The 288,358-nt window shown below is 42.4% G+C and overlaps 1 protein-coding gene and 1 non-coding gene across 5 annotated transcripts; one reads left to right on the top strand and one right to left on the bottom strand.

Annotated features, from left to right (window-relative positions):
• Positions 1-17,213: 17,213 nt before the first annotated feature.
• On the top strand, positions 17,214-17,327 carry LOC127054620 (U5 spliceosomal RNA). The gene has a single exon (XR_007775296.1). It is a non-coding gene; the product is annotated as a U5 spliceosomal RNA (small nuclear RNA).
• Positions 17,328-32,499: 15,172 nt separating this feature from the next.
• On the bottom strand, positions 32,500-224,837 carry FBLN2 (fibulin 2). 4 transcript variants are annotated; one of them, XM_050957737.1, is made up of 17 exons: positions 224,646-224,837; positions 174,773-176,236; positions 100,809-100,920; positions 92,853-92,982; positions 87,544-87,730; positions 77,996-78,202; positions 71,626-71,742; positions 71,079-71,180; positions 61,555-61,689; positions 56,452-56,589; positions 55,974-56,117; positions 51,541-51,669; positions 50,929-51,054; positions 48,286-48,402; positions 45,986-46,114; positions 36,124-36,247; positions 32,500-34,661 (listed from the first exon to the last, which is right to left on the bottom strand). In XM_050957737.1, the coding sequence occupies exons 2-17, from the start codon at positions 176,157-176,159 to the stop codon at positions 34,304-34,306; spliced, it is 3,642 nt and encodes a 1,213-aa protein (XP_050813694.1). In that variant the 5' UTR covers positions 176,160-176,236; positions 224,646-224,837; the 3' UTR covers positions 32,500-34,303. The 4 variants fall into 4 exon arrangements, with proteins under 4 accessions (XP_050813694.1, XP_050813696.1, XP_050813695.1 ...); XM_050957739.1 differs by lacking the exon at positions 224,646-224,837 and adding an exon at positions 219,954-220,031; XM_050957738.1 differs by lacking the exon at positions 224,646-224,837 and adding an exon at positions 206,037-206,127.
• Positions 224,838-288,358: the final 63,521 nt, after the last annotated feature.

Here is a 288,358-nt window from a genome sequence, read left to right on the forward strand (position 1 = left end):
ATTTGTAGAAAGGGGAGCAGAAGTGTAGTGCTAGGTGGTGGTGTGACTGTTACTCCCAAGAGAATCTTGAGGATGCATCTGTCTCAGACACATTGTGTGATGGGGCTCCCTGGAACAAGGGGAGCACATACCTTCTGCACGATCCTATGGCACAGCACAGCCTGCTTGCCCCCAGCCACCTCTGCTGGTCTGTGTGTGAGGAAAGCATAGACTTCTTCTACAGTGACCTATACCCCCAAGAGCACTAAGTGGGGAGTGTGACTGTGTCTGGCCTCTGCACAGAGGGTATGTGAGGCAGAAGGCTTCTTATGCCTTCCTCCCAAAACATGCCGCAGCAGCCACTTGCAATCCAGCTGGGAGTGATCTGCCCTGGACCAGGAGTTCTCAACCTTTTTCTTTCTGAAGCCCCCCAAACATGCTATAAAGATTCCACGGCCCAGCTGGGCCACAACTGTTTTTATGCATATAAAAGCCAGGGCCAGCTTTAAGGGGTAGCAAACAGGGCAATTGCCTGGGGCTCCCACAAATCTAAGTTGCTCAGGCTTTGACATCAGCCCTGAGAGGTCAGGCTCGAGGCCCCAGGCTGAAGTCCTGTGTAGTGGGGTTTTGGCTTTCTTCCCTGGGCCATAGCGAGTCTAACACCTGGAGAACCACCTGTAACCTGCTGGCACCTCCCCCCCCGGGGCCCCTAGACCACAAAGGGGAATCAGTGGTATTGTGAGGACTAGACACCTCTGTTATCACTGGATTCCTTAGTCCTGTGTTCTGAGCAGTAAACTGTGCCTCTCTAATTAAATATCGTTGGTTATTCTGAAAAAGTAAATGATTGGTCATTTGACCTCTCCAGCTCTAGAGCTGTATTTGGCTAACATTCCTCTAACACCCACATATAAAACTCGCATTCGTGAGGTAAAGAATTTGCAAACAACTGAAGGCAATGCAGTTTTTCAAAAATCTCTGTTGTTCTCCCACTTCCTTCAACTATGTGATCCTTTCTTAGAAGCAGTCTCTCTGCAGGTCACTTTGACCATCCGTGGAGGAAAAGAGAGGTGTACATTAGAACTCTGTGGTATAGGGTGACGAGATGTCCCGATTTTATAGGGATAGTCCTGATTTTTGAGTCTTTTTCTTATATAGGTTCCTATTACCCCCCATCCGCCATCCCAATTTTTCACACTTGCTGTCTGGTCACCTTACTGTGGTAAGACTTTATGTTGAGTATAAGGTTAAATAGCAAAACATTCATTTTGGGTCATGTAGTGAGGAGGTGGTTCCCTGCCACCCCAGAGAGAGACAAATCCCTCCAGACACAAGAGTGGGTGGAGCCATGGAGCTCCGAGCCCACTCTGGGATGCAGTGGAGTGGAAGACTCCCATGGCTAGACTAATTCCCCGCAAGACCTATTCCCAAATTTAGTGAGGTGATGTGGTTTCCTGTCACCCTAGAGAGAGACGAGCCCCAGCTAACCTCTCTACAGGTCAGTTCTGGTTTCATTTATCTCATTAAAGGCAACAATGAAGATGAAGGTCAAGGGATAAGTCCAAGCGTATCAGAAGCTGAATTGTAGCCTGCTGAACAAACAATCCTAGCAAGAAAATGGAGGAAGGTTTTTTGTTTTTTTTTTAAATAGAACAAAATTCCCCCAGGCCTTGCCAAGCAACGAAAATAGTTTCACTTCTATGGGTAGTTTGAATGATGGAGTCTTCGGCAATCTGTCTCGTCCCCTCAAGTTTTGGCTGATTTTAGCCTAAAAGTTTTGCACAGTTAATAAGCTGTTTGTACCCCAGCCTTCATGATCAAAACAAGACTGTCAACATGCTTTTTTCATCTGAGCCCTGAGGCCTTCACTAAAGATGCATCTTCCACACCCATACAACCAGAGAAGATAGCAGACATTTTGAGTTCTCAAGGACAGCCATGCACCCAATGCAGGGCTTGCATTTGCAGGAAGATGGTCCTTCACAATAACTTAGCCTATCTTCTGAAGAATGGAATTCAGAAAAAAAAGTCCCTCTCACAGCAGGGAGAGTGATAGAAGTAATAGACTAGTGAAATGCTTACTGTGGTGCTTAGCGACTGTGACACTGTCTGACACTGATTGATTAAGAGGCTGAAAGTCTGACTGTGGTGCTAGGCTGTTAAAAATAAAAATAACTTTCACTTCTCATTCATTCTTATCCATCACCAGCAGACAAGTATTGGCTCTTGTAATAACAATGGCAGTTTCTTTCATGGGTGACACATGCAAGTAATTGAAGTTTATGCAGTTACTTTAGCAATTTTAGAAGTATTTTCAATCATTAAACAATCTTTGCAAAAAACAAATTTTTTGCATGAGCCCTACAATAGCCATAGAACATATTCAAGGTGACAGGCATCACATTTATCAGCAGACTTATGATCTATTTGTAGTTTCCCTGAAGGACATCAAAATTCAGGCTTCAATTAAGCATGTGCAGAAATTCCAATGATTTCAAATGATCTTTCTGCACGTGCTTAAAGGTGAGCATGTGCTGAAGTATTACTTTGAATAGAAATGCTTTATTGCACTGGGGCCTATGTGCAAACTCTTCTGTGGAGCATAGTTCTTAATACAGTGAACAATCCCATTGACTTTGCAGTAGTAAGCACTACAGTCAGCAGCAAATCTTTGTGGGATGGGCTGCACATTGGGCAACACATCATGCTTCACTGCAACCTAACACTCATCCTGAAGCAATGATATTATTAGCTCACAATGAGGTTGCCATCATCATGCAATGTCATGAGGTGAACATGCAATGTCACCTTGCCAAGATAGTGAGCCAGGACACAGTGATGCCTGGAACTAATTAATAGTCTGCCAAGCTAAGGGTATAGGACACAAGATACACACTGGAAAATAAAAAGTGATCTCACAAATTTCAGGACAGGTGGTGGACAGAATCAAGAAGTCTGACTTTATAAAGGCATTTTCTTGTGGGTTTTGAAAACTGTTACCATTATCATAAGATTAAAAGACAGCAAAAGAGGGCACTAAGGTCCTGATTCAGCAAGGTATTTAAGCATATGAATAGACCAGCTGAAGTCACTTATGTGCTTGAAGACCACTTATGTGCTTAAAGTTATGCATATACTTAAGTTCTTTACTGAACTGCAGCCTTAGCATTGTTCACTCTTCCACTTAAGAGCCTCCTCCGATTCCTTTCCAGCAATGGTCAGTCTCAATCCCATGTAATAAAGATGATATGGTGCAAGTCCATCCTTAAGAGTCACATAAGACACAGTTGCTGTCTACCACTTTTCTCTCAGCTGCATTCAGCCCCACCTACCAGCTTTCTCTCTCTCTCTCTACATTGGCCCACCTGCTTCTACAAGTAAGGATCAATATTATTAGCAAAGTAAGAGCAAAGCTGTTGAAATATCTGCAGTTTCAAGAAATGATCCATTTTTATGAAATGCAAGTAATTAGCAAAATTCAACAAAATTTAGATGGAATGTCTAGTACATATTTTAAGCTATTTGAAACATATGGAATTCATCAAAATTCCCCATCAGCTCTGACTATGTTGTCTACAAAGCACCAAGACATTACAATTTTAAGAAGTGGTGAGCTGAGACTATTGCTGATTGTACAATAACTTGTTTAATTAACTGCTACTTCATACTCTCCACTTCCTTCCCTTTTTGTTCTTCTCATCCACCTGCTATGTCTTGTCAATCTAGATTATGAGCCAGTTAGGGCATGGGCAGTCTTTTTACTTCATGCTTGTAACCACCTAGCACAATGGCGCCTCTACAGGCTACTCCCGTGCAATGAATAATCAGTTTTCACTGCAAAGCAAAAGTAAAAACTTCATATAACATCATTCTTCCTCCATGTATTTGATAAGTTATTGAAGTAAGTATCACAATTTTTCAATTTCTGTATAAAAATCAAGGAGCAGAACAGGTTTGGCCATTTTAAACTCCAAATTAAATTGCAATCTTGTTCAAGCATTTGCTAGCCTTAAGTCAAACAATAGGCAAATTTAAAGTCACCTAACACAAACTGAATGATTAATTTAATTGATGAATTTCACCTCTCCATTCATGGACTGGATGGGTATTAGCCAGGATGGGAAAAGAATGGTGTCCCTAGCCTCTGTTTGTCAGAGGATGGAGATGGATGGCAGGAGAGTGGTACCAATCATTGTGAAAATCAAATGTAAAAGTCACCAGCTGCAAATTATAATTTGTTTGCTACAAACATACAGGCAAGGAAAAGCTCAGTTGCTTCAATGTTCATGGGAGGAAAACATAAAAGGAGCGTGAATGTAGCCAGAGTTAATTAATTTGAAAAGTTGAACAAATATTTGCAGAATAGTTTTTTGCAGCATTCATTCAGCTCGAATTGCTAGACTTTTTTCCACTTCAAAGAAGCCTTTTCATCTAGGCGAGCTTCGTGCATAAGTAAAGTATTTTTAGCAATCCATTTAATGAGTTGACATTAAAATGATTGTACTTCTGTTACAAAGAGTTATTATTTCCACAGAAGTGCAAAGAGTTATTTCATGCTCCCACTGAATTCAATGGAAGTTTTGCCACTGACTTCAGAACAAGAATTATGCCATTAAAGCATGTTGTCCTTTTTGCACACAAGAGGGCAGACAGAGATCAGGATAAAGATGAAGGCATCTCACTGAGCCTGGTAAGAAATCAAAAACCCTCAAACAATCAAACAACCCTTCCCCCCAGAGGATGAAGTGGGATGGCATTCTGACATTTACTAGCCATTTTAGAAAGCTGCACTGGAATGTGCCAATAATACTCAAAGGAATAGACATCTTAGAGGACTAGTGGTGCTGTTAATGCAAGTGTTTGAAAAGATGGAGTTTGAAGTTGGCATAGGGAGAGTTTTGTGGGATGTAGAGTTTTGTTGAGGGCTGCTAAGGTGGTTAGCTGTCTTTGTTTTATTCAATTTGTTTTTGTAACTTATCTCAAAGCCTCAGATAGGAACCTTCCTATACTTTTATCAAGTTAAATTGATCAATAAATCTCCACTCTGAATCCAACACAGATCAGTAATGGCAGAAAGTCTATACTATCTGATGGCAGTCTCGGTGAACTATATTGGTGATCTCATTCTTGTTCCTGCTGGACAAGAGTCCATAACACAAACCTGATACTACTACAATTGGCACTAATTTGCACCTGAGAGCTGGTGCCTTTCCCAACCTGCTCTAAATTAAAGTCTGGCCTCTCTCTAGACAGCCCTACCTCCATTATATGTCATTAGGGTAAGGAGCTGCCTGCCCTAGTAAGCAAAACTTGCTTAACTGTATCCCAGCAGCTTTGACAACACCTGCTAACAGGCGGTGTTTCAGTCAAACACTGCCAGCCTGTCACAGCAACCTTGTTAGGAATCTGAGCAGATTGAATGGATTTGGGCAATGATCTATTCCTTGGAGATGGTCTTGCTAGTGTAGAACTGAGACACACTGGAAGGCTGAGAAAGCTTGCATTGCCACTGCCTGTGTTGTGTTGTATCTCTTCTGTGGAAAGAGAAGAGCATCAGTCTGGAGACTTTCACAAATACAGCTCCCTACTATTGTATGTACTAAAAATGCCCCAGACTCCCACATTAGTGGACACATTTTCTAGTGCATAGCAAACGTCTGAGTCAAAAAGTGAAGAGTCTCTTATCCAGTTTCAACCTCAGAATTTTAAGTAGACACAATAGGCCAGATTCTTGGCCCCAGTAAGGCTGCTTTTTGCTGTTCTGGGGGTGCAAAGCAGCCATAACATGGTTCATCTGGTTCTCTGAGGATTTCCCAGTGTAAGAAGATTCCTTCCAGGGTGCAGAGCGAGCATGACATCTGTACACCACTACTCCTTTTAGCCTCTAGTGTGAGAAGTGTTTCCAGCACAAAGGAAGCTTGGCTAGTGTGTCCCTATGCCCTTGTAATTCCCAACTGCTGGAATGATCCTTTGGAATCATGGGAATCCAGGCAACCTGTGTAACAATCTTGGGGTTCATTAAATAACAAACCAGTGAATAAGAAAGGACTAAAAATTGTTTAATTAAAACAAACTGAAGAACATCTGTAGTTAGCTATTGCATACAGCTATGTGGTGTTCTCAACTCCAAGGCACATCTCCAAATTCCTATGTTCACAGTGCTGTCCCTTAAGAGGGAGTGACTTTAAATTATAATCTTCTACAAACCTCTCTCTGCAACCTACTCTAATTAAGGCAGGAGACTATCCCCATCCAGCCCCAGGATCTGGAAAATGTAATGGTGTCTTAAAGCCACCTTTTGCTTCCTCTTGTTAGTCCTGCACTGAGCACAGCTTGTCTGTACTAGAGGTCCTGGTCCAATGAAATTGAATCAAAGAGGGATTTGGCAATAACCCAGCGGTAAAGAAAAATGACTCAGAACTAGCCCTACCATTGCAAAATGTCATTTTGATCCTTATTACCAACAGGACATCAGTTCTAAGGCCCCGTGTAAATATTCTGCCATTGCATGGTGTTTGTCTTGTAGTTTAGTGATCTATATAGCTAAAGAACTAGGATTTAAATGTTGTCTGCACCTCGTAAAATAAATCTGTGCCAATATTTGTGCTTACAGCACTAGAATAACCAGTTCAAAATAAAACAAAGGAACTACTGTTCAACATATGGCGTTCTCTTCTTTTTAATTCAGACTGAAAGAGCAAGACACAACTAGTAAATGTGAACAGCTTCTCAAGCATATGTGACCTAAAATAAGTAATAGAAGATGGTTGATATTAATTGCATTTAATTGAAATGATATACTCCATATCTAAGAATCATTTTCACTTGTAAATATATAAACACCTTTTTATTCTAACATTCATTAAAGTTTCCTTGTATAAGCATTTATATATTAAATGTAGTTATGGCTGTACTTTATATTAGAATGAAAATCTACTATGTCAATGTCATTATGTTTTTTATAACTCTCGACTTTCTTTTAATCAACAACAACAGGTTAGGAGTCACATGGTTTTAATATTATTTTGATTATAGGCTATTAGAATTGGAAATGAGCTCTATAATCTTTAATTTCCCCATAGATAACATGTAGTGTTCATGATAACAAATGCACCAAAAGGTAATAGTTAGTCTTTACAGTCAATGAAGCACTACTTTTGACAGCTATATGGTTTTCCCCCAAGAGGAAACTCAGTTGAATTTAGACTAAGACATATCACTCCAACTTTCTTTATAAACCGACATTAAGTTTTTTTAATTGAATTTTTGCCTATGTGAACTGAAATACAGAAATTGCATACATAAGAGAGGAAGTTTATTCATCTCAATGATCTTTACACTAGTTAAGAATTAGGATTTTAATATATGTATGATATATACTTGAATTAAAGTGTAACACAGAACTCTAGAATGCCCAGATTTCTCTCTCTCTACTTCAGGGAATGTCTATATAGGGCTTAACAGCTGGGAATGGAGAGATGAGTAATGGTTGAACTACAAAGAACTGTGGGATAGCGATTGGAAGCATGGAAACAAAGTGATGTACAGCAATTGCATCCGCATGAACAATAGACCTCAGCAAACCTAGTCCACCTCACAAGAGGACTCCAGAGTTCATGGCAAATGTGGGGCTAGTGTGCAGTAATGGACTGCGTTATGTGTACACAACTATTTCAGACCAGATAAACTGTTTGATCTCCTCTAAAATCACCATATGCGCCAGCCCCCAGCATAGTCATTCTCTGTTCTACAGTAAATATGCTTTGCCCTTAAACTATCAGGCAAAGCTCGTTTGATAGGACGTCACAGATTACACACACAAGATGAGTCTGATAGCTTACATAACTGTTGGGTTTGATGTTGGAGCACACTGTGATACTCAAGAAGCTGCTGATTTCCCCACTGCCAAGGGAGTGAAAGGGTAAAGTCATCTTCTCATTCTAGCAATGCCAAACAGGAAGCTATGCAGAAAAAGCATTGCTGCTACACAAACTCATAGGGAATGTGATGCTAGGAGAATGGCCCCAAAATATTCTTGAAAATAACAAAATCCAAAACATAAGTCTTTCAGAAATAAACAACACATAGCTAAAAGAGATAATGTTTTTGGTCTCACCGTATGGATTTTGTTTTTAAAAATGGTGCAACAGATGTATAATGGATGACACAGATTGAAGAAAAATGTTTCTTTTTCAACCTACATATTTTACTCTTGTAAAGAGACAGGGCCAAATGCTTCCAACGCAGTCACTCTGGGTAGCTCTTACTCATGGGAGTAGTTCCACTGACTTTATTAGAACTACTCACATGAATAAAGGCTAACAAATACGAATAGAGGTTTAAGAATCCAGTCCAAAATGGAATACAGATAAACATGTTCCATGCTTGAAATGGCCTGAGACTTATCGAAGTAAGACCCAGATGCGTACAAAGTCTATGTATTTGGTAATATAGCTCATAGTGAGGAACGTTATGGGCATGCTGGATAATGTGGTCAATAAGAATGGGAATGCCCATCTTTGAATGCCCTAGTTAACAACCATATTAAACCAGAAATGTTTGGACAAGAATAAGAAAGTTTCTGGCAGTGGGCTTAGTTCTGAAGGAAATTAAAAGAAAAAACTATCAGTTTACCCTTTCTTTTGTAGGTACACTAATGGAACCCTTCATCTTCCAGAGTATTTCCTTGAGGTCTGCCTAGAACTGTCACCAATTCAACAAGCAGACATAACTTCAAGTATACATGAAAATGCAACAGATACAGTGTCCAAGTGAACAGAGAGCTGCATCCAGCTGGTTATAGCATAATTCAGCTGAGCCAAATGGAAAAATGTGAAAACTCATGAATGTCTTTCTTCTCAGCATTTTTTGACAGATGGATGTTGCCTCTTGTTTATTGCGGCCCTGGGACTTTGCCCACCCTCCTCACAGACTAATACAGGCTCTAAAAATGCCCTAGTTTGCACTTTTCATGCAGCTAATGTGAACCAATGCATCTTAAATTCATCAGTTTCATGAAAAGAAAAATAATGAATCCCTTTGCAGTCTGAGTAGTGTAGTTACTTGAAATTTGTGCCATTACTGAAAAGCAGTTTTTACTAGCTAAGCTGTTATTTTGACTTGTAAAATCAAACATATTTCTCACCTTGAGAGGGAGGTGATGAAATGTAAAAGAAGAACTCAGCTGTAATGCCACCTTCTCATTTTAATGGATAGCATACATGGGTGCATTGCAAGACCACTAGCTGCCCATTAAGAATGAGTCGTTTCAGCCTTACACATGGGTGCATCATCAGCACTGATCTGAATCTAATCTGCATCAGCACTGGCTTATACCACACAGAGATAGTGAGCTAAATTCATCTTTGGCGTAACTTCACTGAATTGAGCAAAGTTACACAAGAGATGACTTTGGCCCAGCATAAGTGGCATTGGCACACACTTTATGAGCCTTCCTGAGTAAATGCCAAGGGATGAAGCCAAAAAAAAGATGAGGAGGGGCAGGTGTGGGATATACTTCCTGTGAAAAATGCAGCTGGAAGAGACCCACTAGTTAATTAATACCAAAATACTTTCTAATGTAGGAGTGCTGGCCACTGCTATAATCTGTGATGTCAGCGAAAGTAAGCAGCCAAGTATTTGCTTCTATGCTGCTTTGAGATTTGCAGTGCTACACTGAAAACATTTGAAGATATTAGGCTCTAAGTAATGAGCCAGCTGTAAAGCAGCTCTCTTCACAGACCCACATTGTAGCCAGCTTCAAACTTCTGCTTTCCCTATGTACAAAATCTCCCATTCACATCCTCCTTGTGGGCATCTCTTCAGGAGCCCTGCCCCGACTTGTTCCCTCTTTGCTCCCATGCCCACACCATACCCCTACTCTGGGAGGGAGCAGAAAGTGTGGAGGGTGCATATCCTCTCAGAAATCCACCAGTTAAGAGGATACCATGTAGACCTAGCTACGTAGCATCCCCCACATCGACTGATATATGCAGAGTTTATGTACATATATATATGCCTACTCATGGCCTAGAGGGAAATAAAATATTTTCCATTTTCACATGTCTGGGGGCAGACAAGGTCTGATAATCTCCTGACAGCTCCAGGGTGTGTCAGGACTCTTCTTCTGTCAAGAGCTTAACCTCCCTTCCTACAAAGTACACTGTCTCTCACCACCCCTCCTGTTTGTTCCCTTCTGCCTCTTTCTTTGTCTGTGCCACTCCCCACAGGTCTCAAAGTCCCTCCTGCACATCTTTACCCCTCCCAATTTTCCCCATCACCATGCTCACAAGGCCTGCACTTGAAATGCTGCTGCGGCTGTATCTTCTCTTCCTCTTGCTACGGTACCCATGCTCCCCTTCATCTGCTGCTGCATCTGTGATTGCCATTTCACTCTTCTTCCTGTGTTCCCATTCCCCTTTCCCCAACTGCTGCTCCTGTGCTGGGCTGTGAAAGATAGTACTGTAGCGGCACAGACTATCAAATTAGGCACGTCAGTATACTAATCCTCCCCTCTCCAAATTAATTAATTTCCCTCATCTCATACAGTTCCAACCATACCCCCTTGATTCTTGTCCACAGCTCCAGCCATGCTCCGCTCCCCTCCCCTCCACATAGCTTCCAGGTTCTCCTCACACCCAGGCTCTGAGTCAGGCTCCTCACGGGCAGAACTGTGCAATTTGTTGCTGCTGTTGGAGGTGCAAAGTCTCCTTCTTTCCTTCCTCTGCTAGCTGCCAGCGAGCCCTCCCTCTGACCTTTCACAGAAGAGAAGATGGGCTAATGGCAGGGAGGGTGCTAATTGGCTGGCAGAGGAAGAAAGTCTCAGCCACTGGCCCAACACCATGACAAGAAGTCTAAAGCTGCAGAGCCCAGTGGGGAGGCCAGGAAATGGCCTAAAAGTCATACACTTAGTATCATACCAAGCAGAGTGGCTGCTTCCTAGTTTCCATCTCCTCCTACACCCATCTCGACCCCAGGAGCTTCAGCACCATGCTTTGCCATGGCAGGACTTCTGGGTGCATGCAAGGCATGCAACCCAGTTCTGGCTATCGAAGGCTATCTATCTATTTATATAGCCTACTGCCAAGATGTCTATGCACTCCATAAACTGAAGAGCAAGATATCCCTAAACAAAATGGTGCTTTTACTTTGTCTCTCTGTTCCCTTCCCAGGGGGAGGTGAGTGGGGGGACAATGGACAAAAGTGGTTCAATTCCAGCTCAACAATTGCCTCTGCAGTTTCACCATCTGCATTTCCCCTCTTTCAGTACAAGTGGAAAGCGATGTCCAGCCTGTAGTGTGGGGATGGCCAAAAGTGCTTTAGTTTTGGGAAGAGGTAACAGCAATCTGCTACTAAATAGAGACCAACAATGGAGCATTGAGCTGGCCATTCTTGAAGATGGGTACCCAGCAATCTGGGGTTCAGATAGAGACCAGAAATCACTTGTGAGCTCAGATAACATGGAAGATCTGATTAATACTCTAAATATTAATAAACTTAGTGGGCAACTAAGAAAGAGATGGTATTAACGAGAACAAGTTCCAACAAAACAGCATATGGCAAACCCTTTTCTAGAAGTTTATTCAGACAATTTATTACACGAGGATGAGACATTTCCAAGTAGCCTCAAGGAAAACCTTAAGACAATCATTTTAACTGAATTAGACTAGTTATACATTTTTATTCATCATAATTATAGTGGTTAATTATGTTTCTCTTGTATAGATATTGGATACTTTAACATGTGAGATATTATCCTTCTGGGTTTCCATGCATTTTTGTTTAGTTATTGGGTAAAGAAGAAGGCAATCAAATCATGAGTAAATGAACATATATGGCATTTAGAAATAAATTGGCACAGTTCTGTAGTCCACTCCATGAATTCCCAGCCAGGTATCACGTCTCTAACCAACACCTGTCTCTGGCCAGGGACCCTGATCCTATTCCTTCCTGAATGGGGGTTTTAAGGCAGCAGAGCTCCCTGCCATATGCTGCAATATCCCCAGCAAGCCAGTCTGCCTAACAGACAGCACTTTTGCTTTGCTTTCTCTCTCTGAAAGCTATGAACAGTGTTTTGCCAGCAGTTACATGTTATCACACAGCTCTTCCTAAGCAAGCACCTTTATTCTTAAGGTAACAGCATCAAAGAGTCGAATAAAAGCGCCTATAGTCAATGCTAAAAGCTTACCAGAGGTGATCAGTCAGTCTTTTGGGGCCCTGTCAGGGTCTCTTTCCCACTTTGAACTTTAGCGTCCAGAAAGTGTGGACCTGCCTGTTTCCTTCTAAGCTTAATTTCTAGCTTAGATCTTATCTCACTGCCACCAACCCAAAATATAGTGTTTGGGTACACTCCATGTCCCCCAAAACCTTCCCTGGGGGACTCAAGACCCAAATTCCCTGGGTCTCAAAACAAAGGGAAATAAACCATTCCACTCTCCTTTCTTCCTCCCTGGCTTACACTGGGAGATCACTGTGATTCAACCTCCTTGAATCTTAAAACAGAGAGGAAATTCACCTTCCCCTTCCCCTCTCTCCCCCTCTCAGACTCTCCCTGAGAGAGAGACAGTGATCCTAACACAGAGAGAAATTAACTGTTCCCTCCCCCTTCTCTCCTTTCCCCCCACCAATCCCTGATGAGTCTAAACCCCGTCCCCTGGGGTCTCACACAAAAAATAACAGAAAAATCAATCAGGTTTCTAAAAGAAAAGCTTTTAATTAAAGAAAGAAAAAGTAAAAATTATCTCTGTAAAATCAAGATGGAATATATTACAGGGTCTTTCAGCTTCACCTAGACCAGAGGGACTCTCCCTCCCAGCCTAAGTATACAAGGTACAGCAAACAGAGTTAAAATCCTTCCAGCAAAATACACATTTACAATAAAGAAAACAAACAAATGCCTAATCTGCCTTCTCTAGCTAATACTTACTATTTTGAACATGGAAAACTGTTTCAGAAAAATTGGAGAAACCTGGATGCATGTCTGGCCTCTCTTAGCCCCAAGAGAGAACAAAGCACAAACAAAAAACACAAACAAAGGCTTCCCTCCACCAAGATTTGAAAGTATCTTGTCTCCCGATTGGTCCTTTGGTCAGGTGTCAGCCAGGTTCACTGAGCTTGTTAACCCTTTACAGGTAAAAGAGACATTAACCCTTAACCATCTGTTTATGACAGGCCCTAGTAGGCCCAAGTCTATCCAACCCTTCTGCAAAGGTTGGACAGGATCTTCTGTCCCTGAGGCCTCCATTTGCTGAATCAGAAAGAAGGCAGTGAGCCAGTTTAAACCAAGCCTTTGTAGAGCAAAAACCCTACTTGCTGACTGGAAAACTCAGTTTGAACCTGTATATGCAAGCCTCCCCAGGGTGTGGTATGTCTCTAGAGGTGTTTAAGATGGATCACTTGGGTTGTAAACACCCATCTACCCCCTCCCTACCCCAGTTTTCAGTTCCTGGAGGAGCTGTGATAACCTCCTGCCTGGAGTTGCGTGCAATCCCTGGCCCACAATGATACATAAATTTCATACATGTTCCCCCCCGAATATTCCATGCAGTTGCAATATCTGTCACAGTAATTTTATTAAATTTATTTTGGTCCTAATTTAGTTTACAAGCATAGATCTGAGTCTATCCAAGTTAACTGTAAATTGTATGTAAATATTTCTTTAAGACAGTGGTTCTCAACCAGGGGTACATGTACCCCTGGGGGTACTCAGAGATCTTTCAGGGGATACTCAACCCGTCTAGATCAGTGTTTCTCAGCCTGGGGGTTGCGGCTCCTAGGGGGCTCATTGGACAAGGTGGGGGGGGGTCATATGTGTTGGGCTGGCGTTAGGGGTTGGCAAGCAGGGCAACTGCCTCAGGTTCCATGCCACAGGGGACCCTGCAAAGCTAAGTTACGTGGTTCAGCCCCAAGCAGTGGGGCTCAAGCTTCAGACAAGGCTTGCAAGTGAAAAACAGGTTCAGGTCTCACACTGAAATGTAAGTACAATATTTATATACCAATCAATTTATTTTATACTTTTATGGTAAAAATGAAAAAGTAAGTAATTTCTTAGTAATAGTGTGCTGTGACACTTCTGTATTTTTAGGTCTGATTTTGTAAGCAAGTAGTTTTTAAGTCAGGTGAAACTTGGGGTACACAAGACAAATCAGATTCCTGAAAGGGGTACAGTAGTCAGGAAAGGTGGAGAACTATGGCTTTAAAAATACTGAATGTATTTTGAAAAATGTTCATGTGAATTCACTACTCATGAAAAGTCCATCCATTTATACAGCCCACATTGCTCTAGCTGCGCACTCAGTAATGAGTTTATCTTCACAACACCCATGGGAGGTAGGAAAGTATTACTAGTCCCCATTTTGTGGATGGAGACCTGAGGCCACTGTTTCCAATGGCAACTGCTGAGCCATGAGCACTCTTGAAAATCCGGGCACTTTATTCTGTTCCCTAAATGGGAGTGGAGGTCTTCTGAAAATACAACCATAAGTGACCAGCCTAAGGTCACACAGGAAGTCTGTGGAAGAGACATGAACTGAACCCAAATCTCCCGAGCACCAGTCTCTCTGGTTTGACAATCCTGGAGATTGACATCCTCTGTCTACAGTATAAGTAGATCACTAGGACCAGCTCTACTGTTTTTGCCGCCCCGAGCAGCGCACCGAATTGCTGCCGCAGACGGCGGGGGCACTCAGTGTGCCTTTAGGGCAGCATGCGCGTTTCCATTCAGTGGCAGCTTCTGTCTTCAGCCAGAAGACAGAAGCTGCGCCACCACGGACAGCTGAGCTTAGAAGCTGCCGCCAAATTGCCGCCGCCGCAGAAATGCGTGTGCCGCCCTAACGGCACATGGACTGCCTCCGCCATCTGCGGCGGCAATTCAGCGCGCTGCTTGGGGGCAAAAATACACAGACTGCCGCCCCTTGCAGATTGCCGCCCCAAGCACCTGCTTGGAATGCTGCTGCCTGGAGCCGGCCCTGGAGATCACTCACTGTCTTATGAATGTGCCTTAACCAGGATTATAGGGCCGACACCTGAAGGAGAGATGTGACCTGAGAACCTCTTAATGCCAACTGGCAAGGGGGTGCAAAGGGGTTACAGAAATCTACTGAGTCTGGTGTGCACATTCTAGTTCACCAAAGAATGTTGTGTGAGATCTCAGTTAAAAGCAGCATCACACTGGTTATCAATAGCATTGCAAAATGCACGTGAAGGTGTTGTGTAAGGAGTTTATGAACATATATTGAAAATTTGGTCTTAAAGTCTGTATCTGGGGCTCTAGCAAAGCTGAAAAACAGGGTGTGTTTTTTTTTAATCAGACAAGGGATGTTCAGCCATCAATCTGTTTACAGGTCAACTGAGTATTGTCTCATTCATTATGGGTCTCCTATCACCAGTCTGGACTGCATGCAAGTGAAGGATTGTAAGAATTTCAGAAAGAAACTAACAGGAAGGGAAAAACACCAGAGGAAGAGAACCTTGCCTTAAGGTGCACTTCTAAGGTTTACTTGACTATATTTGGGGGCAGAGAAGACAACTGGGCATCACTCTGTGACGTTGCACTATATACGATTTTATGAAAATATGCTAGTGTAACTGGAATATGGTCTCTTGTAAGGTATCATTACAAAGTTTATAATCTACTGAGTGTGATCATCCCATTTGTATAAATGTGCCATTCTTGTACCTGAAACTAGAAATATGAAATATAACTCTGAGGGCCTATTGTAATTATGTAAAGCATGGGCCATTAATGGTGGTTTGGAATCTTGATGATACCCATTATCCAGGACTATTGACTGCAAATGGCTCTGTTTTACTTGTAAGTCTTCCTGTATACGTGTGTGCTGGCAAGTGGGTAATGAAGTCTTACAGTGATGTGATCATGTCACCTGAACTGGAATCCATCTTTAACCTGGTACTTTTCCGTGGGGGAGGGAGGAAGAACCCAGAGGGACAAAGGATTCCTGCTTTATGAAAAAGATATATAAGTGGATGGAACAGAGAAATGGGAGAGCCATCATGAGAAATCCCCTAGCTATCACCGGAGCTGGAACAAGGGCTGTACCAGGGGAAAGGATTGTGCCCAGACTAGGAAGGCGTCCAGTCTGTGAAAGAAACGTATTGAAACATCTGAGGGTGAGATCTTATCTATATTCAGTTTCTTACTCTATTAGACATAGACTTGCATGTTTTATTTCATTTTTCTTGGTAAATCACTTTGTTCTGTCTGTCACTACTTGGAACCACTTAAATCCTACTTTCTGTATTTAATAAAATCACTTTTTACTTATTAATTAACCCAGAATATGTATTAATACCTGGGGGCGGAGGGGAAGCAAACAGCTGTGCACATCTCTCTATCACCACAGTATCTGAGCACTGTGTCATCTTTAAAGTATTTATCCTTACAACACCTCTGGGAGGCAAGGCAGTGCTATTATCCTCATTATTTCAAATGGGGAACTGAGACCCAGAGAAGCTAAATAACTGGTCTAAGGTCACACAGGAAGTCTGTGGCCAACCAGGGAATTAAATCCAAGTCTCCCGAGTCCTAGGCTAGTGCCCCAACACTGAACCATCTTTCCAGGAGAGGAGTGTCTACACAGGAGTTATATTGGTGTATTTATACTGGTTTACATGAACACCTTCCCTTATACATGGGTAAGTTATATCAGTACAAAAGCCCTCATTTACACAAAGGCTGCTTTACATCATTCTGGCAGAGTAAAAGGGACCTTAAAGTGAGTGTAAATATAATTAATGCCTACTTCAGTTCCCTTTTACAATGCCAATGGATGCATAATGACCTTAGCATCAGCAACAATCAGGCCAATAAGTGGATTTCCATGTTCTTCAACAGCTTGCGTTTCTGAGTTATCTCAAGGTGTGGCCCTACGGAGCATGCACTATAGCAATCTAGAGGTGACAAAAGCATGCATAATTGTACCTAGATCTACATCCGAGTGGGACAGGCACAGAGGAAAAAGACACATGCTCTTGGACAGAGCTGTTTCCTGGAGCAGCCCAGGAGTTAACACACTTGAGCTGCACAGCTGTGTTACAAATGGCAGCCACACTTGGCAGCAAAAAATTCCACCAACTCTTCTGGCTGCTCCCCGCAATGCAGAAGAATTGTCAGTCTGTTTTAAGATGCAGCCAGCTAGCCGTCATCCAACCACCGCCCCCTCCCCAGTTCATATAGACAATATTATTCCTTACTACTTCTCCAGCTATGTTTAGATTTACTCTGGTTTCTCTTCAGATCGTATAAATCTTTCGCCTTTTACTAAAGATTTCCGTGGAGAGGAACATTTATGAGGGACAGGTATGATTTCAGATTTATTTTGCCCACTTGTATGCCATATTGTGATGACTTGATGCCAAAATCCATGGATGAATCCAGCCAGAATGAGACTCCTTAACCATCATACGAATACAGAGGCAATCCTAACCGTGAGGTTCATGAATGAATCATTTCAGCCAAACCAAACATTGTTTATTTCCACTTTCAATCTGCAGTGTGGACTCTATTCCACATAGGTTCTTCAACCATGGTCACAACCATGGTATCTGAGTGCCTTCCAACAGTACATTAAGCAACATGACTACACATCTGTCAAGTGTTTTCTGGAAACCCAGGACCTGTGCTAAGCCCCCACCCCAATAGCTTAAGCAAATCCTTCTCTAGAACTTCAGGCTCATAGGCATCCTGAGTTTACAGTTTAGCTCCTCAGGGGCACATGACCTCTGAAGCAAACAAAAAGATGCACAGACTGACTTTGCAAAGATTTCTACACACAATTACTCTTTACTTAGCATAGAAAATATACAGATCCCAAAAAAACCAATAAAACTCTACATACATATCCCTGCCTCAGTTTCCTCCACAGAGTGGGGAGTCTAACTTCATTTCCCAGTGCATGGAGCCTCATTTTCCATACATGGTTTTGTTGGTATCTACCACTTATTTCTAACAGTGAAACAAATATGATTTGATTGTCACAAGACAATGGATGGAAATACCGAGAGGGGCACTCCTTCCCTTGATTGACACTAATTAAAGATAGCTAATGAGCAATTCAGTTGATTGTTTTAGAATCTTTAAAATGTTATACAATTAAAGCTGATTTTAAATTGTTTATTGTGCCTGACAGCGTGGCTGGGACAAATGCAGCTAGTTAAAGTTAATCATTTTCTTTTACCAATCGCAATTTTTTGAAACAAGTCTTCAACTTGTGCAATTGGCATTAAAAATAAATGACTACGTTTATTTACTTTTCTTCTTGCATGGTTTCATTTGCCCTGTTACCATTATCCTATCAAGCAAACTGAAGCGGATGCTCCATTTGGTTATCACACAGGGTCTATTTTTCTTCTTTTGGCACCATCCTCACAAACTACGCCACGCCTATGCCCAGACCTACAGTGCTCAAAGCATCCCAGTTATTTTCAGTCTTTTGCGGCTTTATATATTTTTCTTCTTTTTTTAAATAGTGATATATTGCAGCAACTTCATTTCTGGTATGCTTTCAACACTTCAGCAAATCTATACCAGAGATGAATTTGGCTGAGTGTTTAACACTTATATAGCCCTTTTCATCCCAAAATATCTAAAGCGGCACAAACTTTGTAAGAATCATGTTACCAGTCTCTGAAAAGTGTTACCACTTGAACTGGAATGTACAGCTGTTGAATAATACACAGCAATACTACACTGCCATACCAACAAGAACATGGCATCCAATCGAAACTGCAGAGGGGAGGTTAGCGAGGAAAAATATAATTACATGGCCTGGAATTTGGTCCGGTCACCTGCGTTAATATCCTGGCTGTTATGAAAAGCAGCATGGGAATCTTTAATCATTAAGACTTCACTTTTATGTCTCAAGATATAAATATTGTCTGCTGTTTTCCCCATTAGGTGTTCATTGATAGGTGAAACGAACCAATTGCTGCCCAATGGGAGTGTTTCCTGAGTAAATGCACAAAAGGACTCTTCTCTACTCACTTTAGTGATTCCAGTACAATCTGGTATGAGAGTGAAACAACTACAGCACTCAGAGCCCTTTAGTATACTGTATGTATCTTGAGATTATTAAAATGACATTCGAGTAAATGGAAATGCTTTTATTTCCAGGAGATTCCAAAAACCAGGCTTCATTTAAGTTCAAAAATCATCTTTCATCAAGTGTTAAAACTAAAATGCAAGAGCTGAGGAAGATGACAGCAGCTCATTGAAAGATGTGTTTATGAAATGAAATCAAATGACAGGGAAAACATTCCAGCTGCTCCTAAGCCAGCAAACACCTACAGTCACAATGCTTGGAGTCTCTGTACTATTGGACTAGTCATACCAGCCATACCTTTCAATGGGAAACTTAAAACCTCTAAGTGATTGTGGCAACCTTTGGATCTTTGCCACTCAACAAAGAGTATTCTTGGCAAGGATGATAAGGGCACTTGTCCCAAATAAGGAGAAATCCAGAAACTGGGTTGTCTCTGCATTTTGCAAGCCAGACTGTTCTGCCAAAACTCACGGAGCAGACAACTGAGGGGAAAAATCTCCCAAAATATAAGCAACAGCCTAGAGTTAACTTAGATTATTTCTTTCTGGCCACTATAAGCAAGTATCATTATAAAGCAACGATGATAGGCAGCAAGCGTAACACATCTGATGAAAGATTTAAAATCTTGTATGATACGTAAGACTAAAACTCGGCATATGCACAAACATTTAAAACACAAACAGCGCTATTAGGAGAATCCACATCTTATATGTATCATATTTTATACCAAATAAAATAACTATTACAATTTTTCTTCCTTACATTCTCAGTGCCAGACAGGTGTTTATGCTACAATAATTAATAAATTAAGATGATCAGACATGGTAGTTTGTTTCTCAAGCTACAGGATACAGCATGACTCTATTTATTTTTAAATAACTATATATTTAAACACAGGGATTTCTTATAAACAGTTAGGGTGTGATGTTCATCTGGTGTAAATTTGCATAACTCCATGACTTCAGTGGAGCTAGAGCAATTTATACTACCTTAGGATCGGACCTTTAGGATCCAGAATTGCTATCTATGAATTTACCATGGGAGTGAATACATCAGCCATCCAATTATTTTGGTGTTAAAAATTAAAAACTTAAGAGAGTTCGTATCATGGGTTCTATCCCAAACATACCGATGTCATAATTTACCCTCTCACTATTCAATTAGAGATCCAAGAAAAATAAATGACCCCTAGAAAAAAAGACATAGGCCCATTACCCGATTCCACCTTCCGTGGCAATCAGCATATGACATGATTGGTTCTGTGAGGATATTTGAACTGTTTCTTTAAAACTATAAGAGGAAACCAGGCAGGAGGGAAGCAAGAATTCTAATCTGAGGATGTGGGGGACAAAGGCAGAGAAAAGAGAGTGTAACATTACAGAGATAATACTAGGCAATAATCGTAGGCAGCAATACGTTCCATGAATGCAGCATTCAGGTCAGTAAACAAAAACAAAAATCCAATCAGCAGGCAGGATTAGGAAAATATTTATTGCAGTTGGAAACTGGTCTTGAATTTCTTGTTCCAAGACTTCTAGTGTCAGCGCAGAACATCTCTCTGCCACCTGCTCTTTTAGTTTTTTGTGACTAGATGAGAAAACAAATACTTCCCTTACATACAGCTGAACCTAAAATGCCCCATCCATAGCACCAGGCTGCCAGTTCTGATCACCACTAAAAAAAACCCCCAAACCTGTGTTTCTCAAGCCAGCTCTGGTTGGAGGTCCCCCTGTCACCTTCTTGTGGCCCCACAGGGGGCCTCAGCCCCCTGGTTGAGAACTGCTGCCTTTGGAGATGTGACTAGCTTCTTTCGCCCTCCCTTCCCAGCAGGAAATGGAGTGGGAATTAAGGCTAGAGCCATTTGATGTAAATCAATGTAGATCCATTTACTGCAGTGAGGCTATGCCCGTCTACACCAGCTGAGAATCTAGCTCACGGGGATAGATGTTTGTTTATGGATCTTATGGGGGTCAAGAACATTGATGATTGTTCAGAAACTCTTACTTTATCATGCTTTAAGGATACTAGTGAAAACCAGCATCTATTGTACTTGCCATAGCAAGACCATAAATTCACACAGCCTTGTTGTCTTTCGTAATGTGTGTATGTAATGGTTCTGCTGTTCAGATAATTTTCATGGCAAGATTTCCAGTCACATGATGAAAAACAAAGTAGCCAGTCAGATTTACATTCTAGCCACTAACCTAATACTAATAGGCAAATAACTATAAAACACCAGTTTGATACTACACTTCTTCTTTACACAAATTATGGGTTCAGGTGTGTCATTTGTATCTTGAGTAGTAATTATTTATGTGGGTAATATAATAATAATTAGGATATTATCTAGCACTTTTCATCAGTAGAATTTGAAGCTCATAAAAAGGAGGTCAGTATCATTATCCCCACTTTACAAATGTGAAAACTGAGTCATGGGGGGAGGGGGGAGAAGTGATTTTCCCAGTGTCAGTCAGCCAGCGAGTGGCAGAAATAAAAGTAGAACCCAGGTATCCTATCCTATCCACTTCTCTATCCACTAGGCTACATTGTCTCATTAAAGCCCATGGGAGTACTCAGACAAGTAAGTGCTACTAAGCATAAATAAAGGAATGCATGGCCAGGCCTATGTGAGGCATAGTTCATAGAATATCAGGGTTGGAAGGGACCTCAGGAGGTTGTAGTCCAACCCCCTGCTCGAAGCAGGACCAACCCCCAACTAAACAAGCCCAGTTCCCTCAGTCTCTCCTCGTAAATCATGTGCCCTAGGCTCCTGATTATTTTCGTTGCCCTCTGCTGGACTCTCCAATTTGTCAAGCCTGACCTTAAAAACCTCTAATGAAGGAGATTCCACCACCTCCCTAGGTAACCCATGCCAGTGCTTCACCACCCTCCTAGTGAAAAAGTTTTTCCTAATATCCAACCTAAACCTCCCCCACTGCAACTCGAGACCCTTGCTCCTTGTTCTGTCATCTGCTACTACTGAAAACAGTCTAGATCCATCCTCTTTGGAACCCCCTTTCAGATAGTTGAAAGCAGCGATCAAATCCCCCCTCATTCTTCTCTTCTGAAGACTAAATAATCCAGTTCCCTCAGCCTCTCCTAAGTCATGTGCTGCATCCCCCTAATCATTTTTGTTGCCCTCCACTGGACTCATTCCAATTTTTCCACATCCTTCTTGTAGTGTGGAGCCCAAAACTGGACACAGTACTCCTGATGAGGCCTCATCACATCCCTCAGTCTGCTGGCAATGTTCCTGCTTATACAGCCCAAATTCCATTAGCCTTCTTGGCAACAAGGGCATGCTGTTGACTCATATCCAGCTTCTCATCCACTCTAACCCCTAGGTCCTTTTCTGCAGAACTGCTGCCTAGCCACTCGGTCCCTAGTCTGTAGCAGTGCATGGGATTCTTCCATCCTAAGTGCAGGACTCTGCACTTGTCCTTGTTGAACCTCATCAGGTTTCTTTTGGCCCAATCCTTTAATTTGTCTAGGTTCCTCTGTATCCTATCCCTACCCTCCAGCGTATCTACCAGGCCTCTCAGTTTATTGTCATATTTGAACTTGCTGAGGGTGCAATGCACATCATCCTCCAGATCATTAATGAAAATATTGAACAGAACTGGCCCCAGAACCGACCCTTGGGGCACTCTGCTTGATACCAGCTGCCAACTAGACAAGGAGCCATTGATCACCACCCATTGAGCCCGATGGTCTAGCCAACTTTTTATCCACCTTATATAGTCCTTTCATCCAGCCCATACTTCTTTAACTTGCTGGCAAGTTAAAGTTCTGATAATCTGCAGTTCTGATAGTTCTGATAATCTTCAGATTTAAAAAAGTACAATATGTAAATTTAAACATGAAAATACAGTTTAGGGATGTCACCCACTCTATTGGCAAAGACAGAAGCAACTGGTTGGCTGCTACCCAGGTGGATAAAACTTGATTTAAAAATTAATTTAAATTTAATATATTTTTGGTTAACTTAAATACAGATTTTATTAAAGAAAAACCTATTTAAAATCAAATTTGAAATGATGACAACCTATGTTAAGGCCTAATCTTACTGTAATCTATTAAAAAATCACTTAAATTAATACCAAAAAAAAAATAAAATAAAAATAAACAGTTCACATCTGCTGCCAAGTTTTAAAGACGGTCAAACCACTGAACTGGTGGAAGTCACTGTCTAAATAACAGGAACCAGGGTTTTTTGAAGTGCTAAACCAGCTTTTGATAGCAGTGGCCTCTTCTAGAGTTGCAGAGAGAATATTTTCTTCATTTCAGTTAATTCAACAAGTTCATTTCCATGAATAGTTCATTCAAAGTTTAGAAACCAACTGGGAGTTGGAAAGCTTGTTTTCCTCTACAAATCTATGAATAAAAACTAGGTGAGAGAGGACGAGATCTACTAGTTCTAAAATCTTGCAAGGTGCAACTTTTCAACAGTGAGGGTAAATAACTTTTGGAACAATTTAGCAAGGGCTGTCGTGTGCTTTCCATCATTGGAAATTTTAAAATCAAGGTAGGATGTTATTCTAAAATGAATTAATTCAGTGAGGTCCTATTGCCTGTGTTGTGCAGGATATCAGTCTAGAGGATCATGGTGGTCCCTCTGACCTTATTACAAAATATGTTATAAATTCATAGATTATAAGTTCCCCTAATGGTTACATAAATGGATAAGGTTTTCCCATTATTCAAATATGGTATCTGTTTTTGGATCCTTTTGCCATGAAGGTAGTCTTAACCATCAGTAAAAATTCATTACACCAAGTGGAGGTTAAGCCCTCTGAGGTGGCCTTTCCTCAAATTAGTGTTTTTATCCTCATGAACGGTCTCCTGAAACTTCGGTTTCCTACATGAGGAACGAAATAATGCTATAAGCTCAAGATGGTATATTAAATAGCCCCCAGGAGTTCCTTAATAGTAATAGCTGCTTATGGGTGTGTACCCCTTTTTCCTCCCGTAATTAGTATGTCAGATGAAATAACCCCAAGTGAAATTCTGGATTGTTTCTGATGAGTGGAAGTGAGGAAGGGAAGGAGCTCCCTCATACCTGTATCAAAAGCCTTATCCAAAGTGCAATTATGAAGTCTGGAGTATTTCCCTTTTGTGTTGGTCTAAATCTTTGATGTAAAAAAGCAACTTCTTTGTTTTGACTGCACCAGCTCCTTTAGGCCCTGCCTTCCCCAAAACAGGACTGCCTTCCATCCACCATAATCACCACACTGGCCCCTTTGCATCACTCCTGTGGTATAAAGGAGTCTGTAAGAGTGCTGCTGAGGATTTTTGCAGCATGGCTATCACAGAGATGGCATACCTCGTTTTATGCCACCCTCCCCTGGCTCCACCATCACAGCTGGTGTGCTGGGGATGGAGCCACAACAGACTATGTTTCAGGAGCCCACAGACAGCACAAAAGCCCCATGGAAACTATGACAAGCCAGCACAGTTTAGAGCTACCTTAAGACTGCCTGGAATCCTTGGCTGGCACAAAGCTGACATGGCCAGCTCCATATTAGCTTCCTTGTTCCCAAGAGGAGGTGAGTGTGAGGTACAGAGTGAAATACACTATGTGACAGCCCTCCTTACATGGCTAATTGCTTGTGTGAGGCCACTACAAGCCAGTGGAAGTCAGAGCAGCCATTAGGCTGCTCCAGTTTGCTTGAGGAGGCAAGACGGTTTGCCTCCCAGCCTGCCCCAGGGTCAGAAACAAAAAGGTGGCTTAGTGTCAGCTCTGTCTCCCAACTCCTACCACTCAGATGCACCTCTGGAATAACTGAGATACATGGCCTAGAAGAATAAAAGATAACAATGGAGCTGATGCACTTTGAAGGATTGTTATGCAACTGCATATAAAAAGACATGGAGATTTGAGGAGAAAATGGGCTTAATGTGCCACTGTGTTGTGCCACTGAAACTGAAGTGACTGAATCAGGCCCGTCAATGTTTGCTTTAAATTGAATGGCTCTGTGATGGGACATGTACTGAAAATGGGAGAAGAGGGGCTTATGCTCAGGCTCCAGATGCATTTATATACACTGAGCCTGATTCACCACTGCTGGACCCTCCTTTCAATCACAGTTTGGGTTGTGAAGGTACCACCAAAGAAGGAAACAGTGAGGCATATTCCTAGGATCAGGGAGAAAGACAGAGGTTCTGCAGTGGACCCACAACACAGTTATTCTCTGGGACATCACAACACAGATACAGTAGCCAGGGCATTCTCTTACCTTACAGTGGCACTCTGTTCAAGAAAGAATCACCTCCTGTCCAGGGTATGTTCTGGTTCCAGAAGAAGCTGGCAGAACTCACTTCCTGTTAGGAGTTTCCATTTTTAATCACATGGTTAAGCCTGGAGAGGCCCTAAAGCAGCCCCTTAGGCTGTGTCTAAACAATAATGTAAGCCTAGGGTTAGTGGGACTTGAATCAGTTGAGCCATGTCAGGGAACCATGGGTTTGAGTATCTAGGTTGCATTTTTAACTCTAAAGTTCAGAATTTTCTGTCCTATGCTCAAACCGAGGGCTCTGGCATTCACACTGCCGTGCACAGACCCGAGACTAAGTAAGGGTATCCTAAAGTGCCTAGCACCCACCTCCCAGTGTTGACACTCTAGCCCTAGGAACATGGTGCACTGTGGGAAAACTCTACTGCCCACTCTGTTTCCTAACCATGGTGGTGCTATTGATAGGACTCAGGTGTCCATAAGGAGCCCATGGGTACATAAACTGCCTAATTAGCTGCTTTGGTGGCTGTCTCAATAGAATGATTGCAGTTGGAGAAGGCTGTATACTGAACTGCCAGCTAACCTGAGAATGGGGCTCTCCAGCTCTCAGCTGAGTCACAGTGGCAGGAAAATGCCCATGGGCACCTGTTCTGAGGATAATTAGGACATCAGTCTCTTGGGCTGTCAAACTATTAAAATAAAACTTTGCAATTGTTCATTTTCAAAATTGGATGGTCCATGAAGGTGGGGGGAGGTTGTTTTTTTTTTTTGTGCTTTTGTTTTGAAGTTTGACATAGAACGAATGAAAAAACACACACACAGCTGCAGAGCAGTGAAGTGGGAATCCTTTATCCCTGCCCTCTCCACACCCTGGGAGGCAAGGCTAAGGGATCCTGGGAGGCTGTGGGGAAGTTTTGGAGCTGGCTCCCACTCACCACCCTCACAGTACATGCAACCCAAGGGAGGTTGGGAAAAAGGGATAGAGAGCAGAGCAGGGACTAAGCATTGACCTGAAGAGATGGGGAGCAGCAGAGCCCTTGGCTCAGCATGGCTGGTGGAAGAGATGACCCCCCCACAACACCTTGGCAGTCAGGAACTACCTGTCACCTTTCAGCTTTGCTCCCTGCTCCAGGCAAGTTCTGCCCAGCAGTAAGGAGGAGCTGGAGCAAGAAGCAGGACATGCTCAGGGATGCAGTAATGACACCTCCTGCTGCTGCATTGGCTGCCTGCGGTGCTGCTCCTCTGCTTTTGGGAATTCTAGGATACATCTGGAGCATATCCGGGACCCGAGTCAAGCTGGGGCTGTGTGCACACAGCAAAGCAATAGGGCTCAGATTGTAGGTCCCAGGTGAACATGTGCTTGGACCCTCCAGCCCTGTGGGGTCCTGGGACCCTGGGTCCAAGCTCTAGGTTATAACAATTGGTTTGTGGATGCAAGTAGTGTTTGACTTGAGCCCGGGCTCAATCCTGGATTTATATTGCTGTGTAGACATCCCCGACATGGCCTAAACTCAGCACAGCAGTCTCCCATTGCAATAACTGGCAAACTGTAGAACTATTTCTTTTTCTTGCACTTTTCTTCTGCTTTCTCTACTTCTCTTCAGTGGAATCTAGTTTTGGCATCCTCTGCCTTCCTGCTGGCCTTGAGAAGGCTAAAGTAATATACTGCTTTCAATAAAAATACAAGGTCCTGATTCAGGAAGCACTAACACACCTGCTTAAGTATGCTTGAGAGTCACCCATCTCTGAGGTACACAAAACTGGGACATCTAGGCTGACCCTAATCCCATAAAACTGGACAGCTGGCAGTATTTGCTGAGTATGCTTGCAGATTTTCCAGGGAAGCTACCACAAAAAAGGGGGACAAGACTGGGAAATCCTGGACAGGTGACAACTCTAGTTGGCCTCTTGTCAGGAGATATGATTACTCCATGCACAAAGATAAGCACAGGCATGTTTGCAAGATCAGCCATTTAAAAGCCATTAGGCCTGGAGCATGGACAAGGGAGGGGAATGATAGGCTGAAGCACAAGGAAAGCAGAACCAGGGACTGGAAAACTGAAGCCCAGGCACTTGGAGTTCAGGTTATGACTCTGAAATGGCTGCAGTTAAAATGACAAAGGTTTGCTTTTCCTGCTTCACTACTCCCCCTTGCATTTAAGGCTATCAGTGCTACTGTATGCATTGGTAAGTTTGTAATCATAGGGGAATGTTACATCAGAAGTGGTAAAGCTATCAGTGTAATACATCACTTATATTATGGCATTAGTCATGAAGGACATCCAAAACAAACAAACAAATCCATAGGTTTGAATCTGCTTTTGTCCTGCAGCACTGGGACAGTATACAGCAGGGAGCATTGTTTTGTCAAAGCAATTTAAATCACAGATTTTTGATGATTTAAATCAGCAATTTAATTTTAGTTGTGGTTTGCATTTGTTCTTTTTAGTTATTTTCCTAAAAAAAGACTGAGTCCCATTGGGTTGGTAACCATTAAAACATGTCAGGTATCAGCGGGGTAGCCATGTTAGTCTGGATCTGTAAAAGCAGCAAAGAGTTCTGTGACACCTTATAGACTAACAAACGTATTGGAGCATGAGCTTTTGTGGGTGAATACCCTACTCATGCATCCGATGAAGTGGGTATTCACCTACGAAAGCTCATTCAAACATGGTGATTTGCAACTAAATATATTCCTTACATTACATTCAGAGGTTCTTTCTCTACACACACACACACACACACACACACACAAGCAACTGTATAGATTCATTTATATTTATTCAGATTCTTAATTTTAATCTATTACTATTTTAGAAAATGGTGAATTATACATTTCATATTTACCAGACAATTAATTATTTTATGTATGATTTGTATCAAGCTCTATTTGGATGGAAATTCAAATAGAATTGACAATGCACAAAAATAGCATTTTTAAAACTTAGTAAATACTTTCAATGTGATAGAAACAAGGAAAAAATGGATCAAGCAGTTTTGCAGAACATGTTTTGCATTTAAAACTAATTTATTAAACAATGGAAGTATTAGTTGTACTTAGTGAATTGAATTGCTTGTTTCTGGTTGCTGTGTCTTTCACAATTTTAGAACTGGTAGATCTCATCCCCTCATGCCACCTTTTCACTCCTACATTCACGGAGGAAAACAATCTTTCATGCTTTTAAAACTCCCAGCTGGTTTCCTAACTTTGAATGAATTATTCATTGAACTCAACTAATTGAATGAACTGAAATGAAGAAAATACTCTCTGCATCTGCAGAAAAGCCTATTGCTGTCAAACGCTAGTTTTGCACTTCAACACTTGTTCCTGTTGCTTAGCTTGTAATTTCTACCAGTTCAGTAGTTTGACTTTCTTTAAAGCTTGGCACTGAACATATACTGCTTACTATTTTTTGCATTTAATGTAAATGATTTTAATATAAGTTTAGGCCTTAATATACGTTGTCAATTTCAATTTTAAATGTTTTTTAAATATTTTAAACAGGGCCGGAGCTTCCATTAGGTGACCCTAGGCGGTTGCCTAGGGCGCCAGGATTCGGGGGGTGGCATTTTGTGCGCTCCCCATGGGGCGCATGGGAGCTTCCGGTTCCGCTCCTGTCGCGCTGCCGAAGAAGGACCTTCTGCCAACGTGCCGCTGAAAACAGCAGCAGGTAATGGAGCAGCTCAATGACTGCCGTTGTCGCCTGCGGCATTGCGGCGGAGGGTCCTTCTTCGGCAGCACTTCGGGAGCAGAACCGGAAGCTCCCACGCACCCCATGGGGAGCACACAAAATGCAGCCCCCCGAATTCTGCCTAGGGCACCAGAAACCCTGGCGCCGCTCCTAATTGTAAAACTATTTAAATAAAAAAATCATTGAGCCTTTTCCACCTTGGTACGGGGCAAAAAAACAAACAAAACCCCTAGGGGAGAGGGGTTTTGTATGATGGTTGTCATTGTGGCATAAGCCGGGGGCTTGAGCCTGAGAAATCTAGAGTTAAAAGAAGGAGGAGAACCTTTTTTTACAGTTAAGTCAATAGCAAAACTGTCATTGACTTCCATGGGGCCAGGATTTCACCTTGAATCTCTATAACTTGAGCTAAAGACACAGGATTTAGCTGGGGACTGGAACTCACTTCCTCTAAGGACCAGGAAGAAGGAAGGATGCAAACACTGAAAATAAGTTAGGTTTGTGAGGGGAAGGAGGGAAGCCTATTTCTATCTAATACATTGAACTATTTCATCCACTAGTTAATCCTAGTAAATCTATTTACAACTTGTAACGTTGGATGGTTGAGAGGTTGGATTATTTGTCACGTAAATTCCAGTCATACAAAAGACCGAAGAGTTGCCTTCTATCTAACATACTTGAGTTTCCAGAAAACATTAAGATTTTCATTTACAAGTCAGTGTTCTATGCACATTCCAGCCAGTTCCAGACGTTTATTTTCCTCCTTCTTGGGGCTTATTTTCTCTCTCAACTACATATTAGATAAATATAATACCGCTAGTAACTGATGGTCCAATTTCATATATGTAAGGAGAGGTGTTTCACACTGATTTTTAAATGAACAACATGTAGTATATGACTTGCAAGATTGTGTAGGGTGTAGCAGTGGTTCTCAACCAGGAGTCTGGGGCCCCCTGGGGATGGGCTCATGGGCAAGTTTAAGGGGGTCCACCAAGTATGGCCAGCGTTAGTCTCACTGGGCCCAGCGCAGAAAGCCAAAGCCCAATGATGTAGGGCTGCAGTCCACCACCCAGGACTGAAGCCAAAGCCTGAGCAACTTAGCTTTGTGGTGTCCCCTGTGGCCCTGCGCAATTGCCCTGCTTGTTACTTCTTAATGCCAGCCCTGGCTTTTATATGCAGAAGAACAGTTGTGGCTAGGGTTGCCAACTTTCTACTGGCACAAAACCGAACACACTAGCCATGCCCGTTCCCCAAGGCCCTGTCCCCCGCTCATTACATTCCCCCTCCCTTGATGGCTCTCTCTCTCTCACTTTCACTGTGCTGGGGCAGTGGTTTGGGGTGGCTCTAAATGAGGGTGTGGCCTATGGGATGGGGCCAGAAATGAGGGGTTCAGGGTGCAGGAGGGGGCACCGGGCTGGGGCTAAGGGATTCATAATCGGGAGGGGGGGCAGGCTGCAGGTTGAGGCATGGAGTTGGGGTGTGGGAAGAATGAGGGCTCTGGACTGAACGTGCTGGCCCCGGGGTGGGGCCGGGATGAGGGGAGGGTGCAGGAGGGGGCTCCGGGCTAGGGTAGGGGGTTGGAGCTCAGGGTTGGGGTGCAGGCTTACCTCATGCGGCTCCCAGTCAGTGGCACGGTGGGGTGCTAAGGCAGGCTTCCTGCCTGTCCTTGGGCACTGTGCTGCACCCTAGAAACGGCCAGCAGGTTCAGCTCCTAGGCCAGTGGAGGGTGGGGGAGCAGAAGGCTCTAACATACAGGCTGCTCTCACCTGCAGGCACCACCACCCCCAGCTCCCTTGGCTGTTCCCGGCCAATGGGAATGCAGAACCAGTGCTCAGGGCAGGGGCAGTGTGTGCCACGGAGTCTCCTGCCCCAGAACAGGTAGGAACTAGCCTGACTTGGCTCCACAGCACTGCCAACTGGACTTTTAACGGCCCGGTCGGCGGTTCTGACCAGAGCCACCAGGGTCCCTTTTTGACCAGGAGTTCCTCCTGAAAACCGGACACCTAGTCACCCTAGTTGTGGCATAGTGGGGCCATGGTATTTTTATAACATGTTAGAAGAGTCTCAGAAAGAAAAGAGTTGCCTGGGGTATAGGATGTTCAGAGACATGTCACTTGCAGCCCCTCTCCTTTCTATGGAAGCCTAAGGATATTAGTTAGCTGAGTGGTTTAAATATTTACTTTCACACTTGTCCAAAATCTATTAAGCCAGTCTGATCATTAGGATTGCAACTGCTGTCATCTTTGCCTAATTTAATCAATTTAAATAAAGTTTTGTTATGAATTTTTAATATGCCATAGCCAGGAAAAATGAACACACCTCAAATACCTGCACTCATTAAAAAAAATTGAAATAAAAAGCTCAGTATTTCAGTAGTGGCTTGATTTGTTCTGAAAAGGCTAACACAGGAAGGAAAATATAGACATCTTGTTTTAAGACCACAAAACTTATTAAGGCCTAGCCCACCCAATGGTTGATTAATGCACAGTTGCAAGCACTATGGCCCAGCTCCTCAAAGGTATTTAGGCACCTAACTTCCATTGAAATCAATGGGATTTAAGGCTGAAATACCTTTGAGGATCTGGCCCTATGGGCCTGAATCCCATTTACCCTAAGGCCCCTTTACACTTAGCATAAATGAGATTCAGACTCTATGTCAACAAACAAGAGAATAAGGCCCCAATCCAAAACCCATTAAACTCAATGGGAATATATCCGTTGACCTCAATGTGCTTTAGGCCAAACCCTAAGGTCCTGAACCTACAACTGAAAATGAAATGAATGGGGCTGTGTATAGGTACAGCATCCATTCGTGCTGAGTCAATTACAGCATTGGGGACTGAAGGAGAAAGGAGCAAGTGACTCACAATGTGTGTAGTATTAACCCTAACGACACTGTGCCTATTGCTGAGAACTAACAGGGACCATATTCCCCCTCCCTGCCCTACTCCGCTCAAGTAGAGGTAAGTGGCTGTTTTGGTTGCTTTAGAAAAATTAAAATGTGAAGTTATCCAGCAGAGGCCTTTTCTTTTCTCTGATAGGTAGAGTAGAATGACCATTCTCTCTTATCTGGGTGCCCATAGGTTGCAGTGCTGATGAAGACAGTGTTAAACCCTATAACATTTTTTTTTTTTATAATAGTACGGAAAGCCTTTCCAGAACTTTATTCATCAATGACCTGCCCTAGAAAATGAAAAGCCAGTGTTTCAAACTGCCAGAGGCTTAACATAATGATTGACTGTTGTTGCTTTTAGTCAGCAGAAGTAACAAATCGCTTGTCCATTAATTCTCTGACAGGACAGAGTGCTGGAGCCTGAATGGCATTTACACTCAATCAAATACTAATGCTGATGGAAAACTTTGGGTTTCAGTGATTCTTGATGTGCCCTGCTGGGGCATAGAGAACTCTTATCACCTCTTACTGTGCAAGCTGCATAATGAATCTGAAAGACTTTTGTACTCATTGCAGCATTGCCTCTTCATCTTGCCGATCCTAGCACTGCAGATATGCATTTACTTGAAATGATAAATTGCATAAACACATTGTTTCTGACTGGTACTTTACTGGTAAGTTCTTAAGATCATTAACTATAGAAAACAGAACTCATGTGGAAGAAAGATCACTTTTACAGAAAGGATTCTGACAGAACAGGAATAAGTTTGAAGTATGCAACCTATAGACAGTCCAAGAATTTACAACTAAAGAATAAAAATTCATTTTCTACAGTCATGGATATGTATAAAGTTAGGTACAAAAAGGGTTTATATTTTATTACCTGGAAAAAGTCCAAATTTTTAAAAAATGACATTTGAAATGGTAGAATTGGCCATGGGATATAATGAATACAGTACATCTCCCCCTTCACCCATAGATAGCGTTTACATATTCTTAATCCACAGTAGAAACAAGTTAATATTTTACAAAAAGATGATAATCAAATGGTTAATTATTACTGTATAAAAAGACATAGGACTTGGTTTCTCTTGTTTTATATACAATGCACACTGGTCAATATATGATCTACTGTAGTATAGAATGGATTATTAAACTACAGTGTAGTAAATATTTATATATTGTAGTTATGATTTTCATTAAGAACATTTTGCAGAATAATTATAACTAGGTTAAAGAATGCTCAGAAGATTACAGCACTGGAACTTTTTAAAAAGATCTACAAAAAAAATTCTGATATTCACCTCTAAATTCTAACAAATACTTGGATTACACTACACATACCACACCTCGCTCTCAGCTTTGGAACCTCATCCAGTTTCCTATGAGACTAGAGGAAACAGAGATTGTGCTGTAACATAATGATATAATGACAAATGACATAATACAAACTGCCAATTTATCTAGCGTTTTCCTCTGCATCATGAAGGTAGCATAACTGAGGTCATTTTCTTGGAAAATAAAATTTTGCAATCTATTAATCTAATTGCACATCCAGGCTTTTGAATTAGGTGTGGTAACTGATTACATGTTTCCTCTTTGGCATTCCTTTTAAGAATTATAACACATCTAATCTATAAGCAGAGCTACCTGAATAGAATGGGTTTGTATAGAGATGAGTTCAAACGGTACAAGACAAATGCTACTAACTGCAGTGTGAGTTTTTAATTGGCAGTGCAAGACATAACTCTAAGGCCTCAATCCTGTAAATACTTGGACAGTACTTAAATTTAAGTATATGAGTAGTCCCTTTAAAGTCAAGCCTATGATTACAGTTTATGTTTGTTTGTTGGTGGGGAGGGTTTGTTTGTATATTATCTGTATTTATTGTTAGAGGCAATATACTATGAAAGTTGGGGAAAAATAATCCTTTTATATGAGGTGCACTAGCTGTCTGTCTGTACTTATATGGCCTTCATCACCATAGCATCTGGGTGCAGACACACCTTGGTGAAATTTTTGGCTAAGCAAAACTTTAGGTTTGTGCAATGTGTGCTAAAGAGAAACTGCTCGGTTAATTTTTTCCCTAATCAATGGCACAAACCAAAGCCCCCAAGTGAACTGTTTTTCTTTCTAGTGCAGTATCTTATAAATGTAACTAAACCAAAGGAATTCACTGGAGCGACTGTAAAAGAAGGTTTCAGCACACAACCAATGTACTGCCTTTAAAATCTTTCCTTCACATACATACAGTCCAATTAACATCTAAAGAATTACACAAAAGGCAAGTCAGTAAAAATTAAGTTAATTTACACAACCCAATAAAATAGTTTGAAGCAATGATAGAAAGTTATTATAAAGGCTAGATACAGTAAATAGCAGTTCCACCGTAATAAGCTTTGGTAGAATATTAAAAGAGCAGAGCACCAATAAACTCCAATGTCAATACATGCCTCAGTACGCATGAGATGTGATGAATATATAAATTTTGGCAAGAAAAGTTGTGTATGTTCCTTGACGCCATAATTTCATTTCAACATCTAACAAAAAGTCTTTAGGCTCCTTCACTTGTCGCTGAAGATAGACAATGCCTGTATAGGAGTTAAGCTTTCTAGTGCTGAAGTAGTTTTCTTCATTTCCTTTGTTGATGGTAAGGATTATGTTGTCTCCAGCATAGGCAGGTGAAGGTCCAATACGGAAAATATGAGCTGGGACTACGATGTTGGTTTGAAAGTTGAGCTGATAGTAAGTAATTCGCACAGGGGTGTTTTGGCAATCCACATAATTAAAGCAATTGTTGCGTTCACACCTCCTGAGAGAGTAAAAACAAGAAATGGTTAGTATTACAGTAACCGTGAGTTAGAAGATGTACATTTCAGTCATTTGCAAAGTCATAAGAAACCTTTGGCATGTGTTAGACAGATATGCAGCAGAGCCCCAAGCTTCAACTGTGTAATTAACAGCTGCTTGGTTCTGCTTTTACAGCCCCCATAAAACACTTGTAAATGATGTAATTGTCAGAGTACAACAGCATATCAAAAACATCTTCCACATGGAGAGTCCTGTTTGAAAGCTCCACAGTGAGCATACAGAGAAAGCTAGACAAAAGTCATACTGTGTGTAGCCTAATGCTTGGAGGAGGAATCTGTGAATCAAAGGGCAAGATTGGGATTGTGTTTTATGAAATCTGAAACAGTCGCACTTAGAGAGGCAATTGTGCTCTAACTCTTAACAAGTGCCTATACTAGCCAAACTGCCCCATTCTAGCTTTTAAAGAAAGCAATAAAACTATGTTTAAGGCATAAGTGATGGGGATTTTCATTTTGAAGAGGAGAAAAGCATCCTCTGTGATTTCTCCATAGCTCTCGTATTTCCTTCCCACCCCATTCTCCAAGGCCACTCAACACAGCCATCCTCTTTGATTGTGAATGTTTGGACATGGCTGCTTTTTGAGCACAGAGGCCCCACACTGCAGGCAGTGCAAACTAATGCAGGGATTCCTGGGAAACTGCCCCACTAAGGTGAATGACACAGTACAATCAGAACAAAACAGGTGTTCCTTCGTTCCAGTTCTGTGTGTGATTCACAGCTTCTACTTTAATGGGATAGCTCTTCCATGTGATCGATCCTTGGGGGGCAGCTGCTTCAGTGCCTCAGATTGTACAGTGAACACGTGCAATAGAGCTGAAACTGCAATTCCCGTTCCATACTAAACACCAAAATATCTATATCTATGTATATCTATATATATATAAAGAGAAGGTACTGACGTGGAACAAACCCCCAAATTTCCCAAGGACTGGAAATTCCAAACTTTTGCATAGAAAAAGTTGAAATGACATTTCACTTGGATGTTTTTGAAATGTTCGTGAGGCTCCTTGAGTTGCTCAGGGCCCTGGCAACCCACCAGATGAGGTGCTGGGCAGTCTGGGGAGCCAAAGCTCTCATAACTTCCAGACTATTGAGAAACTGGGAGCCCTGACTCCAAGCTGGGGACCCTGGAAGCCCTTTGCTAGGCTGCTCAAGCCAGTTCTGTGGGAGAAAGCAGCGTTTTCCAACAGAAAAAGATCCCCTTGGACAATCTCCAACCAGCCCTAATGTGAATATTAAAGCACAGAGCTCTAAAACAGCAGCAGCAGCGCAGTAGTTCACTGGACAGCCCAGAAGCCACAGCAGAGTAGCAAGGTGCACTTTACAAATACCATAAGACTAAAACAGTTTGAAAAAAATAAGCAGCCAAAGGGAGTTGGTTATGATAACCAGTGAGGACTTACATGTCAGATACTTTTCTGTAGTTCTGAGGGCACTCAAACAACAGGCATCGGTAGCTGCCCTGGATGTTGTAGCAAGACTCTGCAGCTGAGCAATTGTGGGTTCCTATTGCACATTCATCAATATCTGGCAATGGAAAATGGGGAAAATATGCAGTAAATCTACAAAGTACTATGTGCAATCATGAGAGATGAACCTGAACAGATGTACACGTGTGTGATATACCCAAAAAGAGAGGCAGGCCTATGCTTTTGGATCTGAAGGACGAGAGCTCGCATCCTGACTCTGTGGCTGGGAGTTTGCCTACCAATAGTGACTGTTGCCTGCAGGCCTGGATTGTTACAAACACAATGTTAACATGCAGAACTTGAAATCCAGATCCAAATTTTGTAGGTGAGGCTCAACTCCAGTACATATATCCAGATACGTAGCTTTCAGGTTCTTGGAATGGTGGAATAAAGTAAGTTCATTTAGGTTATGGTAAAATTCCAGTGCATATTAAAACAGGTTGTGAAAAAAACTGGTTTACCTCCCTCTTAGTATTGTCATTTATTATTAGTCAAAAGCGGACAGCATGCCTGACACTGTACAAGAAATAAGGAAGACAAAGGTTCCTGATCTAGGGCGCTTGCAATCTTTCTCTCGTTATCATTTGACTGCCAGGTCTCCCACTGAGGTGACTCGGCAGACTCCAACCATCCTGCCAAGATGCACCTGCCACTGCTGAGCATTTTGCAAATATTTTCACATCTTTTGAGATGCTAAGTTCTGCTGCTCTTACTCCACAGCAAGTAAATCTGATGGAACCCAGGATTGTTTTAACTTTCAGTGGGGAATAAGCAGCAGAAGGAAATGAACTCTTGAAACCAAAAATCCTGCTATCATATCACTGCTCTTTGTAATCAAACAAAGCATTTCAAGGTCAAAATGGAAACAATGATTTGGGCAGAACTACTTCGGAGTTGGTTAGTCATCTCTGTTGTTCATGAGGTGCCAGCAGATCCACGTTATGAACAATATAGTGAACCACCATTATTTAAGTCTGCTTCCTCACTGTCACTAGCAATAATCTCATAGGACATAACCAGCCGGTATTTACAACAAGCAGTCCCCTCTCACTGATTTTTTACAGGGTCAGAAAGGTAGATTACGTTAGCATACAACTCTTTAAAGAGCTCCCTACATGGTTATTTTGAATCTAGGAGCTTCATGAACAACGGTTTAAAACAAGACAATTTGATCCTAAGTATTTAATCTAAAAAAAGTCTTCTACTAGTGACAAAAATTGCAGAAAGCAACAGAGAATTCTAAGGAAAAGTAAAACCCAAAGATGTTTCGAGTCACTGGGCAGAAACACGACTACTTGAATAATAAAAATGCATAGTACTAAATCATGGTCCTCAAATGCTGAAAACCAGTTGCAATCATAGGGATCCAACATGAGCAAAAAGATTGGTAGACATCTTGCAGTCACATTGTGTTTTCTCAAATGTCTAGACAACATAAGGGGGTTTTAAAATGAAATAAATGTTAACAGACAAACCATGCGGACTGTGTAGTGCTCTGTGATTCTGCCAATTGTCATAGAGGAAACAGACTCTTAAAGGAAAACCACAGCCATCCCCCCTAGAGATGAGACTTGATCTTGCAAGCAACACTGACTGGTTTAAAAGCCCAGCAAAAATATATACTATACGAAATACAAGTGAATTAAAGTAAATTAGGTCGCTCATTAATTCTCAAAACCGGCCCCAGGTAAAAACAGAAAATGTTTCTATATTGTAGCCAAGGTCATGAAAGGCTCACTTCATCAGTTTGGCTATAGTGTGAAATTTGCACAGCTTTTTAAAAATGTTCTATATGTTGAGGAACTGCCTACAACTCCTCTGTTTGAATTCACAGTGCAATGAAAATGCCAGCAAAGAAATGATACAAGGGACAATACTTTAGTGGCTTTCAGTATAAGGATAGAGAAGATGAGGAACACTCAGGCCCAGATCTTCAGCTGCTGCAAACTGACCTAACTTAATTGGGTTAAGGCTGATTTACATCAACAGAGGACTTGGTCCTGAATTTAGACTGTTCTAGAAAGAAATGCATAAGACCATCTTTTCAAAGAGGCCTCTATATATGAGCCTGCAAAATTCTGTGTGCATCCATTTGCATTGCTCAGAAATCTGCATTTGCTCATGCAGTCATGTCTGCATCTGTGCAAGAAAACAAGCACCTCGTCACACAGTTACTTCTGCTGCATGGTTAAGTGCCAGTTAACACGCATAAAAAAAACGGTTACTCACCTTTTTGTAACTGTTATTCTTCGAGATGTGTTGTTCATGTCCATTCCAAGTAGGTATGTGCATGCCACGTGCATGCCAGCAGGAAGATTTTCCCTTAGCAGCGTCTGTAGGGTCGGCCCTGGTGCCTCCTGGAGTGGCGCCTCCATGGCACCCTATATAGGGGCTCGCCGACTCTCCACCCCCTCAATTCCTTCTTGCTGGCACTCTGACAGAGGGGAAGGATGGTGGGTATTGGAATGGATATGAACAACAAATCTCGAAGAACAACAGTTACAAAAAGGTGAGTGACTGTTTTTTCTTCTTCGAGTGATTGTTCATGTGCATTCCAAGCAGGTGATTCACAAGCCTGAGTTTGGTGGTGCGGTCGAAGTTCACTGCAGATTGGTGCACTGCCCTGCTGAAGGCTGCATTGTTTCTGGCCTGGTGCGTGATGGCATAGTGCAACAAGAATGTGTGGATTGAGGACTACATGCCAGCCCTGAATATCTCCTGTGTCGGGACCTGAGCCAGGAACGCCGCCGAGGAGGCCTGTGCCCTTGTGGAGTGGGCTGTGATTGGTGGGGCAGGCACCTTGGCCTGATTGTAGCATTCGCGGATGCAAGCCGTGATCCACAAGGAGATACACTGTGAAGAGATGGGGAGCCCCTTCATCCTGTCGGCCACAGCTACAAAGAGTTGGTTTGATTTCCTGAACGGTTTAGTTCGTTCAATATAGAATGACAGGGCCCTGAGAATGTCCAGGGAATGCAGCCTATGCTCTGCATTGGAGAAGTATGGCTTAGGGTAGAACACAGGGAGAAAAATGTCCTGACCAACGTGGAATTGGGAGACCACCTTAGGAAGGAATGCCGAGTGTGGCCTGAATTGGACTTTGTCTTTGTGGAAGACAGTGTATGGAGGCTCGGATGTCAGTGCTTTGAGTTCCCATACCCTTCCGGCCAAGGTGATAGTCATGAGGAATGCAACCTTATAGGAGAGATATAGCAACAAGCACATAGCCAGTAGCTCGAAAGGGGGCCCCGTGAGGGTGGAGAGGACCAAATTAAGGTCCCAGGCCAGGACTGGTTGTCAAGTATGTGGGAACAGACTATCCAGGCCCTTGAGAAAGCAACAAACCAATGGGTTTGCAAAGACTGAACCACCTTCAGCTCCTGGGTGGAATGCGGAGATGGCCACTAAGTGGACCCAAACCAAAGAGAGGGAAAGTCCTCACTCTCTCAACTGGAGTAGGCAATCAAGGATGAGAGGGATTGGGGCAAGCAATGGAGCCTGGCCCTGCTGTTCAGCCCAGATGGAAAAACGTTTCCACTTGGCCATGTATGTGGCCCTGGTGGATGGTTTTCTGTTACCGAGGAGGATTTGTCTGACCTGCTGTAAGCATTGCATTTCCACTGGGTTTAGCCATGGAGCATCCTGGCTGTGAGGTGGAGCCAGGTTTGGGTGGCGGAAGTGGCCCCGATCCTGCGTGATCAGGTCCAGGAGAAGGGCAATGTTAGGGGTGTCTGTATGGACATGTGCATCAGCGACATGTACCAATGCTGGCACGGCCACGCCGGCGCGATCAGTATGATGTGAGCATGATCCCTGCGTATCTTGAGAAGTATCCTGTAGACCATGGGGATCAGAGGGAAGGCATAAGGAGGCCGCCTTTCCACAAGAGGAGGAAGGCATCTGTTAGAGACCCTGAACTGCGCCCCATGAGGGAGCAGAACTGTCAACACTTCCTGTTGTTCCTTGAGGCAAATAGGTCTATCTGGGGATAACCTCAGAGATGGAAGATTGAGCATGCCACGTCTCGGCAAAGGGACCACTCGTGGCCATGGAACGAGTGGCTGAGGGCATCCGCCAGGCCGTTCTGCACCCCTAGGAGGTAGGATGCCATTAGGTGAATTGCGTTCTGTATGCAAAAGTATCATAATGCGAGGGCTTCCCGACACAGGGGAGAGGAGCATGCACCCCCGTTTGTTGATATAGAACATTGTTCGTGAGGACTGCAACGCACCTGCCCACTAAGCAAGATTTGAAAGTGAGGCAGGCAAAGCAAACAGCCCATAGCTCCCCGACATTGATGTGCAAGGAAAGGTCCTCTGGGGACCAAAGGCCTTGAGTCCTGAGATTCCTGAGATGCACCCCCACCCCAGATCTGACACATCTGTCACCAAGGAAAGGGATGGCTGAGGACTGGTGAAGGGTACTCCCGCACAGACCAACCGTGGGTCGAGCCACCACTGGAAGGAATCCAGCACCGCTTGAGGAAGCGTCACCACTGAGTCCAGCGTGTCCCTGGTTGGTAGGTACACAGTCGCTACCAGGACTGAAGAGGGTGCAGCCTGAGCCTGGCGTGGCTCACTACATAGGTGCATGCAGCCACATGTCCCAGCAACTTGAGGCAGTTCCTCGCTGTGGTGTTCGGGAAATGGCGGAGATCGAGGATGATGTCAGACATGGACCCTAACCTGGCCTCCGGTAGGTATGCTCTGGCCTGCGTTGAGTCCAAAACTGCCCCTATGAACTCTATCCATTGGACAGGAGACAGGGTAGACTTGGCCTCATTCAACAGGAGACCAAGCTCGAGGAAGGTCTGTCTGATAAAGACCACCTGAGCCTCCATCAGTGCCTTGGCACAGCCCTTGATGAGCCAATCATCCAGGTAGGGAAACATCTGAATTCCGTGCTTGTGCAGGAAAACTGCTACAGCTGCCATGCACTTGGTGAAGATCCTTGGGACCATTGACAGGCTGAAAAGCAGGACTGCGAAATGGAGATGGACGTTGCCCACTACGAACCTGAGATAACATCTGTGCTGAGGGATTATTGTGATATGGAAGTACGCGTCCTTCAAGTCGGGGGCGGCATACCAGTCTCCTGGAACTATGGAGGAGATGATGAAGGACAGGGATACCATATGAAACTTGAGCCTCTTTACAAACTTGTTCAGATGCCGCAAGTACAGAATGGGTCTGAGGCCCCCTTTCGTCTTCGGTATTAGGAAATATGGGGAGTAAAAACCCCTGCCCCAGAGTTCCTAAGGAACTTCCTCCACTGCCCCACTATGAGGAGGGATTGCACTTCCTGAATTAGAAGTTTCTCATGAGAGGGGTCCCTGAAGAGGGACAGGGAGGAGGGCTGATGAGGCATGGGGAGGAGAATTGGGTAGAATATCCCCTCTCTACTGTGCGGAGCACCCAACTGTTTGATGTGATTCTGGACCAGGCACGATAGAAGGGGGACAGACGTGATGAAAAGGTAGGGTTGGTAAGATCCAGAGTCCTGACTGGTAGGTCGCCCTTGACCACACCATCAAATTTAGGGTCTAGGCCCTGACGGAGGCTGTGGCTGGCCAGACAACTGGCTGGAGGGCTGTTGTTGCCTCCTTCTGTCGTTTCTCCTTTGCCTATGTGAGGGATCCAGGTGGTTCTGGGGCTAGTACAGCTGTGGAACCGGCTTCAGCCTGAATTGCCTGTGTTGAGTGGCTGGGGTGTGCAGGCCTAGCAAGCGTAAGGTAGCTCTTGAGTCCTTTGGGCTATGGAGCTTCTTGTCCATCTTCTCGGAGAAGAGCATGGGCCCTTGAAGGGGAGGTCCTGGATGGTCTGTTGGACCTCATGTGGAAGGCCTAAGACCTGAAGCCAGGCTCCCCGTCACATGACCAGCCCAGTTGCCAGCGCATGGGAGGCTGTACCTGCTGCATCCAGGACTGCTTGGAGGGATGCCTGGGAAATTAGCTTCCCCTCCTCTACCAGAGCAGAAAGTTCTGTATGCGATTCCTGGGGAAGGAGTTCAGCGAACTTGTACAACGCCAAGCACATGTTATGGCCATACCAGCTCACTATAGCCTGTTGGTGGGCTATACGTAGTTACAGACCCTCTGTTGAGTAAACCTTTCTACCAAAGAGGTCCAACTTCTTGGCCTCCCTGTTCTTTGGTGTAGACCCTTGGAACCCCTGATGCTCCCTTTGGTTGGCTGCATCCACAACCAGAGAGTCTGGGGAAGGGTGGGTATATAGGTGCTCATGGCCCTTGGAGGGTACAAAGTAGCACCTCTCTGTCTTTCTGGCCGCAGGGGCCAACGAAGCTGGCGTCTGCCGCAAGGTGCGGGACGTATCAGCTATCGTTTTGATCAATGGTAGGGCAACCCTAGATGGGCCTGAGGGGGCCAGGATGTCCACTACTGGATCTACATCCACCTTAATCTCCTCCGCTTGGATCGCCAGGCTCTGAGCGGCACGCTTAAGTAGCTGCTGAAGCACTCGGTTGTCCTCTAGGGCCGGTGTCGCTCAAGTTCCCGCAACCGCCTCATCCATCGAGAAAGAGGAGGAGATCACCTGCAAAGGACCTTCCTCTGTACCCACAGCCTCTCCAGAGTTCTGCGGCACACAGTACTCTGTTTGCAAGGCCAGTGTGGATGTAGGATGCGGCACCGCAGCTGGTACCAGGGTTGATGCTGAATGACGAGGCATGCTGGGCGGTGCCTGTGGTGTCGGAAACATGATCCCCGTCAGTGCCTGTGTCTGACTAGGTGTTGCCAGGTTCTGTTGTGGCACACTCCTGTCGGACAGCAGTGCTGGTGGTGGAGGCATTTGTGCCAGAGCCACCAACGTCGAGGAGACTGACACACACCTGGAGCGCGGGCCGTGCGCCTGTCCCAGGGACTGATGGTGGCCCAGGGAGTCCAGAACGGCCACTGGGAGGGTGGTTGCCACTGTTGCTGACACTGTGCTAGGTAAGGTCTTTGGCTTGCCTGGGAAGCCGACCTCCTGCTCCTCGATCTACTGGAACGGTAGGATTCTGCCTCCAAGACCAATGTCTCCGAATAGGAGGACCAACGGGGGGCAGTGCCCACTGTTGCCAGGGAGAGATGCCGCAAGGCCGGGGAGCGCGGTCTCTGTGTCGGTGCCGCCGGAGCAGCACAAGGCATGGACTGGGGTGACATCATGGCCGGCTTGTCCCTTGGATTGGGGGTTGGGCCGTGTCTGGCCGCTCTTTCCATCAGCGTGGAGAGGCTGGCACCGGGAGGCTTAATAAGTCAGAGGCTATCTTGAATGCCTTCAGCATCAATGGGAGACGCACATCCTTGCTGAGCTCCGGGGAACTAGAGTGGTCCGGACTCGACTGCACCCCCACTGGGGCAGGAGTCAACGGGACCTTGGGAGGATGTGGTTGTGGCTTGGCTTGTCCCATCGCAGTCGTGGACGCCGCCAGCCTTTTAAGGTCCTGGTGGAGTGATCGGTCCCTCACTGGCCTCTTCTTTTTTTGCAGGCACCAAAGATGGTGACTGGTGCTGCATGGAAGCCGATTTTCTATGTCCCAATTCTCTCCGGTACTGGGACTTAGAGGTCTTAGACTGGGCCTCCTGTCTTGTGAGCGGTGCTGGAGCGCTGCGCACCGAGGATCAGGTGCTGGGCGGTGGACTGGCATGCTCAGGGTCCGAGTGTGGGCATAAGTCCACCTCCATCAGGAGCACTCTGAGTCTCTGCTCTCTGTCCTTAAGAGTCCTGGGACGGAATCCCCTGCAGATAGTGCACTGGTCTCTTTGGTGGCTCTCCTCGAGACACCTCAAGCAGGACGAGTGTGGGTCACTCTTTGGCACAAACTTCCCGCAGTCCATGCAGAGTTTAAACCCTGGGGACCTGGGCATGCCCCAGCGGGGCGATGAGTCCATTGGGGGGGAAGCCCCCCAACAACTATTAACTATCTACAACTAATACTAACTCTAAACTATGAGAGAGGAAACAACTATGTACACTTAGACAAGACACTGCTAGGCTTGCTGCAAGAGCAAGCAAAGTTCCAGCTAGCCGTCATCTGCGGCAAGACGGAACCGAAGGGGTGGAGGATTGGCGGGCCCCTATAAAGGGTGCCATGGAGGCGCCACTGCATGGGGCGCCAGGGATGACCCTACGGACACTGCTAAGGAAAAATCTTCCGGCTGGTGTGCACACACACCTGCTTAGAATGCACATGAACAATCACTCAAAGAAGAATACATGGTGGCCTCTACACGTATATTTGTCCAAACATCAATGCAGATATGTGGTTGTACAGCTGCAAATAAAGAGAATACATTTTTTGCAGAACCTTGAAAAATTTGCCTTGAAAGTATCACTATATAGTTCACTCAATGGGAAATCCACACAATGCTGGGCTCCCACTATGCAGGTTGAAAGAGGGTGCACTTGAAAAGAGGGTGACAACTGCAAGTGTAACTCACTGGTCAGTGTGTGTTACGCATCCCCTTCTATGCCTGAGCCACAGAGGGTATGGGTCTCTTAGAGCTCTGAGCTAGAGAGAGCCTAGCTATTCAGTTCAGCTGTAGTGACTGAAGTAACCTGGTTCAAATTCCAGCATTCACAACGATAGCAGCTGTTATACAGGCAGCCTCAGATCATGTCGTCTGCACATAATAGAAATGGAGAGAGGATCGTTAAAGCTACTGTAGGTGGGCAAAATAAATGTTTCCTCTGACTTCCATGCAAGAGCTCATACATGTTTTTACACATTCTAACTCCACTGAAGTCAGAGGAGTTATGCCCGAGTTTTATTGGTGAGAAGAATCAGAACCCAAGAGTTGAGCTGTGCAACTAAAAAGTCTGAAGATACCCTGAAAAACTAGGAGCACAGTAAACGCCTGATAGCTAGTGTAACTGACCACTCTAATGCATACAGGGTGATAAGTAATCAGCTCTTCAAACATCATTACATGACAAGCATGTCTTTCGAAATGGAGGATTTTAACTTCAAACATGTACAGCTGCGCTGCAGGTGAAAACATTAGCTATCTTAAATACATTGCTGTGATTTTATGGGAGTATTTAGTCCAGTGTGGTTTACATCTTATTGTTTACTTAAGGCTAGTCTATACTGGCAGCACTTTAACGTGCCTTGTGTGGTCATGGCACAGTACTGGGAGAGAGCTCTCCCAGTGCTCCAGAAAAACAACCTCAACGAGGGGCGTAGCTCCCAGCACTGGGGCCCTGTTTATACTGGCGCTTTACAGCGCTGCAACTTGCTGCGCTCAGGGCGGTGTTTTTTCACACCCCTGAGTAGGGAAGTTACAGCACGGTTAATTGCCAGTGTAGACAAGCTCTTAGGCCAACATTTTCAAATGCGTATGCCTTGAAATTAGGCCCTTAAGTCCATATTTAGTCTTCTGAATCTGGTCTCCTAATTTTCAGAAGTGTTGAGCTCCCACAACTTCCACTGAAGTTAGAGATTTGGGGGTTCATAACCTCTGAAAATCAGCCCACTTACTTAGGTGATTAAATATGGATTTATCCTGCATGTATAACTTTAGGTACCTACGTGAAAATGTTTACCTCAAGTTGTATAATACAGTGATTTCCATTAAAAAGTGGATTAAACAGTTAATACATAGTTATTTCTTACTCCAAATATAGGGGGGAAACTGACCTGTTTGATACCGACATGTGGCAACTATTGTCACGTGTTGACTATTTTATGGTGATCATTGTATAAAATAGAGGTTTGACTGGATAACCTTAAAGTTCTAGATCACATCCAGAACTGACATCGAGATACAGTCTTTCCAGTCCCTTAATCTTATTCTCACCTCGACATGTTCTTCCATTTGCTGCCATAGTATATCCCTGCTCAGGACAAGCACATTGGTAACTACCAGGAACATTCACACAGCGGAAAGTGCAAAGAATACCCGCACTTTGTGTGCACTCATCAATATCTGGAATTAAATGATTACAAAAGCTTTAGAAAAGTGATAGATATAAACGAAGAGAAAATGGAACACAAGGAAATTCCGATGGCTCTGATACAGGTGACGTCAGATGAAATCCCTCATCTCATCTGTAACAGGTTTTATTTAACAAGCGCCCAACTCTGAAAGTCTGACTTTGCTGTAGGGCCGTTCATGGTGTTTTATGAAGCGCTCAGTGCAGAGCTCCCCCCTTGCTCTCCCCTTACATGTTTGAAAATTACTATCTATCTGACAACTTAAAAGTAATGCAGAGCAGCAATAAACCAAGCATATGTCTGGGTTTATACTGTCCTGTAGCTTTCCAAATTCAGAATTCCTCTAGAACTTTTAGGGGAGCTTTTTCAGACCTTAACGGAAGGAATCAGGTTTTTGACTCCTTCATAAACCAAAAGAGATTCTCTCCCAAGTATTTGTCAGGTGTCTGTTTTTTAAACACCTGTTCAGCAAACAAAACCCAAAGGCTCAGATCCTTCATCCCCTCAGACAGCACAAAGCAACCCAGAAAGCTGTCCTATAGGTGCAGCTGGAAACTGCCCATACATCACCTGCTCCTGACTTCTGGTGCAGTTTGGTGTCAGAGCAAGCTGGGGGAATGACCCAAATATGATGAACTCTGGTGATACACAATAGCATAACAGCCCCAGGGGACCATTACAGCCAGTGGAAGTCAGAGCAGGCCTTAAGCTCAGCTATGGTACTGCAGAGGTTTTAGATCAGTGATTCTCAACCAGGGGGTACGTGTATCCCTGGGGGTACTCAGAGGTCTTTCTCGGGGTACTCAACTCATCTAGATCAGTGTTTCTCAACTTGGAGGTTTCAGTTCCTAGGGGGGATGTCACAGGACAGTTTTAGGGGGGCTATCAATAAAGCTATAAACGGGGGTTGACTGCCCGCTGGCTGCTGCTCCCGGCGACCACTCTCCGGACAGACTCTGGGTGCCCTGGACCACTGTTCCAGCCGCCCCAGGACAGCTGCTGTTCAGGAGGTCCCCAGGGCATCCCCAGGACCACTGCTCAGGCACTCTTCAGAGCTAGCCACACCAGCAACTGTTCCGGCGGTCCCCAGAGCCAGCTGCATGGAGCCGCCCGAGCAGTGGCCTGTGCAGCTGGCTCTGGGGCAGCCCTCAGACTGGTGCTTGGGAGCTCCCTGGGGCTGCCCCCAGGACCGCTGCTCAGGCGGTCTGCAGGACCAGCTGCTCAGATGGCCCTGAAGTCAGCCGCACTAGCCGCTGTGGAAGTCACGAAGGTCGTGAAAAGTCATGGAATCACGGAGTCACTTCTGGAACCTCTGTGAAAGTATCGTAGCATTAGTCATAAGTGGGGGGCCAGCATTAGGGGGTGGCAAGCAGGACAACTGAGTTCCACAGGGGGCCCAGAGAAGCTAAGTTACATGTTTCATCCCCGCTGCCAAGGCTCGGGCTTCAGACAAGACTCACAAGTGAAAAATAGGCTCACATCTCACACTGAAATATAACTATACAATATTTATATTCCAATCCATTTATTTTGTATTTATATGGTAAAAATGAGAAAGTACCGCTAATCAATTTTTTGGTAATAGCATGCTGTGACATTGTATGTCCGATTTTGAAAGCAAGTAGTTTTTAGGTGAAACTTGCAAGACAAATCAGACTCCTGAAAGGGGTACGGTAGTCTGGAAAGCTGGAGAGCCACTGTTTGGATGATAGAGTTTCAGAAAAGCAGTCTGACTAAACCCCCCTACTTGTCTTGCTCAGACTTCAGTCTCTTGCCACTGTGAGGCAATAATCTCACTAGTTCTTCAGTCATGCACAGGTTCCTCCAGCAAACCTAGGCTATATATCCTGGCTCCTGGGAAGTCTGATTTGTATTGCTCTGGTGGAGCAAAGCAGACTTAAATCTGGTCTAAGTGGGCGGCTGAGATTTCCCTTTGCACAGGAATTCCCCAATAGGATACATACATACATTGTTTCTGGCCTTATGCCATCCCCTTCTCACAGCCCCCAGCACTGGAGGCATGCCCAGTGCACTGCTACACTCCAATAACTGCCAGTGGCTGGAACAACCCTTTGCGGCCACTGAAGCAGGGCATAAAATTCAGAGCCTTAGACACTCCCTGCAATGTACAAAAAGTACAAATGACATGAACAGCATCCGTACCTTTACAAGAATGGCCGTCTTCTGCTAACTGGTACCCTTGCCTGCAGTAACATTGATAGGAACCATAGACATTGGCACACTCCTGACTGCATGGAGTGCTGTCACATTCATTCACATCTGTATCCAAAAATAAACAAAAGATATTGCTACACTGGAGCAGAACAATATCTACTATAGTTTCCTGCCTCTGACAGCAACTAGAACCAGATTCGGCCATAAGCCAATCACTAGCAAAGAGGGCTAGACGAAAATTTCTCCTTTGAGCAGATTATTCCATAATTGCATGAGGAACTATAGCACTGCCATAATAATATATAATTAATACATTAGAGTTGGTGAAAAAAGGCCAATAAGTTTCTGCAAAATAAATAAATAAAAATAATTCAAAGGAATGAAACAATTTTCAATGTTTTGTCATTGCACAATTCTTTGTTTTGATACATTTTGATTTTGATTTAAATCTAAACAGAAAGAGTTAAGTTTTCATTTCTTTTGGTTTTTTCCCCCCCCTCTCCTTTTATTCTCCCTTCTCTCCTCTGGAAAAGAGGGATTAAGGAAAAGAAGTGGGGAGAGGGAGGAGATCAGAAAATGGAAACCAAAACCTTTCTATTTTGATTCAATTTGAATTTTGTTGTTTTGATGAAAATTTGGAAGTTTCAAATGATCCAAAAAATTCTGGAAGAAAATTTTTATTTTTTTGAATTGTTTCATCTGAAACAGACAAATCACAAAAAGTTGTGAAAAAAACCCAAAACATTACATTCTGACATTTTCAGAACGAAGCATTTCAAATTTTCTATTTGAAATGGCTTTTCCTTTTGAATTTTGCTTCTATGTTATTTTTAAAAAGTTAAAAACCCCAAAAAGAAAATGAAACATTTAAATTTGTCTCTGTAGCAAAGAATAAAATATATCAGCTATACCAGGATATAGAGGTGAAATATAAGTATTAATTAATGTTGTAATATGGGGCTTATTAGACTTAGGCCAGTAAGATATTTAGCTTAGCCCAAACAGGGCCTCACATCAAGTAGTTGACTGATGAATAACCTCGTATGGGAAATTGTGCTAAGTGCTGATGTTTGGGAAAAAATGTATTGAAATGTATCTGCTAACACTGTAAGATGCCAGTTAAAACTGGTTGTAACATTTTGGGGATTTTTGCAGACATAGGGTGACAGCACTGTGCTATCCACAAGTCGTTATGGTGATTGAGGGACATAAATGTTAATGAGTAGAAAGGGAAAGTTAGCCTATGAAAAATGGGGCACCCTAGATTTAGCGGGGAGTGAAAGTACAGATAACGAAAACGGGGTTGAAACCTTCATAAATGGTATAAACGCCAGTGGGAGTTAGTATAACACGTAATAAAAGTTGTGTCCCAGTCTGCGTGTCTTGAGAGTCACCTGGATGACACCCACTGGTGAAGATGGTGATGATGAGCAGGAGTAAGATGATTACTGAGACTCTGGGGCTCCCCAGTAGGAGATGTGAGTGATACCAGTCAGAGGGCTAAACACTTTGTACTCTCTTTCTATCTATGGCTGTATTTCAGTGGTTGTGGGATTATTCATCTGCTAAATGGATTTGTTAATAAGTGGACTTGTGATAATTAGCAATTTCTTGTGTGCTCCCTGGGTCCCCCATTCTAATAACATTGATAATAATCTTCCTGAGGCTATAGCCACTCAGGAGACGGAACTTTTATCAGCCACTGCTACCTACAAAATTAATCAATAATCAACACATCAGTCCATCAGTTAGACTCTACAAGTCAAACAAAATATTTAGTCTGACCTGAAAAGAATTTTGTTTTTTACTTTTTCAGTTTGATGAAACAATTTTCTTTCGTGTTGACCTGCAACATTTTTTGCAGTTCAGTCATCAAACTGAAAAAAAATCAGTTATTTGCACAACTCTAACTGAAAAGATTAGCTCTATAAACACAATGTGTCAAGCTCATGCACAACTACTGGAGATATACCTACTTTCCTGCTCACTCAGTCTAGAAGAGCTTCTCAAAATGCATTAGAAACATGATATTCCTGGTCTCTTGTGCTGCTACGTGTTCCCAGATCGTAATGTGAAAGTTACTGAAACTACCTGAAATAGTATGAAAACTGCTACTGGGCAGTTGGGAAGCACAGCTGCTAAAAAACAAAGGCAGATTCACAACTGCAAGTCAGTTTGCTTCTTTACCTGCAAATATTGTAACCACAAAGATGGGGGACACGGCTATGAAAGAAGTTGACAAGGTGGGGGAAAGGCCAGAGAGAAAAAGGCGAAAGCCACAAGAAAGAGGCGCTCTATGTCGTCATCTTATAATGGCTTTTCAGCATTTCATTTCTTGTTTAGTAGAAATGACCTGCCTTGCCTACCACTCCTAGTGATAGAGTGTATGGGATGTAATGATGCTGGAGAAGCTTTCATACATATTGCAAGTTTAATAAATACCTTAACTACATTGCAGCTTGAGAGACATTCTAAGGATGCTTGCAATGTGAAATTTTAGTGTTTACAAAGCCTCAGAGCATTCATGAATCATGGGTTCTTGTATCAAATGCCACCCAAACTTCCTTCCCCATAGTCTTTCTTCTTCCAATGCAGACTTTGTCTTAAAAGGAAAGGAAAGCAGTCCGGTACCTTCACAGTGCTTCCCATCATAGGCCAAGCGGAATCCAGATGAACAAGAGCAACGGTAGGACCCAGGAGTGTTCTCACAGGTGTGCTGACACAGCCGTCCTGGGTAATTCCAGCACTCATTTATATCTGTCAGCAAAACAAGCAAACAATGGGAAAACACAGGATTCGAGAGAGACATGGAAGGATATTTTAAAGATGCCAGAGATCGATCTGTATTGCGTGAAATGCTGCAACCTTGTTTTTTTATATTGTCTGGCTTTGTACTCTAATTGGCATACAGTGATGATAAAATATAAAAAGCTTTATCCCAGTGCATGTGAAGATTTTCAGAAACATACATTCTGCAGCAGAAGATATTTAACCCAGACAAAAGTACTGTGCAGATGACCTCAATCAATAACCTACCATTGAGCTAAACTGAGAACATGTGCTCCATAATGATACGGAAGAATGGTGGAGGTTGGTCAAAATGAATGAAGGTAGTTGGGGAAGCAATTCTATCACCTATTTTGAGCTACTGTAGAGCAGAACTAATAACTACACACTAAACAACAGCGCTAAATACTGTGACGGCTCAAGCAGTAGTTTCTGCTTGCTCTGTGCCTTACATACCAATGCAGGCTCTGTTGAATGCATCATACTGATAGCCCATCTTGCAGTCACAGCGATAAGCTCCAGGTAGATTATGACAAATCTGTCCCTCTCCACAGCGGTGTATGCCTGTCTGACATTCATCAACATCTATAGCAGGAAAAAACATCAATTACTTTAAATATGAGGGGTGAAAGTGGTGGACATTCACTAAATGACACAGTTTAAGAAATGCCACACCACTGAGAGAAGTTTCAAGTAAAAGAATAAAAAGGAACGGAAACTGTAAACTGTGTCAGGAAAAATAATCATTTTTTTCTGCTCTGTTTTTCTCAGAGGTGGCTTCATGTATGGCCAGGCTCCTCTAAATCAAACATTTGCAAAATAATACATTGTTTGAAAAGGAAACAATGCTTGCAAACACCATGAATACCTCCCATGTTACCCCACATTTAGCTCTAAGCAAAATTTCTGGTTACTGTGTGCAAATGATACCATTTAAACCTGTTTATCAATAGCATTTTATACTGACATTCTCCGACCTTGCTATATCAATTCATGTTGATATTACAAGTCAGCATGTTATAGCAAATCAGTTGGAGAAAAATAAGAACCAGCTCAAACTTCTGCTCATCTCCTGAGCCAAGCCAGACCTAATTTCTGGTTCAGATAAATTCCCACCTCTACTTGCATTGTTAACTCTTGTTCCATTTTCTACATTCTCCTCTTTCCCCAACCTGATCCTCCTCTCTATGACCCAAACCAATCCTTGACACTCCCCCATTTTCCATCCCCATCTGATCCAAAATCCACTCCTGATACACCTCCCACCCCTTCCCAATTTACAGGTCACTAATCTCGGTCTCTTCCCTGCTCCCATTCTGTTCCAAGATGAAGATAAGAGTCTATTTAATAACGGCTGATGGGACTGACAATGCAAGTAAAGATGAAGTCATATCAAACAGACATCTGTTTGTTCTCCTCTAGGATGGACAAGGTTCAGCAGTTTGGTTTGGATAACACTCCAACATTTTAAGAGCTTATTGATTATCTGAACCTTTTGAATTCTGCCTCTTCCCATCCCATCAGATCCTTCCCCCTCCTCCATATCCACCTCTTCAATTCCTCTGGCATCCTAACTCCCTCTCCTCAACAGCCAATAGGGCTGGCTTTGTTTAACATCATCTCAGAGGGCAGTCTAAAATCTGAAACGCTCTTTGCTGTGCTCTGGTTGGCTGCCCTATGCAAATTCATAGATTCTGGGACTTCTCCAGAGGGACCCAAGAATGGATGGTCCCCCTCCACCCAGCTCTTTAAAATTTGGAGACAGCAAATCTCCTCAGAAAAAAAAAATGGACATTTTCTGAGCCTCTGCATGGATGCTTGCTGTGGTAGGTCTCTTGGGAGCCAAGAGAAAACAAGGGTTACTTATACAGACTTCAGATTGGTTTGGATGTGGTGAGAGACGTGGCTTCATGTTTGGTTCAGTTTTTATTTAGCACAGAGCCACATGTTTCTAATGACTACAGGCACTAGATTTGCAGAAAAGCTTATTCGGGAAAGAATTCCTGGAAGGGGGAAAGATTTCTGCTGAAATGCTGCCTCTCCACTTTCTTTAAGAGCACAGCAAGCATTAGGAAAAGGGAGTTTTTAATACAGATTTAAATCAGCAAATGAGCAATTTTATTTGCAGTGAATTCATTTGTGCCATTATTTCATTCATTTGTGAGAAATTGTATATTCCAGTGTAGAAGTCCCTGCCCTTAATTCGGTCTACGACTTTTTTCAGTCTGAGGTGTGTATTTCAAGATAGTTACAATACTTTTCAATTAAATGTAAGGAGACGGTTGCCAGTAACTGATCTGGTGAATTAGAAAGAATGAATACATTCAGGATAAAGTCTCTGAACAGAGGAAGACGACCACACAGGCTCAGTTCTGCTGCAGAAACATGTCCAGATGATCTATTTCTATTACTATGAGTTAATCTGAAGTCCAATTAACCATCACAATGCCCTGAAGAAATAGATTTTATCATAGAAAGGGGAAATTGGAACCACATGGTTTTCTTTTTTCTTCTACATACTCTTTCCTTATTTAAAGCAAACATACTAAAACATTTAGACTGAAAACAGAGGCACACCTCACTTAGCCGGAGGCAGAGACCTTGCATGTGGCATAGGTCATATTAACATGAAACATTTCTTTCCCTAAACCAAACAGAAAAGCAGATTCCTACACTCTCTAGACGTGGCAAGCTACCATATGAATTTTCTTGTACCTGGACCTAAAAACTGTGCCAATCATTTAAATTAAAAATGTGGAGAAACATCTGTAATTACAATGAATTACATTATCTCATCCCTATAACCACACAGCCCAGCCATGTATGAGTAATGTGTTTTTCCTCCTTAAAAAAAAGGAAAAAAGTAAAGAAAATGACCCATTTTTCTCAGGCCAGCAGTTTGAAAACTCAAAAGATAGAGAAGCACTAGCCATCACAAGTCAACTTTGATACTGGTCTTAAAACAAAGACCTTTAAACTAATGCTGGGACTTTGGAGCTGCTTGCCACAGCTTGTAGAAAAATGACATGTTGTTCTAATCCAGGGTCTGAAAAGCCTTTGTCCTGTTTTGATACTAGCTTTCATGGTCCCAACGACTAGTGCCAGGAAAGAGCCTCAGCTGGTATTAGTTGAAACAGCTTTGTTGACCTCAGTGAAGTAACACTGATTTACACCAGCTGAGGATCCATCCTAGCGTGTTGATGCTTTCCATTGCAAGGGACAGGAGCATTTATTTTCTCTTTGTGTCCATTGGGGTATCTCCCTGTTTGCTAAATGATAACAGATGAAAGATGAGTGCATCTCTTGATTAAGATCAGCCAACTCATCCCCCTTGACAATTGTATCAGCAAGCGTTCTTAATCTTATCATCATCTAGTTATTTTTAACAGTTCCAGTCTATAGGCTGAGTCCAAAACTTGCCCATCTCCCCACTTGGAGGAGTTAAGAGGTCTGCGACACTCTGCGGATAGTAGTGTAGAAGTGAGATATGTGGTGGTAACATAGGGTAATGTGTAGTGCTGAAGGTGGGAAGCTCATCTTGCATATGTCCTGTACCCACACCACTGCTCTCTGCTATGGGCCTTTTTCTTGTTTAGCTTCTTTATCTTTTGCAGTTTATTAAACCATTAGCTATGAACAAAGTCAGAAAATAAATGAATGGGACTTTACTCTTTCCATCCCTCCCCTAAATTCACAGAAAGGCTGATTTTGTTCTTTTCACGTTCTCTGCTCACTGCAAGGATAATCAATGGATATTTGTAGTATTGGTCAGTAAACAGCATTTGGATTTACTGGATCATTTCTTTCCAAATATAGTTTTCTATTTTCTACATTTACAAAATATATTTAATTCATAAAGACACAACTTCACTCTTGTTTGAACTCTGTACGCCTGTCTTTGTTCTCTTGCATCTCATGTCATTCACACCAAGAACTGAATGCAAAAATAAGTGTAAAATCCTACAAATCTGTTTGGATACCACTGTATGCCCACTTTGTACTGGTGGAAGTGACTACACAAGGTGCAGCACAGCAGAGAATCTGGCCCTAAGTATATGTGCACTTCTTCTTTAAACAAAGAAGTCAGGACTTGGACTCATTCTGAGAATTTGGACAACAGAAAAATAACTAGGAATTTCATTTGCACTGCTGTAAAGACTATCTGCCCATTTATATTTTCTGATGGATGCACTCACAGGGTGCAGTATGTTATTACTCGACACCATATCCATCCACAGTGAGATACTATGAAATAACAGAGTCTGAAGTTTTTGATTGTCAGGTTGGGACTAACCACTGAGTTAGACAGAATTTAGAATGAAAGTTAGTAGGTGCAAGATGCAACCAAATCCAAGGTCACCAAAAGGAACTAAATACAGTATTCAGGCATTAACATAATACAGGGGTAGGCAACCTATGGTATGGGTGCCAAAGGTGGCACACAAGCTGATTTTCAGTGGCACTCACACTGCCCGGGTCTTTGCTATCGGTCCGGGGGGCTCTGCATTTTAATTTAATTTTAAATGAAGTTTCTTAAACATTTTAAAAACCTTATTTATTTTACATACAACAATAATTTAGTTATATATTATAGACTTATAGAAAGAGATCTTCTAAAAACATTACAATGTATTACTGGCACGCGAAACCTTAAATTAGAGTGAATCAATGAAGACTCGGCACACCACTTCTGAAAGGTTGCTGACCCCTGACATAATATAACATAACATAGTAAGCACTGAACACATCATCATCAAGTCAATCTTTAAACTCTCCTACTCCTGGAATGCAGTTATAACAATTGAAAGTTTTCTAAAACTATTTTGGAACTGAAATAAGCTTTTTCCTCTAGCAGAGCACCCAATTGCAGATGGGAGTCTGATCCTTACCGATACATCGAGATCCATCCTCACTGGAATGATAGCCTCTGCTGCACATTAACAGGTTTCTCTGACAAGTGTATGATCCAACAGTATTGATACAGTTGAATCCAGGCTTACATGGCTCAGGAAGTGAAGTGCATTCATTAATATCTGCGGAAGAGAAAGTGTATTAGTATTAGCTATTCAATGAATCTGCTTCTTTCTGTTCCAACTGTCACTTCTTTTCCCTCATTTTGATTATGATTTATTATGCAATCTATGTAGGGGCTGATGAGAATCAGTTATGACTGCATTTTAAAACTTCACAGTAAGCAAAGCCAATATATAACATTTTTAAAGAGCAGCAACATTTGGGCAAAATTCAGTGAAAATTTAAAGAACATCAAACATGACCAACGTACAGCCACTGAACAGTGTAACAGTATTAGGAGTCTATTCAGTGCTACTGCACACATTAGAAACGTATTGCTGTAATCACACTTACCGACACAATTGCCCTCCGGGTCTTGTAAAAATCCTTCCATGCATCGCTGCTTTGATTCACAATAGAATGATCCCTTTGTATTCTGACATACAAAGTTTACTTGACAACTATGAGTTCCTCTCACACATTCATCAATGTCTATTAATAAAGATAAAGAAACAATATGTGATCAATTCTGCCATATTTTTTTCTAATCCTATTAAATAATTTGTAACTCATTTCCTTTTTTTCTCTTTTTCAGAAATGTGGTTATGAAGTATCAGATTTTCAAAAGGCCTCTAAAAATGTGCTTGTAAAATCAGTGAGCACAGTTGTTTGTTCCTGCCCATGGATAGGCTTCAGAATCTTGCAGCTGCATTTTTTTTAGGCTCCATTTCTGCAATGAGATCTATGCAGGTAGGCCCCACGATCTCCAGAGTCCCACTGAAGTCACCAGTGTAGATCCAAATTTCAGGATCGGGGTCCAAGAGACCCACAGAAACACTATGTAGTGTATGTTTTGTGTTGACTAGTAGCTCCATTTCTAAAGCAAGATGGACATTCTGCTTCTTACAGAATAAAAACTATAGCTAAAATCTTGACACTTCTGAAGTCAGCGGCAAAACTCCCATTGACTTCATTGGCAGGATTGCAGTGTGCGTGCATGTGTGTGAGAGAGAGAAAGAGAGAGTGTGTATGTGACACAACTGAACAAATAAGAAATAGCCAATAATTTATTGCTGACTTTTGCGGTCTATGAGCAGCTAACAATTTTCTCCAATTTATTACTTATCTGACGTGATTTGCCAAATAGTTTCCACATTTAACTTCTGGTCTGTTTATTAGCAGTTTATTGTGAGATTTCAATCTTCAAAATTCAAGCTGTGTTGGTCAGTTTTAACTGGATAGAGATCTCATGGCATTGTTTCATTTCCCTGACTGGATGAGTATAATGAGGTTTCTGGTGTAAACACTCACATTTACAAGCTCAAAACTCATTTTTGGTGAGTATTTTCTAATATTAGCTTATAATTTGCTGTTTCTGTGAAGATTCCTATTGGTGAACTCGTTTGCTAGAATAGTGCCAGGAAAGCGCAAAAAGAGGCACAAACACAAAATCCATGTTTTAAGTAGGAGAAAGCCTTCAGAACCTTTGGAGGCATTCCCCCAGCTGTAAGTATCAGCAAGAGATGTATGTTAAAGTTGTTTGCAGTGTTGATGTAGCTGTGTTTATCACAGGATATGAGGGTGAGGCAATATCTTTTACTGGACCAACTTCTGTTGGTGGAAGGTACAAGCTTTCAAACTACACAGAGCTATTCTTCAGATCCTTCCCCAGACCTGAAGAAGGGCTCTGTGTAGCTAGAAATTCTGTACCTTACACCAACAGAAGTTGGTTCAATAAAAAGCATTACCATACCATCTTGTCTCTCTCACATGTTAAAGTTGTCAATCTTCCAGAAGCTACTGTGTTGTCAAGTTTTTCTACCATGGAGAGAAGATGAGGTATCAAAAAAAACAATGGAGACTCAGTATCTCATAGCATAAAACTAACTGCCAAAACAAAGTAGTTTTAGCAATATCTAGACCAGCAGTTGGCAACCTTTCAGAAGTGGTGTGCCGAGTCTTCATTGATTCACTCTAATTTAAGGTTTCGTGTGCCAGTAATACATTTTAACATTTTTAGAAAGTCTCTTTCTATAAGTCTATAATATATAACTAAACTATTCTTGTATGTAAAGTAAATAAGGTTTTTAAAATGTTTAAGAAGCTTCATTTAAAATTAAATTAAAATCCAGAGCCCTCTGGACCGGTGGCCAGGAGCCGGGCAGTGTGAGCTCCACTGAAAATCAGCTCACGTGCCGCCTTTGGCATGTGTGCCATAGGTTGCCTACACCCCATCTAGACATTAATTCTTACAGAGATGCTGAAATTTTAGCCTTTGGGGGTCACATTTAAAGGGCCACTTAAAAACCTGCTTTATATATTCTATAAACCATTAAGAAGTCATATAAATAAATAGTAACTCATTTATAAGGCTAATAAATGCTAGGACCAAACAGGCTCCCTCGAGGTGAGCAAGGACTCCACAATCTAGCCCTTATTAAGTCTTTTCAAACATATGCTACCTACAGTTAAATATCTGGTTCACTTACAGGGCAGGAATTCAGTAACTACTCACTTAAAATGTTTGCTATGTGCCAAATTCTCAGGTCTATACTAAGACCAGCTGCTACTCAAGTCATTGGGAAATTGCAGGAGTAAAAATGGAGTGGGGACCTAAGTTCCCTGTAAGCCAGCCTATTAAGTGTGGTCCAAGCACTCAGGGAACCACTCGGCCAGGACCTGCCGTGGCTGGGGGAGAGGTGCCCCTCTCCCAGCCCCAACCTAGCCCTGCCCCTAACGTGCCAAGACCAGGAGAGGGGCGCCCCTCCCCCAGCCCAAACCCAGCCCCAGACATGCTGCATCTGTGGGAGAGGCATCTATACCATGGCCCTATCATAAACCTAGTCCCAGATTTGGACCTTAGCGTCCAAAATATGGGGGTTAGCATGAAAACCTCCAAGCTTAGTTACCAGCTTGGACCTGGTAAAGCTGCCATCACCCAAAAAATTAGAGTGTTTTGGGGCACTCTGGTCCCCCAAAAAACCTTCCCTGGGGACCCCAAGACCCAAATCCCTTGCGTCTCACAACAAAAGGAAATAAACCTTTTCCCTTCCCCCCTCCAGGTGTTCCTGGAGAGACACACAGAAGCAAGCTCCGTGAATCTAAACAGAGGGATTCCACCCTCCCCCATTTCCAGCTTTGGAAAACAGAAGTACCGAGAGCTAATCTCTCTTCCCCCCTCACCAAGAGGGAATGCAAAGTCAGGCTAGTAAATCTAACACACACAGATTTCCCCCTGACTTTTTCCTCCCACCAATTCCCTGGTGAGCACAGACTCAATTCCCTGGAGTTCCCCACTAAAGAAAAACTCCAACAGGTCTTAAAAAGAAAGCTTTATATAAAAAGAAAGAAAAATACATAAAAATGGTCTCTCTGTATTAAAGTGACAAATACAGGGTCAATTGCTTAAAAGAATATTGAATAAACAGCCTTATTCAAAAAGAATGCAATTCAAAACACTCCAGCAACTATAGACATGTAAATACAAAAAACCACATAAATCACTATCTGATCTTTTGTACTTACAACTGGGAAACAGAAGATTAGAAAGGCAGGAGACAGAAAAAATCACTTCTCATAGCCAAGAGAGTACAGGCAGAAGACAAAGAACTCAGACACAAACTTCCCTCCACCCAGATCTGAAAAAGTCTGGTTTCCTGATTGGTCCTCTGGTCAGGTGCTTCAGGTTACTTTTTTTTTTAGGTGAAAGAGACATTAACCCTTAGTTATCTGTTTATGACAGGCCCCAACCCCAGAGCTGCCACAGCGGGGACAGGCGCCTCTCCTCGCAAGCCCAGGTGCTGCTGCAGGGAGTCCTCACTCCCTGCCATAGCCTTGGGGCAGCCTGCACCCCAAATCCCTCATCCCCACCCCAGAGCCTGCACCCCCCCAGCCAGGGCCCTCACCCTCACCCCAACTCTCTGCCTCAACCCTGAGCCCCTCATCTCCAGCCTCACCCCCAGAGCTGGCACCCCAACCCTCTGCCCCAGCCCTGAGCCCCTCATCCCCTGCCCCACCCCAGAGCCCTCACACCCCTACACCTCAACCCTCTGCCCCAGCCCTGAGCGCCCCCTACACTCTGAACCTCTCAGCCCCTCCCCACCCCATGAATTTTGTTATGTGCACTGATATGAAGATGATGTGTCACAAATCACCTCCATATTGGTGTACATAACAAAATTCATTCCTCACATGTGGGGGAAAAATTAGAGGGAACACTGGTGGGGACACAACTCCTACCTTCTTGCATTGAGAAGAGAGGGATCCCCCACATCTCTCTCTCTCTCTCTCACACACACACACACACACACACACACACACACACACACACACACACACACACACACACACCAGCCACCTGTACTGCACTGTCTCCATTGACCTTGGCCTCTAGTGGAGCTTCCATATGGGCTGCCATATATAGGGTTGGACAAGGAGCGGGAAGGAAAAGAACCCGAATCATTCTCATCCCCATGGAAAATGCTCCAAAAAAACTGAATACAGCCAGAGGCTGCATTAACATCAGAACTGACATACTGGATCAGGCTCATGGTCCATCTAGTCCAGTATCCTGTCTCTGACTGTGACCAGCACAAGATACGTCAGAGAAAAGTGCTAGAACCCCACAGTAGGCAGAAGTGGGATAATCTTTCCCCATGGAAGACTCATCCTGATCCCTAACAGAGGCTTGCTTAAGCCTTGAACCATGAGGTTTTAAATCCCTTCCACAGTTCTATCAACTCCTCAGTTAAGATATTAAGTTTCTTCTGGAGCCCCCTGAGTGTTGGGGACTGCACTTTCTTGGAGATGCCAGCCAGAGGTAGCCTTCAGCTGAGAAGTCCCTATTAATCTGGTTCCACTGGAGAGCCATAGGGGACTAGCAGTTAGCGCACAGACACCCTATGCATCTTAGGGGATCTGTAAGATGTGGTCTGACCATCAATGTCTTTGGGGGTGTAATTAACCCTGCCCCGTCCCACCCACACCCCTGGAAAAATTTCGCTCACTGTGTTTTCCTTCCCATCCTCCTCCCAGAGATTTTCCTGTGGGAGGATACAACAAGGACCCCAGACTATGGGGCAATCCAGCAATATTTCCATTACAAACCATGGGATGAAACTGTTTTAGGAACAGCAGTTTAAAAAAACCCAAAGCGTTTTGGGAAATTGTTTATGTCAAAGAGGCAGGTAAAGCCAATCTTTTGGTGATCTGTTTCTCTCTCATCTATTTAACATTAAGCAGCAACCATAAAAATTATTCATACCCCCCCTCCTTTTCTCCCCTTCGAATAATTACAACTAATTAGACATTAGCAGCTTACAAAAGATAAGCAGATGCCAAAAAATAAATATCCACCAGCCAGATTCTGATAACCTCAGTCAGGGCATGAAGCCCTGGTCTTACATGAGAAGAGTTAAGCAGCAAACATAACGAAAGACTGAAAAGTGCTTGCCTTACCAACACATTCGCCATCCTTAAATTCATAGCCTGGCTGACAGTTGAGTTCTTGGAGACACGTAAATGATCCAACTGTGTTAATACAGTGTTCTCCTCGCTTACAGGTGTGCGCTTCTGTGACGCATTCATTAATATCTACAAGAAGAAGCAGTTAGATCATTCAGAGTCTCACATACACCAAGAAAGCTGCCTTTTCCTGCTCTCTTTAGGAAAGGCTCAAAGGCTCATTTAAAAACTTTTCTTCCAAAAGCAAGTTTACGTAGCACTGTGCTCCAGTATTTTGACTGAGGACATTTTATGTTAGGGTTTCCTGTTGCTGTAGAGCAGCTCAGGAAAATTAGAGGTAGCTTTTTTATTTCCCTTTTGAATTCACAGTGAGTGATGTGTTCATCAAGGACATGGGGTGGACAGAACTGATTAGATAGCAAAGACGGTAGAGGTTAGATAATGAACTTCACATTTAATGGCTTGAAACCCCTGTCTAACAGAACAAGAAAGGATTCAGACTTCATGCTCATTAAAGGCTTTTCAAAGCTCAGGTTATCAATCCTACTGCTTTATGCCAAATATACCACAGCTGCATGCATGTAGCAGGGACTGTGTTTTGAGGTTATTCACATTGCTAATGGAGTTACATTCAACAGGGGATCTTTCCTATTGAAGTTGAACACTTTTTATAAACAAGAATCTTGTGAAAATATGGGACGGGGAAGAGAAGACTCCAAAAGACTGAAATAAAGCTTTTAAAATTTAATTTCAAGTGATCAGTCTTCATGAGGAGGAAGTATAAAACAGGAAAATGTCATGCTTTCACTTAAATGTTGGGTCATTTCAAGTTAAAAAGGTACCTATTTTGGAAAGAAAAATGCAACCTCCGAACAGATAAATTTTGACATATTTTCAATGGAAATCTATTCAGACTGAAAAACATGCATATTGATTTCTGAATATGTTAAAAGTGAAAATTGGAAATTTCATGAAGAAAAGACAGTCCAAAGTAACAAAATGGAATGGAAAGACAAAGGAAGAAAATCTTCATGCAAAATTCCCCCCGAGATGTTAAACATTCACACAGTTCTAGTTAAAACTATGAAGTCAATTAAAAGTTGCATGAAACAGGAATATGAACACATCAGCTACAGTCAGTCACCATGCTTCTCTGCCCACAGCTATTTTCACACCATGCAACAGAACTAGCGCTGTATTAATGAAGACTCAAAAATTCAGGTGAAAGAGCCTGGTTCCCAGATATGTACAGCATGGGTCACACCACCATCTTGCAAAGCTCCAAAACCTGAGCAGATATTACAAAATTTATACAGCTGATTTTTCTGGTAGCAGCGGAAGAGGGACACAGACAAAATTTTAGACACCAATCTTTCACACACTTGTTCGTAGTGTGATGGGGCAAGGCCAGATGGCTACAGTAAAGTACTGAGAAACAGGCATATTAGCCCCAGGCTAAACAAATCTCTAGTACCCTGGTAACCAAATGGCAGTTGCTCCAGGTTAATCAAGGCACCTGGGGCCAATTAAGATCTTTCTAGAAGGCAGTAGAGATAGCTACCTTAATTAGAACACCTGCAGCCAATCAAGGCAGGCTAATCAGGGCACCTGGGTTTAAAAAGGAGCTCACTGCAGTCAGGCAGGGAGGAGCCAGAGGAGAAGGAGCGTGTGAGAGGAGCTGGGAGCAAGAAGCTGAGAGGGAACTGCTGGAGGATTGAGGAGGACAAGCGTTATCAGACACCAGGAGGAAGGTCCTGTGGTGAGGATAAAGAAGGTGTTTGGAAGAAGCTATGTGGAAGTAGCCCAGGGAGTTGTAGCTGTCATGCAGCTAGTACAGGAGGTACTATAGACAGCTGTGATCCACAGGGCCCTGGGCTGGAACCTGGAGTAGAGGGCGGGCCCGGTTCCCCCCAAACCTCCCAACTCCTGATCAGACATAGGAGGAGCTGACCCAGACTGTGGGTTCCACAAGAGGGGAAGATCACTGAGGTGAACAAATCCGCCAATAAGCGCAGGACCAACTAAGGTAGAGGAGGAACTTTGTCACAGTAGCTTTACACCTGTGAACAGCCCCAGTGGAACTGTTCATGTGCATAAGGTTAGTCATGTGTAAGTTTGTGCAGGAGCAGGGCTTTAGTTTCACTGGAGTTTCTCTGTTTGTTTCTTATGTTTTTATTTGTTGTTCTTCAAGTGCTTCATGCTGACTTTCCAAAGTGAGATCAGTCCCTAACAATGCATCTGCAGTTATGTACCATCAACTGGGCACCCTTTTGACAATCCTGCAAGCTCTCTGCATGCAGAATTTCCTCTGAGCTCAATGCAACTTCAGCATACAATCGGATTGCAGGATTAGGTCCATCAAGCTTGCATGGTTTACAGAGTTATTTCCTATGTGCACTTCATTGACAGGCTTCAATATTTTCACAAAACTTCATTTAAAAAAAACCAAAACTTGAATGGATTTGATATGATGTTTAAATTTTAAACAACTATTCCCATGAACAGCCATTTATGGCATGTAACGCCTAGGGACAAATCCAATCACTCTTTCCATTCAATGAGCTCTGGATCTGGGCCCTTAACTTGCTACAGTTTCTCTGAGACAAAGAAAACGTTCTCTCATAAACACATTAGATGATATCATACTGTATCATGTGACCGTAGCTACTTCTGAACACATTGTTAAAGGACAAAAATGTCAAAGTAGCAGGTGGGCAATGTTTGAAACACTCCACACAGTTAGCAGGTGTCACTCCTCTGAGGAAAGGGTTAGATGGGCTCTGCCAAAAAGTGTTTTGCAAAATATTATTTCCCCCTCCCCCATTTTTTCCAAATTAATTTTTTTAAAAAAAATTCCTCAACTCTGGACCAGGGCCGCCTAGAGGATTTCAGGATGTCTGGGGTCTTTGGCGGCTGGGGCCCCCTGCTGCCAAACTGCTGCCGAAGACCCGATATTTCAGCAGCAGGTCCTAAGGCGGAAGGACCCCCGCCGTGGGTCTTCATGGCACTTCGGCAGCGGGTCCCGGAGTGGAAGGACCTCCCGCCGCCGAATTACCGCCAAAGACCTGGAGCGCAAGAAGCTCTGGGGGCCTTGGCCCCGTGAGAGTTTTCCGGGGCCCCCGGAGTGAGTGAAGGACCCTGCCTCCAGGGACCCTGAAAAACTCTCGTGAGGGCCCCTGCGAGGCCCAGGGCAAATTGCCCCACTTGCCCACCCCCTGGGGGGCCCTGCCCTGGACAAACAAGTGGAGCTCGCTGGAATATTGCCAATTAAATGAAATTTTGTTGAAGCCAAAATATTTTGCAGAGACATTTTGATTTTGATCAAGTCTTCATCAAAAGTTGTTTTGTTTGTTTTAAGAGAGATACTTATGCTCTACAGTCTGGTGGTTAGGTCCCTGGCCTGGGATGTAGGAAAGCCAGGGTAATCCCTGCTCAGCATGATCTGGCATAAAATACTCTGCTCTGAATCTGACCAAGCAGGGTCTTGAACTGGATTTCCCACATCCCAAGCCAGACTGCTAACTACCAGGTTACAGAGTGCCCACAACATTCAGAAAATTCTGTTTTTGCAAATATGTTTACAATGTTGGGTTTTGTTCTGATGTAGAATAAAAAATTCAAAACCATGAGAGAGGTCATAAAACAGAATTGTCATCCTTCACTCTGCTCAACAAACAAGGTCCTATCTGTTCATCTCGCTTGCATGGGAACGGAGAGGGATCAGGCCCCACATACTAATGGGAGTTGCAGAAAAACAGCTGTGCTACACTTCATGCAAACACAGAGCGGGGAAGGGGTAGTGATGGGTAGTCTGTTTGTTGCTTCTGAATCCTGAGACCAACTTGCACAGGCCCAGAATGCTGGCATTAACTAGAGACACCTCAGAATTCCCAAGTCATTCTGGCATTTTGGGCTTGTTGGCATAGGTATGCCCTGACCACGCACCTGCCCTGCTATTCCTGCAGATATGCCCTCTGGCACCAGGGCTAGAAACAGAGCTGCTGTGGTGGTTCTGTACCACCCAAACATTCACTTACTCTGGGGGAATCCTCCAGGGGACAATTAAGACAGCTTTAACACTGGTTGCTGCTACCAGAATGATGCAAAACAGATGGAATGGTCACAAGGATCTTGCCTAATATATTCTTTAGACCAGGCCAATCTCTCCTCCTTTATGGATTATCTATAAAATTAGGGGTGGTTGATAACCCTGCTCTCCTCAATACTTTGAGAACCACTCATCACCTCTGTAAGGTGCTTGACCTAGCACCAGAAAATCTGAGCCAGGTTTTCACTAATCAAATAAAATTAATTCCTGCTGTTGGACTAAATATTGACTCAGCTTAAGTCAGTAGCTGTCAGAAAAACAGGAGGAGGGGGAAAAACCTCACTGCCACAAGAATAAGGGAGAAAGAGAGAGTTGCAAATAAAGCGAGAAAAATACTTTGGAAAGATATCACAGATTAGAATGACAGAGTTATTTATTTGCTCTTTCAGAGATCCACAGCATTGTTGAAATGTGTTTGTGGGCTAAGAACAGAAAAGTGGTTTGCATTGCCACCAATAACAGTTCAGTATTCTTGTTATCAGTCAAAACACTCTTGCATAAATTGAAGCTTTATGCAAAGTTGTGTGTGCAGCTAATCTCATCATCCTTTACTGCAGGTCAGTAAAATCTGGAATAACGTGGTCATAGGACAAACACTTATTTTTTCCCTGGAACTACTGTGTTTGTTTCTTGTGTCCCAGAAGCTGCATTAGCTGCATAGTGATATTGGCAAAGACCTCATAGCTGATTTTTTTGGGTTTGTTTGTTCAGTTTAGTTGGGGTTGGGTTTTTGTGTGTGTGTGTGTGTGTGAGAGATGAATCAGACTTTAAACTGCCAATAGAAACAACCCCATTAAAAACCGATCTCACCACCTGATTCTTATCTTTGGTAAACATGGAGCTTTCAAGAGTAAAGAAATTATAATATGCATTCAAACAAGCTTCACAGAGGAGGTGTTTGCATGCTGTTTAAACAGCTGGTGACTCTTTCTGTTCCTGACTGACTTTCAAGAATTTTGGAAATCTGCTCTTGAAGGCACCTGGAATTTTAATCTACAATGTGACTCAAGGAAATTCAAGAGAAAATCTAGTGGCTGTTCTATTGTAGTGTACAGATATACATATAGGGTGACCATATGTCTTGATTTTATAGGGACAGTCCCAATTTTTGGATCTTTTTCTTATATAGGCTCCTATTACCCCCTCCCCCAACCCCCTGTCCTAATTTTCACATTTGCTGTCTGGTCACTATATACATACATATTGACATTAAAAAAAATTAAAACAATTATCAGACACAGTATTAAATATACGCTTCATTTGTCCCAAATAGTTCATGTTGGAATACAAAAGCAGTTAGCTTGCAAAGGATTCTTTAGGCAAACATGGCAGTAGCGAAAGGCTGAAATGGCAGCTCAACGAATTAGAAACCACAATATATTTGTGGCTTTTCTGTTTGACTAGAAAAGTTAGAAAAAATATTAAATATGGCAAATGTTCTCTCTGCATGTACAGTAAAGATTTGTGCAAGTCCAGGAAGCAGATATTCAATGTGTACCTATTCAAAGTTTCACTAGTCTCAAAACTTCCTTGTCTCTTTAACCATGTTACTTGTAGCTATCTGAACTGTAGCAGAGAAATACAGCACTTAATTATTTAGCCAGGGAACAAGGGAAGTTTTTTTTTTGCTTCACAAATGAGTTTTTCCTTGGTGAAGCACAGAACATCTGCCTCACAGTTCTGGGTTTTAACCCTAAAATATCCTTCCTTCCCAGTGATGTTGTGCTAATCATTTCATTATTTAATCGAAACTATTATTATATTTAGATAAATAAATGAGTATTAAAAAAAATCCATATCTGAACATTTGAAAAGCCAGGATGGAAGTAGATTTGTTTGCATTCCTGTTCTGAACTTTGACATGGTTATTATTGGGGTCATTTTCCTGCCTGCTCAGTAATAAAATGAGATCACCAAGCACTAGAGGAAAGGAAAACAGCAATCTGTGATGCTGCAAGGTTGAACCTGATTCAGTACATGACGCTACAAACAAGATTACAGGGCAGTCAAGGAAGGGGAGAGAGAAGGAAAATAATGACATGTCTACAAGTGATATTATAGTCACAGGTGGCAGTGATTTTCAAATACATTTGTTGGTCTCTAAGGTGCCACAAGTACTCCTGTTCTTTTTGTGGATACAGGCTAACACGGCTGCTACTCTGAAACCAATGATTTTCAAGCATCATTAGTGATTTCCAGGGCTTCAATTTTTGGATGCCTAACTCTAGACACCTTAAGAGGGTCTAATTTGCAGAGGCTGAGTGCACAACATTTCTGAAAATTAGGCCTCTGAGATGTCTCTAGTTTGGTATATGAAAATCAAGTCATTTTTTAAAATGCAGGCCATAGCCTTTCATAAGCAAGTAAAACCTGAATAAATGACAGAATAGTGGTGAAAACTGATTATTGTTCCACTGAAGACTATAAACCAGTGATGTTGTTGAAGTATCTGTCTTTTATTCTTACAATATCGGTGGAAGATCTGTGGGTTAATCTGAGTATCAAAAATTCCATTGTTTCAGAATGCATTTTCTACAGAAGCTTTGTTGCCTGGATTTTCACACATTTCATGAGATAAATTTATCAAGCTCTTGTGCCAAAGCCCCAAACCTAAAGCAGCAGAATTCACCCTGTCCAGAAAGGGCAAGACCATTGTATGCTATGTTAGTCCAATTTAACTGTCAACTGAATATCTGCTTTTCATAACTGCATGAACTTTTATGGCTTTCCAGCTGAATAATATGCATCCTGAGAATGTATTGTTAGGGGAAAAGTCAAACAGCACAAGAACACACAATGGTAAAAATCACTTAGTGAGTGGTACACATGTTTTTTTACTAACTCACGTTGAAATGTCATATGCAAAGATGGCCAGAGAGCCTTTTAGCACAAATGATTTAAATGCATTGCACAGCATGAAGAATTATGATGCTTCAGTGAATGGCTTACACCTATCATCTTACCAACACATTTTCTATGCATGTTGAGTATAAAGCCCTCTGCACAGATCACCCTGTGGTTGACACAGTAGAATGATCCCAATGTGTTCATACATAATTGGCTTCTGGAACAACTGTGAGCACCTGTAAGGCACTCATCCAGGTCTATATCAACATGTTGCAACCAAAAGGGAAAAATAGAATTCTATTAGCTTTGTTCCTGAAATGATACAATATTTCTTTCACATTGGAGCTATTGAAATACAGTGTGTTGGAGCTACCATGTTAGCATCATATTACAATTTAAGCAGAGCATTATGTTCAGTGCAAAGTATACAACTAACATTCCAAATTTTACCATGGTTGCCTAGAGATACCCATCTCAACACTGACATTGGTGAAACAAGCTGATCTCCATTATGACTAGATTTAAATAAGGATTCATAGGAATAATTTATCCCAGGATTTTAACCTCTTGTTTTTGTTCAGAATTTCTAGGGTATCCTTGACTTAGGCTGAGTCAACTGATAATCAATAGCATTCAAGAATCTGTTTTTTAAAATATTAACCCTGTGGATTGATTGGGAACAGTTCTCTGTGAGTTCAGAAGATGCTATCCGACCTTTGTTGGTTAGTTATGATTGATCAGATATTTATTATTGATTGATAAGGAAGGTAAGACACAGAACATTGTGTCGATTCCATGACTGGAGGACTGTGCAAGCACTTCCCATGTGAATATTCAGATATGTACATTTAAAATTCAGATTCTGTGAATAATCATGATGTGACTTTTGAAACTCACTGTTTGTAAATACCTAGGACAGATTATTCAGATAGTTTAAAGTCCAAGGAACTGTGCTGATTTATATAATCTGAAGATCTGAGCCATTTATGCCAGTGCAATTTAAATCATTCAAGTGTTCCAGTACAGCAAACACAAAAAGACCAGTGAAAATTCATTTAAAGATTCAGGTGAATATTCAGAGATTTCCCCAGCCCCACTATTTGCTCAGCACCAACCATGACAAAACCCATTTCACATATGCATTGTAGTTGTAGCTGTATTGGTCTCAGGACATCAGCGAGACAAGGTGGGTGAGGTAATATCTTTTATTGGACCAATCTCTGTTGGTGAGAGAGACAAGCTTTTGATCCACACAGAGCTCTTCTTCAGGTCTGGGGAAGGAATTCCTAGCATCACAGCAAAACGCAAGGTGGAACAGGTTGTTTAGTATAAGTAGTTGGTACATATTGTAAGGGACCAATCAAGGTAGAGTGATCTATTAACACCTCTGCATTGGTAGGACAAAAAGAGGGTGGTAGTGGGTTACAGATTGTTTTAGTTGTTTGATGATACCCCATATGGGTTCCAAGGTGGGGTGGAGAGCATCTCCTGCTGACACAGCACTGTCCAGACCGGTGCTTTTGTCAGTGAAGCTTATGTTGGTCAGGGGTGTGTTTTTTCACACTCGTGACCAACAAAAGTTTTACTGACAAAAGGGCTACTGTAGACAAAGCCTAAAAATCATGGACCGGACATAGACACTTGATTTATGGCTTATTACAATAACCTGTGACCCATTATCTCCCTCTTTTTGTCCTATGACTACAGAGGTGTTAATGGGCCACTCTACTGCAAAAGTTTCTCTCTCTCACCAACAGAGGTTGGTCTAATGAAAGATATTACTTCACCCACCTTGTTTCTCTAAAACCCATTTCAGTCATTTACAAATGCCTCTTCTATTATATAACTCCCCACAGTGAAAATAACCCTTCCATACAAACTTGGTTTGAAGGATGGAGTTCATTCCTCCACCTGTAGAGAGCATGCAGATTTGGAGCAGAACCTCTCTTGGCTTCCATGGTAGCTCACAGGCTGGAACAGTAGCCTCTGCCACTTCACAACTTCATTGCAGAATGTCAGGGCCACTGGATTTGTGCTGTTGTAGATCCCCTGGCCCAGGCCCCAACTGCTTTTGCTTGCAGGCCCCCCTCCAGTGTCATGCAAGGCATGTACGGGCCCCACTCCTCCAACCTGAACAACTCCAATACAAGACTTAGGTAAAGCAAAAGGTGAATGTTACATTTTAGTGAAAAAGAGATAGTAATAAGGTCTCATGTTTTACCAACAGGTATGGTCTGACCAATCTTAACTACTTTGCCATGCGCAAAGTCAAGGAATGCATCTTTAAACACCACAGCGGAAATGGCTAACCAGGCAATTTTTCATATGACCTGACAGATGTTGTAAGTGATACGTCTGAAGTGCTCAAACACTTTTTTAGCATCTCTAGTGCGATCTGGTTTTAAGTACAGTAAAGTTAAGACTCTACTACTACTTGTAGTTAGCAATATCAAAAATAATAGGCCCTTAGAGAAATGTCCATGAGGCCCCCAAGACTAATGGAACCCATATAATGTGTCTTTAGTCTATTATCTCAGTGGAAACACCTTAAACATCTACTCACCTTCACAGGAAATGCCATCAGCCATGAGAGCGTATCCACTTAAACAAGAGCACACAGCATTTCCTTCCTCAATATTACAGATGTGCTTGCAGGGGCCATTATCTAGACAAAGCAAAGTTTCAAACATTTTAAAATTCAACACAGAAGTCATTTAAAGAGCTTTATTCACCCAAGTATAATCCCAGGTATAAAATATGTAAATGAATAATCTCTTCTGGTAACCTTAATAATTACTTACCATCCTTCTATTATACTCAAATACACCTGTGTGGTTCCTACCTGTGTTACTTAAATTATCCTGCACTGCTCTTCTGCTTAAACTAACCTAAACAGCAAGTGTGTAATTACCTTGAAATTAGAGTCTAACCTCAGATTACCCCAGCACATTCCTCCTGACAATCCTCTAAACTCCCCAGGCTAATACCAGAGGTAACTTATGTGTGGACATGCACGGAAATGAAATCAGCCAAGGGAGATTTGGAATTTCATTCCAGCCTTGCAAACATTCATAAACCATCCATGTCTCCAGTGTGTCTGTCATACATACCTTTGCACTTATTTTGCTCTACTTGTGAAGTCTTAATAGTGGCAGGCTGAATATTAGAGGCTTCTGGAGCAATGGTGGCTTCCACTCCTAAGTCAGTCTTTTGGCCATCATCAATATCTGTGAACATGTACAAAAACAAATACTACACCCACATCTCTCAAGTGACAGAAGCAAAGATTACAAGTCGGACCTTTCATTCACTTATGCTACTTTCTATAATATATATATAGATACATTTTCAGATGATTCCATAACTTCTACTGCAAAATTTATGAAGGCGCTGAGTTGATATCTGTGATCTTAAAACATATTGTGTACAAGCAATTGTCCATGTAGCACACACATGCAGAGGGTTGTATGCATAAATGGATATGCTCCAGAATTAGCAGGCAGAGTAGCCTGCCGTAAATTTCTTCCACTAAGTAAAATAAAATGTTTTTTGTAGGTGTCAAAATCTAATTAAACACACAACAGTTTATGATTTAAGCCTTGGATTGCTGCCCTGCCACAAAGCCAATGTTCTTGTCTTAATTCCTAGGGTAAACTGCATGATCAGTATACGTGGTCTTCAAACATATGTCGTATATTCTACTAAAATGTAATTGAAAATAACATGTCCACTGTTGTAGGCACAGTATGCAAGAGAATAACATCTAAAACAGGGAAGTGGGAGTTTTGGTGACTAACATCTGTGACTAACATCTATTATTTCCCTTAAGTTTCTAAAAAACCTTTAATGGAATTACAGCAGATCTAAACTAGTGCTCCGCTCCATTATATCAACAGGAGCAATCCAGTTTGTGTGTGTGTGTCATCTTTTTGTGTCTAAGATGAACAAGGCTCAGTTCTGCCCTGAGGTTTACAACTCCTGCTGGCTTCAGCAGAAATGGTACACACATATCTGAGCACACAATATAACTCACTGGGTGTATGGCAATGAGAGATGACTGACCAGGATTACTACATGGGGATTTTCCTTAAAAATCACAGGTATGAAAGGTGCAGATGCATGAGGCAAGGACAGGAAAACTTCATGTGGTATGTCCCAATTAGATTTCCCAGTGTCAGAAAATAAAGCAAGAGATACAGAGGTGTCTGATGAAGCTAGTTTCCTGCCATGAGAGTAAACCGTAACCCAGCTAAGAAAAATAAAAGGAACGTTTTGTCTGAACTAATACGTCACTGAATAATACTCTGTAAAAACAGGGATTTTCTTTTTTCAAAGTATTAATAGGAAAATGTAAATTAAAAGAAAAAAAAGCCAGGGGTCTGCAGAGAGTTTAGTGGGATTATCCATACCTGAGAGTCCATTGGAGGACAGAGGAGACAGACATTTAAAACATGATAGGTCTGTTAGACATCTTGTCGGGGGAAATATTAAACAGGAGGAATAAGAACTCCAGTAGGAGCACTGAGAGCTATGGCAGGGAAGAATGGAGATTAGCCAGACATCCAACTACATGCCTGTCTCTTCTTGCTGCATAGCCAGGTATAATGCAAGGCCCTTGCCTCGTGCACTACATCTTCCCCTTACCCAGCATGAAAAAAAGACGTGTAGTGCTGGATGAGGAGATATTCACCGGATACTATGGCCAGAAAGAGAAAATAGGAAGATGCCATCCATGGCTATTAGACAGCCAACAGGACATCTGGTGGTGCATTGCAACATGGCAGGGCAACGAAGCAGTCTTCCTAAACTCATGCAAAACGTGGAGAGGAGCTATATAATCTTGTTTATAGTACAGCGGTCTGAATGGAATATTGGTGTAGAAGCCCTGTCCTAGCTCCACCATCTCTGTGTCCCACAGCCGGGGCTCTTTTAGCATTGACTAGCATATGGAACTAATGTTACTGCATGCCTAATGCAGACCCAGCCTTCCCTTAGGAACTTGAAGATTATATCATCCTGGACTGAGGGTAAAATTTTCAAAAGCACCTAAGTGACTTAGAAACTTTAATCTCATTTTCAGAAGTGATTTAAGCCCTTAGGAGCCTAAATTCCATTGATGTTCAGTGAGAATTAGGATCTTAAGGGTCAGATTTTCAAAGGTATTTAGGAACCTAAAAATGCAGATAGGTGCCTAGTGAAATTTTCAAAAGTGCCTAGACAACTGTCTACATCTTTCACTCACTCACTCACTCATGCCCGTCACCCCAATCCGGGTATGGGCCGCCAACAACAGATCTCCAGAGTCCTCTATCCTGGGCCATTCGTTCTAACTGGTTCCAGGTATAGCCCATTTTTTTGCTATCAGCCTGAAGGTCATGTCGCCAGGTGTTTCTTGGATGGCCTCTTTTCCGCTTGCCTTGAGGGTTCCACTGCAGTGTCTGTCTGGTGATGTTAGTTGGCTGCTTGCGTAGTGTATGTCCTATCCAGCCCCACCTTGTCCTTCTGATTTCTTCCTCTGCTGGGAGTTGACAGGTCCTCTCCAAGAGGTGGATGTTACTGATGGTGTCTGGCCAGCGGATCTGGAGAATCCTTCTGAGGCAGCTATTTATGAAGGTCTGGATCTTCCTGATGGTTGTTTTGGTTGTCCTCCAAGTTTCAGCTCTATACAGTAGGACTGATTTCACATTGGAGTTGAACAGTTGAATTTTTATTGTGAAAGACAGCTCTCTAGAGCTCCAGATGTTCTTGAGCTGTAAGAAGGCTGCTCTTGCCTTACCAATCCTTACTTTGATATCTGCATCTGTGCCACCCTGCTGGTCGATGATGCTACCTAGGTAGGTGAAGGACTGCACTTCTTCCAGGGGGCTTCCATTCAGTGTGACTGGGTCATTGTTAGTGGAGTTAATCCTAAGGATCTTGGTCTTGTCCTTGTGAATGTTGAGGCCAACCTGTGATGACATGGCTGCCACTACGTTGGTCTTCTCTTGTCTACATCTTTAGGCACCTAAATACCTTCATTAATCTGGTCCTATTTGCCTAAGTCACTTTTGAAAATGGGATTTTGGCTCCTACATCACATTGACACATTTGAAAACATTAGCCTGAATGACTACAGTGCTTTGTAGATTTTACATATCATCTAATTTATTTTAAGCCTTCCTTCTAATCATCTAGGAAGTCACTGATGAGGAAATGATGATGTCTGGAAAACGGTATGCCAATATAGGACTTCCTACTTCTCACAGGGCATTTTTATTGGTTACGATGAAAACTATAAGTTAAATAGACACGGAATTTGATCACATACATTTTAAAGAAGAGTCCACTTTAAAATAGAAAGCACCAGAAAAAAAGATTTGGCAAGGAAGTGGTTTGCATATTAAATGTGTTACTGTTCTTGAATAGATATGGGCAAACTATTTACTGTATAATATAAAGAACCATCCACCAACTTTCACTGAAAGCTTCAAACAAACTGATTTAGAGTACATTAGCAAAAGTTCATTCAACTATTTTCACCATTGCATCTCATTTATATTCACTAAGGTTTGATCTGAGGAACTTCACTCAAATTGTGGGTGCTCAGCACCAATCATATTTCCTAATATACCATATGTGATGGGGCAAGGCCAGATGGCTATAGTAAAGTAATGGGAGACAGATATATTAGCCACAGGCTAAATAAATCCCTGTTACTAGGATAAGCAAATGGTAGCTGCTCCAGGTCAATTAAGACACCTGGGGCCTATTAAGATCTTTCCAGAAGGCAGGGAGGACAGCTAGATTGATTGAGACACTTGAAGCCAATCAGGGGCTGGCTGAAACTAGTTAAAAGCCTCCCAGTTAGTCAGGTGGGTGCATGTGTCAGGAGCTGCAGGAGGAAGCCGTGCTGTTGGAGAGACTGAGCAGTACAAACCATAACAGGCACAAGGAAGGAGGCCCTGGCATAAGGGTGAAGTGGATATTGAGGAAGTGGGGGCTGCTGTGGGGAAGTGGCCCAGGGAATTGTATGCATCCTGTTTCTAAAAAGTCAGCAACCATATCTGATACTATTAGGGTCCCTGGGCTGGAGCCTAGAATAGAGGGCAGGCCTGGACTCCCCCTTTTGCCCCCTGATTAATCACTGAGACTGGGAGACAACAGAGACTGTGCAAGGGAAGGTAGCTTCTCCTCACCTCCCTTGCTGGCTTATGATGAAAATGGCTCAGTAGGCTGTGACCCTTGCCTCTGGAGAGGGAAGAGCTACATGAAGTATCACAGTGAGCCTCTGAGGAAATGAGGGACCCACAGAGACAAGGACAGAGCTTTGTCACTCTATAGGCTTCAGCCAGGATTAGAAGCACCAATGAGATGTTGTTCTCTCTTTACTGGCAGTCTGACTAGAAGCAGTGACCACCATAAATCTTATGGTGGTCACTGTCAAGTTATCATCAAGTCAAATCCCAAAGGGAGACAGCCTCCTTGCAGATCGAGTACCACCTGGATCAATCTCTAGCTCAGTCCTTGAGATGGTCTATCTGGACGACCAGAATGGCCCTTTCACAAGGTTTCATTGATAGTTTTCACACCTCAGTGGCAGAGAAACTCTTGATTATTTCAGCTACCAGGATAACTGACCACAAAGTCGCAGGTGGTCAGCTTCAGCATAAACACCCTCATGAAGTGTATGAACCATTTCTGGAAAGTTCATCCCCAAAAGTTTTCTAAATCTAAGTTTACAGACCCAAGATCTTAAAAAAAGAATCGAAATTAAACCCAAAAATAGAACCCAGCATCAATTCTGCACACAGCAGCACTTATCTGATGTGGCTTTATGTACAGCAGTCTTGCAAAACTGCCATGAAAATTTACCACCAAATGCTTTTGATGGTGTTGGCAGCAGGATCAAACACACAAACAGTTAAACTTGATCCAGGTAAGAAGGTGAACTAAATTTTGCAAAGCTGAAGTACAGAACTGTTTCTATTACCACTTCTATATCAGGTTCCTGCCACAGAATTTAATATAAACAAAAGAGCCGACAGCTGTAGCAAGAGCATAATCAAAAAATACCTCAATGATGTAACTTTCTTAAAATCATGGTGAAGAATGATATCATAAGAACTCACTATTTGAATTTGGCTGACAGTACTTGGAGTCTAAGGTTTGGCAAACATTGTATGCCAACATTTCTTTTGCTCGTTAAATAAATAAAGAATGTCAAAATTAAAAGCACTTGTCATTAGCCTAAAGTTTTAACTTTTCAGAGTAGTTGACTTGAAATCTTGCCACTAGAGAACTTTAGACATCCAAACAATTACAACACAATAGGCTTTCTTTACAAGCCTTCCATTGCATTAGGTAATGTTATATTTTATATCACTGGACAGAAGTCAATGATTGCAAAGAAAATTCAAGTTCAGGAAGCACTACCATGTGTTTGACCTTAATAAATATTAGTTTCAATTGCAAAACTAGCCATGACATACAAAATACCTCGTGTGATACATGACACACTGCAAATGCAGATCATTACAAATCCTTTACTTTTTTCAATTGATCCTAAAGGTGCCTTCCTCCTTTATGATCTTTTGAAAATGTCATCCCAACTGCATTTACTTTTACATTTGTCACATTATTTCCTGTAATGTATGTACATTTCAAAAGTTGCAGGAACATTTTTAAGAGGTTTCTCCTCTTGCTCACACTCCAACCTTTTCTGCTTCTGTATTCTTATGTGAAGTCATAATGCTAAATTTGCAAAATCATATTCATGATAAAAACAGAATTTGAAATTATAACTGCTAAGGACATGTGAGTTTGGAAATGAAGAAATTAGTCACATCCTCAGTTTGAACATCAGGCTGGATCTTTTTAGAAGGATCAGGCTTAGTTCAGATTATTAGTTTCCCCAATTCAATATGAGAAGCACTTTACTCTCAACAACTCCCTTGGAACCTCCAAAGAATTGTTCAGAGTGGTACTAAGGAAACCCAGCACAAGAAAGTGTAGGATAAATAGCTGAAATTTTTCAAAGCAATCTTGGATATTAAGATGTGTATCTTCCATTCTTAATAGATCCTTCAATTCTTAGTGGAAGATGCATGTCTAACCCCCATAGATAACTTTGAAAAGCTTCTCAGCCAATATCAGGAAAAGATCCCTGACTGAGAATTATCAGACTCAAGACAAGTAGTGGAAGCTCCATTGCTTGGGTCACTTAGAGAGAGAGAGAGAGAGAGAGAGAGAGACTAAACTGAAAAAGACCAGACAACATATCTGAGGGAATAATCCTGCTTATCTAGTTGCTATGATTTCCTATTTTCCTTGCAAAAACTCTTTCCCCTAACATTTAATTCACACTCTTTGTTCTAGATAGTATGAGACTAAATAAAAAGTCAGATTAAAGATGGACAGGTCAGTAAAGATGGCAAGATGGGGACATTACTAGTCATGTAGGGGATGACTTTTCTTTATTAGTTTCCTGTTCATGCTTCTCACCTGGATTACAGCTGAGCCCATCATCTTGCAGAGTAAATCTTGGGAAACATGAACACTTGTAAGATCCCACTGTGTTGATGCACAAGTGCTGACAGAGCTCTCCAGGATAGACAAGGCATTCATCCAGGTCATCTCCAGGTAAGTTGTTAGACAGTTCAGCTTCATTACCGATGGACAAGGCTTCATTGTGATCCTCAATTTCTGAAACTATCAACAGTATAGCGTCATTAAGCAAGATAAGAGCCCAGAGAATACTGCATGTCCTGTCATTGTTGCTGTATAGTACACTATGCTAGGTCATGAGGAAAAAAACCACCAGCAGACACAGTGAAACCCACCTCAAGCAGCTATTCAAGGAATTAAAAAAATATTTGCCCTAAAGAGGTGGTTCTTTAACTAAATGGCTATCAGAATGGTTGTGTAAGCTTTGCGGACGCAGTTTTTTAAAGTGGCCAATGACTAAAGAGAATTGCCTCTTGGATGGTCCTTCATGCACCTTCAGTCTGTTTGCAAGGTCCACTATATTATTTGTATGGCAATAGTGCCTAGAGGCCCCAGCTGAGACTGGGGACTGATTGTCCCAGGTTCTGTACAGAAGTACAGCCAACCCCTGTCCTAAAATCTTACAATTTAAAGAGACAAGCCAGACAAAAGATGGGAAGGAAATCAGAAGCTCAGAGAAACAGTGTCTTGCCCAAGAAAAAACACAAAGGTCAGTGCGAAAAGCGGAAATAGAATCCAGGTCTTTTAAGTCTCAGTCCATTATAATTTAATCTTGGATAAAGTTACAGATATGCTTCTAGGGCGGGTACTATACCTTGACCCCACTCTTTGTCTCTCTTGTTGGCACTCTTTCTAAGCCCCACGCCCTTAGCTGTACTTCTCTTAGGCTGGAACTCTGTGGTATATACCACTTTTTAGACTGTATCACCAGGTTACAATACCTAGTCTCCCCGACCATCTTAACCCAGCAGGCCCACTGGGTTTCAGGCTTTGCTATACATTTCAGTCCAGGAGCTGTGATCAGCTGACAAATGTTGTGACTTATAACTGCTTTTTCAAAAACACATGATTTATTTATCCATAGGAACATAACAAGTACAGTGATCAGGGTTAAAATGATAAAAGCCTAAATGCATTATCCTGTATTGGCCTTTCCTTGCCAGTTCTAGGTAGGCTCACAGCATTGGGCTAGGTGAGGCGGACTGCCCAAGAAGCATCTACCTAACCATTTGATTTCCCCAGTCAGTGTGTCTCTCATTAGTTCACTGGCTTTTTAGCCATTATTTTCTTCAAATTTTATAAGTTCCTTTGTCTGATTTGGGACCCTGCACCTGGTTCAAACTGGTCTATGTTTCTCCATAGGGGGCTGGCAGTAGCCACCCACCAAGTATTGTTCCTCTGAGCCCAGGCAATTGAATTAAAGCCTAGATAGTTGGGAAGAGCTAGACTTAACTCTAAACTGGCCACAAGATAACCTCTAAACCCACAGATAAGCATGCAGTATTCATAAGAATACTATCAATAATACCCTATTCTTCAGTCATCTATCCATATATCTACTAATAACTTTAAGAAGAAACAAACATTGAGAGATGATTAGAGTAATCAGAGCAGCTTCTATTCAAGGAATTACTTCTGTAGACATGCCCTGTATGTATAGCATCAATTGAAAATGACCCACACAATTAAAAAAAATCATGTTATAGCAGTATGCTGAGCATGGGTCAGAGTATTTCTTTGGGATTAATATGCATCTGTGATCAAGAGTCTTCAGCTGCATTTAGGGTCATCTCCTCCTCCCAGCCACTTATCAAGTCTTCCAGAAATGTCCCATTAATAATTTAATAATTGGAGATATACCAATCTCCTAGAACTGGAAGAGACCTTGCAAGGTCATTGAGTCCAGCCCCCTGCCTTCACTAGCAGGACCAATTTTTGCCCTAGACCCCTAAGTGACCCCCTCAAGGATTGAACTCACAACCCTGGGTTTAGCAGGCCAATGCTCAAACCACTGAGCTATCCCTCCCCCCTGTATATCTTGATTATATTGCTTGATTTGTCCAGAGAACTCTCTCTAAAGCTGGAAAGCTTCTGTTTGCTGCCCCTGGAGAGATCATGGTCTAGCCAGTGGTCCTCAACATGGCGCCCGTTGGGGCATTTATGTGTGCCTGCCTAGTGCCCAGCAGGGGACCTGCCAGGGACAGAGAACTCTGGGGCTGCAGGTGCTGGTGTTCTCGGTCCCTGGCAGGTGCGGCACCCACCTAGTGCCCAGCAGAGAAGAGAATCTGGGGCCCCGCGCTTGCTGGGGACAGAGTACTCCAGGGCTGTGGGCACTGGTGTTCCCTGTCCTCGCAGCTTTTCTCCGGCTTCTCTCTTCTCTCTGGATTCATATATTATGTAATATTAAATATTTTTTTTGTATTATTTAATGTACAAATACAAAATAAGCCTTGTAAAACTGTTGATACCAGCCACGCTCTTCTGAAAACATGAATGTGCTACTGATCACAAAAAAGGTGGGGGACCACTGGTCTAGGCCTTAGCAAACCTGCAATGGTATTCCCTTTTGGATCACATAAGTTTCAGTAACTTACTCTGTGGTGTGGCAAAAATAAAATTCAGAAAACCTAGAGATTCCAATGCATGTTAGCGTGTGCTCAGATATTCAATGCTGTGTTCCATATAATTTCAGTAGTAAGAAACAGTATTGAATATGAAACAAACACCTTGTTTTATTCCTAGCACCTTATGTTTTAAAATCACTTAATTCCGACTCTTTGAACTCTTTTTTCTATGGGGTATTGTAATAAGAAGCAGCAGTGATTATACTGAATCCTTAGCAACATTAAAGAAATGTAAGAATGATGCTTAATGGCAACACCATTCATAGTTTATTTTATCAAAAATCCTCAGCCAACAAACCTTAACAATAAGACAATTCCCATATTTCACTAAAGCAGGGATGCTTCAAGCCAATCAGAAAGGGGGGAAAATAAGCTTGCTTCAGATAAGCTTAGTGTACCTACAGTAGGTGACCAACCAATGCTCTCCTATCCTTTTTCCTATTCCTCCCTCTTTGTCGCTTACAAACTGCTTTGGCTGGATCAAGTGCCTGAGAGCGAATAGCAAGAGCAAAGAGTCAAGCATCTATTCATGTGCAGAGCCAGAATTTTAAAAAAGGGCCCTGCTAAGAAGCAAGAGCAGAAGAGAATTTTCTGAAATCCTGCAAATAGTTTGAACAGATAATCCTAATGCATCAAAACTACTATTTTAACAGGTGTGTCCCTTTAAAGGGGAACTGTTTATGAGCTTTCTGCTTGTGGAAGATATTTTAATTTATTACACAGACAACATATTTATCTAGCAGATGTTTTTTTTCGCCAGGCCACTTCCACTTGTTGACTGGAAGTGCCTCTCTTTCTAATAGGTGTGGAGCAGGGTCAGCAACCTTTCAGAAGTGATGTGCCCAGTCTTCATTTATTCACTCTAATTTAAGGTTTTGTGTGCCAGTAATACATTTTAACATTTTTAGAAGATCTTTCTATAAGTCTATAATATATAATTAAATTATTGTTGTATGTAAAGTAAATAAGGTTTTTAAAATGTTTAAGAAGCTTTATTTAAAATTAAAATGCAGAGGCCCTTGGACCAGTAGCCAGGACCCAGGCAGTGTGAGTGCCACTGAAAATCAGCTCACGTGCCGCCTTTGGCACCCATGTCATAGGTTGCCTACCCCGGCATAGAATGTACCATTACTAAGGATTTAAAGGGGTTTTGTTGTATTTCTGTATGAGTTTTGCTTTGGTGCTTAGGAAAAAGGAGTTTTCTTTCAATAGGTCCATTTCTTTACCAAGTATTTGTTTAAGCCGGTTCCACTAAAATGCATTACTATGCTTCCTATTATGTAAAAGTTAATTAAATGTCAGAAAAATTGAATGCCATGTTAATTATTTTATGCATTTTAAAAGAATAATTTATGAAGGATTAAAGTAAAATATGGTAATTCTTCAGTTAGACTTATCAGGCCCAAATTAACACCTTAGAGGAGAAGAAGAGACAGAGCTTGAGTAGACTGAAGGTGGAAGGATTATGCCTACAAGTACACGTGCAGACATAATGGGTCCAGGAGCGATGGGGCAATATGCTCACTAGTACACCATCTACCACCACTGACAAAATGTAACCTGTTATCCCAATGCAGCTCTCCAGGACCCCGACTCAGCAAACCATCCCTATTTAGCATAGCACTTCAGCGTGTGCTTAGCTTTCACCATTCTTAAACCCTATTAATATCAACAGGACTTAAAAGTTAAGTATGTGCTTAAGTGCTGTGCTGAACTGGGGCACAGATACTGTCTAGTGCCAGGCAGGGGGTGGACAGGGACAATAGCCATGCCTCCAAACATCTGGCTCTGGATATTTTGCCCTACCAGCAGCGGGCCCTTGCCAAATACACATCCATGTGCTTAGGGACAAAGACAGATACAGCTTAGGGCTGGGAAAGCTCCCTGCTTCCTGCTCTCAGCCACACAGTGACCACTGCTGGGGCAGCTGTGAATTACACTATAGTAAAATCAGTGATTCCTTCCCCCAGCCCCCATGAATTTTATTGTAACAAGCCAAAGATGTAACTATTTAAAACTGGACCAGTTACAGCAGACAGGCCTCAAAGGGGTAGCGTTCCCCCTACCTCATAGCTAGAGGTGCCAAGTCTTGTCAGTTCTACTTTACACATGAGTTGACAGAAGTTGACATCACACAAGGGTGACCAGACATTCCGTTTTTAAAGGGACAGTCCTGTATTTAAGCCCTCCTGCAGGTGTCCCGATTTTCTTAAAAATGGGAAAATTGTGCCATATTTTCTGTCTCCCCCCCATCAGTACTGGTGGGTTCTGCTGCTGGCTGGATCCCTGCTCGCCAGTCACCTGCCCACCATTAGTGAGTGGAGGGGTTCAGTAGCTGACAACGAGAGTGGGTGTGCAAGTCTGGTGGTGGGGCAAGGCTGGAGCGCGGGAGGCCGGCCACTCCCTCTGCTGGTCTGTCAGTGCAGCCCCTGCTGTGTGCTGGCTCTCGGCCTGCAGGGCTTCACTCCTTGTCCTGTTTCTGGCCAGCACTGGCTGCTCTCTGTGGTGGCTGGTGAGCGTGGGCAGGTGCCAGGCGGCGGACGGTTACATATCACCTCTGCCGCTCACCCATTGGCCCGTTACATGCTCCCCTTCTCACTGTTCTCTCCCTGCTTAGCCCCTTCACCCCTCCTTAGCCCCGCTGCTCATCCATATTCCCTGAGCCAGCCCCCCACCCCCCAAACCAGCAGGGCAAGTACCACTCCCAGTGCTGTGTCACTAACAGCCTGGCCGGCAGGCTCCTTCCTTCCCCCATTACCTCTGGCTGGACTGGCACCCCGGGAAAGCCCAAGATCCTCTGGCCCAGTGTGTTGCCCAGGAGGAGCCAAAGTCCCATACAGCACTGGCACAGAGAAGCCTCTCTGCCCCTCAGCTAAGCTCTGGAGTGGCAGGGGGGAGAAGCAACTTCCAGCCTGTTCGTGCCCAACCCAGTGGCTCCACAACAGGCCCGCCCCCACCCAGACAGGGGCTTAGCTCCCTCTTCACTCACCCCCACCTCTACCTACCCCCAGGGAGTGTGAGGCTGCTCCATAGGGCTGCTGAGCCACCTCTCTGGCTGGGTTCACTGAAGCCCCTGCAGGCAGGGTCCCTGGGCCCTGGTGCACAATGCATCCTTAGGGCTTAACCTCTTCCTGCCTGTGTTGTAGCAGACGGGCAGGGGGACAGGAAGTGGCTGGGTTATGTCAGTGGCCAGCAGCAGCCTCGATGAGAAGTTAGCTGCCATTTGATACTGCGTGGACAGGAAAGGATGGGAGCTGCGTCCAGACATGGTGGGGAGGGGGAAGGGAGGGAAAAACATGAGCTCTGCAAAGACAGGGGCCAGGACATCCCTTCCCCTCCCCTCCTCCCCTGTGGCTGGAAGCAGCTCCTGTCCCTTCCCTCCTGCACAGTGCCGAAAGGCTGCTGCTGGTCACATTCTGGTGTGAACCCTGGCAGAAATCTGGGGAGTAGGGGCATATGAACATGCATGCCCCTCTCTCCATGTGTTGCCTCGGGAAGACATGGTACCAAGAGAGGCGGGTCTGTCTCGGAGGCCCAGCCAGGCATGGAGGGTGGAGAGTACCAGGCAGCAAGAGTCAGGTCGGTCAGTCACCTTCCCATGTGAGAGAGGTGTATGGGAGTGTGCATGTCACCTCTCCCCGTGTGAACCCTAAAGTTTTAAAGATAAGAAGGTAAATAAAAAGAATCCAACTCTGCAATATTTCTTTGCAACAGGGGCTCAAGTCAACTTAAAGTTAATTCGAATGTTTGTACCGCACAGCTCTGATTGATTGCGGTTGAACTTGCTTGAATATGAATTATTTTACCATGTGTCCCATATTCAGCATAGGGAAATATGGTCACCCTACATCACACAATCCTGAGAACTCAAAGTGAAGGTGAGGGGTTTACAAGTAACGAGGCACTTTTTGTCAGGTAAAGCACTTCAGATACAGAACAAACCAAAGCTTCATCCTTCTACCAATGGTCTATTGCTTGCAAAAGCCATAGCTTTTAAAAGAAACGGGCTGGTAATTAGATCGGTGCAAAATTCAAAAGGGTTCATTTGGGGGAACTATCTGTGCACAAAGGTTTGTTATATTTGTTTTGCTCCGTCCTGCTGTAGGGGATGGCTATTTCCATATTAAAAAAAACCCAAAAACTAATTTTCTCTGCGGTTTAGATTTGAAGCTCTCTTCACTTGAAAGGGTCCCCTTCTTGTTCAAATATGCCCATACCCAGCCAAATTTCACTCCAAAGATGAGTTCACCAGAATGACTTTTCCTCCTCAAAAACAGCTCAGTTTGGAGTACCAAGTGAAATGCGTAAAAAAAAAAAAGAGTGTGAAGTTACTCAGAAAACTGTTACAAATATTTTGCACATCTTTATTAGCAAGATAAAGCTAGTGATACCTTACTACCACCTCAAGGGAAAACAGCTGATCTGATTAGACAGCATGGCACAGGCAAGGGCCAAGATCTTCAGCTGCTATAAATTAGTGTAGCTCCATTGATCCTAACAGAGGATCTGGCCAAAACTCAAATACTTAAAAAAAATATGCAATGGATTTTTGCAACTTTTCACATGCTGTAACTGTCTGAAGAATCAAACTATTGCTGCATCAGTTGACTGTTCTTGGCATTCCTAACAAAATATGAAATGATTATTAAAGATATTGGTACACAATTCCTTTTTTACTCTACTTCTGATATGCCGTACAGCGAACAAGATTCTTTAGGAGAGACTTTCGGATATTTTTGGTCAGAATTTCTAGGAGCTTTGAAGGCTTTCACATGAAAGCTCTGAGAACATCAATCAGGGTCACATTTTATACAGTCTTACTTTTTAAATTCCCATGTACATCTTTAGTCTTCCTTTAGAAAAAAAGCTCTGTGTATTTTTTTCCATACTATATGCTAATACTCTGGAAAAAATCAAGTGGAGAATAACCCACTGTCCTCTGCCCCAGGTGAAAATGTACACAAATGTTGTCATTTCCCTCCAGAAATCTTTAAAATCTTAAAGCTTTCCACTCTTTAAAAAGAAAATACATAAAAGCCTCTGTGTTCTAGATTTCGGTTTCTTATTGAAGTTCCACAGCTTTTGAATGTCAGAAATGTGTGTGTTATACAGCACTAGCTGCGCTACCCAATCCCTACACTGGTTTAAAACAGAATCATCCCACATACAAGTTGGGAGAAGAGAATGGGCAAGGATTTGAAATCCAGCATGCTAGATGGCTATCCAGGGGGACAATTACTTGTTACTTATGTGTAACAGGTGCTTGGTACATCATGGCATGATCTAGTGGTTAGAGAAATGGACCACAAATCTTGACTCTACTTTTCTATTTCCTGGTTCCACAGTTCTCACTGTGTGACCTTAGGTAAATTCACTTAACTATTTGGTGTCAGTATATTCATTTGCAAAATGGATATAACACTATTTACACACCTTGCAAGGATGCTAAGAGGCTGCATTAATGTTTGTAATGCACCTTGAGTCCCTGACTGACAGGTGTTGTGGTATTTAATGCAAAACAAGGATAGTCCAATATGTGTTAGTTTTAGTTCATCTGCAGTTTGCAAACTTTATTCAAGAGGTTTTGTTTGCACCATAACCAGGGCCCAGATTGTTTGGAGCAAACTCAGGGCTTGGCCACTTGGGGACTCAAGGGTATAAATCTACAGTGCACAAACCTGCTGCACACAAAGTCACCATGTGGACCTTGCTATTGTGCACTAAATGTCCTTTAGTGTGCTTTGACCTATTGCAATAAAAGTGCACTACAGAGCTTGCAGTGCATGGTAGCAGAGTCCAAAAGGCCAATTAGTGCGTAGCAAGCTAGGATGATGTAGATTTATACCCTGACTTGCCACACACTGTCTCCATGTGGACAAGCCCTCAGTTTTGTTTGGTGCAGATCCTATGAGTTGCTACCCCTATAAAAAGGCACTCACCCCTACCTTTACCTTTGCAGTCTTCCATGGGAATGACCCACTGACTTTCAGCCATTCCAGCACCAGTGACTCTGGGGAGCACTCAGAGGCAGCTCCACCAATCTCCTTTGGTATTTTGGTATGGCTGCTACCCACCAAATTTAAAAGGATCTTTCGAGGGCTCAGAGCTGCCCATCTGCCTATGGCAAAAAGGCAGTAAACAGATTGCCCTGCTACTACCATTACGTTTACTGAGCCTGAGAGACAGGAATCCCCAGCCTCTTCAATACCATTTGGTAGGGAGTTACTTGCTTCTGCTGAAGGTGGATTCAAAGGAGAGTATGGGGAGGAAATGTTGCTAGTGTTGCTCTAAATCTGCATTTTGAACAGGCAAGTCCTTTTTCAGTGAAACTATCCAGCACACCCTGTAGAAACTACTTGACCTCACGTCAGTGTTGTGAAAACAATAAGGAAGCAAGAGGACTGAGAGCTTGGTTAAGGCCTTGTTGGCATGGAGAGTTACTCCATGTGTAGATGCTCTTATTACAGAATAAGAGTGTCTTACTCCAGATTTACCTAATATAGTGGAGTTAATCTGCTTTAAATTCACACTCCACCTCATTCCAGATTAACTTTCATGTGTACACAAGCCCTAAGCATAGTAAATTTTTCTGGCACACAGAAAGGAACAGTCAGTCCTATTTGGCTCAGTGAAAGCTTTGTGGGTAACCATTCTGGATAATCTAATAGGCTGCATCGTCCAATCTGGTGGCTAATGAAGTACCAGCAGATAAGTGGGTATCCCAAGTTCAGAGGCATTTAAAATTTCTGACCCAATTCAGTCCATCACTGGTCCAAAGGAAGCGCTTTATTTTCGACTGAAAGTGAAACCAAAACATACTTCCACAGTACCACATTGTGTGTGTGTGTGTCTGTGTCTCTGTCTGGAATGGAGAAACCGCTCATCTGTACAGCTGCCTGTAATTAAAACCAGGGAACTTACTTCTCTCAGGTGTCACTGTTGGCAGAGGTTCGGGATGCCTTTTTATTTCTGGAGGAATAAGATGATCTTCTCCTTCACAGCAGGATAGCATCACGTGGTTGCAGGGATAGCCGAGATTTGGGTTGGACTCACAGGTTTGCCCTTCACTTTTTACTCTCAGTCCCAGAGTGCAGCAATCACAACATTGCTATAAAGGAAGGAGACAATTAGCAATCTAGGTTTTTGTGTCCTGTGTTATATATAAATAGAGGTGGGCCCAAGCCTCAGACCTGGAGTTGCTCTGAACTTTCCCCAGGAGCAAAGATGTCTGAATCAATGGTTAGGACAGGAGTGGGCAAACTACGGTCCACGAGCCGGATCCGGCCTGTGAGCCGTTTTAAGCCAGCCCACGAGCCACACCGCACATCCCTGTCTAGTACAAAGAGGGCAACTGAAGTTGGATGAATATTAAAATGTAGCTGCAATGTGGACTTCAGTTACTATTCGCATGGAAGCAGAAGACAAATGCTGTAGAAACCATTGCTCACAACCGTTGCATACATTAGTCATTGTTTTGGATATATGTTAATACACCATAGACTTGATGTTGAAAACTTGTAGGTTCTTTAAGACAATCTCAAATGAACGTACAGAACCTTAACAAGTAATCAGTTACCGTCTATATACATTGTCAGATTTCTTTTCATAAGTACCAAGCTTCATAGAGCAAGTTACCGTTTTATTGGTCTCACATTAGATTTGTCTTTATGTTGGATTTTTGACAAAACTGCAGGAGCAACAGTAAATGAAATAGTACTCCTGTGACAGCTTGGGCTATCTAAATACATTGGAGGGAAAATGACTGTAAGCATATTGGAATCTGCACATTATGCAATACTTTATAGCCGTCAATCGATAAAGATAATACCAACCCACAAATGCCCAAATGAAGTGAATTTATCATTATCACATAATTAACATTTATGTCAACTTACTATCCAGTCTTTTGCAATGAATCTTTCACATTAGCCTACACAAGAAGTTAGCCAGCTCTTAATAAGGGCTCAAATAGCCAAGTGCTGGTTTGAGATAAGGTTAGAACAGCACTGCTCATATAATCAACTTTTCCTTTCACAATAAGATCGTTCATTTATCGCAGGAGGTGATGGTAGTTACCCCATGGCATTCAATTTATGATCCCATTTGCAAAACCCTAAACTTCACGATGACACACTGAGCACTGTACTTACCAGGTCCACCAATGTAGGAGACTACTGAGGGCTAGATTGTCCCTGGCCCTTAATTGGTTTATAGTATGGGAAGAGGGTAAAGGGACCTATCCTCCTTCAGCACTCTGCAAAAGCACCAGGAATGCTCAGGTGAACAGAGACTGCTCCCTTCAGACACTTATTGTCCAGCAACTGGACTCTGGCTTTGGTATTCCCTGACTCCCCTGAACATGAGCCCACATAGCTGACGGCTGCAGAGAGGGGGTTAGGAAAGAGAGGACAGAAAGCACTGCTAAGAATTGCACTCGTTCTCCCGTTCCATGGGCGCATCTAAAAGGGATAATACAGATTGTGTGATTTCCCTGCATGATGGTGAGATGGGGGAGGACTCGTTCCTTTCTGGGACACATCCCTCCTGAAGTTTCCCTTGGGGTGGGGTGATTGTACTGCCTTTTGCCCAGGGCTATATGCAGTTTCCACAATCAGGTCATAAAAGTGCATTAGACAAACACCGAATCCTATACATGTTTAACAGTCCTTTTTGAGCATCACTCATGTTTAGGCATAATTAGCAGCTAATCAAGCAAGGAAGTGGAGGAGCTAACTCACCCTGCTACACAGACCATCGAGAGATCATATGTAAATGAAGATACCCACCATGATGTGAATATTAAATAGCTGACCTGGCACCTTAATAAGTACATTTAGATGCCCACATTCATAGTGAATGGTTACAAAATGCTTGACAGCAATCAATCTCCCTTCCTCCAGATGAGCGATGAGAGTCAATATGTCTAGTTCTCATTTATACCTCTGCAACCCCACTGAGACTGCCCATATGAACTAAGACCAATGGTTTCAGTCTAGTTCAGCTGCAGACAGCAATCAACAGCATGGAACAGAAGCCACATTTAAACTGGCACAGGCTGACAATGTCAGCAGAAATTCCAAGAACTGAATGGGTTGAAAACTGAACTAAGCTCTCTCTTCTAGAGCTGGTGGCACCAACCAATCTCCTGTCAAAGCTGGTTTCGTCCCAGCATCATGCTGTGCCCATTCACATACCATCCCTGTCAAACTTGGACTTTTTACCAGCACTGCTTCCACTACAGACAGGGCTGTAACAGAGAATTTCAGCTTTTAGGCCTTCCTCCAAAAGACTCACAAAATGCACGGCATGGAACTCAGTTTTTCTGGGTCTGAAGAATGAAGGGCTGAGATGCCTCTGTGAAGATTCAAACCTGCAGTTTCAGGGAGCCTACATATTTCATACCTGATGTTCAGGACACAAAACAGTTCCCCCTCTTTGCTCACTCTACTCCCTCATCTTCTCAGCCTTTGCTCTAGCACACCACATGTCCTAATGTGGCTTACACTGCTATCTATTTGTAAGAGCTTCAAAAATTTAATCGATGATCAAACACTGTACACAGCTGCACATTTAACAGCCACAGAAAAAACTTCAGAAAGATGGATTGGGCCACCTTTTCTAAAGTGAAGTCTGTTCACACAATTTTTTTGTGTAGACACCAATCTGTAATTGCAGGCCCTACTCCTGCCATTGACAAACTAGCCTTTGGTACTACAGCTGCTTGAAGTATTTGTCAAAACATTGTTTCCCAACAAAAATGGATTTTCAACTAAAATGGATTTTCATTTTGTTAGCAACGTTCTATGTTTTGTTTAAAACAAACAAAACCCTTATTAATGACTTTGAATGACAATGAATAGTTATGGGGCCGGGGAGAGGGAGTGAAAATGACTCTACTGCCAGGTAGTTAGGCCATGCACCTAGCATATGGGAGACCCAAGCCTAAATCTCTGCCTCTATGACTGATTATTTATAAACAGTAGAACAGCTTCAACAGTAGAGGCTGAGACAGTCCCATACCAGAATAGCCCATAGCCCAATGGCTAGGACACTTTCCTGCAATGTAGGAGACCCAAGTCCAAATCCCTTCTCTAGATCCGGCGGGGTCTTCCACATCAGAGGTGAATTCCCTAACCCAACACTGAAGCTGCCTCTCCCCAGGACTGTTCAGGTAATCTAGTCCTCATTTGCTTTTTCCATAAATGCGAAAATCAAAATGAAAAATTTTGAGTCAGGCTGAAACAAAACATTTTGATTTTTTGTCTAGCTGAAACTATTTGGCAAACTTGGCATAAATTTGCAAACAGTTTTGTCTCTACAAAAACTGAATTTGTTGGCAAATAACCATTTGCTGAAAAAAGTCACCCGGCTCTATTCTTCGCTTCATGTTCTGTTCCTCTCCAGAAATACAGTGTCTTGAAAAGTTGGTTAGTTGTGTTAGACTGCAAGATATTTTCTAGATTCCCTGTGAAGTCCTTACACTTAGAACAGTTAAAAAGCAATAGCCATAATGGAAAGAAAAAAAGATATAACTGTATAGTTTTCCCGTTAGCATTTTCTATGACACCACCAATGAAAGAAGAAGTGTTTGATTATAATATTGTTGAAACATCTCAATTTTCAAGAGATGTGATTTACTATTATTATTCATTTTTCTTCCTGTTAGTAGCAACTATATCCTAGGAGCTGTACAGACAGAATAAAAAGGAAAAGCCCCTGCCTTGAAGAGAGCAGAGTTTAAAATCACTTCATTTGAATGAAAGCACTACATTAATGTCTGCACAGCATGGATTCACAGTGCTGAGGATTCCAAGTTTTACTACAGCTAAGATACAAATGATAGTCCAGAGAAGAATTTTGCCTTACATCTAAACTAGGAGTGCTCCACTGGCATAGGGTGACCAGATGTCCCGATTTTAGAGAGACAGTCCCGATATTTGGGACTCTCTCTTATATAGGCACCTATTACCCCTCACCCCTCACCATTCCGATTTTTCACATTTGCTATCTGGTCACTCTACACTGGCATAGGAATACTATACAGGCAAAGCTGCACAGTGCACTTTGTACTGGTAGAGTGAAACCACCCCACCACATCGACCTGGCTTACTCATTGAGAGTTCCTTGCATGTGAAGCAACTACAGTACAGCAATAGTGCTCTGCACTGCATATATGATGCCTACACACAGATCTACTAGTAGCATATTTGCCTTATTTCTGAAATAACTAAAGGTCAAAATCTACCCACAAATAGTCGTGAAAGTTTCAGTAATTTCTCTGCATGTTTCTGAGCGCAGAATTTTAGCTCTAAACAAATATGATTTTGAAGACTTAATCATCCCCTAGAAATGATAAGCCTTCATACCTAATTAAACCCTATACTACACAGTGGATGAGCTTATATTTTCCTTACCAACAAATCAAGTTATTTGCAAGACTATCGGATGCATTAGAACAGACAGAGCTAATAAGTTTTCTGATGACACAACGGAATATTACATTTGAGCATACAAACACCTATGTAAATTCTGATCAGTGTTCAAGGAATCCTGAAACCTTCACTTCAGACCCAAACTGGAGAAATGTGCATAACAAATAAGAGACCAGATCCTTAGCTGGTGTAAACTGGCTTAGCTCCTTTATCTTCAATAGAGCTAAGCTGATTTAGACTGGCTGAGGTTCTGGCATATGGTTCATTTTTCAACAGACCAGTTAAGAGCCCATCTTTATTTATGAGAAAAAGCCTCTATAGGAATCTAAATATTTGTTTCTTGTCAAATTTTTTGTTTACTTCGTAAATTAAACTGCTATTCAATAATGTGTCTAAGCTGATAAATTGTTCAGTAAAGGTTTTTCCAATTATATCTTTGATTAAGCTTTTCCCTATCATTTTCTAAAATCTACTACTGCAGATATAAAAACTGAAATAAACTTCTCCCACCCTCTTCCAAATGGAGAAAGCAATAATAAAACAGCAAGTTTAATCTTAACAATGAGAGAGAAACAATACAAATTACCTCATTACAAAGTTTTAGAACTCTCGGGCACAATTAAGCCTGAATGCAAACTACTAAAATATTTAGCTAAGTATGATTTCCATGCCTTACCCATGCAACTTTATAAATAACTAAACTCCATGACACAAATATAAAGCACTTTTTAAAAAAGTGCACAAAACTCAATAAATCTGCATCAGAACAGGACTTGCAAAAGTATCAAAGGGTCTTGCCTTATAAAAAGATCTTCCACATGTATCGCTTTCATCAGGTCCACACAGATCTCCTTCCTTGGCTGCGATCATGCCAGCAACACAGCTGTTTTCTTTTAAGTATGAGACACAACACTGCTGCTGAGCAATTCTGCAAAGATGGAACAGGGTTAAGTGGTAACTGGCATTCAAAAGGTAGTGCCATCAGGTTGCAAGAATATACAGTAAGAACGTGTGTCACTGGACACAGAAATATATGCATTCCATGACCTTTTTTTACATGGATCCTATGGGTGACATCTTGTTGCCACTGAAGTCAATGGGAGTTTTGCCATTGACTTCAATGGAGCCAGGATTTCACCCATTAAATTCTATCTTAGATTGGAAAACGTGACTTATAACGAAAGACTTAAGGAACTCAATCTGTTTATCCTAACAAAGAGAAGGTTTGATCCCAGTTTATAAGTACCTACATGGAGAATAGAAATTTGATAGTAGAAAGCTCTTCAATCTAGCCTGCAAAAATATAAACAAGAGCCAATGGCTGGAAGTTGAAGCTAGACAAATCCAGCCTCAAAATAAAGTGCAAATACTTAACCTTGGGAGTAAATAATTATTGGAATGACTACTCCGGTATTGTGGTGGGTTCTCCATCACTAAACATTTTTAAATCAAGATTGTAAATACACTCTCTCTCTCTCTCTAGTTCAAACAGGAATTAATTCAGGGAAGTCCTGTGGCCTCCTCGTTATACAGGAGGGCAGACCAGATGATCACAATGGTCTCTTCTGACTTTATAATCTATCAATCTGCATTCAGAGAACATAATGCCTGGTACTATATAAATAGTGTAGACCAATGGATTAAACATCATTCAACATATAGCAGTGGTGGGGAACCTGTGGCCCGCAGGCCGCCCACGGCCCATCAGGGTATTCTGCTGGCAGGTTGCGAGACAGTTTGTTTAAACTGATCATTGTGAAGAGCTGGATCACAGAAACCCCTTTGGGAACTGCTAACTGATGTGCCAAGATTACTTCTGCCCCTGCTTTCCTGCCCTGGCATCTTAGGACTCCAGCACCCTGTCTTGCTGAGCCAGACACGCCTGACTACTCGAACACAGACCCAGGATCTGAATTACTTGCCTCACAGATGCAAACTTAACTGAAAGCAGCTTACAGAAGTATTCTTGTCTTTAACACTCAGATGGAGACTAAACACTCAACTCCCAATGGGGACTAAACCCCAAATAAATCAATTTTACCCTGTATAAAGCATATACAGGGTAAACTCAAATTGTTCATCCTCTATAACACTGATAGAGAGATATGGACAGCTGTTCCTCCCTTCCCCGGGTATTAATACATACTCTGGGTTAATAAGTAAAAAGTGATTTTATTAAATACAGAAAGTATTTAATTAAAAGTATAAAATTAAAAGGATTTAAGTGGTTTCAAGCAGTAACAGACAGAACAAAGTGAATTACCATGTAAAATAAAATAAAACAAAACACACAAATCTAAGTCTAATACAGTAATACAACGGAATACAGACAAAATCTCACCCTGAAAGATGTTTCAATAAGTCTCTTTCACAGACTGGACACCTTCCTAGTCTGGGTACAATCCTTTCCCCTGGTACAGCCCTTGTTCCAACTCAGGTGGCATCTTTTGCATAAAGACAGGAATCCTTTGTACCTCTGAGTTCCCTCTCCCTCCACCCCCCCATGAAAAAGCACCAGGTTAAAGATGAATTCCAGTTCAGGTGACATGATCACATATCACTGTAAGACTTCATTACCCACTTGCCAGCACACACTTATACAGGAAGACTTACAGGTAAACCAGAGCCATCTGCAGTTGATTGTCCTGGTTAATGGGAGACATCAAGATTCCAAATCATCAATAATGGCCCATGCTTTGCATAATTACAATAGGTCCTCAGAGTTATATCTCATATTTCTAGTTTCAGATACAAGAGTGGTACATTTATACAAATAGGATGATCACACTTAGTAGATTATAAGTTTTGTAATGATACCTTACAAGAAATCTTTTGCATGAAGCATATTTCAGTCATATTAGCATATTGTCATAAAATCATATAGAGTGCAACATCACAACTATCCACAAACACAGCTGCCTGCAGCTCCCAGTGGCTGTGGTTTGCCGTTCCGGGCCAATGGGAGCTACAGGAAGTGGCAGCCAGCCCCTGCCGCTTCCCGCAGCTCCCATTGGCCAGGAACAGCAAACCATGGCCACTGGGAGCTGTGGGTATCTGTGCTTGAGGACAGTCAATGTAAACAAACTGTCACACGGCCCGCCAGGGGATTACTCCGATGGTCCACGTGCGGCCTTCGTACTGCAGGTTGCCCACCACTGACATATAGTATTATACTCATGTTCTTAACCTCATGATTTTGTGGTGGACCCATTTTGAGGTGATACAAGGGAAGTAGAGAAAGGATTTACTTTCTCCAGGCATAACCCTTTATTGCTGGTGACAGCAATTCCAATGCCTGCCACAAAGTACACGAATTGTCCAGTAGGGGGCATCTTGGTAACAGTGCATCCAAAGGGCATAAACTCAATCTTCTCCAACCCGCAGTCTCACAAACATGCACTGGTTGTAAGGGATGTTGCTCTTTAACAGCCAATGGCTAATAGCCAGTTAATTATCCTTTACTGACAGCAAGTTCCAAGCCAAAAAATGGTTGTCAATACAATATGTATGATTATTACAACAAAGAAACAAGTCTCCCTGAGAAAAAAATATTTCCAATTCATTTTTTTCCTGATGCTTGAAAAAAAAGTTGTAAGGAGATGTCTCATATTCCTGCGCAAACTAGCCTGTGACTGCAACTTGGCCATTGGCCATTCACACTTAAAATGTCAATGGCCAGCCGCACCACGTTTAAGTTAATATTTACATGCTAAACAATGTATGAATAGCGTTATCAGTTAATCACTGGTCTGTGGTTGAATAAAGGAAGAAGGTCTTTTTTCCCTTTGTGTTTTGTTTTTCCAGTAATGTTTGCTTCTTGTTTCACTGTGAATTGACAACTAGAAAAAAACAGTGGTTTGTTTGAAATTTTAGTGGTTAATGTCCAACCATATTTGAGGATTGAACCTAATTTTTTACTGCCATCATAGGACATCTGAAATTTTATTGATAGCTATTGTGGCTCTTTGAAAATGTCCAAGAGACTAACACTGAATGAAGCAGTTTTTTGTAGTTTTTTGGATGTAAAGCACCTACAATCCAAAAATCATTAGCTGGTGTTAAAAGGCCAAAGTCTGCATGGATTAACGTTCCTCAGAAATAGAACGTTTTGCCATGAAAAGTGTCTTTCTGATACAAAAAGAGGACAATAGTGATCCAGTGCTACTGGAATTGCAATTTGTCATTTTTATACTCATAGCTTCTTTAGGGCTGGTCTTTACTAAGGGGAGATCAACGCTGCTGCAATCGACACACCAGGGGTCGATTTAGTGGGTCTAGTGAAGACCCACTAAACCGACTGCAGAGCGCTCTCCAGTTGACCAGTTGTACTCCAGCTCCCCGACAAGATTACGATAAATTGATGGGAGCGTCTTGTGTCAACGCAGCACAGTGAAGATACTGGGGTAAATCGACCTAAGATATGTCAACTCCAGTGGATTAGGCCTCAGCTGGAGTATTGTATCCAGTCCTGGGCACCATATTTCAGGAAGGATGTGGACAAATTGGAGAGAGTCCAGAGAAGAGCAACAAGACTGATTAAAGGTCTAAAAAACATGACCTATGAGGGAAGATTGAAAAAATTAGGTTTGTTTTGTCTGGAAAAGAGAAGACTGAGAGGGGACATGATAACAGTTTTCAAGTATGTGAAAGGCTGTTACAAGGAGGAGGGAGAAATATATTTTCTCTTAACCTCTGAGGATAGACAAGAGGAAATGGGCTTAAATTGCAGCAAGGGAGGTTTAAGTTGGACATTAGGAAAAAACTTTCTGTCAGGGTGATTAAGCACTGGAATAAATTGCCTAGGGAGGTTGTGGAATCTCCATCACTGGAGATTTTTAAGATCAGGTTAGACAAACACCTGTCAGAAATGGTCTAGATAATACTGAGTCCTGCCATGAGGCAGGGGACTGGATTGGATGACCTGTCAAGGTCCCTTCCATTCCTATAATTCATGTAGCTGGAGTAGTGTCCCTTAGGTTGACTTACCCTGGTAGTGAAAACACACCCTTAGACATTTCAAGATGGTTTAATTTTGGGTACTGTGGCACTGAACCATTATCTCAGCAGATAAAAGCTTTATATTATGTACTTTTATTTATTTCCTATTCACAAACCCATTCTTAGATGGCTATATAGATCGATTGTTGGACTCTGGGGTCTTTATCAAAAATTCACACTGGTGTAACTACAGAAATGTATTAAATTGGTGCAAGCCTCCAATATAAACATGCTCCACTTGAACCAGTGCAGTTCAATAGGTAACATATGTCATGGGATAAGAAAGAAGGTCCCCTCAGGGATCTATAACTGGCTAAAAGATAGGAAACAAAGGGCAGGAATAAATGGACAGTTTTCACAGCGGAGAGAGGTAAATAGCAAGGTCCTCCAAAGACCTGTTCTGGGATCAGTGCCGTTCAACGTATTCATAAGTGATCTGGAAAAGATTTTCACACAGTAAATTAACCTTTGTTTAAAATATTTAAGACATTTTAGCTAGTTTTGACTTTTCTCATTGACATTATGGAAATAATATTGCATGTACCCCAATAATATCCAGGTCAAACTGGCTTCAAAGTTTGCAGATGATACAAAATTACTCAAGATAGTTAAATTCAAAGAATTACAAAGGGATCTCACAAAACTGGGTGACTGAGCAACAAAACACATTAAATTCAATGTTGATAAGTACAAAATAATGCACATTGAAAAACATACTCCCAATTATGAATACAAAATGATGGGTTCTAAATTAGCTGTTACAACACAAGAAGAGATCTTGGATTGATCATGGGTAGTTCTCTGAAAACATCTGCTCAATGTGTAGCAGCAGTCAAAAGCAAAACCATGAGCAAAGGGATAGATATTAAGATAGAAAATATAAATACCAGTATATAAGTCTATGATATGCTCACACTTTCAATACTTAGTGCAGTTCTGGTTGTCCCATCTCAAAAAAGATACATTAGAATTGGAAAAAATACAGAGAAGGGAAACAAATATGATTAAGAGTATAGAACAACTTCCATATGAGGAGAGATTTAAAAGACTGGGACTGTTTAGCTTAAAAAGAGAGATGACTGGGGGGATATGATAAAGATCTAAAAAATTACGAACAGGGAGAATAAAAAATGTTATTTACCCCTTCAAATAACACAAGAACCAGTGGTCACCCAATGAAATTAACAGACATCAGGTTTAAAGCAAACATAAGAAAGTACTTCTTCACACAAAGCACAGTCAACCTGGAGATGTTGTGAAGACCAAAAGTCTAACTGGGTTCAACGCAGAATTAGATAAGTTCATGGAGGATAGGTCCATCAATGGCTATTAGCCAAGATGGTCAGGGATGCAACCCCATGCTCTGAGTGTTCCTAAATCTCAGACTGCCAGAAGCTGGGATTAGATGACAGAGGATGGATCACTCAACAATTGTCCTGTTTTGTTCATTCCTTCTGAAGTATCTGGCACCAGCCACTGTTAGAGAACAGGCTACTGGGCTAGATGGACCATTTTCTGACTCAATATGGCCATTCTTTATGTTCTTATTGATATAAACAGGATGGGTGTAAGCCCTGCTTTATTCTAGGTCAGTGCATTTATATTAGGAATTTGTATTGGTTTGACCGCATTGATGAAGTTATCCCAGTGCAAATTTCCTTAATGTTGACAGGTCTTTAGCAGAACTTTTCTGAGCTCCAGCAATCACTCCTTGTTAATTTATTGCTGTCATTTCTTGGCAGCCAGTTTGACCCAGGTATTATTGGAGTACATTCAACACTATATCCATCATGTCAATGAGAAAAGTCAAAACTAGCTAAAAAGAGCTTACATATTTTAAACAAGGGTTAATTTACTGCTTAAAATGAGGAGGACTGGGGGTAGGGGGAAGGAAGAAAAATGTATATCATTATAGTTTTGGGTTGTTTTTAAACTTGTGACTCCTGGACATAGTAAGAAAAATCTCACTGTCTGGCCGAGCTAAATACCATGTCTGTATTATCTATACAGGAGGGCAGGGCATGTCATTTCACACATCATTTACAATGAGTGGCACGAACCCCAAAAAGTTGTGCAAACTTTATTTTTATTGATGTGAAGTTAAGGTTAGTATAATTTCAATTCATATATTTTCCATTCCCCACCTAGAGGAATTGTTCCATCGTGGAACAAGCAAAAGTTAGGCCTGGTGGGTAGATGAACAGAAAACATCAAAGGAAAACCCAGGTGCTGCAAGAGGTGGTGTGGTTGATTTAGTTAGTAGCACCACAGTCTTTGAATCTGTACTGATCTAATGCCCCAGCATAGTGCCACAGGACACTACTGTTGGGACACTCTAGGCTCACCTCAACTGGTGTAAATTGGCATAGCTATCAGCCCCATGGAACTGTGCTCTTTTGCCCCAGATAAAGATCTGGCCCTTTCATCTTTCAGATGTAACACAAGATCAAGTGCACTTTTGATCATTTGCAAAAAAAGAAGTCTAGTTGTTAATAATTTGCTATCCTGGACACAATAGTAGTTAACCTGTAGAGTCTATGTCATCCTGTATTTTTCTGGATACCAACAGAACTGAGTTAGCTGCTTCTCTGCAGGTACTTGGTTGCCCAAAGGTTCTTACAGGCATTTTGACTTACAAATAGAACACCTATATGTGTATCTGTATGATGCAGATGCAAAACAACTATGCCTGCTTTAACAGCTCCTAAAGGGCACAATTGGTTTTCTGTCCAGGTTTTCATACTGTGCCTATCATCATAGCATCTGACTGATTTATAGGATACAGATTCTATCATTTGTTACGTGAAGTTTTTGAATCTTTAAAACATGTGTATGAGTGCAACTGTTGTAATTTTGCAAGTGCAGATGTGGAGCTTATGTTTTCCAATTCATATATTTGTTGTGTGTAAATACTGCTATATTACAATCCAATGGACTGGATTTTAATCTCACTTACATTGGTTTTCAACAGTGTAGCACCTCTAACTTGAATAGATTTACTGCTCCTTTCTACCAGCACAAGTTCAGAAATAAGACTAGCATCTTAAAATGCCGAAATCACTTTAAAGAATCTACATGGTTCTCATATTTAACACTCAAATTATTTTGTTTTTACTTCTGCCTCTTTTTCAGACTAGAAAGAGAGAGGGTATGAAATGGAGTTAAGTTAACATGTTATACATGTTACCCCCGCTCTTTTCTTAACTGCCATCCTTTTCTTCTCCACACTGGGATGAGATCACCTAGAGCAGTACTTAATGTGGGAAGCACTTCCCTTGATTCCAATCGGGCTCTGGGATGAGTGGTATGCTATTACAGGTGAGCAAGAGCATCAGAACCTAGCCTTTGGAACATATCTTCCCACCTACCAGATTAGTTGTCAAATGTACCATTTAATAAAAAGTAAGAAATATAATGTAATTTAATATTTGTCAACAAAAGTGTAAAGAACATTCAGCTGCACTGTCTTAAAATCTAAAAACCTCCACCAATCTGGGTACAACAGGGAAGCTAAACACTGGATTTTGTTTTTGAGCAGCAGGTACTTTAAAAGCATCTGTTTACATTAGGTTCTAGATCTTGGGAAAAACTCTTCTCATTCCACCCTGATACATTGCCAGTCAGCCAGCAGTCTAATCTGGAGGATGGACTTGGTTCTAGCTCCCCGGAGACTGGCCAGTTCATGCAATCATTAGGCTTCCTCTAAAGCAATGCTCACTGAATGACTCTGGATCGCTTTGTTTTTGGTTTACGTACCTGCAAATATCACCATCAGTTCCACTGACTGGGATTTCTGTGCATTCCCCGTTGTCTATAGCCCACTGTTGTCCAGCTGCACAGCAAGTTTCAATTAAGTCCTTTGTGGAACCTGAAAAAAAGGAGAAATATGGGATGATTTTGTGAGGAGAGTTTGTTTTTAATTGAAAATAGGTTTCAAATAAGAGGACTTCTGTTGGCTAAATGCACAGCTTGAAAATTCATTGATCAGGACACGCAGATGAATGAAGATAGACATAGGGATGGATTTAAGTGGCAGGGAAAACATATGGAGCCCCCTGGCTGCCCCTACACATAGGAGCCGGAGAGGGGACATGCCGCTGCTTCTGGGAGCCGTGCAGAGCCACAGCATGTGTGGAGCAGGGCAAGCCCCAGATCCCGCTCCCTGGTGGGAGCTTGAGGGCTGAATTAAAACGTATGAAGGGCCAGATGTGGCCCCCAGGCCGTAGTTTGCCCACCCCTGGTCTAATGTGTGGTTAAAGGGCTCCCACCATATAACCCATAATGCAGGTAGACCCTCCCTGACCTAGGACTCAAATAACTTCTGAATTCTTTCACCCTTTTTCCCCTTGAGGGAAGTAAAAAGGTACCAAAGGGGTCTGTGAACTTTGCATCCATGATTCTGTGATGATGGTGTCTGTGTGTGTGTGTGTGTGTCTCACTCACTCACACAGGGCCTCTGCTAATTTGGTCCAATGGGAAAAACTCCTTCCTGATCCCAACGTAAACGATCGATCAGACTCACAGCATCCCGAACACACAGTGTCCATACTATAACTACAGAGAAAGATAGAGGGTGCACAGCTGAAGGGGACAAAAGATCCCCAATAGATTTAAATTAATGGAGAAGAGCAAGGGGGCCCAATCAGTACTCAAAGCACCCCTCTGGATGGTTAATAGGAATAGTGAGCCCTTGGCGAAGGGGCCCAGCCCTACACTCCCAAGCACGCACTCTCCCTCTTCTTTCTGGCCTATCTATCCTACTGCCAGTCTGACCAAACTTCCTCCCCAGGGAGATGGAAGCGGGGTGTCATTTGAGTTTTCAGCATTTAGAAGACAACACAGAAACAGCAATCTTCATTCTGTAAAAACAACAAACAGTACAAATTTAGTTCTCGGGACTCAATCCTTCTCCCACTGAAGTCATTGGGACTTTGTTTATTGACTTAAATGGGAGCAGGAACTGGTCCTGTGTCTATCTTTAAATGGTTTCCATAGCCCTGCAATGAATGCCTGCAAAGCATCCAAAGTTTAATCCAAGGTTGTACTTAAACCTATCTTCGGAAAATGAATATCTTTAGAGAGTGATCATTCCAAAGATATTTAGTGGTACACAAAACAGAGTATGTACCAAGCCCTCAACAGTTTAAAATTTATGTAAAGATGCATCTCCACTGGTATACTATGTTTCCTAGCTGGTTGTGTTCTGGTAAGTACACTATGTGATAGGCATTTTGGGAGGACAGATTTGTATAACCTATAAGTAGATCATTTACTCCATACTAATTCAATATACCTTTCTTTGTATTACATTAATAAGGAACACAGGCAGGATTACATAGTAACAGCCTCTATTCCTGGTCTGATAAGACAAAGAAAGGGGTGAACATTCCATCATCCAGCGTGATTGGACATATTGGAGCACACAACATTTTCTTTTAAGGAGACAACTAGAAGATTTAAATAGGAGGAATGCCATAATTTGTTTGAAGATAAATCCATCTTTGAGACACCCAAAGACCACAATAAAAATCACATTTGATTCAGTTCTCAGATGGGTTTAGTTTGTTACCAAACTGTTTACATGTAATGGTGACTCCCCCTTCAGTAGTTGGGAGAGGAGATCCATTACAACTTGTGCATAAACACTACATAACAGATATGCATGAGCATTTCCTTGATCTATTGCACATGCACGCCTCAGTGTTGCTATGTTTCATTGAATTATATGATATGAATGAAATTTAACATAGAAGTAGTAAAAAGACAGTGACAACAAACTGTGAACAAATGTTCTTTGTCATGGTCTCTGGAAGCTAACAGGATTTAGCAAGGGTTTTGTTTTGTAGATTTTGACAGATGAAGTGTTAAGAAATTGTTTCCATAAAGTGGATTAAAGTTTTCTCATATGACGTTTTCCTGGAATATAATCCCAGAGCTGAATTTGATGCTTTAGTTGGTTTAAGACACAATAAAAAGGCTCTGAGAGACTGTAGCGAGGCAGTGTGGTTCCCCTCTGGCCCAGAGGAGGGAGAGCCCAGCTGGAGGCCAGAGTGGGCGGGGCTAAGGAGCTCTGAGCCCGCCCCTCAAAGGGTCAGAAGCCGACCCGGAACTATAAAGGCCAGCCCTCAGAGCTCAGTGAGGCACCAGCAGCCGGAGAGAGCAGACATCTCACAGGGAGTTCGAGACTGGGAAATGCCTGCGGACCAGGCCACCCGCCCAGACTGGCCTGAGCTTCCCTGCTGCCACTACCCGGAGGAGCCCCTGGAGCTGTCCTGGACCGACTATTCAGAGGAGTTGCCAGACCTACCACCTAGCCCCGGCCGCAACAAGCCCATGCTCGTGGACCCTGCAGAGGCCGACATCAGGACCCAGGTAGATCCCAAGGGGGAGCTCGGAAGTAGCCCGGGGGCAGCCGACCCCAGTCTGGCTGCAGCCGTACTGGAACCTATGTCAGTGTGTTGCGGCCAGGATCCCCACTGACTGAGCAGTGGATCATTAGCCACTGCTAGGGCCCTGGGCTGGGACGCAGTGGAGTGGAAGGGCCTGCGTCCCCCCTGCCACCCCAGTCCAGGGTGGCAGACTCCCCCTCTCCCTGGCCTGAGCCCGAAGCCAGTGTCTGCTGCCCCGCTCTGACCAAGGGCCGGGCCTTTAACTGTTATTGTTGCTCAGCCCTGCCCAAGGGCCTGAGCCCTTTGCACCGCAGGGCAGGCGATTGCTGTGAGGACTGCCGGGCTAGTTTCCTGGACCCACCAGTGCACAGTGGGCCAGCGTGGCTCCCTTCATCCCCCCAGAGAGGGTCAAGCCCCGGTCTCACTCGTGTACAGAGACATAGCGCTGAATCGGCTGATTAGCTGATGTAAAACACAGGTGTAAGATGTCATAAAAAGACACGGAAGTGTGGAACATTGCGCTATTTCATACATTTTCCCTACTGGATTAACATTTAAACAGTAACGCTGAGGAATAAGTGAAACACAATCTATACTAGCCAATTTTCAATGTATCAAACATACGATTTTATAAAATACAGAGGGGAGGACTCTCTTTAGGACAGAGACAGTATTTCATTGTGTCCGTACAGCACCAAGCCCATATCTGAGGTCTTGCTGTGTTACTGTAATGCAAATCACAAAACAGTGTTAATACTGGCCATCAAAGTGGTGCTAGATTGCAGGGCTTGGAGCTTGAGGACTGGCCCCAACCCCTGACACCTGCTGGCCACTGGCGTGCCACGTCTATTAAGAAGGTCCTTGCATTGGCTAGTGGGCAGTGGGATACCACCTTAGAAAAACAAAGGGTGCAAGCAGGTACCCACCTCCCTACTCAACTCAATGATCCCCAACAAGCCTGCAGCAACAAGTAGCACTTCTGCTGTTGCGCTGGCTATGGAACCTACCTAGGTAAGAAAGTGACCAGCTATGTACTTTTTAGTGGGATTTTGAGGTTTAAAGGATACATTATAAGGGTTCCAGTGTTATGAGTTTAGAATTCTGATAAACATGCTGATGAAAATTGCAAGCAAAGCATATTAAAACAAAATCAAGAGTTATGAAAAGAGATAGTGGAATTTTATTCAGCCTGAATAGTGGCACATCTTGTCCTTTTCTTTGGCTAAAAAATGATACCCAAATTATTTTTCAAACCATACTTTAAGTGCTTAATTTGCACAGAGACTGAGACTGCTTTCCACGCCTCATTAACCTTTCCAGGCCACAGTCTGGTTTTAACTAATTACTGGAGGTTACCTACAGATGGAAACAATAGGATGAAAGCATTCCACAATTTTATCTGGCTCCTGAAATGTGGGACTTTCATGGATGGCAATGGAAGTTAGGCAGCTAAATCCTGAGCACCACTTCAAAAAGTGTTGGGATGTATTTGTCAAAACCGTAACAAGGTTCAAAAAAGAACTAGATCAATTCATGGAGGATAGGTCCATCAATGGCTATTAGCCAGGAATGGGCAGGGATGCAAACCATGCTCTAAAGTGTCACCAGCCTCTGTTTGCCAGAAGCTGGCAATGGGCAAGAGGGGATGAATCTCTTGATGACTATCCGTTCTGTTCATTCCCTCTTAAGCACCTGTCAGAGGACAGGATACTGGGCCAGATGGACCGTTAGTCTGACCCAGTATGGTCATTCTTATGTTCTTCTCTACCAATACTCAGGTGAGTAATACTTATATAGGAAAGAGGGAATTCAAGACTTCTTGCTCTATAATGGCATTATCAACAACTTTGTTGCTCTAGAATCACCGTAAGACTCATTAGGGGCCAAGTGTTTTAAAAGTGTCAAAGGATGTGAAACAAGAATGGAAGAAATTGAGCTTTTGCTTGATTAGAGACCTGCAATATTCTGGTGTATTATATTATTACAATCTAATTAGTAAGAATGATTCAATACGCACTCCATGTAATAGTCTGTTGTACTCAGCAACCAAGAATATGACTCACAAGTTGTAGTCTTTCAGTTGTATAGTTTTTCATTATTATAAATCTCAGTGTTGGTGCCTTGTTTTTTGCATGTCAGCTGTAATGTTAAATGGTGGTTATTCCAGTATACTGAGTTTGCTGAAAAAAGGAAAGTGACATCCTTTTGTCTGCAAGTTTACAAAAGGGTTCTGTCTCTGGTTAGGGTACTGTGTCAAGCCATACTATACTTCTTCTAAAATGTAATAATATTTATTGACAGACACTGACATCAAGGGCTAGAGTTCAAAACACCTGGATATATATACCACAAGATCAACAATGAAGTAGGTCTATAGAACAGAGAGCCCATTCTATCATATACATTTTTGTGTGTATTAAGGAGAATTTGTGGAACTATATAGACCACAATTGTAAAATATATTTAGATTGATAACATGAGAACTCTATATAGCTTCAGAGCATGTATGCTAAGTAACAAGAACATGAAGGATAAAAAATAACTGTTGTACATTTCATTTAGACAGTTTACAGTGTGTACATACAAAAGGTGCCAGTTTTACCTACAAGAAGTAAACAGACCCTCCTCCATATCAGCATTATTCCCTTGTACTGCTTCACACTTACTACAGGAAATAGCCTTATGATTTGCAGTATTAAAGTTATCTCACTCTAAACACTTATTTAATTATCTAAGGCACATGAAATCTTAAAAACCATCTTTAGGTGATGTTCAATATTAGATCCTCATTTACAGACATTCTGTAGGTTCACAAAGTTGGATTCCTTGGATTTCCTTAACTTTAGGGTTTCTGTCCACATACTCAGCTTGTACATAGCACTGCAGAACAAATTCTACTCCCAAGCCGTCTTTAAAATGCTGGTTTTGAGACCAGCTACCAGAGCGTTACATTTCAATCATCATAAAGAGAACAGCAGACAGGGATAAAATAAGAGAACCTGAATGTTCAGTTATTGGATTTAATCCTAAGGGAGGAAAATAATCAAATTTCATGCCTTTTTGTGCCCTTTCACCCATCAGATGGGGTTCATTTCACATGCTTTATAGATGATCCTGGTTAACACACATAAGTTTGACTTGGCTATGCAATGTTTGTAAGTCAGGTTGCCAGCTGAAACATGATTTCATAATAATCAAGCAATACGTATAATTCATGAGATGGTAAATTGAGAAGAAGGCTTGTGTTCATGTGAAAGTCCAAAGCAGAGCAGAGCATGAAACAATTCCTAGAAATCTGCCTCAGCTCCAAGAAAATTGCACTTGTTAAATTCAAAATTTGGTCTTAAATCAAGACAGTAAAACTGGTGCAGAAGACGACGAGGACTTTCATAGTTTAGTTTCAGTGGTTTATTTTGATTTAGCTCAAACTTCTTCCTAAATGTTATACTGCTACAGCGCTTAGAGTTGTAGTCTGGTTGCATCATGTTCTCATTCTCCTCTAGGGGCCAGGCTTCCCAGGCAGACTTCATCTCACATGCTGCACCATGAGCAAAAGGGGCGGTGCAGACTGGGAGATTTAGTTCAATCATGCACTAAACCATCCTATTCAGGAGAATGGGAGTTTTAGGCACTCGTACCAGGCACCACAGTGACAATTCCAAATTGAATTATTTTGGTTTTCAGCCAAAATATGTTGGTGTTTGACTTCACCAAGAAGTTGAAACGTTTCATAGAAAAATACCCCATTTTCCAGACAGCTCTAATAAATGCCAAGGAAGAAGAGGAATTATTTAGGGTGGCATGTGATGTGACTTTCTCTTATTACAGCTGTGTGAGCTGAGAATAAGACTAATCTTGTGGGCTGGGGCAGAAAGCTTCCTACAACCATCCAACAGGCAATTGAAATCTACCTGAACTTTTTGTTTCAGCTGAAAACCTGTTTAATCACATGAATGTCTAAACTATCCTGTGGATCAGTTAGACCGGGCCAGATCCTTCTCTCACTGCATCTGAGAGTAACTTCGGTGAAGTCATCAATTCTATACTGATGTAAATAAAAGGGGAATCAGGCTCCCATATTTGTGCAGACACAAAAGAGAGCATGGGATCCTGAAAAACTACACCAAACTGCAGAGTCTACATTATATCTGCAATTGATGCATTATGTTAGCTATGTTAAAATACACTTGAGTTTTGATAGCTTTATTATGTATAGGAGTTATTGTAAGACATGAGAGGGATTGTATTCACAGTTAAATGACACAGCAGATTAAAGTTGGTACCAGATAATTATTTGACACTGATGTAATACAAATTTTTAAGTCTACCTTTTCCTAACTCCCTGATATATATAAAATATATATGGAATTTCTACCTATATATAGATATATAGTGTGACAAAGTTCCTCCTCTACTTTAGTGGGTCCTGCGCTTATTGGCGGATTTGCTCGCCTCAGAGATCTTCCCCTCTGGTGGAACCCCCAGTCTGGGTCAACTCCTCCTGTGTCTGATCAGGAGTTGGGAGGTTTGGGAGGAACCTGGGCCCGCCCTCTACCCCGGGTTCCAGCCCAGGGCCCTGTGGATTGCAGCTGTCTGTTGTGCCTCCTGTAACAGCTGCATGACAGCTACAACTCCCTGGGCTACTTCCCCATGGCCTCCTCCAAACACCTTCTTTATCCTCACCACAGGATCTTCCTCCTGGTGTCTGATAAGGCTTGTACTCCTCAATCCTCCAGCAACACATCCTGTCACTCTCAGCTCCTTGCGCCTCTTGATCCCAGCTCCTCACACGCGTACCACAAACTGAAGTGAGCTCTTTTAAACCCAGGTGCCCTGATTAGCCTGTCTTGATTGGCTGCAGGTGTTCTAATTGGCCTGTCTGTCTTAATTGGTTCTAGCAGGTTCCTGATTACTCTAGTGCAGTCCCTGCTCTGGTCACTCAAGGAACAGAAAACTACTCATCCAGTGACTAGTATATTTGCCCTCTACCAGACTCCTGTACCACACTCGGGGCGGCTCTAGGCATTTTGCCGCCCCAAGCACAGCAGGCAGGCTGCCTTCGGCAGCTTGCCTGCGGGAGGTCCCCCATCCCGCGGATTTGGCAGCATGCCTGCGGGAGGTCCACCGAAGCCATGGGACCAGCGGACCCTCCGCAGGCAAGCCACCGAAGGCAGCCTGCCTGCCGCCCTCACAGCACCAGCAGAGCGCCCCCCGCGGCCTGCCGACCCAAGCACACGCTTGGCGTGCTGGGGCCTGGAGCCGCCTCTGACTGCACTGGTCGGGGTCTGTCACAATGGATATATCTATATAAAACCAAGCATGGAAACACACTGTTGGTTAACATGGTATTTCTAGTTTCAATATACACGAATACAGTAGAACTCACTAACCTATACTTCAATCTACAAAATTTATAAATTATAAACACAAAAATTAGTAGTCCACACCTATAGCTCAGCAAACACTCAATATCAAATGTGCTGTACTGAGATGCTGTGTTATTAAGCTCTCATATTTACAAAATACATTATACTTCATTATGACTCATGAATAATTAAAAGTAAATTTCAGGTATCAGAATAAATGAACATTTTCCAATGCATTATCCTTGCTTTTTAATATTGCATTTGATCTCTTAATCAGAAATTTGCAAAACTGAATAATTCACAATAGCTCCCCTAGTCATGTGTATGAATTTGTGAGATTCTGACATACATTTCTATGTGTCTCACACGCACGAGACTAATAAATGAAGATAGCAAAGCTGAACTCTAAACTGGATGGATGGAAAGAGTGTGTTCCATGTGATAGAAGACATCTGAAATTCTTCTAATTTCCAGCAGGCCTTGCCTCCTTTTGTCTTTCATCTTTCATAACACTGAATGACTGATTTAAAAACAGTTATGCATGTATTTACTGCTATGCAATATGCATGAAAACATGTACATATGGTATTGCTAACACCATACTCTATTTATTATCCTTTGTGCATGTCTGATCGTTCATGGATCACTCTGATATACAGTAATAGCTGAGTCGTTCGCTTAGCCTGTACTATGAAATGTCAATGTCTCCTAACTTGTTTTCAATTTAGTAATTTATGTCTTGCAATTATCAATCTACATCAATCTGAAGACAGGAACTGGCCTATATTTTGGCCAGCTCTCAAAATTTCATGTATTGTAATTTAGACACACTTAGAACCTGATTAAAATGTCTGGAGAAACACTTGTTTCCTTTCTGAGAACTTTGACTAGCACTCGATTGTGACTTCCATCTCAAAAGTTGTTACAGCTAACGATCTGAGTCAAAGTTCACTGATGTCTATAGGAATCCTTGCGTTAATTTGAACAGCCTTTGTGTCAGACCTGAAGTCTTTTTTCCCCAAATATTATTTATTGACTACCACCAAAAAAGATTGGTCTTTCTGACATGAACTCACAACTTTTTGTAAGTTGTACATCTTTCAGAACAGTGAAGTTACATCTCAAATATTACAAAGGTTAAAAAAAAACTAAAGTTTTCATCTATTTTTTGCATTGTTGAATATTCAGATTTTTCAAATAAAAACTAGACCCTGGACTTCAGAAAAGCAGACTAACTCCCTCATGGGCAGGATCCCCATGGAGAATAACATGAGGGGGAAAGGAGTCCAGGAGAGCTGGCTGTATTTTAAAGAATCCTTATTGAGGTTGCAGGAACAAACCATCCTGATGTGTAGAAAGAATAGTAAATATGGCAGGTGACCAGCTTGGCTTAATAGTGAAATCCTTGCTGATCTTAAATACAAAAAAGGAAGCTTACAAGAAGTGGAAGATTGGACTAATGACCGGGAGGAGTATAAAAATATTGCTCAGGCATGCAGAAGTAAAATCAGGAAGGCCAAATCACACTTGGAGTTGCAGCTAGCAAGAGATGTTAAGAGTGACAAGAAGGGTTTCTTCAGGTATGTTAGCAACAAAAAGAAAGTCAAGGAAAGCGTGGGCCCCCTATTGAATGAGGGAGGCAACCTAGTGACAGAGGATGTGGAAAAAGCTAGTGTATTCAATACTTTTTTTGCCTCTGTCTTAACAAACAAGGTCAGTTCCCAGACTACTACACTGGGCAGCACACCAGGGGGAGGAGGTGATCAACCTTCTATGGAGAAAGAAGTGGTTTGGGACTATTTAGAAAAGCTGGATGAGCACAAATCCCTGGGGCTGGATGTGCTGCATCTGAGGGTGCTAAAGGAGTTGGCAGATGTCACTGCAGAGCCATTGGCCATTATTTTTGGAAACTCATGGTGATCGAGGGAGGTCCCAGATGACTGGAAAAAAAGGCTAATGTAGTGCTCATCTTTTTAAAAAAAGGGAAGGAGGAAGATCAGGGGAACTACAGGTCAGTCAACCTCACCTCAGTCACTGGAAAAATCATGGAGCAGGTCCTCAAGGAATCAATTCTGGATCACTTAGAGGAGAGGAAAGTGATCAGGAACAGTCAGCATGGATTCACCAAGGGCAAGTCATGCCTGACTAACCTAATTGCCTTCTATGAGTAGATAACTGGGTCTGTTAAAGAAGCATGGGCTGGATGAATGGACTATAAGGTGGATAGAAAGTTGGCTAGATCATTAGGCTCAACGGATAGCGATCAATGGCTCCATGTCTAGTTGGCAGCTGGTATCAAGCAGAGTGCCCCAAGGGTTGGTCCTGGGGCCAGTTTTGTTCAATATCTTCATTAATGAACTGGAGGATGGCGTGGACTGCACTCTCAGCAAGTTTGCAGACGACACTAAACTGGGAGGAGTGGTAGATATGCTGGAGAGTAGGGATAGGATACAGAGGGACCTAGACAAATGAGAGGATGGGGCCAAAAAAACCTGATGAGGTTCAACAAGGACAAGTGCAAAGTCCTGCACTTAGGATGGAAGAATCCCACGCACTGTTACAGACTAGGGACCAAATGATTAGGCAGCAGTTCTGCAGAAAAGGACCTAAGCGTTAGAATGGATGAGAAGCTGGATATGAGTCAACAGTGTGCCCTTGTTGCCAAGAAGGCTAAAGCATTTTGGGCTGTATATGCTGGGGCATTGCCAGCAGAGAGAAGGACATGATCATTCCCCTCTATTTGACATTGGTGAGGCCTCATCTGGAGTACTGTGTCCAGTTTTGGGCCCCACACTACAAGAAGGATGTGGAAAAATTGGAAAGAGTCCAGCTGAGGGCAACAAAAATGATTAGAGGGCTGGAACACATGACTTATGAGGAGAGGCTGAGGGAACTGGGATTGTTTAGTCTGCAGAAGAGAAGAATAAGAGGGGATTTAACAACTGCTTTCAACTACCTGAACGGGAGTTCCAAAGAGGATGGAGCTAGGCTGTTCTCAGTGGTACCAGATGACAGAACAAGGTGGGTGGTGAAGCACTGGAATGGGTTACCTAGGGAGGTGGTGGAATCTCCTTCCTTAGAGGTTTTTCAGGTCAGGTTTGACAAAGCCCTGGCTGGAATGATTTAGTTGGGAATTAGTCCTGCTTTGAGCAAGGGGGTTGAACTAGATGACTTCCTGAGGTCCTTTCCAACCCTGATATTCTATGATGATGAAACCAGCCAAATTTTTTCTGGAAATTTTTCAAAAAAAAATTGTGTTTTTTCAATAAAAAAAATTTAAAGATGAAATTTCAATAACTTTTTTGGTCATTGAAAGTTCTAGAGTTGGTCAAAACTCTGAAAATTTGACAAAATATTTTGTCAAAAATAAAATTTTTGATGAAACATTTTGTCAAACTCAAAATTCAGAAAGTTTTGATGAGTTCTGGTCAATATCCTTGACTTTACATCAAAGTGCATACATTATTTATTTCACCTGGTCTAATACTGCAAAATAGTGCTTGCAAACATTCAATTAAATACCAAAATGCTATTTGAGTCAACCAGTTTATTTAGACTTTGCTTGCTATCTGCAAATATTCATGGAGTTGATTTTTAATTTACACCTTTATTTACTGAATGGCTTTTATTTGCATAAATACATGTATTCACATTGCTATGAGCCATATTTTATTTGTTAATGCTTTTGTTTAAGATGTTTCAGACACCTAAATCAGGAAAATAACGTGACTTTGATGACTAATCACACAACATGAATAACGAATAGCAAGTAATGAAATGGAACAGCTTTTGAACACCCCATAGGCTGAAACTTGTTTGTTCAAGTTCTGTCCTAGAAATAAGTTATGACTAATGGATTAAATCCTGACGTTTGACTTCAATGCAGCCAGGATTTCACCCAGTTAATATAGAGCTTGATTTTTGTTTATACTAAGGTCCCTTTACACTATTCTAGCAACACAAAGAGGTCCAGAAGTAGGTGTGAATGTAATTTATACCCACTTTAAAGGCCCCCCCACATACACTGCCAGAGCAGTGTAAAGGGGCTTTGATATAAATGAGAATCAGCCCCATACATAGTGACAATATGATCAGAAAACAGACTAAATCACAAATAACATTCTGCCCAAAGAATAATTTGGTGTATATACTTACCATGAAAGCTAGTGAAGATGCTGCCAGTTTGAAAGTCTTGTAGTTAGCCATTTTGCATGCAGTTGCATTAGCACATATTTAAGACTTAGCACAAGGGTAACTCATACCTGCTTGGGTGTGGCACTCTTTCCCCTTCTAGTGGCACGTAGACCATCTAGAGATGGATGAGTCTGCTATAGCCTTCACTAAGTAGTATGTATCTTTTAGCTCATACACTATGCTTCAGAAATCCCAGGTTCGATGCCACCTGCCCATGACCGGGGTCTGTCAGCATTACATAAGTGCCTCTTGTGAGATGATTAGTGCCCTCAAGGCCCATTAAAGATACTGGACAGAGTGTGTTGAGCACTTGGCAGGACTATGTCCTTAATTGCTTTGCTTATGTATTGTATCTCTTTCCCAACTCCCACTGTCTGTGTTTGTCTTCTAAAATTGTGTAGTCTTTGGAGCAGGGACTGTGTGTTCTTCTAACTGGAGAGCACTCAGCACAACTATTGTGTTGTGTTACATTATGCTCAGTCCCTTTGGAAATTCACATTCATAATGCATTGGAGCAAACTCCAATTCTACCACAAGAGACAATAGTAATTTAAATATATACTGGCCAATTATATCCATGGAACTAGACCCAAGTACTGTAAAGCAGCTTTTTATAATTGGGCCAAATGCATTTGATATCGTTTTACAGGTCTTATACTTGTAAAACCAACCTACATTGGAGCAGGCACTTAATAATTACACTTGAAACCATTTCTATTTTACCCCACAAATTTAAAATTGAGAAGTACATGTCATGGGGTGCACCACTCACTACTGGTCTGGTGCCTCTCCTGCTCTCTCTCTCACGCTCTCTCTCTCTCTCTCCCTCTAGTCTGTAGCCCCCTCACCTCCCAGGAACCACAGTGTCCTCTCTGTGACTTAGCCATCCAGCCAGGTCACTCAGTGTTCCCCCCCATTTTCCCTAGCAGTCCTAAGCAGTCTTCCCTTTCACTGACTCGATGCCACTCCCTCAAAGGCTGGTAGGGGAACCCAGGCCCACCCTCTATTCTGAGTTCCAGTCCTTGGACCCTCAGCTCAGCAATTCTGGGGTTTCCTCTCTCAGCCCTCATTGCTCTTTCCCTGGACTGCTTCCTATCATACCTGGTTCCTGTTCTTTCTCTGTGGGTGTACCAGTCCCCAGACCCTCTTCCCAGGGAGTGAGTGCTGCCTGCTTTCCTGCAGTCTTCCCCAGCAGCCCCTGCATGTTGCCAGCTACTTGGCTTTATACAGGCCTTGCCTGTTCCTGCACAGCTGAGCCAGCTTTCAGTTAGTTCCCTGCTCCCTGGACTCTGCTCCAGGTGTAGCCTGTGGAGTTAATTGACCTGCCTGGCCATCTTAACCCCTTCCAATCCTGGGTGGGGTGGACAACCCATCACAATGCAACAGAATATTAATTTTTTAAAGTTAATAACTTAAGGAGAAGAGATAATACGGAATACTTTTTTACTACAGATAAATGACAGATTTCATAGAATGAATTTACATTTCACGTAAGTCAATGTATAGTCAAATCCCGGCTGCAACTGCATCTTAGAGTTCTAATGATACTATAAAATGCTCATGCTTCACTTACTCATTCATATTTTGGAGTCACTGTTCACAGTTCTGTAGGTAAGGTTGAGCTAAGGTTAAGTAAGTAAAGAACACTGTATTTTCCCCCAAATTACAGCATTTACTCTGAGTACTGAATCAATTATTTGAGAGTTTGCAAGTAAATCTGTTAGTTTATGAGTTAAAATTACTTTTGATCTGGGTCCTTTAAGAAAATTAGCCTTCTGTGTCAGACACTATTTTGTTCTGAGTTATGTCAATTTAGGCATCATCCATCTACACAAAAATTGGCAGAGACGTTAATCCAGAGTTGACTCAGTAGTTTCTGAAATTAAATTTTATACCTGGAGCCAGATCCTCAGTTAGCATAAATCAGTACCTTCATTTTCTTCAATGGAGCTACATTACCTTACACTAGCTTAAGATCTGGGTAATAATATATAGTAGTAGGTAGGACTAATAAAGCAAGCTTCAAGGGTATTAGTGAACCTCCCAACTGACAAAGACAGGACAGATAATGGGTTTCCCAAGTAGCATAACAGAAAGCATGGCTTCCGAGCCACAGTGACCAGCCTTAAGCCAGTTCCCTTTTCCAACAATAGAGTACAAACATCTGACCTGTAAGGCCAGATTGCCCTACACCTCGTGTAGCCATTTACACCAGCACAAAGAATGGTAGACGTTAACACCAAGGGTATGTCTTCACTACCAGTCGGATCAGCGGGCAGACATTGATCCAATGGGGAGCAATTTATCGTGTCCAGTCTAGACGCGATAAATCGATCCCTGAGCACTCTCCGGTCTACTCCTGTACTCCAGCTCAGTGAAAGGAGCAGGCCGAGTTGACGGGGGAGCAGCAGCAGTTGACTCACCATAGTGAAGACATAGTGGTAAGTAGATCTAAGTACGTCGACTTCAGCTACGTTATTCACATAGCTGAGGTTGCATAACTTTGATCGATTCCCCCCTCCCAGTGTAGACCAGGCGCAAGTGTGCCAGGTGCAGGGCTGCAGAGTAAGGGCTCTTTTTTTCTTCACCCCTTTTTTAATCTATGGGCAAACTTTACAGTTTTATGTGTGTTCTGTTTTGCAGAAACCAACTCCTTATCCGGCTAGTTTTTTTTTTTTTTTAAAACAAGCACAGCCAGCAATGGGTGCGACTCAGAAGTCAGGTGCTTCCTCCCCTGCAACAAGAACAGTTTGTACACTACAGAGAAAAAATATATTTGATAAGGAAATAAATGGTATGGTTTCATGCTCCCTAGGGTTTATTAGTAAAAACAATAAAAAAATGGAACAAAATGATGACATTTACTTGGTGGAGTCCTTAAGGTATTGAAAAGGTCTATTTTCAATTAGGGTTGTTTATCTGCTCTATTCCTTTCCCCATTTAAAGCGTAAACAAACAGGATACTTTGAATATTGTAGCTCTTCCCCATAGTAAACTATTTGTCATTTCTTATCAGTAGTTGGTGAGATTTCATTAAATTCACTCATGGCATAGCACTATTTGGATATGTGGAATAACATGTTCTTTACTTTATCTCAAAAGGCAAGGAACACATTTTAATTGGAATAGATAAAGGAAAGGAAGGTGAAAGTGATGATGACACAGTAACTAGATACCTACATTTTGAAACTGAATTTACACCTACCTTAGAGCAACTGTTCTGACATTTTTTCCTGAAGTGTCATCCTAAGGAATAAGCATAAATGAATACACAGCAAAGTATTTATTTTCTACCGAGTGTCTGTGGGAAAGGAAATTAGAGTGGAGACTACTGCATAATCCTGAAAGTGTTTCATGTGCTTAACTTTAAACCCCATTGAAGTTAAGCTTGTGCTTAAGCACTTTCCTGAATCAATGCCTTGAGTTAGCAAATTGTTTGTGGACTGATCATGGTTTACTTCTCATATATTCATGGAGTTGCCAAAAAAGCAAACATAATTCTGGGATGTATTAGCAAGAGTGTTGTAAGCAAGAAGTAATTCTTCCACTCTACACAGCACTGGTAAGGCCTCAACTGGAGTATTGTGTCCAGTTCTGGGCCCCACACTTTGGGAAATACGGAGTCTAATTGGAGAAAGTCCAGAGGAGAGCAACAAAAATGATTAAAGGTTTAGAAAACAACCTACGAGGAAAAGATTGAACAAATTGGACTTTAGTCTGGAGAAGAGAAGACTGAGGGGAAATATGAGAACAGTCCTTAAGTACATAAAAAGTTGTTATAAAGAGGAGAGTAATAAATTATTCTCCTTAACCATTGAGAACAAGACAAAAAGTCATGGGTTTAAATTTCAGTAAGCAAGAGAGATTCGGATTTCCTAACTGTAAGGGTAGTTAAGCACTGAAATAAAATTACCTATGGAGATTGTGAAATCTCCATTGCTTGGGTTTTTAAGAACAGGTTAGACAACCACTGTCAGGATGGTCGAGATAAACTTAGTCTTCCTCAGTACATGGGAATGGACTAGATGACCTATCAAGGTCCCTTCCAGTCCCACATTCTATGATTCTATTATTTGAAGTATTTCCCCATCAGGTGAGGAAGTTTCTCCCTCTCCCCCATTTTAGGGATGAGGAACTGAGGATGAAGTAGGTTAAGTGTCTTGCCCAAGATCAAACAAGAAGTCTGTAACTGAGATGGGGATTGAACGCACGTTTCCAGTCCAGTGCCTTAGCCACAAAGCCATCATTCCTCCACTTTTGTATCCTCTCTTCCATTCTTCCTGGACCAGCAACTCTCATGTAATTAGTGTGACATATTCTTTGTCATCACAGCCAACAATATAGAAGCAAGGCATTAACAGTAAATTCCGCAACACTTACAGTCCATTGCCAGCACCGGAAGAAGGGAATGTATATTTAAAATAACTTTTCTGTTTTCTTCTACTCTCTATAATGCATTTGATACTCTATAAATAAACAAATTGACTTTTAAAAAGTATGAGTTCTTACAATATTGCCCCATGCTCTTTGCTAGGCATCTGCTTCCTTTTTCTACCTGATAATGCTGTCTTTGTTTAATAGAGTATTCTTTATTTCATAAATTCCTTAGGCTGGTTTCCCTGACAAAAATTAAAAACAGAACATTTATGCCTCCCCAAAGGCACAATGAAACACTGGATAAAAACAATGTTCACATTTTGTCATGCACTGTACAATACAGACATACATCACCATACCCCCAAGCCTGGATTGTTTGGCAGATTTTGCTCTAAGTGTGAATGAAAAGCAAACTAATATCCCCTCTGGTCTTCATGCTAGATAATCATTCTAAGTGAAAACCTGCATTACCTGTGCCGGAGGTCAACTAATTTAACCTAACTTTGGTCTTTTCTGTTTTCATGACAGCACCATTTATTAGCTCCAGGTAAGAGTGGAGAAAACAACAAACATAATTAAGTCAATAAAGAATTTCACCTTTATCATTGACTAAAAACCTGAGCCATTTTTCTTGCCTTCTACAGATTTGTCCCATGTCAATCTATCCTTTTGTCAAGTGAGTATATAGTGAAACAGTTCCTGCACAATCACACTACTCTTAGTTACAATGAGAAATCATCTAGGAATAATGTTTCTTGTCCTTCAGCACATTCTCAGTCATATTTATCTACTCGGCCTTCCTTCCCTTCCTACTTCACAGATTATATTTATACTTATGATACTGTAAAAATTGTTTCAGACTCAGAGGGTCTAATTCTGATCTAGAGTAACTCCACTGAAGCCAGAGAAGTTACACTCATGGGAGATGAGAATCCAGCCTGAATGTTTAAAAGATATACATATGCCTATTCTGTGGCTAATCAGGTCTTCATCTCCACAGATACCAATCCAACCCTTTTCACCAGCACTGTATTTATTTATGCATTTATTTGAGTAAAGAGTATGGTATATCTATTTGCTTAAAAGAGTCAGTCAGTAAGTGACCATCTCATTGAGAAAACCCTTACAGATATGCAATTCTCTGACCTGGTCTACACTTAAAAATTAGATCAACCCAGCTACATCACTCAGGGCAATGGAAAATGTTGTGCCTGTAGCACTGTAGTTAGGATGACCTAACTTTTGGTGTAGATGTGGCTAGGTAATCATCCGAGCTCATAAATTTCAAACGAATATACTGGAAAGCCATATTTCTGCTCAAAAGATTCAAGAACACATCAGTGAAAACGGTCTAGTTTTTGAGCTAGTAATGGCAACCAAAAAGAGGTTGTATGTGTGTTTTGGAATTCTACTGCTATAACTTTGCCATGCAAACTGCAGAAACAAATAATTAGATATAATAGAAACCACCTTGTTTTGAAGCTATCCTTGATTCTAAAACCATGGGAGGAGGAACTGCATTTTTACCAGAGTCACACTTTCTATACAAAAATACACCAGACAGAAGTGTATATATTACATATATTTCTATTCAGATCCAACTGGATCACAGCTAGAGGTGAGGGGAAATTTGCCATGAATATTAATTTGAATTCAAAAGTAAATTTTGATTTCATTGAATTCATTAACCTTTCACATTTACTTTTGTGACCACTGGGGCACTTGGGTTTTAAGCCCAAATATTTGCAGGAAGGAAATTCTCAAAAAAATTATTCTTTTGAGAATTTCTCAGTTCATTCACAGCCATTTCACGTACAGAAAAGAAAGAGGAAATTAATCAAATGAGTTATTCATTGTTAATTAAACACTCAGCTCTGATCACAACCACCATAGAAACACTGAAAAGACCTACTAAATCATTCGGTCCATACCCCTGATAGCATTGGCTTGCTCCCTATAGTATATTTTCCAATACACTTTTTCAAGTTACTTTACCCAGCTGCATTACAATAAACTATAAAAGAGACAGTTACTAGGCAATATATTTTAGACAAAACTTTTTTCGCAAAAAATTCAGATTCAGCACCACTGAAATGTTTTATAAATTCATCTCAATTTTCCTGAATTGTTCTTGTTGAAAAAAGCTCAAAAAGTCAAAATGAAACAAATTTTTGTTCAGAAATTTTCTTTGATCTTAAATCAGTAAAAGTATTTTAAAATGCTTGACATCCAAATGAGATGCTTTCTTTGAACAAAATGTTTCAGTATACCCCAAATCTATTCCCCTCCTCCAGTTTTTTATAATTCATAACAAACAGAATAATTAGTTGCATGGCTCTAGCAACCAGTGCCCAGCAGTCTTGCAACAGCACCTTGCAAAAGCAAGAAAATATGGGGCTACAAGATAGCATCAGTTAGCAACCCCCACCCATAACGTGCTATGGAAGCACACTACATTCCAGACAAATATTTGCACTCAGATCTTGTTTTGACAGGATATTTGACTAACAGAACTGAATAGTAGAGGAAGGAAACCATTTAGTTTCTGACTAGTGTGTTTAGATGCTTAAGTATTGTAGAATAGACCCTCTAGGTCGGACTTCAGCATTCCCTATTTGGATTTCATACTGCACATCATACTGGTCCTTGTCAGTTTTATAATTATAAATTATGTTGTTTATTCGTATGATGTTCTGAAGAGAACAAACATGAAAAGTCCATGTAAGACCAGTCATTTCCTTTGGCTTTTCCCTCACTTACTTTAATAAATTCTGTAATCAGTGTTTGTGCAAGCATTTCAGCAATAATGATTACTGCTCAAGGCATTTCCTGGATTAATGATAGGCTGGAAAAGCTGATGGCCCATGGCTTTTGCCTCGATCCATTAACCCCAAGCAGGTTTTAATTCTCCAGGAAGTGCCTGGATCTGGAGTTGTTATTGCTATTACAATTCATTGGGATGTTTTTAGTCAACAAATAATGAATAAATAAGCTGTCTATATTTTACCTTTTGTTCCTCACAAGCACAGTGGGAAATATCGATTTGCTGCTGATGTTCTGAATGCTTCAGGGGAATTAGCAGCAATTACCAGAAAGCTTAGTCAGAAATGTTAGTTTTGCAGTGAATTACATGTCAGATATAACAGAGTTAGTGCCGGTAGGAAAATAGGTTTGTTTTTGCCCACTGAAAATTTTGAAGTTTTGGTGAAAATAAACCCCCCAAACAAATTATTAATTACTACTATCAGCACAAAACTGGAAGATTTCAGACAAAACCTTTCAGATGAAAACTTTGATTTAGAAATGTTGCTCTGGTGTCTCGTGAGAGTTCTAGTTGGGTTGCCTCAACCCTCATTCTCCTCTATGGGCTGGCACCCTGGCCAGAGTACATCTGCCATGATGCACCACAGTCTCCTCTATTGATCTGCCACCACAGGGCACCATGGGAGTCCCTGACCATGGTGCATCATGGGAAATGCAGAGAACTCTTTTGGCCAGCAGCTGTCTGAGAAATCACCTCACTTGGCTTATAGCACCATAAAATACACTTTTGCTCCAAGAAACCATCTAGCAACTTGTGCCTCCTGTAAACTGCACAGAAAAAAACAAACCAAACACACAAACCAGCCCAGGAAATATGCAATCCTAAACTTATTGTGACTAGATTAACTTTTCATTAGTAAACATCTCATTATCCATTCGCAGGATCTATTTTCTATCCTCAGTGATTTCAGTATTTGATGCATTCTGTCAATTGGGCAAGCATTCAAAAATCCTTTCTCTCTCCAATACCTATACCAATAGAGTTATAAATAGAGACAACTATTTGAAAAGAAAAGGCATGTACTCACGGCTCAGTTTATCCTTGCACTGAAATTGCAGCTAAAATAGTTGCTCTCCTCCTGCTTCTCAGAAACAGTCTGAGGGAATAATCACAGACCTGGTTGGTACTGGGGAGATTACAATGTCTGATATTTAACACTTGAGACATTTGAAAGTAAATCCCCAATGCAGTTTGTTCTTTCACTAAAAAAAAAAAAAAGGGTATTTTTGGACTTGTCTACAAGGAGCATTAGTCTGCACTAGAAGGGCATAAATTCCAACACGCACCAGCATGTTACACACTAACTGGCCTGTGTGGACTCTGCTGGTGTACACTCAAAGTTCCCTACAATTAACACTAAAAGTTCTGGGGTTGGGGGCAATTAGCGTACAACAAACTGGTACACATTAGACTTTACATCCTAGCAAGTGTAGACTAAGGCACTAAGCCTTTGAGGCTAACAATATTGTCCTTTCCCTGATTATAGATTTAATAATTGCAAATAGATGGTCCAATCACGAAGACTGAAAAAGGCAATGTTCATATATTACAATACTTCACAGACCGTATCAGCAATCAAAATTCTAAAATTCCTTTGCGACAAGAACTATAAAAAAAGCAGATAATGACTATATGATTGTATCACTTACAGGATACAGAGTCCAATTCTGTCCCATAAGTGACAATCTACTTTCATTTTCAGCTACATTAAGGTAACAAACCCTGATGCATCAGATATGGCCTCTTAGGCAGTTTTAAAATAATGATATAGCTCCAGTTTTTAAGTATTCTTTTGCATTTATTTATTCAAATTTGTCAGTTATGCCTATCTCAAGCTCTAAGGGCAGTACCAAATACATTTAAAACACAGATTTTCAAAATAAAATATATCGTAGCAAGGTATCCATAAGAGGACTGAACTCAGAGGTTGGAATAGACCGGACAGACCAAAGGTTGGGAAGGAAGGGATATAACTTACAAGCAGAGTGATGCTCAGAAAATGTCATGTTAGTGCCACAATTTTTGCTGGTGGTACTTTGTTATTTATTGGGCAGGTGTTGTTGGGAAGGGATTAGACGAAAAGGAAGACAAAGGAAGGGAGAGGGGACAATGAAGGGAGAGGTCCGAAAAAAGTTGAGGTCCTTAGCACTAACTTAATTCAAATAAATAATAACAGCAACAACATAGCTGTTTCCATTGATTTTTTTATTCAGTAGGTTCTGAATATATAAGAAGAGAAGATCTGAATAGCCATGCAATTCACTTCTGGCAACAACTACAGCAAAGTATATCTTCAATACACCACTCAACTGTAGTTCATGGTTTGAAATTACCCATCAGACACAGTGGATAAAATGGAAGTAACATGATATTTGTACTGCACCTGTACTGTTGGAAGATATTTTATTCCTGTGCAGCAGGTAATTGACATTTATATGATTTTTATTTTCTATTGTCTGGACAAGAACTGATTGGCACTGTAGTTGAATGAATAATATTTCAAAAGTTGAGAGAATGTAGAAATCTGAGTTAATGGTTTCATGAATTCATAATGATATTAAGATAACTACAATTTACAACATAGAAGTATATAGCAAAGAAAAACTGCCTGGCATAGCATAACAATTTGTTATTCAAAAGTAATTATTCTTCCACACCATCATCTTTTAAAGTAATGGTTAGTGCAGCTGTATGCATTTGATTTGTGCATTAAAGAAATCTGGTGGGGAAGTAAAATTAAAAACAAACAAAACAAACCAGGAAAAGAAAAAAAGCTGCACTCAGAACAAAATCTTAATTTCTATTTTATCCTCCTTCTCCATAAATACCCTCTTCCCTCCACATATTTTTTTCTGCTTTAATTGCCTAATTTCTGGATAGCCTAGGATTGGGCAAACTAGTTTGCATTTTCCAGCTTCCCAATGGTTGGTGGCAGTTACATCGTTCATGGCATCAATGACAAAGAATTCATTTTGCAAACACGTGTACAGAGGATTGGCACGTAACAACTGCAAAAAGAAGAAAATACATTAGAGTTTAAATTTGGGAGATCAGATTAACTCCTGCTCCTCAGCATCTGGCTTCAAATAAACCCAGTCTAAGCTGGAGTCCAAGCAGCCCTATGTCCTGCCAACAACACAGAGATCCAAAATGAACAAAAACGGTACCGACAGGTAAGTTCTCTAATGCTGTTTCCATGAAACAGTTCCAAATTACTTCATGCTTTTAAAAAAGAGTCAATTAAATTTGATATGTTTACTTGACTTCCAATGACATATGTTAAAAAAACCCTGAACATTTGTAATTCTTGAAGTAATATTTTCACAAGTCAACCCAGCATGGGAAAATGGGGCTAACATTGAACTTCTGAACTACTGTGCCATACATCAGATTCTGCCACAGGCGTGCAAATGATCTGGATGGTGACAAAGGGCAAAAATCCAGAGAGCTGCTGAGCACTAGCAAGAACTATTGATTACAAATACAGTTGCAGGTCTGTGATTGCTTAGTGCTGCTCAGGATTTGCTCCTCCACGATTATATCTATTTTCTGTGAGAAGGAATTTCTTAGCTTACTGGTTTTCAAAACTCTGAAGGCTAGAGCCTAAGCTGATGTAAATCAGTGTAGAGAACTCATTCTGAGGATCTGGCCATAAAACTTTTGGCACTGCATTCCAAACATATACTTGTGATAATCTCTCTGTCTGCATATCCTGGAACACTTTCTTCTTTTGGAGATCACAAATCAAATTGCTTAAGCTATCTCTACACTTAAAACACTACAGTGGCACAGCCACAGCACGGCAACTGTGCCACTATAGCACTTCACTGCAGGCACTCAGGACAGTGACGTGAGGGGTTCTTCTGTTCCTGTAGTTAATTCACTTCCCTGCCCATCAACAGCTAGGTCAACCTAGCTCAGTCTATGCAGGGGATTAAGTCAGGATAGCTCTCTCGCTCTCTCTCAAGGATGTGAATTTTTCACCCCTCGCCGAGAGACGCAGCTGTCCCCACATGTGTTTTCAGTGTTGACCTGCCCTTAGAATCTCTGTTGTTTTGGTTACTAAGAAGTTATATGGTTTCACACACAAAGCAGCACGTTTATCTGTTGAGATCACCTTCTATTCAGAGAAGACCATGGAATAGGTAAAGGCCCCTCACTCACATGACCATTTCCTCCCTTTGACACCCCAGAGGGAAATGCACTAACTCTCAAGTGCTGGAAGTTTGTCTTTTGCATAGTGTACATTCACTATGCAAAACACTTTATAAAAGGTAATTTTTTAAAATGGAACTGGAATTAGCATGAGAGTTTTTCTACCATTATGATAAGATTCCCTCCCAACACCCGCATTGGCAGTGATCTTCACTACCAGTCACTGGAGCAACCACTCTTTCTTCTCATCAGAACTGCTGTTGACACTGCCTTTTCAATCAACACATATGAAGGAGAGTTTTATTTAGTGGTGAAGCCATAACACCCATAACGCTTCTTAAACTACATGGTGCATCATCTCCCCAACACATTGGCTCAAAGACTTCCAAGATCACTATCAAATTCAGGTCTCCTGCAGACAACACATTCGGCAGCTCAACAGTACTGGACCAGGGTGTCTGAGTCAAGGGTTTTGAGTAATACTCCATAGCTCCAACAATTCTATTTTGCACTTCCTCTTCAAAAGCAGTTTTTAGTATCTTCCCTCCTTGCCCAACCCCAGGAAAATTTTCCATTACTGAATTTATGTCCCAAACACAATCTAGGTATCCAATGCTGCTTTTAGTGTGCCTATGTAGGATACATTTTTCTTCTGTTGTGACTGACTGCCAGACCGCTGATGTAATTACGGGACAGAAAACAATCACACACAGTGTAGTCCTACATTGCCAATCTATTGATACATGCTTCTATGTACAGCAATAAGAGGGTGTTTATCACCTTCAACTGTTAATGTTACATGCTTGTGTCAGAGTAGTTTTATATGAAACATCTGATCAGGTGTTAGAACGTCAGGTATTTTATTGCCTCTTGTTGCAGTGAACAATAAAATGTATGTATCTGGATTATTGTTCTGAAATTCTGGGTAAGGGGCTTAATATAGAGAACCTTGGCCAAAGGACCTCATCATGTCTGATATGATCTGGCTGCTTCACTCTCATCCAATGCAATGGTAATGGTAATGGTACTCAGGATGGGTCTGAGCAATGTTTTGTCTTGTTATTTAGATTAAAATAGCACTCTCAAGCCCCAGTCAGAACTGGAGCCCCAGGAAGCCACAGACCTTGCTCCAAAAAGTTTATGATCTAAAAGGAAACGGAACAGATAAAGGGAAGGGGAACCAAATGCACAACAGAAGCAAAGTTATCTGTGTGATGACAGCCATGTGTGTTAATCCCACTTCTTCCCACCCCCACCAATGACAAAAATATACAAGGGGTGTGGCAGTGACAATATATGTACAAGTCATATATATTCTACATTGGCATCACTGATGGAGTTCATTCTGTTCCAAAAGACCCTATCAGTTTGGAGATGTATTCCCTGTGCTTAAAGTGGCAAACATCAGTAGAACTGGTAATATTTCTAAAAAAGAAAGAAACGTAAGTACAGTCACTGTATACATATTTTTATAGACATACAAAAAATCAGGTAACCTGACTATACCAAACTATGTTCCGTATTGAGAATAAAATGGGTCAGGGAGTGTGGGGAGATAGGGCTGAGGGTGAGAGGTTTTCATGTGATAATATAGGGGCCAGAGTCCTGAAGGCGCAAGATGGGGCAAAAGGGCTAGACTCAGAGAAGGAAGTTTCTAGCAAAAAGAAGCTGGACAATGCAGTGTCATGTGCAGGGCTGCCCAGAGGATTCAGGGGGCCTGGGGCAAAGCAATTTTGGGGGCTCCTTCCATAAAAAAAATTGCAATACTATCCAATACTATATTCTTGTGGGGGCCCCTGTGGGGCCCGGGAAAAATTGCCCCACTTGCTCCCCCCACCACGGGTGGCCCTGGGAAAAACAAACCTTCCACATCTTGGCACAAACCCAGTTTTGAGAAAACAATTTTACAAGGTATCACTGCTTCTCAGCATCAGCTAGTGCTAAAAGGCACTAAAACTCACTAAAAGGGTTGGACAAATATTTTCCGTCGACACTTTTTTTGGATTGAAAACTAGGGGTTTTTAAAAAGCAGGAAAAAAATCACGGACAATGTCTGCTTGCCTTCAAAATTTGTTGTGGTTTTTTTTAATTGAAAAGCTGAAATTAATCTGCCAAAACCTGAATATGGTTTGGGGTTTCAGAATTATGTGGACAAATATTTGCTGCTTGCTGTGTTTCATTGTTTAAAGAAACAATAAAAAAAATCTGCTTAAAAGAAAATCCAAAACTTTTGAACCATCAGCTTGTGACCAAATGCCTGAGCCCATCCAGTCAGAGATTGTTCCAGGCTTCTGATACTCTGCTGGCTTCCTTGACTCATATCTGTCTCCATAATTTTGGGTTCATTTAGCTTAGAACATAAGAATGGCTATACTGGATCAAACCAAAGGTCCACCAGCCCAATATCCTTTCTACCAACAATGGCCAATGCCAAGTGCCTCAGAGAGAGTGAACCTAACAGGTAAGGATAAAGTGATCTCTCTCCTGCCATCCATCTCCACCCTCTGACAAACGGCGGCTAGGGACACCATTCCTTACCCATCCTGGCTAATAGTCATTAATGGACTTAGCTTTTCCATTAGATAAAAGCTTGGAGGTTAACAGCTTGGCTCTTCTGCAAGCCTCAAACTGCAGAATGAGCTTTAGGGTAGGGAAGGCTGTGCCTCCCAAACAGCCTGGCCCTGCCCCCTATCTGACCCCCACCCACTTCCTGCCCTCCGACTACCCGCCCCCTTCAGTATCCACGACCCATTCTGCTCCTTGTCCCCTTCCCGTCCCCCAGAGACCTCTCCAACCACCCCCCCGGGACCCCACCCTTGCTCCTTGTCCCTGACTGCCCTGACCCCTATCCACCCCGCCCACTAAGTCCTGACAGACCCCCGGAACGCCCACAATCCAACCCCCCCATTCCCTGTCCCCTGACCGCCCCCCCAACCTCTGCTCCTGGGACTCCCTGCCCCTTATCCAACTCCCCGCCCCGGCCCTGGCCTCTTACCCCTGGCTCCCCCCTCACCCGGAGCCTCAGCACACCGCATCCAGGAGTGTCCCTGAACAGCAGTGCAGCGTGGCTCCGGTGGGGACCCTGAGCTCCTCCCTGCTCAGAGCCGCATGGAAAGAGGGTGAGGCTGCGAGCTCCAGCAGGGCCTGAGCTCCCTCCGCTCAGCGTGGAGCTCACAGCCCCGCCCCCTTACCACATGGCTCTGAGCGGGGATGAGCTCAGGGGCCCCGCCGGAGCCATGCTGCAGCTGTTCAGGGATGCTTCTGGATGCGCTGAGGCTCCGGGAGAAGGGCGGAGGCGGGGTCAGGCCGCGGCTGGGGAGGGATCCTCAGCTGTTCTCGTGGGGGCCCCTCCAGAGCCCGTGGCCTGGGGCAAATTACCCCACTTGCCCCCCCTCTCCGGGCAGCCCTGGTCATTTGAGACTGTGCAAATGGAATGACATGAGGACAGCCTTGCTGCTGTATTTGTTGCCTTTTGTTCAAGACAAATTTCACCTCTGCACAGGAGGGGCAGAACAAGGTCTGCACACCACCTAAGTCTTCATAGTAAGGCTTATGTGGACTTGTACTGACCCTCTCCACAGCAGTGAATTTCACTTCCTCTGAATAAAACTGGCCCAAAGGAATATCTGGAATTGAAAGACAAACTGAGCTATTGCAAAGTCCTAAACTCTACCTACTACTTGGCAATAGTGGCAAGTATTTTCATCTATATTAGAAAATTATCTGAGCTGCACAGCGCTGGTATGTCATTCAGCACTGAAACTGTTAAGATGTGCACAACAGCTTTGTGCATTTAGAAACCCTTCCTCACACAGCTTTACAGGAATATCATCAAATCAGCAGAAGAAATGGAGATTTTAAAAATGTTAAAAAGTAATTTCCACATCACTGGAAGATGCTGCTTTCTTGACATGGATTATTAATACTCCAATATTTAATCATACAAATGTTATCACTGAAGAAAAGAAAAAAAATCACTCCTAGAATCCTGGTTTTTGTTTTTATTTTTTTAAGTTTTCATGTTTTTGTGAAAGTCTCTAGCAGTTTTTAGACACTGGTTTTCCTAAAAACAGAAAGAATTTATGCATTGTACCTACTTCCATTGCCTATTTGACTCACTAGTACTCTTAACACCTTTTTCCTTCTCAGAGACTTTGACTAAACTAAATCTATCATACAAACATGAACATTAAATTAGCTATGATTTACTTCAGTAGGAAAAAAAGGTATATTTTACATATAATGGGACATGTCCATATGTCCTATTATATAGAAAATATGCACTTTCCATAGCATAAACCTCACTGCAAGAAAAATAAGAAGGACATATATCTATCTTTGCATGCAATATGTAGCATATGAATAATATTCCCAAGGAATATACTTGTAAACATCAAACTATAATTAGAGAAAACTGAAACATGAAAAAAGGGATGGTTTGAAAATAAACCAACAGGAAAGGAGAGACTAATTGTGAAATAAGAAGCTTCTCCCTGGTCTCCTTAAAACTATATGCAAAAAGACAATAAACCACAATGTCTACTCCTGGGGGAATTCTGCACCACTGTGCATGTGAAAAATTTATGTCCACAGATTTCTTTGCTTCCCTGCAGAAAACTGCCTTTCTGACAGGGAAGCAAAGGGAAGCCACAAGAGTGGTCATGCGACCCTCCCCAGCAGTATGTTTTGGGTACTCGGGGCAGCTGGCGGAGAGGTAGGTCACTGAGGCAGGGGGCAGGACTAGGGAAGAGCCAGTTAGTGACTCCTATCCTGTGCCACTCTCAGCTGTTAGTCCTGGCTGGGCTAGGGAGGACGGGACTTCCTCTTCCCCTGCATGGCATCTGGGGCTGGGTCAGATCCTTCCTCAGCTTTCTCCCCCAGCTGTAGGAAGCTCTGCAAACTCTTGCCCACCAAATTTTTAATTTTTTGGCATAGAATGCCCTCAGGAGTAAATTTCATTCAGTCTTGTTCACTGTCCTGTGTGCATCCTGGTTCTAGAGTACAGTGCAGAAACTAGACAGATATATTTCAAGACCTGTAAAATAAAGATTTACCAGCAATTACTTGCCTACTGTTCTTGGGTACCAATAGGCCATCTTAAGATAGTTCCTCCTCCTGCCCCTCTACTCCCCAGATTTTATGACCTCCAAATCATAAATTGCCACTGGCCCATGTCTCCTAGCCACACCAACTATGCTGGGAGGAAGGGAAAGTGATACTTCCCCAAAGCAAGGTGTAATTGTCTTCTGTCTGGATCCACTAGTCTCAGGACAGCTTTGCCCCAGGAGACCAACACAAACTGCATAGTAGATACAAAGAATGGACTCAGAACTTATAGAAGGAGGAGATTAAAGAGAAAAAACCTTCATTATTTAACTGTATTTGGAGTTTCTTATGAATGTATTCCCTTTGCAATGCCAAATAAAGCTGAAGGTATATGGCATATTCTTCTATACCACTCTGACTTGTGGAATCCCCTTCCTGTCTGCCTAGGGTAAACTGCCAAATGATAATGGCTAGGTGGAGGGCCGGTAAGCATTAATAATATGCATCGCTAATCCATGTAACCAGAAGTTTCTGTTACCCATCTCCTCCTCCACCCATACCCCCCCCCCTTCATTTGTTACGCTCAATTATTTCGTCTCGTATTAGCTCAATCATAAGCTCTGCAGGGCAGGGACTACCTCTTACATAAAGTAAGAGGTAGTCCCCAGCTAGTCCTTTGAGTGTGTACAGCGCTATGGAACCTCTGGCCACTGCTGTAAGAAAAATACTAAATTATAACATAATCTTTACTATAGGTGAGGTAAGATAGTCATGCATATAAGGCCTAGTCCAGAGCTTACTGAAGTCAATCACAGCCTTCCCTCTGGAATTCAGTGGGCTTTGGATCAGTCTCATGGCGAGTTCCTGTCACAGATATCACAGCAGCAGAACCTGAATAAGACAGAATACTACTACGTAGGCTGATATTTTTATTGCAATTCCAAATCTAACAACATACACAACAGATTTATCATTCAGACTCCTTTCATATTGTTGCAGTGGAGAGAATAAAAGATCCCAGCGACAAAGGACTCCTGCAGCTACACAGCAGCATGTGCTTTTGCCAGAGTTGAAGTCGATATTGGACTTTGTATTTACAAGCAATGGGTTAATATAATGTAGGCCAGACCAGACCACTGAGATCATCTGTTCTGACCTCCTGCATAAACACAGGCCATGGGAGTTGCCTCAATTAATTCCTGTTTGAACTAAAACGTATCTTTTAGAAAAATATCCAATCTTGATTTCAAAGTCCTAATGATGGATTAATTGTCCTCACTGTTAAATATTTCTGCCTTATTTCAGATCTAAACCTGTCCAGCTTCAACTTCCAGCCACGGGATCTATTTATAGCTTCGTGAGATAGAAATTTGAAAGAAGGCTCTTCAGTCTATCACCCAGGGCCATCCTGACACTGTGGAGCCCTACGCAGCCCTCTGTCCCCCACCCAAGGTCTGTGGGGGGCAGGGGGGAAACCACCTCCAAGCATGAGCTGGCAGAGCAGAGCAGGTTAGGGCCGGGTCGCTCCAATTCCTGCCGCCTGGTGATTGCAGGGCAGGTCCGACCCTGCACTCATGGGGCAACGGGAAGTAGAGTGACCTGGCCCTAGCCCGCTCCACTCTGCTTCCCTGGCTCTCAGACTTACGGGGCAGAAGGGACCTGCCCCCCAGCACTCACCAGTGGACCAGTAAGTGCAGGGCGCGCCCAACTCCTGCTGCAGTCCCCCAAGATATCACTCAGGGGAAGGCATGGAGTGGGGGCAGGACTGGGGATGGAGCAGGGGTGGGAAGAGGTGGGACGAGGGTGGAGCGGGGGCAGGGGCTTTGGGGAAGGGGTGGAGTGGGGGTGGGGCTGGGGCAGAGATGGGGTGGGAAGAGGCAGGGCAGAGCAGAGATGGGGGTTATGGAGGAGGGGTGAAGTGGGTGCAGGGCAGGAGAGGGGACAGCTTTTCTGGACGGCTTAGCCAGCCAGGGGATCGGGCTGGCCGCTGGAGCAGCACGCAGTTGCATAGGGCACTGGGCAATTTGGTGCCCCAAATTTCCTGGTGCCCTACACAGCTGCGCAGTTTGCATATGGGTGAGGATGGCCCTGCTATCACCCATGTAGGTACTTAAAGACTGTGCTCAAGTCACTCCTTAACCTTACCCTTGATAAGCTAAATAGATTGAGCCCCTGGAATCTATCACTACAAGATCTGTTTTCCAATCCTTTAATCCTTCTCATGGCCCTTCTCTGACCCCTCTCCAATTTATTAACAACTTTCTTGAATTATGGACAAGAGAACTGCACACATACCACTAGCAGTCTCAACACTGTCAAGTACAAAGGTAATATACAACCTCTTTACCCCTACTCAAGAGTCTCCTCTTTATACATCCAAGGATCGCATTATGCCTTTTGGCCTCAGAAGTGAACTGGGAGCTCATGTTCAGCTGACCTGCAAGTGTTTTTCAGTCATTGCTTCTGAGGATAGAGTCCTCCACCCTGTAAGTATGACTTACATTCTTTGTCCGTAGATGCATGATTTTATTTATTTTATTTATGGCTTCATTAAAACACATTGTTTTCTTGCATCCAGTTTTCCAAACAATCCTGATTGCTCTGTATCAGTGACCTGTCCACTTCATTATTTACCATTCCCCCATCATCTGCAATTTCACCAGTGATGAAATGATGTTTTCTTCCAGGTAACTGATGAAAAGGCTAAACTGTGTAGGGCCAAGAGCAATCTCTGTGGACCTGACTAGTAACATCTGCTTGATGATGATTCCCTGTTTACAATTACATTTTGATATCTATCAGTTAGCCAGTTTTTAACCTACACCTCTACCCCCCGATATAATGCTGTCCTCGGGAGCCAAAAAATCTTACCGCGTTATAGGTGAAACCGTGTTACATTGAACTTGCTTTACCACATTATATCTGAATTTGTGTTATATCGGGTCACCTTATATTGGGCTAGAGGTGTATTTAATGCGTGTGTTCAATTTGTACCATTCTACTTTCTTAAATCAAAAGGTTGTGCAATACCAAGTCAAGTGCCTTTCAGAAATCTGTTATATCAACACTATTATCTCTTTTCAATGAGATTACAAGTTTGGTAGATAAAGGTATTAAAGTTAGTTTGACAAGATTTTTTTTATAAACGCATGTTGATTAGCATTAATTATGCTACCCTACTTAAATTCTTTAAGCCATTCCATTATTTTGCCTGGGGTGAACTAGTTCAATTAAAATAACACACACGCGCTTGTGTGGCGCCTTTCAAAGCTTCCCCAGGTAGTTCTTTGAGCAAGAACTTCCTGAAGATTCACTTAGGCTCTGCCCACAGACACACCACCACTATTCTCCATGTCCAACAGTAACAGGAATTCTTTAGGGAAGGGAAGTGGCTTGGTAGCCCTCTTACTCCTCTCAGAGACAGGTTTTATACTTGTTCCCTCTGACTGCAGGTCTCTGTGTGAGGCTAAGGGGACATCTCCCCCCGACTCCCCACCACATACACTTCCTTTCTAGATAAAGGCCTTGGATACTCTGGAGAGGCTGGGTGGCCTTATTCACCCTACATCCACCAGTACTGGGTCTTGGGGGCAGTTTGAGTGGCCCTTTTCTCTATCTGGTTGTAGGTTTCGAAGAGGCCAAGAAATTCTCTCTCCCTGACACTGCAGATCTTGCTTAGCTAAAATGTACATATTTATTTCCTTTACACTCTTCTCATCCTGCCTGTCCTTTATGTTTTTTTCCCCTCTGAATTTCCCCACAGGTTGTTGACCTCTGACTGGCCCATGGGGCCTCAAACTGTACACAGCATTCCATATGCCCCCCTCGGGGCCATACAGGGAGTGACTCTGTAGCAGTAACTCCTTAGAAAATAAAGCTAATGACAGTCAAACATTTTTCCCACATGTCTCTCTCAGACTCCTAAAACTGATGATAAAAATAATCCAGCCTTGTAACAGTTGGAAATTATTTTCAGTTTTAATCTATATGTAACAGTGCAGTGCCAAATAAAGCAAATTTTAAAAACTCAGCAAAAGCAATACCCATTCTACAAAAAGGTGCTTTATTCTCCTTTCAGTTCACGGGGTGAATTTACACCCAGTTCCTATTTTAGTTAATGGAAGTTACCTGCAACAATCTGCCTCATATCAAGGGCAGAAAGGATCCATTATGCTTGTAAAAATGCTGACAGGAAGTGACAAATCAAACATTTTTAAGAGTGACATAGAAAAGTACTTAACTGCACACTAAAGGAAGTTCAGATGAAATTCCTCAGTCATTTCTCTTTCTGTCCAGCCAAGTTGCCATGAAGTGGATAGGTATTAAATATTCCCAAATAAATCTTTAGAGAACCTCTGACTCTTAATTTCTTGACTGCATGTGTAATAAATACCAGAAGCTTGAAGTAATACAATAAGTAAAGGGACTGAATCACTTTTTGGCCACATGAAAGAGAGAGAATTTAAAAGCTGTATACCTCCCAAGAGACTGACAGCTGAGGTAACCACCTCAAATGACAGATTTATCTGAGAACAATCCACATAAAGAATGGCAGGATCCCAAAACTTTTCTGCAAACCATCACTCATTAGAGGACACACTGGTAACAGATTCCACTTAACAACTCTAAGACTTGTCTTTACTTCAATTCTCAGCATGGAAACCAACCTCTAACTGAATTGATCTAGAAAGTTTAACTACCAGTAAAATAATAATTAATAACAATAGCAAAATTGATCAAATTAATTAGGACCTCCTGTTATGTATTGCATATCGTACAGTATGGGACTGGTATACACCACTGATGTCAATTGGGGCTTTGTACTGACTTCAATGGGTGCAGGATCAAGGCCTATAAAGACTAATTGAGAGGGTGCATGCTTGAGTATCAGGAGTCAGTAAAATAAAACAGAGCATATGGCCTGCTATGCATCTGCTCATTCAGTACAAGTTTCCAGTGTGATCAAAAGAGCATCAGGGTGATAAAAATAAAGAGCTTACTCTATGATATTAATCAATATGGTATCCTGACCAGGTAATCAAAGTCTAATGATATTGAGCCAGGGGCAGGGAATTATGGGATAGGGTAGAGACGTAGCTCCCTGTTTTTAGGGACATCATTGCCACCCAGAGAAAATGCCTGTCAAAACTCCTGTAGATTACATTGCTGCAGGACCAAACATTTTTATTAGTACCCTCCTATCACTTGCCAGTCTTAAAGATTTGTACTTACATTTAGGCAGTTTGACAAGTAACTATTACGAGCTATACTAAAATTTATTTATTTTTCTACTGGCACAAATTGCATCCCAAAAAATGCAGAGTGAGCATTTAAAAATTTAGCTATAAATGGCACAGGGTAAAACATTTTACATATAAAGAACAGGAGTACTTGTGGCACCTTAGAGACTAACAAATTTATTTGAGCATAAGCTTTCATGGGCTACAGTCCACTTCATCAGATGCATGGAATGGAACACATAGTAAGAAGATATATATACACATACAGAGAACATGAAAAAGTGGAAGTAGCCATACCAACTGTAAGAGGCTAATTAACTAAGATAAGCTATTATCAGCAGGAGAAAAAAACACTTTTGTAGTGATAATCAAGATGGCCCATTTTAGACAGTTGACAAGAAGGTGTGAGACTACTTAATATGGGGAAATAGAGTCAATGTGTGTAATGACCCATGTATCACAGCACAATGGTATTCGGGTTTTTTAATCTTTAAACAACTCCACATGGGCACAGCTGGGTCCCAAATAACCACCTTTACTAGTGATGCACAAACAGGCAACGCCTATCCACATATAAACTGCTGCTCTGGTTTGTTTGAAACAGCTTGTAGAACACAGAATGCAGTGAGGACTGCTAGAGAGCTCAACTATTTAAAGGGATAATACTCTTTTCCTACACACTACAATCAGGTGGGCCAATTAAGCCCTTTCTTTAAGATTGGCAAAGCATTGGATACACAATAGCTTTTCTTCAGAATAAACGTGCTGTTTTTCTGTTCTTTCCACACTGGGATCTAGAAATAGATTGTTAAAAAAAATGCAGTAAAAAGCTTGTTTGTTTTTAAGTGGCAGATCCTTTCCTAAAATACTCACATTATTAACAACACTGTGCCCTTACATATTATCTATGATAAAAGGATCTCTAAGCTGTTACAAAGACTAGAATGAAATTCACCCCTGAGCAGAGAGCAAGCACAGGGCTTCAGAATCGCTTAAATCCCATTTAATCACACAAAATAAGATTTAACTGAAATTATATGATAGACAGACCACATGCTGTCCTATTGCTCAGAGAAGAAGCTCACCTATTGGCAAATTACTGTAAGCTTCTGTGACATTCTGTTCAGGATGCTCAGATCTATAAGACACTGTGTTGCACCTCTTCCTCAGCATGTGAGAGCTTTACTAGAGATTAGTAAATCCCTGCCATATCAGTCTGTCGATCTCACCAGCAAACTCCTTAAGACTCTGCCAGTCTAAACCTGGCCTTGGAGGTAACCCTCAGTGAACCTCAGTTCCGGAGTTCCCTAAAGACATCTCTCTGCAATGGCCAATCTCTCTCACTAGGACACACAGAGAAATTATTAAATTCACTGCCTCAAAAGAGTGCATAAGCCATTGTGCTAGGTTAGGTGAAGACCCACATAAGACACAGCCCTGAGATAATTATTAATAAATTTATTCTTTTATTACAAAACTAAAACAGATTTAAGTGATACTAAACAGAAAAAGAGACAAGTATGGTTGCAAACATAACAAAAATAGAACATGCTTTCTAGTGTTTAAAGCTTAATAGATTACAATCTTGATCTCAGCAATTTCCCATCTGCAGTCAGTTCCCAGAGACTTCAATTCACATGCCTGAAGGATCTACCTTTCCCAGATTTCAATAGCTCTGGCCACTTTTGTCCCATAAGTGATGGTAACTAGAATGGAAAATATAAGGGGGTAGCAAAAAGACAAAGTCCATTGTCTCTGACTCAAGAGCCAGGAGGACATCACGGGACCCCCAGTGAGCTCATTAAGCTCCTTCCTCTGCTACTTGCTAGCTTTGTTTACCTTATATGTAAATATACTTTCATTGTCCTCTGCCTGTATTCAAGCTGGGCAGACTGGTGAATCCACATTCCTTTGTCTAGGCCGGTTAGATTCATGCTCTGCCTCCCAAATACATTTTAAGAACATATTTGTAGTACACATCTATAACTTCTTGTATACAACCCATACTCGCATTGTGCAAGGATTTTCCAGACCAACATCTCACCAATTTACACATGAAACCTGACAAGACACCTTTTAGATACATATTATGACAACAGTGTGTTAGGGGTAGTGAGCGTGTCAGATCTGATATGAGTTACAGTATAGTGGGCCGTCTATCAGTGGGCATTGAGGGGCTCTTAGGGTCACAACCTCATAAGAAGCCATTGAGAAGGGAAGTATCTCCATTACAGATAACAAGACTGAGGCATAGGCAAGGCCTATGCGTCTGAAAACGTCTATTAATTTTGGATGCTTAAGTTTTTGAGGTGTGTAGATTTCTCAAGGGGGGCTCTCCCAATAGGAAATGAATAAAAGTAATGGACATTCAAAAGAAATGTAGAAGTATTTGACTTTCCCTGGACTGGGGCTAAATTCTCAACTGCAGCCAGTAAGTGCTGGCTGTTTGCAGTGGAGGGGAAAAGGGAGAGAGGTATGGGGGAAATTTCTGATGGAATATGGATTTGTAGGGAGCTATGGGAGTAAGTAGGGATGTTGGGGGCACAAAGAAGTGGGGTTTATGTGGACAACCTGAGAAAAAGCAGGGCTTGAGGTAAGATGTGCCAAGTGGGGAGTGAGCAGAGGGGAGAGGATCTCTGTGCCAATAAGTGACCTGTGACAAATAATTGTTCCTGTTAGAAGAGGAATTTTCTGTGTCGCATCTACATAATACTGTATACAATAAAATTTCCCTTTATTCACATGGTGTTATTTAGCTTTCTATCCTTGACTCTAAGCAAGTCTAAAACTCCAGCTTTATCATTCAGACTTTGAATCCAATTCTGTGTTTAGTTAAACCCATGAGGTTGCAAGGGTGTAACCAAGAGAAGAATCTGGCCTTTGACCTCTCAGACTGTTGGATCCTACAGAAAAAATTTATTAGTGCACAGTTCGGAAAGATCTGTTTGTCAAGAAAACACACCCATGTGTATGTATCTCTTGGAAACAAACTTCTTTTCTCTCAATATGGTCTATGCTGTTGTCTCTTTAGCAAGAGCTATAAAGTCTTCTATGGAATTTGAGAAATATTTAACCACAAAGAATGTTCAGCGACAGTCTTATCCAGAAATGTAAACAGTCTATGTGGTTGGTTGTTGTCCATGGCCTGCAATTAATTAAGGAGCAATTCTGTACCACCTACAAAGGAAGAAATTGGAGAGGAAATAAAGACACTAGACTATACACTCCATGGGCCAGATGCTCAGCTGATGTAAATTCAGTTTAGCTCTGCTGGCTTCACAGGAGACATACTGATTTGCACTGGCTGAGGAGCTGTGTCCCAGACTTCTACATTCTAAAGATTTGCTCTCCTTAAGACAACTCCACTTAGGAACCTTTGCAGGCAGAGCTATGGATTGTTATCTCAAAGTCAAGCATTTCAGGAGCTGACTGTAGTTGTCACGAGACAATACCACCCACCTACAAAACACAAGGTGCAGCCAAGGGTTTCCAATTCCCCAAAAATGGGGTAAATTTGAGTTAACCAAATCCTTCAGGGTAGTCTCATCTCATCATGCCAAAAGCTTTTCAAGCAGTGTTTTCTTTTCATATTCTATTATGCTGGAAGAAAATGAAGGCAAAGTTGGCATATTTATTATAATAGACACATTCTGAATTGAAGACATTATCCAAGAAATGCTTTCCTCCACGTAAGGAGTTTTAATGCTCTGCTGCCTTTTTTGCAGTGATACTATTTCCAAATAAAAACTCAAACCCATTCCCTGAAAAAGCAGCACTCCATGGGGTTTCTCCAAGCTCAACAGACCTCCCTAGGGCAGAAGGCAGGAAAACTTCCGAAATGTGAAGGATTTTTCCTTTCCCAGAGACTCTCCGCCAAAGTGAACTCTTGCAGTAGCTGCATAGTGACATCAGCTAAACAGAGCCACCACCGTCACAACAAAGCTGAGTCACCGACTATGGCAAAACAAGCTTCGTTCAGCAGGACTCTTCAAAGCTGCTCAGGCTTCATCCAGCAGGTCCACGTTTTACTTTGGCGGGCATATTGCAGATTCAATCCAGACTTGGATTTTCAATGGGCACATTGCCATGGCGACCTGGTTTCTACGTTAAAGCACAGTGTTCTGGGACACTTCCACATAAAATTAGGAGATGGTGACATTGGCGGAGAAGGGGGGAAAAAAAGCCCTCCTGTTATAACTCACCATATACATTGTGAAGCAGAATATTTCCACGAGTCTTGGCTTCCTTGTCTCTTCTACAACCACACTTGTCACTAGGGCTGAGGGATTCCCCCACTCCACTCCCTCCATCAATTCTATGCCTGGGGCCAAGGGAATTTCCTCAGTGGTTCTCCCATTCTCTGGAACTACCTGTCCATTTCCCTTTGGGCTCTTTTTACTCCTATTAGTGGGATTTCTTTTTGTGTTCTCTCGAGTAGGAACAGGGCATTCCAAAGACAGAGGCACTCAGAAAGACTGGGCGTAGGCCCTGGGAGGAGAGCAGGCCTCAGCATCCCACACATGCTGAAGCACTCCCTACTGCAGAGGTGGGCAAACTACGGCCCGCGGGACCATCTTGCCCAGCCCTTGAGCTCCCAGACAGGGAGGCTAGCCCCCGGCCCCTCCCCCACTGTCCCTCATCCCCCACAGCCATGCTGTCACACAGGCAGTGCTCTGGGCGGAGGGGTTGTGCACTCCTGTCAAGCAGAGCTGCAGTGTGTCTGGCTCCGGCTGGGCAGCGCAGCTGCCAGGCATGCTGCTCTGAGCAGCATGGTAAGGGGGCCAGGGGGCAGGATAAGGGGCGGGCGTCCCAGGGGACAGTCAGGAGACAGGGAGCAGGGGGCGGTTGGATGGGGAAGTGGTTCTGGGAGTGGTCAGGGGATGGCGGGCAGAGGGGTTGGATAAGCATGGGAGTCCCGGGGGCCTGTCAGGAGGCGGGGGTGTGGATAGGGGTCAGGGCAGTCAGGGGACAGGAGGCTGGATAGGCGGTGGGGTCCCAGGGGTGGTTAGGGGCAGGGGTCCCGGGGGGGCAGTTAGGGGACAAGAAGCAGGGTGGGGGTTGGAGGGGTCAGGGGTTCTGAGGGGGGTAGTCTGGGGGTGGGAAGTGGGAGGACTTAGATAGAGGCAGGCGCCAGGTTGTTTGGGGAGGCACAGCGCTCTACCCTACCCAGCGCTCCACCCTACCCAGCGCTCCATACAGTTTGGCAACCCCAATGTGGTCCTCAGGCCAAAAAGTCTGCCCACCCCACCCTACTGCCTGCACAGTGCAAGTCTTAGGGAAGGTGGAAGGGAACCTCAGTACAGATGAGGAGGGAGAAAGGAGCAGGAAGTTGCAAGTAAAGACTGACAATCACTGATCAGACTGAGAGCTGGTGTTATGCTCATACAAAGCACACGGGATCTTTCAGAAGAAGGCAATATGCAGCATTTATTGAAAACACAAACAGTTAGCATATGCTTTTCAGTCACACACACAGACAGAGTCTTGCCAGCGATGTTTATAGTTACCAGTCTGTTGTAGCTCGAGTCAATCTAATGGCCAGTTAGAACACGAGTGTAGAGCTGGGCTCTTGTCGGTCAAGATCCGATGCTCCGAGGCTTTGCAGGACTGAACCCAGAGTTCCATGGCAAAACACCCCAGCTTTATAGTTGTAAATTCCCATTTGAGTCCATGCATTTTGCAATGTCATCATGTAATCATTAGTCCTTAAGGGGTGTTATCATTTGATGGTTATTGTCGGGCTTCCCATCGTTATCTCCTATTTGTTGTCTCGCCTTCGGAGGTGTCTGCCTCACCTCTGAGGTCGTCAATGCTGCTAACGTGTTTAGCATCCGATACAATAGATGTTTTCTGATTGTCTCCTGGTCTTTCCAAGTTTCTCACTTTTTCTTGACCATCTGGACATTTGTGATGGTTTTCACACCTTATCTTTTCCTGGTGCATGCATTCCTCATTCACACAAACAATCTCTTACAGAAACCTTCAAAGGTATGCAGACAGCCGTATTGTATACTCAGCAGAATACACTGTAAATCAAGCCTTGCTAAATCTCATAACTAAAACAATTCACATTGGGGCTTCAGGCACCCAACATTCCTCTAATCTCCTTAACATAGATACAATACAAGATCCTGTCCCTTACTTACTAAAACCTTAAAACAAAGAAATGTATATTTAACTAGTGTGCCTAATTTGTAACACAGATAGGAAACCATAGTAGACATTATAACTTATCCTAAAACAAACGGGTGACCATTATCAGTCATAAGGATTTGTTCTGGCCTGTCATTCCTTTTCGTTATTCAAAAAGGGTGGCTGACAGGATGAAATCAAATCATACAATAATTCTCATGGGATATTATAAAATCCTGCTCTTACATATGGGACATTATAAAATCTTGCTCTTACACTGGGGGCAGGATTCTTCATGCCAACATAGCCCATTGGAAATGCGGTCAAGTGCAGAGCTGATTGGCAACCAGACCAGCTTTGTAAGGAATCAGAGCTCTGCATACTAGCCAAACAAGGTAAGGTTCACATTTGCTGATGTCTGTTGTTTCCCCAGCGGGTTATATGCAGCTTCACCTTGCGTAGGTGCAAGGGCCCTCTTTATCCCTTACACTCCTGCTACAGGGCCAGACAATGTATTCCTGCTGCCCACTGAGTGGAAGCTGAGGGCAGTGGGACTGACGTATGTTCAGGGATACTTCATAACCCCAAGGGGGGCTGGCCAGCAGGATTGGGATCTTGTGACAATGTAGCCCTGTGTCCACATCCTCCACACTGTTGTAATAATCTTTGAACAGTACATGCCTTGTGAGGCATCATCATTTGAAAACTCATAATTTGCTGTTCATTATTGTCCTGATAAAATGTGTGTGGCAATATTATATGTTAAGTTACAAGACTCCACTGTATGGTGTTATTAACACCTGCTCCAAACTGAGGTTGGGAAACAGGTCTGTCTGAAACAAAGGAATGGGTGCTCTGCTTAGTTTGCATTTAAGCAGTAAACAGTCATCAAGCAGTAAGGGAAACAAAAGATGATCGAACAGGTGAGGAAAAGGCGGTAGGGAACATCCTTCTATATTGCCTCTGCCACCTGAATCTCAGCTGGAAATGTTTTTCAGAAGGGAGACTGATACTATAATTAGGAGGGACAACCATCCCAATGCACCGCCTCTCTCTTCCTGCCCATCATATTCATGGCACCAGAAGCAACAAAGGAATCATTTGTTCAACTGGAGAAGGGGTCCTGATCTGAAGTTCAGTCAGTAAGACTGCTGAAAGCATCTGGTGAGAAACTTTGCTTGAATCGGATATAGTTTGTCAAGTTAGGCACCTGGAGCATTTTAACGTTATTTTCTTGTAAACATTTCTGACTTTTATACCACATTACCTTCACTCACTTAAAATCTCTCTCACTTTGTAGTTAATAAAACTTGTTTTATTGTTTTATCTAATCCAGTGTGTTTAAATAGAAGTGTCTGGGAGACTCCATTTGGGGTGGCAAGTTGTGTGCATACTATTTCTGTTAAAGAAATAACAGACTTTATATAAACTTGCATGGTGCAGGTGAGGGTTGGGCAGTACAGGACACACATTGCTGGAGGGGAAATCTAAGATCAGCAGTGTGTTGGGGTCACCCTGCAGTATACTCAAGGCTGATAAGAGCCAAGGTGTGGCTGGCTGGCTGCAGCACACACGCAGACATAGCTGGGAGTGACCTGCATGTTGGATGCAGTTTGTGAGCAGTCCAGACTAAAGGCTACAGCATCAAAACATTGCAAAGGGCTCCCAGGTAGAGGGCAGTGGTGACACAGCTGCTCTTTAGTCTGGAGTGTACACTGGAAGGTCACAGAGCTACCTGGTGATTACCTCTTCCCATCCCTCAGGATTGCCAACCTAACCAGTCAAAAATCGTGTCAGGCTCAAAAAATCATGAGATCTTTAAAAAAATAATACTCGTGTTTTTATTTATATCCTGGTTTTTGAGCCTTTAGGGTTCACATTTTCAAGCTGCTCTCTGCAATCCTAAGGGCCAGAAATGTACTCTTTTGCAATGAAAGCTGAGATTCAAATGCAGTTACAGGACTCCAAAAGATGGAGCTTTTTGAAAAACAGCAAATATTGTGAGACTCACAATAAAATCATTAAAGTTGGCAACACTACTCCCTTCGCCTCGGGAAGCATATGCAGATGGAGCCCATGCTGTGTATTTCTATAGTAGGTGTAAATCATGCCATTCGATGACCAGGGCCACATGAGGCAGAATGCTTCAGAGCGACCTCACACAGCACTACAATCTCACTCTATCCATCCCTCGGCACAGTGCTTCCAGTCCCAGACCAGGAACTGGAAAAGCAGCCAGCACCAGAACCGTTGCCAGCACTGACGACAGTGCTTGCAGATCCATCTTCAACCTCAACGCCAGAGGGCGCCAGCGAGCCTGAACTGGCAGAAGCAGCAGACAGCCATACTCAAAAGGCTCAGCCAGAGCCTGAAATACCCTCAGGTGCACCAGCGGAGAGCGGTTCACCAGCAACGGAAACAACCCCATCACCTACATCACTTCCAGAGGGACCAAGCCCAAGTCCACAGTCTGAGGAAGAACTGGTGACCCCAGCCTCAAGGGAACAGTTCCAGACTGAGCAGGAAGCAGATGACAGCCTTCAGAAAGTTTGGGCGGCGGCACGGAGCACCCCACCGCCTCTCAGCTCTTCTAATCGATCCCGGTTTGTTATAGACCAAGGACTTTTATACAAGGAGATTCTTTCTGGTGGACACCGGGAAGAATGGCAGCTGCAAAAACAGTTGGTGGTTCCAACTAAGTACCGTGGGAAGCTCTTAAGCTTAGCCCATGATCATCCCAGTGGCCATGCTGGGGTGAACAGAACCAAAGACAGATTGGGGAAGTCCTTCCACTGGGAGGGGATGGGCAAGCATGTTGCCAAGTATGTCCGGTCTTGTGAGGTATGCCAAAGAGTGGGAAAACCCCAAGACCAGGTCAAGGCCCCTCTCCAGCCACTCCCCATAACTGAGGTCCCATTTCAGCAAGTAGCTGTGGATATTCTGGGTCCTTTCCCAAAAAAGACGCCCAGAGGAAAGCAGTACATACTGACTTTTGCGGACTTTGCTACCCGATGGCCGGAAGCAGTAGCTCTAGGCAACACCAGGGCTAACGCTGTGTGTCAGGACCTAACAGACATTTTTGCCAGGGTAGGTTGGCCCTCCGACATCCTTACAGATTCAGGATCTAATTTCCTGGCAGGGACCATGCAAAAAATGTGGGAAACTCATGGGGTGAACCACTTGGTTGCCACCCCGTACCACCATCAAACCAATGGCCAGGTGGAAAGGTTTAATGGAACTTTGGGGGCCATGATACGTAAATTTGTCAACGAACACTCCAATAATTGGGACCTAGTGTTGCAGCAGTTGCTGTTTGCCTACAGGGCTGTACCACATCCAAGTTTAGGGTTTTCACCATTTGAACTTGTGTATGGCCACGAGGTTAAGGGGCCATTACAGTTGGTGAAGCTGCAATGGGAGGGGTTTACGCCTTCTCCAGGGACTAACATTCTGGACTTTGTAAGCAACCTACAAAACACCCTCCGACACTCTTTAGCCCTTGCTAAAGAAAACCTAAAGGATGCTCAGGAAGAGCAAAAGACCTGGTATGACAAACATACCAGAGAGCGTTCCCTCAAGGTAGGAGACCAGGTTATGGTCTTGAAGGCGCAACAGGCCCATAAGATGGAAGCGTCATGGGAAGGGCCATTCACAGTCCAAGAGCGCCTGGGAACTGTGAACTACCTCATAGCATTTCCCAATTCCTCACTAAAGTCTAGAATTTACCATGTTAATTCTCTCAAGCCTTTCTATTCCAGAGACGTACAGGTTTGTCAGTTTACAGTCCAGGGAGATGATGCTGAGTGGCCTGAAGGTGTCTACTACGATGGGAAAAAAGACGGTGGCGTGGAAGAGGTGAATCTCTCAACCACCCTGGAACGTCTGCAGCGGCAACAAATCAAGGAGCTGTGCACTAGCTTCGCCCCATTGTTCTCAGCCACCCCAGGACGGACTGAACTACCACTCCATTGACACAGGTAATGCTCACCCCATTAGAACCCCACCCTACCGGGTGTCTCCTCACGCCCAAGCTGCTATAGAACGGGAGATCCAGAACATGCTACAGATGGGAATAATCCACTCATCTACCAGTGCATGGGCATCTCCAGTGATTCTGGTATCCAAACCAGATGGGGAAATATGCTTTTGCGTGGACTACCATAAGCTAAATGCGGTAACTTGTCCGGACAACTATCCAATGCCACGCACCGATGAGCTATTGGAGAAGTTGGGACGTGCCCAGTTCATCTCTACAATAGACTTAACCAAGGGGTACTGGCAAGTACCGCTAGACGAACCTGCCAAGGAAAGGTCAGCTTTCGTCACCCATGCGGGGGTGTATGAATTTAATGTCCTTCCTCTTGGGCTTCGAAATGCACCCGCCACCTTCCAGAGGCTGGTAGATGATCTACTAGCAGGACTGGGAGAATATGCAGTTGCCTACCTCAATGATGTGGCCATTTTTTCAGACTCCTGGCCCGAACATCTACTACACCTGGAAAAGATCTTTGAGCGCATCAGGCAGGCCGGACTAACTGTTAAGGCCAAAAAGTGTCAAATAGGCCAAAACAGAGTGACTTACCTGGGACACCAGGTGGGTCAAGGAACCATAAACCCCCTACAGGCCAAGGTGGATGCTATACAAAAGTGGCCTGCCTCAAAGTCAAAGAAACAGGTTCAATCCTTCTTAGGCTTGGCCGGGTACTACAGGCGATTTGTACCACACTACAGCCAAATCGCTGCCCCACTGACCGACCTGACCAAAAAGACCCAGCCAAATGCAGTTAAGTGGACTGATGAGTGTCAAAAGGCCTTTACCCAACTTAAGGCGACGCTCATGTCTGACCCTGTGCTCAGGGCCCCGGACTTTGACAAGCCATTCCTAGTAACCACGGATGCATCTGAGCGTGGTATAGGAGCAGTTCTCATGCAGGAAGCAACGGATCACAACTTCCATCCTGTCGTGTTTCTCAGCAAGAAACTGTCTGAGAGGGAAAGTCACTGGTCAGTCAGTGAAAAGGAATGCTACGCCATTGTGTACGCCCTGGAAAACCTACGCCCATATGTTTGGGGATGGCGGTTCCAGCTACAAACTCACAATGCTGCGCTAAAGTGGCTTCATACTGCCAAGGGGAACAACAAAAAACTTCTTCGTTGGAGTTTAGCTCGCCAAGATTTTGATTTTGAAATTCAGCACATCTCAGGAGCTTCTAACAAAGTAGCTGATGCACTCTCTCATGAGAGTTTCCCAGAATACACCGGTTAAAAGATTGTCCGTCATATGTAAAAGTCTTGTAGTTTACATACTTCGTAGTATATGTAAAGGTGTATGTGTTGTATTCATCTGTTTCTTCAAAAGTTCTAGGAAGAAATCACCGCCAGTGACGTTTCCCACTGTCTGTGATTTGGGGGGCATGTCATAAACAGATAGCTAAGGGTTAATGTTCTTTTACCTGTAAAAGGGTTAACACAGGGAACCTGAAACACCTGACCAGAGGACCAATCAGGAAACAAGACCTTTTCAAATCTGGGTGGAGGGAAGTTTTGGGTGAGAGTTCTTTGTCTTGTGTCTGTGCCCTCTCGGCTCTGAGAGTGATTTTTCTATCTCCTGGCTTTCTAATCTTCTGTTTCCAAGTTGTAAGTACAAGGATAGTAAGACAATAGGTTTATATTGTTTTCTTTTGTATTTACATGTGTGTAGTTGCTGGAGTGTTTTGAATTGTATTCTTTTTGGATAAGGCTGTTTATTCATTCTTTTCCTTTAAGCAATTGACTCTGTATATTGCCACCTTGATACAGAGACTATATATTATGTCCTTTTTCACTCCTTTTATATAAAGCTTTCTTTTTAAGACCTGTTGGAGTTTTTCTTTAGTGGGGACTCCAGGGAATTGAGTCTGCAGCTCACCAGGGAATTGGTGGGAGGAAGAAGTCAGGGGGAAAATCTCTTTGTGTTAGATTTACTAAGCCTGACTTTGCATACCCTCTGGGTGAGGGGGAGAGATTAGCTCTCTTGGTACTTTTGTTTCCAGGACTGGAAGCAGGGAATCTCCTAGGGTCGTCCAGGGAGGGGAGCCTGGGAGGAAGTACCAAGGAAACAAGGGGAGGGGGTTATTTCCCTTTGTTGTGAGACTCAAGGAACCCCCAGGGAAGGTTTTGGGGAGACCACAGTGAGCTCGGTGCTGTATAATTCCTGGCTGGTGGCAGCTTTACCAGGTCCAAGCTGGTAACTAAGCTTGGAGGTTTTCATGCTAACACCCATATTTTGGACACTAAGGTCCAGATCTGGGAAAAAATGTTATGACAAGGGCTACCTGCCACGCCTCCGCCTAGGAGCTAGACCTGCTGGCCGCTTCTAGGGTGCAGCGTTGAGTCAGGACAGGCAGGAAGCTTGTCTTAGCCCCCGCACTGTGTCATTGACCAGGAGCTGCCAGAGGTAAGCCTGCGCCCCAACCCTGAGCCCCCAACCCCCTGCCCCAGCTCTGAGTCCCTCCCAAACCCAGAGCCCCCTCCTGCACCCCACATCCCTCATCCTGGCCCCACCCCAGAGCCTGCACCCCAGATGGAACCCTCATCCCCCTACACCCCACAAACCCAGAGCACCCTCCTACACCCCAAACCCCTCATCCCTGGCCCCACCCCAGAGCCTGCACCCCAGAGGGAGCCCTCACTCCCCTGCACCCCAGCCCCTGCCCAGCCCTGAGCCCCTCAAGCCCAGAGCCCCCTCCTGCACCTCAAACCCCTCATCCACAGCCCCACCCTGGAGCCCACACCCCCAGTTAGAGCCCTCGCCCCCTCCCACACCCTAACCTCCTATCCCAGCCCAGTGAAAGTGAGTGAGGGTGGGGGAAAGTGAGCCAATGAGGGATGGGAAATGTAGTGAGCGGGGGGCAGGGCCTCAGGGAAGGGACAGTGCAGGGGGCATGGCCTCAAGGAACAGGTGGTGCTAGGGTGTTCAGTTTTGTGCAATTAGAAAGTTGGCAACCCTAGACCAGACCCTGGTTTAAGTCGTAAACTGCCCCGTAGAAGTCCATGCTCTTCTCTGAACTGAAGGTATCTGAACTCAGAGATGGTCTCAGAGACAGCAACTTTTATGGGTAATAAATCAATGCAGTTACTCTGGTGTAACAGAGAAGAATATGTCCCTCTGCCATTTTAATGCCTTAAAAGACAAAACTGCTTAAGTTTGCAAAAGCTGACCATGAGATGAAGTATTTATTTGTGCTGTGGGGTTCTGGTCCATGAGTAGGGCTCCTACATGCTATCATAATCCAAATAAATAATAAAATAGTAATAATCTTGATGAATAAGGGTTTTTCTATGCAAGGCAGGGGAAACACAAACTTCCAACTACTGTTTGCCTGGGGAAGTATATTTAACAAACAAACACACATTTCTTTCTGAGCAAATAGTACTAACTGTGCCTAGCCATGAAGGATCAAATACCTCAGTTCTCCCATTCTAAAGGGAGTTCAACTCATTAAATTCAGCTCGTGTGCGCTCTCTAGAAATGACCATGGGATTAATTCACTGTACACTTAGTCGACATTATCTTCTGCCTCTCTATGTAAATTAGCTTTACCTATAACAGACATTTCATTTCTGCAATTCACAAACACAAGACAAATGGCTATAATAATATTTCTGAATAATTACCCCAAATTTCCATGATATCTTTATTTATTAATTATAAATTAACCATAAGGCCTGGGAGAACTAATTTTGATTGTGGTAGAATAGAACAGACATATTAATGAGGTTCTCATTGCTGAAAAGAAAACTGTTAAAATTAGATAAATTGCTTTACATCCAGTAATATAAAATGCAGATTATTAATATATTGCTTTTGAAAGATCCTGTTTAATTTTTATAATTCCAAGCCTATGGCCGGTGCCAGATGGAATTTTACAGTAAAATAGGAGAAAAATGTAGAAAGAGGCGTAAATTCTACTTTTCAGTTATACCCAGGTGGGTTACATGCAGAGCTCAGCAAAAAAATTTATTCAAAATTTTTTCAGGCAAAAATGTAGATTCTGTGACACTAAAATTTCAAGCATTTGTGTTGATTTTGACAAATTATTTCAGTTAAAAACCTTTTTAAAAATTCATTACAAACCCTTGCATTTCCTTTTGACATTTTTGAAATGAAATGATTTTGTTTCTAAATGTGCTTTAATTTTATTTTAATAAATAAATAAATAAATTTAAATGTTCAAAATTGGACTGAAACATTGTTTCACCCAAACCAATTTTTTTGTTTTTTGGTATGGCCAACAAACTGAAAAGCCCAATATTCAGAGAGCTCTAACTACATGGATAGTATTTAGCCTGCATGATTTGTTTCAAGAGAACCTTGTGTCATTATTTAACTTTGAACAACGGTGAGTGCTGGCTCTTTGGAACATCAGAGCCAGAGTGCGAATTTGCACAAAGTCTCTTCAGTGAACCAAGCTGCAATCTTGCCCAAGTACACAGTGAGGTCCCAATCCTGCACTTAGATGCACACAGGCAGACACTTGTCACCATGCCGTGCCTCACCATGTGGTGTGCCATTGATTCAAGTCCTCAAAGTCCCTCGAAGTTAACGGGGCTATGTGGATGCTGAAAGTTAAGCATGTGCTGGCACTGTTAGTTCTACCACATGCTGGTGTGATCTAAGTTCAAAAAATTAAATCCACTGAAGCCAATGGTTCTCTGAAGTGACACTTGAATGAAAAACTCTCAACCTAGATTTCTTTACATTTTGGGGAAAAGGCTAAAAAATAAAATAAACAAAAAAATTAAAAAACAAATGAACAGCTCATCTTGAAATTAATAGTTGCAGGGATTTTTAAAAAGAAAATAAATATTTGAATTTAAAATTAAAAATTTCCACACTTTTGTAAAGGAGGGTATTGCAAAACAACTAAATTATTGGGAAAATTTAACTGGCACACTCCAACAGTGCAAAGTGGCTTAAACTCATTGTAATTGGCTGCTTTGCATTACTATGAGTGCTATAAAACAGCCAGTGGTGAATGTGTCCCTATATGAACAGTACAGTGCTGAGTACATTGTCAGCTAATTAATCCATTAAGCAAATTCAGTAACTTCTTTCATTTCGTTTTTTACCTTCTACATGTAGGGCATAGCCCAAAGTCCACTGAAGCCAATGAGAGTTTTTCCCAGTGCCTCCAATGGGCTATAGATCAGGCCCTAATGCATACGGTTATAATTGCATTGACAGCACAGAGCACAATGGCTAAGAAGGACTGACAAGATAGGTCATCATCACTCCAAAGGGCAGAACAGCCCACTGGGTCAATAACCTATATTTCAGTAATTCTTTAATATACACTAACTTAATAGGAGTTAACAGCTCTACAGTAGGTTGTGTTTGTTCTTAAAAAAAAAAAAAAAAGACTTTGCAAGTCCACCTCTGTCACAAGATTTAGGGTCTCAAATCAGCATATGATTCTACCATAAGCACTGCAATCGTTACAGACACAAAGAAGCATAAAGGATGGACTGACAGTCTTACCCATCTGACAAAGTGGGTATTCACCCATGAAAGCTCATGCTCCAAAACGTCTGTTAGTCTATCAGGTGCCACAGGACTCTTTGCTGCTTTTACAGATCCAGACTAACACGGCTACCCCTCTGATAGTCTTACCCTTGTACCTTCCTTGTCATCACCTAATTTTTTAAAACCTAACTATGCTGTCTTTTGAAGCTACCCAGAGCATGGGGACACAAGCTAATTACATAGCTGTCAAGAAAGAATGCACATGAATTTCTGTGAATTTATAGAGACTGCTCTGCAGTTGTCTTTTTACCCTCGTAACAAAGTAGTTTTCAACTTTTTTGGAGAGAATATTAAGATCCATTGGCCCAAGAGATAAATATTCACCCAGGGCTAAGTCACTACATTTTGATGGTATCCATTGACACAACAAACACATATATGGATTGTTACATACATTCTTAGGGCTAAATCACCACTGAGCCCTCAGACAGACAGGGCAATCAGAGACCACAAGGCTTCTCTCGCTCCCTCATGTAACCTGTCCCAGTTGCCAGTACAGATGCAGGGAGGACAACAGGTCCCACACAGCTACAGCCCCAACCTGAGCAAATGAGCAGGGCATGGACACAGCTGTAGCTCAGGTAGAGCTCAAGGTAGAGAAGTTAGCATGTAGAGGGCCCTGGTAAGTAACTGCACTGGCTTTGTGGGTAAGATTAAAACTCCATTATATCATAGCACTGAGACTGCAAACAGACAGCTGCATCATGACAAAATCAACCCCGAAAGCCTCATCTTAGTATATACAGTTGAACTTGACTCAGCTATAACTTCTTTTTAAAGAGCAGTGCAATTCCAGCATATGTACCCAGCCCCAATGCTGATGGTAGCCACTGCTGCTCTCTTTTCAAATTCATCCCCATCAGCTGCTTAAAATTTAGACTAATCCCCATTACTTACTTAAAGAATTTAGGATCTCTCTCAAACACACGCACATAAACACACAACACCCCTACCTTAAAGACATAGAATTGAGCCCAGGAACTGGAAGCCTCTCTAAAACGGTCTTTAACACTCATTCCTGGATTGTAGCTTTTTTTTTCCCCCTCTGTTTTCTTTGTTTCCTGTTTGCACTGCCCGCTCTGCTGATAGATCTAGAATTCTAGGTGCATAGTGTAGATTTTTAGGCTCTTGTATTCCAGATTTCTCTCCCCATCGTCATTTTATATATAAATAACACTGCTCTACAGCCAAAATGCTTCTGAAATAAACGTAGTACAACTTTACTAATTCTGGGTCACTGAGAACGAAAATGATGCTTAAAATTGTTGATTGGCTCTAATTTTCAAGATATGCTATTGCGTCAGTATATACGACCCTTGGCTTGGGAATGGCGGAGGATAAGTGAGTTATAAAGGGAAGGGATCTCAATTTAAACCAGAAATGACTAAAATACATCTTTGACTGGATCTATGAATAAATCTATGACTGGGTTTGGACAGTACTTGCTTTTTAGGCAAAACAATGAATGATGCAATCTGAAGCTGGTATTGCACCATACATGATATGAATTGCATCATGTTATTCCTAGAAGTCATGGATGATGCAATCATAACAAAGCTTACATCACTCTGCTGAACAGATTGCCCTATATCAGCTCTAGAAATCATACAATGTCGTGCTCTCTTATTTGTCAGGGTTTGATTTTGCAAAGGGACACATTTCTGTTTAGCCAAAGTGAGCAGAGATGCCTCGTACTTGTGTGAACAGTGCAGATAACTTCTGCTACGTTTGTGGTGAAATGACTTTTGCATCACAAAAGCACAGTATAACCAGTTTGTGCATTATCCAAACATTCCATCAGCTATACACCCAGTACCCCATGGAGAAGGGCTGCCAGTTCCTGATGCACCCGAATCATTCTCACTTGAGTCAGATGAGGAAGAGGAAGAGGATGAAACTTCTGGTCCTGAACCATCGATGTCACAGGACCCACATTTTCTCCCATCCTCCTCCTCTGAACCGCACCTCATAACACAAGGTGAACTGAATGACCTTGTCAAGGATTTGGAACTACCCAAGAGTAAGGCAGAGCTGTTGGGCTCCAGACTACAGCAGTGGAATCTCCTGGCAGGCTATCAAAGCAAATGGAGCCCATCAATGCTTGCAGACTATTGCTGGACGGTGACAAGAGATGCTCCATTTAAAGAATACAAGAGACAAGCCAAGAAGCGCCGAGTAGACACTGAATAGGACTAAACTATGTACATAATAGTTTTTTGCCTTTTGTTTTATAATCAATTTTATTTATATAACCCTTTTGCTGATTTTTAAAGTGTTACATAAACAGGACAGGTGAAATATTATCATGTAAAGCAACCATAAACACATGAAAAGACCTAGGTTTACAATTTATGATTAAAACTCTACTATCTACACAATATACATAGACATAAAATGTAAAAACTTAAATATCTTAGAAACAGTAGCCAGTTGTTCTAATTGTCATATTTGAATTCAGCACATCAAAATACATAATAAATATCACATTTTATCTCTGAAGCAGACGACTTCTCAAAAATTGTAGACCAGTGTAATGTGAGTCTCAAGAATTTGCACATTACCATGGGTTTATGGTGAGGGTAAGGTGCAAATTCCTCAGATGCAACACCCTTTCACAAGAAAACTATAGCATTTCTTCATGTTGGCATTTCTTAGATGAATGTGGATAGTGGAGGCATCTGTGAGATACTGTGCAGCTGATTCATTCACAAAGTAAATAGATGCATGAAGAAAAATAAGAAATGTGTAGCAGAGATTTTTATGTCTGAAAAATATGTTAAAATTCAAATATAATAATGAGGACCCTTAGAAACCTGTTTTAACCAAAGATAATGTCTTCGATATCTACAGTACTCCTTTGTTCATCCCCAAATTCACTAACTAAATGATATTGCAATATCGAAAGTATTTGAGGCAATTGGCAAGTTTTAAAAGGGCCACTGCTGCATGACAGCCCTGCTGTAAATACAATATTTTTGTGAGGTATCTTTTTATGCACTGTAATTTAATACAGTCAATATGGATCCTCTGAAGAATTAGCCATGTGCCTAATAGAAAAGAGTGAATCCTGTCGGAGAGAACATTCACCATTGTGATTTATTCTTACAGCTCTTTCTTTGAAGCCTCAAAACAACTATTATAAAGCATGAGGAATCTCCTAAACAGAAGAGAATGGGATAAAAATTAGTTCTGTTCACAAGTATCAGAGTTCCATCTGGTTCTACACAGACACCAAGACTACCAGATAATACTGATGCTCTAAAGAAATCTTCTGAAGTAGAAAGTTAATCCAAAAGATGATCAATAAAAGAGTTTGATGTTTAAAATGTGCATATGAAGAAAAACAAAAAAGGGTTGGTAACACAACTAATTTGTTGCAATGGATAAGAGGAAACTCTATATTATATAACACTGAAGTAACATTAAGAAACCTGTTGAGATTGGTATTTAAAATGTGACAAAGTTTGCTAGACACAATTTATTGGCCATATGCTAGGATTTCTACCTCCTTCACTCTGAAAATTTCCCAAGATAAATGACTTGATTATGAACCTGCATGATATTGCCCTTAAATGAGACAATAAGGTTGTGAAGTTATTTCTCAAATCTGCCAGTGATTTTAGTCAATCCAGGCTGATAACTGGGCACTTACTCATTTATGTAACTCATGAGTTCAAAACCCGGCAGTAGGCCACATCTGCCATGCTTCTCTTTCTATTTAAACTGCCACAAATTTCACTAAGCCAATGTTTATGTGCTTTGATTCAGAACCAATAAAAGCACAAACTATTATCAATAGATCAGGCATTACCTAGAGTTTAAGTTATTTCCGATGGAAAACAGTTCCTTACATAACTCATAGCAAACATCTTACAAAATCATTAATCCACAGCATTACAGTTCTGAATCAGGAACTGAAAAGCGCTAATAGTTTTGTTGTGCAAGACATGATTCCAAGAGGTTGAAAATGGATGTATATTACAAGGGAGAACTCTGGGAAAGAAGGAAGAACTGTGGCATCCTTAGCCTTAAGATGGGCTATTGATAATAATATTTTCAATACACTGTGGCATCTAAACAAATGAAGTGGAGCAACAGGCCTAGCTGGAAATTAGTGGTAGGTTGAAATACCTTCTGTAAATAGATTGCCCAATTTACCTACTACTGAAAGTGTTTGGAGGAGATAGAAAGCCTTGCATCAATGTTACCAATCAAATAATGGATTGATATAACAGTGGTCTCTGTTTCCAAAGACTGCTCAAGGTCATAAGGAGATTCCATACATAGATCACAATCAAGCAGGATATTTTTTCCCCATGGAATATGGATTTTTGATTAAAATTTCAAATCAAAATTGATTTTTTTCACAAACATTTCCAGGTTTTTGATCATTTAAGTCCAAATATTTATAATTTTTTTAATGTAAAGCTGAAAAGTTTTAAACACATTTTAGGCAAAACAACTCATTTATATAAAAAAGAATTGCAGGGGAAAAAATTGTTTCTGACGGGATCTGGATGCCACTAGCTTTTTTCATTTCAGTATTTGCATCTCACTGTTAAGTCTTGTTAAGTGTGGGCATGGCTTTTATTGTTTTCTGGAATTCATGTGCACGTGCACTGTATGCTCAATGGGTTCAATATAAATATACAATCCCAACTCGTCACTTAAGATTTTGATATTGATGATGATATATTCTGATCTCAATGCTGGAATTATTTTCTACATCTCGGTAAGACTGCACAAATCCAGTACAAATACTGTAAATACATAAGACTCTAGGCGAGTCACATCTTATGCGGGGGCTCCATTCCGCAGTTAGCGCGAAAACCACATATAGTCACAATTACATTGAGTTGAATGACAGGTGGAATCGCCCGCACTACAGGTATAGTATTAAAATTGTTATTTTTCTCTTCTTTTTTTTTGTTTTTGCCGACCGCGTAAAGCTGAAATCGCACACGTTCAATGCACGTAAGATGCGACTGACCTGTATATGGTATTCAGCACCTTTACTTGTGGTCAGCAAGCAACTGCAGTATGGAGCAGCTTTTGAGATGTTTAAGCAAATGAGCATGTACATTTTTAATATCATAAACAGGAAACCATTTAACATGGGACTAGTGAGAGGTGAGATGAAAAGGGAACTGAGGCATGTCCAGACGTTAAAGTTGCAAGTGTCAGGAACTATGGGCCTGGGTTCCCTCAGCTGAACCTGCATCTAGCTGGCTCAGCCCTCAGACCAGTTAAGGAGCCCAGCTGGGCTGCAACAGAATCACCTGATTCGGTAGCTGAACCAACTGGCTGCAAGGAGGCTACAGATCTGCATTTAAAGTTCATCAGCAGCAGGCTGCTCAACACTCATGCCTACAGCTGTGATCTCTCCGGTGCCTGCCTTGTTCGGTCCAACTCCTGGCCTTGTTCCTAGTCCTGCTTGGGCCCTGACTCCAGCTCCAACCACAAGGCCTAACTACTCTAGCTCCAACAAGTAGGCCCAGCTGCTCCTACCCGGTCCGTGACAATGAGCACTCATTCATTTTCCTTTCTGTGGTATACATTCACACTTCAGTGAATCATCTAGGGTCAGATTCCAAAACCCTTACTCACCATAAGCAGCACCTTATTAATGCACAAATAAGGCAAATGATGGGACTCTTTGTGGAATAAAGTGTTACTTAGCCTCAGGAAGGGTGTCAGAATCTGGCCTTCATTTGGCAGATAGTTGCTCACTCAGATGCACATCAAAAGTGTCTTGGTGAGGCATTAAGTCCTGACACACTGGGTAAAGAGGTCTGAGAAATTTCAAGAGAATGTGCATGAGGTTTCTAGAAGATGTCAATTCCTTTCATCTGTTACCAATCAATCCTTAATTCTTGGACTCCCTACCATCACATATTAAAACCTCTCTCTGCATCAGTTTCCTTTCTCTTTGCACTTACTGACTTGTACAAAAAAGTATATTTCTGTATCATGGCCTTATTTACCAATATGTTACCATTTACTGCCTCTCTGGATATACCCCCGTCTTCTTCTTACTAGTGGCATTTTCTTTTCTTTTTGCTACAGACAGTCACTGACTTCAAATCTAACGTTCAGGAGTCTTGCAGAGGGTACACTGTTCCAGCCATAGAAACTGTAACAGAAGGTGGAAGGTGAGCTAACTGGCAGGTTCTGCCCTATGTTACTAGAATGACAAAATAGGAATAGTTAGCTAGCATCTTCAAAGTTAATTCTGAGAAATATGTAGGCTACATTGTTTTTTGTTGCTGTTGCTGTTATTGGTTTGTTTTTAACCTTTAGAGGATGCTCATTCCAGCGCTACTCAAAACCTTAGAAAATCGTTCCTCCAACCCCTAATGCTCTTGAAATGTAAGATAAGCAGTGGAGGAAAGAGAAACTGGAAATAGGGGCTGGGGGAAACCATATATAACAATCTGAAATGAAAAAGCTACACACATTCATCTCCTTGAAAATTTTTGTTTTTAAAACAACCTACAAAATTAAGCTGGCTATAGGTATCTTTAATTTACCTGTTATCCTTGGGGCACATTCACATCCCCAATTCAAATAATTTTAACAGAAAGACATACACATTTCTTTGCTAAAACGTCTCACTCACCATGGCTCAGGTAGACACAAGTAATGAAATTCAATCTGCTTGGTACCCTGCAGCCCCAGTTTTCACCACCATCAACTTTCATGATATCTCAAAAAAACAAAAAACACACATTGATGGAAAACCTTCCCCCTTATGAAACTCTTTATATTAATATGTTTCAAGTCCATTGTTATTGGAGCCCTACACATTTATTTTAGCACTCAGAAGTTCAAAACCATGGTCATAAAAAAATCTGAACCCCTATAATTACAGTCATCATCACTTTGGTCCGCAACACAGAGTCTTCCCTCTGCATTGTTATGTGAAGTGGTTGCTTTTTTGACTATTGTCATATATATTTTCCTTAGTACAGAAAGGCTCCTTTCTCAAGGGCAGTACTTAATTTGTTTCAGGGCTTGCCATGGCACCTCTAAGCTTGGCAATTCATAGCCCCAGCATCTCTGGACTTGCCACATCTGTAAAGTAAAAAACAATTGTTTGAGCCTCAGCACCTAATTGCTTGAGCCCTGGCACCTCTTTCATTACCCCTTGAGCAGTGCTTAATTTGTAAAGATTTTCAAGATGCCATTCAAGACCGAAATTATTCCTGTAGGACTAAAGAAATGAACAAAATGTGTCCCACTTATACATTCTAAAGTAACATCCTATGAATTTCATTTAAAGTTTAGGGGGAATAACCCCCAATCCCAGAGATTCTATGGCATCCCTATTTTCAAGTTTATTTGCTCTCATGCAAAATGTGCAGCCAATTTTTTTTTATTTGTTTGAGTCATTGCCATTTAATACATAATGTAAATCAAACATGAACATCTTGTATGTATTCCACAGAGGGAGAATTAATGCCCTATAACAATGGCTCCCAGTACCTTTAGACAAAGGCAGGAAAGGGGATACCGTGCAGTGGAGGTTTGCTGTTCCTAATGATAACATAATTACTTTGTCTTTTCCCTAAGGACTCTGGCTTAGTGCCATGAACGACACCAATGGCTTCTCGGGGTGGCTCTGGAAAGCAACTGGTCATCTCTGGGAGAACACAGACACATTGGGGATAGTAAATAAAACATGTTTCAGAGTAGCATAAATAAATAAAACATGAAACCCGCACACACTTGAGGACCCTTGTAAAATTCCAATTACTGCTGACTTGTTACTTAAGAATCCCTAAGAGATAAGATATATTGCTCTCTGAGAGGCCCAGGGTAATGGAATTACAGCGCCTTTCATGATTAAGCATATTAGGTTTACTTGGCCTACATATCTGAAACGGTTCAAAGAATTATTGTCTCACAGATGTGACAGACCCAGGCTAGTGTGGTACAGGAGTCTGGTAGAGGGCAAATATACTAGTCACTGGCTGAGTAGTTTTCTGTTCCCTGAGTGACCAGAGCAGGGGCTACACTAGAGTAATCAGGAACCTGCTAGAACCAATTAAGGCAGACAGGCTGTTTAGAACACCTGCAGCCAAAAGAGCTCACTCCAGTCAGGGAGAGGGGAACCTGAGGAGAGGAAGTGCATGTGAGGAGCTGGGAGCAAGAGGCACAAGGAGCTGAGAGTGAGAGGGTGTGCTGCTGGAGGACTACAAAGTACAAGTGTTATCAGACACCAGGAGGAAGGTCCTGTGGTGAGGATAAAGAAGGTTTTTGGAGGAGGCCATGGGGAAGTAGCCCAGGGAGTTGTAGCTGTCATGCAGCTGTTACAGAAGGCATTATAGACAGCTGCAATCAACAGGGCCCTGGGCTGGAACTCGGAGTAGAGGGTGGGCCCGGGTTCCCCCCAAACCTCCCAACTCCTGATCAGACACAGGAGAAGTTGACCCAGACTGTGGGGAAGATCACTGAGATGAGCAAATCTGCCAATAAGCGCAGGACCCACCAAGCTAGAGGAGGAACTTTTGTCGCACAAAATTTGCATCACAATATACTAGCTGCATTAGTTTCTTCCTTGTAAGGAATTCTTCTTAGGGTCATTTTTAAACTCTCAGAGATTGATTTTAATACACCACATCAAATACTATTGTACTGCAGAAAATCATATTTAAATACTATTTTCTTAAAATATATGTATCAAGGTAAGTCTCTCCCAGATACACACTATAGATGGATATGAAAAAGGCAGAGTAAGAGGAAACTAGAAACATGACAAGCCCAATACTTTCTTTTTAATTGGCCACTTTGCTATTACAACAAAATTTCATCATCTCATTATTTTCATAGTTTACTTCCATATTTTACCTTCAGCTCAAATTATGCTTCTTTCTTTAGAACCTAAATGTGCCTCTTGCAGACTGTATATTCATTATGGATGAAATCCACTCCCATGCAGAAGGCCTAGTTAAGCTCTCAAAATAGGGGCATGGGACCAGATTTCAAGAGCTATTTAGGTTCCTAGTGAGATTTACAAAGTGCCTAAACAGATGGAAGTTAGGCCTCTAAAATTGTTTAGGTACTTCTGAAAATCCCGCTAGCCACCTATGTGCATTGTCATGCACCAAAATGGGATGGTCCTTTGCACAGGCGTGAATTCCAACCAGCAGCAGCATTTTCAGATGACATTGACAATCTGTACTGAAGAATGCAGGTTTTACGTATCACAGAAGTAAAACTTCCCAGTTCCTTCCGAATATTCCATTCTGTCTCTCATCTCCTTTTTCTTTAGACATTCCCTGCAATACCAACACAGACCATGAAGTGAGTTTCCATATAACAAAACTCCAGCCAAATGAATAATATTAGCTCCTTGAACTGCAATGAGGACAATACACTCTATGCAAATGTGTACACATCATCCAATGGATGACAAGTCAGACTACATCACATCAACTTGATAGCTAAGAGAAAAGTTGCTCTTGAAACTACATTTAACCAAAGCAAGGCTACAAAGAATCTGAACAGGTACAAAGCAAGCATGTGCGTCCCACCTTCTAATTCACACATGAGTTACTTGTAGGGTCCTATTGCCAGGTATCTGAATGCCTCAGTCTGTAATGTTTTTATCCTCAACACCCCTGTGAGGCAGGGAAGTTCTATGATCCCTATTTTACAGAGGACACAGACAGACTAAAGGCCAGATTTTCACAGATGGTTAGGTGCATGAAGATGCAGATAGGCACCTAATGGCATTTCCAAAAGCATGTAAGCAGGGGATGCGCCTAACTCCTACTGAAATTCAATGCTTTTGAAAATCCCACTAGACACCTATCTGCATCTTTAGGTACCTACCTTTGCAAATACACCCTAGGTGACTCACCCAAGAGGTCCGTGGCAAAGCAGGAAGTTGAACCTTCGTCTCCTGAGTCCCTGGCTAGGGCCCTAGCCACTAGACCACCCTTATCTCCAGGAGGAAATCCTCCAGCATGTTCTCCATACAGGTTACTGCTCTAGAAACCTGAGGGTGTCTGATAAAGTAAGCAAACCCTGGTGAGGGTATTGCACATCACAGTGGGCGAAGCACATATTGGTAAAGTTGCGAATGATGCAGCCTACTCATTTCAAATATTGTATACGGAGCCAGGGACTCTGGTTCGGAAAAGAGAAAAAGGGGCAGCATGGGATGAATGGAACAGAGCCAGCAACAGATGAAAGCATTCATAAAAATTGAATTCAAAGATGGAGAAAGGTGTCCAAATATATTGAATGTTGTTGTTTTAAAATACATGTTGAAGATAACTCTGAGGGGAAAGTTTGACTAAGGCCAGTTGGAAAGCAATCAGTCAAATGACATAGCGAGATATCCAAACAGCCAAAGATAACGGCAACACTTTTTGTTGGCAGGAATTGCGCCCTTTTGGATGCGGACAACACTGCATACTTACATTAAATGGATGGCAGTGTCCGCAGCGGCTGGCTACATACTCTGCAAAGGTTTCCATCCAAATTTAAATTAGACTTCGCCTGCTCTGAACCTGGTGGTTAAAGTTCTACGTCAGGGTTGTGAAAAGCGCTTAGCCTCAGCCACTGAAAGCAGTGGGAGTTTAGCCATTCGCTGCAGTGTGAGCAGTGGTAAGCCAGTGGTGAGCTCTTTTGAAAAATCCCATCCTTAGCATCTTTCATGCCTTTTGGTGCTGCCTGTTTTAGCTATCACAAACAATCACTATTCTGAGAGCGCGCCTCAGTGTTGTTGGGCCTGATCCTGGCATAAGCCAGGCCTGCTTTGCACCACCCTCACAGGACAGCTAGAGATTGCCCCTGTGTAAGAACCAATAGGTGGGATAAAGCTTGTCCTGTCACCCTGCTTACCAGACAAGACCATGGCTAGAGCACACTGCACTGGAGTTCTGCCAGCATAATGGGCCTTTGTGACTTGTTCCAAGCCATTGCAACTGAAAGCAGCCCTAAAGCTTCTCATATATGCACTAGGAGTTTACCCAGCTCCCAGCAGCCTCTGGAATCAGGTGTGGGATGTGGAGGATCTAGCCTATTGACTGTAGAGAACCATTATCATTCTTTGTGCTGTCACAGTGCCTGTCTCAATGAGGACATTCACTTTAGGAAATGGAGATTTTAGTTCCACTGTATATATAGGCATGAACTCAATACTAGTGTGCATATGTAACCCACACACTTCCTGGGTGTGGTGTTCTGTCCCATCTGATGGCACTGAGACCACTCTCTGAGAGAGAGAGAGAGAGAGAGAGAGAGAGAGAGAGAGAGAGAGAGAGAGAGAGAGAGAGAGAGAGAGAGAGAGAGAGAGAGAGAGAGAGAGAGAGAGACACACTGCCCTACAGTCTTAGCTAACAGGCCACTGTCTTTTAGCTCATGCAGTAGAGGCTCATGCACTAAGCTCGAAAAGTCCTTGGTTCAATCCCGCCAACCGGGGGTCTGTCGACGTTACACACAGGAACTTTAAAATACCTGGTTTATTAATGTGCGCCACACTGTGCAGAGGGCTGTTTCGTTCCAGGGCTAGCCATTTCTTTTGCTTTCCTGCCATTGGCAGCTAATGTGACCAGATGTCCCGATTTTATAGGGACAATCCCAATTTTTGGTTCTTTTTCTTATATAGGCTCCTATTACCCCAGCCCCTGTCCCGATTTTTCACACTTGCTGTCTGGTCACGCTACTGGCAGCGTTATCGATCATCAGCCCCTACTCACATTCTTGGACAATTTTCAGCTATGGCAGGGAAAGCAAGTGAGGGGAAAGAGGAGAAATGATCAGGACACTTGCATTCTAGGTCTTACTGCCTTCAAAGCTACAAAGAAGCAGGATCAGATTCTCTGTTGCACTGCGCTTCTTCATTCTCTGCCCCAGCACAGCCTACAGCAGCCTTGGAATTGCTCTAATTTGTGCCACCTGGCAATAATCCCTAAATGACCATCAGCCAACTGAGTGTAGCCAGAGCACAATGAGCTCTGGCTCCTTTTCCTCCTCATGACTGTCCAAATAAGAAACAGTCAGCCTGGATGTGTCAAGAACACATAATGTCAAACTAACCTGATAGCTTTCTTTTACAGGGTACCAAGCCTTGTGGATAGGACAGATGTGGTATATCTTGACTTTAGTAAAGCTTTTGATACTGTCTCGCATGACCTTCTCATAAACAAACTAGGGAAATGCAACCTAGACAGAACTACTATAAGGTGGGTGCAAAACTGGTTGGAAAACCATTCCCAGAGAGTAGTTATCAGTGGTTCACAGTCTTACTGGAAGGCTATAATGAGTGCGGTCCCACAGGAAACGGTTCTGGGTCCGGTTCTGTTCAATATCTTCATCAGTGATTTAGATAATGGCATAGAGAGTACACCTATAAAGTTTGTGGATGATACCAAGCTTGGAGGTTGCAAGTACTTTGGAAGATAGGATTAAAATTCAAAATGATCTGAACAAACTGGAGAAATGGTCTGAAGAAAATAGGATGAAATTCAATAAGGACAAATGCAAAGTACTCCATTTAGGAAGGAACAATCAGTTGCACACATACAAAATGGGAAATGACTGCCTAGGAAGGAGTACTGCAGAAAGGGATCTGGGGGTCATAGTGGACCACAAGCTAAATATGAGCATAGAATGTAACATTGTTGCAAAAAAAGCAAACATCATTCTGGGATGTATTAGCAGGAACATTGTAAGCAAGACACAAGACGTAATTCTTCTGCTCTACTCTGCACTGATTAGGCCTCAACTGAAGTATTGTGCCCAGTTCCGTGCGCCACATTTGAGGAAAGATGTGGACAAATTGGAGAAAGTCCAGAGAAGAGCAACAAAAATGATTAAAGGTCTAGAAAAAACATGCCCTTTGAGGGAAGATTTTAAAAAATGGTCTTGTTTAGTCTGGAGAAGAGAAGACAGAGGGGATGTGATGGCATTTTTCAAGTACAAGAAAGGTTGTTACAAGGAGGTGGGAAAATAATTATTCTCTTTAAACTTTAAGGATAGGACAAGAGGCAATGCGCTTAAATTGCAGCAAAGGAGGTTTAGGTTGGATATTAGGAAAAATTTCTTGTTAGGGTGGTTAAACAGTGGAACAAATTGCATAGGGAGGTTGTGGAATCTCCATCATTGGAGATTTTTAAGAACAGGTTAGACAAACACCTGTCACGAATGGTCTACATAATACGGAGTCCTGCCATGAGTGCAGGGGATTGGACTAGATAACCTCTCGAGGTCCCTTCAAGTCCTATGATTCTATGATTATACAATGCTATTGTGATACCTCCATTGTTATATGCTTCTGAAATGTGACAAATGCTAGAAACCCACAACAGGAAACTAAATGCATTCCATCAGAGATGCTTGAAAAGAACACTCAGTACCCACTGGTAACCGACCCTGCTGTTACAAAGGAATGGCCAGCAGAGAGTAGAGACAAGAGAGTAGAGTGATTTGTACGGATGCCAAAAACCTGTATTCCTAGACAAGCCCTTGATTAGATAGCACCCAGTGGAAGAGGGAAAAGGGGAGGACAACAGAGGACGTATTTAAAAAATATGATTGAGAAAGATGTTTCTGTCATTGAAACAGAATATAACAGAGCAAGAAACATGGCATTAAACATGTAAGCAGAGTCAGGATGAGTTCTACCCTGACATCAGGTGGTGAATTATGATGAGTGTGGAAAAGAACTTAGGGGGCTGATCTTGTTTGCATAGGCACACCCACTCTGCCTAGTATGAGCCCACGGCAGCCCAAAATGGTCACTTTGACAGCTGTGAGATCCCCAATTTCTTGGTTATTGTGGTAGGAGGAATAAAGTGTTGTTACCCTGATTATGTGAATGAAGGACTATGAGACTGTTTTATGACAGAGGGTCTCACCATCAACTAAGTAGCACTTGCTAGACAAGGGACATGGATTCCAAAACCCAGTGAATTGAGAGAGGTTGGGGATAGATGTGTACACCTGCTGGGATGGGGCCCCTTTGAGGGCCTAGCACACCAATTGCACTCCCTTTTCTCTCTCCACTGTTGAATAGCAGAGCTAATTTTGATTCCATTAGGAATCTAGCTAGAGACTGCTGAGCTGAATTCACTTTGGGCCAATGGTGCACCAGCACTGGGGCTCCCCTGCTACAAGCTGAAATCACTAAGAGCTGAAACCAATAAAAGAGTTAAAACTACTGAGCTGAGATCACTGAGTGCTGTGTTAACTAGTGGGGGAGCCTGAAGATCTATAGCTCAGCAGATGGCAGAGCAGTTTGCAGGACGGTTGGAGCAGTGAGCGCAGTGGAGTGAAGCTGAGCAGTTTGTGGGGACAGCTGGAATGGTTCATGGGATGGCTGGTGAAGAGGAGCAGCTTGTGGGACGGTTGGAGTGGCCCACGGAACAGCAAGTGGAGCAGAGCGGAACAGTTTGCGGGGACAGCTGGAGGAGCGGAGTGGAGCAGAGCAGAGCGGCTGGTGGAGCAGAACCATTCGTGATGAAGACTGCAGCAGACCTCCACGGAGAGACGGGGCAGTCGGCCTCGCCCACGGAAGGTGCCCCTTAACACCCTGTGTGCCCCCCCCCCAATTCCACCCAGGTTGGGGGGGGTAAAACTCTGCAGATGAACTTTTGAACTCTGGGATGGCACTGACCAGGGACAGAGACTTTGGGGTTGTTGGACTTTGGGGTGATTTGGAGTTAAGACTCTGAGGGGAAAAGGACATTGCCAAACTTACTTGGAGGTGGGTCTTTTGCTCAAGGTTTGTGTTATGAATCCTGTTTGTGGTGTTTCCCCAACGTAATGTCACATTGTTTCCCTCCTTTATTAAAAGGATTTTGCTACACTCAGACTCTGTGCTTGCAAGAGGGGAAGTACTGCATTATTGAAACGGAACCTCTGGATACTGGCCCTTGTTGCTGCCAACTCAGAGCGGCAGAAGGGTTACAGACAGATGGACTTGGAAAGACTGGTTCATCTCATGGGTCACAAGACACAAGAACATGTAATAAAAAGAAATTAAAATTATCTGTTCCTCCTCAACTCCAGTGCTGTGGAGACGGCTTGTGTAAAAGTTGCTATACTCCCTGGGCACTCCTCTACATTGGGGTATCTGCAGTAGGAAAACTAACGCAAGAGTCTATGGAGGTACAGGAAAAATAGAATTATGCACTAACTGAAACCATAGGAACAGCCAATAGTTACAGTATATGGCGTTTTTGCATTTGAAAATATGTTTCCTTTTCTCCTTTTTCCCTGCTAACTAACTGCATCCAGTTCTCTATTAAATCATCAACATAAATTTTTGAACACCACTTAGACCAATGTGCCTGCCCTCCTTGAGGTCCTCCTCTAATTTTATAGTAGCTCAATCTAATTTCCTCTCTATAAATATGTCAACCTGTCTCTTAAACACATTGATATTTTCTTCAATGACCTTACCTGGCAACTCATCTCAAAATCCTAACTAGTCTGAGAAATAACTGTTTAAAATCACAGCCTCATGGGGTTATATTGATCTATGCCAGTTGAAGATCTGACCTGCAGATTTTGCTTATTTTTATGATAAGTTGTGTTCCTTAGTTTTCATAATTAAGGGCTCAACCTTGGAGTACTCCTCTAATCACTGAGAATTTTTAGTGAGCAAAGATTGCAGAATTAGGCCCAAAATAGTTAATGTAAATGCTAAAGTTTCATTCCTTAAGTATGATCTGGTATTCAGTGAAGCAAATTGGTTACAATATTAGATTTCATATTTGCAAACCCATTTTGTAGTATTCACTCACCTCTGCTCAATCTTATTAACTGCTGGTTCTATAGATTAGCACCAGAAATGTTAGGTTTGTATGTTTATAAAACTTTCATGAAGGTTTTGTTGCAGACTTTATTTTATATAATCTACTACTCCTCCCTCGACCCACCCCTCTTTAGCTATGAATAGAGCCCTGCGCGGATACAAAATTTGTATCTGCATTCAATCCCCGATCCGCAAAAATGATCTACGGATAGCCACAGATTGGCAGGGCTCTAGCTATAAAGGCCAAATCCATCTTTCTTCCTGATTTTTAACACCTTCTCCATCAGCCCCTCTATTGCACCTTTTCTATCCTGGTATTATTCTGAAGACGCTTGCTAGTATTTCATAACTGGCCAAATTTTGTATACAATGTATGCAGTTTTCATCCCAAGATCTTGCCTTACAAATATTTACCCTGTGCAGTTTTCTACAGATGGACATAAACTATTTGTGTTCTTAGCCTCTGTTTGCCAGAAGCTGGGAATGGGCACCAGGAGATGGATCACTTGATGATTACCTGTTCTGTTCATTCTGTCTAAATCACACTGCATTGGCCACTGTTGGAAGACAGGAGACTGGGCTAGATGGACTATTGGTCTGACCCAGAATGGTCATTCTTATGTTTGAACTATCATTAAATTTTTAGGAATGACAATAAATTCATCCATAATGGGGAAGGGGGATGGGGGAAAGAGAGGTTAAAATGGATACATGCACATGGTCTGAAATCTGCTGGTTCCAACTGAATGCAAAAGTTGCTATGCGGACTGTCAGAACAAAACAAAACAAAAATACTGTAAAACATTCACAATAAGGGTGTTTGCTACCTGAGCTACATTTATTCAAAAACCAGCACTCTACTGGCAGAAAAAGTAGAAAAATGGAAATGACTGGAAAAATATTAATAAAACTTGACAGCAATAACTTTTAAGATGTTTTATCCCTCCCTCCTGCGTACATAGCTTTTGGAGGAAGAGGAAACAGAAAATGTAACAAGAGACCATTAACACTTTTTGGGGGGTGAGGAAGGGAGAGGGGAGAAGGTTACCATCACAGTAACTTACAGCACTAGATCAGTGTTAAATGTTTTGTGCAGGATACAGTCCAAAGAAAATCTGTTTTCCTCCTCCCCACTAGTTGTAAAAGTGCTTGAGTAATTAATTTATACTTTCTGAGCTGAGTAGTTACTTGTATTTTACACTCAATGTTCCCAAGAAATCCTTCTGGAATGCACTAATTAGCATTTGATATGGGAACTGCAGAAGGTCTAACATACTGCTGAAGAAAGAATGGATCATGAATATAAACTAAGGAGACAACCTACGCAGAGATGAGTCAAAAAAAAATCCAGGAGAGAAGTGGCAGCAGCATAGACAAGAATTTAAAGAAACAATGCGACAGAAAGCAAAATGTTAACAGATTCTTTGAAGGTGGGCGAATAGTAATAATATTTTGCACTTTCACAAAGTTTTTCACCTCAGACTATCAAAGTATTTGCACCACTCCAAAGTCGGTATCATTCTGATTGCTTTGCAAATGGGAAAACTGAGGTACAGAGAAATGCCCAAGATCACTTAGTAAGTTAATGACTGAGCTAGAAATAGGGCCCCGACTACCAGAGTCCTAAAGCACATTTCTTCTCCAGTGGTTGAGGCTAGTGTAATACCCTGAAATTATCTGCTGACTAGGATTTTGGTTTCACACTCACAAAAACAGATGATATCCCTCTATAATACACGTGTATGTCTACTACTGCCCTCTAGTGAGCAAAAAGACTTTCAAAGGATTAAAAACCCTATGACTTACAACAGCCAAAAGACCTTATTTAGCTGAAGCATTCCAGACCTGTGTTTATGGAACCAAAGGTCCTGGGGTCTACACTAATACCACGTGGTTCTCTATGAATGAGTCCACAGATGCATTATACCGTGTCAGGATATTTTGAGAGTTCTGATACATTTCCTGGTGGATAGCTGGCAATGCTGTATGTATGCAGTGTTGTTCTAGTCGTGCTGGTCCCAGGATATTAGAGAGACAAGGTGGGGGAGATAATCTCTTTTATTATACCAACCTCTGTTTGGTGAGAGAAACAAACTTTTGAGCTTCTACAGAAGAAGAGCTCTGTGTAAGCTCAAAAGCTTGTCTCTCTGACCAACAGAAGTTGGTCCAATAAAAGTTATTACCTCACCCACCTTCTCTCTCTAATGCTGTATGGTAGTCAATAAACCTCTTTGTTCTTTACAATGATCTTTAGTTTACTAACCAAAATCTCACAGTATCATGGAACCAGTATACCAATAAATTAGCATACAAAGTTAAATGACAACCACATGGATAAAAATCCCATCAATTACATGCAGTAAATCATCTCCTAAAAAATGCCAGCTAACAAATCACAGATGTAATGCAATGTTATATCTTATATTATTATCTGTTTGCAGTTGGTTTGTCTGCATGCTACAGTTAGTACTTTAGGCCAGTCGATATCATTGTGGTCTTACCACAGACAATTAGGACATGAATGCTTTTGAAATAGGATACAAAATGGCTCAACTATGAAACTACAGAGAGCTAGGACCACGCACTTCCACCTTGTGGCCAAATACTCTTCATCATGGAGAAGGGACACTGTGTTCTAAAACCAAAATTTCAGACTAAAAGAAAGATGAACAACTGAAGCGTGAAAAAAGAACAAGAATCAAACCAAAAACAGAGTGTTTCTGACCAGCAAATTACAAAATAGGCCACATTATTTTCACCAATAGTACTTACTGAGATTACATTTGAGGCTGCAGTGATTCAGGATATGAAAAGTAAACTACATATAAAACCAAACTGAGACCTAAAAAATGTAAGTAGTGAAGCCAAAATTTTAACCAAAGGCATCAGGAAATCAGTCATCACTGAATTCTGTTATTTGGAGGCAGTTAATAAGAAGAACAGAAAGATGACCAAATGCTTTCAACTTCTTAAGGCTTATTTTCATCATCTCCACACACTGTCCTGCAATTGATAGAAACATTTGTTTCTGTGAAGCCGCCTTTAAATTTCTGGGCTCTTGGAAAAAGCCCCAAGAATATATTTGTATCAGGACTTGGGAGCAGAGCCTGGAGCTGGAGCGAGGAGCAGCTCTGGAGCAGTGGATCTGCAGGTTTTTGCCTGGAGCTGGAGCAGAGCCAGAGCACAGCTCCAAAGCCCTGCTTGTAAGCATGAGAATTATTTTTAATGTATCCTTCACTGGCTCAGGGATGTAAGTAAATAAATATTCTGAGAAAAAAAGTAAATCAGTTGACATTACGGTCACATATTAATAACTTTAAGAGAAAAACACCTTTGAACACACTGAAGTAGAAACCAGACAACATGCAGATTGTGAAGATGGGAAATTTTGGTTAAGAACAAACTCGAAAAAAAACGCATACTACACATTCATATATACACCCAAGTCCGACTAGCTTCTATCCCACAGTCTTAATACAAGGCACAATTCATTGTTAACCTTCACCTTGTGTAATCATTTACACAGTGCAAGGTGGATATAAAATACTACCAAATCAGAATGATAGGATTTTACACTAACTTTGTGTCAGAGTAAATAAATATTCAGAATATTGGTGATTCAGGCCTCTGCTATCCAGTCTCCATCCCACATTCCTAATTTAAGATTTCCCCCCGCCCATGTTAGACAATGAGTATTTATAAGTCACTGCAGTATTTTGTTATTTGGTTTATCTGGGCTCCCTGTGATGGGTGGAGATCTTGAACTATGTGTATGTAGCTTGCTATGTAAAATGATTGGGATTTTGGAAACAATGTTCACAACTTCTTTAAATACATAGGCAAACAATATAGAGAATTGAGATGTTCCCAGACACTAAGAAATGTGGCATTTAAGATGCCAGCTAGCTGTAATACTTGTTCTAGACATGACTCTACATTATGTAGGTGGCAGACTAAGGTTAAATTTATCTGGTGTTTCCTGAACAATATTTCCATATTTTTAATTTTTGTTAAAAATTCTATACATTTTTTAAGTTTTCTAGGTCTATTGCTTCTTTTAAAAAATTCTCTAAGTGGTTAATACAAATTTTAAAAATTTAACTTGACCTTCAAGTTTATCATCTGGGAACTTCCTTAGTTTCCATGGCATTGTCAAGGGAAAGTATTGGCATTCCTGCCATACGAAACCATTTATTCTCCACCAGTGGTTAAAAGAAGTGGATAAATTAACCTAATTCCCAAATGAAAAGTGGGTAAACTCAGCTGTGTTAATTAGCATAATCTCAATCTCCTTCCCCAAAATTTCTTCAGTACTAGATAAAGCAGACAGCCATCTTAAAATCTTTCAGCCCAGCAGATTCAACTCCACTAGGTCTACGAACACAAAGCCTCCTTAAAAAGTTCTTTAACTAAGCTGATTCTAAGGATTTCAAAGGAGTCCCCATTGGGGCGTTAGATGTTCCAGAAGAGTCCCTATGTGGTGTAGAAATGCCCAGGAGGAAGTATAGCTTTCTGTAGGTGGTGCAGGGGAGGGATTATATCTGAAGAGAGTTGTGATGTGGTGTTGGTGAAACGTTTGCATGTGTGCTGGAAGAGATATGGAAGGACAGTCCTCATTCTGCTTTCAATAAATCTAGTAATTTCTAAACTCCACAAGAGTCTATGGGCCACATTCTCACCTCAGTAGAACTAGACCAATTTACACCAGCTGAGAATCTGGCCCAATCTATGGGAGGCTTAGAAATTCCTGAGAAATCAATACAGGGCTCAGGTTCCATAAAAATCCATGTGGGGATCAGAATTTCTGCAAAAGTGAGTGTATTTGCAGCACTGCTTTATTCACTGGATTTCAGTGGCAGCTAATTTGGAATCAGCTAATCTGTCTCCCAGTTTTTAAACTGACCCTTCAAAACAAGATTATCTGATAGGTGCAGTCAGTATAACTTATTTTGATTTCTGGGAAAAGGCAAAGATTAGCTGACAATCTGGCAGATTATACTGATTTACAAGTCTACCTAACAAATTCAAGTTTCCATTCTATACAAACATGCAAAATTCGATTTTCTTTCAAGCTCTGCCTAAGTTCTTTGCCAGTCTAGCTCAAGAGTCACCAAAAATATAGGACATATGTATTTTATTACTCAATACGCACTGCTATACTCATGAGTCACAACCTATCCTAATTAAAACAAAAAACAGAAACAAAAGAAACCCACACAAAAAACCCAGTTCCCAGGCAGTAACATTGGTCCTAACCATGACGAATGACATTCTCAGTTGTGGATAGTGTCAGCTTTATAATAGGTCTGTAGAAATATGTTCCTATCACCTAGTATCATGGGAAACATGAAACAGCTGGCCTTCTGTGCCTTGCCTAACACTGGTCTTGAGAAAATTCTTTTAGGTTATTGACACAAACATGAGGTCTGTGCAACTGCTTCAACTCCATGAGCCAAATTCAGCCTTGCTGACCTCAATGGAAGTGCATCATTTATATCTGAACAAAAAGGGTTGTGAACAAAGACTCCCGGTTTTCGTATTTCTACTTCAAAATCTTGAGAGGAATACTAATTTATTTAAGGGCCAAGTGTCACCTGAATGTATCCATCCACCTCCCCACTGAACGGAATATTCAGGGCCTGCTAGGATGTTCCTTACTTTGGTTAGAAAATTCTCTGTTGATATAATATTCATATCGTCCATGTCATGCAAATTAACTGTTTCCCCCATCAGCCACATTAAGGCTTCAAATTCAGCCAATTCTATTGAAACATGTGTTTAAATAAAATCACCTGAGGAAGCAGTCAGCCATATTGGCCTCCTGAGAGTTATGGTCAAACCCTCCACAGGCAGCTGACAACCATACAGCTATAGTACCAGAACATACATATGTACATGTGTGTGTGCATGTGCGCATTGAGACTTCTCTCAAGACAGCAACAAGGATGAAAAGATAATGATGTTCTGGTGGGAGAGGCCACAAGACTCTTTATGGAAGGCTGTGGGGAGGTTCAAACCTAAATTTGTAAGACTCTTGGTTCTCCAGATGACTTTGAAAGATTGAAGGCAGAGCCTGGGGTTGGTGAAACATCACTTTGTGGGGGAGCAAGGCTTCCTGCTGAAGTTTTAGTTTGAGCCTGCAAGAACAATTGGCCTTAGGCTACAAGTAACTTTGATAATAGATGAAGTTTTATTACTAGGATTCACATTCAGGTTTTCTTCAGAAAGGATTTGTAGCAGGGACAAAATGCCAAATAGCTCCAATGTTCAGTCAGGACCATAAAAATGGAGCATTTGTATTCAGATCTAAGGATAAAGCATAACCCTAATACTAAAGTCATCAATCCATTACAACTCCTTTGAGTGAGATGGAAGAAATGGAGCGGCTGGGTTTTAAACCTAGATCCTGTAGCTGTGCACAGAAAGGGTGTTGGGTTTATGCCCCTTGTTTATTATCAGAAATCTTTTAACAGTAGGGTCTGATTTCTTATGGCCTTGCACCTTGTATGATCATTTACACCTCTTCAAAGAGGCTACCATTGAGATCAGATAGTATGTTACTCCACTTTACACAGATGTACCTGGCTACACACAGTGGAAAAATATTAGAGATTCAGACCCATAACATCTGAGATGTGTTGGCAAGAAGACTGAGAGGAACAAGGAAAAAAATGTATTATACTGATGAACATTATCAAAAGAATACATGATAGTGTAGGGTGGTGTGTCAGTTTTACTGGCATGAATTTTTGGATGGCTACATTGGCTGGGAGTGACTTATACAGTTCATCCCGAACTAACAAATAATGAATGCTTTTTCTTTCTCCACTTTGTGCTCTACTTTCCCAATCTTTAATTTGCACAGTGGCCAGTACGTCCTGTACAGGCAGTTTCAAGCTTCCCCCAGAGGGTCACAGATAGATTCCCATGTGGGTTCTGATCTTTCAGAAAAATTTTGAAAAGAAAATAAAAAGACAATGAGATTGTAAATCCAGAGCACTGGGAGGTGGGCCCAGCACCTGAAATGACTTTCAAAATCACTTTTTAAAGTCAGAAGTTAACGATGTGCCTTTAAAAAATTGCATACAACTCTGCTGCTATGTACTAAGCATTCACTTCTGTAGGTGTTCTGTTTACTTAGCCACTTTAAGTGTTTATCTATGGTGCCAATGTATAGATTTTTACACAGAACAAGACCTTTGGCCTACTGCTGTTCAGGATATTATTCTAAGTTTGAAAACACAAGGTCCCACTCTGATTAAGTCAATTAAATCAGCATTTGCAATAAAAACAAAGGAAAAATGCAAGTACTTGGGTTCTCAGATTGGCAGGAAAGGGAGAGGCTACTGTGCCCATTCACATATCGTGTATATAGTTTATTTTGGACAGGTGCCATAATGTCCGTTTCAACCCAGGATCTAGATCTGATCTCAGTTCCCCTCTTATCGGAGTGGGAAGAGGTGGTTCAGCATGTTACCTGGATGACATGAAGAAGAGGGGGGAGGGATAGCTCAGTGGTTTGAGCATTGGCCTGCTAAACCCAGGGTTGTGAGTTCAATCTTTGAGGGGGCCATTTAGGGATCTAGGGCAAAAATCTGTCTGGGGATTGGTCCTGCTTTGAGCAGGCAGTTGGACTAGATGATCTCCTGAAGTCCCTTCCAACCTTATGATTCTATGAAAACTATGGCCCAGATTAATTAGCATTCTCTACCTGTACTACAGATATTTTACAAGAAACAAAGAAATAGAACATTAAAAACCATTATGAGAATATTTGGTGCCACATCATGAAAAAAAATGTTACGTTTGATTTGATGAAAAATGAATCAGAAATGTGAGCTGCATTCATACTGATTTGCAGCAGTGGAGTCCGCATTCATTACTGTAATGAGCACTGCATAAAGCTAATAATCAACGTTTACTACAGATGTCAAAAGGAACCCAGAGGCAAAGAGGAAATACATGCTCTTGCCAGCCCTGATCAAAAACCATCATAAAACTTCTAGCCCAAAAACGACAAGAAAGATGCAGTATTTCTTTTGCTTCCTACTACTTCCTTCCATGGCAATATATTCTGGCGTATTTATGAAGTTCTTGCATTAATAGGTTTAGACAACATTTAAAAAAATTAGCATCACATGCAGCAACTCCTGTAAATACTTCTTTGTATTAATACCTGCTTTATCTTGAAGGAATACTAGAACAATTGATTTTTATCAATATGGTCAAAGCTAAGATTTTGTTTAGGTGGATAATCAAATCAGGCAAATAGCCAGCTATGTCTGATTCCTTCTCTTCATAGTAAGTCATTTCAACATCAGTAATGAGTAGGGTAAGGGAAAGGGTTGTATATGAACGATTCCTAATCTGAAATGCAGTTGAAACACCAGAAAAAACATTGTCCGGTTTCTGGAATTAAAGTAAGGCAAACAACAGTAGAAGTCTACCTATTCTGCCAAATTAAACAGGTAACAATCCCTGCTTCTCTTAGAAAGACAAAAGAAGACTGGAGATTTATTTGATTTCATGCACGTATGTGTTAGTGAGAAGGAGAAAACAATGTTTCTGGGCCATTTTTATATGATGACTCACTATTCTCAACAAAACATCTATGCTGTTTAAAAAAAAAAAAAAAAAAAAAAAAAAGATAGAGGCCTTACCTTCTGGTAACCGGGAAGCAGCATGAATAGAATTGGGGTCTCCGTCTTCTTCAGGTTGGTAACGATAAAGCGTCTGGGACTGCTTTTGGGATGCCTGACTACGGTCTTCTTTCAGAGCAATGGGAGGGGATGTTGTGGGACTAAATTTGACCTTGGGGAAAGTATTTCCTCCATGCTTTTCATGGGAAGGTCTGTGACCATGTGACACAGTTACATTTTTCTCTTTCAGAGCTGGAGATATACCGCCCCCCTGCTCTTTATAATCTTTTCTCATGTGTTTTCTTGGTTTAGGGCGAGCATATCCTTCTTGGTCATGTCTCCCTCTCTCCCCTTGTTTCCCCTTTGATTTTCTCTCTGATTCTACCGCTTGTGTGGGCATCTCCATCGTAGCAGTTGTTTGCTCCTCAGGAGCACTGCTAGTCACAGTTACTTTTTCACTCAGAACCTGCACTGTGGGTGCCATTGTAGTGCTTGGGTCTCTCTTTTCTTCTTCTTGTTCCGTTGCACTGTTAAGTTCAGGGCGGGGAATAGGAGTGTGAGTGTTGACTCCTACAGCAGCTTCTTCAGCACGTGTAACAGGTTGAGTCAATGGTGGGGAAGTAACGCTGATTGTGCGGTACTCATAATCCTCACTCTGTTCTTGGCCAATGCTGTCTTCTTCTGTATGGGCTGCAGAGTTTCTGTGTTTTGTCGGAGGTTCCACCTGAGTGGCGTCTCCTTCTGGTGCCTCTTGGTCATAGCTGTATGGATCATCATAGTGCCTCTCCGGTTCGTTCTCTTCGGTATCCGTTGGGCTCTGAGGATTTAATGTGGATGCACCACAGTCTGGGAGCTGGTAGCACATGAGTTCACCTCCAGAATTTGGGCAATGGCAAACCTTGCATGGAGGAATATGGAACGTATGGCCTGCTACATACTTCTGACCTTCATGGAGGCAGCCTATTCTTCCACACTGAGAGCAGCCATCAGCTGGTAGTACAGCATCAATACAGTTTGGGGGCAACTCAGGGCAAAGCATAAACTGGCAGCTGATCTTGCCCCCTCCCTTGGGACACGAGCATTCAGTGCTTCCAAAGTCCACAAAATAAGATTGCCCTTCAGGTACTTTGCCATTCATAAATCCCACATTGACACAGTCATAGTACTGGTAGCCTTCACAAGTACAACCATGTTGCAAGCAAGAGGCACAGCATTCACCAGGCTCAAGCACCTCTTCAATACAGTTCTCCAGTTGCTGGCACTCCACTCCTGTACAATCCTTCTGAGCATATGAGATGCCACTCCAAATGAGCACCAAAAGGACAGTGCACAAACAGCTCAAATGAGGGACTGTGTCTCTATCCATAGCCTTTCTAAACAAATAAGGCACCAATCCAGTTTTGCTCATCCTATTTTTTCTGGAAGAACTGTAGGTTCAGCTCTCAGTCTGCAATATTTTCCTGAATTCTCCTTTTCTCCTAGATCCTAGGTTTATGAAAGAAAACTCTGTTAAATGCTGTACTCAGCACATATCCTGTTAAACATTAGAAATCCTTAAAAGTTGGGATACAATCCAACATCTGGAAACCCAAGTATAAAATTAATCATAATGTCTTCCAAGCATTTCAGGCACTAGGCTTCAAGTTGCATGTTTTTCCTTCTCTCTCTCAAGAAAAATCCAAGATTGCTTTTCCCCCCTTTGGTATCTATTCATAAAAAACAGAGTAACATTAAAAAAAAATAGCCCTTTATACTTCAGTGGGCTTTGTTAAGTTATTTCTTCTGGCTAAACAAAGGTAAAATACTTTGGGCAGATAATAAGCAAATTCACAGCTCTTCCTTTGCAGACGTCAGTTTCAGATATAGAATCTTTATGTTTTAATTACAAAGGATCAAATCCTGGAGATGTAACTCAGGCAAAACTTTGCCTGATTAAGGACTTTTGGATTTGTCCCTGTGTATGTAAACCCTTAATGTGAGGGTTTTTCTCCATTAACTAAATACAGTGACATTTTGCTGACAACGATACTTTTGTCTCTGGAATGCTTATAAAATTCAAGACATAAAACTTGCATTACATGTCACTGCAGTTATGTGTAAACATCACATTATCAATTGTGCATATGTGAACCCCTGTTGTACCTATCATTTTAGGGGCCAGATCCTCTGCTAGTGTAAATAACCATCCACCACTGAATTCAGTGAAGCTGTGCCAATTTACACCAGCTGAGGATCTGCTACAATGTGTAGCAATGTAGTTTATTTGTGACAGCGCCCAAGTGGTTTTGGCTCAGCTCCCCAATGGTTTGAAACCAATGAGCAATAGGTACCTAAATACCTTTGAGGATCTGGACTCTTGTGACTTTAAAACCAAACATTCTAGAGTAATCAGTATGTAAAGCATTTGAATCTAAGATATTAATACCCATTAATGATTAGTAAAACAAACATATCACATTGGAAATTTTTAATAATTTTGACAGTGTGCTGCAGAATGATTAATTTAAAAGTCAAAGCAAATCAACTGCTGACAAATCACAAACCATACAAACAAATTATTTATGGTTAACATGGAAAGTAACATAATGCAGAATAAATCTGACTTTAGTTTGATTAGTGGAATTAGTGGTTCAAAATGTTTTTTATTTTAAAAAAGTTGTCTGATGGGGGAAAAGTTTTCACTCACAGCATCACCAGGAACAATAAAACAAGCAGAAAACAGGAATTCTGCCAAAAAAGAAAAATTTCAAAAGATTATTTCTCCCATTTATACTGGGTTTCCAGCAAGTCAGCTCAGAGGTAATGCTGGAAATCGGCCAAAATGTGGAAAAAGCATGCCTGTCCTGATAAGATATGAACCTTTTATCATATTTAGAATTTTCTGTAGTTCTGTATTACAATTTGAATTGCTAGACTACATTACTCATTAATATGATAATAATTCAGAGTCAGATTAGTGAAAACTCCAGTGCTATGATATGAATTCAGTAATGGTACAAAGGACGTTCCTGTGATTCAATGAAAAATACAAATAGAAAGAAAGTGGACCATTGTATTCTAAGAGATCCATTTACTGAGAACCACTTTCAACCTTGGACACATAGGAATAAGTAGCAGAGTATTCACTATGCAGTTCCTGAATGAATTCAAACTGGGTTCATAAGATTTAACCACTTCATCATTTATATATAAAGCCTGCTCTGCTCTTTCGGCAGCTCTTTCAGGTAATATGAATTTGCAACTGATTGTCTGATTTAGACTGCGGAGTAATACGTGGAAGAAGAATTAAAGATAAGCCACTACTGAGAGGCTTTAAGGACAGAACTCTAGTTATCAGATTCTTACAGTGGAATATCCAGGTTATAACACCTCAGCACATTTAAGTCATCAGGCCAAATTTTCTGCTAGTAGCCAATATGCTCACTCCACAATGGTCCATTTCCCCCTCTCTAACGTAAGGCTAACTTTACAGATGGTCTCAAGCATACTGCTGAACTTTGGGGCAGCTGGGTGTCAAGTCATAACTTCTCAACTTAGGCCAATCTATTGAAGGCAGAGTTTCTATGTTCAAATGTTTCTTGGTCCAGAGAAGGCAAATCATGCAATGCCATATCGGTACCAATGTGAGTATGGGATGTCCTATCACTCTACAGTAAGGCTGATAAGTCAGGAGGTTAATAAGGGAATAGAGAGCCTCTCACCTCTAGGTTATCGGGTTGAAAACCAGTGCAGCTATGTAATGATCAAGAGTTGTTACCGTCTACACTGACCTACCTGAAACTGGAATTTCCACTGGAACTGTTTCCCTTTCCAGTTCCTTTTGGGTGTTGGGGGGGGGGGGGGGAGAGGAAGAGTATTCTACATTCCTTATTCCCTCTAAACCCAATATAAACAATAAGCACTAAGGAGCACTTTTGTTCATAATCTCAGTAAAGCAATGAAGCACTAAATCTTACACCTGGTCTCTCCAAGTCAGGGTTGAAGCAGATTGGTGAGAGCAGTGTCAAGAGATACACACTGCAGTCACCTGTCCTTCAGAGTATCTAAAACACTTTACTCACTGTAAGGCTGTCAGTCTGACCCCTGTAACAGCACTAAAATTCACCTCAGCTTCCACAATAAAGGATCCCTCAGGCTGCACTAAAAGATGTATTGTGCTTATATATTTTCAGCCTTATATTAAAATGACTAATGATACTTGTGTAGCAATCACATATTTATAGTTGTTGCACCAACATATTAAACATGACAAATGGAGCTGGAAAGCTCAGCGAATATCACACAGTGCAACTTGCCAGTGCAGTATAACGTTCGCCATATGCTGTCCATTGTTTCCTGCCTCTCAAATGTAGCATATGAGCAGGCTCACTTCTCAGGCATAACATGACCCTCCAAAGAGAGGCCATAAAGTTTGTTTTTTTGAAGTGAGTAGCACAAAACTAGTTGTACTTCATATCCAGCATGCCTAATAAATTCTTTAGTGGTGCATTAACCATTAGTGGATCTCTTCCTGCATGGTCATCTTTGCTGACCTGGCTCCTTTCTATAGCTTTCAAAAACACTCCAGTTTCCCAGAAAAGAAAACCTCTTGACTCCACTTGTCTCCATCTCCAACCTTCCCTTGCTGTCTACTTTCCCCTCTTTCACTTAATCTCCTTTGATCCTACCTGGAAACCCTGTAGTCTCATCTTAACCTAAGGTGCTTTTCTGTCTCCTTTGCTATCTGCTGTCTGTGACACAGCTGTTCTCTCTTTGCCATGGTCTTTCCTGGCTTTAGTGCTTTCTTGGTTCTCTTCCTCACTCTCCAGCCACTTCAGAAGATATTTCAATTTCCCTTCCCATTAAAGATTCCTTTTCCCCCTCAGTTGGGTCCCTCAGAGTTCTGTCCCTAGTTCTCTTCTCCATTTACACTTTATCTCTTGAGCACAACCTCTCATCTCTTATCCAATCACAGCATTGTGTCCATGATCACTCTGACTCCTCCCACTCTAGTCACTTTCACATTTCTAACTAACTGATTTCTCATCCCACACACTCATATCAAGTTGGTTAAAGCCAAATTTATCTGCCCCTTTGAAATCCTCTGTTAATAACCACATTATCCTCCCAGTCGCCCAGGCCCAGTCTCTCTCTTTGATGCCTCTGTGTCTTTCTGGAGAGAGAATACTTTTAGATGAAATATCTCATTTCGCTCTTTTAAGCTGCTAAATCCTCTTTATGTTTTCCCCTCGTTGACTAACTATCGGTTTTCCCCCACCCCAAATAAACTTCCTTAGTGTCCATACCAGATAGGTCTCTACTTCTGCATCTCAGGCGGGGGGGTGGGGGGGTGGGAAGAGAGAGAGAACCCAACCATTGAATGAAACACAGACTCATGTCTGTTTTGTTCAGCTGGGAAAAATGTGTCTTACACTTGTTCCAAAGAAAGGGTGCATATCCTGTATAATCCTAAGGAGTTTGTGTATAACTGCTTTGGGAACTCAGCCCTTCCTGGAGACAAACTGTGTTGTGGAGACAGTAACTAGTTTAAATGCATCTCATGTTGTTATTGTGGATAGGGTGACAGGGATGTCCTGATTTTATAGGGACAGTCCCACACCCTGATTTTTCACACTTACTATCTGGTAACTCTACCTGTAGAAGGGTGTAACGACTGACTGGAGAAGTTGCATCATCTCAGTGGGTGTGAGGCTTTCAGAATTTTGACAACTACTTTATGATTTCAATAATTTATTCTCCACAACTGTGATTGTATTTACATTCACTTAAATGCCCCTTTTTGCAGCCAGTGCACTAGAGAGGGGCCCTAGTGTAAGTGAGAGAGAATCAGGCCCCTTTAGATCTTTCACTGCGTCTTATTAACTTCATTGACATTTACTGCTCAGAGTTTGGACTGGATGTCAGAACTAATTGAGCCCCACACACATGAACAAAAATCCCTCCAATGACTGTATTTGAGCTTCACAAAATTCTGCAGCAAAACCACCCAAATCTCACCCACAGGCTTGTACACCGCTTCATGACCCAGAAAGCTTGGTTATTGTTTGTTTGTTTAAATATATCTTTTGTGCAATTTATTAAAATTTACAGATCCAAATTCTGCACTGATTTTTTATTCCATGTAGACCTATTGGCTTCAATAGGATTGCACTGGGCAAAAGGCAGAACAGAACCTGGGTTGCCACGCTAATGCGCACAGTGTACCACATAAAGGAGATCCCAGTTAATATGGGCACCAAAGACCTGATTCTCCTTTTACACTGGTGAGAGTTGGAGTAACTCCACTATGAGAGAGACTGAAACCTCAAGGGGTTGAGTTGCCCATCAAAAGCAGCCTAGCCTCATAACATAGGGCAATGCCCACAATAACCCAACATTCCAAAGGTGGCCGTTTTTGCAAAAGGAATGAGCTCATGTGAGCAGCAGGGATATAAACTCTCGGAAACTAATCCCCCACTATCCCAACTAAAACAATGGACTATTCATAAGGTCTCAGAATTTAAAATGACATTCTAGTATATTACCAATTTAAGCACTAAAAGAATACCTTAAATTCATTTCCATTATTTTACAATCAACGTTAAAGAAAATGTTTCTTTTGGCAGGAGAATGTTATTCATACTGGTAACAATTTTTCTCCTCAAATTCATAACAAAGGAAGAATGAAGACATTCTAAGGAATACTGGGGGTGGGGGGAGGGAAGGCAAGTGCACATGTGGGATATATAAGCATTAGACATTGGAGAGAAGGACAGAAGAGCCTTTTGAGTTAGGAAACTGGATGGACAGATATCCAGGATAGGACATTCAAGGCTAATGTCAGTATGCAGTAGAAACTATAACTAGAGTTGGTCAAAACACAGAATTTCCATCATGTGGGAAAATCTGAGAGTTCAAAATGTTTCCTCCTGAATGAGGACAAAGTCAAAATCTCAGAATTTTTCATTTCATTAAACATTCTAAATGTATTTCATTTCAACAAAGCAAAAGTGTTTCATTCTGACAATATAATAAACAAATTGAAAATGTCTTGTCGAAAATTTGTAGATCAGCTCCAGCTGTAACCTTGAGCTAGTCAGTTTATTTAAGGTGCTCACAAATGACAGGAGGCCCATTCCTTAAGAGGCTTCCTCATACAAGTTATTTTGACTTATGCATGTAGTCCCATGGACTGCAATATGGCTACACACAACAAAAGGATTACTCGGGTGCACACAGTGCTGCAGGATCAAGGGCTTGCTTTTAAATGTTTTTATTGGAAAGAAGTATAGCCAGCATATAGATACAAAAAATTGTATGATATACATGCACTAAAGGGGAAATTCACCCCTATGCTGTGGGCCAGTACACAGTCTATGCATCCCTTAATTCCCACTTGAGCCCTATTTTGAGGATTTAAGAGCCGTTCAGTTGGCAGACAGCCCTTTTCATCCTAAAGGAACTTATGAAATGATCTATTATCTATGGCAGGTTTGGAAATAATTGTCCTTCCCTCATGTGCTCTGTTGACTGGGCAGCATATAAAAACTTGTACTCTCATAGCCCATGGTCTGTGAATAAACATCCAACCATGATATTAAATTTTTTTTGAAGAGCATTCAAAAAGGTGCAGTAATTTGGAAAGCACACACTATACAAGAAGTCTAAATGTGTTTTCATATGCTATATACTTTTCTACCTCTTACTTGTTGGCTTCAACTGCTAGCAGTCAAATTGGTAGCTGTCAGAAACACAGACAGCAGGAGAAAATGAGGAGGGAAAGATCAGTCTAAGAATACTATCCCTTAAATGCAAGAAAGGATGAAAAAATAATTGGGGGGGAAAATTCTTTTTTTTTTTTTGCCTGAGGAGAACAACCCTGAATCCAGTTGCTCCAGAGTAGACTGTGCCAGCTAAAGGATTAGTTCTTCCTTTCACACCCTCACCCTCTAGAAACTTGTGATCTCACCAAAAGCTGCAAGAGAGAATTCATGACTATTCCACCCTGTCTCCCCAGGTGTAACTGAAGAGCTACCCAGAATATGAATGAACGGCAGGAGAAATGTTTGTTGTAGTTCTCGTATGTAACATACAGTATACAAAACCCTAGCTTTTTCCTTCTGGAACTACTGAAACTTGAGGTGGATCTGAACCGTGAACTTTGGGGGAGGTGTGAAACCCCAACAAAAATCTGGATCCAAATTTTGTAGCTTTGTTCTGTCTCTCATTGAAAGTAACATGCCTTATATTTAGCACTTACACTGTCATCAACTCATGAGTTTATAACAAGTCTTGTAATATTTGGAATTATTCTCAAAGTCCCATCTCCTGGGGGCCTATGATTAGGTGAGAGGCTCAGCTTTCTTTTAAAAAAAAGACATATGTTTCTAGCCCTGGTGGCAGCAGAGAAAAGCTTGAAATCATGACCCAACTAAAACCTAACGGCTCCAAAATTAGCATCCCCAAAATCTTTAAAAAAAAAAAGGAAAAAGAAAAAAAAGAAAAAATCTCATGATTTTTTAAGCCACTTACAATTGTTTGGGGCCTGACTCACGATTTTTAAATGCATGGGCTTGACAATACTGCAGTTAACCCACACAGGAAGAACATTTGAGAGCCTTATGGAGCTTCGAATAAGGAATGTTTATACTGCAATCTGGAGGTATGAGTGCAGCATGTGTAGATATACCCAAGCTAGCCTGAGTAACAATAGCAGTGACGCTACAGCAATATGTACCCAGGGTCCTGGGCAGGCAGGGCCTCTGTTGTCATGGCTTCTCTGCTATTATTACTTGAGTTAGGCCAGGCGTGGGTCAACTTTTTGGCTTGAGGGCCACATTGGGGTTCTGAAACTGTATGGAGGGGTGGTCTAGTTTATTAAATTGCTCCCAGTAGTAATGTGCTACGTACAGCTGCCAGGCCTGCTGCTCTGAGCAACATGGTAAGGAGGCAGGGAATACACTAGGCCTGTAGTGTATTAAATTGCTTCCCATAGGAATGTGCTACTTGCAGTGTAGTACTTACTGCTGCCAGTCCTGGCGCTCCGTAAGTAGCACATTCCTACAGGGAGCAATTTAATACACTACATCCCTGGTGGCTCTTACAGGTGTGCTGCCTGGCAGGAACTCGCAGCCCCACCACTGAGAGCGCTGGCAGCACGGCGAGGCTGTGGGGGACCGGGGGCTAGCCTCCCCAGCTGGGAGCTCAAGGGCTGGGCAGGAGGATCCCACAGGCCAGATGCAGCCTACGGGCCATAGTTTGCCCACCTCTGAGTTAGGCGGATCAAAGCTAGTTTGGGTATGGATACACATGCTAAAGTCTCACCTTTGAAGTGTAGACATAACTTAGGTCACTGGAGATATTAAAAGTGCGAGGAAAGTTAAGGTGCAAGACATGCAAAGCAGAACTGAGAGTAGATTCCAAGAAAGAGAACCAGACAACACACCATCTACTGTAATTATTTACCCACTTTGTACCGATGTTATGGTGCTTAATTAATGTTTTTAAAGTGCTTTGATATGCTCAGAGGAATGTGTGGCAAGATCAGCATTACTATCTGCCTGTCAACCAAATGTGGGCCAAATTATTTCAGAGGAAGGTGGGTCCCTCAAACCAAGTTTTTGGAAACCTGTAACGAAGTATTACAACTAATCAACCAATTGCTAGACTGTACTATGATGCTTCTCCAGGAAGTGCAGCTTTGGAAGCAGTGTTTGCAGTCATGAAGTGAAAAGCAGCCCAGCCCAAAATATACCGTAGGAGAGGGTGAGGCGGCGGGGTTGTAAGCCACAGCTCAGGTGCAATGTTTCAGTACTTCCCCTCTCTGCAGCTCAACCCAAATTAATGAAATGAGTATTTGCCTCACCTATAGAGAAATTCACCTGTCACTGAGGGGTCGTGGAAAATCCTCAGTGCAGCAAATCCAAAAAGGGACTCAAGTGGGATTGTGGGGAGCTGCAAAGAGAGACCTGCATAGGAATGTGTACATATGTGATGGGTGTGGGGCGACAAATGCTCACCACACCTGCAGTGCAGATGGAGGAGCTGGGCTCTGCCTCAACTCCCTGTCACCCAGCACACCAGGGTGATTTGTGGCTCAGGGAAGGGGTTGCTGTGGGGCTAACGGGTGCAGCTGAATCACACTAATTCCAATGCTATGGGGACCTCTCCAACTATACAGTTTGGGGCGAGGGGGAGATGGACACAACTGGATTTTCCTCACAGAAGCACAAAAGCACATGAGTCTTGACTCAGGAAAACCTCCTTGTTCAGGATAGCACTAAAACACATGCCTTTCTGAAATGGGGCTATTGTGCTTTACAAAACCAATGAAACACAAAGTTCCTAACAAGATGACCAAGATTCAAATTCCCACAAATGCATCCTGAATACAACCCACTGGATACATTATATCAGTGGACCCCAAACTGGGGGGTGCAGAGGAACATTTGGGGGCAGGGAGGAAGCTCCACACAGCCCTGCTCCGCCACCAGCTCTGCTCCAGCCCCAGTTCCCTGCCATGGCTCCACTTCTGGCCCCACCACCAAGTGAAGTCCCAGCCTTGGCCCCTGGCTCCAGCCCTGCCCCAGCCTCAGGCCCCAACCACGGCCAGGCTGTGGCTCTGTTTCCAACTCCGCTCCTAGCCACAGGCCCGCCCCCAGCTGCAGCCCCATCCTCAGCCCCTGGCTCCCAGTCCAGCCCTGCCCCCAACCACACTGGGGGGAAGGGGCATAGACAGGATAAGAGGGGGCGCAAGTTAAAAAGTTTGGGGACCACTGTATTATATCCTGGAACACCATTGCATACAACCTGGCCAGGTACTTAGTCAGCTCTGACGTCGGAAATCTGCTTCATTATTCATCTTTGAAATTAAAATAAATTGGTTAAATTTATAAGAAAGAAATTATCCAGTCCAGAAAGTTGAAGACCACCGTCTTTGCGCTTAAAAACCCCTCTAATTCCACAACACACAAATCTGGAAGAAATAAAAACAAATTTGACAAGATGCAGCCAACGCAGCCAACACAAACTTCTCTGTGCTCACAACGTCCCAGTTCAGTTTCCACAAGCAAACAGAACTACTGTGCTTTCACAGTGCACATGAAAAATTCAAGAGAAACTCCTCACCACACAGACTCCAACTGCACAACACATGTGCAGAATATTCTACTATATGTAGGCAGTGCAAATTTGGCAACACTTATTACACAGATGCCATAACAAGCATGCAAAATTAGTTCAACACCATGCATGTAGGGGTGTATGCAATCAAGATGATACTCACATAGCACTGAGAGGAGTGTAGTATAAAAATGCATATAGGATTAACTAAAATAGTTTAGAACACTCAGGAAACTATGGGCCAAATTTTCCAGAGTTTTGCCTGAGAAAGAACGACAGGAGGACTGGACCATATAGGAAATTTTTCTGTTAGGCAAAATTAAGTTATTCAATTTGGCCAGGACACAGGCGTTTGTACCCCTGTTCATGTAGGAAGTGTTTTGGGATTCTGCACTTCTAAAATTCTTTGTGGTGCTCATACTTTGCTCCCCTCTCAATTTCCAATCTTCCTCTGATACAAAGTCTTTGTCTCCTTCCCTCACTCTTCCTTCAGCTGGCATACAAAGAGTTTCTAGTCACTATCTTCCTCAGAAATTTGAGAGAAAAAGCAGCAGTGATCTCATGGACTGTGGCATGCACGTTTTGAGAGTTTCCCTCCAAGCAATTAAAATTATTACAGTGCTAATTAAAACTACTCTTTGAAAAATACTTATATGAAAGGATTTAAAATAGCAACAGTACAGTACTCCTAAGGCATTTTGAACCTAACAGCCCTAAGCATGTAGAGATCTATGATGCAGGAGACCACCTCCATTCACTAGGGAACATGTTGTTCTAAAACTCAATATAAGCATTAGATGGAAACCTGTCTAGTTTCTTTCCAGCTATATTGGGAAGTCCTGCTGGAACAGTTTTTAACTTTATTGAGGGAAAATACTGTGAGTGACTGTTCAGCGAAGTTCTGGGGTCCTCTGCCCCATGGATTATATAGGAAGTGTTTCAACATCATTAACAACTGTACCTGCTGGGTAAAAACTGAAGCAGAACAGCTATGTATGCTATCACAGATCTACGCCCCCCTCCCTGGGCAAAAATGCTTCAAAGTAAGTTAATGTAGTAGGTCTCTCTCTTGGCTCATTTAAGTTAGAATCCAGAGTTTCGTATATTCTATTAGCATTAGATCCCCAAAGTAAAAAGACACGATTTCATTTCATTCTGACAATGGACTCCTAAAGAGTGATGAGTCATTTGTGTCAAAATAAATCTTGCCACTATACTCTAACATTTATTGGGGTAAATAAATCAGTCAAACTTGTCTAGACAGTCATTTTCAGGATTAATTTTGAATTTCCACTGCAATACATTGTAACATGTTAATTGCACAGTAAGTTTTATTTTATCCACATCAATCTCTTTCTTGTTTTGGTTTTCTCCATGACTTTCCATACTTGTGAGAGAGAAATATTCCAGTAAACAGAGCTAAACACACAGAACTCTGTGAATATACCTCTGTCGATCTGCAACACATGTGCCTGCAGACTGCAGTCTTGGGTTCTCCTGGGAATACATTGCCAATCACAAAAGTTTTTCTCCCCTATTGCATGGTGGTTTTGTAATGTAGCAAACGCCCACTAGAATCTAAGATCAAACTTATTTTCTTTCTCAACAGGATTCAAACCTAGTTATCCAGAGACTAAACGCTGCCTTCAAGAATCAACTGTAGCAGCAAACTGATGTCTTTCTTCAGCTGCACCCTCCTACACATTGCTGAGAAAATATGAATTTCTTCTCTCTCAGCTGACAGAACATGCTTGGCTAAGAATTTGTGTAAAGCCAGAACGCAGGCATGGCAATATGTCATACTTACAAATATCAGACCAGATCATGAGCTTCTTAGTTCCATAAGTAGAGGGGAGTCTACGCCTGCAGATTGGCTGGGAGAACAATGAGAGAAGGGAAAGCCAGCTTCACAGGCTAATCTCCCTTCCACTAAGCCAGCAATGTGGGGTTGGGAGTAGATGGGCCAGCAGGTATTTGCTGGATTCTGGCTTCTGAGACAAGACAGTGTAAGTTACTGCAACAGAGTTCACAGTAATTTGAGCTGCTTCCTTTTCCATAGTGTGGAACCCTTCTCCCCTTAGAGGTTGGTTATGACAGGTAGGGAGCTGCCATCAAGCAAGGCCCTAGTATGAAGTCTTCTGTGACAGCCATGCTCTCAAGAGGCTGCATGGATCCTGTCCCTGCTGGGAGAATTCAAGGGAACCTCTGCAAGGAGTAATACCCATGAAAGGATGACTGGGTCCTCATTCAAGAAAACTTCCTATGAGGTCAATGAAAGTTTGTCTGAGTATCTACTGCAATCCTTGTTCCATCATTTGCTTATTATTACCCCAAAGTCATATTCTCCAATCACCTGCATGGCACAGACACAGCATCAGTATATAGTGAGCTACCACCATCAACTTCACAAGAAAAGAGACTGCACACCCAGTGTGTGAGGGTGTTAGGTTTAAAGCTTAAGGGCCAGATTCTGATATCCTTACACATGCTAGGGGGTACTTTACTCTACAGGTGCTCTCATTGACTTCCTAGGGACCATTCATCAAGTGATTTACTATTCAGCATGGTATCAGAATCTGGACCAGAGTCAAAGTCAGCTTGATCTGATCAGAAGAATTGCTGCAGTGAGACAAAAGTACATGACGTGAGTACCGCATGCTGATGTGATATGAGAAGCAAGGCGAGAAAAGAGAGTCAGCAACTATTAGCCTCAGAGGATGTCCTAGGAACAATCTGGACAACATGAGATAAATACTATTGCACATTAATTCTTCTTAGAGCACTGGTACCTTCCAGTGCAGATGACAGGAACGCAACAGAAACTGTAAAAAGCACAGGGTAACATGTGAGCTGATCATGTCATCACAGTTACAATAAAAATAAATCTGTCATAATGTCACATCAGCGAAGGTAGCCATGAAGACAGTCCTCTAAAAGACATGTATTGAAGACCCATGATCGTCAGGCCCTCAGAGAATGGACTAGACACAGGATTTCCACAGGTTTTTCTGCTTTGGTTCATCTCCCTTTTCTCTTTCTTCCGCTGCTATTTGCTCCACTTGACAGACCCTATAGTACTTGATTCCAAGAGTTTACTATGGTGCAATTGTTCATTACTTGCTCCAACAGAATTTGGCACAACTTTTTTCCTCCACATGGATGTACAAGGAAGGGAGCCGGGACGCTCTAAATACCACCCTCTTCACCCAATCTAATTAATACAAAAAGATTTATGCACCATGGCTGTAGAAAAAACAACAAAATATGATGAATAAGTTTAGACAATTGCTCTAGTGCAGCACACACACAAAAAAAGTGAGTCTAAAGCTGCACAAATTTGCTAGAGGATGACAACAAAGTGTAATACAGATCAGGCCAAACCCTACAATCCCTATCAGACAAGGCTCCCATTGACTTCATAAATGTAGATAAATGAAGCATATTCCAAACTTGTGTACCAGCTAAATAGCTCATCACTCTCTCATTCATAGTTATATCTTCCCACTAGTCAACATTCTGTTATAATTCACCTTCCAATTCTTCAGGCTATTGCACATGGCAGTTGATTGGCTTTTTCCAGGGCTTTCCAGAGGTGCTTTGCATTGGCTTGCTCTCTTACTTGTTGCTTTATTCTATCTTTCCATTTGGTATAAGGCATTTTTCCAAGTTTTCAGATGCAGATTTCAGAGATTGCTGCAGGGCTCTATTAGATTGCATCAACAAGTTAGGTGCCAATATAAATGGTATTTTAACTTTTAGCTCTGCATATTTAACAGGAGCAAATTTGCAATACCATACAAAATTGTTCCATTTTCCAAAGCCTTTCTCCATCCAGCCTTGCTACCTTCTTCACCTCATCTCCCTGGTTTGGGCTAGCCCCCTGTTCTCAATCATTACAATTGCTGCTTTTCCTTTATTTACATGGCATTTTAAAGTAGTTTTCATTTTCTGGATATTCTTGGCTCCACACAACATACTGGATGCATGCTCGTCACAGGGCAGGTTTTCCACTGGTTCCAAAAAAAAGAGCCAGTCACTGCAATTTTCTTAGGATTTGGGTACTCTCTTGATCCTGGAAGTAATCTGGGTTGGGTTTTGTGATCTAATTTCAATACATGCTTTTCCTACAAGGGAAGAGGGGGAGAGTAGCTGGCATTATTGAAGAAACAGCCTCATGGCCAGATTGCCTTTTAGTAGAAAAGCACACAAAAGCGGGATCAGAGGAGAGGAGCATTTTGGGAGATTTTTCTGCATGGTCTTTCTAGTGAGAGAAAGCAGGGAGGGGGATGTAGATTTGCAGGCTGAGCCTTCTCAAACCTCAGTCATCTCTGGTTCTGTATATGGAAAGGGGACTCCCTTCAGCAAAGAATGAGAGGCCATTGACCACACTGGCAGTGTAGATTCTGTAGGAGCTACCTTTCCTTCAACTGGACCGTTCCTTAATACTGCACAGAGCAACCCTGGATGGGCTCTAAAGGGAGGTTATAGAGCTCCCTAGCTGTATAATCTCTGGCTTTCCATATGGAAAGCTGAACACAACACAGGAGATGGAGTTGGATAGTCTCCTCCTTTGCTATACCTTCTTGCATCCCCAGCTCTCTCCTCAAATCTCCATGGCCATCCACTTCAGATCACAAAGGGCAAGATGGGCTAAAGTCCTGACACCCACCCCTTCCTCATGGAAAGGGTAAGACGATCCAGCCTTGCCACCTAGCATCCACAGCCTCCTTAATCTAGGTGTCAGTTTGTCGTCTTTTTTGCCCAAATATGTTTACGAGACTGGGCAGGGCTGGAAGAGAATTTTTCATTATTCCCTATTCCCATTCACACCTCTTCCCCCCTCCAGAAAAAAAACAAACTGCAAGTACACAATGGACAGAAGACAAAGCATTATCCACAGCAGATGAAACAGGTCTATCGGGACGTATTATGTTAATTATAAGTTTTCCGTGTCTTTCGTGAGTCTCCAGTTGCACCCAAACAACCTGCTCCCCATCTCAGATGCCGACAATAATACTTCCAAATGGGATTATTATGAACACTAATTAACATCTTTGAGCTAAGAGCAAAAATTATTATTTTAATAGAGGACAAAACTAGAACATTTGGTTAGAATGTTCTCAAAGAAATGTTAATTACCACTGACTTTAAACAAGTGGAAATCAAAGCCCACCATTTGTGGATCACTTTGAAAAGTTCTAACGCCAAAATAAAATGCATTGGAAAGAAATCTTCAGTTTTCTTCATGATGAAAAGTGAAAACCCTGTAACAGAAGCCTGAATCTATCATCCCCTTACACAGTCTCCAACTGCAGATGTAATCCATCAATCAAAGCAGCTCCTACACAAGCTTTCCATAAAAGACAATAGAATTAATTTTGTTTGCTGGATACAGAAATGTGAAAAGATGCACGCCTTGCTATTTCATCTAAATTTCTATCATTCACAAACTATATTGCCAGATGTAGCTACTAGAAGTTACTCTCACAGTTCCTCCCAATCTTCTATCCAGGGTATGTCTACATCTACAATTTTGCAGCGCTGGTTGTTACAGCTGTATTAGTACAGCTGTATAGGGCCAGCGCTGCAGAGTGGCCACACTTAAAGCAACCAGCGCTGCAAGTGGTGTTAGATGTGGCCACACTGCAGCGCTGTTGGGCGGCTTCAAGGGGGGTTCGGGGAACGCGAGAGCAAACCGCAGGGAAGGAGACCTGCTTGCACGGGGGTTCGGGGAACGCGAGAGCAAACCGCAGGGAAGGAGACCTGCTTCCCCGCGGTTTGTTCTCGCGTTCCCCGAACCCCCCTGCAAACCGCAGGGAAGGAGACCTGCTTGCACGGGGGTTCGGGGAACGCGAGAGCAAACCGGGGAAGGAGACCTGCTTCCCCGCGGTTTGCTCTCGCGTTCCCCGAACCCCCCTGCAAACCGCAGGGAAGGAGACCTGCTTGCACGGGGGTTCGGGGAACGCGAGAGCAAACCGAGGAAGGAGACCTGCTTGCACGGGGGTTCAGGGAACGCGAGAGCAAACCGGGGAAGGACACCTGCTTCCCCGCAGTTTGCTCTCGCGTTCCCCGAACCGCCCTGCAAAGCGCAGGGAAGGAGACCTGCTTGCTCGGGGGTTCGGGGAACGCGAGAGCAAACCGGGGAAGGAGACCTGCTTGATTACCGGAGAGGCTTCCTCAGGTATGCTGCGATACCTGCTTATTCCACGGAGGTCAAGAAAAGCACTGGTAAGTGTCTACACTTGATTACCAGCGCTGGATCACCGGCGCTGGATCCTCTACACCCGAGACAAAACGGGAGTACGGCCAGCGCTGCAAACAGGGAGTTGCAGCGCTGGTGATGCCCTGCAGATGTGTACACATCCTAAGTTGCAGCGCTGTAACCCCCTCACCAGCGCTGCAACTTTGTGATGTAGACAAGCCCCCAGTGTTTATTTTTCAGTGAACTGCAGTGATTGCAAAAAGCTGTCAAAGCGAAGTTGAACAGTTGTTACATGACTCTCTGGGATGGAAATTAAATTGTTCTTGGGCTAATGGATTGCGCATGGGGCTGAGAGACAAGTTCTCTCTGTTACCCAACTGATCTATAGCACAGCAGGAGAGACGGGTAAGTCATATAGGCCCAGATCCTCAAAAGGCATTTAGGTGCCTACCTCCCATTTTAAACAATCAATGGCAGTTAGTTCCTTAACTGCCTTTGAGGATCTGGGCCCTAACCTCTCTGTGTCTCAATAGCCCCATTTTAGAGATGGAGGAACTAATCCTTAGTGGCAACAATTTTCAAGTTGTTTGACTTGAAATGTTTTAAGTCCCCAATTTTCAGAGAACACTGAGCACCTGTTTTCTGAAAACCAGTCCCCTTTAAAATATCTCAAATTAGTTACCCACAATTGTGGCACCCAAACTTACTAGTCCATTTTAAAAATCTTGGCCACTGATCTCTGTGAAGTGCTTTGACATCTTTAGGTGAAAATATTTTATATGGGAACAAAGGATTTGTCCAGTCTGTAGCTTTCAAGTTGTTATTTACATCCTAATTATCTTTACCTCAGATCCTAATCTTTTGAGATAAACAGCCATTTTCCTGCCCCCTCTCTCAGAACTCAATATCCTGCTGTATGCCTTGGATCTAGATTACTCTATGTATTGTAGATTTTGTATTATTGACCATTCATCATCTTAGTTGTATCAATCTATCTGCTTGTTCCATTTCTATTGATCTCAGTCAAATCTACTGCACTGCCCAAATCACTGAGTTCCCCACTGAATCACTATTATTCATCACGGGCAGCCATTAATCACCCATGGCTCTCACCACATCCCTTCTCTGCATCATAGTCTGTTCCTTCAAACTCTTGCACCATCTCTTGTTCCCTTGAACCTTCCCCTTCTGTTCCCACCACATCTGTCTTTTCCTCTCCCCTCTTCCCTTCTCAGTCTCCCACACTCATAAATCCATAACCCACATGCACACTACTCTCCCTGCTTCTCCACTGACATCTGTCCCAGTTCCAGCTCTCCCTTTATCCCATCCTTTCCACCTCCCACACTCTTCCTTGTCACTACCTTTGTTCCACTGGACCCTCTGATGCACATCTAACCCCAGCGTCCCTCCTCCATTTCTTCTACTCCCTCTGGAACATTGGCTCCATGTATGAAAAGACCACTGCCATCTGTGACCTGTTCATCTTCTCACACACACGGAAGCCTGGCTCCTGGACTCTTTCCACTGACCTCAGTGGGTTTTGGACAAGGCCCAAAATGTCTGAGATGTATCCTGAATTTGGATGATTAATTCCCCTGGACAAGGACAATGTCTTTTCCTGTCTATTATACATCATCAGCTACTAACACACAGTAATTACAAATAGGGTTTGTTCTAGTCTTCAATATTTATGGACAAATTCTGCCCTTGGATGCATGCATGTGGCTCCAAATTTTATAATGAGCTTGCGGTTTGGTATCATGTTTACCTCACAATCCAGAATGGTGTTAGAAGATCTAGACTAGTTTCCTTTTCAAGTTATACATTACATTTTTTCATTACTTCATGAAGCTGCTGTGGGCTTTTACATAAATAATATATAGCTTATAATCCTGCATGGAATTTTGCTTAAAGTTTGTTTATTAGGAAGTACAAGTGAACCACACTAACAAAGCTAAAAGTCTGATCCCATTAATAGCTATTACCAGGCATAGATGGACTCACTGGACTTCAATGGGACTGTTCACATGCTTAAAGTTAGGCATGTGGTTAAGTACCTTGGTGTATTAAGGCCAGGGCAGCAAGTAAGCACATACAACTATAGAAATGTAGGGCTAGAAGGGACTCGAGAGATCATCTTCTAGACCATCCCCCCATGCTGAGACAGGACCAAGCAAAGCTAGACCATCCCTGACAGGTGTTTGTCCAACCTGTTCTTAAAAACCTTCAGTGATGGGGATTCCTCAGACTCCCTTGGAAGCCTGTTCCAGAGATTAACTACCCACATAGTTAGAAAATTTGTCCTAATAGCTGCCCTAAATCTCCCTAACTGCACATTAAGCCGATTCCTTATCGTATCTTCAGCAGACAGAGTACAATTATCCACCATCCATTTTATACCAGTCTTCAAATATGTTAAAGGGCTGTGATCAGATTCCCCCTCAATCTTCTTTTCTCAAGACTAAACATGCCCATACTATTTAACCTTTCCTCATAGCTCAGGTTTCTAAATCTTTTATTACTTTTGTTGCTCTCCTCTGGGCTCGCTCTAATTTGTCCACATCTTTCTTAAAGTGTCATGCCCAAACTGGGACACAGCACTCCAGCAGAAGTCTCAACAGTGCTGAGTAGAGCAGGACAATTACAACCTGTGTCTTACATATGACAGTCAAGTTTATACAACCCAGGATGATATTTTTGCAACTGTATAAAAATTGTTGGCTCATATTCTATTTGCAATACACTATATCCCCAGATCCTCCTCAGCAGTACTACTGCCTAGACAACTATTCCCCATTTTATAGTTAGGAAGGAAAAATCAAATGCACAAGTGTAGCACATTGTACTTGTTATTGAATTTCATCTTGACAAATTGGAAATTGATCTGAAATCAACAAGATTATTTTGAATTCTAATCCTGTCTTCCAAAGTGCTTGCAACCTCTCCCAGCTTGGTGTCACCTGCAAGTGTTATAAGCACACTCTCCACTCCATCATCCAAGTTATTAATGAAAATATTGACTAGTGCCGACCTAGGATAGACACCTGTGGAAACCCTCAAGATATATCCCTCTAGTTTGACAGTGAGCCACGGAATACTCCATTTCGAGTATGGTTTGTCAACCAGTTGTGCACCCACTGTGACATACCAGAGTACAATACAGACTAATGAACAGCTGTGCCACCTCGCCCTGCAACTTTGGGTGCCTTACAATGCTTTGCTGAAGTAACTCCAAACTGGGCTGCTCACAAACAGCCTTCCAGCATACAAGCCCTGAACATCTGTGCGTGACTGCAACCTGCCAGCCACACTTGGGGTCACCCTGCAGTATACTCAAGACTGGTGAGAGCCAGAGTGTAACCCAACATGCCCCCACACTGAGATTTCCCTCCAGAAATGTATGTCCTCTACAGCCCAGACCCCTCCTGAACAGCATAAAATATTTTACGCCTATTAGCCCTTAAAGGGAATGATCTCAAATAGTTATTCAGACACAGGGGGAGGGATAGCTTGGTGGTTTGGGCATTGGCCTGCTAAACCCAGGGTTCTGAGTTCAGTCTTTGAGGGGGCCACTTAGGGATCTGGGGCAAAATCAGTACTTGGTCCTGCTAGTGAAGGCAGCGGGCTGGACTCAATGACCTTTCAGGGTCCCTTCCAGTTCTATGAGATAGGTATATCTCCATGTTACAAACACATTGGATTAGATAAAATAGTAAAACAAGTTTATTAACTACCAAGAGATAGATTTTGAGTGAGTACAAATAAGGAGGCATAAAACTTAGAAACGATTACAAGAAAAATAAAGATAAAAAACATTTACTAATGTCTAATTTAACAATCTATAGCAGATTCAAGACAAGTTTTTCACCACTTGCTTTCAGCAGTCCTACTGACCAAACTCCCTCGGTCAGGGCCCCTCCTTCAAAGTCCAACAATTGCTTCCTTTTTCTCTTCAGGGGCAGCGAATGCAACAGGCAGAGAGAGGGATGGGGTACCTTGTGGTGTTTGTCCCTCCTTTTTATAGTTTCAGTCCCTTTCTTGAAAACCATTTCCAGATGGGCACTAGGTGTCAAACAGTCTATGTGGAAGGATATTCTCTGCTAGATTTTTCACCTGTTTGAACTTCCTTTGTCTTCCTTTCCTGCTTGAAGACTCTATTTACTGCTTAAAATGCAAATTAAGCAGAGCACACATACCTTTGTTTAGGACAGATCTAGCTTCTGTTTGGGCAGGGCTGTGGGGTTTGGAATATGTGTGAGTAAAATCATACAGGGAACTCTTATAATTTTACATACAATGTTGCCATACATATTTTATCAGGGTGATACTGACCAGCAAATTATGAGTTTTCAGATTATACTGTACAAGATATGCCTTGTACAAAAATTATTACAATAGTGTGTAGGGTGTGAACACAGGATTGTATTCTGCCACACTCACTTTACAGCAATTTCCTCTAAACCACATTTCCTTACTTTGCTTATGAGAATGTCATGTGGTAGTGCCAAAGCCTTACTAAAAATCAAGATATATCGTGTGCTTAACCCCTTATCTAGTCAGAATACTTTAAGCACATGCTTAAATCCCATTGACTTCAGTGGGCCTTAAACATGTGGCTAAAGGCTTTCCTGAATGGGGACACTACTTGGCATAAGATTCTGATTCAGGAAAGTAAGTGTCCTCAGATCTGACCCTAAGTTTGTAACAAACTTAAAATTCATAATCAAAGGACAGTGTTAAGACAGCCATTTATTTTAATCTTGTTTTCTTAAATTGCTCATATAACACCAAGATCACCAAAGGTCAGAATTAGACCCTTCCTTTCCTGTTCTCTATTTACTTTTTGTCTTTCACAAGTAAACTTGATTCTCCTACACCTTTTCTTTTTTTCCCCTTAATTTTACTGTTGACTTTCACTTTCTGGTTCTTAGCACAATGCTATTTCTTTCTAGCACAATGCTATTCTGCCCGAGTTTTCCAACATTGCATGGAATAGGTCAGTTTCTAAAGAAACTAAATAAAAATAGCTGAGTTTTATGGAATTTTTTGGAAAAAATGGAATAAAAACCTTCCCTTTTCATACTACGCCAAATACAGATGCTGGTGCTATGGTGATGCAGAGCCCAGAATCTTAGGTCTTGCCAGGATAATTAGATATGTCAGAGCTTTACTCCCTCTGCAAATATATATACAGACTGAGTCCCACTAACGTCAAATGAAAAAGATCATTTCAATAAATATTTTACTTCATATGTAGCTACATAATGAGAATGCTCCTTTCTCTTTGTCCACATCTTGTTTTTGTTGAACGAATAAGCCATATAGTAAATTCAGGCTGATTTTCATTAAAATTAACAATACTCCAAGCGTGCTATGGACTAGTGAATGCAAATCGTTTGAATTTGATGGTCTCCATAGAAAATGTTCAAACTTTTTGTCAATGTTTTTTCCCTTTGAGGTAGCTTTCCTTCTATTTTCCAGTAAAAGAAAATTATAAACATAAGAGGAATTATGCATGAGAAAATAAACCATTAATACAAGAAAACAAGAATGAACTAATATATACAGAGCGTCCACACTAATTCCACATTGTGATGCTGGACTAGACTATAGAGGAAATAAAACTAAGATGACAGAAATAAACGATGTGCAGGAGTCCCTGCAGAGAGAAAGTGCCCTATTTCTATTAAAAGAGAAAAATGTAGTTGGATGGGAAACAAAGCCAGATCTCAATAGAAATAAATCTGAGAGATTATGGCTAAAATGCATCTTCCATTATGTCACAGAAATGCCACCTCAAGTCATTATAATTAAATTTGGTGTGCCCCCTGCCTTTTCAGCTTGCAATTTCCCTGGATTTTTCCCCATTGGTGAGGCAAGATTTGCCCTCCAGTCGCCTAAACTGGAAGATCTCCTAAAATCTGCCAGCAGGAAGGGACATCCCTGTGCAGAACCCTTCTGCTACTGAGACACATCCTCTGGTTCCCTCCTCTACCCCGCAAGAGTTTTCACACTTATGTAGTGCTGTCACAGGTTTAGATCCAGTGGGCACAATGTTCAACGGGGGATGAAAAAGAGGTTTACAAAACTTTAAACCAACATGAAACATACATTCTTTCCACAATCACAGCTAAAAATTAACTAACTGAGACAAGAGTTTAGACATTGTGGTCTTAAATAAGCCAAGCACAGAGAGGATAATACTCTGGAGCAAACTGTGGACAGAGACATGCGTATATATGTGGTTATGAACCAAACTATGGACAGAGATATGCCCAGGGAAGTTGCAGAATTCTCCATAATTGGAGATTTTTAAGAGCAGATTAAACAAACACTTGTCAGGGATGGTCTAGATCAGGGGTAGGCAACCTATGGCATGTGTGCCGATGGCAGACGCAAGCTGATTTTCAGCGGCGCTCATACTGTCCGGGTCCTGGTCACCGCTCTGGGGGGCTCTTCATTTTAATTTAATTTTAAATGAAGCTTCTTAAGCATTTTAAAAACCTTATTTACTTTACATACAACAATAGTTCGGTTATATATTAAAGACTTATAGACAGAGACCTTCTAAAACCTTTACAATGTATTACTAGCACACAAAACCTTAAATCAGAGTGAATAAATGAAGACTCGGCACACCACTTCTGAAAGGTTGCCTACCCCTGGTCTAGATAATCCTTATTCCTGCCATGAGTGCAGGGGACTGGACTAGATGACCTCTCGAGGTCCCTTCCAGTCCTATGACTCTATAATACACTCTGGCTCCAGAAACACAGCAGGTTTAAGGGAAATATTGTGATGACAATGCCACAAACAAAAAAGTTGTGCCATTGTATCTGCCCTCCATTTGAGGCATAAACCCCAAACCAAGTGCCCTCAACCACACAAAAAGTGTTGGTTGTCTACTAGATCAGCACTCAATGAAGGGCATTGTTGAAACTGCAGCGGGGAGCGTGCCTCCCAGCTGGGGTAGAAAGACTTGCATGAGCTTGCTCATGCTAGTGTGCTAAAAATGGCAGTGTGGATGTTACAGCACCAGTGATTTCTCTACCCCCCGCCACCGAATTTCCCCAACATCCCCTCTCCCCAGTTTTGTGAACTAGTTACATGCCATTTTAGTGACTGTTTGGAAATTTGAATTGAAATTGAAACATTAATACACACTTTAAAAGCATATACAGTGTATGATAAAATACGTGTATCTGAAAAAGTATAATAGATTTGAAAAGTATGAACATAGACTAGCTTCCTTATACAGCTGTTTTTTTATAACAATGTCAGTGCATTCATTTCGGCAATGTTGGCCAACCTAATAACTTCAAATGATGGTCTGTAAGCAAAGTGTAAATGAGATCCCCCTAACAGCTAATGATGAGCTGGGGCTGGGGGGAAAGGCTTCAGGAGCAGATTGTATTTACATTCACACCTAATCTACCTAGGTATCCAGCAAACAGAGCTGCATTGCCCAAGTAATAGATTTTGGCTGGGGCTGAGTTACAAATCTCTTGAATGCTGGGGTGGCAGGGAATGAAATGTTGTTGTTCTTATTGTATGAGTAAAGGGCAGTAGAACTGTACTTAGCCTGTGCTGATTGAAGGCATCAAGAGAGAATGGGGACCTGTCCCTCTCCACTGTTTAAAGACAGAGCTGATTAGGCTCCTTAGATAGTCTTTTGTTCTGTTAAGTGACCACTGCAGCTGAAATCACTGATAATCAGGTCTAAGTGCTTAGTCCTGCTGTGGGGACAGTGTTTCGGTGGAAGAGACATTCCAGACTTCACTAGCAGCGAGGTTCCCCCATTGAAAATTCATCTGAAATCACTGAGCGCTGGGTGGAACCTCAAGAGACCAACTTGCAGAGCTCAGAGTGGCAGGTGGCAGCAGAAAGTGACTGCGCAGGGCCATTGGCAAGAGAGTGGTGGAGTGAACGGTGGCACAATGAACAGCTGTGGCCAGAGTGAACAGTGAGCAGCTGGAGGAATGAGCAACGTGCCTTCTTGCCCCCCACCTGGGAGATGTACTCATGTGAAAGCAACTCTGAACTCTGAGTCTCCACTGACCAAGGACAACACCGGTGAGTAGGGTGCGGTGAAGGGAAAAGTGAGGGGCACGTTAAATAAACATTTGTTTGTTGGACTATATTTTAGTGACTTTGCTCCAGAATGCTAGATTTGTGACTGGGAATGGAAACTTATATAAAAATATATTTCCTAGTAGGACAAGATTTTAAAAATGCATTATTTGCCAAGGTTGTTATCTCACATTGTTGCTATCTTGAGAGGTCATTATTTTGGGGAGTTTCTGTAGTAAACATTTTTATTATAATAATTTTTACATAAGAATGGTCATACTGGGTCAGACCAATGGTCCATATAGCCCAGTATCCTGTCTTCCGACAGTGGTCAAAGCCAGATGTTTCAGAGGGAATGAATAGAAGTAGTAATCATCAAGTGATCCATCCCCTGTTGCCCATTCCCAGCTTCTGGCAAACAGGCTAGGGACACTCACAGCATGGTGTTGCATCCCTTCCCATCCTGGTTAATAGCCACTGATGGACCTATTCTCAAGAAATTTATCTAGTTCTTTTTTTAACTCTGTTATAGTTTTGGTCTTCACAGCATCCCCTGGCAAAGAGTTCCACGGGTTGACTTTATTTTGTGTGAAACAAACACAAAATGTTCACTATCTTCCTGCAAGAAACTCAACTGACCAGCTAGAAGCATGCAGTGCAACAGTGAAAGACTCAACAGTTGAAAAAGTTAAGAACTCTCTCACCACATTCAAAAAAATTTGCATACATGGCTGATGATGCTCATTTGCATCGGTGCATTCAAGTATTAAGTCATTGTGTACATTATCTTGATGACGGGTTGGCCAATAGATACATTTCTAGATGTTCAAGTTATAGAAGACACATAGGCTGCATCTGTGACAACCCACATCGGCTGCATCTGTGACAACCCACATCTTAGAGAAGAGTTAAATGCTTGTCAATGGGACCCCAAACAGATGGCTGCTTGTGCATTAGATGGAGCTGCAAACTTCTCTGGAAGACATGGTGGAACACAAGCTTTGCTCAGACAAAAAAGTGTAACCCTAATCTCTCTTATACACACTGCAGAGGCCATCTACTCCAACTAGCATGAGCTGCAGAATCTTCAAAAGACATTAAAAAAGATATAAATTTAATGTCTTCGTTATATTCTTTTTTGAGCAAGAGTCCAAAAAAACTGAATATCCTGGAAAATATAGAAAATATACTGGGACTGAAGTTCAAATTAGTCCAGCCTGGGAAAACCCACTGGCTCTCTCATGAGCGATCCTTGGCTGTTGTCTTAAAATTACTCCAGCCATTATTACTGGCTTTGGAAAGTATCTGCCAAGATGGGATGGATTTAAGTAGTGAGGCTGGTGGATTACTTTAGCTACTACTTCAGAGAAGACGATTGCCATTCTCTCTCTTGTAAGTCTATTGTTGAAACCACTTGGGTCATTAAACAATGCCATCCAGGCATCTGCTACAACAGTAGTAGATCTTTGTCCAGCAATAGAAGCTACATTTGGATCAATTAGAGAGCTATCCATTGAAAACGTACTGGAAGAAGCAAAGACTTCAGTCCAGAAGTTGACTAATAAGGATTCTATATAAATGCCTTCAAGTGAAGACAAGAAGTGTTTGTTAAGACAACTGAAAAAAGTACAGACTTGATTCTTTTAAAAAAAAAAAAAATCTACAACAGCGACTTCTAGATTCTACTCAACCTTTATGTAGCTTTTACAGATGCCTGTCCTATAAAACACCAACAGTTGAATGGAGTGAGGCACTACCAGCAATGGGGCTGCCATGTGATCAGGACAGACTAGAGAATTTGAACACTGAGTGGAATATCATACAATGAATGAATGAAGATTTGACTTCAACTTCTTTTTTATCACCACTAGTGGCTCGACCCAATCCTTGTGTTCTGTTTCCTGGGATGAAAGAAGTAGAAATTCCTCTTGTGCTATTCCCAGTCAAAACAGCTACAGATGAGCATTCTTTTTCATCACTGAATAGAATTTTGTGTTCTGAAAGAAGTCGCTTCTGCCTGGTCATGTGAATGAACTGATGAGCATATCAGCTGAAGGAATGGAAGTACCAGACACACAAGAAGCCACCAAAAATGAACGCATTGCATTCAAGAAGTTCATTAACAGAGTTGTGCAAAATTATAACAAGAAACCAAGAAGGATGTAGACATAGTGCTTCATAGAAGGCTTGAGTAGCCAACTTTAATTTGTGTGACGATTTTAAAACATGAGTTAAATCTCATAAAATGGTCATGAAACATTTTTCAGTTTTTGCTATGGTGCCATACAGCTCACCTTCACCCTCAGTCTCACTCCTTATCGGCCCTGACCACCCCCCCCCCCACATTTCAATTCCTGGGGAAACCACTGTACAGCACCAGCCTGCCCAGATCCCCTGGGTCTAAGCTCAGGTGGCTAGCCTGTGCCATACCTGTCCTGCAACCACCACACTGCTATTTTTCGTGCACTAGCTTAAGCTGAGGTAGAGCATCTTGCTCTACCCAGGCTGGGAAGCATGCTCCCAGCTGCAGTATAGACGTACCCATAGGTGCATCTGAAAATCCAGGTCAGTTCTGAATTGGGTAGAGATATCAGAAAGGGAAGAAGGATGGTCCAGTAGTTAAGGGTAATAGCTCAAGACTAAGGAGAACCAAGATTCAGTTCCCTGCGCCACCACAGACTTTCCGTGTAACCTTGAGCAAATCAGTCTTTCTGCACCTCTGTCTTCATATGCAGCACTTCCCTAATTCACGGGTTATTATAAGGATAGTCCAGTCATGGAAACCACACGATCAGGACCCATCATATTGTTTTTTGGTACATATGCTCCCCACAGCTGAGTAGATAAGAGGGAGACCGATGTACATGGAATGCAACCTGGGTACAAGGAGAGGAAAAGCAGCCACACAGCAGCCCTACAACTACGCCCCCATCTAATCCTTCGGTGGCTCCAATGTAGATGATCAGCTCTGTACAGCCAGAGAGGCATAAATTGAGGGAAAGGTGGAAAATCTAGGACATTCTACAAAGTACATGCCCCTCCGAAGGCAGTTTAAGTTACAGTACCAAAAAGGGTTATAGAAGAAAAGCCTCTTAACATTTGTTCCCCAACTGTTTTCCAAACTGTGAAGGAGTCTGTGGAAGGTAGTTGGTGAGGTGGTGACAAAAAGCTATACTCGTACTGTAGGGGAGGAAGAACCACACTGGACTATACCAGGGGCAAGCAGTTGGAGCCTGGATAAACTGAGACCATCAGAAACTGCCCTCATTTATGCAGCTCTCATTCTTTCACTCAATCTACTGCCCAAGCCCTCTTATCTGATGTTATTCCCACCATCTGATCAAGAATAGCTGTGTGACTGCAAGAACTGATACTTCCCGCTTCCACATGGTTTTATGGCCAAAGAGGATCACATCCCCCTTAATACCTATTTGATAATAAATATAGATGTTCTTGTTTTCTAGGAACTACTTTGTTACAGACTGAGCACTGTCTTCCATGTCCTAGTTTTCCATTTCTTTAATAAATAAATCAGTCACCCATTTGGGATCCACCTGAAAAATACAACACTCCATTCTGGAGAACATAAACAGCACCTGGAAACAGGGACCATCTTTTTGTTCTGTGTTTGTACAGCACCTAGCACAGTGAAATCCTTGTCCACAGTTAGGGCTCCTAGATGCTATAGTAAATACAAATAAATAAATAAATAAATAAATAACATGTGTCACCTGGTCAAATACAACAATGTGCTTCCGCCACAGCAGCGCACAAAACCTGTTTTTCCTTCTGAGGCTGATTTCAAATAGTTTGAATCTACCTTGTTTACTTTATACAAATCCTGTTTCTTCCTTGCAGATGGATACGATCTGTCAGGGACTCGGAACATTTTATCCCATAGCAAAACTTGTTTTAAGTACCATCTGTTCTTCCTGCAAGGGCACACTAATGCCAGAAACTATTTAACATTCAATCTATTCAGAGCACATATTGGCTAGTTTATCGTAAAAGTGGAGTAAGGGATAATTTGGAGCCTAACAATAGACTTTTTATTGGCATTTGCCTTAAAAAACAAACAGTATCCAATATGTATTAATACACAACCTTAAGCAGCAATACACCATGATCTGGACCACTTTCTATCATAATGGGCTTGACCTGGTTGCCATCAAAGTCAATGGAACGGCTTTCCACTAACTCCAGTGGCATTTAAACTATCCCACTAATCTGGGCCAAGTTCAGCTCTCATATACACCTTGGTGTTTATCTAGAGAACTCCTCGGATAGAGTCACCCTGATATAACAGAGCAGAATTTGACCCTGTAGATTAAGCTGATCAATTTTTTTACTACATTCTAATCTATGCTACTTGTTCTTATATTAATTTCACACACACACACACACACACACACACACACACACACCAGAACACACCATTCACAACATCTGAAAGAAGCACTAGCCTGTAATTCATAAAAATGGACCTTAACTTGTATCCATTGCTGAAATGTTTATGTTGCAAAATGATCAGCTACCTTCACAAATGCTAGGAGATACAGAGATGGACCAGTAATAGGAGTAAATCAACAATTCTGTTACTAACCCAAATATTTCAAGTTAGAATTAAAACGGTCTTTCATTTGTCATCTAGACAACAGTGATATATTATACAAATATAGAAGAACTATCAAAGACAAAAATAGATGGCCCTTTAAACACAGACACACACACACACACACACGCACACAGAGTAAGCCTAGCTATGGAAATCTGCCTGATGTTGCAGGATTCCTAGGGACAAACATCAATCTCGATGAACATGCAACTCCAGTTAGTGGCATTAATGAGAGTCGAGTGAGCTATGCTCCACATGCCACAGTGAAAATGTAATCCTTAATAACCAAAGACTGCCATGTATCATATCACTACATGCAAAAAAGCTAGTCAGGGAAACTACTGACAGATCACCAGCTAATAGCCTGATCTAGTGATAATGATTAGTATCAGAGGTTGATTCATGTCAAGTTTTCTATAAACAAAGCAGGACAAGTACATATAATACTGGATTACTCCGTTCCCATTATATCTTAAAGAGAAAATTCCATATTCCTATGAGAAATTCACTGTAGCAGAGAAAATTTAACCAAACTATTATTCCCACAAAAAATGCAGACATTTTTCATCACATCAGATACTTGGTTCCTGAGAGTGAGGGGGAGGAGGAGAGAATAAAACACAACTTGTGAAGTGGTAAATGTGTCAAAAATCTAAAATTACTTGGAGGTATTCTGCAGTACAATCATCCTTTATGCTTATATAGCTCAGCTCATATGGCTTACATTCAGCCTGTCACACTGAATCATGACTATTTCTTGACTTGCATTAAACAAAAACAAAACTTAATTTTCACTTCAGTATGTGAGATAAAATCCTCTCTGAATTCACAGTCAAAAGGCCGGAAGCAGTGTTAGAAATAATTGTTTTTCTGAGACGCTCACTTGTGAGGAACGGAAAAAAATAGCTCACTTGAGTTCTGACTAAAATACGAAACATACACATTTTGTTTATGAAGTATTTAGCAGTAAATTCTACTGCAAAGAGCTTTGTTCATGTGCAGTGTAGCCATAGCTTTTATTTAATACACTGCTAAAAGAACAATAGTAAATCCTTCCAAGCCTGCTGAAGTCTTTACTGTATCAAACAATAGCTTTAAAACTGTGATTAACATTTAGAAAGTAAATTTGGAGAACAAAAAGTCCGTACAAAGTTAAGGGATAACATAGTAAGGTATAATCTCTACAACAAGCAAAACATATAATATAAAGCAAAACTAAAGCTAAAGCCAAGTTATTTCATACCAGTCACAATAAATTCACTACAAGCATCTAGTTAACCATGATTTCTGCTAACCTGTAGATATGCAGGACTGTAGATGCAGTTAAATTTTCCTATAACCTTTTGTCTGCAGTCATGTTACTAGTGCTCTGTTTCCAAGTGTTTCTTACACTCACAAGTTCCCTTTCCCAGCTCTATCCTAGGAACTGCCCAGATTTTGTGGTGTAATCTGAGCAGGGAAGTACCATGTGCCTATGATATGGTTAATTCACTTCTTACCCCCTGTGATGTGTAAGGAAACAGCTTCGAGTTTCAAAGGACTATTCTCTGTCCTGTCGATCCAGGTATAATGAGAGGCAGTACTTTTGTATCTGGCAGTTTTAGACTTTCATTTGGCATTGTGAAGTCAGAAACCAATATTATTACAAACTACAATAGTTTTAATATAAACTTCCCCAGGGCCTGATTCTTCAGTCCTCCCATATGCAAAACTCCCATGGACTTCTCTAGGAGGTCCACATATAGGGGCTTACAGGATCAGCCTGGAAGAAACCAACTCTTATTAGCAGCCTAAGGGCTAACTTTTTGCTCGAGGGGAGAGTAAATGTGACAATCATCAACTTGGCCAGCACTAAGGACTGAATTGGGGACCTTAAAAATTACCAGCACAAGCCTGTAAGGCTTGAACTAAAAATCTAGGCTCTACAGGTGGGAGCTTAAACAGACTCACATCCATTGTGTATGGGACAAATAGGAAGACATTCAACACACACTGATCAGTTGGTTACACCAGGGCAGGAGGGGTCTTCAGTGCCCCAGTGCTGGAAGTGTTATGCCTGTGGATGCTGGATGTAGAATGCTGAGCAAGGCAGCAGCACTCTTTCCAGTGCTGCCCACCACCAGGGTTTCCCAGTGCAGAGTGTGCCCAAAAGCACTCTTTGGTGATGTGTGCAGTGGAGGAAGCACAGCACATCTCCCCTCCTTCCTCCCCATCCCTCTCCCCCTCCCCTCGTGTTCTATCTTCGGGTTTTGAACTTGTGCCCATCACCTTAGTATCTGAATGTCTGGAGCACAAGCGGCCAGGTTACCAACTTAAAGACAGTTATAATGTCACCCTCAATAATAAACTTTGGTCTTTTGACTCCAATAGCATCCATAGCCCTTTGGTGGCACTGTAATTCCTTTTGCATCAGTTTACCTGTGCATTTTGTAAGCAAAAGCAAAATGGTGCCATACTATCAATGGACTCTTCAAACGCTGGCAACATTCTAGCTGAGAAATCAGGCCACCTTATTCTGGCTGTTGACATTTTTCTATTACATTTCTTTTTTGTATTTGATTCTCTTTGTATTAAAATAGTCAAAAAATCAAGTATAAATGATTCAATACCTGTAGAGCAGAATTACGGAGAGGTGGAAGTAGATCTTTCCGACCATATACCTCTTTAAGGGTGATAACGTACCTCAGTATGGAGCTACACCTGTATATGTAGGGAAGATAGCGTACCTCAATATATAGGCAACTCAATGAGTAGGGAAGAACTATATGAGAAATAGCTCAAGGAAAAAAAACCTGCTTCATCAGCCCCATGACCCCATCTACACCAAGAAGGTACATGGGACTATCCCACCAATAAAATGACATATATTGCAAATCACATGTTGTTTATCCCCTGGTACCACCAACAAGTATGCTGGAAGGAAAATGGGAGCATGCTGCACAGTAGCTTTACCCCTTTTCAGTGTCTTGAGAAAACTCCATGTTGATGCATTTTCTTACCAATTTGTCATTGAGTGGGAGAATACAGTCATAAGACATCCTTTTGTCTATTCACATTAATAACCTGGGACCACATTCACTGCTATGTTCCAGCAGTTGTGTTCCATTCCAGCAATGTAAAGGAGTCCTAAACCCAATTTAACTGGTCAAACAAACTGGACTGATGACTACTTCACATTGCCCGCATTGCACAAAGCAGGCACAGGAGATCAGTGAAACTGATACTTCAAAATAACCCCTCCTTGCCATCTAATCCAGCCAACAATGATGGTCATAATCAGCACAGACCTAAAGCCCATATAATTTTATGAAAATTAGATGCCGCTGTGTGGTTGAATACATAACCTAGATTTCTTGAAAAGAGTAAGAACTAGAAACTGATGATCTCGTTGCTCCAAACAGACTCTTGCAAAAAAAATAGCATGTAAAGTAATCCACTGTCAATATCACTTTCACCCTGCCACTCCCCAATTGCTCATACATTTTCAAGTAAATTACACAAGCAAAGCAAAGAGGATACAACCCTATCTGGAAATAATTCACGAGCAAAGGGGTGGAGGCTTCCCAGCCAAGCTAAGACAGTGAGACATGGAGGGAAAGCTGTATCATCTTTGAAATGCTCACCAAGGAACAGCTGCAATTGAAGATTAAAGGAGAGCAATAGTCAGGGATCATGGAGGAAGGAGAATTCGAGACATCAGGGCGACGAAACAAACAGGAAATATAAAAACCTCTGAGAACACTAACTCTTGGCCAGAATAGTGCAAAGCAAAGCAAAGCAATTATGAGAAGGGATTTGCTTGCTTTTAATTTTTTTGTCATTCATTTTTAATGGAGCTTGGTGGTAACACTTGCTTTTTATAAGGTAATTTGAAGCACCATATACGTAACATATGAACTCACTTCCCTTCTGCCCACCTCCTCATACTATAGCCTACTGAGAGAAACCGATTTGTTCTAAAGTGAATGCGTTAGTTCTGTGTGACTGGAGATCCTCCAGTTGATTAATTAACTAGCTTATTTGTGCTGTTCAGAAAAAAGAAAAAAACACCACCACCACCACAATTGTAGAACCCTTCATAATGAATTTAAGAGTTATATCACCATTCAAGAATTCTTATCTTGCTCAGTTTTAATGATTATAGGCTACAAAGCAACAAAAAAGGGAGTAGACAGAGAGATTTCCGTGCTTCGGGATAACTACAAAAAGACATCTCTAAAACAGAAATCCATCTTTAATCTACACATCAGGAAAAGCAACTTGCTACTCTACCAACATGCCTCAGTCTTGCTTAGAAGAGACCAGCAAGGCACAAGTAATCAGTGATTTCTGTGATGTAAATGCTTGTTTAAGAACTTAACTGAAGCCACCAGTTTGTGTTTCAAATTGCCAAGCAGCCATCACATGATAATCACTTTTAGCCACTGGACCGCTCCGTGTCTCAACCAGAGCTCTAGAAGGATCCAGATTCTGTAACCAATAACCCAAGCTGTGGAGTGCCCTAGTGTCAAAGAGTTTACTGTTTACTTAGAGGGCCACATCCTCTCTGACACAGAATGACAATTTAACTCCTTCTGCGCTAGATAATATTAATGGCACAATACTCACCTTCACTGCTGCACATACAGGCAAGTCACATCATACACGCATTTCACTTACGCGAATTCAACTATACGCACTTGGCAAAAAAAAAAAAGAAAAAACAACAAGATACCTTAAATAGGGCAGGCGATTCCACCCAATACGCATATGCCCCGGAGTGAGTGTGAGATGGAAGACGTGAATCTGCTGTTCCCTCTGTCGGCCTCAGTTCCCGCGTGCCTCTCATAGTGTGAGCATCTCACCACATGGAGTGTGATTCTAGTGTTTAAAGATAAGTATTTCAACATGGCCCCTAAACGCAAGCCAACCACTTCATCTGGTGCTCAACCGAAGAAACAGCGATCTGTTCTAATGCTGAAGGAAAAACCGTGGCATCAAGTGCTCCAACAACTGCTAAGGTGACAAGCCAGGTGCATGATAAGACTTTAGTGAAGACTGAAAAGGCATTAAACCTATGGCTGGAAGATATGAATCATAAACGTGTGCCTATCAATGGCAACATGCTGCGAGAAAAGGATCTTAGCCTCTACTCGCTGTTCAAACCTCCTTCAGAAGAGGGGCAGCCTTCTGATGAGAAGGAATTCAAAGCCAGCCAAGATTGGCATAACAGTTTTAGGAACTGCTTCAATCTCAAATACATGCAGACTACTGGTGAAGCTGCATTTGCCAATGAAGAGACAGCAAAAGTCTACCCCAAACAATTAAAGAAATATCATAGAAGAAAAGGGCTATCTTCTGGAACACGTTTTTAATACTGACGACACTGAGCTCTTCTGGAAAAAAATGCCCAACTGCACTTACATTTCAAAATCAGAAAGACAAGTCTCTGGCTTCAAAGCAGCTAAAGACTTTGTTGTTTTGTGGCAATGCAGCTGGGCATTTAATAAAGCTGGGCTTGCTCTACAGGGCTGCAAATCCCCATGCCCTAAAAGGCAAGAACAAAAATCTCCTGCCTGTGTTCTGGCAATCAAATGAAAAGGCTTGGGTGACGGCAGCATTATTTCTGGATTGGTTCCACAAGTGTTTCATTCCAGAGGTTAAGCGGTACCTCAAAGAGAAAGGACTTGACTTTAAAGTGTTGCTGACTGTAGACAATGTTCCTGGCCACCCTGCGGCACTCCAGTTTGCACATGATGATGTTGAAGTCATCTTTCTCCCCCTCACCCCAAATACCATCTCCATCCTCCAACCTCTCAACCAAGGCGTGATTCGCTGTTTCAAGGCCATGTACACAAGGCTCACGTTCTCAAGAGTATGTAGCACTATGGATGCTGATCCCAATCTTAATATGATAGAGCACTGGAAGTCCTTCAACACTGCTGATTGCATCACTTATATTAAACAGGTAATGGATGCAATCAAGCCTGAAACAGTCAATGCATGTTGGCGAAACCTATGGAAAGAATGTGTGAATGATTTTAAGAGTTTCCTGACCATTGACAAAGAAGTGAAACACGTTGTTCAGGTGGCCAGGCAAGTGGGTGGTGATGGCTTCATCGACATCCTTAAGAAAGAAATTAAAGTTGGAATCCTCATAAATTGGCTGAAGTGTTCTAAGCAGCAAAACACTTGAATGATTTAATTTCTGAATACGATCCCTCTATGGAATGAAACCACAAAAATCACACGTAGTATTATGGATGACTTAAGACTGCATCAAGAAATGTTTGAGCAGCTCAAGAGACAACAGTAACAGTTGCCAGTCACCATGTTTTTCAAGGAAAAACAGCCAGCAGCAGATGAGCCTACACAATCAACTTCTCGAGCTGAACCAGAGCCAACCACTTCGTCTACAACTCGCTCTTCGTCATCCAAGCTCTCTATCACTTCCATTTCCCAGATCGATATCAAGCCCTGATTACCACCTGTAATTAAAAATACAGTACTGTAAAATTATATTTTGCATATGTACTCCTTATATAATGTACTTTACTGTACACATACATATTACCTTACAGGGTTGTATATACAAAACCATGTACAGCATACTGTACTTTATGCGCAATTTAAGGGATTTTCAAGGGTAATTTTGACTATACACGATTTTTGCCTTACACGCTGACTTTAGAACCTAACCCCCACATAAGATGCAACTCCACTGTACTAGGTACATCTTCCTTTACTGTTCATTTACATAGCGGTTCTCTATTATTTGTTGCTGGAGCACATTCCTCTCCTGGCAGAAGAGAGAATCAAACATGTTTATTATGATTATTTATTCACATCTTGATATTGCCTGAAGGCCCCAGTCAGGATCAGGGCCCACAATTGTAGGCACTCCACAAACTGAAATCGACGTGATCCCTGTTCTGAATGGCTGACAGTCAAAATAGATTCTTAGAGCCAAGTTCAGATCTGGTATTTGTGAGTACAACTCCCTGGGGACTTTTACTGGCCTACAGTATTAAGGGCCAAGTTCAGACATGGTGAAGACCTTACAGCTTGTTCTCTGCTAACCTCAGGTTTCATTTTTGCTGTAGTTCCAGGACAGAGTTTAAATCAATAAGCTGCTGAGCATGAGAGAAAGTCTGATCACCATCCTACCTAGAAAACTCACACTTAAGAAATCAGAAATGCTTAATTTTATTAGCCATTTGTGCCAGACTAGAATTTGCTGAAATTATGATTCATACCTTGTACTTCTGTAGTACCTCTCATCTAAGGATCTCAAAGCTGTGTATGAGCTGATGAATTTTCACATTAATTCTATGAGTATCTAAGAAGAGATACTTGAGGATTCACCAAAATGAAGTCAGTTCTGGGGTGGAAGTCAGCAGCTATTTAACTAATTTCACAGAAGTAAAAAACAAAAACACAATGAGCTGAAAGTGTCAGAGAAATTTAGTTGGAATGTAATTGCCTGTGCCCATATCATGCCAGCACACTACAGACTTGTCAGGTCCTTCATGGCCTACCCATTTTCTACTACACAATGGGGACACTGGCAGAATGGAGGATGGTAGTCAATGATGACAGTCTTCATTGTCTATTTGTCAAATTTCCCCAACAGGCACCTTCAATGCTTCATCTCATGCCATCCCCAATGCCTGAGAAGAGTTCTCAATAAAAATCCACAAAGTCACTATATAGTCCTCCTTCAAATCCCACCTCTGCTATGATGCCTACATTAGACTCAATGACTTGACAACAGTCACGTGTCTAGTGTGCTGGGACCACTGCTTACCACACTGACCTGAATTGCCTCATCATCATCTTGTTCCCTGCCCCCGCTGTTTGCTGTATCCCCTGGTTGTTTCATCTTATAAGATCTTTGGGACAAGGATCATCTTTTTGTATTAGATGTTTGATCAGTGCCTGGTACAATTGGGCTGGGACCTCCAGGCACTACTGCAATGCAAATAAGTAAATCTTTAAGGAAAGACCCATTTGATCTTTAATGGAACAATTAATCCATTTTACATCTGACCCCAAATATACCATAATAAAATAGACTACACAGATAACCTTAGGACAGTACTTAACACCATGCAATGGCATTTTAAAAAGGAAAGCGTAATACTGCTTTTCCAAACATTGCTTCAGCAGGAGCTCTGCTGAAGAACAAAAAGTCAGACCATCTTCCAAACTAGGGCTGTGGGAAATCATCAGTTTTCACAAATTTCAAAATAACTGACGTTTTGCCTTTGAGTGCACAGTTCTGCCAGAAGACAATATTTCATTGCCAAAATAGGCACAACTCCACCATGGAACAATTTGTAATGTTTCTCCTTCGCCTTGGGTAAAGGGCCATTTTTCCTGAGTATTCGTGCCATTTTCAGCACAAAAGCAGCAAATCTGTGATGACATGGCAGAATTTCATAATGAGCTAAAGAAAAACAAAGAATACCCTTTGTTTTAGGGAGAAAAAGAATTTGAGGAGAAACCACAAAATGTTCAAGAAAAACATTCAACTTTTGATTTTCCAGTCCCATGTTGCCAGCTGTGAGACTTTTTTCACAGCTCTAATATCCATGTCAATAGGAAGGGGGGAAAGTAGCTTTATACTGATTACAAACACTCCTGCAAATTAAAATTCTAAATAATAAAAAGACTAAAACAGGAGACCACCCAGAGAAGTCATTATTCTAGAACTCAGTTCCCTTTAATGGGAGCATCTATAATTTAGTGATCAGAAAGTAGAGAATAGAGACCTGGGTGGGGGAGGAGAGGGTACAACAAAAAGAAAAGAGCCACCACACTCCTAATACACCAGGCTCCAATCCTGCCAATTATAAAACACAGGCAAATCGCTGCACTCACTCAGAATTTCATTGACCAAAATGGCATCCTCACTGAAGCACAGCAGCCCACCTACATCCTATCAACTGTAGAACTGGAGTCCAGTAGTTTCCTGTCACAAGGATGTTATGGATAGCAGCATATTTGATTCAGATCAACAAGTTTTGACAGAACTACAAGACCAATTAAAACCCATGGTAATATTTTATTTTAAAATAATTTCAGTAGAGTCTATTTTCTTTTTAATGAAAAAATATTCCCCAGCAGTGTTTGCAACCTAATCACTGCAGCATTATTTTAGTGCATGAGAACCTGCCAAAGTTGATGATGATTATAGTAGTAGCTAAGGCCCCAATCATAATCCAAGACCCCAGTGTACTAGGCATTACACAAGACAAATGACAGTCCCAGCCCCTGAGAACTTGTTATCCAAGTAAAAAACAAAGTAAACCAAAAATTATAACAAAAGTGAAACTGACTTGGGTTTTTTGAGGGGAGGGTGAGGGATCTAAGTTGAAAGATCTGTGGAAAACAGTGAAAAGTAAAGTAGATATTTAAAAAGAACACATTTTAACAATCTAAGCTGTTATCAGTAACATAGCTAAGGAAATGTATTGGTATATAGTTGTGTTTAACTTGATAGTGCTATTTTACTCCTAAATTTCAAAACAGGCAACTGACAGCCCAGAGCCAAGAAGAGAAGCTGTAAATATAATTGCTCATGTACCTTAACACGTCTTATATATTTGAGACTCTTAAAAAGTTCCCTGTTGAACAGAATACAGATTTCAAACACTCAGCTCATCCTCTGTCATGCTGTTCTATGAGGAAGAAATCAAAGTGATCCTAAATAATATGAAATGAATGTAGAATCCCAAAAGGACATATCCTTCTCTAGTGATGTGCTCCAGATATTAATCTTGACATTTTACAAAAAAACTAAAAGATTAAACACACTTTTTCCTCAGGGCAAATTCTTCCAGCATCAAAGCAGGATGTCATGTCAGTGACCCAAAAGCATGCCAGAAAGCAAAATGTATTTACAGCTTTGCCTCCCATGTTTAAAGGCAAACTGCAGCATATTAGAACATACTACAATTCATATTACTGAATGAATCCATTGACAATTACTTATCAATGCAGGATCCAGAGGTAAACACCAAAGCTATTTGCATAGGAAAATCCACTGCTGTTTCAATTGAGTTCCCTTTCAAGTTTCCAGCATTGTTTAAAACGTAACTCACATTATCCCTAATTTTCTATTTCTGTTAAGATTTTCGGCTGGTAGATCCTGTTGAATACAAATGGTTTTTTAGAAGGAGGGAGCCACCTAAGACTAGATCTTGTTGCCTCTTTACAGCCACGGAGTCCGACTCAGTTACTGGGGCAATTCTCATCACTACAGAAAGTGTGATTTGGGCTTTGGATTAGTGACTTCACTAGAAGGGCCGTTATCTGTGCTGGCATACACCCTGTGCAACTCCCAAATCAATGGCATTGCACAGGGTATAAAAAACAGGGCAGAATGTGACTCTACACAATATAGCTAGCACTAGTCACCTCCCAACTCCAACAAAGCCAATTGTTTATGCTGTAAAGGAAATTTTGAAAGAATAACTTTAAATATAAAATAAAAATAAGTAAATAAAAAAATAAACAGAGGGTTTTGTATCTAAACTAAGATCTGGCATTCCTTTCACATGCAAAATTCAGTGGTGTTACGCACGCATGCAAGTCACCTGGAACAAGTCCATTACGTTTAATGATCCAGTAAAAAGCAAACCTTAAAACAAACTAAATAAGCAAATGCAATCGTTTGCAATATCACTGTAAGCAGACAAACTTCTTAATCTTTTAAAATACTCAATTCTTTTCTAAACAAAGCAAAATGAATTACATGGTTATTTTTAATTTCTTAAATCAGCATGTGTTAGGCTGACCAGACAGCAACTGTGAAAAATCGGGATGGGAGTGGGGAGTAACAGGAGCCTATATAAGAAAAAGCCCCAAATATCGGGGCTGTCCCTATAAAAACAGGACATCTGGTCACCCTAGTATATGTAAAAGGAATGCATTTTCCAGGCCCTGACATATATTTAAAGTGTGGTTCTTTTTGGAAAAGGTACCGTGTAATAACAGCAGTGAAGGTTCTATACTTATTGGATCTCACTGATTTTCATATTAAAGATACCCAGACAAAAAAAAAAAAAATGTTTTTTCTATCTGCCAGGACTGCCTTTCAGCAGGTTTAATAACTGATTAAACACTAACTAGTTCAATCTTCATTGGTTTATTGCTTCTGGGTATTGCACTCACTGGTCTCAAGCCCTCCCCATACCACTGCCCACAGTATACCAATGATCTTTTGAAATCTCTCAGAATGCTCTGTGAATGAAAGCTGAGCCAAGAACTCAGCTTGGATACTGAGATAGGTATCTGGTTGAAATGGTTTAGCACAGCACCAGTGTGCATGCAAGGTATATCTTAAACCAATCCAGCTCGGTGAACATGGATGTACTGAAACAACTGAGCTTACATTGGTTCAGAACAAACAGTTCTATAACTAAGGCTTCAGTTCTCCAGTGTAGACAAAGCCTAATAGTCAAGCAGCATTTTTTCCTTCTCACAAACTGGTACACAGGTTCTGTGTCAAAGTAGGCCCTGGCTGACCCTAGTGCAGCCCTGTTTCCTTGAGTGTAACCAGTTAGGCCCTACTAAATATTTCTGTTGATGCACAAACAGGGATCAAATCCAGCTCATTCTATCTGAGTTATGTTGCTCCAAAGGGCTAACAGGAGTAAAAAAGAAATAAAAGTTTCACTTCAATGACCTAAAGAGGACTCTGAGCACACACGTGGAGCAAGTCAGAAGATACACATATTTATCTAGTCACTTTGCAGAGAAGTACACCTCAAAACATTTTCAGCTTATGATTTTTGGAACATTTAGGCTATGTCTACTCACAACACAGCTTTTAGCAACATGGTTGTGCATCTACAGCCGTGCCATGCAGTATAGCCACTGTTTGTCAGTGGGAGAGAGCTCTCCTGCCAACAAAAAACTTCCACCCCCAATAAGCGGCAGTAGTCTTGACGGCAGGAAAATGCTCCTGCTGACAAAGCGCTGTGCACACCGGTGCTTTTCATTTGTCTTTTGGGGTGTGTAGTTTTTTTAAATACTTCTGAATGACAAAAGTTTTGCCATTCAGTTGCTAGTGTAGACAAAGCCTTATTGTCCTACTACCCCTTCACCTTTCAAGGAGGGAAATGCAGTTTGTATTAACAGAGTAAGCAGGCCCAACGGGAGTTATAGTAGTCTGCTATTCTATTGTCCATAACAGAAATGTTTCTCAAGCTTACATTTCAGCCCGTATCCCTTGCATACTGTATTCTTGGCAAAGATTTGGACAGCGCAGCTCAGCTGTCATTGCCTATACCCATTCATAAAATGTGACCACATTGCTGAAAGCCACAGCTTCTTGTGCACCCAGAAATAATGTCATATCTCAGTCAAAAACATACTTCCATAAATTGCCTGTACTTGGAAAGCCTAAAGGTCACATCTGGACTCTGAAGTCAATGTGAGTTGTGTACATGGACCAAAGGCAATATTTAAACTTCTGTCTCATTTTGGAAGCAATCCATGTAGAGAGTTCATTAGCAAGTCAGTCAGATAGGAATGTATAAAACTCTTAAAGCAGAACGGAAGCTTAAGTTAAATTAGTACAGCTTTATTTTCGTGAATAGTAATATGATATGTTTGTAACACACAAGTCCAAAAGATAACAGAACTTAATGGCTCATTGACTGCAGTGGGATAAGATGCAGACCCAGTCCTCCCCCCAAAAAAATCATCACACCATATTCTTAGCAGGACATCATTATATTTGTTTGTTTCAACAGTTCACTTTCTTATATGGAGAACACAATGGTATAATCAGGCGCAAACAATTCACTCCCTGGCAGACAAGCCCGACTCATTTTTGGGCTCAAAGCAGCCAAAAAGAAATAGTTTAACATTGTGCCTCAGAGCTAGCAGGAAATCCAAACTTCCACAAGGGCAAGAAAACGAGGGGAAGAACTAAAGCAAATGGGAGACCATATCACTATATCAAGGCCTTGGTCTAAACACATGGATTGTTGGTGTGTGCAAAATGAGATAAGAGTTGGACTAAATAAGACTCAGGGTTCTTTTCTCTTCTTGTATGCACACAACATATGGAAAATACATTCACATCACATATTCAACACTCTGGGAAGGGGAGAGGTATGAGGAGGTTTAGGTATCAAAGTAAACTAAGAATTGAGGAAAGGGCCAGCTATGCAGCATGCTGCCTGCCTCTTGGGAATCTCACAGACACGTCTCCCCCTGAGTTCTGTGGATGAGCCTCCATATTTGATTGGAAAGGACATCCAGAACAAGGAGGGGGCAACTCAGCCCTTTCCCTGGGATGGTCTCTTGCTACCCCTGCAGAGGTTACATCGGGACACTCACCATGCAATATCAAAACCCATGAATCCACCATTATGACTGAGCCGCATCAACTATGGGAGTTTCAGCTAAAGGCAGCATGGCTCCTTCAGGACCCAGGCTGCCAGAAGGCCTTGGTTCAAGTGAGGCAAAGTACAACCTGAGGCACAGGCCCAATGGGTCTCAACATTCACCACAAGCTTGGGATAGCCGCTGATTGAAGAGAGTTAAACCCTGCTTATTCCCTGGGGAAGAATTCAACCGCAGTCCCACCCCCACCCCCACCAAGGAGCTGGACATTCCACAAGCTTCAGAGTGGTAACCGTGTTAGTCTGTATCAGCAAAAAGAATGAGGAGTACTTGTGGCACCTTAGAGACTAACACATTTATTTGGGCATAAGCTGTCCCACGAAAGCTTATACCCAAATAAATGTGTTAGTCTCTAAGGTGCCACAAATACTCTTCGTTCTTATTCCACAAGCTGAAACTTCTTTCCCCTGCACAGGAAAAACCCCCAAGAAAGGATTTGACATAGCAAAAGTTCAAACAGCATTTCTATCTCAGAACTCCCAAAGCAGCCCCAGAGAGAGACAAAGAAAGAGAAAACAGCCGAACCAGGGCAAGTTTTAGCAGGGTATTGTCCCAGGGTGTATAAACCCCAGGTTACTCCAGCCACTAAGAAGTTAACAGGGAAACTCCCGGTCTCATCAGCTGAGGCTAATTGCTAGACTTGTAACAGCTGGGGGAATAAAAAGACTGCAGGTGCTCCCTGCCTCCATTTCCTCCTCCAAGGGCGGGTCCCTCCAGCCTTTCCCACTCAGGCTGGAGCCGTTGCCACAGTTTTGTCCTCCAGCCAAGTCAGTCACTAAAACGTAACCCTTTCTAGGGCAACACTAAAATCCACACTCACAGCTTTCCCACCCAGCATGGGCTCCTCTTCAGCCCCCCTTCTGGGACCCGCTCCCAACCTCTTCCAAGCTACCTTTGAGTCTCTCTATTCTTAGATAGAGCACTAACTCCCAGGCTGCTTCCCCAGAGTCCCGCATGAGGCCTCGGCCCCTATAGACTACCTTTCAGCCTTCCCTATTCTGGGATAGCCTGCTTCCCTGGAGTCCCCAGCTTCTTCCAAACAAGCCCCACTTATTCCCTGTGACTCCATTCTCTTCTCCTCCCCCCAACCGAGTTCTCTCCACCATTTGGATAAGGCCGATGTGATTCTCAGGCTCCCCCTGCCCCGACCCCAATTAGCCCTGCACCTTAGGGTGGGAGGCAGCTAATTATGGCACAGGTGGGGCTGATTGAACAGGTCTGTCTAGTCTCAGGCCTCTTGGCCCTTAACGGCAGGCCACCCTGCTACAGCTTTTTTTTCCCTTGGACATGAAAACTAGAGATATGTAGAGGGAGCCCATAACCAGCCCTTTGGTCCCAAACTAGTCCAACTAGAAGGCCTTAAAATAAAACATCAAGGACAGTCAGGTATAAAGTTGACTTCTGTAGGAGTACTCCCTGTGTAGGAACTACAAGATCAGGGCCCAACTCAGAACTACAAGATGGCCCCCAATTGCTTACTTGCTTATTTATTTAATTATTTTCAGGGAAGAGGAAAGGCCCCTAACCAGGCAGTCAGTGCTTCGATTAAAGCAGTATAGCCAAGCTAAATACTCAATATCCACAAGACAAAGACAGTGAGCGGAAAAGTGTATTCTTCCTATGCACATATACATTTCTTAGACACTTCTTGAAAAAATCTGGAAGCAGATACTCCAGTGATGAGAACTGTATAAACACCTACACAAACAGAAAAATAAATGCAAAATGCATTTAACTGTAAATCTGGAAAGAGATCAGTGATCTGAGAAAGAACATGGGGTAAGTTGTAAGAGAAAGTGGTTTATACTCACAAGCTAGGAACTGAATGCTCTTTTCCTCCTCTGCAAACAGAGAGGAGCTGAAATCCATGGCTCTTGCCTGGAAAATCTGGTTCCACAGCACAATCCCCCAGACCTGATGGAAGCCCCCCTTCCACTTGCCAGGGAACTGTCCAGCAAAACAAAAATAAACTCTGAAAAAAGCATAGTACCAGTGCTGAATGACAGCTAGTTTACAAACACATGACAGACCATCTTAAACTTCTGTATGGCTTTTGACTTGGTACCACACAACATTTTGATTGAAAAACTAGAACAAAATAAAATTAACATGGCACATGTTAAAGGGATTAAAAACTGGCTAACTGATAGGTCTCAAAATATAACAGTAAACGGGGAATCATCATCAAGCAGATGTGTTGCCAGTGGGATCGCGCAGGGATAGATTCTTGGCATTAGACTATTTAACGTTCTTATTCATGACTTGGAAGAAAACATACAATCATCACTGATAAAGTTTGCAGATGATACAAAAATTGTGGGAGTGGTAAATAATGAAGAGAACAGGCCACTGATTCAGAGCAATCTAGATCACTTGGTAAGCTGGGTTCAGGCAAACAATGTGTGTTTTAATGCACACATGTAAATGTATACATCTGGGAACAAAGAAATGTAGACTATACTTACACAATGGGGGACTCTATCCTGGGAAGTGGTAACTCTGAAAAAGATTTGGGGGTTGTGCTGGATAATCAACTGAATATGAGCCCCCAGTATGATACTGTGGTGAAAAGAGCTAAATAGGATGCATAAATAGGGGAATCTCAAGTAGGAGCAGAGAGGTTATTTTCTCTCTGTATTTGGAACTGGCGCAACTGCTGCTGGAATTCTGGGTCCAGCTCTAGCACTCACAATTCAAGAAGCATGTTGATAAATTGCAGAGGGTTCAGAGAAGAGCCATGAGAATGATTAAAGGATTAGAAAATCTGTCTTACAGTGATAGACTCAATGAGTTCAATCAGTTTAGCTCAACAAAAAGAAGGTTAACAAGTGACTTGGTTACAGTCTATCAGTATCTATATGGGGAACAAATATTTAATAATGGGCTGTTCAATCAAGTAGAAGAAGGTATAACATGACCCAATGGCTGGAAGTCGAAGCTAGCCAAATTCTAACTGGAAATAAAGGTGTACATTTTTAACAGTGAGGGTAATTAACCATTGGAACCATTTACCAAGGGTGATGGTGGATTCTCCATCCATTTTTAAATCAAGATTGGGTGTATTTTTATAAGATCTGCTCTAGGAATTATTTTGGAGAAGTTCAGTGACCTATGTTATCCAATAGATCAGTGGTCCCCAAACTGTGGGGCATCTCCCCACCTCCCAGAGGAAAGTTCAGAGGGCGCAACAGGCCTCAGATCAGCTTCTATGGGGGCAGAGAGGGAGCGCATGCCACCCAGCTCCACTTCCAGCCCTGCCCCTGGCAGCAGCCCTGGTTTTCCCCCCACCCCCCCATCTTGACCCCAGCCACAGCTCTGCTCCCACCCCTAGACACGGCCCTGCTCCCAGCCCCAGACTTGCCCCAGCCTTGGCCCCCTTACTGCTGTTCACACTCCCCCTCCCTCAGAGCCGCAGCCCCGCTCTCAGCCCAGACTCCTGGAGGGGGACACAGGCAGGAGTAAAGGGGGGGCACAATGTGGTTTGGGGACCACTGCACTAGATCACAATGGTCCCCTTTGGCCTTGGATTCAATGAATCTCCTCCCTGACTTTACCTAGCAATGTTAAAAGCCAACCTCAGATATCTAGAAGCCTGTGAGTAGTCCAGTGCATTTACTCATGTGTGTGTTTGCAGAACTTTCTCAACACATTTATTAAATGTGACAGGCCAAATTCTACTCTCAGTGACATATGTGCAGCAAGGTTAAAATTCAACTGCCCCTCCCATACATCTGGAAGATACATTTTCTCATATAACGGATGGAAAATAGGGCTGTGCACATGCAACAGAGTAGAATTTGGCTGTATCCATGTACCCAGGAATGTGCAGTGACAAGTCTAGAACTCACATTAACACATCACTTTAGTGACCCCTTAAAAGCAGTGAACATGCTGCAATATGCCAAAGTTAGCAACCCAAGACGAATGCCACCACAGAAGAAACACAAAGGCCCTGTCTAGCTAATAAAATAATACTTTTTTCAATCCATTTAGCTCTGTCAAGGCTGCCTGAGGTGGGAGTCTTGACTGTTAAACTGTATCTCTAGGGGTGTTAAGTGTGTGGAGGGTTCAACTCACCTGAAGCTAACCTGAAAGAAAAAAGCTCACAAACACATTCCTCCATCATCTATACATGCTCCCAGACGGCAGTGTCCATTTCTGCTCTACTTTAGCCAGATACGTTTGCAGTAGTACTTGTCGCAGCATTTTAGGGTTTGTTTACATACAAAAGTTTTACTTCTTAATTATACTGGTATAATTAAAACTCCACAATCACCTTAAGCCGGGTCTACACTAGAAACTTTTGCTATTATAGCAATATCAGTTTGGGGTGCCATAAGGATTTTCGGTTTTGTTGTGAAATGTTTTTTACACACACACACCCTAGGGTAGAAACATTTATAATGACAGGAAAGTGCTTTTGCCTGTATAGCTTATTTGTACAGCACTTTTTTGCAGGTATAAACTGCACCTACAGTAGGAGAGTTTGCTGTTATAACAGTATAATTAAGTGACAAAGAGTCCTGTGGCACCTTATAGACTAACAGACATATTGGAGCATAAGCTTACGTGGGTGAATACCCACTTCGTCAGACGCATGTGCATAATTAAGCGGTATAAACTTTTTCTAGTGTAGACTAGCCCTTAGTGAGGATGCAGATATAGTGGCCCAAGTATGCTTTCTAGCCTTGCAATTAGTCTTATACAAGAAAGGAAATAAGCTATACTAGTATAATGCACTTTTATACCTGTAATAATGTCTCCACATTATGGGTTGTACTGGAATAGCTATTTCAGTTAAAAAAAAAAATCACACACCTGATATAATACTGATCCAAAAAAAAAAATCAATCATACCTGGAATCTTTCTCCTTCCCTGGAACCTAGAAAGACAATCTGGAATATAGAATATCTAATGGAGCCCTCCAAAGGGAGAACGCAGATTTCACAATATAGAAAAGTTAGATGCTACTGATCTATCAGAAGCCACAGTGACAAATAATACTCTCAAATAACATCTTCCTAGGTGCTGAGTGACTGAATAACATCTTTTCCTTCTGTGCTGAAGAATTTGAGAAAGGCCAATTGCCATCAGAGAGCCAATAAGAATAAAAGAACTTGCAGCAGGTGGTACAAATGTGCATGTCTAATTACACCCTTCACCCACCTGTCAGATTCCTCAACTCCGGACATGGCTAGAGAGAGAGTGCAGCAAAATATCTGAGTTGCAAAGAGAAAGAGATAAGAGGAAAGGAGAGGGGGCATAGGATGGATAGGAGAAAAGGTGTGATTGGCTGATTCAAGTACTGAGCATGTTGTTGAGGATTCTTATGTTATTCCTGTCAGTGGAAGGAATCTCTCCCTCCACTGCCCATTCCTCTCCCTTCCCTTCCCAGCAAATATCTGTCACATATCTCCCTCCTCAAGAATCTGGATGTTTCTCACTACTGCAGTGTATTTGCCACAGCCAGCCTATCTGCTGAGCATGTCAAATGCCACTATTAAGACAGTAGATTTATACCAAGAAAGTCCACAGCAAAACTGAGAAGCCCATAGTATTCCCCTAGCTGTCCTATATATACACATAATCTTCCTTTTAAACTCCTCCTCGGGTCTCGTTAAGCTCACACTAGGCGAGCAAGTCTGCACAACTTGGAGAACAATTTCACAAAAATGTGCGTTTGTTTGCCAATTTCGCTCTTGTTCTAAATGTAATTTGATTTGCAAACCCTCACCAGACCACAGCCTGTTTGTTCTCAGTTCTTTCTCTCCACCCAGAGAGTTGTTTTCAATAAAGCAAAAGTTTTGAAACATTTCAAGTATGTTTGACAATTTGCCACTTTCAGAACAACCACCACCACCAAAATGTAAGCACATATTTGTCCTGGTAGCCGGGAAACAGTTTTTGGATCATATCGCTTATTCTGAAGGACTGCAGAGTTACATATTCCATTACAACTCCAGTGCACTCAGTCACTTAGGAGGACCACATGCTGTTTAATTACTTCAATGCTAGCAGCGGCTTGAGCCTCTGTAACTGGGCTAGGGTTTGTTCCGCGCACGTTCCCAAGAGGGGAGAACGAAAACAGGATTTCTGAACAGCGTAGCGCGATGCCTGCTGGTTGTTTTCACTTATTAGAGGAGCCAGAAATGTTCACACAAGGCGGTGGCTCTACCATCCGCGCAAACGGGAGGGGTCAAGGGGCTTTGGCAAAGCAGCAGTAACATGCACATCCCAACGATCCTGTCTGTGCAGTGCCGGGGAGTGGATGGAGCGCGGCTGCTGCGCTCAGGAGCTCAGTGGGTGTGGAGAGGGGGAGCTCCCAGGTGAGCAGCAGGGGAGAGTAACTTGGGGACCTGGCACAGAGCTACATCTGCAGAGCTGGAACTCCCCTAGCGTGGGGGGCCCGGTCCCCCCCGGCCCGCAGCACTGACTGACACTCCCGTCAATTGCGGAGAGCTGCTGCTCGCCCGGCTCCCTCCCGCAAGCCAGACCGACTTACCCTCTCTGCGGGGCCGGCGGGCGCCGCTGCTGCTGCTGTAGCTGCAGCTGGTTCGTACCGGGGGGATCCCGGAGCACCCGAGGGGAGGGACCAAAAGTTTCTGTGAAACTGACCAACTGCGCGAAGTGTTTGTCTAACCTGAAACCCAGGGGCGATGGCCCATCAATCATTGTTAATTACCAGGCCCTTGAGACCCCCCCTCCCTCCGCAGGAGACGGCCGGGCTGCCCTGCTGCTGAACTATTTGGGGATAAAGCCTAGCTTCACTTCCACCTCGCTAGTTAAACGTCTTTAGGGGGGAAAGGACTTGCAGAGCCACTGAGATCTAACTAGAGGTGGAACCAACCAGGCCATTTCCTACAGCAGAGCATTTCCCCCCTCTCTTAGACCGGTGAGGGAAGGGAGGGAGGGTAAAGGGAAAAACCTGGAAATATTTACTCTCTAATAGGAACGAGGTGGATCCCCAGCAGCCTGCCTGGACCCTCTGCTTGTAGCGCCCTCCACTCAAAAAGCAAGGGGAAAGCTGCACATATTGAAACAATGAAACTGTCTGTTTTATAACATTCTCCTGGAGAAGGAGAAAATCTGCATCAGATTTCCTGGTTTAAAAAGAAGAAAGTTAAACAACCTCCCCGTCTCTCCCTGCCCCCATCCCCACCCCCCGAAACCTTGCTCATAGTTCCATACAAAACTGCCTGGCTGTATTGCTTTTCCGAGGTTACAGTCAGTTAAATCAAAGTCTGCTTAAAAGATCTGCTAAGGATTGGTTTTATTATGTTTATTTGTTAATTTTCCACTGCTGACTATAGAGATCCACGCTGCTGTTTGCTTTCCTTGCAGTAACTCATGACTGCAGCATTGGATGATTTTGACCTTAACATCAGATCTTCCACTTGGCAAATTAATGTGAAAATACAGATTGTTTTGAGAAATGCATGCTGCTATAAAGTAAAGACAAGGTTTAGGCAAAGAACAAAATCCTTATAGTGCTGCGTCTCATCTAGAAAATGTCTTTGCTAGCCTTCAAAAGCAGGATAACTCAGCCACCCATTTCTCACCGCAAGCTGAAACCAGCTTTCCAGAGACAGCCAGTGGAGGCTGGCTGTTGGCTCCCCTGGTCAATCCGTAGCCATTTCCTGTCTCCCCTTGGCCAAATCAATGTAATCTCTGTGGCCCTGATCCACAAAGGTACTTGGGTACTTAAATCCCCATTTTAGGCTCCACTGTGATCTACAAAACTCTCACTGTAGGTCCCTAAATTCACTTGGTGCTTAAGGTTACAGGCTAAAAGTTCCCTCTGCACTTCTGCCTTTGGGCATGCGCTCTGTTCCCTCGCTCTAAGGGGACATCTACACTACACACTCCTTTTGGGGAGGTGTAGAGTACACACACAGCACGGCACGCCCTGCCCCCCTCCGCTGCACAAATATAAATAGCGGTTTGGACAGTGAGGCATTGCTTAGGTAGGTAGAGTGCAGACAAGCCCGAAAACTAGGGTATGTACACTACACATCCAAACAGGGCTCCTCCCATATACACTGCTATTTTTGGCAGCATAGTGTCCTACAGTTTCCAGGCTGCCAGAGCTTTTCCCCACTGCAGGAAAAGACTCCAGCAGCTCCCCACTGCCAGCCCCTATAAACAATGAAAGAGTGATTGGAGAAGGAGGTGGGTGGCCCTAACCATTGGACTACAGTAGTCTGTCTTACTTTTGTATAGCTTGATGGTTTGGGCATCCACATGGAAGCTGGGAGACTGTTGTTCTGATCCCTCCTGTTCTAATAGCTCTTTCATTATTTAGTCACAGTGGAACTTTTTCAACAGGTGAGACAGAAGGAGCCCCACATCAGAATATCCCAGAGCTTGGGGGTTAGCAGTACTCTTGCCTGAGCTCTGGGTGGCCCCTCTTCAAATACTTTCTCTGTCTCAAGTAGGGGGGGGATTGCAGCTGGATCCACCACATCCCGGGTGAGTGATCTAAGGGCTGGATTTAAAGTTTTAAGGTGGGTGTGTCATGATCGGGGAAATGGAGTCAAAGTGCCCATGCGGGAATTGTTATTGACAGGATCAGGGAACATGGGGAGTTAAGCTGGAAGCAATTCAGCCAGGTAGACAGAACAACAGTGCACAGGCTTTAATAAAGTTCCACTTATTCAACTTAACTTGCATTCCACTTCACTCTTTGCAAATGAAATAGTGGCACCACCACCTCCTCCTCCAGCCCTTTTTTGGGGAGTGAGGCAGGTGCCTGATTAAATCCTGCAGGAAACTCTTAGGTGCCTGATTCCAGGAGTTGGTTCCCCAGTTGTGGATCACGGTGCAGAGATAGGCACCTATCTCTGAAGGATTAGTACACCCTCCTCTCAACAGCATCTCCCATTGGCTAGCTGAGGCAGCTCCCTGCCTAAGGTGCTGGCTTTTGTGGATCCCATTCTACGCAACCTGTGTCTCCCCACACAGCATTGGATTTACCATGGCACTGGGTCCACAGTCCAAAGGGGCCCCTGCCCAGCCTTCTCCACCCCCCACCCCATGGGGGCAGAAGCTTAGTGCTGCTGAATAGGAAATGTGCATACAACTATAAAAGTGTAAGAGTTTCCATCTCTGAATAATAACATAAGAACAGCCCTTCTGGGTCAGACCAAAGGTCCATCTAGCCCAGTATCCTGTCTTCTGACAGTGGCCAGTGCCAGGTGCCCCAGAGGGAATGAACAGAGCAGGTAATCATCAAATGATCCATCCCCTGTCACCCATTCCCAGCTTCTGGCAAACAGAATAATGCCTGTCTCTGACAAGCCAATGGGAGAGAGAGGCATTTAACTGCCTTATTGTGCAACATTCCCCGCCCCCAGGATGCTTTCTGACCCTCCTTGGTAATCACTTTATAACCTCGAGGCTTGAGTAATTATATGAAATGATTGTGTAACTTAAAAAAAAATTACTGTTGAGGTTGTGAGGAAACAATCAAGCCGTCTTCCCTCTCCTTCCCAAAATGATCTTTTCTTAGGTGTAAAGGACAGAGCTTAGGAAAGAGCAGGGGAATTGTTGGCCTCAGGACTCAGATTGCTTTCTATCTCCAAAGTGATATGCCTCAAGCACTTGAGGGGTGAGCGCAACATTTATGTTATCATCAATCCCTGGTTTACATTCATCATTAAATGTCAAGTGCTGTCAACCAATTATAAAACTAACTGCTTGGGCACACAAAAGAGAGGCAGTGGTATAAGCCTAGCAGACAGAGACCAGAACAAAATTAAATGCAGTCAAGTCCAAGAAAGCACAAGATGTAACTTGGGATTTTATCATAGCAATAGCATCTTGCTAATAGTGGGCCCAATGCTGAAGTCCTTCATTCAGCCCAAACTCTTATTTATTTCTTTGGGAGATTTGCCTGGACTAAGTCAAATCTGAATAAATAGTTCAGGATTTAGTGCAGTGGAAAAATGACTGGAGCCAGTGCTAAGGACTCAATCCTGCTCTCTTTAAAATCAATGGCCAGACTCCCATTGCCCAATTAGTTCCTGAGCAGAGACAGACGTCTTGTTCCACAAACCTCAGGCTCAGGTCCAGTGCTGTAATTAAATAGCAGCAGGCACAGTAACTGATAAATATATGTTCAAAGTATAGTAATTCAAACAAATAATGTCACTGTTCTCATATGCTACAGTCACATGCTGCTGCTAATAACGTAGACGTATTCTCTGTAGGTAAGTTACTGACACTTGTTTTGATGTTGGTATTCAGGTGTTAACCTACACTATGCACACTTTAGTTAACTTAAACTAAGAATAGTGCTTTCTAGGCAGAATTTGCTTATCTGGTTTGTAATATTTTGGTGTATTTGTTGCTCTTAGAGAAGACAGACAGATCCCCATCCACCATCCCTCAGTGCTGGATTACAGCACCCTCTTTGTTCCAGTACTGACTGAGAAGTCAAGCTTACCAGGAAAATGATTTGTTTGTATTTAATTATGTATAAATGACCCACCCACTGGGGAGGGGGGAGAGTCATCTCACCTAATCACCAAAATAATTTTACTTATGATCTAAACAGAACTTGGACCATGATATCCAGAGATCAGAGACCATTGCTTGAGTGTAATTCATTCTGTTATTGGTTTGTATTATGGTAGCAGCTGGAGACCCCAGCCAAAACCATGGCACCTGTGTGCTGGGTAATCTACAAAGACGTAGAAGGCAACAGTCCCTGTTCTGAAGAATTTAGGGCTTGTATAAACAGGGAAATTTACCGGTAACTCATACAATTAACTGAATTAAGGCCACTTTAATTCTAAATGAGAGCATCCACACAGGAGTTTATTGCACTTTATCTAATCCATTTTAAATTCACATCTTTAGTTAATTCAGATTAAGTTTTCCTGGGTGTCCCTGTGTAGACAACCCCTTTGAGTCTAAAGAGACAAAAGACAGGAGCAAAAACAGAGGCCTTTAAATGCCTTGCCTAGGGTCACCCAGTAGGTTAGCAGCAGAGCTGACAAAGAACTGTTCCATAGTACTCTTAAGCCTAGGGTAGTAGTCACACCTTGGGCTACATTAGGCTTTCCCTGCAATAGGTTCTCCTCTCACCCCCCACCCCCCGCAGTTTTCTATAGCTTCCTCGACAAGTGCTAGCCCTGGTTTGAATTTTAGTGCAGCAAACAAGATACCAGCAGCTACCAGAATTTTAACTATCATGCCATCTAGATCTGCTCTAAAGCAGGTGGTTAAAATGTATCTGGCACCTTTTGCACAGTAGTATGCCCACTGTCACTACTACAGGTAGAGATGAACTGATGGTACCCTATGTCCTGGGGGAAAAAAATAATGTAGACAACCCTCCTGGAAGGTAGTAAGCTATGTCTCAGGGTCTCAGTCTGCATCCAGTGGCCCATACCTAACAGGATATTGCCCCTCTCTAAACCACTTTTCTGTTCTTGTCATTAAAGCACACTGCAGGGATACAAATGACCTGGTTCTGTTCCCTGCTCTGCTAATAATTTCCTGTAAGACCTTGGGGGCAGAGGGGACGTCACTTTAGTTTTCTGTGCATCAGTTTCCCCATCTATAAAATGGATAATAGTACATAGCTCCCTCAGAAAGGCCTTTTTGTAAAGCACATGAATTCTTCAGAATAGCACCATAAAGTAGTATTTGTTAATGGAGGACTGTCTTGTCTATGTCCTAGGAGAGCACTATGCTATTGAGCCAGAAAAACTATGAGAACCCTACTCTCAAACATGGAGGATCCAGACCTGCAGTGCTTCCACTCACCTAGTGGGACTTTTGCCTGAGTAAGAATCAGCAATAGTTGATCAAATGAGGGGGGGGTGGGAAAGAGAGAGAGACACACACACAAGGGGCCCCAAAACAAAAATCTCAAGATCCAGTGGACTTGAGTACATCTAGAGGTCTCCAGAGGCCTGCATTGCATAAGTACACGCTATAGTGTTTTGCTTTTGTTCCAATATACATTTACAGCAAATACCCTAGGCTTTCATAAAGCCAAAAAAGAAGGAAATATTCATCATTCCTGAAAAGGAAAGCCAAACAAGCAGAAAAAAATTGCCCATTTGAGGACTGAGTGGGCAAGACTGATCATGTGATTCTGCACAGAATATGCAACTGTATTAGTCTCTTGTGTGGATCAGTACATACTCCTTTAAGAAGCTGGTTTTGGAGGCCTAAAGGGCCCATTCTTTAGATATTTGACTATTTCCTTGAGGTTAAATATGTCAACAAGTATGTTCTATTGGGACTCTGAGTCATGGGCTCTGTGCAACCCCTGAGCCCCCTGAAATCCTGCTCCTTTTCCATTAGGTATCAACACTTCATTACAGTAAAAGCTGTGTTATCCGGCACTTTGAACTTCCCCACAGGGTTTGGGAATTAAAAGAATGTGCATTCCCAGACTCTCCCTAGCTCCAGACCCCTGCCCTCCCCTCCAGGGGTGTAGATCCCCAGATCCCATAGAGAGGAGAGAGTGCTACAGATTCTCTGACCTCCCCTTCCACACGGTCCACAGTAGATCTGCATGGAGAAGAGGGCTCGCCATGCATCACCCTCGAATGCATGATCTGGCCTACACTACTAAGCAGCTGGAGGTTTTCCAAACAAAATTTCTAGGAGGCGAGAAAGAGAGAGAGATTTACCACAGTCTCTGACCTTGTACAAGAAGCAGCAAGACAAATTCATAACCAAAGATTCACTAGTTGCAAAACAAATATGACGTCAAGATCTACCATCAAGTACCCATTGCTGTCTTGTGTCTCTGAGCTATAAATTCTTAGTAAAGATGTGTGTGTTGCCACATCTCTTGCGTGTGATCCACATAGCTTACTCCCAGGCTCTACTAACATTACTTTTGTTGACTAACCACTGAGCAGCGTTGAACATTTGTCACATGTGGGTGGACCCAGAATGAAATATAATTTCCTATTTTTTGCATCTGACTGCAGCTTTAGACCTTTGAGTGAAGTCACAAAGCAAAGAAAACAAAAAGTCTATTTGAACAGATATTCAGAAAGATCATCTGACAGATGGAAGTCTGCATTTTGTTGCTGCAGATTTACAAATGGGGGGGGGGGGGGAGAAACCTATAGATTATGTTTGAAGATATGCTAGCAGCACTGTCTGCTTTGAAATGCCAATCTTTATTCTAACATTTTAAATGGGAGAAAAATGACAAGATCTAAAGATGAACCCTCTCCACACACCCACCCAAACCATTCAATTTTAAAAGTCTATTCCAAGCACCCCGGCAGAAGGAGACTCTGCTAAGAGGTGGGTGTTACCCAATTTCTGATAGCTCAGTGCATGCTAAGATTTGCTGTGACCTAAATGGTTGCACTCTAACAGCGGAGAGTTAAAGAAACAGCTTACAAGAGAGGATTCCCACTGTGCTGAATGAGTACAATATGAGAATTATGTACTTGGACATTTTAGAGGAAAACAGCAACAACCTTCATTTGTCAGCAAGCCGCTTTTTCCACAGGTACTGGGCCAAATTTGGCTGTTATACCCATGCAATCCATTGAAAGGAAACAAAGTTGCATATATGAACAGGGCGGAGGTTAGTCTATTGTATGGCTACTGAGTGCACCCTACAGCAATTTTGCAGCTCCTGTTAATTTAATGTATTGCCAAAGGAAAACCAATTACAAACAACAATATATAGTGATCTATGTTTTGATAGCCTGGCAAAAATATCAAACCAAGAACAAGAGACTCTAGTGTACAAATTGTAGGGAAATAATATTGATATTAGACTAATTGGAGACTGCTCTTTGTTTTGGAGCTTTTTTTTTTCAAAATCAGTAAATCTGCAATACTGTGCTGGTGAACTTTGGCATGGTCAGGATACTTGGGCAGCCAACATGCTTTTTTTTTTTTTTTTTGTGGGTGGGAGAGGGAATATCTCAGCGATGATTCGACAGCAAGAAAATGCAGAATTCCATCTGTCAAAATACCTTTTTGATGTTAGGAAAAGTTAATTATCCGGTGACCTTTCAGACAACCGATCCTGCTGAGGTAATGGCTCTAACATGGTCTGCAATCTGCGTTTCACTTCCCTAGTCTCATCCGCTTATATTACATGACTCTCCTGCAAATCAGCGCCTAACATTTAGCATCTGTGAAGCAAGTTTCAAGGAAGTAGTTTGCCCGCATGGGGGAACATGTCAAATGCGTCTTAGCTAGAATGGACCTGTCATTATGGAACAGCAGTTTAAATCTGACATTGGGACAAGCATTCAGCCTGCAGACATTTCATTTTCCCAGCCATCCACTATTGAAATTTCCTCTTGCCTCTTTATCATCACAATTTCTCTCACAGAAACTCCTGTACCTGTGAATTATGGCAGTGAGTGAGGAGAGGGATGAAGACAATCTAAGCTCTATTTTTTTTTAAATGTTCCAATCTTGACCTTGCAAGTTTGCAGAGAACATACAAAGCTCTCTCTCTTTTGGAAGTGAGTTGAGTAACACAGCCTGTTAAATTCCACTTGAGGTTTGCTGCAGCAAATTATATGCAGGTTGTAATAAAAATACACACATACATACTCACCCAAGATAAAAGTGACCATTTATATGCTTCACTGCACTGAGTTATACTCTGAGTAACAGTTGCATTAAAATTCTCAAATATGCTTTTAGTTTGAAATGAACGAAAATGTCTGAAATGTCAGCTGTATCATTAAAAAAGAAATACCAAGGAGTACCAGCTCAGGCCCTGATCCTGCAAGTTGCTCTGTACAAGTGTGCTTCTGCACCCACTGAAATCAGTGGGGCTTTCTGTGGGCACAGGAGTCAGCCAACACAGAGCAGCTTGCAGGATCTAGGCCTAAGCAATAGGTACATGGGCATCAGTAAATAGTAGGCGGTGTAGTAAACTGCATCGGGGCACTGGAACAATTTATGCAGGGGTGGTGCTGAGAGCCAGTGAACCAAACCATTTCAAGCAAGGGGGTGCTACAACACCCCCACGCCCCTAGTTCCAGCACCCATGAACTGCATGGAACCTAGAGGGAGCAGCACAGGTTGCAGGAGGCAACAAGAAGCCTGTCTGTGTGCACATGAGTTGAATGCTAGCCACAGTTGTGTCACCTCTGTAAATAGTTCTCAGTAAAGAGCCAGTTTAGTTGTACGAATATGGAGTCCTTTCATGTTACTACATGAGTACATGAAACAGAGTGGAAGCAGTCAGGCTAGTGAGACACACAGCAAGGAAGAGTGCGATGAACAGGCAAACAAAGCAGCACCTAGGACAGAGCAAACAAGCAGCTTGGAGAACCTCAGACCACTGGGAATATTGGATTTCCAGACAAAAAACCTTGCACAGGCATGGACAGAAGAACTGAGTCTGCACCTGCATAAAGGAAGATAAAGATGAAAAAATGAAGGTAACACTATCTCACTGGGGGAAAGGATGAGAAGTGAGAGAGACACTGTTGTCAAGACCAACACACAAAACACTGGAGCATCTGATAGGTGTTTGATGAGTGCAGACAGAATCAGACTATAGAAAGATATGTTGGGGTTTTTAAAAAAAAAAACCCAAACCACAAAACAGAAGAAGGAATAGATGCTTACATTACAGAGCTGAGAGTTCTGGCATCCACGTGTAACTCTGGAGACATAAAAGATTCACTACATAGTAACAGGATCATTTCTGAGACATGCAATTCCAGCTCAAATGAGAGACTGAGAGAAACAGATCTAATCCTAGAGAAATGCCTCCAAATAGGCTGGGCAGCTGCCCTTTCTCCCCCCACCAAAATAGCTACTAGTGCAAAACAAGTACCCAGGCTCAAGCTAAAGGAACCCGGAGGCAGGCAGAAACAGTTCTGTTACAGATGCAGGCGCTGTGGTCCAGCGAACATGCTATGGTAGGGTCACAGCTTTTGCTAAGAGACCTGGTTATCTAACAGAAACAGTGGAAGTCCATGCTTTTAGATCCCAGGTCTCCAAATTCTATTCATGCAGACCAGGGTATTAGAACTGCTGCAGTTTTGTGATGCTCAGGAGGAGTTTCCTTGGAAAGGGAGAACCCTCATTAACCCAGTGTGAGTCTTTGTGCCTTTCTGGTGGCTGGAGTCTGCTACTGCTGCCAAGCTAGTAGATTCAATCCTTCAACTCAGGCTGCAGTGACTCCTGTTTTAGACCCTGAGCTCCCAGTTCCAGGCCCCACAGATGGCCAGTTCAGATGCATTGTTACAAAAGTCAGGACGTGAAGTTTTCCTTTAATATATACCACAGACTGCCATTGTCCCAAACTGTGGTGGAAAGGACTGGGTCAGAGTTAAGGCTTGCAGAGAAACCTTAACATATCTCCTTACCTTGTGTGCATAACTGAATCATTCTAATAATGTGCTCTAGAATAATGTATAGTTATTTATACACTGAATTATCTAAGGAAGACTTCTGTGAATGCCCTTAGATTATTAAAATAGTATTAATTTAAAAAACAACAACTACAAAATATTAACATATGGTTCCCTAGCAGTCACTGCAGAGCAAAGAAAGCATAGAGTTATCTTTAAAGATCACAGAAGTTACAGAATGACTGATAAATTACTTAGAGACATCAGAGTGGTCCGTCCAGAGTTTAGGAAATCCACAGACGTCTGTCTGGGGCTTCTGGGCTCTGTAGCAGTCATACTGTAACTAAGACTCTCAAACAGACACAGGCTGTCATAAACAGATAGCTAAGGGTTAATGTCTCTTTCACCTGAAGCACCTGACCAGAGGACCAATCAGGAAACCGGATTTTTTCAACTTTGGGTGGAGGGAATTGTGTGTCTGAGTCTTTTGTCTGCCTGCCTGCTTTCTCTGAGCTTTGGAGAAGTAGTTTCTACTTTCTAGTCTTCTGTTTCTAAGTGTAAGGACAAAGAGATCAGATAGTAAGTTCTATGGTTTCTTTTCTTTGGTATTTGCATGAATATAAGTGCTGGAGTGCTTTGATTTGTATTCTTTTTGAATAAGGCTGTTTATTCAATATTCTTTTAAGCAATTGACCCTGTATTATATCATCTAAATACAGAGAAAACATTTGTATGTATTTTTCTTTCTTTTTATATAAAGCTTTCTTTTAAGACCTGTTGGAGTTTTTCTTTACTTCAGGGAAATTGAGTCTGTACTCACCAGGGAATTGGTGGGAGGAAGAAATCAAGGGGAGATCTGTGTGTTGGATTGCTAGCCTGATTTTGCATTCCCTCTGGGGGAATAGGAAAGTACTTTTGGTTTCCAGGACTGGAAACAGAGAGGGGAAGTCACTCTGTGTAGTTTCACAGAGCTTGTGTCTGTGTATCTCTCCAGGAGCACTTGGAGGGGGGAAGGGAAAAAGGATTATTTCCCTTTGTTGTGAGACTCAAGGGATTTGGGTCTTGGGGTCCCCAGGGAAGGTTTTTCAGGGGGACCAGAGTGCCCCAAAACACTCTAATTTTTTGGGTGGTGGCAGCAAGTACCAGGTCCAAGCTGGTAACTAAGCTTGGAGGTTTTCATGCTAACCCCCATATTTTGGACGCTAAGGTCCAAATCTGGGACTAAGGTTATGATATGGTGTGCAGTGGTGGGATATAGACAGAATCCAGAAGCCAGTAGGAATATTATATTTTTCTTTTCTCTGCTAAGGGCTTTTTAGCAGAGAGAAACAGTTGGTTTTAAAAGGGAACCAATGGGAATTTTTTTTTTCTGCTCTCTCTGGCAGTTTGTGGCTTGCATGTTAAGCAAGAAGCCATTACCAGACTGTTAAGGGTCTTTTGTCATGCAATGGCCCTCCCATTAGGAGGCAAGTTCCAGCACTATAGGCATGCAAATAAAGTGGTTTTTCTGGTTTACTTTCATTGAACATTAGCTAGAGAGAGAAAGGGAAAAAAGCACTGTTGCTAGGCAGACTTCAGGAGGCAACAGAGAACCTGCAGTGCAGAAGATAAACACCGGAGGGCACCCCAACCCAAGAAAACAGGAACCATGACTTCTAAGGCAAAAATTGAGGCCGAAGAACAATTCAGAGAAGCTGAACACAGGCGACAACTGGAAATAAAACAAAAAGAGATGGAGATGAAAGAAAGAGAAGAACAGATCAAAGAGGCAGCCTACCAAAGAGAACAGGCAGCCAAAGAGGCAGCCAAAGAGGCAGCACACAAAAGAAAACTAGAAGAAGAAGAGGTGGCCTACCGAAGGAAACAAGCAGAAGAAGAGTTGGCCCACAGAAGGAAGCAAGAAGAAGAAGAGGCGGCCCACCGCCGAGACATGGAAAAACACCAAAAAGAAATGGAAAAACAACAAAAAGAAATGGAAAAACAACAAAAAGAGAATGAAGAGAAGGAAAAACAGAGAAAACATGAACTGGAGTTGGCAAAAGCTGGGCTGCATGTGCCAGCCAACCCTAACAACCCGGCGCCAATTATTGCTCCACAGCACAGGAAATTTCCCACCTACAAGGCAGGTGATGACACCGAGGCCTTCTTGGAAAATTTTGAAAGAGCCTGTCTTGGGTACAGCATTCCCGAAGACCAGTACATGGTAGAATTGAGGTCACAGCTCAGTGGACCTTTAGCAGAAGTGGCAGCTGAAATGCCTAAGCAGCAAATGAATGACTATAAACTTTTTCAAACCAAGGACAGATACAGAATGGGGATAACCCCAGATCATGCCCGTCGGCGCTTCAGAACCCAAAAGTGGAAACCAGAGGTGTCATTTCCCAAACACGCCTACTACATTGCAAAAAACTATGAGGCCTGGCTAACAGGAAACAACATTCAAACCTTGGAAGAACTGCACCTCCTCATACAAATGGAGCAGTTCTTGGATGGTGTTCCTGAAGACATCACACGGTACATACAAGATGAAAATCCCAAAGATATCGCTGAGGCGGGGGAAATTGGAGCCAAATGGATGGAACTGGCAGAAAGCAAGAAAGCTACTGTCAAGGGGAACGATTACCCCAGGGGGCACACAGACCATAAACCCTACAACCGAGGACAGCCAAAGACCCCACATACCACCCAAGTAAAGCCACACATACCCTACCCTTCAACCTCACCAGTCTCCAGTAACTCACCTCGGCCCACTGACCCATCACATGGAAGATGCTTTAAGTGTAATGAACTGGGACATATCAAGGCCAACTGTCCAAAGAACACCATGCGAGTGCAATTCATTACACCACCATCACACCAAAGATCCCCAGGCCCGGATGCCTCTCAAATACCCTTGGAGCGAAGGGAAAATTTGAGAGTGGGCGGAAAGAAGGTTACTGCGTGGAGAGACACGGGGGCACAAGTGTCAGCTATCCACCAATCCTTCGTTGACCCCAAATTCATCAACCCAAAGGCCAAAGTTACAATTTACCCCTTCATGTCACAAGCTGTGGACTTGCCTACAGCTCAACTGCCTGTCCAGTACAAAGGCTGGTCAGGAATGTGGACTTTTGCAGTCTATGACAATTATCCTATCCCCATGCTACTGGGGGAAGACTTGGCCAACCAGGTGAGGCGGGCCAAGAGAGTGGGAATGGTTACACGTAGCCAAACCAGGCAAGCTTCCAGACCCATTCCTGTTCCTGAGCCGTCCACAGAGGCCCCGTCTGTGTTACCAGAGACCCAGACAGAGGTAGTGGACCCGGATTCCATGCCTACCACTGAAACAGCCACAGCATCTCCAGTCCCAGGCCCGGAACTGGAACAGCAACCAGCACCAGCAAGTGCAACCACATCTTCAAACTCAACGCCAGAGGGTGCCAGCGAGCCAGAACTGGCAGAAGCAAAAGACAGCCATACCCAAAAGGCTCAGCCAGAGCCTGAAATACCCTCAGGTGCACCAGCGGAGAGCGGTTCACCAGCAACGGAAACAACCCCATCACCTACATCGCTTCCAGAGGGACCAAGCCCAAGTCCACAGTCTGAGGAAGGACTGGTGACCCCAGCCTCAAGGGAACAGTTCCAAGCTGAGCAGGAAGTGGATGACAGCCTTCAGAAAGCTTGGGCGGCGGCACGGAGCACCCCACCGCCTCTCAGCTCTTCTAATCGATCCCGGTTTGTTATAGACCAAGGACTTTTATACAAGGAAATTCTTTCTGGTGGACACCGGGAAGAATGGCAGCCGCAAAAACAGTTGGTGGTTCCAACTAAGTACCGGGAGAAGCTCTTAAGCTTAGCCCATGATCATCCCAGTGGCCATGCTGGGGTGAACAGAACCAAGGACCGGTTGGGGAAGTCCTTCCACTGGGAGGGGATGGGCAAGGACGTTGCCAGGTATGTCCGGTCTTGTGAGGTATGCCAAAGAGTGGGAAAGCCTCAAGACCAGGTCAAGGCCCCTCTCCAGCCACTCCCCATAATTGAGGTCCCATTTCAGCAAGTAGCTGTGGATATTCTGGGCCCTTTCCCAAAAAAGACGCCCAGAGGAAAGCAGTACGTACTGACTTTAGTGGACTTTGCTACCCGATGGCCGCAAGCAGTAGCTCTAGGCAACACCAGGGCTAACACTGTGTGCCTGGCCTTAACAGACATCTTTGCCAGGGTAGGTTGGCCCTCCGACATCCTTACAGATTCAGGGTCTAATTTCCTGGCAGGGACCATGGAAAACCTGTGGGAAACTCATGGGGTGAATCACTTGGTTGCCACCCCATACCACCATCAAACCAATGGCCTGGTGGAAAGGTTCAATGGAACTTTGGGGGCCATGATACGAAAATTCATCAACGAATTCTCCAATAATTGGGACCTAGTGTTGCAGCAGTTGCTGTTTGCCTACAGGGCTGTACCACATCCCAGTTTAGGGTTTTCACCATTTGAACTTGTGTATGGTCACGAGGTTAAGGGGCCATTACAGTTGGTGAAGCAGCAATGGGAGGGGTTTACGCCTTCTCCAGGAACTAACATTCTGAACTTTGTAAGCAACCTACAAAGCACCCTCCGACACTCTTTAGCCCTTGCTAGAGAGAACCTAAAGGATGCTCAATAAGAGCAAAAGGCCTGGTATGACAGACATGCCAGAGAACGTTCCTTCAAGGTAGGAGACCAGGTTATGGTCTTGAAGGCGCAACAGGCCCATAAGATGGAAGCATCATGGCAAGGGCCATTCACGGTCCAATAGCGCCTGGCAGCTGTAAACTACCTCATAGCATTTCCCAATTCCTCACTAAAGCCTAAAGTGTACCATGTTAATTCTCTCAAGCCTTTCTATTCCAGAGATTTACAGGTTTGTCAGTTTACAGTCCAGGGAGATGATGCTGAGTGGCCTGACGGTGTCTACTACGACGGGAAAAAAGATGGTGGCGTGGAAGAGGTGAACCTCTCAACCACCCTGGAACGTCTGCAGCGGCAACAAATCAAGGAGCTGTGCACTAGCTTCGCCCCATTGTTCTCAGCCACCCCAGGACGGACTGAACGGGCATACCACTCCATTGATACAGGTAATGCTCACCCAATCAGAACCCCACCCTACCGAGTGTCTCCTCATGCCCAAGCTGCTATATAACGGGATATCCAGAACATGCTACAGATGGGTATAATCTGCCCATCTACCAGTGCATGGGCATCTCCAGTGGTTCTGGTACCAAAACCACATGGGGAAATACGCTTTTGCGTGGACTACCGTAAGCTAAATGCTGTAACTCGTCCGGACAACTATCCAATGCCACGTACCGATAAGCTATTGGAAAAGTTGGGACGTGCCCAGTTCATCTCTACAATAGACTTAACCAAGGGGTACTGGCAAGTACCGCTAGATGAACCTGCCAAGGAGAGGTCAGCATTCGTCACCCATGCGGGGGTGTATGAATTCAATGTCCTTCCTTTCGGCCTTCGAAATGCACCCGCCACCTTCCAGAGGCTGGTAGATGGTCTACTAGCTGGACTGGGAGAATTTGCAGTTGCCTACCTTCATGATGTGGCCATTTTTTCAGACTCCTGGCCCGAACACCTACTACACCTGAAAAAGGTCTTTGAGCGCATCAGGCAGGCAGGACTAACTGTTAAGGCCAAAAAGTGTCAAATAGGCCAAAACACAGTGACTTACCTGGGGCACCAGGTGGGTCGAGGAACCATAAACCCCCTACAGGCCAAGGTGGATGCTATCCAAAAGTGGCCTGTCCCACGGTCAAAGAAGCAGGTCCAATCCTTCTTAGGCTTGGCCGGATACTACAGGCGATTTGTACCACACTACAGCCAAATCGCTGCCCCATTGACCGACCTGACCAAAAAGACCCAGCCAAATGCCGTTAAGTGGACTGATGAGTGTCAAAAGGCCTTTACCCAACTTAAGGCAACGCTCATGTCTGACCCTGTGCTCAGGGCCCCGGACTTTGACAAGCCATTCCTAGTAACCACAGATGCATCTGAGCGTGGTATAGGAGCGGTGCTCATGCAGGAAGCAACAGATCACAACTTCCATCCTGTCGTGTTTCTCAGCAAGAAACTGTCTGACAGGGAAAGTCACTGGTCAGTCAGTGAAAAGGAATGCTATGCCATTGTGTACGCCCTGGAAAAGCTACGCCCATATGTTTGGGGACGGCGGTTCCAACTACAAACTGACCATGCTGCACTAAAGTGGCTTCATACTGCCAAGGGGAACAACAAGAAACTTCTTCGTTGGAGTTTAGCTCTCCAAGATTTTCATTTTGAAATTCAACACATCACAGGAGCTTCTAACAAAGTAGCTGATGCACTCTCCCGTGAGACTTTCCCAGAATTCAGTAGTTAAAAAGTGTTCTTAAAATGTAGAAGTCTGTTAGTTATATACTTAGGAGTATATGTAAAGGTGTATGTGTTGTATTAATCTGTTTATTTTCAAGTTCTAGAAGGAAATCGCCGCCAGTGAGCTTCCCCACTGTCTGCAATTTGGGGGGCGTGTCATAAACAGATAGCTAAGGGTTAATGTCTCTTTCACCTGAAGCACCTGACCAGAGGACCAATCAGGAAACCGGATTTTTTCAACTTTGGGTGGAGGGAATTGTGTGTCTGAGGTTTCTTGTCTGCCTGCCTGCTTTCTCTGAGCTTTGGAGAAGTAGTTTCTACTTTCTAGTCTTCTGTTTCTAAGTGTAAGGACAAAGGGATCAGATAGTAAGTTCTATGGTTTCTTTTCTTTGGTATTTGCATGAATATAAGTGCTGGAGTGCTTTGATTTGTATTCTTTTTGAATAAGGCTGTTTATTCAATATTCTTTTAAGCAATTGACCCTGTATTATATCATCTAAATACAGAGAAAACATTTGTATGTATTTTTCTTTCTTTTTATATAAAGCTTTCTTTTAAGACCTGTTGGAGTTTTTCTTTACTTCAGGGAAATTGAGTCTGTACTCACCAGGGAATTGGTGGGAGGAAGAAATCAAGGGGAGATCTGTGTGTTGGATTGCTAGCCTGATTTTGCATTCCCTCTGGGGGAATAGGAAAGTACTTTTGGTTTCCAGGACTGGAAACAGAGAGGGGAAGTCACTCTGTGTAGTTTCACAGAGCTTGTGTCTGTGTATCTCTCCAGGAGCACCTGGAGGGGGGAAGGGAAAAAGGATTATTTCCCTTTGTTGTGAGACTCAAGGGATTTGGGTCTTGGGGTCCCCAGGGAAGGTTTTTCAGGGGGACCAGAGTGCCCCAAAACACTCTAATTTTTTGGGTGGTGGCAGCAAGTACCAGGTCCAAGCTGGTAACTAAGCTTGGAGGTTTTCATGCTAACCCCCATATTTTGGACGCTAAGGTCCAAATCTGGGACTAAGGTTATGATACAGGCAGTGACTTTGGGTATTGTCATCTGTGTGATAACTAGCATGGAGCTTTAAAAAGTCTACAGGCAGCATTTCTGGGCCTTTAAATTATATAGCAGTAACCATGGAGATTACAAACATCAGATGGAGTTTATAATGGTAATAAAAAAATAACTAAAGAATTAAAAAACCCTAAAGCTAAAAGTAGGCCTGTGCACTGGTTTACACTGAGTATAAATAGGTAAAACAAGCATGAAGGGCCAGAGCCTGTTCCACACTGTTTGGTCTTTGCATCACCATAGCAGCACAAAGAGGATATAAAGCTTCTAAGCTCTTTGGGGCAGAGAATGTCTTTTTGTTCTGTTTCTACAGTGCCTTACACAATGGGGTCCTGATCTACGACTAGTGTCCTAGGCCCCACCACAATATTAAAAATATTTTAAAAAAAAGATGCCCTAAATGGACAGCTGGATATTGCCCCAGCATGACGGAAATCTCCCAGGGACATAAAACTGGTTTAGCTGGCTCCATGCACCCCTTTCAGCATCAGGGGCATGATACCCCTACTAAGCTATTACGAGCCATCATAAATTAGAACAACCCTGATGCTGCTCTAATTTACACCAGGGCCAAACTATTTGCAGCAGCCCAGGGCACCAAGGGAGTGCTGACTCTCAACCTTTTTCAAAATATATTCTTTGGCAGAAAAAGCAGCAACAGACTTTTAAGATAGAGGGCAGCTTTTTAAAGAAAAATAGACTGAGTTTTTGTTTGTTTTTAAATCAAGCTTTGAATAGAAACTGTCCTCCTGAGGATTCTTAATCGCTTTCTATTTGCTTTCCAATACCTTTAAAATACATTCTGATCCAGAGCAGCATGTAACAGCCTAGATCTCTTAAACAAAATAGAGGCCACTGCTGTGGGGAGATAGGTGATGGATACTTATAATGCTGGAGGATTTACAGCCCCTGCTCCAGACAGGAAATGCTACCAGGGTCCTTTCCCAACTGATAAGCCATGGGGCTAGGAATAGCCAGAGTGAACATGGGCACCTGAAGGGTAAATCTTCCAGGGAAGCTGGAGTGCTGCTAGGTTGCATTGAGTGGGTTGGTACTGGGTGCTGCTTGGCAGCAACTGCTTTGACAGCAACTACATCGTCTATGGAGATGAAATATCCCTGTTGGGCAGCCCCATATTTGCAGCTAGACAAGTCACTAGCAAGAAATCCATTCTCCTGAACTCCACCCAGGGTACTTGGAGATATCTGTCACTGCCAGAACAATACAGTTTGAGAGTTTAAACCAGATGATTCTGTTTTTAGCTATTACACAGTACAGACAGTGTGAACAGCTTTCTTCATTTCCCCCCCCCCCCGCCCCATCCTGGCTGAGACTAGAGTTTCGGATCTGAATCTGCTTAATTGGCATCCCTGTTAAAATGTATTCTCCTTTGCTGACATTCACAAACCCTGAGTGTATAAGGAAGTAACAAGATTAGAGCTGTTATGCTTCCTTGGCTTGTTCCAACTCAAAGGCCAACTGTGCCGAAATACTAGTGCTTTGGATGCAGTTCTCACTTTTTCTAGCAAAGGGAGTGAGATGACTCTTGCGAAATAGACTTTGAGCCACACCCCCTTACCAGCTGTCAGCAATTTTTCTTCTGAAAGCTGGATCTGAGGGAAAATATCCAGCCAGGACAGAGACGTGAACTGTTTGGAGTTATTCTTATTTCTTCTTAATAATGCTACAGAGAAGGGAAATGTGGCCCTTTGTTTTACAGCCGTCATTTAAAAAAAACCACTACGGTGAAGAGCTAAATGGCAGCAATGTGGTCCTTTCCCCTCAGCACTTCACGGTTCCTGGGAAAGTGTTCATGTAAAGCAGGAGTTTTCAGACTGTGGCCTGTGGATCATCAATTGTCCATGTAGCCTTCTCTGGTGGTCTAGAGCAGAAAAAACGCACTGGGGGAGAGGGGTGTGGGAATCAGGAATTTGGGAAAGGAGATGGGCCACAAAGGGATCTCTCTTTTGAGATATTTCTTTGGCTAGAACTGGGACTAGGCAACAGGGATGGATCACTTGAGAAGTTACCCTATTCTGTTCACTCCTATTGAAGCATCTGGCACCCGCCACTGTCAGCAGACAAGATACTGGGCTGGATGGACCATTGGTCTGATCCAGTATGGCCATTCTTATGTGAGCTGTAAAAAGTCAACCTCCGGCTTATTACGGTGCTGACGTAAGGCCTCGGCAGACAGGCTACATTTACCATATGCTGCCTACTAAACCTCTGGCTTTTCCCTGAATTTTTAGGTCCAGGTTGTATTCAGCCCCTACATAGGTGAACAAGGAAGGGAGAGAATAAGCCTTTTCCTCTTGGATCCATCTGTTCTAGATTCTGGAAAGAGAGCAAGGAGGATGCACTGCCCGCTGTCTCCCCCCGACACCCACACACCTCCTTCCCCCCACATGTTAGCCAGCCATGGAGAGGAGTACTTTACCCATAACAGTGGTAAAGAGCCTGTACTTCTCAGAAGGCGTTTCATCTCAGGCACAGAGCCTTCTCCAGGAGCTCCTGCTGGGGGGTGCCCTTCCACAACATCTTTAACATGAGGCTGTGGTTATATGCCAAACTTTAGCCTCTTTAGCCATTAGACACGTTCTAACAACCTACTCTGCTCCCTTGTATGTGCAGTTGCACTGCAACCTGCAATGATAAAAACGGGGAGGTACAGCAAGCACTAGCAATGAAGACAGAGAAACAATACAAAGAGACCTAGACAGAGTAGAAATATGGCAGAAAATAATCGAAAGATGAAACTTGGAATAAAAGCAAGACAATACCCCTGGAGAAAAATCCTCTGGAACACAAATACTTCTTGGAAAGCAAATAGGCTTAAACTGAAGCAGAGAACCTGGAAATCAGTAATGCTGAAAGGAGCCTTGGAGTGGTAGTGAAAAACAAGTTAGACATGTATTGGCTGGGATGTTTTGGGCCACACATACAGAGACAGCACATCTTAGAGCGGAAAGTAATAATCCCTCTGAATGAGCCTCTAATAGGACAAACACCTGGAACATTTGTGTTCTGTCTGATAATGAGGTGCCCGCTGATAACTTGGAAAGGGTTTAGAGAAGAGCAACAAAAATAAATAGGAGGCTAGAGGGTTTGCCTTATGGTGGAAGATTAAAAGAGCTGAATATATTTAGTTTAGTTAAGAAAAAGTTAAGGGGGCAGAATTATAGAATTCAGATATCTGCAGGGAAGAGAGAAATAAGCTTGGGCAGTACTAAGGGCTGAGACTGGGCGCAAAGGTAGCATTTTCTATCTGGGAGAAAAAATAGGCTGGGCAAGTCTCCCAAGAGAAGTGAGAGACACTTCAAACCAGGCTGTACAAAACAATAGAAAACACCCTGGAGCGCAATCCTGCACTGACCCTGGAGTGATGGGGGAGAGAGAGGGGATGGACTGAGTAACGAGATAGGTCTTTTCCACATGTAAAATACTTTTGAAACAGCTCCATGCCTTTAGTTTCTTATGAGTCGTGTGACCTCACCCCTTTCTTTGCTTCTCTGGCAGGTTGATCACTAGGGGGTTTGCCAGTGGAAAAGCCCAAACCTGCTCTGAGGGGCAGCTCTGACTTGCCCTGCAATTGAGTTAGTTCTGTGGGGCTCATCTAGGAATTCTAAGCCAAGGTTCTTCCTTTGCTAAAGCCCAGCTGAGTCTGTTGTACTAACACACACACTAAAGGGAGAAGTAAGGGAATTCATAGTTCTGGTTTTCAGTTGATGTCCTCCAATATCCTGAAATTTAGAGTGCCACGCTGAAAGCTTCCTTAATACAACCTATAGCTCCCATTGTAGAGCTGGGCTCTGAGTCTTGCTGCTGTGGAATCCTGCTTGCTGTGTAGAAATAAAGGATCCAGGGCACTTGTTGCAGGATAGTCACTGTAGTGTCTTAATCTAATTCCAGTTCAAATGACTCCATTCTGGCTTCCTAAAGTCTCCTTTCCATCTCTGCTTGATGCACTATTAGGGTTAATATCCTGTCCTAAATTGCTATGTCACGTTTCTCTGCAGACTACTGATGAATTTCACCTTAGGGTTGGCTGCATTTCAAAGGCAGGTGACCCTTTATTTCTCTCTCGGGGGGAGCTGTCATGTTTAATTCGTGTTTGTATAGTGCTCTGGGATGCTACAATGAAAGGCCCCGTGTAAGTGCAAACTAATAATTTCATTCTCATAAGTGTGAACTGCTTCAGCTCTAGAGTTATCTACCAGAATTTCAATCTTTCAATGCAATTCTTAGATGCTGGAATTTATGTTAAATTTGGGCTTGCAAGCTGTCATTTACCAGCTGGTTTCTCAAGAGATTTAGCTGTGTTCAAAGCATTTTGTACAACTTGTGTGTGCGCATTTGGGGACAGGAGAGGGTTGTGTTTGTGTTTGGCTTCCTTGCTATTTGCTGTAAGCCTATTTGAGATGCAAATTCTTGTTTTTCTTCCACTACTGGGACCTTCATAACATGTGGGGACCTGAATAAGAATTGCCCAGAATAGCTTGCATCTTCTTTAGTTGGTGTAGAGACCGAAAGATAAAAGGGAAGCTCTGGTGTTGTGTGAGATTTACATGGCACTGGATTAGAGACCCAGCTATAATAATGTTTAAAGAGCTTGTTATCTGAACTGAGCTGTTGTCTTCAGACAGTTATGTTCTTTCATGATTCTCCTTTGCACTTCAGATAAACCAGCAGAAAGAGATAAAAAGACCCTGCGGAATCTGAAGGAGAGATTTGCATTAATTGTAAAACAATGCACATTGCAAATTAACCCGTCATGTCACCTTTATTTGCCAGCTGAGACTGGAAAGGTTACATTATTTTTAAAAAAGATGAACCAACATGATTCATATAATCAGAATATTTAATAGGATTTCACAGCACTTAAACTTCGTAGGGTTTCTGGGGAGAAATACACCAATATAGATTTTCTTTTTTAAAAGGTCAAATAATATGAAGTGAGTGTTCACTTTAAGCCCTCGTCCAGACTAACCCGCGGCATCGGCGGGTTAAAATCGATTGCTCGGGGATCGATATATCGCGTCTAGTCTGGACGCGGTGTATCGATCCCCGAGCGCGCTTACATCGATTCCGGAACTCCATCAATCCGAACGGAGTTCCGGAATCGACGCGGAGAGCCGCGGACATCGATGCCGCGCCTTCCAGACTGGTGAGTACCTCGATTTTAGAAATTCGACTTCAGCTACGTTATTCTCGTAGCTGAAGTTGCGTATCTAAAATCGATTTTAATTCCTAGTCTGGACGTGGCCTAAGTCATAATGATTTAGGAATGGGAACTAAGGATTTTCATTCGAGTTCAGTCAAATTGTATTCTTGTTTTTACCGGTGGTAAAATGCACATAGGTCAGTTTATCACTTGAGACAGCTAGCCTTCCCCTCCCCGCCCCCCAGCTCAACACTTCACTGTGATAGGAGCAATTCTCACATAACTGGCTGTATGTTTACACTAGGGTTAGCATGGACTCTCAGCTAGTGTGCTGGCTGTTAGTCCTGTATGAGGTTTGCATACCACTGATGTACATTAGTGTTTCTAGTGAACACAACATCATTCCGAAAGGGAGAGTGTGTCAATTGCTGACTGACAGGGTTACAAACTTTTCAGACGAAGCTGTCATAATGCAGCTGGTATGACAAAGAATTTTGATTTGGAGTTGTAAAACGTGTGTGATCAGGTAATGTTTAAAAGTTAAAGGTCAGATCCTCAGCTAGTTGGCACAGTTCCATTAAAATATGTGGAGATAGCTGCTGAAAATCAGTGTATATCCCTAACTCTCTTAATATCACAGGGTCAGATTTATAAAAGGGTTTTAGTCTCTTCAAGAGAGTGGGATTTTCAAGAGAACCTAGGTCCTTAATTCCCACTGAAATCAATGGATGTTAGGTGCCTAGGCACCTTTGAAAAATACCATTTTGACACACTTATCTGCATCTCCATGATCCTAAATATGATGGAAAATAGTTTTTAAACTTACTTTCTTCACTCCAGGGGGAAGGGAAAACGACGGCAAGCTTCATGCAGCAAGTTTGAGGATGCATGCAGAGGCAAGCTACAATTTTTTAAAAAAAAACATTAGCAGAGATTCTGAACCAAACATATCTTACGCTCCTGTTCACTGATTTGAGGGAAAGCTTTAATTTGTAAAGTGAAAATTCCTGAATGAAAGACACACATTAGTTTTTCCATCTGCTGGCTATTTATATCTTCCATTCGGGAGGCCAACATTAATTAAACTAAGCATGATGAATATTCAGAGTTTTCCCAGTTACCAAAAGAGATCATTTAAAAATGAAGCTAGGTTCAAGAGATCTAGGGCAGAGGGGGCAGGGGAGATGCAGAGATAGAGTCATATGAGCTCTGAGCTTCACAGGAAGCTCTAAAAGTTCCTTGTATCTCCCTTCCCTAGCTACTGAGACCAGAAAATCTTGGCTGCCTTTGGAACAGACCTCAAATCAGTTACCCGCAGCCATCCAACCCTTAATCATAAGCTCCAGCACTCATGAGCAGCCCTGTGCTATTACAGGAACAATCACTATAGTCAGCCATACAGTCACATCTTCTACGCCTGTGTCTCAGCCAAGGCAGCCGTGAGCTAGTAGTCTATGAAGATTCTTTTCAGAAAAGGATGTATTTGGGGTAAGGGCCAGGGAGTCCAGTCAACCTGACCCAAGCAGGTAGAGCAAACGGTTCAGACTGGCACCTACTGAGGGAATGTCAGTACGTTTCTGGCGTTTCTGTTCCTGGAGCAAAGCCTGATGCTGCTAGTCCTCAGCAAACAAAAATTTGCAAGTCATTTCCAAATGACGTCTTTGGTAAAGAAAGATGTGCTAATTGTTCAGTCTAGTACTGTAATGCATAGAATATAGTCAGTCACTGTCTGTAGCAGAAAAGCTAATTCAAGACATCAAGAAGTGCCCAGCTCTTAGGCGAAAGCTAGAGAAATCTAGGGAAATCTCTTTCCACATGCAAACCCTCCAAACAAGCAACAAGATACATGAATTTTTTAAAAAAAGTGAAATGGGGGGAAAAAAGGCGGGGGGAACATATTGTTTCCATGGCATTAAAATGCTGTCAGAGTGCACCTATTTTTCAAAATGTTTTTGTGAGAGGAGGGCTCTGCAGCTTCCCAAATTCCACATCCAGCTGCTTAGACTTTAAGAGAAAGTTTAACAGATGAGTTTGTGCAGATTTTTGTATAAATTGCTTTTCAGCTCAATTTCCGTCATGATGACAAGCTCATTTGTAACTAGCCGATTGCCTGCAATTTTGAGTAATTGTCGCAGCCCGTAGGTACTCTCTCAAATCAGTTTTGTTTCATTAATTTGAGAGAGTGAGCTCAAAGGCAGAAATAAATTTTCTTCCACCAGATGCCTTATTCAGCCGTGATTTACATGAGAAAAAAAGTGTGACAAATATCAATATTTGCATTTTTAAGCATTACTTCAGGATGTATGCAGTGGTTCATTCTTCTGCTTCTTGGGTTTTCATTGCATTTAGCTCACTTTTATTTTACCGTATGAGCATATGGCCTCATTAGCTTAATGATGTGCTTATTTATTCTTCATCAAATTGCTAGCAGAGTGATTTTTAACTTTTAATTGCAGTAAGAGCCTAGATGTATTGCAATCATATACAAAATGGTCCATACCCAGAATTATGGATTTTGTGAGTAATTGATGCTGCTTAAATAATCAAGAATACGTCAATTGGTGATCATCTGACCCATATGTTTTCCTCTTGATTTAAGCGAGAAGTGATAGAAACCCTTATTTAGGAAAAAAAGTTAACTGTGAATCTGGGGTGCGGTAGATGGAATTGTTTCCTGAAAGTGGTTTCAATAACCATAGCTTCTGGAGTGCTGCTGGTTTGACTGCTATCCTGCACTATGTGCACTCAAGTGTAAAGTAGATATAAAACACTCATTCCAATCGAATGGATTATATTGGCTCTGCACAGGTCTAAGCAACTAGTCAAAAGGCCAGGCTGTGGAGAAGCAGTCCTTCTAGCTAAACTCACCTTGCCCTAACCTGGCACATGCTGCGATGAGAGACAGACCTTGTATACAGTTTATGAGCTAGTCACTGCTCTATAGGTGGCAGAGTAACAGATACTCATTGATGTAATAAGCCTTATTTGGGAAGAGGGCAAAGCAGTATTTCATAGCCTCACATTTGGCAGCATAGAGAGAAAGTATGGCCTTATGGTTAATACATTGGCCTGAGGGGCGGAAGACTAGGGCTCTATTCCAGGCTCTGCCGTTTGCAAGAGAACAGTGGCCCAATCTTTCAATATATTGCTTGCACATCTTATTTTCTGTATTAAAAACTTTTTAGTTCTTCCATCTTATGTTTCTTCCTCATTGCCAATTTTGTAAAGGACCACTCAGCGCAAGAAAAGTAAGCTTACAGGGCTGCAGACTGGGAACTAGCTGCTTTATTTAAATACATCAAAACAGAGTGTGGGAGCGGGGCTCCCACCAACTAAAACAGGAAGTAAGGGAGGGGTGGAGAACAGCTACATCACATAATACTCTTCATAACCCATTTAAACCAATCATAACCACTTCACACAGTAAAAACAGCAAAGAATCCTGTGGCACCTTATAGATTAACAGACGTTTTGGAGCATGAGCTTTTGTGGGTGAATACCCACTTGGTCAGATGCATGTAGTGGAAATTTCCAGGGGCAGGTATATATATGCAAGCAAGCTAGAGACAATGAGGTTAGTTCAATCAAAGAGGATGAGGCCCTGTTCTAGCAGTTGAGGTGTGAAAACCAAGGGAGGAGAAACTGGTTTTGTAGTTGGCAAGCCATTCACAGTCTTTGTTTAATCCTGAGCTGATGGTGTCAAATTTGCAGATGAACTGAAGCTCAGCAGTTTCTCTTTGAAGTCTGGTCCTGAAGTTTTTTTGCTGCAGGATGGCCACCTTAAGGTCTGCTACAGAAGCCTCCTACTGCAAGACAAACCCAAGAAAGAAACCAACAGGACTCCACTGGCCATCACATACAGTCCCCAGCTAAAACCCCTCCAACGCATCATCAGGGATCTACAACCCATCCTGGACAACAATCCCACACTTTCACAGGCCTTGGGTGGCAGGCCAGTCCTCGCCCACAGACAACCTGAAACATATTCTCACCAGTAACTGCACACCGCACCATAGTAACTCTAGCTCAGGAACCAATCCGTGCAACAAACCTCGATACCTACTCTGCCCACATATCTACACCAGCGACACCATCACAGATCAGCCACACCATCATCAGTTCATTCACCTGCACATTCACCAATGTAACCATCATTTGCCAGCAATGCCCCTCTGCTATGTACATCGACCAAACTGGACAGTCTCTACGGAAAAGGATAAATGGACACAAATCAAATATTAGGAATGGCAATATACAAAAACCTGTAGGAGAACACTTCAGCCTCCCTGGCCACACTATAGCAGACCTCAAGGTGGCCATTCTGCAGCAAAAAAACTTCAGGACCAGACTTCAAAGAGAAACTGCGAGCTTCAGTTCATCTGCAAATTTGACACCATCAGCTCAGGATTAAACAAAGACTGTGAATGGCTTGCCAACTACAAAACCAGTTTCTCCTCCCTTGATTTTCACACCTCAGCTGCTAGAACAGGGCCTCATCCTCTCTGATTGAACTAACCTCGTTATCTCTAGCTTGCTTGCATATATATACCTGCCCCTGGAAATTTCCACTACATGCATCTGAGGAAGTGGGTATTCACCCACGAAAGCTCATGCTCCAAAATGTCTGTTAGTCTATAAGATGCCACAGGATTCTTTGCTGCTTTTATAGATCCAGACTAACACGGCTACCCCTCTGACACTTCACACAGTGAGACTTTGGGCCATTCCCCTAATATTTCTGGGTGAAATTCTGGCTCTACTTGAAGTCAACAAGTTTTGCCATCAATTTAAATGAGGTTCTCTTTGTCAGTTTCCTCATTTCTAAAAGTGTTGTGAAACTGAATTCATTAACATTTGAGATCTTCACACAGAAAGGGCTACAGAGTCAAAGTAAGAGAATGCCAATTGAAAACCATGTTGCAGAAAAATCAAAGTTATCCTCTTTACTAAACAGGTTCTGTGAAAGCGATTTGAATATCTAAGCTCAGGCCAGGGCATACTTACCACATATCAACCATCCAAGTTGCATGGAGACTAGCAGTACACAGCTATAAACTTGCTGTATTTCTGCAAATATATTCAAAGCATATCTGAGTTTTCACTCTTAATCCAGTTGATAAAAATGCAGTATTGATCTTTCTGATGTCAAGCATTTTCATTATTGCCTTTATTTCTGTTTGTGTTTTTCCTTTTCCTTTGTTTCACCACTGGTGGTGCTAGACTGCTGCAAGATCCCAGGCTTTCTTATGACAGAGATCCTTGTACCAATTGCTACCTGTGGTCCCTCACAGCTGAGAAGTACCTGCTGTGGTTAATATATTGTCTATAATTTTCTTGCCTTAGTAGTGACTCCCTAGGGTTGTCACAACTTGAAGGAGTTAATATCCACATGGCATATCATAGAAGCTTCCTGCAAATATAGTAATTGAATTTCCTAGCTTATCTAGAAGCAGTAGGACGTCAAACAGTTAAACACACAGCATGTTCCATATAGGAGTGCCTCACTTTATCTTTCTGATATCCCATTTATGCTGACAAGTTTTAAATTTAAAATACATTGTGGTAATATAGTGCTTGTTTAAAACTCCCTGAAGTCCTTCGACATCCTGGTTTTGTACCTGAACAGCATTTATATTTTAACATTAATTAGCAGTTTGATTCCCTCTCCCCAAACACATTCACCCCTCAAATCAACAAGTCTCTAGAAGTCACATCAAATTCCACTGAAGATTTATCTACTATATAATATGTATTATCCGTGCACTCTTTAAAAATCCTTTATTACTATAGAAAATAGTCTCACCCATTTTCTGTAAGAGACCTTTTTATGAAAAGGCACAAGAGGGAAACCCGTTATGTAGACCACAAATGATCAGCCATTTAGTACCATGAAAGAGAGAACAATAAACCAGACAGTTACACATTGCAGATATTTCCAGTTGCCAAAAAAAAAAAAAAGTAAGCTGTATAACCAATGAAAATGTCTAAACATTTCCTGCTAAGACAGAGGAAAATATGAGTTTCCAGCTGTTCTAAATCACTGTCAGCCTCTTAATTCTCAGGGCAAATGTAAGTGAACTCTTGGGATAAAATTTACTGCTTAAGCCCTATTAATAGGCCACTTCTGGCCCTCTAGAGGGGTGAATTTCACTCTTGAACAGCATGAAGTTACATGGTTTGTCCAAATCAGCAATTGCCATCTTCAGTTACCCATGCATGTTAAATACAGAAGGCGAAAACTTGGCCCCATTGACTTCAATGGAGCTGGGATTTCACCCGGAGTGCATGGGGCTAAGTGTATTTGCAGTGAATGATACACAAGGGACCAGCTTTTGAGCAGTTACATTTCCTCAATGGGTTACTTGCAGAATTACACAAGCTGAGTAGTAATTAATGAGACAAATCTGGCCTATGTTTCTTTAAAAGGACTTTTGGCTTTTCACTACAGATTTTCAGTTTTATCTTAAAATGACCTTCAAAGATGAGAATGCTCCATTCAAGATGTAAGTGCTATGGAAGAATAGAAAGTACATTACTGAAAGTGTCCTATGTGGTCCTGAGACTAGTGTATATTTATTTCTACCATAGCACACGTGCACACGCACACACACAAAAAGTATATTTTCAAAAGGTTTTTCCACAGCCATTAGATTTCTGCTGAGAGTACAGTACAGAAAACGGCTTTCCATATTAGTAGAGCCCTACCAAATTCATGGCTGTGAAAAATGCCCCACGAACCATGAAATCTGATCTCCCCTGTGAAACCTGGCTATTGTAGGAAGGACCAGATTTCACCAGAGTTGAGTGACCGGAGAGCAGCAGTTGCTGGCTGGGAGTCCAGCTCTGAAGGTAGCAGCACTGCCAGTAGCAGCACAGAAGTGAGGTGGCGTGGTATTTGGGGGGTGGAAGGGAGGGGGCAGGGCTGGCCTTACGGGTGAGTGAGTGGTCTCACACACACACACACACGCACACACACACACAGTGCCAGCCTAAGGCCCCTTTACCTCCCAAGCGCTGAGCTCCAGCTGCTAGTCTTGGAGGGGATAGGGAGGGACAGGATTTCCTCTTCCTCTGCATGGGCCGCTCCCAAGTCTGGGTCAGACCCATCTCTGGGAACCTCCCGTGGCTGCCAGAAGCTCTGCAGCTGCTGGCTGGGAGTCCAGCTCTGAGGGCAGTGCTGCTACCAGCAGCGGCGCAGAAGTGAGGGTGGCATGGCATGGTTTGGTATTGCCACCCCTATTTCTGTGCTGCTGCTGCTGCAGGTAGCCCTGTCTTCAGAGCTGGGTGCCTGGCCAGCAGCTGCCTTCTAGCTGCCCAGCTGTGAAGGCAACAGCACAGAAATAAGGGTGGCAATACTGCAACACCCCCCTCCCCATCTCATGACCACATTTTGGGTTGAGACCCCCACGGTTACAATACCATGAAATTACAGATGTAAATATCTGAAACCATGACATTTAAAAAATCCTATGATCATGAAATTGACCAAAATGGACCATGAATTTGGTAAGGCCCTACACATTAGATAGATCAGACCTAAAATGGATTTGACATTGTAATCTTGCTAGTTAATATCTAATAAGAATAGTAATGTTATTGCAGGAAAGATTACTACTTTATAGATAACCCATGTGTAATGAACAATGGATCATTTAAAGCCAGCTTAGTGACTTCAATGTACCTATGCTGATTTACATCAGCTGTTGAGGTTGATCCTGTGACTGAAATCAGCATCAAAACTCTCATTGACTTTTGTGATGCAGAATAAAGCCCTTTTTTATGATTAAAGCTTGGCAAATACAGATCAACACAGGGGAGGGTAAGAAAGTACATGCCAAAAATATAAACTGGTATTGGCAAAGTCAGAAATACTTAGTAAAACAGAGAGATTGTATGGAAAGGGGAACAGAGCCTCAGCTGGTGTTAATCAGCATAGTTCTGTGACATCAATGGAGCTATGCCAGTTTATACCAAGATACCTTTGAGGATCTGCCCCAAGATGTAAACAAGAAAGGAGAGGGCTATTTCCAATCCAAAGTGGGTGATCTCCAAAGGACAGGATGTCTGAGGGAAAGAACTAACTGACGTGGTTACGTTTGTTGTAAAATGCTCATTCTGTGGGGTTGATTGATTTGAATGATAATGAGGATACGGATGCAAGAGTACTGAGACTGAAATGATCAGCTACTTCTGAGTTTTGCAGTTACCCAAATGTGGCACCGTAAGGACTCAGGCCCAGATGCACAAAGGTATTTTGGTATCTCTGTCCCACTGAAATCAGTGGATGTTGGGTGCCTAAATACTTTTGAGGATCTAGGATCCAGTCTTGTCCTCCCAATACATTACGTGTGTCACTAAGTACATAAGAAGAAATATCAGCTACTGATATTTACAAAGAATTAGGTACATTTAGTGTATATGACAACTTCCACATTGACAGCCTGGAGGCTGAAGTCCTTTGTTTATTTTTGGACAGGTTTATCATAGGCAGCACCAATGTGGCTCAACTTTGCCATAGAGGCATAGCTACCATTTGCCCACAGAAATTCTGTCTCCATCTACGGTAAATCTATTTCATTCCAAATGTTATTCCAACTAGTGTGTCTTATAGGGCAAAGTAAACCCTAATAAGTATGTTTCAGTATACATCAAGTGGAAAAACAGGGTTTGGTTTTAATTTCCCATTTCTTGCACCACAATAATTAACATGATGAAAGTGACAAGAGAGTGACAGGCCTGAAAAACAAGAGAATTTATACTGGAAAATGTTATTTTACACACACACACACACACACACACCTCATCAGAAACTAAGACAAGTTCATTAAGGTAGCTGTGGTTCCAGGGCTGGTCTACAAGGTGCAGCGATATGCTCTACAGGCGAGTGTAACATGCTGCACACTAACTGGCCCCTGTAGACCCTGTTGGTGCACAGTAGAAGTTTCCTAGTGCATTTTGCATGTGCCGATTAGTGCACAATATGTTAGCACATGTAGTGAGGTGGCCTGGCTCCCAGCCGCCCCAGAGAAGGATGAGCCCCTCCAGATGCCAAAGTGGGCAGAGCCACTGGAGCCTGCGCCCACCCCCTAGAGGTCAAGGAAGTTTAAAAGCCCAACCCCAGGAGTCAGAAGCTGCCTGGCCGCTGGAAAGGCCGGACGCTGGTGCCCTAGCTCCCGCTGGGGAGACTCCTGCCGCCTGTGTCCGCCCCCAGGATTGGCCATACCCATTGAGGCCAGACACTGACCAGATGCTGGAGAAGCCAGTAAGACTACCAGTGAGAAGGGACCCAGAGGAGCTGCCCAGCTTACTGCTTTCGAAGTACCCCGAGGAGCCCATGGTGCTCGATGCCGTGGAGAATGCTGACCAGATGCAGGTACTGCTAGAGGGGGAGGTCGGAAGTAGCCCGGGGGCAGCCGACTCTAGTCTGGCTGTGGCACACCCAGAGCTGATGTCAGTGTGTTGCGGCCAGGATCCCCACTGACGCAGCAGCAGGTCGCCTGCCGCTGTCAGGGTCCCGGGCTGGGACGAGGTGGAGTGGGCAGGCCTGCGTCCCCCCTGCCACCCAACTCGCAGGTGGCAGTCTCCTCCTTGCCCTGATGCTGAGGACCAGGAGCCTGGGCTTTGCTCTTGAACTGTTCGTTTGCTGCCCCGCCCTGACCCAGGGCCTGGGCTTAGTACTGAACTCTCTGCTTAGCCCCTGCCTGAGGGCCTGAGTCCTTGACTGTTTCCTGCCCCACCAGGCTAATTCGCCGACTCACCGGACTTGTGTAGTGAGGCAGCCTGGCTCCCAGCTGCCCCAGAGAGGGGTGATCCCAACAGCAGACACCTACAGCACACTTAAGAAATCACATCTCCATAGAGCACACTGCTGCACCATGTAGACAAGCTCTTACTTCATGAGTGTGATTCTGCTTTCCTTGCATACCCAAAAGTCCAACTGAAGTTAATGGGAGATTTAGGTGCACAAGGGATGCAACATGGAACCTGAACTTTTAAAGAGTGCTGTGAAGATGAAAAGCCCTATACAAGTGTTAAAACATATTAGTATTTACTAGGAGATGTAATTATGGGATCAATACATCATGGAGATACACTACACTGTATGTAGTCTAAATGAAAGACAATCCAATGCTCAGACTTTATTGCAATTCCAAATAAATATTTTCTGCGTCAATGCTCCATGGTAATCTGCTGACTAATATGCAGATTAGTAACATTTTACTAAACATTCCTGAAATGCACATGCAGCTAAATCATGGTTTAAACAAGAGGAAAACAACCCAATTTGGTTAATATCTCTTTAAAGAATAGAGCCCCATGTTAAGAAATATTCCCTTAATACTTTAAGGGATTAGTGATGCATGAGTAATCAAGTAATCTGGTCCAAGAAAAGTTCCCATATAGTTTCAAATTAATTTTTTTCCAAACATCTAAATTTCACTAACTATCCACAGAATATTGGAAGTGAATATTAGCCATCTGAAGTAATGCTGAGTACATGATCAGACTTATCCTTAATGCCTTAGATCTTGATCAAAATTCATCACTGCTAAATCAGTGGAGTTACACCAGGGATGAATTTGGCTCACCATCTAATACTGAGTGAATTCATTTTGTCTGGACATCATCCATCATTCACAGCATTACGTCTTTTGAAACTTAGATAATTCTAAAATGTATTCAAGTATCTCACATACACACACACCTCACATGTATAGAAGGGTATAAAGTAACTTGCCCAGAGCTGTCATTCATTGTCATCTGAACTAACATATCAGCATCTAGCAGCATTTCTGAATTATCTCTTGTAACTTTATCTTCTACTTTCCCTTCTCTGTGTTTGCTGAAGAAGTTACATCCCCATGAACAATATCTTCTTGTATTTAATTATGAAATGTTGCCCATCAGGATCTATTTTCTATTACTTTAAAACATTTTTGAAACTAAAGGGACAGTGAGTGGCATATTTTGTCTTTATTTTTTGGTACCACTTCACTTACTTGACTTATTCCCCTCATCCATTATTTGTTGTCTCAATACCTGTTCATATACTCCTGCAAAGCCTCTTGGCAACATTTAATTCTGTCAGACAATATACAAATTCTACAATATCTAATGTTTCTCACCTGAAGAATGGGAACAAAATGCTTTAATCTGAATTTTAAAATCTCACATCCTTTCTCCATTATGTCAGTGGTGAATAATTGTTTCTTTCCATGCTCTTTTGGGCAAGGTTCTATCCATGCACCCTATTAGGGATAGGGACACGGGCAGTCGTGTCTAGTGGTCAGAGCAGGAGTCAGGCCCTGGGGAAATGGAGCTGAGGGTCAGAACTAGATTCAGAGGCCAAATGCTAGGGCAGAGGGTTGGAGCTGGACCCAGAGTCAGAGAACAGTGGCATGAATTAGGAATGTGGCAGGAAGACAGGACCCAGGAACAAGGCAGGGTAGCAGTAACCAGGAAAAAGGCAATGAAGCAGGGCTCAGGAGTCAGGGTGAGAAGATTGGGGCCAGTGCAGCAGCTAGCCAGGAACTTACCTAGCTGCATAAACAATTGCCTGTGCCTCTTTCTGGCTTAATGGTGCAGCTAGACAACTTGGTGGGACCGGACAGTCCTCCATTCAGGACTCCTGTAGGCAGTCTAAGGTTCCATTAGCCACCCAGCCCACCCACCACAAGCAGCTGCTGGTTGGTAGCTGGGCAACAAGGGTTACCTGGAGACCCACAGACCTGGGTGCAAGACCCATGGATCCTCACACATACCTTACTGCCCCAGCCACCTGCCCTCTGTGGTAACACCAAAGGCTGTCTCATGCTAAAGGATTTTATAGAAATCACCTACTGACTTCAATCTCATGCAAAAAAATGTTACAAAATAGTAAGGAGGCTCATGTGGTCCAGTAGTTACAGCAAAAGAATATGAGTGAGGAGGAGTGTGGATCTCAAGCTAATGGAGTCATTGACTCAGGGTGCTATTCTCCAATCTGTGGCAAATCCTTTTACTTCCCTAGTGCAAAATCTGGGTCCTAGTGAAATCAATGTCAAAGCTCCCATTGAAGGTACAAACAAGAAGCTTTCAGCAATGAAAAATCCATGTCTGATCACAAGATCAGAACATTTTGCTAAATTTTCTATATCACTGTCAAATTCTCTGAAATTAAATGAATTTGCAATGCAAAATGCACAAAGACTTCCCATGATAGAGGAGAGGCATGTGAAGCTTCCGGTTCTATCTTCCACCTTGTTCTCCTCCCACCTATGTCATTTTCCAGCCTATACTCTGGCCCCCCAAGATGCCTGTTGTCACTCACTTTTCTGGATTTTCTTCCTTTGCTCTCTCTTTCTGCATCCACTTTACTTCTAATCAAGTTCCATCAAATAAATCTCTCAGCCATTTATCATCCTGAGCCCCTGTTTTCCCTTTGCAACTATCCAATCTGTCTCTACCTGATTGTGAAGCATTTTTAACATCTATAATGCTCTTTCAGATCCTTAGTATTTCCAAAGGTAAATACTGTGGGTCTGAAACCATCGAGCCTGTTCCAAGTGCCAGACTGCTAGATCAGTAAATAGGCAAACATTTTATTTGGCAGAATTGGTTGCAATATGGCCAGTGTTTTGCAAATTGATGTCTGAAGGAATGAATTTTTTCTGCGATGCAACATAAAGTGGGTAAGAAAGTCCTCTCAGTTGGTTTGGACCTTATTAAGGAAAAAAAGTAACCAGGAAAACCATAAAACTATTAAACCAATAGATCTCTTGGACTCATCATTTCCATAGGATGAGAGTTACACTGACAGGCTATCTCTTCAAGGCACGGTTTTCATACACATTCAAAATCATGAACTATGAAGGGATGTGAATGCTTAAACAAAGTGGAAAATAAAATCAACTTCCTATTACATCGATTAAGATGATAAACCTGTAAAGGAAGCTTACATTATGCTTTTAAAGAGATTATTTTGAAAGGTGTTGAGGCTGCTGTTAATCACAAAAGAACTGAATGACAATGTCAACATATCCTTCCAATCCTCATGCAGTGTCAGAAATTCATGTCAGCCCATTCCTGTGGAGTTAAAAGGGAAACCACCCCTCTTTTTGTTCAGTACAAGGCTCTGAAACACAGTTTGATAGAAAGAGCTCCTAGCCAAGTGTAAACGTGGAAATGGACTTCAGAATCATCTTTTTCCTGTTGGACTTCATGACTGCCCCTGTTGCAAATACCATGGCATTCAGCCATACCGAAGCACTACAGCTTTGATTGGGTACAGGCCTTTGTGGCTATGTATGGAGCAAGGAAAGATGGCACAAGAAGGAAAGATGGCATTTCTTCTGAGTCCAAGGACTGCTCCAGGCGAGTGTTGACAGTGATGCTAGGTTGTCCAAAGCCAAAGAGGAGGGGCAAGAAAGCCTTATACAGGGAAAACAGAGCCTATCACTGCAAGAGGGCGCTCAAAGAACCTGTAGTATACTTCTTGGGGCTGTAGGGCTGACAAAGTGGGTTGCGCACTGCAAATTGCTCCCTCTGACTTCTCTTTACATCAGCTCTCCATATATGACGTTGCACCCTGCCCAAGGTGGCAAGCAGCAAAACTTCCCAGGAGGCTCTCTGCCTGTCTCTCACTGCAGTAATGCAACTCTGCACGGCCCTTGTAGTAGGCACAATCCACTACTGTGCCTACTACAAGGCACAATCCACTACTTGTAGTAATATACTCCGATTCCTTCTCTGACCTGAAGGAGAGCTCTGTGTGGCTCGAAAGCTTGTACCTTGCACCAACAGAAGTTGGTCCAATAAAAGAAGTTACCACATCTACCTTTTGTCTCTCATATCCTGGGACCCACAGGCTATAACAACTATATAGTAGTTTGGCCATCACTATAAGTACTGTGCAATTTTCCTTAAGATATCAGTGGACAAATTGCTTACAAGTTTATCCATCTGTGAACCCAGAAGTGGTAACAGGAGCCCAATTACTGCCCTTTCTGAGTCAATGGAAGGTTAATAAAAGGAGACCTTTTCTTTTTAACATGAGACAGAAATGTTTTCACTTTTACATATTAAAATTGTATCTCAATTGTTAGACTTGATAAAATTGCCAGTGGTTGCAATTAAGCACAATGTAATCTAATCCCCTTGTTCAAGGAACCAGCTCCCTCCCTACTGCACAAAGGTCCACAGAACAGAATGGGTGTATATTTCTGTTAAGGAAGGAGTAAAAGTGGCTGTGATAGATGAAAGTCTTCTTCACAGACTGATCTTGGGTTAATGGTTTGAATTTCATCCCATCGCTAAGGAGATAGGACAGTATACATGTCCTCCGATCTCTAGTCTACTTCCTTTCTCTTGGGTTTCTCCTCTCAGCTCAGCCAGGGCTACTCCAACCCATTCAGGTTCTCCCTCAACCACTCCCAAATGTAAGGGGAAGATTTTCAATTCCCCCATTTCGCCCCCCCCATGCACACCATTCGCCTTTCTTCTTCCCCACCCTTGCCTCATTGACCCTTTGCTCTCCCTGACTACAGGGGACAGATGAAGCTTCAGCTATGTCACACTGTTCAGGGGCCTGCTGACTAACCAACGAGCTGTGGCAGGCACCTGCAATGCTGCACTTGTAAGGTCTCTTTTTGATCTCTGCTCTTTGGGGCTCAGATGGGATCTCTTATCCCCACAGCCGCTTTGGTATGGTGGGTGCTCATTAGGCCTGAAGCCACTCAAACTGTCTTTTACTTTCACCATTCTTCACTACTCAGCTCTGTAGGCCAGAACTGCAGTTTCCATACTCCAGATACAAAGGCTGCCCCAGTGTATTTCTTGCCTCTCACTTGGCCTCTCTGAAACACAGCTATATGTTTTATAAGGGTAAGCACTCTTCTAGATCCTCCAGGACTTCACTAAAGTGGGCTCAGCTTCCAGAATGCCTCTGTTCCAGATGGAACAGCAGACTGAATCAAACTCTATCCCTGGTAACAAGGGAAGTAGGGCACATTACTACAGCAGCTCCCAGTGGTGCTGACAGCCGCTGGTACTGCAGAATATGCTACAACCACCTCGGCACTGCTCTTGGTAATCTGATGAAATCCTTCATTTTCGCACAACACCTGGAATGGATCCTTGGGTCTGGGCATCCCACTGCAATTAATGCTTAGATTCTCCAGTTTTTGTACAAATATAGAGGGAGGAGGATCTAGAGGGAGAGAGAGTGATGTGTGTGAGGGATGACGAGACCAGAGAACTTTGATTGGTTCTGTACTCCATGGGTATACAAAGGCACTGTAATTGCAAGACTTCACATGCAGTAATCTCTTGAAATTGTTCTCCATCGTATGTGCTTTCTGCACTAACAGTAGGAATATTTGACACTGAAACTGCCAATCCACAAACACATTCAGAGATCAAACATTTCCCCAGTAGCTCTGTAGCTCTCAAATGAAAAGCTTTCTGGAGGTCAGACCTGTATTTTGTGCTATGAGCCTTCCGACCCTCATAAACCCACCAAAAATAGTTTGGTCCCTCTCAGCATCTGTAAATTCTGAAAAGAATAAGACTCAGAATTACCAGTTCTTCCTCTTTTTAAGATATTTTCCGTCCTCATTTATCTTTGGGGGGGAGCAGGAGGGAGAGAATCAAGAATCCATTCTCTCCGGCAGGATTCAATAGGGGCAAACACTGTGTCCCTAATTTCCCTTCCAAGTGTCCCTATTAATAGTTTTCCAGTGCTGGCATCTGTACAAAGATTAATCCACTGTATAATCTACAGAGGATTTGAGATTAATTGTTTTTTTTTAAATATCATCCAAGAGATATTTTAGCAAATCAAAAACTGTGTCTCAGACAGGCAAATAATTCATCATTTAAACCCAGTTATGTGGTGTAATTTTCCAATCAAGTCCATTGTTCCTCTGCACCACTGAAAGATTATTTCTCTTATGGAAAGACTATAGGTACCAGAAAGGGGTATTTACTACACCAGGAACAAGAAAATTGGCTGTGCTTAGCCTTGGTGAAAGTTATTCTCTGACAGAGCCGCTTACTTAATGTCTACTTACATGCAGTGCTTCCTACAACATGAAAAGAAAAGGGGGGGTTGGGGCAGTGAGGAGGAAGTTAGTGAAACACTCTCTCTGCACTGTGTCTCTGTGCAGAACCGGAAAGGATTCTCCTGAAGGAACAGTGGGTGAAGGCTTGTTGGTTAACTATGTGAAAGCAGAACTACCTGTGTGCCCACTAACTTTTCATAGTTGCACCATAGGCAGCTGCATAGACTTATGATTTGTAGGTTTGTTGCAACACTTCCATATTAAATCATGAACCTGGTCTGTAGTCAATATATACCTCATATCACTGATCTAAATGATCACAGTTCGGTAGCTTGGATTAGATATCATAGCTCTAGACATAGAAAAGGATGAGCTGGCATACTGTGCCATTTCCCTGTCCATGCACAATTGTTCCTGACTGTACATTGATACTGATTTGTCCGTCCCAGTTTTAAGTGTACCCAGCAATGGGGTTTTCACTACTTTCCTTGTCACAGGCCAATCAATAGCACCCTAGGGACACTTTTTCTGATACAAAAATGTAAATTTTCCCTTCCTTAGCATCACGTTATATTACCTTTTTACTCTGTTAGTCTTTCTCTCTTTGGTATTTGCACACCTGAAATGTGTGTTCCACTTTTGTTTCAGTAAAGTATCTTGTTACTCTTTGGTGAGTGGGAAATCAGCTTTACTGGTGGCCCGAGAAACTCATCTAGGAGGGATCACTAGATTAACATGTCAGAAAGGGCCAGTTTTAGATGTTACTTGAGACTAGTTGAGGATTTTAACAGATTAACAGTGTTTGCCTAGAACACACCACCCTGCTAGCAGATGTTGACTGTCTGAGAAGAGTTAAATAGGTTCTACTGACTCACTGAGACAAGTGACTCTCTCTCACACACTGGATAGAAACAACAATGTAGGTGTGGTAATCTTTTTTATTGGACCAGCTGGAAGGTCCGAGCTTTCAAGCTACACAGAGAAGAAAGGCAGGAATGGTGCTCTGAAAAGTTTCTAGGACTGCTCATCCCACTCTTAAAGGGGTGAATTTCCTTCCTTAATAAGAGTGTAGCTGAGAGCCTACATGCGGAAGGGCGGAGCCTGGTCCTGCAACAGTCATTCACAAAAGTGATTGCACTGAGCAAAAACCACGTGCATGAACAGATGTTGATGGAGCAGGCCCACAGGTTATATTTTCGTATATCAGATATGAAAGTTTGAGTCCACATTTTGAGTTGTGTCCAAGGAGCACTCAGAAAGGAAGTAGGTGCGGAGCTGCTGACTCAGTGCTGGATCAGTTCCACAACACAATTTAAATCAGCCTTTTATGTCTTTCAGGGGCTGCCCAAGGGCCATAGCAAACCCTGACCATGCTTCCTTTCCTTTGGCCCTGCCCCTGCATCCAGGGACGAGGAAGTGGTTGTGGTATTTCTATGCCACCCAGATGTTCTTCTGTGCTGTATGGAACCCTCAAGTGACCTGCTAAGCCAGTCTAAAAGGCAATGTAGCAGGGTTTCTGACCCTCTGTTGTCTGAGACTTTCTATCGTTTTAGGGTTGTTCAGTGTCCCTGGATCCAGTACAGTTCAAGTGATTTTTCATTCTCTTGTAATCAGGTGTTTTTCTTAATATCTTCTATATATTTTCATGCAACTATTAGTAGTTTTTTTCAACTCTCATTTCCCAAACATTCACAATCTCTCTGGAATACAGCGCTGCTTGTACCCCAGAAGATAATGCCCTTGAAGGTCATCTATAACTCAGAAAAGGGTCTCCTTTCTCCCAAGCGAATCAGATTTTAAATTTTGCCTCAACTAATTTAGCAAATCAGAGTGAACACAAACACTCGCCAATCTTAATTTGCAAAGTCTTGACTAATAATAAACTACCCTAATTGATAATCTAATACTAGCAGCTCTTCATCAATCACCCATTAAAATATATCCCCTACAATACTCTTGGGGCTGTAAAGGAGATAGTGATCAGCTGTTTCTGAGTAGCAGCATGGTCTTTCCTTTTGTTTGTTGACACTTGCTTTAGGAGTGCAGTGACCCAAGGTAAACTTGTTATTGTGGCTGCTCTCCATTTAATAAAATGTTATTTGATATTCCTGAGATATTTGGGGAGGTTCACATTGTAGCCTTCTAATAATTTTTGTATAGTGATAGGGTTTTTTTTTAAAAAATCTTATTTACAGATCCCAACACTTCATTAATGTAAAGGCTATAAATCCTATCAAGACTATAATAAATAGAATCTCATTAGTATGTTCAAATAATGATATGAAGAATCCAAACTGGATTAAATTACATTTAAGGAATTAGATAGTGATTATGTCCAGTCTCCCCAATTTAAATCAATCTGTATTATTACATACACTATAATACAGCACAACTACTCCCAAGTACCCTGCCAAACTTACAGATAACTGGAGTAAAATGATAAGCAGCTGTCCACCTTGACCCTGAATCTACCAAAATAAAGAGTAGTTCATGGGTCATCTGTAGCCATTGCAATAGGAGTGAGATCTTGTCAGGTCGTAGAACAGGAGTGGCCAACCTGAGTCTGAAAAGGAGCCAGAATTTACTAATGTACATTGCCAAAGAACCACAGTAATACGTCAGCAGCCCCCCCATCAAGTCTCTTCCCCTCTCTCCCAGCACCTTCCACCCACTAGCAGCTCGGCCAGTCAGTGTCTATCCCTCCCTGCATCTCCAGATCAGCTGTTTCATGGTGTGCAGGAGGCTTGGAGGGGGGGGGCAGAGCGAGGGCATGGCAGGCTGAGGGGAGGGAGTGGGAAGGGGTGGAGTGGGGGCAGTGCCTGTGGCAGAGCCAGGGGTTGAATAGTGAGCACCCCGGGGCACACTGGAAAGTTGGCGCCTGTCATTCCAGCTCCTATACAAGGAGCCGCATATTAACTTCTGAAGAGCCGCATGTGGCTCTGAAGCAACAGGTTGGCCACCCCTGTCTTAGAACATAAGAGCAGCCATACTGGTTCAGACCAGTGGTCCATCTAGCCCAGTATCCTGTCTTCTGACAGTGGCCAATGTCAGATGCTTCAACAGGAATTAACAGAACAGGGCATTTATCAAGTGATCCATCCCTTGTTGTCCACTCCCAGCATCTGGCATTCAGAGTCTTAGGGACACCCATAGCATGGGATTGTTTGCCTGACCATCTTGGCTGATAGTCACTGATGGACCTATCCTCCATGAATTTATCTTTTTTTTTTTTTTAAATCTAGTTATAGCTTTTGCCTTCTCAACATCCTCTGGTAATGACTTCCACAAGTTGACTGAGTTGTGTGAAGAAAACTTCCTTTTGTTAGTTTTAAATCTTCTATCTATTAATTTCATTGGGTGATCTCTGCTTTGTGTGTTATGTGAAGGGGTAAATAACACTTCTTTACTTGCTTTCTCAATCTCATTCATGATTTTATAGACCTCTATCACATCCCCTCTTAGAAGTCTCTTTTCCAAGCTGAACAGTCACAGTCTTTTTAATCTCTCCTCATATGGAAACTCTTCCTCACCCCTAATCATTTTTGTTGTCCTTTTCTGTACCTTTTCCAGTTCTAATATACCTTGTTTGAGATGGGGCAATACAAACTGCACATGGTATTCAAGGTGTGGACGTACTATGGATTTATACAGTGGTGTTATGATATTTACTGTCTTATTATCTATCCTTTTTCTAATGGTTCCCAAACCATTCTGACAGCTTTTTTTTTTAGACTGTCACTGCACATTGAACAGGTATTTTCAAAGAACTAGCCACAATGACTCCAAGAGCTTTTTCTTGAGTGGTAGTAGCTAATTTAGACCCCATCATTTTGTATGTATAGTAGAGATGTTTTCCCAATATGCATTATTTTGAATTTATCAACATTTAATTTCATCTATCATTTTATTGCTTGGTCACCCAGTTTTGTGAGATCTCTTTGTAACTCTTCACAATCAGCTTTGGATTTAACTAGCTTGAGTAATTTTGTATCATCTGCAAACTTTGCCACCTCACTCTTTACCTCTTTTTCCAGATCTTTTATGAATATGTTAAACAGCACTTGTCCCCGTACAGATCCCTGGGGGACACTTCTATTTACTGTAGAACATAGGGCAAGCTTGCCTATTGAAGGCAAGCCACTGAAGACATTATATTTAGCTGCTTTCATTATATTCAGCCATAACACAAGAAACCTATAGGCCTATATCCCAGGGGGAGGGATAGCTCAGTGGTTTGAGCATTGGCTTGCTAAACCCAGGGTTGTTCAATCCTTGAGGCAGCCATTTAGGGATCTGGGGATTGGTCCTGCTTTGAGCAGGGGGTTGGACTAGATGAGCTCCCGAGGTCTCTTCCAACCCTGATATTCTATGATTCTAAGGGCAGGTCTTCAGTACCCGCCAGATCGGTGGGTAGAGATCAATCTATCAGGGATCGATTTATCGCGTCTCATCTAGATGCAGATAAATCAATCCCTGAATATGCTCCCAGTCTACTCCAGAACTCCAGCTCACGAGAGGCGGAAGTGGAGTCGACGGGGGAGTGGTAGCAGTCAACTCGCTGCCATCCTCATGGCCAGGTAAGTCGATCTAAGATACGCCGACTTCAGCTATGCTATTCACATAGCTGAAGTTGCGTATCTTAGGTCGAGACCCCCCAATGTAGACCAGGGCTAAGATGCTAACTTACACTTCAGCTAATGTAAAAGTGTGGTTAAGTAGATCATAACCCTTGGCACAGATTAACAGTTACCTTTAGATTTTGGGAACTAAGAAGAACTTGCTCACTGGTATGAGTTAGAATGTTCCTGTACATGCTACCGCAAGGAACATGGAAGTAATAACTTCAAATCCACTTACTCAAGGAGTGACAGGTATGATCGTGAGCTAAAATGGTAGTTACATGTATTAATATACTAACATATACAAGAAGGACACCTCAACATTAGTAAATTGAGGAAATACAAATAAGGAAGAGGGAAATACCCCTACTGAATATGCATTAGATATAATGGCATCAGCATAACATATTATAAAAGTTACATCCCAACCTGTGTGCAGTAGGAGAGAAATGTAGCCCTTGGAAGGAGCCAGAATGATGGCCACTGGTGATGATGAAGGTGATGGTGATGAGGAAGATGATGGCTAACGTTTCAGGTTGTCCTGCAAGGGATGGTGTAAGTATATGGATGTTCAGATGTACAGTCTGTATTATCTCTATCTACCTTACTGATTTAGAGTGTTTGACTTTGCTAGATATATTAATAAACTATATATAAATATAGAAGAGTTCCTATAGTGTGAGTATTGCAACTGTGCACATCAGGGTACACAATTATACAGTAATTTTAATAATACTGGGCCTGATCTTGGGACAAGAACTATCAACCCTCAAAGTGATAACTGGGTATTCTTAAGTAATCAATAAAATCAATACATAATCTATAGATCAGGCTACATTATCTTTGTCCATTCTGATAACTGTCCATTTATTCCTACCCTTTGTTTCCCGCCCATGTATTCCTACTCTTTGTTTCTCGTCTTTAAACTGGTTACCGATCCATGGGAGGACCTTCCCTCTTATCCCATGACTGCTTTGTTTGCTTAAGAGCCTCTGGTGAGGGGCATTAGACTTTCAGAAAGCCTTTGACAAATACACTATATTCATTAGATCACTTTTGTCTACATCAGGGGTAAGCAATCTATGGCACGTGTGCCAAAGGCGGCACACAAGCTGATTTTCAGTGACACTCACACTGCCTGGGTCCTGGCCACCAGTCCGGGGGGCTCTGCATTTAAATTTAATTTTAAATGAAGCTTCTGAAACATTTTGAAACCTTATTTACTTTACATATAACAATTGTTTAGTTATATATTATTGATATAGAAAGAGACCTTCTAAAAAGGTTAAAATGCATTACTGGCACGCAAAACCATAAATTAGAGTGAATAAATGAAGATTTGGCTCACCACTTCTGAAAGGTTGCCGACCCCTGGTCTACATGTTTGTTGACCTGCCCAAAGAATTCTAACAGAGTAGTGAGGCATGATTTCCTTTTGCAAAAGTTGTGTTGACTCAACAAATTAGGTATGTGTCTGATAAGTCCATTCTGAGTCTTTTACTAGTTGCACTTCAAATTATTTTTGGGCTGCCTAGTTATACTTTTACACTTGACTTGCCAGAGTTTATGGTTCATTCTATTTTCATCAGTAGGATTTGAATTCCAGTTTTTAAAGAATGCTTTCTTGCTCTACCACTTTTTACTCTGTTTAGCCATGGTAGCATTTTTTGGTGGTACTACTTTTTTTTTTTAATTTGGAGATATACATGTAATTGGAGCCGCTATTAGGGTACCTTTAAAAAAAAGTTTCCATGGAGCTTGCAGGCATTTCTCCCTTATGTTTGTTCCTTTCAATTTCCGTTTAACTAGTTTCCTCATTTTTCTGTTCTCCTTTCTGACATTAAATGCTACCATGGTAGATTTTTTTGGTATCTCCCCTCTCCCAACAAGGAAAGTAAATTGAATGACAGTATGATTGCTATTACTAGGTGGTTCAGCTATATTCACCTCATGGAACAGATCCTGTGTTCCACTTAAGACAAAATCAAGAATTGCCTCTCCTCTTGTGGAGTGCAGGACTAGCTGCTCCAAGAAGTAATCATCAACAGTGTCTAGAAATTTTATCTCTGCATCCCATCCTGAGGTAATATGTACCCAGTCAGTCAACAGAGGTATAGTTGAAAGCCTCCATTGTTACTGAGTTTTTCTATTTTTATAGTCTCTCTAATCTCCCTGAGCATTTCGCAATCATCATCCTGGTCAGATGGTCTGTAGTATATGAATAAAATGTGTTATGTCTGTTGGATGAGAGATCTGAAAACTTAACAGAAGAAGGTTGTCCTCATCCCTTTGAAATAGCTCTGAATAAAATACCCCCTGACTTCTACTCCAGTCTGGTGCTAGAGGGCAACTTACTGCTGGGGATACACACATCTGAAAGAGGATACAGGTAACATCTTAACTACTTGTGGATGTTATGAAGATCCCATGATGTTATTCACTAGAGAAGCGTTTAAGATTATCTTCACTGAAAGAGTGCTGAACCTTTATGTAATTACATAAAAATACCAAAGGAAGTGTCCCTGCTCTGAAGAATTTTCATTTTGAGGTTGGCCTTTCATTCTGTTTACTGAGTTCACCTGGTGCTTCATGGTCTTTATAGTACAGCTATATGTTGTTCAGTCTGCCATACAAACTAAAATCTGAAATAATTTACAGAGTCAAATTGCAAAGAGAATTGCAGAAGAGAAATAAGATGGATAAGAAGAGGCTATGCTTACTCCTGATGGATAGTATCTTACTCCACACAAGATACCAGGCAAATCAAAAAGGCTACCTGAGGAATAAGGGCATCAGAATCTGGCCATTAGGGTTCTATAAACCTTTGGGGAAAGTATCGTATAAGTGCTATATACTACATCATCTTCAACCAAATATTTTGACATTTCATAGTAAACAATATTTATGCTTCACCAAGTGAAATACATTTAAATTTGTTAGTTATACTCCATACTCGGCCATAGTCACTTCCATGTTTCTAAAAGCAAGATGCAATGTCATGCAACTCTGCTGTTGAAGAAATGGTAGTTGTTTTTACTGCATGAGATTCTTTTGTTGTTTTTAGTATACGCTACTTTGGCATAAGTGTTTGCAGAATACCTCCTGCAGTAATGCCTTAATTTCTGTAAAACTAAATATTGTGGGCTAGGACCTCAGCCAGTGCAAACAGACATACTTTTATTGACTTCAGTGGACCACATTAAGGCCTGGTCTATGCTACAAAGTTAGGTCAATGTAAGCCACCTTGCATCAGCCTATTTACGTGCACCTCTACGTGCAAATTTGTCTACTGTTGATGTAAGTGCCCCATTATGGCAACGCAGTAAAACCACCTTCCCAAACAGCACTGATCCATAGTCAACCTACAAAGGTCAACACAGTGCAAGTGTAGAGACTGCATGCCCTATATTGACCCTAACAGTCCTCCAATGCCCAACAGTGACAGCTCTGGTCACAACTGTGAACTCCACTGCCCAGAGATGAGGGAAACCACAAGCCATGAATCCACCCCTCACTGTCCTCCCCCACACCCTTAAAATGTGCTGCATATTTTTTTTTAAAATACCTTTTTCTGACTGCCCAGCTTGGTGAGAACATCTAGCAGCTCTCCCTTGAGTAGAGATGCCCAACCAACCATACGGCTACACCAGTGGCTCTCAACCTTCCCAGACTACTGTACCCCTTTCAGAAGTCCAATTTGTCTTGCCTACCCCCAAGTTTCACCTCACTTAAAAACTACTTGCTTACAAAATCAGACATAAAAATACAGAAGTGTCACAGCACACTATCACTGAAAAAATTGCTTACTTTCACATTTTTACCATATAATTATAAAAAACTCAATTGGAATATAAATATTGTACTTATATTTCAGTGCATAATGTATAGAGCCGTATAAACAAGTCATTGTCTGTATGAAATTTTAATTTGTACTGACTTCACTAGGGCTTTTTGTATAGCCTGTTGGAAAACTAGGCAAATATTTAGATGAGTTGATGTATCCCCTGGAAGACCTGTTCGTACCCCCCAGGGGTACATGTACCCCTGGTTGAGAACCACTAGGCTACAAGCTCTAGATGTGCTCCTCCCTGGAGTATACAGCAGACACAGGATCTCCTGAGTCAGTGAGGAGAAGAGGCTGTGCAGGCATAGCTACAAACTGGTCATAGAAACATGGACAACATCTATGAAAAGATTGCACAGGGATGCAGACAAGGTGTACAACAGGGATCAGCATCAGTGCTGCATGAACGTGAAGGACCTGCAGCAGGAATACCACAAGGCCAGGACGCCAACAGTTAATCTGGTGCTGCATCACAGACCTGTTGGTTTTACCACAAGCTGCATGCCATGCTTGGTGGAAACACCACCAGAGCACCATGGATACCTGAATGGAGCCTGAACACAGAACTCTGCTGTGAACAGCAAGGTGAGGGGGCACAGAGGGGGATCCAGGCATGCTGCGAGCCAGGACTAGTTCAAGACTCCTCCACAGTCTAGTTAGCCAAGCACATATGAGCCCAATACAGACAAAAGAACCTCAGGAAGTGTGTGCCTGCCTTTTCCCTTACAATGTTTAAATGTGAAGGTAGCACCCATCCCACCATCCCATCCCCAAGTTACCAAGACACAAGTATAACAATGAAGAGTTCATACCAGTATGAGGAGAGGTACTGGCATAACAAATAGAGGTATGATGGTTATTCGCTTCTCATTCCACTGCAGAACTGGGGGTGGGGGAGACTTGTGGAGTAGTTTGCTGATGTGCATAGCAATATCCCTTGTATCCTCAGAGATCTTGAGGAAACTTTCATGGAGACACTTTGCAATCCTTTCCTGAAGGTTTCTAGGATGGCTGACTTATTTCTTCCTCCATGGTAGGACACTTTCCCACACCACTCCACTAGTTTGGCTGGGACCACTGCAGTAAATGGGCTAGTACCATAAAGTACCAGGAGGCTTCAAGATGCAAGCAGCAGCTGCGTTACCTGTGCCTTGGTTACCCGCAGGAATGGGATATCAGCTAAAAGTCACCACTGCCTGTAGGAAATGGTGCCAGTATTCAGTGCCATTGCTCTATGCTTGTACCCCTGGGAACAGGGAACAAATCGTTTCATGTATGCAAAAATGTTAATACCCTCTTCCTTCCCCAGCCATTCATGGGAGATACAGTCACCATGGCTGGGGCTGGAGAGCAGTGCTGCTCTACAGGGCACGTGTCAATAAGCATGTCATTAAAAATCATTAGGAGAAGGAGAACAGGGACTTTTGAAATTGAACTTTCACTTTCCACTGTGACTGTAAAAACAATGCTACATCTGCCTGCTTTATCTGTAGCTGCTGCCGTCGTGGCCTGGAGGGGTATCCCCTCCATACCCGGGGAATATCTGAACCTGATGTGGAGAAGAAAGAAAAGGAGTAGGGAGGATATGTTCAGTGAGATCCTACAAGCCAGGGCTTCATCAGACTGTTAACAAAGGGCCTGGTGGGCCAACATGGCAGATGGCATTGAGAGGGACAGAGAGGACAGGAGAAAAGTGGATAAAGACCCATGATTCCCATCAGGAAAAGGAGAAGGAAAGGGAGATGCCCCAGGGCATAGTGGGGCTTCTCAGGCAGCAAACACAAATGCTGCAGGCTCTAGTTCACCTACAAGGCCAACAATCATGGACTTGCCACCCATGGCAGTTCCTGGAGACTCCATGTTGACAACTTCCCTACACCTCTGCCAAAAATCCACTTGGCATCATGGGATGCGTCCCTATCCCTGCTACTCCACACAGCAGTAAAGACTCCACAGCTTCACATACACTGATCCATGAGAATCCTGTGGCACCTTATAGACTAACAGACGTTTTGGAGCATGAGCTTTCGTGGGTGAATACCCACTCCGTCGGATGCACCCACACATTCACCCACGAAAGCTCATGCTCCAAAACGTCTGTTAGTCTATAAGGTGCCACAGATTCTTTGCTGCTTTTACAGATCCAGACTAACATGGCTACCCCTCTGATACTTGACCTATGAGATGCACAGTTGATAATAAACAAATAATTTATAGAAATTACCTATCTCATAGAACTGGAAGGGACCCCAAAAGGTCATGGAGTCCAGCCCCCTGCCTTCACTAGCAGGACCAATACTGATTTTGCCCCAAATCCATAAGTGGTCTCCTCAAGGATTGAACTCACCATTCTGGGTTTAAGCAGGCCAACGCTCAAACCACTGAGCTATCCCTCCTCCCTATATGTAGCCAAGATGGACTGCATTTGTGCACTACATCAGAACTGTTTGCTGCCTTTCTAATTGTAATATTTTGTTTGGTTAATTTATGTCTGAACTTTGTATTGTGTTGTCCTTTTTTTTATTTGCACACTGGGTTCCTCCCCCTCAGTTTGTCAGTCAATAAAATCCTATTTTAAAAACAATGAATTAATCTGTATTAGTTCACCACACATACTGCAAAATGTATAGATGTACTCAAAGTATTTGTAAGTGTACAGCACCACAGAACTTGAATATTCAAGAATAAAACCCAGTCATACGTGTAAGTGTACTGCATGCACCATATAATTCATAGTGTCAGTGAAAAACAGTGGAATAGTTACAGCAACACAATAATTCATAGGTTCATTATAAGAGTGTTACATGCATAAATGTATACTACAAACCTTCAGAACCAGCGCACAGCCGAGCCCAGCTCATTCATGTGGCTGACCATTAAAATGCTCTTTCAAAGCCTCTTGCAACCACATAGCTCCATGCCTGGCTCTTGTAATGGCCCCCATGTCTGGCTTTTCAAACTCAAACAGCTACTCCACCTCTGCCCTCCACCCCATGACACCTTTCCCCACTTTGTTTCAAATTTATTATGCAGCACACAACAGGCAGCTATAACCATTGGGATATACGTTCTCACGGAGATCAAATTTTGTAGTAAACAATGCCAGCATCCCTTCAATCTACCAAAAGCACATTCAACCATCATTCTGCACCTGCTGAGCTGGTAGCTGAATCTTTCCTTGGTGCTGTCCAGGTGGCCAGCATACAGCTTTGTGAGCCAGGGATCATCTGAGTCTCCCAGGATCTCTTTTGGCATTTCAGCATTGCCAGTTGTAATCTACCAGTCAAGAAAGTAGATCCCTGCTTGCAGCTTTCTGATAGCCCACACTGATATTAATGATCCACCAAAGTTGGCATAATCACAGAGAAGTAGCCCTTTGTGGCAAAATGGGCTGGTGCCAAAATAAGGATATGGCTATCACCCCACTATAAGTCAGGAATCCCATTGCTGCAAATCCATCCTGTGCATTGCTGAGAGTCACAGACCTGCATAGCAGGACAAGATTAATCGCCCTACACACTTGCATGACGATGGCCCCCACTGTAGATTTTCCAACTCCAAAATAAAGTTTCCCAATAACCCATCGCAATCCAGCATTACAAGCTTCCAGAGTGCAATTGCCACGCACTTCTCCACTGTCTATGCAGCTTTCATTCTGATGTGCATTCCTTGAAGGGCTGGCATGAGCTCAGCACGCAGATTCAGGAATGTGGCCTTTCACATCTGAAAGTTCTGCAGCTACTGCTCATCGTCCCAAACCTGCATTATGGTGCAATCTCACCAGTCAGTGCTTGTTTCTCCAACCCAGAAGCAGTGCTTCACCATCTGCAGCTGCTCCATGACCACCAATCACCTTGATTTGTATTTTGCTATGTCCTTCACAATCTGGCCTGAAAGAAATCATCATGACCCGCATTGTTGCAGTTCTGATAGTACGAGAGAATCATATATCCTGAATTCACAACTTTCATGAGAATAGCACAGAACTTTGCAGGCTTTGAAGGCTCCATGCTTCTGTCAGAGATGGCCAACAGTGTCACACAGGTTTGTGGGATCTTAAATTCCATGATTTTTTAAAAATGAGATATGGATGGTATTATGGGATGTAGAAAGTTTCATGCTGGGAACTTGACCCCTAGCTCCCAGCTATCCCTGGGCAAGTTATTTCTTTCCCAGAGCACATTGCAAAAACTTCCAAGAAAGCACCGAGCCAGACTGCAGCATGTGGCACACTAGGATACCACATCGGTGCACTGCCTTTTGCACTAACACAAGCACTCCTAGTGAGTATGCAGTGACTGCACAAGCAGCTAAGTCTGCATGCACACCAGCAATACAGCAGCTGTATACCAATGTAAGGAACCCATGGGATCAGGACCCATTGTGGCAGGCATAATATCTCCCCCTCCACCCCCACCAAAAACAAAAACAAAAAAACCACACAACCCCCCCACCCAAAAACACACACACAGTATAAGAGACAGTCCCTGCCCTGAAGAGCTTTCAAGCTCAATAGACAAGAGAGGAAAAGGTTGGGCAAAAGGTTGTTGTGATAGGGGGCTTGGAGGGCCAGATGACTCAGTGGTTAGAGCACCTGACTTCCAGCTCCTTGCCTCTTAGAGCGGTGGAGGTACCTGTTCCTGATCTTCAGCTGCCCCTCCTCCACAAAATCTGGGTTTAGGCTCTTAAAGGGGTATGATGGGGGGACCTGGGCCCTCCCTTTCCACTAGGTTCCAGCCTAGGGCCCTGTGGGAAGCAACACTGGCAGGGTCCTACCTGCAATGAGTCTAAGTTACTTCCTTGAGCTACTTCCTACTTATAGATCCATGCAGTTTGGGACATGGCCCATATAGCCTAAATCATCCAGCACTTCACAACCAAGAGTAGGGCCCTGCTGGACTTGCAAGTTTTCAAAGGGATTGGTGATTAGAGGAGGCTCTGCCTGAGGCCTTTCTCCACTCTGTGGTCCCATTTCAGGCTCATTCTTCTGGCTGGCTTCCTTGAGAAGAATTCCTCTGTCCTGCAGCCTGTCCATCACCCTTTGCCTGGGCTTCTGAGCAATCTTTGACCTACTCCAGTCAGAACATGCTCACAGGGGCATGGCTACCTGGACCCAGGATTGCTTTTTAAACCTTTAGAGCCTATTATGGTGTTTGTTTACCTCATCACAGTAGTATTATTATCCCCATTGAACAGATGAGGCACAAAGACTAAGGGTATCTCTACGCACCAATTATAATGCCAGTGGCTGGCCCAGGCTCACAGGGCTCAAGCTGTGGCACTGTAAAATTGGGGTTTAGACATTTGGGCTTGGGCTGGAGCCCAAGCTCTGGGACCCCATATGGGGGAGGTGCCCAAGTCATGAGTCCGACTCATGTGACTAGAGCCAGACGCAGACATTTAATTGCTATGTAGACATACTGTGGGACCTTGGGAAGGGTATGTTGGGTAAGTCTAGGGCAGTGCCAGGGACTGAATCCACATTTCCCAATTTTCTGCACAGTGTCTCATCCACAAGGCCATCCTTTCTCTCACAGCCACCTTTACATATAGGGGACCATGAGACACAGAATAGTGAGCACTACAAACTTTAAAAAAATTAAGTTCATGGAGTAGCTTATAAATAAATTCCTTCACAAGGCTACTTGAGTTGGTACCTACTAATATGAAGGCACCTCTGCTCTGTAAGAACATGAAACATTAGATGAATCCTGTTTTTATTTAAAAACAGGAAGGAAGCTACCCATCATGCTTGCAGCATTCCAAGGAGTATCACTTCTAGCAAAGACATGACATTGCTGCATGCCTATAGGTACACACTCTAGAGGTGGATACAGAATCAAAATACTCGGTCTCAAGATGTGTAAAGATTGGTATGCTACCCAGGTTCTAGATACTGAGGGGTTTCTTTTTATCAATCATTTAAAAAGCAAAGAAAAATATTAGCTGCAAACCAGACACTCAGTGAATCAGGATGTCAGCCAGCTGATAAGAGCCCCATTTCTTTGATGGAATGCTGCGGACAGCATTTGTACATCAAGCAAAGCAATCGAAGGAAAAAAAGTCTTATCATGCAGTTACTAGTAGAAAGTATTTCTCAACATTCCCTAAATCCAGGCCTGGGCCTCCAGGTACCAAGCATGGCATATTTGAAATGGCATTTCAAGAGTCTGAAAAGTTCGGTTCCCAGAAAAATGTTTTTTTAAAGATTCAACATATAAGTAAAAGCAGCAAAGAATCCTGTGGCACCTTATAGACTAACAGACGTTAGTTAAAACGTCTGTTAGTCTATAAGGTGCCACAGGATTCTTTGCTGCTTTTACAGATCCAGACTAACACGGCTACCCCTCTGATACTTAACATACAAGTAGTAGAGGAACATGTTAGACCCAAATATGCACTCAGATCACTTTAAAAAAAATAAATCATAAAATAATTTTCAATTTGCTATAATACAAATGCAGAGATACTTTGTAACTACATGGCCTCCCTGGCATATCTCATAGTGTTCTACTTGACTTATTGTTAGAAATCAACTGAACATATCTGTGAATATTTCATGGACTGTCAGATGCCAAAGATAGCAGCAAGATGTGAATTATACACTTAAGAGATGGGGTGGGAAAAATATGTTACAAGTTTTCTGGAGGTGAAATAGTGAAGCATTGGCTCCTTCAAATGGCCAGGTTGTCGTATTAATGAACTATGGCCCCAGTCCCACAATTGGTTCCGTACAAGCAGAGCCTGGTGCCCACATGGAGAATGACTGAGTGATCAGGGCCTATTTATTACAGAATACTCCATTGCAGGCATCACTGAAAGAAAGTCAATGAATGTGGAAGTGTAAGCTACATGTACAGAGAGAAGCTTGGATATATTTTTAGGTGTGATGTTTGGCTCTTCTCACCTATGGGTCAAACCCTATGTTCAAAAATCACAAGGTGTTATTCTTCAATTGAACATCACATAACTAAAGCTCTATCCCATTCTCAGTGACACCTGTCTGTATTTGGAATTACTCAGCTGAATTCAATAGTTAGTTTCTTTGAATTTATGCCTGTGTGATTGAAAGCACAATTTAGACCAGAATTAGCAGTACAATTTCAACTGGGGATCATTCATTCTCAAATTGGGGCCAGAGAGAGGGGAACTTCTAGGAATGATTTGCGTGTTTGTAAAATAGTTTTCAAATTTTGTATTTTACCTTAAAAGTTTCCTTGCATGCTACTCTGATCATAATCTTTTGAACACACTGACTGTTGCATTACCTCATTTGTCATCTTTGATCAAGCTACACAATCAAAATAGCTTTAGATAACTTTGAGGCATTTGAGTTTCACTTTTTTTTAAATGGTCTTTGGCTCTTTTCCTTCTCACTTAGCTGTTGAAATCATGCTGGAATTCTTTATTGCAGCATAGTCTATCTCCTTTTCTAGATTAGCCAACTGTAATGGTTTTCTGAGGTGTATGAGACAAATTGTGCATACTATGCATGTTTACCCCAAATACATCTTTGAAGTACATGTGGCACTCAGATTGCATACAGAAGAAAGAAATTCTCATCTCCTGATCCGCCTGGTAGAAGGAAGTTCTTAAATGCAGTGTATCAGAAAGTGAATAATTGCAATAGACAGGAAGCCATTGATTTACAGTGTGTTTCCATTAACCCTACCCATCAAAATTCGATTGTTCTTACATTGAGTGACTTGATAGAGTGAAACTGATGCACACTTAGGAATGCGGTGCAATTAGGGGGATGATCCTTAAGAGAAAAATGGGATTATTAACAATTAAAAATCTAATGGCTCTCAGAGGCAAGCTGTTCAAAATTAGCAATGGGCCAAACTCCCTTACAATTTCAGGGGACATAGGAGACAGATTTGAATTGCAAGTTCTGAACCTGCTTCCATAGCTGTGAGTTAAATTCACAATTAGAATGAGTCTATTTGACACAACCAAACACTCCTCCAAAAAGCCATTCTGATGAGATTTAGCCAATTTATTAGATGAGACCAGTCTCTACCCAGACTCTGATTTGACAAACTATTTAGCATTGTTTCAATTATTACTGAAGAAAAGTTATTCACTTGTACACTTAACAGCAATCTTAATTTTATACAGTTCATCCTTTGCTCCTGGCTTCTAAAAAGCAGAGCTCATTGTAGTGGAGTCAAAACATTATAGCTAAAAATAGTTGAGGTCACTGAAGACCATCTCTTGGCCACTGCAAGATTCTTCCCTAGAAGATGGGCCCTACCCCTATTCTTTGGGCACCCCTAATTCCCACTGACTTCCTAGGAACTTGGGTGTTGAAGGAATATAAGCTCAGGCTCTCTTTCACTGCTCCTGCCAACACAAGTATGGCCCCAGTTCACCAAGGTATGCAAGTACATGGCTAACTTAAGGCACTAGTAGCCCCACTGATGTCAACAGGGCTACTCAAAGCCTTAAAGTCAGGCATGTACTTCAAGCACCTTGCAGAACTGGGATCCATACATACAGACTTATGTGAGTAGCCCTATTGACTTCAATAAATTAGACACATGCAAAAGGATTTACAGGTTAGGGGACTATACTTGCAAATGATTGGCTATGAAAGAAGTAGCCCTCATGGATTTTAATAACGTTACAGATTTTCTTTTTGGACTGCTGCATATTTCACTTTATCCTGACAGACTAGAGCTGGCTCAATAATAAAAAAAAAAATTGAGGAATATTATATTCAGTGATTGGTGGAGGAAAAAAATCCCAAACCATCTATTTTTAATCCATGAAGCTGTCTACTAATGAACAGGGCCGGCTCCAGGCACCAGCACAGGAAGCAGGTGCTTGGGACAGCCAATGGGAAGGGACGGCACATCCGGGTCTTCAGCGGCAATTCGGTGGCTGGCCCCTCAGAGTGAAGCGTTGAGGTAGAGCTGCCACCGAAGTGCCACCAATCGCGGATTTTCTTTGGTCCTTGGGGCGGCAAAAAAGCTGGAGCCGGCCCTGCTAATGAAGATATTACTCAAAATTAAGTTATTCAACTTTAATTGGGAAAAGTTCATCGGACACATTATTTGAAATTACTACTCCACCTCATCTAATAGAAAGCTAGATATTCCTTTAGCTATAGCTTTTATATGACGTGCACAGTGAACTAATTAGTCAAGTACTCAAACTAGGACTCTTTTAGAAGATTGCAAAGGCAATGGATGCATCAGTCAATTAAAACCCATTGTTCCCTTTGGGGCTTCTACCCTTTTCTAGTTATTATTTTGCTTTATTAATTATGAATGCTATTTACATGGAATGCCAGTGGGAATCTAATAAGAAATTAATGCATTGACTCCCTCCGGAGATTTTATATGTTTCTAAGCATATTTTCATTACCTAGAATTAAATGAATAATCTAATTGGCTGTACTTCCTGTGACACACACCTGCTCTCACAGGTTGCCACTAAATATGAAAAAAGGCAGATAAACATAAAGCAGCAGGGGATTTAGCTAGAGATATTTAGACAGTAAACATCCTCAACAGCCATGAGTCATTGCATGCTTTAAACACTTTGGAAAAAAACAAACATCTAGTAAAGCTAGGAAAAGAGCTTTAAACAATTGTAACATTCATTTCAATAAATGAATCACAGCTTCCCCCAATATAAAAATACTATCCCCAAATGGCTTTTACAACCAGTTAATTATACTTAGATTGTAAGCTCTTTGTTCTCTGTTAATACAGTGCCTAGCACCCTGGGATCCCAGTCCATGTCTAGGGCTCCTAGGTGCTATGGTAATAGAAATACATTACATTTTAAGCCCATCTTTTAACACTGGTATTACTTGTTTTTTCCCCTTTGAGTTGCCACAAGATTTCTTCTCTATGCTGTCTTATATTTTATCTCTTGCTCTACACGTTTGGAGTAGAAGGCTCATACTGGACATCTTTTTTCAGTAGGACTTCTATTTAATGGTGACTACACCATAGGACAATCTCAAGGGTGGAAATTTAGTTTCTGTGAGAGGCTTAATAACATAAGACCCCTACAAGCATAACTCCTTTCAGGAAAGGAACTGATAGAATTCCATGCTCATTGTGAGTCACTGCTTACCCTGTCAAATGGACTGCTCACTTTGCAGATTTAGTCTAAGCTCTGAGACACACAGTAGGTTTCTTTCCTTCTCATATATGGACCATCACAAGTGAAAAGTTTCTTCAGGCCAAATTATGCCCTCAGTGACACCTGTACAGTTCTATTTCTTTCATTACTTTCTGATCACTCACATCTGTGTTAATACTCAGCTCCACTGAGGAGATACACGGTGGAACTGAATCCAGCTCACTGGCTTTTCATTGGCTTTGCAGCTAAAGTAAAAACAAGCAGTAGACCCAAATCAAAGGTATTTGGGTGCCTAACTCCAGATGTCTTTGAGGATCTGGACCTAAGTCCTTTCAGAAGAGTCAACAGATCTGCACCCAGGGAGTAGATACTTAGCATCTTTTCAGAGTGGAACCATGCTACTTTGCAATGTTAGCTTAGATGGTCAGACAATGATATATTTTGTCAAGTTCTTTTTCCTTGAAAAATTTCACCAGTAGCTTCAATGTACTCCCTGCATACATTTATGGGCATAAGAATCATGTAGCTCTGATGCAGTCCCATAATCGTGTTGCTCCTTTGCATAATTTTGTTATTGACAAATTGCTTTGCTTGGTTATTTGTTTACCTAACTGATGTCAAATGAGGCACTTGAGGCCATCATTTGTTAAGCACTGGAGTTTAAATAGGGAGTTCTGATTAACAGCCAATGTCACATCATCACTTGGATTCCAAACAAGTGTAGTTAACATATTTGTGATGTTTTGTCCATATAATATTTTGTGCATTAGAAGGCCTATGCCGGTGTAGCAATACCAGTATATCACACCAGCAAAATGCTCCTAGTGTGGAGCTTTTGCTTGCAGTTTACTCTGGCTCTTCTGAGTGAAGTCATTTTGCAGGTATCGTAGTTATACTAGGGGCTTTTGCTGGCACTAGGTATATCAGTAACAGATCAGATCTTTCCGCACCCCTGACTGACAGAGCAATATTGGCAAAATTTTGCAGTGAGATCATGCTTAAGACACTTGCTTTTTGAAAAACATTCAGCTGCATTACAGACTTACTTACCTGTAAGCAACTGGATTTGCCATCAGGCTTGGAGAAAAAGCAAACCCTCCACCTGCAGTCCACTCATGCCCCTTTCCTGTGGTTTGGCTGTATTAACAATGTAAATAGTAAAAATAACAGCCTAAGATTTGGCTCTTCCTGTTATCAAATCCTAATTCCTCTTGCCTACAAGGTCACTCCCACCTCCTTATATCCAGGGTGAAGCACACCTGCCACAGCTTAATTGGGGTGCTATGAAGCTCCAGTTTTGATTTTGTTTTTGTAGTTAAGAAGTAAAAGGGAGTACAGCCACAGGTCAGTACTACTAATGCTGTCACTGGGCCAGGGAGAGGGTAAACAGAACTTAAATGCACTCACAGAGAAAGGGCAGAGGGGAAAACATTTAAACAACATGAAGAGAGGTGAAAGGGGAGCACTGTTGCAGCTTTGTCCATATCACAGTTGCCATAACAATTCTTTACATTTTTAATTGTGAATTATTGTAACATATTAAGTGAAGCTATTAATGGAGGCAGAGCAGTCAAGTGGAGGGGACTCCAGAGTAGGAGTCAATCTACCTGTCCTGTGACCTTGGGCAAGTCACTGCACCTCTGTGCCTCAGTTTCCCCATCAGTTATTTGAGAATAAATTATTCTTACCCCCTTTGTAAAGTGCTTTGAGATGTATAAATGAAAAGTGCTACAGATGAACTGAATAATATGATCGTAATAGCAAATAGTGAATAATGAATAATTAATGTTCTTGTTCAAATACCCTTGCTTGCATGCAGACATGGATATTTGTACCATACAAAGATCAATCTTCTCTATTTGGATTAACACTGTTTTCCTTTGAAAACAACCAAATGAGAAATGCACCAAAGAATCTAGATTATCCAAAGATTTTGGGGGCACCCAAAAGATCTGTGGGAGTTGGCTCAGCAAATTTTGAAATTTGTGTTCAGGATCTGCCATAAATGTATGCAGACTTTGGACTCTGCTGAGCTAGTTTTTTTAGCAATAGTCAGTTTGAGATTATGCATTGCACTTGTACAATGCTTTCCATTATGTATCTCACAGTGCCTTACAAACATTAATGAATGTAGGGTACATTTATACTGCAATCATGGGGTGAAACAGCAGCTTCTGCAGGCATTCCTAAACTAGGCTTAGTCTAATTAGCTTGGATACCAGAGCAGTGAAGTCGTGGTAGCACATGCTTCATTATAGGCTAGCCCCACAAGCAATTACCCAGGGTTCTGGATGGGCTCGTACAACCCATGCTGAAGTGCAGGCTGCTGCAGCTTCATTGCTCCAGGACCCAAGATAGCTAGATTAAAGCTAGCTCAGATGAATCTACTTCAGCTGCAATCACACCCCAGGATTGCAGTGTAGACATACAATGGTGATGGAAGACAGGGTCATGTACATAAGATGAGGGAATAGAGGCTAGCTCTACACTGCACACCACTGGTGGCGATATACAGTGTATATGCCATGTTGTGTTCATCTCAAGGGTCAAAAGATTTAAAGGTGTTATAAACTCTTTCACTGTCCAAACATTAAAGTAGTGATACATGGGTTTGGGTTGTTTTCTCAAAGAGGCCCTGGTTTACTCAATTGCTGGGCAAACACTCAAAAGCATTTATTCTAAAGTTGAAAGTTTATTGATCAAACACAAGAACCAACAGGAAATTAAAACAAGCATGTATATTGAAAAGGAACTTGAATGATTATGCAAAGCAATCAAAACCTATTAAAGTATCTCCTTTGGAGGCAAAATATCAGTCTCTCTTATTTTCATTAACAAACTTTCTTTGATGAAAAGGAAAGGGTTAATTTTACTTTCAGTAATGATGTGTGTAGGGTATTCACTTCATCTGTTCGTCACAAATGGGCAGACAGAAGCTGGAGGAGAGAGAGGATAGAAAAAGTGAGGGAAATACAGCTTTTGTTGATGTTTTTGGAGCCTTAGATGGTTGGTCGGTTATGAATGAATACTTTGGCTTGCAGGTTGAGCACTACACCTGATGCTTGGACTCTCATTCACATTCATTCTGGAACATCATCTGGTTGGGTCCTTTCTCCTTAGACAGGGCAGGGTTATGGCCATCTCAGCTTGCTGTGCTGATGCAGTGAAACTGATTTCAGGATTTAGTGAAAAACTGAGAGAGTGAGAGAGAGGATAGGAGGAAAGAACGAGTGGGGCAGAAAGGAACATAAAAAAGAAGGGAGACAGAACAGGATTTTACATGTCACTGCAGCGCTGGCATCTCCATAAAGAGCTGAGGAATGGGTGTCGTAATGCTATGATGACTTTCAGGGCTCACAGGTAAAAAAAACAAAGTTCTTTCAACATAAGCAAGACCTGATGGCCTCCCTCTTGGGAAGGCCTTTTGGATTAATTCAGTCCCTCTGATTTTCTTGCACTTGTTCATTATTAACAACAACCTGACCTGTTTTCCATGGTTAATTCCCAAGCAGGCAAAATGCTGTAGGTTATTGTTACATCTTACAAACTTTCACATACTTTTTACAGTTGATCATAAAATTACGTAATTTTTTAGGCCTGATAATCACAAGAGTAGCTACATGCTGCAGGGAAGAGCAGGCTGTGTCCACACTGTGGCATGTAGCTACACGTCAGGGAAAAGCAAGGAGCTGCTGGAGCCATTCCCTGCTGCCTCTATCCTGCCCGTGTCTTCCCTGCTGCTAGACACCTTCCCTGCAATGGGGAAAGACCCCGGCAGCAGGGAAAGGACAGCAGAACTCTATAATGTTAAAAACAGCAGTGTAGACAGCATTACTTGGATGAATAGGAACGGGTACCCACAGGGTTCAGGTAGTGTCCTTATTATACTAGCCTAAGCAATGACTCACTGTCTACACTGCCTTTTATACCTGTGCTGGGTGTAGCGTAGGTACTCGACATGCTGCCACAAGGAGTGTGCAGTGTAGACATACCTTGAGGTGCAAGTTAAGTGACTTGCTCAAGACCACACAGGAAGTCTATAACAAAGCTGGAAGTATAATCTAGATCTCTTGGCTCCCAATCCTGTACCCTAGGGTCAGGAATAGGAACTGGAGAAGAATGTGGGTTTTCAACTAACCTGTCCAAGGCACTTTTTCAGGAGACTTCTGTATAGAAATCTTTATGAACTGATGCCTTCTTGCAGTGGAAAGCCAGCTGGCCAGCCACACGCTCCTCCGGTGCCTATTGAGAGAAGAACTAAACCTATAAATAGCCATCCCACCTACAAAAGCAGGGGAGAATGAGACTCCAAACTTTACTGAGGGATGTGAGCCTATTTCTGGTGAGCAAGGAGTTATAATAAGAGAGGGTCTTCTCACTGAAGTATTTTGTAACCTGCTAGTTACTTTAGCTTAACCCAGGGTTGTGAGTTCAATCCTTGAGGGGGCTATTTAGGAATCTGGGGCAAAAATCTGTCTGGGGATTGCTCCTGTTTTGAGCAGGGGATTGGACTAGATGACCTCCTGAGGTCCCTTCCAATCCTGATATTCTATGATTCTATCAGATTCTTTCTATTCCTCCATTATCAGGTCAAGCAACCAGGAGGATTAGAGCAATCAGAAATCAGGGTAGGACTGTATTTTCCTGTGGGCACTTGACCATCTGAACCTGGAGTATTTCATTTTGGTTCATATGAAAACTCAAATATCTCAAGCAACAGTCACATACCTTGACAGTTCCCTGGGTCTTCCACACTCACATCTGCCAGCCCAGCAAATGGGGACTTTGGTAAAGACATTTGCCCTTAATTACATAAGAAGGGTGCTAGGGAGGTGGAGGAGCATGGGAAAAAACAAATAGCGAACGTAATACAATCACTGTAGTGATTAATTGGTACACTACAGGATATTGTTCTAATAGCACGAAGAAAAGAAATAATGATCAGTTTCACTCATTATTAATGTTCATTTTCCTTTCCAAAATTGCCTGTGGGCTAAGTCACTTATTAAGCATGACAGTGGAGCTTTAATATATCAGCTATAGATTCCAATCACAGCAGTCTATTTCAATAATTGGGTTTCCTTCAGCTTCATTTTGACTAATAGCATACTTACAGCAATTATTAAAATCTGTTTTAGCACAAAAATAGGCCATCTGAAACCTCACCAAAAATGACAGTTCCAAGGATCTCCCTTAACTATTTAACACTAAATTTCAAAAGAGCTGTTCAGAAAACACCAAGTAACTTGAATGACCAGCTCAGAACTGTCAGCAACATTAATGAGGGTTCTTTTAGGTATATTTTGATGGTGCTCCACTCTGGCTGTACAGTACACATCAGGCTCCTGTCAAAGCTAAGACCAGATGTACACAACATTTGGGAGAAATGTAACTTCAAACTTCTCTCTAGAGAAAAGAAATCAACATAACATTATTTAGACTTGGGTAGACCATCTATTTTTCCACCAAGCATTGGATCCTATTGATAGTGGTGTCTGCTGGTGCAGATACATGAAGGGAGCCATCAGTGTCCTGCCCTCATTATATTAGAAGAGTCTTACAATTCACCCTTTGGATGACCAGAGTTGAGGCAGTTACATCTAGTGTTGTGCAAATCCTAGAGTTTGGTTCACAGGGTTATAAGCAAAGCAACCCCTGCAGGCAGGTTCACTTGGAGTTTTGAGCATGACCATCTTGAACACCAGAGAAGGCACCTCCATCCCCTTAGGTATCCCTGAGCTTGTGCAGTTAGAAAGGGATGGTTGGTAGGCATTTGGTTCTCAAATATGTAAAACACAAAACTCAAAGGAGGTTGATCATGTATATCACATCCACTTCTAGCTAGGTCTCCTTTTTAAAAAGTTCGTGGTTTTGTATCCCCAATTAATTTGATTCAGTTATATCTGGCTCATATATTAATGTCATAAACATACAGCTCTGAGTAGCATAAAATCCCTTCTTACCCTGTAAAGGGTTAATCTCTCCTTTACCTGTAAGGGTTAGGAAGTTCAGATAACCTGGTTGGTACCTGACCAAAAGGACCAATAAGGGGAGAAGACAATTTCAAATCTGTGGGGGAAGATTTTTGTTTTCATGTTCCTTTGTTCTCTCCCAGTCAGCAAGGATCCAGGGCAGGGAAAATACATGTCCCTAAGCCATATCTGAACTAAGCATCTAATATTACAGAAATAGAAAGTAATAGCAAGGAAATGCATTAGATTATCTGTTGTTTTAGCTTGTGAATTTTCCCTCTGCTAAGAGGGAAGTTTATCCCTGTTTTTGCAACTTTAAAGTTTTGCCTAGAGGGGAAATCCTCTGTGTTTGGAATCTTTTTGTTACCCTGTAAAGTTATCTTCCATCCTGATTTTACAGAGGTGATTCTTTTATCTTTTTTAAATAAACTTCTTTTAAGAACCTGATTGTTTTTCAGTGTCCTAAAGACCCAGGGGGGGTTGATCTGTGCTCACTTTGTAACCAATTGGTTTGGATATTATTCTCAAGCCTCCCCAGGAAACAGGGTTTAGGGGCTTGGGGGATATTTTGGAGGAGGAAGTGGCCCTCTCTGAATGTTTGTTTAAATCACTTGATGGTGGCAGCGATACTAAGGGCAAGGAAGGAATTTGTGCCTTGGGGAAGTTTTTAACATAAGCTGGTAGAAATAAACTTAGGGGGGGTCTTTCATGCAGGTCCCCA

This window comes from Gopherus flavomarginatus, chromosome 6 (assembly GCF_025201925.1).
Source record: "Gopherus flavomarginatus isolate rGopFla2 chromosome 6, rGopFla2.mat.asm, whole genome shotgun sequence".
Taxonomy (NCBI): domain Eukaryota; kingdom Metazoa; phylum Chordata; order Testudines; family Testudinidae; genus Gopherus; species Gopherus flavomarginatus.

Bases quoted from the DNA above. Each gene is read 5' to 3' on its own strand.
- FBLN2 (XM_050957737.1), bottom strand. From the start codon at position 176,159: ATGAGCAAAACTGGATTGGTGCCTTATTTGTTTAGAAAGGCTATGGAT. The intron at 51,670-55,973 runs GTAAGGATCAGA...TTCCTGCTATAG, and splicing joins GGATGGATCTCGATGTATCG to ATGTTGATGAATGTCAGACA. The intron at 46,115-48,285 runs GTACGGATGCTG...ATTTAATTCCAG, and splicing joins AGACGGCCATTCTTGTAAAG to ATATTGATGAGTGCACACAA.